Here is a 219,908-nt window from a genome sequence, read left to right on the forward strand (position 1 = left end):
GATTCTTTTCTTTTTTTAATATCCCATATGCAGTCCATTAGCAAATCCAGGAGGCCCTACCTTTGAAATATATCCATAGCTAACCACCTCTTTTGAGCACTACTGTTAATACCCCATTCCAGGCCTCTCATCTCTTGCCTGGATTGAAGCCATAGCCTCTTAAACCCTCCTTACATCCTTGTGCCCCTACCTACAGTCTCTTCTGTACAAATAGCCAGAGTGATTATTTTTGAAGCAAGTCATGTCATTCATCTGCTGAAAACCATCCAGTGGCTCCTCATTTCACTCAGAGTGAAGGCCAAAGTCCTTAAAATGAGTCCTTAAAATGAGCAAAGTCCTTAAAAACCTTTCCTATTTCACTACTATCATTGTTCCACTTCTCATTTAACTCCAGGCACTGTGGCCTCAGTGATCCTTCTCAAAAACACCAAGCCTGTTCCTGCTTCAGACCCTTTGTGCTTGGAGTTCCCACTGCCTCCAATACTCTTTCCCCAGGAAGCATAGCTCAGCCTGACATCCTTCAGGTCTCACTCAAGTTGTTACCTAGTCAGGGCCTTCCTTGACTGTGTTGTATGATAGCAACCCTTGCATGTCAGCACTCCATGTCTCCCTGCTTTATTTTTGTCCATAGCACTTACGACAGTCTGATTTTACTACGCATTTTACATTATCTACTGTTTGTTTTCCTGCACTGGAATATAAGCTCCATAAGGGCAGACATTTTTGTCTCTTTTGTTTACTGCTCAACTGGTAGTATCTAGGACAATGTCTGTCTCATGGTAAGCACAGTAAATATTTATTGAACATTCAGACTACTGTGATAGAATTTTGTTTCTTGAAAAAAAGTAGTTTTAATTACTTGATGTTTATAATTTTTATAATTCTGTTTAATGTGACATTGAGTTTATATCAGAGTCATGACATTTAAGTCCAGGATTAATGTTAATCCAAACTTTCGGAAAGGAAGTAATCCCAGTGGCAGAATGCTGGTAAAATTTGGACTATAATCTTAATTGCTAATAGAATTGTCATATTAAGTAACTAACTTACTAAAGGCCTAGTTTATCTTAGAACCAGAATCTACCCTAATGTTGCGCCTATACTTACCTAGAGACAATGTGCCATTTCATTTATAAAGTGTACAACCAAACCATGAATTTACTGGAACAATTAAAAACTAGTCAATCCAATTAAAATGGGGAATATGTGATTGCATCTAAATAAAAATAAAAATTCTGAGTTGATCTGTACTGGGAAATTGGAAGGAGAGCAGGCAGGGAGATGAGCCTATCTGCAGGTCTAAAACATGCTGTATCTAGATTGATAAGACTTGGGGCCAGGATAGTTCAGGAAGCAAAAGAAAAAGATTCAGGACACCTAACTCATTACCATTAATATTTATCAGAAATGATTTCAAAAGAAAATATTTATATAAATTTTAAAATCATAAACAACATTATCAACACATATATGTATAATAATATTAGTAGAACTTACAAAAGAGAAAGAAAAACCTGAAGGCACAATTCCTTTCCTTTTTTAAGATGTGAACCTAGGATATCTCCAGATGGTGGTTGATGGTTGATGGGCTTTTTTTTTTTAATACAGAATCCTATAATTCTGTATATAATTAGCATTGGTCTGCTTAAGCAAATACTATAATATCTAAATGGATTTTTAAAAATTAAGTAAGCACTTGTTTTGAATTTTTTTTCTATGTAAGCTGAATTAATATATGGCTCACATCTATGTTTAGAGTATGTCCAGTGGATTTTTTCATTTCTCAGGTACAATTTATTGATGATGGAATTTATTTTCTGATTTTCAAAGAATTTGGCAACCTGCTTCCCCTCAGTCTCTACTTATATTTATACCTTCACCTTCCTCTTAACACCTCACTTTGTCAGGAAAAGGTGTCCTGCTTCCTTTCTAAACTCTTTTTGTTCACTGGGTCCTTCTTCTTCTCTCTCCTGTCCTGTGTTTCCTGTCTTCACATCACCATTTAATGCTTCTTTTCTTTATATTATCCTGGTGAGCCTCTTGTCTAGTCTGAAAAGAAAGACAAAAATGGTAATAATAATAATCCTTTCCTACCATCCTGTGCGCCTTCCCTTCACCTCTAGACTTGTGAAATGCTCTCAGCCTCCATTTCCTCACTTTCCCACCATTTCTTAGTTCATTGAGCTCTGTCTTTAGTGCCTACTATTTTCTTAAGATATTCTGGGAAAGGTGACCAACTCCCACCTTTTTCAAACCTTGTGTCTTTTATCAGTCCTTACCCTAATTGACCTCTCCATCACCGTCTGTCCTATCAAGCATTCCTTCCTTGGATACTCTTCCTGGATTTCTGTGGTGGAAATTGGTTTTTTTCCAGGGTCTCAACCTTAGTCCTCAGTTGGTGCTATTTTCTCCTCAGGGCAGACTTACCAATGCCCCAGCTTCAACTTTTGCCACACTATCCAAAGGCCCTTATAAACTGGCTCCTCTTGCATGTTCTACTTTCATTAATGGCATTACCACTTTCCTTGCCACCCAAGATATTTAATAGGAATCTCAAAGTCATATTTTATTCTTTTTCTCCCCCACACTCATACTTACGCATCATCTTTTTGATACTCCTTTAAAACATATTTTTGTCTGTCCCTTCTCCATTCCTGCTGCTCTCTTAGTACAGGCCTATATTCTTTTTCCCCCCGAAATAATCTTTTCCATGTCCTGATTAAAAATGCCCCTTCCCACTTATGTCCTGTGATAGAATTCCTTGAAAAAACATTCTCTTTCATTCCTTCATCCCTTTAATATGTAACCCACTCTGCCTCTGGCTTTTCTGCAACTAGAATACTCATCCTTTAAGGCTCCTCTCTGAAGCTTGGTTCTGCCTCCCTAGTAGCTTTGTACATGCCTCCATTACAGAACTCTTCTTACTGAACTAGTCATTTAAGTGTTTTGTCTCATTCTTCTTTGGGACCCCAGCACTTAGCATAGTTCTTGACACATAGTTGGTGCTGAATAAATGATGTTTATTATTAGGGAGGCAAGGGTGGAACTGACAGGTATGATTATAAAAATGTCGACAGGAAAAAAAAATATCGACACGGATACGGTATTTAAAGGCAAAGGTACTTACCTAGGCAGGAAAAGCAGGATGTCAAGATTATATAAACTTGAAATACATTTATCTTCCTTTACCCTTTGCTTCATTTTCTTTTAAAAACCCTCCTACAGACCTTTGAGATTGAAAACAGCTCTGTTGAGAATAGTAGTGTCAGCCGTATTAAGGAGAAATTCTAAACTTAATAGGATTATTTCATGTACTGACCTAGCTACTTCTCTCCACAGTATGTGGCAGATTTAATCAGCAGTCTCCCTCCTTGCGTTTTGCCTGCACCTTACCCTGGCCCAAATACTCCAGGATTCAATCACATATCAAATTTTTTGAATAATGTGCAAAGCACTGTTTGACGTGTTAGAGGATCTAGAGGTGAATGAAACAAAACTCTTGCTTTCAAAGATTTTAGTCTTTTTCTTTGGAAAGATAACATAGAGTAAAATATATATTCATTTGAGTGTGCAACTTGATGAATTTTTACACATGTGAGCACCCAGGTAATAACATGCTTGGGACATTTCCAACACACTGTTTTCTTTCATGTCCCTTCCTAATCTGTACTTACTCCTCAAAACGACTTTTCTGACTTGTATCATCAATCTACTATTTTTAATGCCCTTTCAAATTGGTAAGTGATCTTCTACACACATTCTTAATGGACAAAACAGCTGAGTCATCTATTTCTAGCCTAATCCTTCAGAAAAACTAATTGTATTTCCCATTTTAAGAGTCTTCAAATCGTTGATCCTGGGTGCCTAGTAGCACCAAATGATTCGTTAGCACCAAATGATTAGTTATCTTATATTTTGGATTATTGAGAGGTTAAAGAAATTACCACATGCTGTTAAATAGCATAAAAAACCAGAAGTCAGGAATTATTAATCACAAGATTAAGTTGGGTGTTCAACTCTGCCATTTACAAGTTATGCAGTCTTTAGCAAGTCATACCTTCTGTGTTGTTATCTTTTCAGATATGAAATGCAGAGAATATTCAACCTACCTACCTCACAGGGTGTGTTGTATTAAAATAATACATAAAAAAGAAACACTGTAAATTGTTTAATGCTAGACAAAACTGTTAATAAGCCAATATCCCATAGCCCTAATTAACATCTAATCCAAACACTCCTTCCAGTTGTCTAATTTAACTCTGCAGAGTTAGAAAAATCTATATGGATTAGATTTAGTAAGACTCCTGAGGCAGGTGTCTCTTTAGGGTGACTAGTTATTGCCCAGATCTTAGAGAACCTTCTTTTGGTCTTACTCCTTCCAGAACTATTTCCTGTTGTTTAGAAAGGTAAGGTCAATTACCAGTGATTTTCAATTCTGAAATTCTGTGATTTCATTTCTTTGCCAAAGTTGACTACAAACTGGGAGAAGTTTGCTTATATTCCTAAAAGTGAGTCTTATTGTAGCTAATAAAGTTGCCACTGAAAAGATGTCTGATCTGTTTTATTTATAGAGGTTGAGCATGAAATGAGGGAAAATTAGGAAGCCTTTTCTATCATGTAATAGAAAATTTCATGCTGTTTATTCACATGTTAAAACCAGGAGTAGGTAGCTAATTGGAGATAAATATATGGGTTGTATGCATCCTGTCTTATGCCTTCATTTGCCGGAGACTTAGTCAATTAGTATTTCAATGAACACGTTAGCAGAGTTTAAAACGCATAAGCTTAGCAGCAGAGAAGACTAAAATCTCAGAAGTAATCATGCCTGTCATTTTTCATGCATACAAAAACATAAAAAAAGACTGATGTCCTCACTATCCCCCTTAATAAACAAAATACAGACTTAAAAAAATCAGTTTATTCTAAATGTCGTATGGCTTTTGAAAAAAAAAACCACCCAGTATTTATCTAAAGGGGTAGAATTTATCATACTCTGATATTCTTATCACTTGTTTCCACAGCTTCAGTTATTATTGGGTTTTCAATTTTCATTACAATTCATTACACATCTACGTGTAGACAGTAATATATAATTGATACAAATGTTGATTCAACAAATTGAGTTTTCAGAGATATCAGCAGGCAGATAAAATACAAATTTTTGGTAAAAGTATTTATCAAACATTTGTCTCTTTTTTCTTAAACTTATCTAAACATTGTGGCTTTTCATAAATTGTAATCGATATGGTTGAAGTATTTTGGGATCCATTTGAGATATTCAATCTCATGAGACATTTTGGTGACAAAATCGATTTTTATTGGGTAATTAGATGATGCAGTCACTGTTGCACAGTTCAGGTAGTTTTGAGATGGAAACACAAGCAAAGCTTTTGAGTAGTGAGTACTCTTACTTGCATGATTCAGTCCAGATGAATGCTTTAGAGATGATTTCTATTTTAAAGAATGTATTTGAAAAAACTGTTGACGAGGATGAATCTAGATTCCAGCAGAATGACAAAAGCCTATTTTTTTACTGTTATATTTTTATGTTAAATGACTGGAGTGGCTATGGAGGCATCAACCAAGTAATTTTTAAAAGTTCTCAGGTACTGTTCAATAATGTAATGTTAAGCTTCATATAAAGACGCTATTATTTTTACAATGTCAAAATGCCTTTTATTGTACAGAATATTTTATTACCTTTGTAATATCTTTGTATACATGATTTTCTTGCTAATATAATAAATGGGAAAAATTCTAAAATCTTACTACAATTTTGTTGCTATTTGACTTTTAAAATGTAAAAATAACCAGATTTTATATATAAAGAGAGAGAGAGCACACATCTTTACTGGGAAAGGTAGCTTTGGTTACTTAGAAACTTAGGCATGGAATGCTATGGCTGAATACATTTGCATACGTAGCTGTCCTTTTGTGGGGTATTAAGATGCCTTTTTAAAAGATTTTCATTTTCTGTCTTCCTGACTTTATTCTCTTCCTCCGTTCCTAAATAAATCAGTACAAAAGCCATTTGCTTGAAGTGAGCAAGGTAGTGGGGAGATGTTGGCACAAGGGGTGATGGTTGGTGGCCCAGTGTGGAGTAACAATATGGAACGTGGGGAGTGAACTGTCCAGATCTTGTTTTCTAAATACCATTATCCACTAAAAGGAAGCAGACCTTCTTAGAGAAATAGCCCCTACTGTGCAGGGAAAATATAAGATGAGCCGGAAATAACTTTTTTTGAATCAGAAAGTAAGAACATGCTCAAAGAACGGTGGCAACATGTCAAAAGGACACAGGAACCAGCTTGAAGAGACAGACTCCCAATGCCAAATCTTGAGCACTCTGAACATCAAAATAAGTAACATTAATAACAGATTCTAACCTATTGAATAAAATACGAATCTGGAAGTCCACAGTGGTAAAAATGAATAAACAATTAGGAAGAAGAAAAAACTCAGTGGAATGCTAGCCAATAAATGTAGAATGATGGGAATTAAAGTCTCTATTTGGCAATCACTGCAGTAATAAATGATTCAGACAAAAATCATCAATGGATGCTAAAACTAGTAACTGACAGTTTGCCCTCCCTATAAGATGCTTATTAATTACAAAGGGGAAAAGAGAATATAAAAGTGGAGAAATTCAGCAGATACTTAAATTTGTTGATCAAAGCCCAATTGCCAGTAACTGGACAAATCAAAATTGTGTGACATTTGATAAGATGTACAACCTGAATCTAAATCATAACAACCTAAATATTTGTTGGAATTACATTAATGTATTGAGGTGAAGGGGCTCCCTTGGTTTAATGGTTTAAGGTAAAAAAGTTCTTTGAACTTCTCTTGTAACTTCTCTATAAGTTTGAAATTCAAAATGAAAAAAAATTAAATATCACCATAAAAGTGACATTTATTTCATGATAAAAAGCTATATTTAAAAAATAACTCACAAAAGTTTACATTAAAGTTCATTTTTTTATGTAGACTTACAAAATTAAAAGAATAAAGCTCCAAAAGGAAATATCTAATAAAATGTTTTTTCTCTTAGGAAATGGAAATTTAACTTCTAAAATTGCTTCAGATAATTTGCAAATGTTACTTGGTAATTTCTCATTTTACCAGCTTTACTTTTTCTTGACTTTTCCAGGTATTCAGAGCTGATGCTTTTCCTAAAATAAACCACAGACTATATTTTGGACAAAGACATTGTTAAAGTGTTATAAAATGACTGCTAATTTAAACAAAGCTATAAAAGGAAATCATAAAACTAACGAAAAGCATATAGGCAAAAATGAAACTTACAGTACCTGTTACTTGATGTGCCCGAATTCTGCATAAAGCTGACATTTTTAATGTGTTAATTATATGACCATTTTTTCTTTAGTTAATGTTTACTCTGCTTAAAGTATGTATAATTTCAGGAATAGATAAATGCAAGAAATAGAAATCTTGGGCGGGCCGCGGTGGCTCAGAAAGCAGAGTTCTCGCCTACCATGCCGGAGACCTGGGTTCAATTCCTGGTGCCTGTCCATGCAAAAAGATAAAAAAAAAAAAAAAAAAAGAAATAGAAATCTTCTAACTTAAGTTTGCTCAAGAAGTTCTTCCATTTTGCCGGTCCTCTGTACTCAAAGCTGGACCATTAAGAAATATGCAAAAGATTATCTTCCAAATTATTTAAATCTCTGTTAAAGCAAAATTTCCTCAGAAACTGAGAAAGAGTGACAGAGAAGTTCTTGCCTTCTTACCAAAACTTTATTTCTGTTATCCCTTTATTTTCTGGTATTGAAAACTCACTATTATTCACATTTGAAACACACAGTTCTGAAGTGCTAGATTGACTTCATGTCAGTTAAATCAACAGTCTCAACTATTTTCCTGATTTCTAAAATGAATAATACATCTGAGTATCTATGAACTGTTTGAATGTAGAGATGGGAAACACTGAGTTATCCAATACTGTCCAAGTCAAAAGTGTTCTAAAATAGGCTCAATGGTTGAGGTAGAGATTATACTTAAATTTTAATGAGACTCCCTCAACTTACTGACCCATTAGGTTTGGCTTATTTAACTGCCATATCTGTTTACCTCTTCAAAATATCAACTGATGATTAACAAATGGCAATTATATGAGATTATATAGAATATACTTGGGCTGTTTTTTTGATGAGTTCCTTGATTTGGTACCTTTATTTTAAAAATCATTTAAAACTCATAGTTAAGTGAGTTTAAATAGCATCCTTAGTGCCTCCTTCACATAGTTGTGCCTAATAATAGAGTTTTTCCCTAGTGACCAGGAAACTTTGGTTCTACTCCTAGATGTGGAAGCAACTGACAGTTATAGACACATCATTTGGCTTATGGTCTTTTTTTCCATAATTGTAAAATGGAGATAATACTCACTTTGTTTACCTTGTTTAGATGTTTGAAATGGGACAATACATTAATGCACTCTGAAATAATATTATTTACCTTTGTTTAGCAATCTCAATTTCTCAAAATCCTATCCCTGAAATTGAAGTTATATTAAATAATAGTAGGCACTTGTCTCTCCTTATTAAAAGACTAATGAAATTCTTATCATGGTATGCTGCCCTTCCTAAGGTTTCACTTTCCCTCCACAGGAAATATATTGACAATTTGAGGTTGTCCAACTAGTAACTTGAATTTCATAAAATTTGTGACAAATCATACCCAAAAGAATTTTTTTTTTTGTAACAGCTTGAGGCTTACTTGCAAAAATATTATTACCTCAGATTTGAATTTAGTAACTTAGAATATTATATGGTACTGTGCAGCATAAATCTAGATATAACTTTTATTCAGGTAGTTTAAATAATCTGGAACACAATTTTTTAAAGGTGGCATGTTTCTTGTGGAAGGAAATCTTGCTGCTAGAAATTACAGCTTTTCAGAGAACGGATCCTGGGGTTTGCATACCCCTCTAAACGAAACAAGAGGGAGAATGGTTTCATTTCATTTTGGTTTGTGGGGGCTGAAAGGGTAGTGAGAAAGATCATAAAATATCCTTAGATGAATTTAACACAAAATATAGACATATCCAGAACCTGAGATGTTATAACAAATAAAAACAACATATAGATCAACATGATCCAAGTGGTTTCCAAGACACCGTCATGGTGGATAAAACAGCCATTTTACAGCGTATACAGAATGGACGTCCACATCATGCCAGGAAAACTCTACTCTTTGTCTTCAAATTTGAAAGCTAGTCAATCCAGAGGAGGGGGCCAGTCAACATCTACAGACTGGAAGGAAGAAAACAAGTCATTAAAATAAGATATTACTGTCCTAGTATGCACTTGCTGATAATGCTTCATAAATTTAATAGTTTTAATATAATGGAACAGAAACAGCAGCATTTGGACAAAAGTTATCAAATACCATAATTGAACACTCTAGAATTGCTTATGCCTGAGGTCTGACCCAGAAACTGAGTAGCAGTATTTGGTTACTCAGCTGATTATTAATTGTGCCTGTTGACTGAGAACAGAGTAAATTTAAATTTTAAAATTTTATTCATGGATAAAATAGCAAAAACATCCAGGTACAAACATTAATTTTCCTTCAGAATTCTCAGCAACTTTTATTCTTCTGATCATGTTCATTTTCTCATCTTGCTTTTAAATATTCTATAAGCTTAGAGTCTTGTTCGTAACATAGCTACTAAATGTGAAATAAATGAATATGAAAGATCACCTAGGATTAGAAAAGGATTAAAGATCTTTCTATTTCACTTCAGCAGAATTTTTAGAATCTAATTCGCCTAACTCCTCTTACGCTGGATTGAACCTTTCACAACAAAACCTTAATCTTCAAGTCATAATAAAATTACAGTAAACAGACTATTTTTGTCTCCATGTAAACAATAACATTCCAGGTTTTAGAAGTACCAAAATATACCGTCTTAACTACCTGAGGGGCCTATTTTAGGAGAAAGTTAAAAAAAAAAATTCCACTGCAAAATGGTTTTTTTGACATTTAAAGCTTAAAATCTGAAATGACTTACTAAATCTTTTATTAATCCATGAGTCACTTCACATACTAGATTCAGAAAGATTTTATCAGAAAAGTCAAAATAACTATTGCATATAAATGTGTGTCTGGGTGTGTTCATTTTTTTTTTTTACAAACCCTGAGAAAATATTTTGGTTTTGTTTCAGAATATAGCCACATACCAAACACCACATGTAAATAAATGGGTGGTTTCTCACATCTGAAAATGAAACATTACTGATCACAGTCTTGGTGTAGGGGTTGAGGGCAGGGGAGGTTAGACATACTGTGTTTGTTTGAAAAACTCCACAGGTGATTCCAATGGACAATCAGAGTTAAGAAACAGTGGCCTTATGACTGATACTAAGTTGTTCTAAGAATTAAGGTCAAAGAAGATGAATGCAATTGGGACATTTCTTTGACAGAAAAGAAGGTTGTTTTCCTCAAAACGATAGTTTCACCAAGAAGGCTCTGTAACCTTAAAGATGCTCTCACTGGCTGTACTATAGGAGCTGTATAATATCTGATCTGAAAACACCCAAGAGAATTGCTGACAAAAGGAGTAATGTTCCAATGGTCATTTGATTATAGATGTTTTCACAGTGGGCAACTCTACTCACTTCTTTGTATAACTTTATCATTCCCAAGTGTGAAATGGCCTCTACTAAAATTTTCTGGAGACAGGGACTCCATTCCTAATCAGATATTTGTCAAGGAGCACAACTTGGGACTCAGTACCTATTGAAGCTCAAATGAGAAAAAAATATGGAAAACTGGCTGAAAGATCCATTGTATCCATTTTTGATCACTCTAGAATTTAACCTTGTTTCAGTTCAGACTACAGCTGAGAACTTGAATCATATCATAAGGGATCCTTTATAGAACTGCTTTTATTAATAACTATAGGCCCATGCTGTTTTCTACCCCTGTCCTGAAATGTTTCTGAATAGGCTGCCTTAAATTTTTTATAAAATCAGGTATCAATAAAATCAAAGGTACACAGAGAGAGGGACTGAACTCTCAAGTTCAAAGAACATATGAAGGTCAGTTACAACTTTATTTCCTTGCTTGGATTATGGGTTCAGATCTGATGCCATAGTAAGCAAATTAGCTATACATTGGCAAGGTTCATAAATGAGACCTTATATATTTTAAAAAGAAATAAAAATTTTGAAAAGTCTCTTTTTGCAATACTCAAATACCTAGGAAGGCGAGTAGCTTAATGCCAAAAGAGCAAAACCTTGGCTGAATTTACTATTTCAGAGCACACTCCACAATAAATGGTTTACCTCAACATCCAGCTCAAGAATGTCGGCAGTCACATGCATCAGAGAGCCAATGTTCGGCGTGGTTCTCCCAAAGTCTCCATGCACAAACTCTTTAATGTAACTGAGGCTTGTTTAAGGAAAAATGAAGACAGTCATGCAGTGCCAACTGTTTGGTGAGATTTAATAAGTGAAAGGGAAATGACAAAAGCAAAAATGTTACAAAGGAAAGGTTATTTCTGAACTGTGACTTCTGATGTGTTTCTTAGACAATAAACCACAACAAACTGGTTATCAGCTAGGCAACCAACAAGAAGACCCGGGAACCTGTGTTTACATCATTTCCAAGTGCTAAGGTTTGGATATGGATTTTAAAAATTAGCTGTAGTTCAATCCTTAAAAAACAAACTTCTTTGCCACAACTTTGATCCTGTCATCTTTATGGTCCCATTTTTCCAATAATGGCAGCTGGCATCAGCCAGAGATAAGTTTCCACAGGGTCATACACAGGGTGACCTCAAAGTTGGCTTTCCTTGCAATGTGCCCCAGTGGTCCAATGGACACAGGAGGGGAGGGACAATGTGACTATTAATTGTTTTGATGAAGCCTCTTCAGAAGGGTTATCAAAGGACCAAAATTCTAGTTCTTCGTTAACATGGTTAGTAGAATTAAGTTAATTCTCCCTTTTTTAAAAGGATTAACTTTCTGTTTCCCTTATAGGTCTCCAAAGTTTGAAGTGAATGACTAATATTGGAATTAGTTACTAACAAGGTTACATTAACATTCTTTACAAAGGACTCTACTTCAATCCTGACAATATTTACCTGAAAGACACACAACATTTTCGCCAGCATTCAGTAAAAACTCATTCAGTATTATGTTGTGCTTTATAAACCAACACTTAGTATGAAATATTTAATATAATTTGAAGTAGAAAAGTAAATTTATTCCCAGATGATAAATACCATAAAGTTTTAAAAGAAAAACAATCAACACTATTATGCTATTATGTCCTTCTAACTTTCTGAAAGTTTATTCATTCCATCTTCACCAAATGTTTCAACTCAAGCATATGACTTATAGTTATTTAGTAACTGTCTTATTGGCTAAACTCATAATTTCTCAACAATTTATCATTCTTTCTCTCTCACTTTCTTTAGAGAATGCTACTTCTAAGTAGCAATGATGAGGGGATACAACTTTAAAAGTCCCTAAATACCAGTTCAAATGTCCAGAGTGGTTTTTACTCAGTCAGAGGGACAAGGCTTAAATCAAATAAACTAGCTCAGTGCACCAAGCAACTTAAATATGCAAGATGTATACAAAATAAACTGAATATGTGAAAACTCCCTTCTGTGTATAACCATTTGCTCGCTAAAGTTTTACCAAATAGTCTCTCTTGGTTAATGCTTTCAGTACATGCACAAAACTAGTTCTAAATATGTTTTAGTGAGGTTGAAAAGACACTAGCTACTCCAAAAGGCCAGTGCATTTCTCCCTGGCACACCAAAGGTAAGGACCCTTGAATTAGGTAAAAAAAATTTGTAATTTTTCTGAAATTCCCTCCATAGTAGGCAAATAAATGTGCTCAAAACAACAGAGATAAAAAGATCTGCCCCCTGGAGCCTAAATAGATTATCCCTTGATCAAAACTGCAAAAATTTAGGAGTATATAATGTATAGTATAGCCAAGTAAATTCCAGTCACTCCTGGGGTAGGGAGTGTGGAATGAGGAGGAGGGCTCGGGGGGACCAGGGAGGGGCAGATTAGACACAGCAATACATTGAGAATGAGAATGCATTTGATGATTAAAACATGAAAACTTTTTCTTATTTACAAATGTGCATCAATTTTATAATAATCAGAAGACAATTTATTGTTTTACACTATTGAAGAGGTACTAATCACAAAACATAAAACTAAGAAACAAACAAAACCGGAAGCACCATTGAAAAGTAAACTTAAAGCCAAGACTACTGGATTACAAGACTACTTCTTAATCAGCAATTCAGGCCTGATACAAAACTACACAAGTCAGGTTAGGTTATGAGAACTGTCAGCCTTGGACTACAGATATTTAACTCTGAATCTCAACCTTTACTATTTATAACAGTCAAAAATCCTTGCAGTATTTGAAAAGTATGCTAATGTCAGAACAGTATTACTATCAACTTAATGTATATGACTCATTTGTTTGTTTTAATCTGAAGTTTGTTTTAACAATGCATAAAGAGAAAGAATATTATCTACTGTAATGGGCCAGTGGCCAAATAAAGTTAGAAACAATATGTAAGTAGTGCCATTCTCATCTACTGTGTTTAATCATCTATATATTTATATAAAATAGATATATTTAATATAAATATAAAAAGACAATAGAAAGTACTGTTTGAGTACTTACTATGTGCTCAACACTGCGTGAGACACTGTAATTACATGAAACAGATAACATTCAAGTTGACAGTGGATTGGCTGCTGCCTCATGGTTTAAAATGACATTTCAAAAAACCACAAATTTAGTTTAGTGTTTAGAATGCCTGCCTTTCATGCCGGAGACCCGGGTTCGATTCCTGGACCATGCACCCCCCCAAAAAAAACCCCCCCAAAACACAAATTTAATGGGAAAAAACACCCCAAATGCAAAAAAGTGGATTGTTCTTCAATATAATTCTTTCCCTAATACCTCCCAAACTAGGTTGAACCTATTTTCTAGAGCAGCATTAACTCTCCCCATAGGACTCTGGTTAGATTATGATATGTGGAAGGTGGAAGGATACGTTCCAGCCTGAGTCTTCAGACAGAGGCGAAAATGATGCTTATCCACATACTGTGTCTCCATGGTGTGAATGACGCGAGTTCTTACAGCCAAAGGCCTTCGGTGAAGGACCCGTAAAGGAGTTTTTTGGTCGATCTTTAAGTCCTAGAGGGGGTGTGATACACAACCATGGAGTCAGAACTTTGCTGCCCAGGACAGCTCACCTAGACACCAACTTTGTCTGCCATGGCTCACAAAAGACGTTTTTTCTAGGGAACTCCATCTATCGATATCAGGGTGGAACTATTATAATACATTTTAACCCTTTGGGGCAAACCGTGGGACTTATCATAACCTACTCCATATTTCCTAATTTTCTGGGCCCCAGTATCCTTACCATAAAACAAAGGTTGGTGTAAATGATCCCCAAGTTCTCTTTTGGCTCTAATATTTATCAAATTGGTTAGGATCCCAGAAATTTAAGCCTCCCTTTACTTCATAAGGATTATTCTAGAAGACAATATTACCTTTGTTTTCTAATTGAACACAGTGAGCAAACACTGGGGGTTTCAGTCTGGGGTAGGATATGGTCAACGGCAGAAGGTGGGACATCAGTATCACTAGTAGGCACGAGCAGTCTGTATGTTTAAGGAGAACCATATACCTACTCAGAGGGTTATTTGTTTGGCTATACAAAAAAATATACTTGAAAATTAATAGTCATATTTTGTTACAGTGGTACTTTATTATACTAATTACAAACATGCACAATAAACCATCAGCATTTGTAATCCCAGTTATCTGATAATACTTCATGTCTTTTTTATAATTTATATTCTTTCAGGACCATAGATTTACTTGTCTTTGTTACAATTATTTTAAATTAGGATTTTCTCTTACATCACAAGATATAGATTAAGAAAATAAGGCTAATATTTTAAAAGGTCAACCAATTCCAAGTTTTAAAAATAGATACTGGGTAACCAGTAATGTAGGTTCATAAGAACTTTGAATTCTCTGCAATTTCTTACTGGAACAACTCCTTCATAAATTACATGATTAGTGAGCATCTAAGCCCAACTAAGAAAAGAAAGCTTTCAGTCTGTTCTCACCTCTTTGGAGTTCTCCACCAAGAAAGAGCAATTCTGGCCAAAAAAGGACTGCTTTTATCAGAGCAGTGTTAATGGCCCCTTCTAACTGTGGTTTTTCTGATTCTATTATTATTTGATTTTTGAAGCACTTGTGCTCTGATGAGATAAGCTATCTCCATAAAATGTGTTATATCTCTGGACAAAAAGACCAAAATATTAAAGGATAAGGCTGAACTATTAAGGGTCTATAAAGAGACAACCTCTTGAGTACAGAAACAGCCCGCCTTGAAATAAGTTATCTAGTGAGTGCTCTTCTCCCCTTCTTCCTTTACCTCGAGTCAAGCTCAGTACTTTGACCTATGAGCCAGTCAATGGAAACACCAACTGAGCTACTAGGCCCACCCCTGCTTCAAACATACTACTCATTTCAACACACACTCACCTGTCTCTTTTGTTTGCTTGTTTTTAGCTGACAAAAGGAAAACACTTCATTTATTTACATCAAACCCTACAGTCCCAGTACTGCTGAATTTTCAGAGACCTGCACAGATCCACACTCACACACACACAGATTTTTTCCTGACAAGTGAGTTGCCCTTAAAAATGAGGGGACAAGTAGTCAAATTGAAGTGCCCTCTTCTCTGAACGAGGCAGCAATTCAGTTTTTATATTTTTGATGCTAGGAATATTTGAAAATGGTTTGTTTTAAAGCCTAATACTTATAAAATAATAAGAAATCAACTAGTCTCATCAGTTGGGCTGTGGACCATGAAACAGACCCTTCAATCCCTTAGTTTATACACGTAAAAACTGTCCTTTCAGCATTATTTATGTGAATAATGAATCTACCCCCACCCCCACTTGTTTTTTTTAAAAAACAAGTTTACTTTTCCCTTACAGAGCATTTTGAGTAGGATTTTGCTTTGCAATTTTAAAAGTACCTTTCTATATTATCTCTACCATCCTAAAGGCCCTAAAGAATAGGGCCAAAAGCCAAAGAGCCTTAGATGAACAATCACAGAACCTCAGCACTGGAGGGGCAACTGGAGATAATCTAGTCCATCCCCTCGGCTTATAGATGAGCTTCTCAAAGCAGATGGGTGACTTCTATGAGAGAGCTGGATGACAGTCCAAATTTATCCATCAAACTATTATTAATTTTTGTTCCTTGATTTTTATTTTCAAATTACAAAAGAAACATGGGTTTACTGTAACAGAGAGAACATACGTTTCAAAGGTATATAAAGTTCTCTCCCTGCACACCAAAATTATAAATTGAACAGTGTTGTGTGTACCCTTTCTTTTCTCAGTGTTCACACAAACATATGCACACTCATATACAAACAGGGGGTTTGATTGTTTCTTTTCACCAAAATACTCACACTATAAACATTATTTTGCATTTTACTTTTTTCTCTTAATATGTCATAGATGTTTCTAAAAGTCATAGATACAGTTATACCTCTATCTGTTTTTCTAATATTTTAGGCATAAATATACATACTAACATACAAATTAAATGGGATCACATGCTGTGTTTCTTTATACAGCTGTAAAATATTCCCATTTATTCAACTATTTCCCTATTGAAAGACATTCACTTCATTTCCAGTTTTGTCATTGCTGATTTTGGCACTTTGAACAAAGTCAATAAACATCCTTGTGCATATACTCTTTTAGACACTTGGAGCTTTATTTGTACTGGACAGACTGCCAATAGCAGGAGAGCTGGGTAGAAGAGCAGTGCATTTTTAATTGTCATAGTCATTTCCACATTGTTTTCCAAAAAAGCCGAAACACTTTTACATTTCCACTGGCAGTGTATGCAACTATCCTTCTCTACTCCAACCCACTGAGAGGTGAATATCAATCTGATGAGAATAAAGTCATACATTATTATTATTACTTCAATTTAGAGGTAGCATATCTTTTCAAATGATTCCTGGCCATTTGGAGCTGCTCTTTTTCAGCTGCTTGTTCATATCTTTTGTCCATTTCTGAATTGGGTATTTGTATTTTTGGTATCTGTTGTCATATAAATTGTTTTCTAGATAATCAAATATGTGTGCATGTTTAAATCACAATGTGTCATTATCTATATACTTTTATAGCTTTGTTTTTTCTCCCCTTTAGCACTTATCAGGAATATTTTCCTATGTCAGTAAATATTCATGTACATCATAATTTTTAACAGCTAGATAGTAAGTCATCACACAGATAAGCCATAATATTACACAAGCCCCCTCTAGTAGGTAATGGAGATTATTACAAAATATTGCCCATTTAAACAATGCTGTAATAACTGCATGCATCTTTGTGCCCATTTATGCTCATTCTTTGCATGTGAAAGTGAAGAAAGAGGCGGGAGCAGGTGGGAAGAAACATGCAAAACAGGCAGTCCCTCTACAGTGACACATGCTCATGTGAAGGAAAACCTAGCATGTGCCCAAACTCGGGGTTTACATACACTAATCATGTTTTATTTATGCATTTAATCTTAGCATCAAGTTTACTAGATAAGTCCCACTTTATATTTCTTTTTTGGAGATGGCAAAACATAATTACAGCATTGCTGAGTGTTTTCTATGTGCAAGGCACTGTTCTATGTACTTCATATGGTTTAACTTATTTAATCCTCCTACCTAATTTTATAGATAAAGAAAGTGCAACATAGGTTAAGTTTTGTTGAAAGTCACAAAACTAAGAAACACAGAGCCAGGACTTGCACCCATAATCCGTCTTCTGAGTTGGGCTCTTAATTGCTAGCAACAATGCCTCTCAGATGGGTTATATGAATTGTCCAATCATTCAGCTAGTAAATGGCAAAGCCAGGATGTGAACCCAGATGTGACAGACCCCCAAAGCCTTTGCTCTATGATTTGCTGGTAACAAACTAGAAGACAATGGACTCTTTTACAGGCAATGGAAAAATAAATAAAAAGAATAAGAACTTGAACTACCTTTAAGTCATTTAGGAATTCAATATCTTTCTTTTCTATTACTTTATTTGTCCATATTAAGGCACTATATGTCTTGGTCTTTTCTTCTTCACCTTCCTTCATATGTCCTATTGCCTCTCTAAACAAAAACAACAAAAAAGAGTTTAAATATATAAAATACACACAACTCTTGCCCTAAATTTCCTTTTCTAAAAAAACAGATTGACATATATTTATATATAATTCACCCATTTTAACTGTACAATTTTATTTTTTAAATGTTTACAGAACTGTGCAGCCATCACAATCTGGTTTTAGCATACTTTCATTATCCAAAAAAGAAACTCCTTACTCATTAGCAGTCAATCCCCATTCACCCTCCCCCCTCCCCAACCCCCAGATCTATGCAACCACTAATAGACTTTGTCTTTACACATTCCCTACTCTGGACGTTTCATATAAAATAAAATCATACAATAATGGTGTTTGTGTGGTTTCTGGCTTTCATTTCATGTTTTCAAGTTAATCTATGTTGTAGTCTGTATCAATACTTCCTTCCTTTTTATTACTGAATATAATTTCTTTCTATGGGTATACCACATTTTCTTTATCCATTCATCAGTTGCTGGACATTTGGGTTATTTCTACTTTTTGGGTATATACCTAGAAGTAAAACTGCTAAGTCACTGGTAATGCTATGTGTAACCTTTTGAGAAACTGCCAGAATGTTTTCCAAAGTGGCCATGCTTACAATTCCACCAGCAATGTATGAGAGTACCAATTTCTCTACATCCTTGCCAATATCTGTCTGTCTTTTTATTATAGTCATCCTAGTGGGTGTGAAATGGGATCTCATTGTGGTTTTGATTTGCATTTCCCTGATGGTTGATGATACTGAACATCTTTTCATGTGCTCGTTAATTAGTCATATACCTTCTTTGGAGAAATGTCTACCAAATCTTTGCCTTATTTTTTAAAAACGTATTTTTATTGACAAATCTTCATACACATATAGTCCATACATCAATGGCTCATTAGAATCATCACATAGTTGTGTATTCATGACCATGATCATTTTTAAAACATTTGCATCACTCCAGAAAAAGAAAATAAAACAAATAGGTCATACATCCTGTACATCTTACACCTTCCTCTCACTGACCACTAGTATTTCCATCTACCCAATTTATTTTACCTTTGTCCCTCTACTATTTATTTATTTTTTATCCACTTTTTTTTTTGCTCATCTGTCCATACCATGGATAAAAGGGGCATCAAACAAGGTTTCCACAATCACACAGTCACAATGTAAAAGCTGTATCATTATACAATTGTCTTCAAGAATCAAGGGTACTGGAACACAGTCCAAATGTTTTAGGTACTTCCTTCCAGCCATTCCAATACACCATAAACTAAAAAGGGATATCTATATAATGCATAAGAATAACCTCAAAGATAACCTCTCAACTCTGTTTGAAATCTCTCAGCCACTGAATCTCTGTCTCATTTCTCTCTTCCCCTATTGGTCAAGAAGGATTTCTCAATTCCATGATGCTGGGGCCCAGCTCATCCCGGGAGTTCTGTCCCACATTGACAGGGGGATTTACACCACTGGGAGTCATGTCCCATGTAGGAGGGAGGGCAGTGAGTTGGCTTAAGAGCAACAAAAGAGGTTCCCTGGCGGTGACTCCTAGGCATAATTATAAGTAGGTTTAGCCTATCCTTTGCAGGAATAAGTTTCATAGAGGTAAACTCCAAGACTGAGGTCTGGGACTATTGATTTGATTGTCACCCACTACTTGCAAGAATATCAGGAATTCCCCACATGGGAGGCTGAATATTTCTTCCTTTCTCCCCAGTCCCTCAAGGGGACTTTGCAAATATTTCTTCATTCACTGCCAAAATTACTCTGGGATATATCGGGGCATCACACTAACCTGAACAAACCACAATCTCATGCCCTATTTAAAATTCTATGTACTGATGGTATTCAACTAAACTGACCATACAAGTTAAATTAGGTTATGTGCTATCCAAAATATAAAGTTTGCACCAAATAAACATCTCTCCCTTTGGTCTCACACAGGAGTTGAAGCTTTAAAATATGGACAATATCATCCTTTTCCCTATATTCTGATTTGCCTTAGTCCTATCTAGATCAGCTTCATTCATATCTCTAGTCGAAGTCTGATACCTTTTTCAACTCTTTACACAGTTCCAGTATGGGGTACGCTGACTTTCACAGCTTCAGAGCTCTAACTGTAAGTCTCAAGTGCCACATAAATATCGGAAGTTTCTGTCTTTCCCCTATTTTTAATTGGGTTATTTGTTCTTTCCTTGTTGAGTTGTAAGAGTTCTTATATAGTCTGGATACAAATTTCGTATCAGAAATTTGATCTGCAACCAAAATTTCTCTTTTAAAATCATCTCCAGTGAGCCGATCCTTACCTTGTCACAAGCTGTAGATCCCGTACTTGGATTTTGTCAGATGAGTTATTAATTTTCTACAGTAGCAGAAAAAAGAAAAAACAATCAGCCATTCTAACTCAGTTACAGAGTTGCAGAAACATGACGATTTCCATGTCATGGAAGTGGTTTACCTGCTGAAGTTCCTTAATTTCTTGTGAAGTGAAATGTACTCTATGAGGATTCACCAGCTCAATTGCAAAGGGCCTTCCTGGCAGCAAACACCCCGTCATGAAACAGAAACGTGTTGATGGAGTTAACATTTGGGCTAATTCAAGAGTTTCAGGAGGTGTGAAAAACGGGTTGAGCTCTAGAGGACTGAAAGTTTAGTGACATGACTACATCTGGGGGAGGGAAGAATGTGTGAAAAGAATCATGGGGCTTTTCTGAGGGTGTGAGGGGCTACTAATTCAAGTATAGGCAACATGTGAATATGACTGTTTTCACAAAAGTCCTTTGAACACTCCTGTATTAATTACAAAATAAAGTCCAAACAACCACTAATTAAGATGGTTTCTGTCGCATACAGCAATGCTCAGGCACATCAAGCTGAAATCCATCCTCCCAGCCTAATCCAAATGGAAAAGCTGTGATTTCATGCAAGGAAGGGACTATACGTCTCAAATAGCTCATCTTTGATATAATGCGACAATGTAAAATGAGATAAATGAAGGCTAAGAGAGAAGAATCATTTCTTAAATGTAGAAATGTATTTTGAAAAATGTACTGGTACATTTTTAACACTGAAGTGTTATAAAATGGAACAATTATAACTTGAATTTTTGGAAAAAATTAGGCATCTCCTTCTGAATTAATAGAATAGGACAGCCTCTGAAGAAATTATTCCTGTTAAGATATGTATAATTTATAAAAGTAGCTCCATAATCCACAAAGCTTCCCCACTTGGAAAAGCTCTAAGCTCTCTTGCATTTTGGTTTTGGCTAAGTAATTATGGTAAGCCTGCTTTCTGAAAGGGTGATAATCTGAAAGTTAGTTCTAGCCAGGTAATGCTGTTGCAATCTTACCATTTCCTAATGTTCTCACATCTACATCTTCTCTTCCCGAAGAGGAAAAATTAAAACCTTTGGAGGGCAGATAAAGAAAAAAAAAAAAATCAGATATAATAGCCCTAAGGTACTGGTTCCCAACCTTTGGTAGAAACCCAATTTAAAGGACAGTTCCAACCCATCCCACTCCAGCCTCTCATAAAAACAATAATGGTAATAGAAAAAACTTACAATTTATGGGCTGCTTAGTGTATGGCAGGCACTGGTCTAAAATTTTTGCATACATTATTTCATTCAATCTTTATAACCTTATGAAGTAGGTATTTGTGTTAGTTAGATTCAGTTGTTAATTTGGCCAAGTGAGCATACCTAGTTCTATTGTTGCGTACACAAGCCAATGGTACGTGAACCTCATCTGTTGCTAATTACATCTGCAGTGGGCTAGGAGGCGTGTCTGCCGCAATGAGTGACGTTTGACTTAATTGGCTGGTGCTTAAATGAGAGAGCTCAACTTAGCACGGCCAAGCAGCTTGGCATTCCTCATCTCAGCACTTGCAGCTCAGCCCAGGCCTTTGGAGATGCAGAAAGAAGTCACCCTGGGGAAAGTTGTTGGAACCCAGGGGCCTGGAGAGAAGACCAGCAGAGACCATCCTGTGCCTTCCACGGAAGAAAAGTTAGCTGCCTTTCCTCTGAAGAACCAACAAAATAAATCCCCTTTTATTAAAAGCCAATCCGTCTCTGGTGTGTTGCATTCCGGCAGCTAGCAAACTAGAACAGTATTAAATAAAAGAGCTCCAAGCCTCAGGAAGGCTAGGTAATTTTTCCCAAATTCACACAATTAAATTGGCAGAGGTGTTTCTGATGTCAAAGACAGACTTTAGCCATCCTCCCCCACCACCATCTTATGTGAAATCCAGGGCAGAGCACTGTTCGAGGCAGCACCCCCTCCACCCTGGCCAGATTTTTATGGTGAAAACTCTATCATTTTTCTTTCTTTGAAACAAAACAACGCAAAAGCATTTATTTAAGAAATAAATTTTATTAAAAGAAGAGGAGGAAAAAACATTTAGCTCTTTAAAAAGCAAATTCATTAGATAAGCAAACCTAAACTGGGGCTATGATAAAACCAGTGTGCATTCTAAGATAAACAGATTTTCACAGACTAAAAGCTGCAAACACTAAAAGGGGAAAATGCCCCCCTCCCAAGTTTCCTGGTGTGTTGGTTTGAAATTGTTAATGTACCCCAGAAAGCCATGTTTTTTTCCCTAATCCAATTTTGCCTAGTCTTGAGGATGAAAATTTTGATTGGGTTGTTTCCATGGAGATGTGACACACCCAGTTGTGGATGTGACCTTTTGACTCACTTGTTTCCATGGAGATGTGACACACTCGATTGTGGGTGTGACCTTTTGGTTAGATGGTGTGTCTTGATTAGTTTACTAGAACCCTTTAAAAGGGGAAACCTTTTGGAGGAAGCTCAGCAGCTTGGAGAACAGCTGCTTCAGAGCCAAACAGATGCTTGGAGTTACTGACAGAGAGAGCTGGCACAGAGACCTTCAAGATATAGAAAGAAAACACCCCCAGGCAAGCTGTTTGAAACCAGAAACCAAAGAACCAGCAGACGCCAGTCTCATACTTTCTGAGCTGACAGAGGTGCTCTGGACCCCCTGGCCTTTCTTGAGTCAAGGTATCTTTCCCTGGATACCTTAGTTTGGACATTTTTATGGCCTTAGAACTGCAAACTTGTAACTTAATGAATTCTCTTTTTAAAAGCCAACCCATTTCTGGTATATTGTATTCCAGCAGGATTTAATAAACTAATACACCCAGCAACTTTCTTAGATATGGAATTGACTGATGATTTCACCATCATCACCACAGCAAACATCACCATGAGCAGGAACCAGAAGTAGTTCAGCCAGGTTGCAGTGCTTCTGGTGCCTGGGGCCAGGTAAACCATGGACAGAAGCCAGATGATGAAGGGTTAGAATGTCAGGTTTGGACTTTATCTTGTAGCTAGCCATTTTCAGAAAAAATTCCTTGTACAAATTGATCTTGAGAGTGTTTCAAAGTTTATTAAGCAATAACTAGGGAACTGGAAAGTAGATAATAGAGTGTGTCAGTTTGGAGTGATTGGAAAACAAGTTTTTCTATCCCACCTAGGGAAGACACCTGTATATAAGGAGCTAGTATGCTCAGTGCAATACTGGTTTATTTCATAGAGCTGTAAAACAGTCGAAACCTAGGGGTATAACAGTCAGAACCACCCTTCCAGAGTTGTTAGATGTGAACCATTAATCAGAAATAACAAGTAATAAATCTAAGCAGCACAAGTTTAGCAAATTGATCTGGCATTTTAAACCATGAGGTTTTATCCCCTCCCTGTCAAGGAGTCTATTAACAAGAGGTTCAGAGGTCTGCTTTTTCTCAAGTGGCTCTCAATAAATTTTCTTAGTACACAATTACAGATGCTGAACCCACAGTTTGCTTTATTTTCAGCTTGGGGACAAGTTTTCCCACTCAAATGGAAAATGACAACAAATCACCTTCATGAAAGATTGCAAGGGGAAAACATGAAGCTGTTTTAAAGCCCTCCAGAATCCTTGAGGTAAGGGAGGCTTCCTTGGGACCCAAACAATCAGAACTTAGTTTCTTGACTCTTATAGAAAGGTATAAGGTAGCCCCATAAAGAGTCTGAAAAACACTTTCAGTGCTAATGCTTTATTTTCACTTCTTCATAACTTGGATAAGCACTATTTTCTCAGTAAACATAATCAAAACAATTATCACATTGTTCCTTTTTATGCAACAGTCAAAGTCTTATGAGCTCATGAGTTAATAAATATTAAACTGGGTAGGTAAAACTCACATCAATAAGCCAGTCTTTACTGCTAAGAGTTTGGAAAAGAATAGGTTGCTGGGTAACTTCCCTCTCATTTCTGTAAACAGTCCTTAAAGACCCTTAAAGAAAGGGCCCACCTACCTGATAGGGAGTAAACTGAAAGAGAGATGTGGTTTGAAGTGCTTTTTTTTTTTTTACCTCTAGACAATCCAATGAGCTGAAAGGACAGCTATATTTCATCTATACCATCTGCTTGCCATTCATTCCCAAAGCAGACTTCTCTTAAGGTTTTTCAAATGCTGTTCAGAGATCCATTCTAAAATCACATCACACTGCCTACAGTTTTTCTGATGTATAACATGATTTTCTACTACTAAAATCTTAGCCCTTTCCTTTTGCCTATTCCTAGGTGAAATCACAAGACTTTCTTCTGACTTTGACTTGACAGATATGTTAAGACTAGGAAAGCATAAGCCTGACAGGACCAGATGCATCTCACTAACCTGGGTTCATTTATATCTAGGGAATTAAAACACAATGCAGCTTCTACTAAGTCTCTGTAAAATGGATGTTGTTGATATATTTTTTCTAGGCTTCAACTTTACCCCAGAGCACTTTCTAGGTTACGATGAAAGCCAGACATTTGTCAGTGATTATTCTTTTTTTTAATTCTCAACTAGCAGTAGGAAGTTGTGTTTAATTTCCTCATAGTCTCAAAAAGAGGCCAAAATTGAGTTGTGTCAATTCAGGGATTCAGTGTATTTATTTAAAGTAATTTCAATTGTTTGGATTTCCCCAAGAGATAGCAGTTATCCTGAGAGGAAAGAAATCCTTGGGCACCTTAACCCAAATTCAGCTCAGGCCAGAGTCATCCAAGACATGCTCTCTGTACACAGGAAGCTGCCAGCTAAGGGGTCTATACTTGGTGGTGATTTACAACACATAGAAATCTTTCTGCCGCCCTCAAGAAATCTATTCATGAATAAAAATGCATTTAAAATCATAAATATTATAGCACTTACTTTCTGCTTTGAAAACTGTCAACAGATGATCTGAAATTAACTCTTCCACGGAAGATTCCAGCTTTCTTTCTCCATCAATTATCCAAGGGGTTTGTGGTAGATTCCTGGAGTATTTATTATATCTCCCTGCCAAAGAAATATCAGATAGCTTGGATGGAAAGGTGTGGATAACATAAAAGGATAAAAAGAAAAGCAAGAATTACTGGTTGAAAGCCAATTATTCTAGGGGCTGTGACATAAAACAAGGCTCTAATTTATAATCTCTTTTGGGGAACCAAGACAGAGATGTATAGATAATTAAATTAAAAAGATTTAAAGTAACAAAGAAGAGATGGCTAAAGACATGACATGAATAGTACATCAAATGAGTTCTAAAGGAACGCTCAATATTTATTAATCTGATGGGCTCACTGAACAAGTTATAACAGTACAGAACACACCAGGAGCATAAAAAAGAAAAAGCAATACTGCATTTACATCCGATTAACAATACTTTCAATGTAATAATCACTGGTGAGAATGTATTCCAAATAATTCTCGACAGGACATTTTTGAAGTTTTTGTAATTAAAAACAAAACAAACAAACAAAAAACCCCATCAGAATCTGACCCACTGCTTTATGAATAAAGCTACACTAAGGCAAGGTAGCTCTCATTGTTTCACCACAGGGCATTATAGACATGGCTAAGAACAATTTCATTTCAGCTATTACTATGAAACACTTGTAACTTTCAAAACAAAAACTGATACTACATTATCTCCTGGGAAAGTCAAGGCAACAAGTATTTTTCAGGCAGAAGCTAAAAGAATTTAGTCATTTTGAAGATGATAAAATTATTGTTTCAAGTTTACTTTCTTCTTATAAAATATCTCTTCTGCTGTCTTTCTCCTGATCAGTTTGGGACCTCTACATATACCTATATCTCCCCTTGACCATATCTGACAAAAACTATTGAAATCTGGGAAGTGCCACTTTCCTTTGGCATGGCATTTTAAATAATACCTCTCCTGAGTGATTGTTAAGAATACTTACAGAACCTAAGATAAGCTTAGCTATCAGCTCTAATTCTCAAAAGTTAACTAATCAGAACCTAATAACAACAAGAATAATACAGAGGAGACATCATAAGTTTTCAGAAAAGAAAGTAAGTATACAGTATAACTATATTCTAAACTAAATATATTTTACCAGCAACAAAAACAGCACCATGAGCACATTCAATTTCAAGAACAGTGCATACAGTCTCTGGTGAGCTTGGAGGACAAGGAAACTGCCTGCAAAACAAAATAAATTTTTTGGCTACTATCTTTCAGAGACTGTATTGAATCACATAACCAAGATGAATCAGTATTGTCTGATGCACATACTGAGCCTGAGTCTCTCAAGGAATGAGCCTCACTCTAGCTTTATGTTTATGATCAAAAAGGGTCTTTCAGACCTCTGGACTTCACTTTTAATACTTGAGATTGGCACTAACTTAGTAAATCAGGGTTCTGATGCAATCTTTCAGGCTCAGGAGGCTTCATTTTACCAGATGATACTTTCTAACAGCCTCAAAATCTGTGAGAAGAATCCATAAATATGAGGTGGAAGCCTCACGCTCTTTAACCCTTTTGTTATCCAGACCCCTGCTGTCGGCTTACATGGGCCTTGCCCTGGGGTGCAGTGGCAGACTGACTGCAGGAATAGGACCCACCTGTGGGGAGGGCCTTCTGCCATTTTTCTCATTCTTTTTTCTTCTCACACCCGAGAGGGAGATCACAAAGCCAGAAAAAGTGGAATGTGGTAGACCCCACCCTCTTGGCTAATTAGCTCCAGTCCAACTGAGGAGCAGACAGGAAAGAGCAATGCTATGACTTTATTCTCTGTCCACCAACCTGGGAGCTTCCAAAGCTATTTAATGGACATCTAGTAGGTGACTAGATGTGGACTTAACGTCAAATGCATGCCTTGAAAATTTCATATGGTTTCCCAAGATGTCTTAATGAAGAAATCATTTAGAAACTAAGAAACTATTGCTTTTAGAGGGAATTGTCTTCACTTTCTAAAATTTATTTTCATTATGAGACTTGTTCTTAGTCAGTAAAATACCTGAAATCATCCTTTGCTGTATGAAATTTATTCAAGGATATTCCGGAAGGATTACCATGATAGTATTTTATTTCATAAAATGAACACATTGAGAATTTAAAATATAACATTTTGCATCTTCTGTATTGCAGTATGTTTTGTTAAGTTAGAAAACACACATTTTCTTTCCCTTTTCTGGAAATGGATAATACTGAGGATGCAGGACTAGGCAGGTATTAGGAATGGTACTGTTCTGGGGAGTCAGGAAACCTGGTTCTAGGTTCATTTTCTATTACCCACTTGAGACCTTGGGCAAATCAACTCCCTCCTTGGACCTAAATATTCTCTTCTAAAAAATAAAAGGGGCGGGGGGGCATGGTGGCTCAGCAGGTAGAGTTCTTCCCTGCCATGCTGGAGACCCAGGTTTGATTCCTGGTGCCTGCCCATGCAAAAAAAAATAAAAAATAAAAAATAAAGAGGTAGGACTTGCTTCATAAATTCAAATATTAATTTGACAAACATTTACTGCACACCACTACTTGCCAGGCACTACGCTAAGAATTAGGGATACAGTAATGACTAAGATACAATCCTGGTACTTGAAATATATCCAATTTTTTTTTAGAGATAATCCAGATTATCTCTAACATTCCCCTAATTCAAAAAATTCCATGATGCTCCTTTGTTTCTCCACTTCTACTTACTTGAGGAAATCCTCTTCTTTTATCTTATTCAAAGCTTTCATAACTGCCATTCTAGTGAATACCGACTATATAGAGTAAAATGAAAAGAAATTTTATCACCAAGACAAGAAAACATCAGAAGTGAAACAAAACATGGTTGGAGAAATTATATTATTTTACATACTTTAAAGGGTAAAAGATTTGACCATTTCAAGAAAATAAAACTTAAATGTTTATAATTTCAGTTCTGCAATTGGTATATTACCCTTCTCTCCAATCTAGCATATGTCTATGGCACCAGAGAGATCCAGCAGAACAGGTCTCCACTGCACTACCCCACTCCTCTCTAAATGTGACATTCTTCAACTACAAAAATTATGACATTGCAGGAAACATACTTTTATTATGTTTTTGCAGTTCACAAGAGGAAGTTAGAGTGATTCATCTACCTTTTCTTTCCTACATTCCTTCTGAGATTAGAGTATTTAATTTAGGAGCTGGCTACTAGGGTAAGGGGTAAAATAGAGCCAATCAACCTGTCCTGACAACCAGAAAGCTAAACATCACTCACCAGCCACAGACAAACTAAGCAAATTCATTATAAATATAAACCCCACTTTGTTGTTTTCTTTAAATAAGAAAAACCAAACTGTATGATTGATACACCACAACTAATTAATGCACATATACATCGCTTACTATGATAAATCACAATGATTTATTTTGTTATGAGAAGTTACAGGAAAAGGGGCCTGATGTAGACATCTCAACAATTTATTATCAGTAAAGGCAATGATTTTTTAAACCATACTCTGAGGAACCCCAGGGAGCTCTGCAAGTTACCATAGGAGAGGAACATAACATATAATTACCTGTTTGGTAAGATATAAAATCTTAAGCCTGAAAGAATGTCAAAAGGTCACTCAACTTACTCCCAGCCATGAGAAAAAACAACATTTAAAACTCTAAAACTCCCACTGGCCAAATGATGTAGCGTCTATGATCTCCTTATCCCACTATGTGATGCTGGTACTTAACTATTTCCTCAAAGATAACAAATAATAAAATGACATCTTCAATATAAAGATGTTTTCAGGTCCTTTGAACAGAGCTTCCCAACTGTTGTGACAAAGCAGTGGGCTACAATGTGCCAAGATGTTGATCCCTTTAGCTTGTGAGGGCTGCCAGGCATGGCCTGGGACCATGAGAATCCCAAGTCTGTCACCTCCAACCTGAAGCAACTTCATTTGGTAACCTTACAATGCCAAACAAACATGGAAACGTTCTTGTCATCCCATGAGGTGAGAAAAGGAGGGAAGCACTGCTTTAGGGTTGGTCTATATTTCTAATTCTTTCTGTATAGGGCATTTGGCAAATGTAATACACTAACTTTTCCCCCCAGTTCTGAAAGGCCTTGCAATTAGTCAAAGCCAGAAGGAAAACCAATAGATGGGGTTTTTTTTTTGGGTGTTTGGGCCAGGAATCAAACCTGGGTCTCCCGTGTGGCAGGCAAGCATTCTACCACTGAATCACCCATGCACCCCAATAGATTGGTCTTTGAAAATAAAATTATATTATTTTTAACAACCACCACAATAAAACTGGATGCCAGTAAAGTAGATATGGGAATGCTTGAGTTTCTGCATAAAAACCAACTAAGTAACTTAGGCATGAAAGCTTGCTTAATACAGTGCCCGGACATATTGTCTTGGCATAATATGAACTAAAAGTACATGTCAACCAATCTGCTCATTAACATGAATATCAGCTAACATCAGACAGTAAAGGGCACTATGAATGAAATGCTTTTTTGCAATGTAGTCTGAAATAGGCTAAATTAATTCAGGACTGTTCTAAATAAAATAATTTACTCTGGATTATATTTCAAAACACAAATTTCTGAAAAATGAATATTAGATGAGCCTTTGGAATACTGCTGATACTTACCAAGGATTTACCCAAATGATGTAATTTGGGGGACTAAAATCTAAGTCAAATTACCCCAAATAGGTAACAGAAACATCATTGAAATACTGGTTCTAAACCTAATGAGACCAGGGAAACAACCCAGATTGTAACACAAAGATGAGGATATCTGTGTGCTATGACTTCCTAGCCAGAGGCAACGGTATTTTTAGTATAATAGAATACACTGATTCTTAGTATAACAGAGTTCACGTTTTTAATCTTATCCTTTTTGTTGTTAATTTGAATATTCAGCTAAGATAAAACTAAAGAATAAGAAGCAGGGAGAACTCTTACCTGTTTATTTTTGGCTGGCTTGAAACAATCTGGACATATTGACCCTCTAAAAATTCAAATTAATATAAAAAGATGAGTGAGCTTATTTTGGGATGGACATAATGCAAATATATTTTAACAATATGGCTGTTAAGCTCAGGGTATCAGGAGCAGAAGTAATGAATGCTAATAATGAGCTACACTGGTCCATCTTGACACATTAGAGAGCACCTTTTAAATATACTAAGACATAACAAATTCAGATATGCCCATTAGAAAAGAGGAACAATATTATTTTCATAAAAAACAATAAGCATTTACAATGTAACACAACTAATATTACTGTTTACATGGCAACTTACAGGAAGTGGCAATCCTCAACTGTTTCTGGGTGAGCAAAGACCACACTCACTTCAAACAAGCTCTAAAAATTATAAAGACAGTTTAAAAATGAGCAAAAGGAAACCAACACATAACAACTTATGAACGAAAAGAGAAACTGGATCTCAAAGACTGGCTCAGAGAAAGAGAGCATAAACTGGAAATACTACTCTCAACAACTTGTTCAGAGGGCAGCTGTAAAAGAAGTAGTTTTTTGTTTGTTTCTTTTGATAATTTCAAACACTCAAGTCTCTAGCAATCCTACCAAAAACTTTGGAAATAAAATTTAAAAGGCCAGGATTTGTATGATTTTTGTACACACATATATATACATGTCTAATACGACGATGAACGAGAATTTATGGAATGGGAAGGAGACAGTAATCCAAAGAAATGAGCTGTTCCTGTCAATACTATGATTAGAATTATGAACAATGCAAAAAATATTTTATTCACAACCTTAAAAATTCTGTATGAGGCTTCCTTTTAAAAGTGCTCAAACTTAGTGGATTTGTAGTTTTAAAAGAGAGATCTTAATTTTTTTCTATTATAATTGCAATACATACAAATTATAAAATAAGCAAGTTTTTAAATTACACTCCACTGAGGTAAAACAATGAAAAGTTTGGTGTATTTCCTTCCAGTAATTTTATGACTATAAACATATACTTCTTGGGATATTAAACACGCTTTTGGAAAATTGCTTTATTCAATTAATATCATGGACATTTTTTCAACTTTTAGGGACTGTCAGACATTTAAGTGTCAGAAAGTTTTTCTGTTATTAAGAAATGCTACAATGAACATTCTTGTATATAAAAAAAGCATAATTTCATACTGTATATACACCTTATATACAGTAAGAATATAAAAAGCTCTACAACGAGAAAAAGATATAAATGTCACACCATATTACAATTTTATCTCTTTTATTAAGTTCTACATTTATTGATTTATTGAGTGCACTGGCTTGTCATCTACCCTATTAACTATACTAGAATCACAACAGTGAATAGCTATTTTTTTCTGTTCCCTATTCTAACCTACAAAGGATTAGAATAAACACATTCCTTTACTCAAGAAAGCTTCATTCAACCTGAATCTATTAGAACATTTTTGCATCTTTTGTTTTCTATTTTCTATTCTCACTGATTCAAAATGTAAAATTATTTGTGCTTCAAAACTGAAATTTGAGGTAAAAATATTTTGCATCAATGAGTTCTCTAATTTCCAAAGTGCTTTCACTACCCCATTTCCTTCTCATACTACTTGTGAAGAGGTTTTATTCTCTATTCTCTCAGTATATAATTTGAAGAACTGAGGTTATTCTTACTAACAGAGGGAAAGAGAGATATATAATCCAGAATGGTAAAAAATAAGTAAATAAATAAAACCTAACTATTTTGCTTTGGAAGATAGTTTTGTGATCTTACCTGACTAGGAGTGTGTCTTATATTCAGGGAATTTCCTTCAAGGTGATGAGGCCATACTATTAAAATCTAATTTTGGATGGGCTGGGAAGGTATACTGTTTCCACATTTGGAAACCTGTTGAGTTCCTCCCCAAAATTCAATTCATTCCAGAGACCGATGTAAGGTTTGCTCTGGAATAGGGAAGATGGCTAAGTGTTATGGTTTCAAAGACAGTTTCTGCCTCTAAGTAAACAGAGGGACTTGAGATGCCCTCAAAACTGTAACAGATTGAGTCTATGCTCACTGTTGTTAAGTAGGCTCTGTTTACATATTTGAAAACAAGATTAGTTACAGATAAGCCACAATTAAACGTCTAGAGCTGACTCTGAACTTGCTCACAGCTACTTATATATTGCTTTTGTATTAGTAAATCTGTCTGTCCATTTAAATAATAAAGACATTAAAGACAAAGATTCATTTCTAACCTTTTAAGGTCATTAAAGGTACACTGCACTGTTATAATTCATAAGGGTCTTGGATAGCAAAGAAGTCTTGAAAAAAAAAACAGAAAGGTTTTAACCTCAATTTAGAGAATGCTACAGGTTAACATTTAAAAAGTTAAAAAATCCTTAACTGAATTATTTGAAGAGAAAATTCCTTTGGCTAACCAAAACTCTGCCATATAATGAAGCAAAACTAGTAAAATGAACAATGCTGATGAGCCAATACCTTTCCATCAATGGGAACACCCAGTTCCTCAGAAAACAGGGGATGTGTTATCCATTTGTAGGCTTCTTTTAGCTGAACTATATCATTTCTTCCCAGCGACCGATTTTGCTTTCTGAATAACATAAAAATTAATTTACTGACATGAAAAACTTCCTTCTTTCTACTAAAGGCAAGAATTTATGCAATTACTAAATATATTTATTATTATCTACTATGTGCTAGACACTCTTTTACACACATTAGAGAGAAAGCAGAGAATAAAACAGAAATTTCTTTTCTTGTAGACCTTATATTCTAGTGGAATGAAAAAACTACTTTATTTTTTAATAGCATATAAGATATAGTTCTTACAACCTCAAAGACAAAGGCAGGTTTTACAGGTTTTTCTCAACTGAAATTTGCCAGATTACAAAATTTATATATCAGAAATCAGAAAATTGGGATAGAGAAGATTGAATTTTATTGCTCAAAAACTGCAAAATTATGTTTCACAATAATCCCATCCAGACTAAAATGCTCACATCTATTCTCTCGCCAAAACTGGAGGCTTACTTTTGGGAAATCAATGTAAAAACTGTGCTTTTTTCCTTTTTATTCTTTATTATGAAGGAGAAATACAAAATTCTAAAATATCAATGTTCTGATAGGATTATCAGTATTTAATAAAAATCTGACATTCCCCCCAAATTGACTTATGAGCCAATAAATAGGTTTTGGGAAGCCCCTACTATGAATTCTAGATTTCAGTCAGTCACCTAAAATTGGTGATAGAAAGCAACCGAAGTAAAAGAAGAAAAACATGGTATGGTATGATATTATTAAAAATGCTCTATTCTGCTGAGAACACTGTGATACCACTACAAACTAATAAGCCCATATCTTACAAATAATTAAAACTTCAAATCAGCCTATGAGTATTTACAGGACTGAATTTAAAAAAAGAGATTCTAGGGTCAACTTGTGAATCATCCCTTTTTAATGACCTATTCCTACCAGTAGAAGTTACCATTTATAGCCAATATCCACTTCAATTTAATTCTGTAAGACCAAAAGACACTACCAACTACAGGTAGAACACAAAAAGTAATTTAGCTTTAAATTTAATGGCTATATTTAATTGATCTGGAAAAAAACAAAAGATCTAAAGACCACTGTTACTCTAAAAATGCAAATTAGGACAAAAATCAATCTAAGCATTCTGTATCCAGCTGAAAAAATAAATGCTTATGCTGAGTGTTTTCATATGCTTCGGGACTTTTTAATAATGAAATATCACATAACCCTACGTCTGACAAATAGTCAAATTATTTCTCTACATTCAAGAACTTATTCAAATACTATCTGTTTAAGCCTTAAAAACTTCCTAATTCTCTGAATATCAGAGACATTTTAGGTGTTTTAAAAGACTATCTTGAGATTGTATTCACAATTTATTCAATGATACAAAAATCTCTGCAGTTGAAAAATAGAGGAATGCATGAAAACACACTGTAACGAGTAAGCAGTTGAAAAGAAAAACACAAGACTGAAAACAATTTTAAAATTGTTCTGATTCTAAAGAGCTCATAGGTAATGCAGCAAAAGCCTATCCTAAAGGTAGCTTAAAACATTACTCATTATGTATTTTAGAAAACTGGTGTTTTAAATCCTTCACAGTTTTTGAAATGTATTTACAAGCATATAAGTCCTGTTAAAAAACATCAACAAGAAATATTTTCCCTCCAGATTAAGGGGCCAAAAGAGAGGGTAAAAGACATTTTGGACATTTTACTCTTATATGTAAGATAAACATACAATACTTAAGATGCTAGATTTACAATTCTGAAAGCAGAATGTGGCTGATAACTTTTCTAATATAATCTAGGGTAAATGTTTTTACAGAACTCTTGAGCATGTGCCTGATTGTCCTTTGAGGGACCCATGCTCATTATAGCAAATTCAGGTTCCCCATTTAGTACTTAGCATTTCTCTCTCACCTATGTCAGATAACTACTAATGAGGATATTAACTGCAATCACTTTTACTGTAGACATAACACAAATGGCAACCATTTCTTCATCAAAGATGACCCAAAATATCCAACTCAATTATTTATTCTGTATTTCCTAGTTGATTCTTTAATGGCAATTCCTCACAGTGTTCTGAATGAGGAACACTAAGGGAAAAGATTAGTTTTTTCTATTTTTTTTTTTCTGTTCTGGTATCCTTATATTAATCAGGATCTTGTGAAAGAACTAAGTGTAGTTAAAAATCTTTTGATAAATAATCAAAACAAGGATCCATGACCAAATGGATGCAAATTAGAAAAATTTTAAAAAGAGCATATTCTGACTACACTAACAAATTTCTTAAACGTAGGATCAACTTTTACATTTATTTTTATTAAAGCAGAATTATAAGCACTTGAGACCAACTTAACATAATAAATCCCAAACTTTTGATAAATATTTAATATTATCATTTTTAAATGGAAATGTTAAATACAAAACAATAAAAACAAAAAACAAATTTTTTCTACAAGTCACTTAACTAAATATGAGATTCTAATACAGAAATCAATATTTCTCTCTGCACTTTTCTCTCCAGAGTACACACGAAACTCTGGCAGTCACATGGCCCTTTTGATATTGGTACAGAAATTTTAGTTTCTACATCTAAAATGCTCTGGATAATTAAAGTGTTGTTTCTAATTCAGTTGGCAAGTGAATCCTAATATGAATATGTGAGGCCATTTAAAGACTTTATCAAATTTAGTGTGAATATTCACATTTCATAGCAGATATGTTAATGTGTTTCAACTGTACAGCACTACCCCAGACCCTGGATGGGAGGGGTATGTTATAAATGGTATTTATACCATATTATATTTCTATAATCTGAAAAAATTATAATCTGGCCTCCAAGGGTTTAGATAAAAGAATACAGACTTGAAAAAAAAACAAGGATACAGACTTGTTTTCTATGTCTTTATTTATACAGCCTGCTAAAAAACATAAAGTCACCATTGTTCACTGCTGTTGTGCCTTAACTAGGATCTTACTTTATACCTTTCACTTTTTCTGAGTTTCTAAGACTAATGTAAAATTTTAAAATAACTACCCAAACTACATCATATACGTGCCTAATGCATATAAAATACACATTTACATTCACATTAAACTTACAAAAATAATGAATCTTCTCTAATAGGCTACTAATATGCTATACAAATGAATTGATTAAAATAAAATATTTATTATTATATAAAAAATAATCTCTTTGCAGTAATTTCTCTAGTAGCTAGCGAACTCATTCTAAAAGAGAGGTGATGGTGGTAAGAGAAGTTTAAGAATCAGGTAGCTTGTGCTTAAATGATAGTAAAAATTTCCTACCTCAATTACTTACCCCATTTCCTGTTTTACCAGCAACCATGCAGCATGCTGTAGGCAATTTAGTCACACCCAGAAAGAAAAGAAAAGGGGGAAAATGTTCAGTGAAATTGAGTTCAAATATCATTAATGAAGTGTTTAACTAATTTGCTAATCAAACTCTCCTTTTTAGGAGAGGAGTTAATATTCAGAAATGTGGCAGTGACCTCATTCTCATTTAAAATCAGAAATGAGGTAAGATATCACTTCACAATGCTGGCTTGCTGTGGCCTAGGAATTCAACAGGGGTATTCCCTTCTTCTTATAAATTTCTATTTCTCATTAATGAGGTATGAGTGTTTTCAGCATGGGTCGCTTACACATTCTTTTCTTAAAAGATCTTACTATTTTACAGGGGAAGGCCCCAATGATTGAGTACACAGTTGCTAAAATAAGAGACTTGAAGGCTTCAGTTTGTAATTTTTTCTTTCTTTAAATTAGGGCTAACAAATTTTAAACTCTAGTTAATGATATCTTTGTTTAGGAGTAAAATGTACTACTGTGGGCCACTCTCTGAAATACAACAAAAACTAAGATAGACTGATAGTAGATAAATGAATAGCTAGATATATAATAAAGCAAATACAGGAAATGGTAACAATTACAGAATTTAGGTGAGTACGTGGGTGTTCACTGTATGTACAATTCTTTCTATTTTTTACATGTTTGAAAATTCTCATAATAAAATGCCAGGGAAAAAGTTCTGGAAAAATTAATTAAAAAATGAAATTAAAAAAACCCTGCTAAAATGAAGACAACCTTCACAATCAGCATTGCTATGAGGATTAATGAAATTCATATAAAATGCCTAGCATATAAGTGTGTGACAGTAAGATTTCTGTTTTCCATTAGATCCCCCAACAGTTTTTACCTTAAAGAAAGGAAGACCTATCTTGTCTCAGTATCCTGCGTTTTGTGAATATGAAAGGGTCATACATGTATAAGTCAATGAAATACCATGTGTAGTCTCTGCTTCTATATGTCACAAAATGGCTAGTCATTATCATTCACAATCTACCTTAAGGCCTGGCTTAATATATGCATATGTTGTGGTTCATATAAAGAAGACTGTCGTTTTAGCCTTTAACCTTTTAATTCTGTCCCTTCAAATGACCACCAGGACATTAGAGACTTCTGAAGAATTACTTAAGATCATTCATAAACATTAGGTGCATTAATTGGTTCAGACTTGAGCAAAGCAGAGTAAATCAGTCACTAGTTAGGTAAGAACTGTTCCTAGCGACTGAATGTCTCACCAGCACCTTCTGATTGTTTACTCTGCTAGCTCAACCTAATACCATTTATAGTACTTACAAGACCCCTTCCCCTTTCCCTTCCATTTCCTCAAGCCCTCTTTCAAAGTATACAGGCATAATACAATGCACAAATTACTAGAAGTCAGAAGACCTGGTTTTAGGCTTTACTTAACTTCTGGGACTCAATTTCTACATGTATACAATCAGAGAGTTAGGTTAAGATGATTGCAATTTAAACTTTTTTAGATGGTTGTAATTTAAGCCATAGATAGCAGACAGTTTTGTAATAGCCACTATTAAAAGTTTAGAGGACTTTGAGATCATAGGATAAATGAAAAAATGATCTCCTATAGCTGAAACATTGTAGTCAATGTCGTATCACCCTTTCTTTAGCTCCATATCAATACATTTTGTTTCCTCATCCATAAGGGGATTTTGACAGTCCCTTGAAGGGATATTGTGAAGATTTAATTAAATTGTGTATATAAAGAACCAAGTAAAATTCCAAGCATGTACTTAACAAACTGCAACTATTATAGTTGTTGAACCGAAACTTCATCTATAATTTGCAAATAAAAAAATCCAGATTTATCCCTTAAAAGGTATACAATACTTGATCCCATTTCCCTTGCTTTTCAATAGGCAGTTTTAGAACCTCCATTATCAGTGAAATCCTCTTGGGTATCTGAGCTGTAGAAGCCTAACTGTCTCTTCTTTAAAGGGTCTCAGACTCTTCTGTCCTTTTCTAGTGAACTTTCTGTTTTTTCTTCGAAGACAAACTCTGTTCTCTATAGATAACTTCCAGGTGAAGTCTCCCGCCATTCTTTGATTATAAAGTAGGTCAAAACTGGAGGTTGTCAAGGGAAATTAGATAACCATATATAACACACAAAATTAAATCAAATATCTTCAGTACCTGAAACCTGCTAAAGGGTTTTTCCTCCCTAAACCTCTGCAGGCTCCTTGCTTAATCATGCCAGCAGGGTGGACAGGACTAATCACACAGCAGGAGTTGAGAGACTGAATCTCAAAGAAGTCAATGCTGCTCAATTACTCAATTTTTACCACGTGCTAATAATGCTCTGGACCTGTTTCTGCCAATGAAAAAGAAGTACATTTCTCCCTTTTAGGTCACCAAGACAATTTTTAAAAAGATTCTGTTCCTTAGTCAGTGGGAAAATCCATTCTCCAGAATAAGCAATTTAATGCTTCTTCCCCTCAACAGAATCAAATGGCATTAGAATTATCAAGTTTAATCAAATTTGATACCAGGGACAGTATGTCATCTCTTGAAAATTCAGAAACATACAATTTTAATCCTGGGCTCTGCTATAAGTTCAGTATTACAGAATTCTACTCAAATCTTAAATGGAGGGGCGGGCCGCGGTGGCTCAGCGGGCAAAGTGCTTGCCTGCTATGCCGGAGGACCTCGGTTCGATTCCCGGCCCCAGCCCATGTAACAAAAACGGAGAAACAGAATACAATAAAAACAAGAAATGTTTAAAGATGTTTCCCTTTCTTCCTTCCTTCCTTCCTTCTATCCTTCCTTCCTTCTCTCTGTCTTTCCTTTAAAAAAAAAAAAAAAAAACTTAAATGGAATAGTTAAATAACACGCTTACTTATGTACTCTGGTGACACACTCTGTAAACACACACACACACACACATATACATACACACACATGTACACACCATAGAGGATCCCTGCAAATGGCTTCTGAAATTAGTTCTGAGCTGGGAACTCATCTAGCTCTAAACAATAAGAGTGGGCAACAGTGATGCTAGGGATTTGAGGCTGATTCAAGCATAGGTGACAGGAAGGAAGGACCTGGGTTGGAGAGGGGGCATTAAAAATGGCATGCTGGGAACTACAATTTAGCAAAACTGGAGCTTAAGGTATGTATGTATGTATGTATGTATGTATGTGTGTATGTGTGCGTGTGTGTATGTATGCATGTATATATTTATGTGTGTGGAGGGTCAACAACCAGAGATGAGGCTGGAAAAGTCAACAGATTCCAAGCTAGCGCATGAATCCAAAGACTGAAATTATAACATGAAAAGTGCCACATTTAGGTATACACAAAGTAACATGGCAGCACAGAGAAAGAACATTTGATCTTTCAATCTTCCATAATTCATCAGGTCACAATAAAACCATCATTTCCACACTATTGTTTTTCTTATTTGGTACTTTAAAAGAAAAATAAAATAAAATATTTCTTGTCCCAAAATGTTTCTCTATCACACAAGAGAAAATATAGTTTGAGAAAGCTACATGTTCCCAGAAAAATGAAAGAATGTGCCTAGCCTGCATTTTTTTCATTTTTGCCACACTGCTGGCCCTTGTAGACATTCGTGTCTGTAATTCTTAATAGAGGAGAAAAACACCTGACCAAGAGGCAGGCTCTTCCTCTAAAAACTGTGTTCTTCCTTGCAAGGTGGTTTTTCTCCTGCCTTGCATTTCCTGTTGTAAGATGAAGGAGTTCAATATTTTATTATTTGGGGGGCACCTCCTATGAGGTAAGATCTTTGCTGAGAATTCAGAGATGAAAGACTCAGTAAAAGGACCCATGACCTAGGAGAGAATAAAGAGAAGTGAACAGATAATAAGAATTCGAAATGGTAGGTGCTATAACAGGGTTATTCTTAGAGAGCACATGTGAGGCGACCCTCAGCTCAGTCCTGCAGGAGAAGTGACACCTTATCTGGGCTTTAAAACATCAGTTATCTAGAATGAACTGGGCAAAGAAACAGAGAAAGTCTATTTCAAATAGAGAAAACCCTATGGGGCAACGACAGAGGGCACTGGGCAGGTTCTAGCCCCCAAAGAGCTGAGGAAATGTGATTATAAAGTGCAAAAGAGGAGGCAAGACCTAGACTACAGAACAAGCGTCTATACTCAGGCTAAGGGGTTTATATTTTAAACTTAAGACAATATATTGCAAGGAATTGGCATGATCATATTTGTCTCTAGAAAAGCCTCTGGTTGCAGTGACAATTAGAGAAGGAAGATGGGACCTAAGGGAAACTAGGTTTGCATTTGGTAAACTAAAGCAGTAATCCAAACAAGAAATAATATATTATGGCAGTCCTCGTGGGGATGGAGAGAAGTAAACAGCTTTGAGAAATGCTTCTTCCCCCAACATGCAAACACACACTTATGTCTTTTCTTGTACACAAATAACCAGTTGGGAATCGGGCTCAAGAAGGAGGTTAGAAACAATAGAAAACTCTCCCAACCCAGGGCAGCTGCTGAGAATTTCCTTCTCTTCCTCCTCCCCGAATCTACAGCCTGCTAAAACCTTGAACTTGGGTCTCAGCAGTGCCTGTTCTTCACCTTGTGTGAGGGTTGGTCTCGGGCAAAAGTGTGTAGTGGCAGGTGTGGGTGGCAAAAAGTGGAAGGTAAGAAAGGAAGGAAGAAGACTCTCCTATAATCACTGCTTGGCCCTACCACTTAGGTGAGGTAAAGATGCCTTCAATACTGTCTCCTCACCTCTAGCACCTCCTAGCCTTAGTCCCACTTCTTTCTACTTTTCCCCAGAGCCTCTGGTGCCAGCCCTGTGATAAAATGACTATAAACAGATTGAATCCAAGTATGTTCCCTGATAAATAAAACTTATGTTAGCCATGTTTAAAATCCTGCTAAAATTCTGTATAGTATCTTTCCCTAAAGGGTTGAGGGCAAAAATGAAGTGAGATATTAAGAGATCTCACTCCAGATTTTCCCACTACTGCTGAAATAAAAAAAACTTATAGATAACATTAAAAAGGCAGAGAATTTTCTTTTTGAACAAGACAAGAGAGGAATAACAAGGGCAGATCAGAAAAGACAGAATGCATCTCCATGGTCAAATTAAGTTGTACAGCTCTACTAACCCAGTTCTTAGGAGAAGTATTTCTACCTTGTGACCTTTGAGGAAGAGAATTTCCATTCCATTCTCCAACACTGTAGGTGCTGATGATTGCTTAGTTCTGAAGGATTTGTTTGGAAATAATCACAAGGGGAAATTCTACATGGGGGAGAATGGGGCGATATCAGAAAAGACAAACAGTAGTAAAGAATGGAAGGCTCTGGGATAGACACAAAGAAATGGTTCTGTCTTGTCCTTTAGCGTCTTCAAGGATAATCTAGCAACTCTAAGAGTTAACATCAGTGAAAAGAAAGACTCTCAACAAACTTCTGTTGGCAATCGAATATGGCTGAGGGGGTGCTATGTATTTCTTCCAAGAATTTGATTTTAGAGAACTAGCATTCTCCCTGAAATGTTGGTCAACGTAAAGCAAACTTGCAGATTCAAGAGACTTCAATGTAACAACTAGCTCATATTTCAATAGTCACCAATGTAATTTAATTTCAAAAGTATTATTAAGTAAAACAGTTTTAAAAAATAAATTTTTAAGTTATGAAATACCAAGAAAACAAATTAATTGTTAATTGCTGAGAATCTGTTAGTTTTTGAAAAAGGATTCTTTAATAAAAAATTGCAGGAGCTCTATATTATAAAATAACTAACTCTATTACAAAATAATGTAAAAATGATTACATATTATCACAAAAAAGTTAGAAGGCTGGAACATTCCATGTGTTCTTAAGGATATGGTTCGTTTATTGAAATTTAAATATAAATTTGATTTTAAAATATCACTTTTTAAATATACTGAAGGAATTTATTATTATAAAACAATCAGACATCTGGTTCCAAGATGACAGAATAAACCCTGTTCTTTACACTTCTCCTCTGAAAAATCATTCCAAAATAAGTGAAAATGAGGAACAGAAAAAAAAAACTTCATCTATGATGAAATAAGAACAAAACTCATTACCATATGAAGACAAAAGGGGATGGGGAAGTGGTAAATAGCAGAGCCCAAGAAGCTGAACCCTAAGTAAGAGTCTCTAAATGGAGATATTTGCTCTTCCAAATCAGCAAAGCTGAGGACTTGGAGGCAAAAGACAACAGAGGATAAAACGTGGGGCCAAAAGTAGGGGAAATGGTTGAAGGCTTGTATAAGGAACACAGAGAACCTTAGATCCCCTCTCAGACATGAAGCAAGAGGAGAAGATTTATATTCTGGGAAATCGAACTAGAGGAGTCTATACTCAGGAGCTCCAGGCAAGAGGATAGCTGAAGCCAAGCTCTGGAATGAAAAAAGAAGGGTTCAGTAAAAGTCTCCAGTCTTTAAAATGAGACTTGCAGCCTCTTTTCTACCCTGCTTTTAGTATTGAGGCAGCCAAGCTTGTACCTCCACAGAAAGGCAATTAGAGGATTCTTCTTCAGATAAATTGGATGGTTTTTGGGAGATAATTTTCAGATAATGGCATGATCCTTCCATATAAAAAAGTCAGTTGACTACCTGCTCTTCCTCAGATAAAACCCAGCCAGCAGTCACTACCTTCTCATTCCATACACACATAACTTTCAACTGCCTTTTAAATGCCCTATGCTTGAACATCAATGAACAAAGATCAGTAGTTATTTAGAGAAAATCTCTAATGTAGAAGGAAGAGACCCAAATAACAAACACAAAATTAGAAATAATAATACATGAACACCCATGAACTCTTCAAGCCAGCTCTGTATTATCAACATCTTGCCAATCTTGTTTTATCTCTCTCCACTGCCTTACTTTGTGTGTGTGTGTGTGTGAAGTAGTTTAAAGAAAATCTCAGACATATTATTCTACCTGTGAATGCCTTCCAATGGATACATTTTAAAAAGTGATATTCTTTGTCACCATTTGAACACAGTGAAATATCTTAGATGTCAATTTAAAAATGTGTGAGGCACGTAGTCTTTGAGACCAATGGAAGAAGGGTTTATTTGATCTGGAACGGAAATTTTCTGCAGTGCATAATCTAATTCAACCTATCTGTACAGCTCATTTGAACAACTGAAACACAGGAAGCACAGAATGTGCTTTAATCCTGTATGGATTATTGTAACGCCTGAAAACATCCTAGAGTATATTAAGCAGATTATCAAAAAGTATTGGCAAAGTTCCCTGAGGGAAGGAAGAAAGGGGAACTATTAAACCTTACCATCAGAGAATCCCCTGAGACTGTGTCAAACTTTAGGGATACCCAAATCAATAAATAGACCATGCCCTCAATCAGGAGGCTTACTCTGGTAGCAGCATAGAAACTTAGACTACATAAGCATGCCTATGTGGTTGCTCAGATGTGGCCTCAGTCTCTCTAAGCCCAACTCTGCAAGTGAAATCATTGTCCTCCTCCCTACATGGGACATGACATCCAGGGGTGAGAGTCTCCCTGGCGACATGGGAGAGGACTCCCAGGGATGAATCCAGACCTGGCACCGTGGGGTCAACAATTCCATCCTGACCAAACGGGGGAAAAGAAGTGCAATTAATAAAGTATCTGTGGCAGAGAGAGTTCAAATAGACTTGAGAGGCTACTCTGGAGGTTGCTCTTAGGCAAGCTTCAGGTAGACCTTGCTACCTATCATAACCTGCCAACCCCCAACCAAGACCATTTTAGCCAATCCTAAAGAACACCTAGGGCAATTTATAAGATTCCACAAGGGTTCCAGGCACTAGAGTAACTTGCCAGATACCTACAACCTCCACATGGGTCCCTAGTCCAGATAAGTCCTGACACCTAGCCCAGCCTCTCCAGAACATCAGATAGTTTCATCTCCCTACCCCATATTAGTGACAGACTCTTTCAATAGCAAAAATTTAGAATTACCACAGCCCAAACAACCCCAATAAGAGGTATGGAAAGATCAAAGGTAATGGTGGAAGTATACATAGAAGATAGGACTTAACAAATGAATATGAATACTGAATCATTAAAATTGATATCTCTTTTAGTCTCCAGTATTTTAGAGCAGCTACAAGTAAAAACATAAAATGTGAAATTGTAACCCATGTCAAAGTGTGAAACATATTCTACAACTAATTGTGGTGATATGCTTGGAAATTTACAGCTTTTTTGTATATCCGTTATTGTTCACAAAAACAAAGAAGGAAAAAAAGTCGATTGTGATGATAAAAAAATATTTACGCCTACTAGTCTCCTATATTCCAGCGCAGTTAAAAGGAAAAATATGAGAGTATCATATGGTAGCCCATGACAAACTCTGGGATCTATCCTGTAACCACTTTTTGAAGAGTGCATTGAAAACTATTGCTTTTTTATTTCTTTGCTTTGTACATATATGTTATACTATACAATAAAAAAAGCTTTAAAAAGTGCATGAGGAAGAGGAGTTTCTTAAAATTCTTTTCTGGGAGGTATAGAAGCAAAAAGTTTGAAGATTGCTGACTGCACCTTAGCATAAACAAACACCATTAAAAATGTAAAAGGGACTATACTATATAAGCAAAGAAGGTTCTTTTCTCCCCCTCTTTTTTTTCTTCTCTTTAAATAACACGCTAAATACACTATCACTTATTTTTGAGCAAAATTTCCTCTCTCTCTCTCTCTATTATATAGTAATTCAATATTAAAGGTTTTATGTTTCTTCAATAAAGAAAAGACTATGAGTGCCCTTGAGGAATGGAAGTGAAGGCAGGACCCCCATTCTCATACCCCCCATTTCTTCCTTTTACCCTGACCATAGGATAAGTATTAAATGCCACTCCTATGGTCAAGAGTGACCATATTCAATGAAAATGAATTGTTCCAGGGGCTAGGTATACATCAGTGAAAAACAGACACATATTCTTGCTCTTGCACAATTTATAGTGTACTGCAAAAAATAGAATAGAAGCAAAATAAATCAGTAAATCACATACTATTTTAGAAGATGATAAATAAAGGCAATGGAGAAAAGTAAAGGAGGGAAGTGATATGGAAGAAGAACGGGTTTGCAATATTAAATAGGGTAGTCAGGAAAAGGCTCACTGGAAAGACAAAATTTGCAAAAGACATGAAGGAAGTGAAGGAGGAAGCCATGCATATATTTGAGGAAGAAGCATTTTAGGCAAAAGAAAAAATAAAGCAAAGACCCTGAGGCAGAAGTGTACCTGGTACATCTAGTGAATAAACAGCAAGCAGACCAGTGTGGCTGGAGCAGTCAGGGAGGAAGGCAGCAAGAGAAGAAATCAAAGAAGTAAGGTATGGGGGTAGGGTATGGCCAGTACAGGTCCTTGTAGGCAATTAGAGGACTATGGTTTTTACTCTGAGGGAAATAAGAAGACATGGGAGAAAAACACAGGAGAGACATGAGCCATCTTACTTTTTAAAGTGGCAGAGGGACACGCCTGGAAACAGAAACAGTTGTCAGGAGACTACTGTAATCAATATGCCTTTGTGCACTTACTGCCTCAAAATAAAGAACGTGATTTTAACAGGTGCAGCAAACAGAGGGCTTAGGGTCTTTTCTAGTCTCAGCTCTTGCTGCCTTCAAACTAAACTTGCTCAATGGTCCCTGCCCATTTCCTGAAAGAATAAGCTGAGGCTTTACAGTCTATTATAATCTTGTCCTAAGCCCTGGATTTAGACTATATCAGGACAACACTACCCTTCACGTTGTGCTGGACTCCTTTGTAAGGAGCTCCCAGTACACAGGTGGCAAGAAGGAAGTATTGGACCCAGGCATCTGTGCCCTGCAGTACAGTCTCCATGGGCAGATCCAGAGACTTCCTGACAAACTTTAGGTACAAGATCAAACAGTGAGGCCTGATTGGATATGGGAGTAGAGAGGAATACACCGAGGACAGACACTGCCTTGCATGGACTGCAGGGTCCAAAAATACTCCTGGGCACAGTTTACATAGGGGCCAGGATTTTTTTTTTTAATTCATTTATTAATTTAAAAAAATTTAACAAACCAAATAAAACACCAACATATACAATCAGTAATTCACAATATCATCACTTAGTTGCATATTCATAATTTCTTAGAACATTTGCATCAATTCAGAAAAAGAAATAAAAAGACAACAGAAAAAGAAATAAAACAAAAACAGAAAAGAAAAAAAAAAGATTATACCTACCATACCCCTTACCCCTTGCTTTCATTGATCACTAGCATTTCAAACTAAATTTATTTTAGCATTTGTTCCCCCATTATTTATTTATTAATTATTTTTTAAACTTTTTTTATTAATTAAAAAAGAATTAATAAAACATTAAGATATCATTCCATTCTACATATATAATCAGTAATTCTTAATATCACATAGTTGCATATTCATCATTTCTTAGAATATTTGCATCGATTTAGAAAAAGAAATAAAAAGACAACAGAAAAAGAAATAAAATGATAACAGAGAAAAAAAAAACTATACGTACCATACCCCTTACCCCTCGCTTTCATTTACCACTATTTCAAACTGAATTTATTTTAACATTTGCTCCCCCTATTATTTATTTTTATTCCATATGTTCTACTCTTCTGTTGATATAGTAGCTAAAAGGAGCATCAGACATAAGGTGTTCACATTCACAGAGTCTCATTGTGAAAACTATATCATTGTTCAATCATCATCAAGAAACATGGCTACAACACAGCACTACATTTTCAGGCAATTCCCTCCAACCTCTCCAGTACATCTCGAACAACAAGGTGTTATCTACTTAATGCGTAAGAATAACCTCCAGGATAACCTCTCGTTTGGAATCTCTCAGCCATTGACACTTTGTCTCATTTTACTCTTCCCCCTTTTGGTCGAGAAGGTTCTCTCAGTCTCTTGATGTTAATTCTCAGCTCATTCTAGGGTTTTTCTCATTCCTTTGATGCTGAGTCTCAGCTCATTCCAGGATCTCTGTCCCACGTTGCCAGGAAGGTCCACACTCCTGGGAGTCATGTCCCACGCAGAGAGGGGGAGGGTGGTGAGACTGCTCATCATATTGGCTGGAGAGAGAGCCCACATCTGAGCAACCAAAGAGGCTCTCTTTGGGGGTGACTCTTAGGCCTAAATTTTAAGTAGACTTGACCTATCTTTTGTGGGGTTAAGTTTCATGTGAACAAACCCCAAGACTGGGGGCTCAGCCTATAGCTTTGGTTGTCGACACTGCTTGTGAGAATATCAAGAATTCAACTTGGGGAAGTTGAAATTCTCCCCACTCTCACCATTCCCTGAAGGGGGCTTGCAAGTACTTTTCCAGTCACTGATCAAATCATTCTGGGATTCATCAGGGCATCACTTTGGACAAACCAACAAAATCTCATGTGCTACCTGAGATTCCAAGTACTTATGACATTCAATCAAACTATCTACATGAGTTATATTAGGAAATGTTCTTGTCAAAATCTAAATTTTGTAACAAATAAACATTTTTTGCTTTAATCTCACACATAAGGTGACATTTTAAAGTATTAGTTATCATCTATTTTCAGCACCCTGCAATAATGACAATCCTTTGTTCTTCCTCATGCAAAAACATCTTTAAAATTTGTACATTGTACATTTCACTATTGTAATACACTCTAGGCATTCCTAGATTATACCATCTCGATCTTTAACATCTATCTTTCTTTCTGATTTCATTTATGTCCCCAGCCCTCCTCCCTCTATCATTCTCAAATGCAGCTTCATTCAGTGTTGTAACATAATTACATTACAGTTAGGTAGTATTGTGCTGTCCATTTCTGAGTTCAGTCCTGTTGCACAATCTGTATCCCTTCAGCTCCAATTACCCAATACCCTATTTCTATCTCCTGATGGTCTCTGTTACCAAGGAAATATTCCAAGTTTATTCACTAATGTCAGTTCATATCAGTGAGACCATACAGTATTTGTCCTTTTGTTTCTGGCTGATCACACTCAACATAATGTCCTTAAGGTCCATGTATGTTGTTACATACTTCATAACTTTATTCTGTCTTACAGCTGCATAATATTCCATCTTATGTAAATGTCACAGTTTGTTTAGTTAACTGTCTGTTGATGGACATTTTGACTGCTTCCATCTCTTGGTAATTGTTAATAATGCTGCTATAAACATTGGTGTGTAAATGTCCATTTGTGTCCTTGGCCTCATGTCCTTTGAGTAGAGACAGCATATAGATGGGTCCTGTTTTTTAATCCATTCTGCCAGACTATGTCTTTTGATTGGAGAGTTTAATCCATTAATATTCAGTGTTATTACTGCATGGGTAGTACTTTCTTCTACTATTTTTCCTTCTGGATTTTATATGTCATATCTAATTTTCCTTCTTTTTACCTTTACTCATAGTCTTCCTTTCTACACTCTTCTCCACACCTCTCTCTTCTGTCTTTATATCTGTCTCTAGTGTTCCCTTTAGTATTTCTGGCAGAGCTGGTCTCTTGGTCACAAATTCTCTCAGTGATTTTTTGTCTGAAAATGTTTTAATTTCTCCCTCATTTTTGAAGGACAATTTTGCTGGATATAGAATTCTTGGCTGGCAGTTTTTCTCTTTTAATAATTTAAATATATTATCCCACTGTCTTCTCTCCTCCACGGTTTCTGCTGAGAGATCTGCGCATAGTCTTATTGGGCTGCCCTTGTATGTGATGGATTGTTTCTCTCTTGCTGCTTTCAAGATTCTCTCTTTCTCTTTGACCTCTGACACTCTGATTATTAAATGTGTTGGAGTATGTCTATTTGGATCTATTCTCTTTGGGGTATGCTGCACTTCTTGGATCTGTAATTTTAAGTCTTTCATAAGATTTGGGAAATTTTCAGTGATAATTTCTTCCATTAGATTTTCTCTTCCTTTTCCCTTCTCTTCTCCTTCTGGGACACCCACAACACGTATATTCGTGTGCTTCATATTGTCTTTCAATTCCCTGAGTCCCTGCTCACACTTTTCCATTTTTTTTCCTATAAGTTTCTGTTTCTTGTCGGATTTCAGATGTTCCGTCCTCCAGTTCACTAATCCTATGTTCTGTCTCTTGAAATCTACCATTGTAGGGTTCCATTGTTTGTTTCATCTCTTCTACTGTGTCTTTCGTTCCCATAAGTTCTGTGATTTGTCTTTTCAGACTTTCAGTTTCTTCTTTTTGTTCTTTCCTTTCCTTCTTTATATCCTCCCTCAATTCATTGATTTGGTTTCTGATGAGGTTTTCCATGTCTGTTCGCACATTCTGAATTAATTGTTTCAGCTCCTGTATGTCATTTGAATTGTTGGTTTGTGCCTTTGACTGGGCCATATCTTCAGTTTTCCTAGTGTGATTTGTTATTTTTTGCTGGCATCTAGACATTTAATTACCTTAATTAGTTTATTCTCGAGATTGCTTTCACTTCTTTTATCTAGGGTTTTCTTGCTGGATGAATTTGTTGTCTGTCTGTTCTTTGACATTCCGTTCAACTTTATCTGGACCTTTAGCTTAACTTTTGTTTAACAGAGGAGAATTTTTCAGTTCTTGTTTTCTTGTTTCTTGGCCTGCTTGTGTGGTGCCTTCCCTCTCACACACTTAGGAGGGTCTACTTAGATATTATAGACCCCAGTCAGATTTTCCCAGACCAAACTGGCCTCCTATCAGGAGGAAAGAGTCACCTGCGTCGGTTTTCCCTGAGGGTGAGACCCAGTAGGTTGAAAGACTTTCCTGTGAAGTCTCTGGACTCTGTTTTTCTTATCCTGCCCTATGTGTGGCACTTGTCTGACTGCAGGTCCCACCAACATAAGATGATGCGGTACCTTTAACTTTGACAGACTCTCCCTGCTGGGGGCGTGGTGGAGACAGAGGAGAGGTTGTAGGCTGGTTTTAATGGCTTCAAATTACCAAGCCCTGGGGTCTGAATTCCTTGATGGAGGGATTCCACCTGTGTTGGGCTTCACCCCTCCCCTGGGGAAGGCACAGGCTCCAGACAAGCCCCCAAAAGAGCTCACTTCTGTCTATGCCTGGGGCAGTTGTGCCTGAAAAGTCCTGCTGCTGTATCCACAGACACTCAAGATTTTGTAGATACACAACCACAAAAATCTGTTTCCTTTTTTTTTTTTTTCCCCTTTTCTGTCAGTCCTGCCCCCTTGGCACTGGGGCAAAAATGAGCAACCTCCGCTTTGATCAGGTTCACCTTAGCTGGGGACCTATTTTTAGTGGTCAGAATTTGTTAATTAGTTCCACCATTGGCCTTTGTTTGTGCCCAGTCCCTGCTGCTGGTAAAGTCCTTTCCTTTCCCCTCTGGGAAGAGGCCTGTGGGGGAGGGGCGCTGGCCGCCGCAGCTTTGGGAACTCATGGTTCTGGGGGGTGCTCACAGCTGGTCCAGACTGGGGTACACTGTGTGTCTGGTCACTGATGTGGCCCCAGGAGCTGTTCTGTACTGTTTCTGGTTATTTAGTAGTTGTTCTGGGGGACGAACTAAAACGCGCACATTGTTAAGCCGCCATCTTGACCCAGAAGTCCTATTATTTATTTTTATTCCATATGTTCTACTCGTTTGTTGACAAGGTAGATAAAAGGAACATCAGACACAAGATATTGTGAAAGCTATATCATTATACAATCATCCTCAAGAAACATGGTTACTGAAACACAGCTCTACATTTTCAGGCAGTTCCCCGAGCTTCTCCATTACATCTTGAATGACAAGGTGATACCTACTTAATGTGTAAGAATAACCTCCAGGATAACCTTTTGACTCTGTTTGGAATCTCTCAGCCATTGCCACTTTGTCTCATTTCACTCTTCTCCTCTTTGGTTGAGAAGGTTCTCTCAATACCTTGATGTTGAGTCTCAGGTCATTCTAGGATTTCTGTCCCACGTCGCCAGGAAGGTCCACACCCCTGGGAGTCATGTCCCACGTAGACAAGTGGCCAGGATTTTGTACAGTGAAGCCCTCGTCTAGGGGCACATTTGAATACCCGCTTTAGGTACAAAATGGGTTCAAAAAATCCAGTGTAGCCATCAGAGGGAGGGGCCAGTCTGTGATAATACCTGAATGAGCCCCCTTTTATTACTGCCTGGAAGCTAGAGAACTCTGCTTACCATCTAAGCCTACCATTAGAAGTCCGCTAGGCTCTTTCTCCGCCGCTGGCGCTCCCGCTGCCATCTAGCCCTCCTCTTCCCCTTTCTCCACTGGCGCTCTCGCCACCATCTAGTCCTCCTCTTCCCCCTACTCCGCCGGCGCTCCCGCCGACATCTAGCCCTCCTTTTCCTTTTTCTCCGCCGGCGGCGCTCCCGCTGCCATCTTGCCCTTCTCTTTCCCCTTCTGCTCCAGCGGCGCTCCCGCCGCCATCTTATCCTTCCCTTCCTCCTCCTACTGCAGCGGCTCTCCAACCAACACCGTGTCCTCTTCCGCCTTCACCAGCTCCTTCGCCACCGTCCTCGACAGCCTTGCCATCCTCACCTTTCCTCCTCCAGAACAGCTACTAGGGGAGCAGAAACGATACAGAACAGCTCCTGGAGCCACGACACAGATCAAAAAGACAGCGTAGCCCATCCTGGAATGGCTGACTGGCCGAGAGAACCTGCTTCGGTGAGATCACCGAGGGGCACGGGCTTTTCCGGGCGGGGCGGCAAGCGGCCGGAGTCCCTCCCTTCCCCTTCCCGGGCCAGCTGGCAGAATTGGGCAGGCGGTCTTCTCAAGCCGCGGCGGATGGCGCTCCCACCACGCGTGGTCCCCCGGACCAACTGAGAGAATTGGATCGGAAATCCCCAGGCCACGGAGAATGGTGAACTCTCCCGGGCCGCGGGGGCTGGCGCCCTCCCGCCACGCTTGGTGCCCCGGACCGACTAGGAAATTCGGACGGGTGCTCTCCAGGGCTGCGGCGGCCGGCGACCCACCCCGCGTTCGGACCCCCACGCCGGATGGCACTCTTCCAAGCCGCTTGGGCTGGCGAATATCCCCCACGGCGAGAGTTTTCCAAAGTTAAAGGACCCACAGCACCTTATACTGGTGGGACCCGCAGACAAACGTGTGCCACGAGCGCCACCTACTGGGCAGGACAAGAAAAACAGAACCCAGAGATTTCACACAAAAATCTTTCAACCTGTTGGGTCCAATAAACAGGGAAATCTGACTAAATGCCCAGATGCCAGCAGAAGATAACGGATCACACTCAGAAAATTGAAAATATGGCCCAGTCAAAGGAACAAACCAATAGTTCAAATGAGATACAGGAGCTGGGACAACTAATGCTGAATATACGAACAGAAATGGAAAACCTCTTCAAAAACGAAATCAATAAATTGAGGGAGGACATGAAGAAGACATGGGCTGAACAAAAAGAATAAATAGAAAAACTGAAAAAACAAATCACAGAACTTATGGAAGTGAAGGATAAAGTAGAAAAGATGGACAAAACAGGGGTACCTACAATGATAGATTTAAAGAGACAGAAGATAGAATTAGTGATTTGGAGGATGGAACATCTGAATTCCAAAAAGAAACAGAAACTATCAGGAAAAGAATGGAAAAATTTGAACAGGGTATCAGGGAACTCAAGGACAATATGAACCGCACAAATATACATGTTGTGGGTATACCAGAAGGAGAAGAGAAGGGAAAAGGAGGAGAAAAACTAATGGAAGAAATTATCACTGAAAATTTCCCAACTCTTATGAAAGACCTAAAATTACAGATCCAAGAAGTGCAGCGCACCCCAAAGAGATTAGACCCAAATAGGCATTCTCCAAGACACTTACTAGTTAGAATGTCACAGGTCAAAGAGAAAGAGAGGATCTTGAAAGCAGCAAGAGAAAAACAATCCATCACATACAAGGGAAACCCAATAAGACTATGTGTAGATTTCTCAGCAGAAACCATGGAAGCTAGAAGACAGTGGGATGATATATTTAAATTACTAAAAGAGAAAAACTGCCAACCAAGACTCCTATATCCAGCAAAATTATCCTTCAAAAATGAGGGAGAAATTAAAACATTCTCAGACAAAAAGTCACTGAGAGAATTTGTGACCAAGAGACCAGCTCTGCAAGAAATACTAAAGGGAGCACTAGAGTCAGATACAAAAAGACAGAAGAGACAGGTATGGAGAAGAGTGTAGAAAGAAGGAAAATCAGATATGATATATATCATACAAAAGGCAAAATGGTAGAGGAAAATATTATCCAAAGAGTAATAACACTAAATGTTAATGGACTGAATTCCCCAATCAAAAGACATAGACTGGCAGAATGGATTAAAAACAGGATTCTTCTATATGCTCTCTACGGGAAACACATCTTAGACCCAAAGATAAACATAGGTTGAAAGTGAAAGGTTGGGAAAAGATATTTCATGCAAATAACAACCAGAAAAGAGCAGGAGTGGCTACACTAATATCCAACAAATTAGACTTCAAATGTAAAGCAGTTAAAAGAAACAAAGAAGAACACTATATACTAATAAAAGGAACAATTAAACAAGAAGACATAACAATCATAAATATGTACGCACCGAACCAGAATGCCCCCAAATGCGTGAGGAATACACTGCAAACACTGAAAAGGGAATAGACACATATACCATAATAGTTGGAGACTTCAATTCACCACTCTCATCAATGGACAGAACATCTAGACAGAGGATCAATAAAGAAATAGAGAATCTGAATATTACTATAAATGAGCTAGACTTAACAGACATTTATAGGACATTACATCCCACAACAGCAGGATACACCTTTTTCTCAAGTGCTCATGGATCATTTTCAAAGATAGACCATATGCTGGGTCACAAACCAAGTCTTAACAAGTTAAAAAAGATTGAAATCATACACAACACTTTCTCGGATCATAAAGGAATGAAGTTGGAAATCAATAATAGATGGAGTGCCAGAAAATTCACAAATACGTGGAGGATCAACAATACACTCCTAAACAACGAGTGGGTCAAAGAAGAAATTGCTAGAGAACTTAGCAAATACCTCGAGGTGAATGAAAATGAAAACACAACATATCAAAACTTATGGGACGCAGCAAAGGCAGTGCTAAGAGGGAAATTTATTGCCCTAAATGCCTATATCAGAAAAGAAGAAAAGGCAAAAATGCAGGAATTAACTGTTCACTTGGAAGAACTGGAGAAAGAACAGCAAACTAATCCCAAAGCAAGCAAAAGGAAAGAAATAACAAAGATTAGAGCAGAAATAAATGAAATTGAAAACATGAAAACAATAGAGAAAATCAATAAGACCAGAAGTTGGTTCTATGAGAAAATCAATAAGATTGATGGGCCCTTAGCAAGATTGACAAAAAGAAGAAGAGAGAGGATGCAAATAAATAGGATCAGAAATGGAAGAGGAGACATAACTACTGACCTCACAGAAATCAAGGAGGTAATAACAGGATACTATGAACAACTTTACGTTAATGAATACAACAATTTAGAGGAAATGGACGGGTTCCCGGAAAGACATGAACAACCAACTTTGACTCAAGAAGACATAGATGACCTCAACAAACCAATCACAAGTAAAGAAATTGAATCAGTCATTCAAAAGCTTCCTGAAAAGAAAAGTCCAGGACCAGACGGCTTCAGTGTGAATCTACCAAACATTCCAGAAAGAATTAGTAACGACTCTCCTCAAACTCTTCAAAAAACTCGAAGTGGAAGGAAAACTACCTAATTCATTCTATGAAGCCAACATCACCCTCATACCAAAACCAGGCAAAGATATTACAAAAAAAGAAAACTACAGGCCAATCTCTCTAATGAATATAGATGCAAAAATCCTCAATAAAATTCTAGCAAATCGTATCCAACAACACATTAAAAGAATTATACATCATGACGAAGTAGGATTCATCCCAGGTATGCAAGGATGGTTCAACATAAGAAAATCAATTAATGTAATACACCATATCAACAAATCAAAGCAGAAAAATCACATGATCATCTCAATTGATGCAGAGAAGGCATTTGACAAGATTCAACATCCTTTCCTGTTGAAAACACTTCAAAGGATAGGAATACAAGGGAACTTCCTTAAAATGATAGAGGGAATATATGAAAAACCCACAGCTAATATCATCCTCCATGGGGAAAAATTGAAAACTTTCCCCCTAAGATCAGGAACAAGACAAGGATGTCCACTATCACCACTATTATTCAACATCGTGTTGGAGGTTCTAGCCAGAGCAATTAGACAAGAAAAAGAAATACAAGGCATCAAAATTGGAAAGGAAGAAGTAAAACTATCACTGTTTGCAGACAATATGATACTATACATCGAAAACCCAGAAAAATCCACAACAAAACTACTAGAGCTAATAAATGAGTACAGCAAAGTAGCAGGTTACAAGATCAACATTCAAAAATCTGTAGCATTTCTATACACTAGTAATGAACAAGTGGAGGGGGTAATCAAGAAAAGAATCCCATTTACAATTGCAACTAAAAGAATTAAATACCTAGGAATAAATTTAACTAAAGGGACAAAAAACCTATATAAAGAAAACTACAAAAAAACTGTTAAAAGAAATCAAAGAAGACCTAAATAGATGGAAGGGCATACCGTGTTCATGGATTGGAAGACTAAATATAGTTAAGATGTCAATCCTACCTAAATTGATTTACAGATTCAATGCAATACCAATCAAAATCCCAACAGCTTATTTTTCAGAAATAGAAAAACCAATAAGCAAATTTATCTGGAAGGGCAGGGTGCCCCGAATTGCTAAAAACATCTTGAGGAAAAAAAACGAAGCTGGAGGTCTTGCGCTGCCGGACTTTAAGGCATATTATGAAGCCACAGTGGTCAAAACAGCATGATATTGGCATAAAGATAGATATATCGACCAATGGAATGAAATAGAGTGCTCAGATATAGACCCTCTCATCTATGGACATTTGATCCTTGATAAGGCAGTCAAGCCAACTCACCTGGGACAGAACAGTCTCTGCAATAAATGGTGCCTAGAGAACTGGATACCCATATGCAAAAGGATGAAAGAAGACCCATATATCACACCCTATACAAAAGTTAACTCAAAATGGATCAAAGATCTAAACATTAGGTCTAAGACCATAAAACAGTTAGAGGAAAATGTAGGGAGATATCTTATGAAACTTACAATTGGAGGCGGTTTTATGCACCTTAAACCTAAAGCAAGAGCACTGAAAAAGGAAATAAACAAATGGGAGCTCCTCAAAATTAAACACTTTTGTGCATCAAAGAACTTCATCAAGAAAGTAGAAAGACAGCCTACACAATGGGAGACAATATTTGGAAACGACATATCAGATAAAGGTCTAGTATCCAGAATTTATGAAGAGATTGTTCAACTCAACAACAAAAAGACAGCCAACCCAATTACAAAATGGGAAAAAGACTTGAACAGACACCTCTCAGAAGAGGAAATACAAATGGCCAAAAGACACATGAAGAGATGCTCAATGTCCCTGGCCATTAGAGAAATGCAAATCAAAACCACAATGAGATATCATCTCACACCCACCAAAATGGCCATTATCAACAAAACAGAAAATGACAAGTGCTGGAAAGGATGCGGAGAAAGAGGCACACTTACCCACTTTTGGTGGGAATGTGAAATGGTTCAACCACTGTGGAAGGCAGTTTGGCGGTTCCTCAAAAAGCTGAATATAGAATTGCCATACGACCCAGCAATACCATTGCTAGGTATCTACTCAAAGGACTTAAGGGCAAAGACACAAACGGACATTTGCACACCAATGTTTATAGCAGCGTTATTTACAATTGCAAAGAGATGGAAACAGCCAAAATGTCCATCAACAGACGAGTGGCTAAACAAACTGTGGTATATACATACGATGGAATATTATGCAGCTTTAAGGCAGGATAAACTTATGAAGCATGTAATAACATGGATGGACCTAGAGAACATTATGCTGAGTGAGTCTAGCCAAAAACTAAAAGACAAATACTGTATGGTCCCAATGATGTGAATCGACATTTGAGAATAAACTTGGAATATGTCATTGGTAACGGAGTCCAGCAGGAGTTAGAAACAGGGTAAGATAATGGGTAATTGGAGCTGAAGGATACAGACTGTGCAACAGGACTAGATACAAAAACTCAAAAATGGACAGCACAATAATACATAATTATAAAGTAATCATGTTAAAACACTGAATGAAGTTGCAACTTAGCTATAGGTTTTTTTTTTTACTGTTATTATTGCTTTTATTTTTTTCTCTATATTAACATTCTATATCTTTTTCTGTTGTGTTGCTAGTTCTTCTAAACTGATGCAAATGTACTAAGAAACGATGATCATGCATCTATGTGATGATGTTAAGAATTTCTGATTGCATATGTAGAATGGTATGATTTCTAAATGTTGGGTTAATTTCTTTTTTCCCGTTAATTAATAATAAAAAAAAAGAAGTCCGCTAGTTCATATATCTGAATTATTTCCGTAAACTTTATCTCAGGCACAAACAGGCTCTCAAACACTGAGTGAGCCAGTGCGTTTATCTAAACTAGAGTTCTTCTCACAAGCACACATAGACACACAGTAAATATGTAAAAACAAAGTTTTTGCACTTATGTAAGTATACATATGGATGCATATTTATGTACATGCACAATAAAATATTCTATTCAAAGGAGATTTAAAGACTTAAGAAGACAAGTACATGAAACTTCATAACTATTAAATTATTAAATCTAGACCAGTAGTTCTCAGTTTGGTTTTGGGATTCTTCACATTCTTAAAAATTACTGAGGGTGGGCCATGGTAATTCAGCAAGCAGAGTTCTCGCCTGCCATGCCAGAGATCTGGGTTTGATTCCCGGTGCCTGCTCACGTTAACAAAAAAAAAAAATTATTGAGAACCTCAAATAATTTTCGTTTACATTGGTTATATCTATTGTAGTTACCATATTATCAACCTAAATTATGAATTTTTAAAATACATATTAATTCCTTTAAAATAATAAATCCATTATATAATAACATAAATAACACATCTTTTGAAAAATAATTAGGTATTCTACACAAAATAATTTAGTAAGTAGAGTGGCACTGAGTACACTTCTGCAAATCTCTTTAACATATGTCTTAACAGAAGACAGCTGTATTTTCATATCTGCTTCTCTATTCAATCAGTTCTGATATTATACATCATGTAGCGTCTAGAAAACTCCACTTTATGTTCTTGAGAGAATGAGAATGAAGAAAGGCAAATTATTATGTATTATGATGAAAGTACTTGTGACTCATGGACCCTGAGAAGACTCCTAGGAATTCCTGAACCATATGCTAAGAACTACTAATTTACATGTAATGGACAATTTTGAATAAAAATTAAAATAATTATCATTTGAATCAAGAAGAGGTGAGAAAAAAACAACAGAACAATAATCTTTAATAGAAGAAATTGAATGAGGCATAAAAAAATCTATCTTTAGTGCTCTCTAAAATAGTCTTTTAATATTTTAGCACTCTTTCAAATAGTTCTGCCAAACCATTAAAAAACATTATTTTTTTGTTGTTAAAATTTTCCAAGCACATAATGATTGTTTCCAAACCAATGACAGCAAAAAACAATCAGGAAAAAACAGGCCACTCATATTTATGCATACAGTAGTAAAAATCCTAAATCAAATGTTAATACATCAGATTTCTATTAAATAAAAAAAGACTTAAAAAGGAAATCTATCCATTTACTTGACTAGAATAATAGTTAAAAAGAAAAAACCATAATTATTGCAAATATCCAATTCTAATTAAAAAAAAATCCATACTAAACTTGGAATAGAAACAAACTTCCTTAAACAAATAAAGGATATCAGAAAACAGGAAATAATATACTTAATATTAAAACCCTGGACACATTCTCACTATTGATGGTCAAGGAAAGGATTATCAATTTCACCACCATCATGCAACATGCTTTGGAGGTCCTAATGAATTCCAGAAGAGTTGAAATATACATGTATATGTGTGCATAAACGTAAAATCATAAAAAGAAAAGACAAAATTACCATTATTTGCAAATAAGATAACCGTGTACCTGGAAAATCAACTGAAAAACTATTAGCATTAATAGAGACCATTCAGTAGAGGGCATTCAGTTACAAATGCCATGGTTTGTAAACCCCAACCAACATCACTCCTGTTTAACTCTTCAGAAGACCTAGGGCGGATATCTGGGCCAAGATGGCGGCTTAACAATGTGCACGTTTTAGTTCGTCCTCCAGAACAGGTACTAAATAGCCAGAAACAGTACAGAACAGCTCCTGGGTCCACATCAGTGACTGGGCACACAGCGTACCCCAGTCTGGACCAGCTGGGCAGGCTACAAGCGCCCCCAGAACCGTGAGTTCCCCAAGCTGCGGCAGCTGGCGCCCTTCCTCCACAGGCTGCTTCCCAGAGGGGAAAGGAAAGGACTTTACCAGTAGCAGGGGCTGAGCCCAACCAAACTCCAATTATGGAATTAATTAACAAATTCTGAATACTAAAAATAGGCCCCCAGCTCAGGTGAACCCCGTCAAAGTGGAGGTTGCTCATTTTTGCCCTGGCACCAAGTGGGGCAAGGCTGACGGAAAAAGAAACAGAGGTTTTTGTGGCTGTATTTCTACAAAGGCTTGACTGCCTTTGGATACAGCGGCAGGGCTTCTCAGGCTGCAACTTCCCAGGCATAGGCAGAAACAAGCTCGTTTGAGGTCTGGAGACTGTGCCTCCCCCAGGGGAGGGGTGAAGCCCAACTCAGGTGGAATTCCTCCCTTAAGGAATTCAGACACCAGGGCTTAGTAATTTGAAGCTATTAAAACCAGCCTACAGGGAGAAGATGGCGGCTTAGTAAGACGCGCGGATCTTAATTTCTCCTCCAGAACAGCTACTAGGGGAGTAGAAACGATACAGAACAGCTCCCAAAGCCACGACAGAGATAAAAAAGACAGCGTACCCCATCCTGGAATGGCTGGCTGGCTGAGAGAACGCGCTCTGGTGAGATCGCCAAGGGACGCGGACTTCACCGGGCGGGGCGGCAAGCTGCCGGAGTCACTCCCTTCCCCCTTCCCGGGCCGGCTGGGAGAATTGGACAGGCGGTCCCCTTAAACCGCGGCGGCTGGCACCCACACCACGTGCAGCCCCCTGGACCAACTGAGAGAATTGGATCGGAAATCCCCAGGCCGCGGAGAACGGCGAAGGGGGGGGGGGCCCTTCTAAACCTGTGACTCCCCGGGAACGTGCACTCTCCTGGGCGGGCTGCTGCCGCTGGCGCCCTCCCGCCACCGGGCCGACTAGGAAATTCGGACGGGCGCTTTCCCGGGCTGCGGCGGCCAGTGATCCTCCCCGCATTTGGACCCCGGGCCGGTTGGCACTCATCCAAGCCGCTTCGGCTAGCGAACCTCCCAGATGGCGAGAGTTTTCCAAAGTTAAAGGACCCACAGCACCTTTTACTGGTGGGACCCGCAGACAAACGTGTGCCACGAGCGCCACCTACTGGGCAGGATAAGAAAAACATAACTCAGAGATTTCACAGAAAATTCTTACAACCTTGTTGGGTCCGACACCCAGGGAAATCTGACTAAATGCCCAGACGCCAGCAGCAGAAGGTAACTGTCCACGCTCAGAAGCTTGAGAATATGGCCCAGTCAAAGGAACAAACCAATAGTTCAAATGAGATACAAGAGCTGAGACAACTAATGCTGAATATACGAACAGAAATGGAAAACCTCTTCAAAAATGAAATCGATAAATTGAGGGAGGACATGAAGAAGACATGGGCTGAACATAAAGAATAAATAGAAAAACTGAAAAAACAAATCACAGAACTTATGGAAATGAAGGATAAAGTAGAAAAGATGGAAAAAACAATGGATACCTACAATGATAGATTTAAAGAGACAGAAGATAGAATTAGTGATTTGGAGGATGGAACATCTGAATTCCAAAAAGAAACAGAAACTATCAGGAAAAGAATGGAAAAATTTGAACAGGGGATCAGGGAACTCAAGGACAATATGAACCACACAAATATATGTGTTGTGGGTGTCCCAGAAGGAGAAGAGAAGGGAAAAGGAGGAGAAAAACTAATGGAAGAAATTATCACTGAAAATTTCCCAACTCTTATGAAAGACCTAAAATTACAGATCCAAGAAGTGTAGCGCACCCCAAAGAGATTAGACCCAAATAGGCATTCTCCAAGACACTTACTAGTTAGAATGTTACAGGTCAAAGAGAAAGAGAGGATCTTGAAAGCAGCAAGAGAAAAACAATCCATCACATACAAGGGAAACCCAATAAGACTATGTGTAGATTTCTCAGCAGAAACCATGGAAGCTAGAAGACAGTGGGATGATATATTTAAATTACTAAAAGAGAAAAACTGCCAACCAAGACTCCTATATCCAGCAAAATTGTCCTTCAAAAATGAGGGAGAAATTAAAACATTCTCAGACAAAAAGTCACTGAGAGAATTTGTGACCAAGAGACCAGCTCTGCAAGAAATACTAAAGGGAGCACTAGAGTCAGATACAAAAAGACAGAAGAGACAGGTATGGAGAAGAGTGTAGAAAGAAGGAAAATCAGATATGATATATATAATACAAAAGGCAAAATGTTAGAGGAAAATATTATCCAAACAGTAATAACACTAAATGTCAATGGACTGAATTCCCCAATCAAAACACATAGATTGGCAGGATGGATTAAAAAACAGGATCCTTCTATATGCTGTCTACAGGAAACACATCTTAGACCCAAAGATAAACACAGGTTGAAAGTGAAAGGTTGGGAAAAGATATTTCATGCAAATAACAACCAGAAAAGAGCAGGAGTGGCTACACTAATATCCAACAAATTAGACTTCAAATGTAAAGCAGTTAAAAGAAACAAAGAAGAACACTATATACTAATAAAAGGAACAATTAAACAAGAAGACATAACAATCATAAATATCTATGCACCGAACCAGAATGCCCCCAAATACGTGAGGAATACACTGCAAACACTGAAAAGGGAAATAGACTCATATACCATAATAGTTGGAGACTTCAATTCACCACTCTCATCAATGGACAGAACATCTAGACAGAGGATCAATAAAGAAATAGAGAATCTGAATATTACTATAAATGAGCTAGACTTAACAGACATTTATAGGACATTACATCCCACAACAGCAGGATACACCTTTTTCTCAAGTGCTCATGGATCATTTTCAAAGATAGACCATATGCTGGGTCACAAACCAAGTCTTAACAAGTTAAAAAAGATTGAAATCATACACAACACTTTCTCGGATCATAAAGGAATGAAGTTGGAAATCAATAATAGATGGAGTGCCAGAAAATTCACAAATACGTGGAGGCCCAAGAATATACTCCTAAACAACGAGTGGGTCAAAGAAGAAATTGCTAGAGAAATTAGCAAATATCTCGAGGTGAATGAAAATGAAAACACAACATATCAAAACTTATGGGATGCAGCAAAGGCAGTGCTAAGAGGGAAATTTATTGCCCTAAATGCCTATATCAGAAGAAGAAAAGGCAAAAATTCAGGAATTATCTATCCATTTGGAAGAACTGGAGAAAGAACAGCAAACTAATCCCAAAGCAAGCAAAAGGAAAGAAATAACAAAGATTAGAGCAGAAATAAATGAAATTGAAAACATGAAAACAATAGAGAAAATCAATAAGGTCAGAAGTTGGTTCTATGAGAAAATCAATAAGATTGATGGGCCCTTAGCAAGATTGACAAAAAGAAGAAGAGAGAGGATGCAAATAAATAGGATCAGAAATGGAAGAGGAGACATAACTACTGACCTCACAGAAATCAAGGAGGTAATAACAGGATACTATGAACAACTTTACGTTAATGAATACAACAATTTAGAGGAAATGGATGGGTTCCTGGAAAGACATGAACAACCAACTTTGACTCAAGAAGACATAGATGACCTCAACAAACCAATCACAAGTAAAGAACTTGTATCAGTCATTCAAAAGCTTCCAAAAAGAAAAGTCCAGGACCAGACGGCTTCACATGTGAATTCTATCAAACATTCCAGAAAGAATTAGTAACAACTCTCCTCAAACTCTTCAAAAAAATCGAAGTGGAAGGAAAACTACCTAATTCATTCTATGAAGCCAACATCACCCTCATACCAAAACCAGGCAAAGATATTACAAAAAAAGAAAACTACAGGCCAATCTCTCTAATGAATATAGATGCAAAAATCCTCAATAAAATTTTAGCAAATCGTATCCAACAACACATTAAAAGAATTATACATCATGACCAAGTAGGATTCAACCCAGGTATGCAAGGATGGTTCAACATAAGAAAATCAATTAATGTAATACACCATATCAACAAATCAAACCAGAAAAATCACATGATCATCTCAATTGATGCAGAGAAGGCATTTGACAAGATTCAACATCCTTTCCTGTTGAAAACACTTCAACGGACAGGAATACAAGGGAACTTCCTTAAAATGATAGAGGGAATATATGAAAAACCCACAGCTAATATCATCCTCAATGGGGAAAAATTGAAAACTTTCTCCCTAAGATCAGGAACAAGACAAGGATGTCCACTATCACCACTATTATTCAACATCGTGTTGGAGGTTCTAGCCAGAGCAATTAGACAAGAAAAAGAAATACAAGGCATCAAAATTGGAAAGGAAGAAGTAAAACTATCACTGTTTGCAGACGATATGAGACTATATGTCGAAAACCTGGAAAAATCCACAACAAAACTACTAGAGCTAATAAATGATTACAGCAAAGTAGCAGGTTACAAGATCAACATTCAAAAATCTGTAGCATTTCTATACACTAGCAATGAACAAGCTGAGGGGGAAATCAAGAAAAGAATCCCATTTACAATTGCAACTAAAAGAATTAAATACCTAGGAATAAATTTAACTAAAGAGACAAAAAACCTGTACAAAGAAAACTACAAAAAAACTGTTCAAAGAAATCACAGAAGACCTAAATAGATGGAAGGGCATACCGTGTTCATGGATTGGAAGACTAAATATAGTTAAGATGTCAATCCTACCTAAATTGATTTACAGATTCAATGCAATACCAATCAAAATCCCAACGGCTTATTTTTCAGAAATAGAAAAACCAATAAGCAAATTTATCTGGAAGGGCAGGGTGCCCTGAATTGCTAAAAACATCTTGAGGAAAAAAAACGAAGCTGGAGGTCTCACGCTGCCTGACTTTAAGGCATATTATGAAGCCACAGTGGTCAAAACAGCATGGTATTGGCGTAAAGATAGATATATCGACCAATGGAATCGAATAGAGTGCTCAGATATAGACCCTCTCATCTATGGACATTTGATCCTTGATAAGGCAGTCAAGCCAACTCACCTGGGACAGAACAGTCTCTTCAATAAATGGTGCCTAGAGAACTGGGTATCCATATGCAAAAGAATGAAAGAAGACCCATATCTCACACCCTATACAAAAGTTAACTCAAAATGGATCAAAGAACTAAACATTAGGTCTAAGACCATAAAACAGTTAGAGGAAAATGTAGGGAGATATCTTATGAATCTTACAATTGGAGGTGGTTTTATGGACCTTAAACCTAAAGCAAGAGCACTGAAGAAGGAAATAAACAAATGGGAGCTCCTCAAAATTAAACACTTCTGTGCATCAAAGAACTTCATCAAGAAAGTAGAAAGACAGCCTACACAATGGGAGACAATATTTGGAAATGACATATCAGATAAAGGTCTAGTATCCAGAATTTATAAAGAGATTGTTCAACTCAACAACAAAAAGACAGCCAACCCAATTACAAAATGGGAAAAAGACTTGAACAGACACCTATCAGAAGAGGAAATACAAATGGCCAAAAGGCACATGAAGAGATGCTCAATGTCCCTGGCCATTAGAGAAATGCAAATCAAAACCACAATGAGATATCATCTCACACCCACCAGAATGGCCATTATCAACAAAACAGAAAATGACAAGTGCTGGAGAGGATGCGGAGAAAGAGGCACACTTACCCACTTTTGGTGGGAATGTCAAATGGTGCAACCACTGTGGAATGCAGTTTGGCGGTTCCTCAAAAAGCTGAATATAGAATTGCCATACGACCCAGCAATACCATTGCTGGGAATCTACTCAAAGGACTTAAGGGCAAAGACACAAACGGACATTTGCACACCAATGTTTATAGCAGCGTTATTTACAATTGCAAAGAGATGGAAACAGCCAAAATCTCCATCAACAGAAGAGTGGCTAAACAAACTGTGGTATATACATATGATGGAATATTATGCAGCTTTAAGACAGGATAAACTTATGAAGCATGTAATAACATGGATGGACCTAGAGAACATTATGCTGAGTGAGTCTAGCCAAAAACTAAAGGACAAATACTGTATGGTCCCACTGATGTGAACGGACATTCGAGAATAAACTTGGAATATGTCATTGGTAACAGAGTCCAGCTGGAGGTAGAAACAGGGTAAGATGATGGGCGATTGGAGCTGAAGGGATACAGACTGTGCAACAGGACTAGATACAAAAACTCAAAAATGGACAGCACAATAATACCTAATTGTAAAGTAATCATGTTAAAACACTGAATGAAGCTGCATCTGAGCTATAGGTTTTTGTTTTGTTTTGTTTTGTTTTTACTATTATTACTTTTATTTTTTTCTCTCTATTAACATTCTATATCTTTTTCGGTTGTGTTGCTAGTTCTTCTAAACCGATGCAAATGTACTAAGAAATGATGATCATGCATCTATGTGATGATGTTAAGAATTACTGATTGCATATGTAGAATGGTATGATTTCTAAATGTTGGGTTAATTTCATTTTTTCCGTTAATTAAAAAAAAAAAAAGAGAAGAGGTAATTGGAGCTGAAAGGATACAGACTGTGCAACAGGACTGGATATAAAAATTCAGAAATGGACAGCACAATACTACCTAATTGTAATGCAATTATGTTAAAACATTGAATGAAACTGCATGTGACGTATAGGTTTTTTTTTCTCTCTATTATCGTTTTAATTCTTATTCTGTTGTCTTTTTATTTCTTTTTCTAAATCGATGCAAATGTACTAAGAAATGATGAATATGCAACTATGTGATGATATTAAGAATTACTGATTGTACATGTAGAATGGAATGATTTCTAAATGTTTTGTTAATTTTTTTTTTAATTAATAAAAAAAATAATAAAAAAAAAAAAACCAGCCTACAACCTCTCCTCTGACTCCACCACGCCCCTAGCAGGGAGAATCTGCCCAAGTTAAAGGTACCGTATCATCTTATGCTGGTGGGACTTGCAGGCAGACAAGCACCACATACTGGACAGGATAAGAAAAACAGAGCCCACAGACTTCATAGGAGAGTCTTTCAACCCTGTTGGGTCTCACCCGCAGGGAAAACCGACACAGATGACTCTTTCCTCCTGATAGGAGGCCAGTTTGGTCTGGGAAAATCTGGCTGGGGTCTATAATACCTAAGTAGACCTTCCTAAGGGTGGGGGGAGAAAGGCATCATACAGGCAGGGCAAGAAAAAAATAAAAAATAAAAAATAAATAAATAGAGACCAATAACTTGGATACAAGATAAACATTAAAACATACACACACAGAAACATACACAAAACTATTTTTCCTAATAACCAAATAGAAAATGTTATATATATAAAAAGTTCCTACTCAAATTACAACTAAAATTAAAAACTAAACCATGGAGAGGTAGAGCAAGATGGAGGTGCTGGGAGGTATAGAATTTAGGTAGTTCTCTAGAGAAGCTAGTAAATAGCCAGGAACTGCCTGGAAAAACTATTTGGGGGACACTGTAAATGGACACACATCGTACACGAGTCAGAAATGTGTGGAAAGGTCAAGATCATAACACAAAACTGTAAGCAAAGCCCCCAGAGTGCGGAGGCTGGTACCCCTCCCGCACTGGCACAGCAGGCTTTGTTGGAGACACTTCCTCCCATGGGAAAAAGAGGCACTCTCTACTAGGAGCAAGGGAAGGTAGCACAACCAAGCTCCAATTGTAGTTTCTTTTTTTGCTTTTTTTTTTTTTTTTTGCTTTTGTTTTCCTTTATTTCAAACCTCTGGTTCCTTGGAAATACATAGATTTCTAGTACATCATGCTATTTTGTCATAGTAACTCTCTGTGATTAGCTAGTGATTAGTCCAACTGCAGTTTTATTAACAAATTTGAACTGCTGAATACAAGCTCACAGCACAGATAAACCCAGAGCAAGGATGAAAGCAACCTGAGGTCTCTGGTGGCGGGTCTCTGGTATGGGATGACAGAAAAACAAACATACAAAAAACAGGCTTTTGGAGTTGGCCAAACTCAGAACACTGGAAAAGGGATGTGCCCCAAGAACAGGAGGGGCACACAGAGCCAGGTACCAACACCGGCTCTTGACTTGCAAACCTTGAGTGCTGGAGACTGGCTCTGAAAAGGGATTTCTTTCTCTTTTTAAAAAACTATCCTAAGTAGCTCATTAGAGAAAGCCTAAGGCATTTTCACTTGTCATCGCTGACCCAGACAAGGGGGTAGTTAAGATGGGCTTGAGATTCGATTCCCAGTGTCTGCCCATGCAAAAACAACAACAAAATGATGGGTCTCAGAGACAAAGTAATGAGGCAAGTAAAGGAGTTAATTCCCTAAAGGGCCTATCTTCCCTAAAAAAAAATGGCAGCTGGGGCCCACCTCAAGTGGTGGCCCTCACTCAGAGAATTCAGACTCAGGGACTAGAAAACAGAAATAGCTAAAGCTTGCCTTCTACCCAGACTCTGTCGCAACTGCTCCCCTGGCACATACAGGGTCTGCTGAGATTTAAAGTCTCCATACCATTTTATGCTGGTAGGGAGCTGTGGGCTGGCAAGCGCCATTTGCTGGGCAGGAAAAGAAAGGCACAGAGTCTAAAGGCCTCACAGGAAAGTCTGACAACCTGCTGGGTCTCATTCTCAGGGAAACCTGAAACTGATTAACCCTCCTCCTGAGAACTGGACCTGTCAGGTCTGGGAAAATCTGATTATGGTTGACTGTATCTGGGGAGACGCCTCTCAAAAAAAAAAAAAAGTTTCCACATAGGCAGGGCAAGAACAAAAATACAATAGCTGAAAAATTCTGATCAGTTAAACAGAAGCTATACTAGAGATCTACAATAAGTTGAACTGAATGCCAAAGAAAAGACAGAGAGCGAATTCAACCAACAAGAAAATCCTAGGTAAAAGAGTGAAAATGCAGAAGAAACTAATCAGAAATTAGATGCTCAGACACTGTTCTGGTTTGCTAGCTGCCGGAATGCAACAAACCAGAGACAGATTGGCTTTTAATAAAAGGGGATTTATTTCATTAGTTCTTCAGAGGAAAGGCAGCTAACTTTCAACTGAGGTTCTTTCTTACATGGGAAGGCACAGGGTGATCTCTGTTGGCCTTCTCTCCAGGCCTCTGGGTTCCAGCAACTTTCCCCAGGGTGATTTCTTTCTGCATCTCCAAAGGCCTGGGCTGAGCTGCGAGTGCTGAGATGAGGTATGCTGAGCTGCTTGGGCTGTGCTACGTTGAGCTCTCTCATTTAAGCACCAGCCAATTAAATCAAACATCATTCATTACAGGAGGCATGCCTCCTAGCCGACTGCAGATGTAATGAGCAACAGGTGAGGTTCATGTACCATTGGCTCAAGTCCACAGCAACAGAACTAGATACCTTCACCTGGCCAAGGTGACAACTGAATCTAACTACCACAGACACCAAGAAAAACTTACAAGTCACACTAGGAAAAACAAAGTTATGGCCTAGTCAAAGGAATAAACTAACACTTTAAACAAGATAGAAGGGTTGAAACAACTAATTAAAGATGTTCAAACAGACATGCTACATCAAATCAATGAACTGAAGGAATACATAGCAAAAGAGATGAAGGATATAAAGAAGACATTGGGAGACCATAAAAAAGAACTCAAAGGTTTGAAAAAGCAAATGGCAGAACTTATGGGAATGAAAAGAACAAGATAAGGAATGAAACACACAATGGAGACTACTCTGGTTTGAAAGGATTATATACACAACTCAAACTGGCCTGTCTAGATAGCTCATTTAAACAACCCAAACAACATGGAGCCCAGAACAATAATGAGGTCTTGTAATTCTGTATGACTTACTGTAATACCCAGAGACAACTCAAACTATGGTGGGCTGATAACTAAAAAGTATTGGCAAAGTTTCTTGAGGGATTGGAGAAAAAATATGGAAATACTAAATTTTTCCATCTGGGAACCTCCTGGTACTCCCTGAAACATGAGGCACTCCCAAGAAAATAGGACAAGCCTTTGATTTTGAGGTTTGCCCTTTTATGAAACTTATTTTTATAGTGGAGAAGAGAAGATTACCTATCATTATGCCTGAGTTATTTCCAGGAAACCTCTTTGGTTGCTCAGATGTGGCCATTCTCTCTCTAAGCTCAACTTTGCAAGGAAAGTTATTACCTTCCCCCATATGTGGGACATGAAATTCAGGAGTGAAAGTCTCCCTCACAACAGGGGACATGACTCCCAAGTTTGAACCTGGCCCTGGCACCATAGGATCAACAATGTCTTCCAGACAAAAAGCGGGAAAATAAATGTAACAAAATAAGGTATCAGTGGCTAAGAGAGCTCAAATACAGTCGAGACACTACTCTGCAGCTTACTCTTATGCAATATAGAGCTAGATATTGATAATTGCTATGGTTTGCCATACCCCAATTAGAATCATTCCCGTTACCCTACATAATATGCAGAGCTCTGAGACACTACGAAAGTTTCATGTACTAAGTTTACTTTCCTGAAACCTATAACCTCTAGAAGGTTCCTATACCAGATAAAGTTCTTAAATCCAGACGGAGCAGTCTCTCCAAGAATAACTAATTCCATCCCTGTATTCTGTATTCTTGACACTTCTTTTCAACATGAAAAAGTCAGAATGGGCACAGCCCAGAGACCTCCATAGACTGGGAGTAGGATCAAAGGAGAAGGAGGAGTTATAACAGAGAAGATAGGATTTAACAATGAGTATGACTGCTGAATCACTACATTGATATTTCTTTTGGCTTCCAGTGTTTTAGAGCAGCTAGGAGGAAAAACCTGAAACTGTGGATTGGTAATCCGAACCAAACTCTGAAATTTGTTCAGTACCTATTTGTTAAAATGCACTTTGAAAATTATTGTTTTACTTTGTAGATATGTTATATTTCACAATAAAAAAAGCTTTAAAAAAACAAACAGGACCTACCTATAAGCGACTCACTTTAGACCCCACAGACAAAAAGAGGTTGAAAGTGAAAGGATAGAAAAAGATATTTCATGCAAACTACAACCAGAAAAGAGCAGGGGGACTGAACTAATGTGAGGCATATCAGACTTCAAATATAAAGCAATTAAAAGAGACAAAGAAGGACTCTGTGTAGTAATAAAAGGGATAATTCACCAAAAAGACATAATAATCATACATATTTATGCACTGAGCCAGAGTGCCCCAAAATACAAGAGGCAACATTGACAACACTGAAGAAGTAGATACCTCTACAGTAATAGTTGGAGACTTCCCATATTTAGGTGTCCGCTCTCTGTTAGCGCTCCAAGAATCTCCAGATATCTCCATCTCTATTGGCTCTGGGTACTGTCTAGCTTCTGTTGGCTCTCTCAGCTCCTGGTGTCTCCTGGGGCTTCTACATTTCTAGACATCTGTGTCTGCATCTGTATCTGGGTTTCTCCAAAATGTTTCCCCTTTTAAGGTTTCTAGTAAACTAATCAAGACATCAAATGGGCGGAGTCACATCTTATCTAATAAAAAGCCACACCCACAATAAAGTGTGCCACACCTCCATGGAAGCAATCTAATCAAAAGGTCACACCCACAATTGAGCGGATGAATCACCATGGAAACGATCTAATCAAAGGTTTCCATCCTAAACATATTGTTTAGGTCTGGCCCCACAAGATTAGATCAGGATTAAAACACGGCTTTTCTAAGGTACATAATAGTTTCAAACTGGTAAAAAACCATTGGGACATGCAGGTAGTTCAAGATTAGATCAGGATTAAAACATGGCTTTTCTAAGGTACATAATAGTTTCAAACTGGTAAAAAACCATTGGGACATGCAGATAGGTGAATTCTCACCTGCCATGCAGGGGACCTGGGTTCGATTCCCAGCCCACACACTCCAAAAAACAAAAACCCACTGACCATGGTATAATAAGATGGAAGAAATTTTATTCATATAAATTAAATCCTGAGAGTTCTAGAGGGGGTTGGAAAAAATTCTTTGATAAGTAACTTGAAATTGTTAAACTGTCTATCCAAGGAGAATGTAGACAGCTGGGATGAGCAAGTCTGGGGCAGAGCTGAACTGTCTGTGGAATAAAAGGAGAGGAATCAAAGGCAGAAAGGGAAAAAAGGGAAAAGCCCTGTGCTACACATGAGAGAAAGGAGAAAAAGAAAAGAAACTAACTCAGGCATTGGGCAAACAAGTAGGACCTTTTGAAGAAATGGAACGTCTACTTGGAACTCTGACATTGTTTCCATGGTAATCATTCCATGCTGGACCCCCCTACACTGCTCAAATTTTGGCAACTGGATTCTCCTGGGAGAGCAGTAAGAAGGGCTGCATTCTACTGGAAGCATTATGTTGAGTGACATAAGCCAGACACAAAAAGATAATATTGTATGATTCTACCTATGTGAAATAGCTTGTCTAAGCAAATCCTTAGAGATCGAAAGTAGATCAGAGATTACTAAGGACTGAGGGAGAAGGAGTAGGGAATTTCTGCTTAAAGGATGTAAGATTTCTGTTTGGGGTGACGAAAAGGTTTGGTCATGGTTGGTGGTGATGGTAGCATAACATTGTGAATGTAATTAATGTCATTGAATTATACACTTAAAGATGGTTAAAATGGGAAATTTTGTGTTATATATGTGTTACCACAAAAATTTTTTTAAATATATTTTAAAATAAATATTAAAAAAATAGTTGGATCCATCAACAAAAGAATGGCTAAATAAACTGTGGTATATACATACGATGGAATATTATGCAGCTTTAAGACAAGATAAACTTATGAGGCATGTAATAACATGGATGGACCTAGAGAATATTATGCTGAGTGAGTCCAGCCAAAAACTAAAGGACAAATACTGTATGGTCCCACTGATGTGAACGGACATTCGAGAATAAACTTGGAATATGTCATTGGTAACAGAGTCCAGCAGGAGTTAGAAACAGGGTAAGATAATGGGTAATTGGAGCGGAAGGGATACAGACTGTGCAACAGGACTAGATACAAAAACTCAAAAATGGACAGCACAATAATACCTAATCGTAAAGTAATCATGTTAAAACACTGAATGAAGCTGCATCTGAGCTCTAGGGTTTTTTTTTTGTTGTTGTTTTTTACTATCATTACTACTTTTATTTCTTTTCTCTATATTAACATTTTATATCTTTTTCTGTTGTGTTGCTAGTTCCTCTAAACCGATGCAAATGTACTAAGAAACGATGATCATGCATCTATGTGATGATGTTAAGAATTACTGAGTGCATATGTAGAAGGGTATGATTTCTAAATGTTGTGTTAATTTCTTTTTTTTTTCTTTTTTTCTTTCTTTCCCTTAATAAAAAAAAAAATAGTTGGAGACTTCAATACACCACTCTCATCAATGTACAGAGCATCTACACAAAGGATCAATAAGCAAATACAGATTTTGAACACTATGATAAATGAACTAGACTTAACAAACATTTACAGAACATTCTATCCCACAATGGCAGGATACACATTTTTCTCAACTGTTCATGGATCATTCTCCAGGATAGGTCACATATTGGGTCAGAAAACAAGTTTCAATAAATATAAAAAGACTGAAGGCATACAAAACACTTTCTTAGATCATAATGGAATGAAGATGGAAATCAGTAACAGGCAGAGGGCCAGAAAATTCAGAAATATATGGAATCTAAACAACACACTCTTTGTATGTGTATGTGTGTGATTACATGGATATCCTTCATTAAAATTATTCAAATTCCTTCGTGGCATTCAAATAGTAGTGTAAAGCCCAATAAAGAAAAATACTTAAGCACAGGATCAAACTCTACTATGAAAAGACGAATTATATAAAGCCTATTTAAATTTAAGACAATAAACCATAAATATTTAAGACAATGAGCAGAACAGGACACACTTCAGCTAACAGACACCATTTAAATAGCTGTATGAAATAATGTTACTTAAAATTAATAAACGTGGTATGATATGTTAATAATGTTCATATTGTACGTTGATTGGTTTTATTAATAAAAATTTTAAAATAATAATAAATGTGGTGTGTTATGTAATTCCAACCATTCAGTAAAAAAAATCAATCATGAGTAACAGCATCCCCCACCAGCTTGGAGCCTATAGACTCGATTACTTTGGCCATGTCTTTGCAAATACTTATTACTGCCTGTTGTAGTTAGATTCAGTTGTCAACTTGGCCAGGTGAAAGTACCTAGTTCTGTTGCTGTGGACATGAGCCAATGGTAGGTGAATCTCATCTGTTGCTAATTACATCCGCAGTCGGCTAGGAGGCGTGTCTGCTGCAATGAGTGACGTTTAACTTAATTGGCTTGTGCTTAAATGAGAGAACGCAATGTAGCACGGTCTAGCAGCTCAGCATTCCTCATCACAGCACTTGCAGCTCAGCCCAGGCCTTTGGAGAAGTCACCCCGGGGAAAGTTGTTGGAACCCAAGGGCCTGGAGAGAAGACCAGCAGAGACCATCCTGTGCCTTCCACGTAAGAAAAGAGCCTCAGTGGAAAGTTAGCTGCCTTTCCTCTGAAGAACCAACAAAATAAATCCCCTTTTATTAAAAGCCAATCCGTCTCTGATGTGTTGCATCCCAGCAGCTAGCAAACTAGAACACTGCCTTTTTAAAATTTTTTTTTAACATAACAACATACAAACATGAACATTCTTACCATATGATTATTCCATTCTGGGTATATAATCAAAAACGCACAATATCATCACCATGATCATTCCTTAGAACATTTGCATCAATTCAGAAAAAAATTAAAAAGAAAAAAGAAAAAAACTCATACATACCATACCTCTTACCCCCCCTCTCATTGACTATTAGTATATCCAACACCCAATATATTTTAGCCTTTGTTTACCCTATTTTGCTTTATACCCATTACCACTCCCTTTCACTGATCACTAGCATTTCAATCTACTAAATTCATTTTAATATTTGTTCCCCCTATTATTTATTTATTTTTAATCCATATGTTTTACTCATCTGTCCATATCGTAGATAAAAGAGCATCAGACAAATGGTTTTCACAATCACACTGTAACACTGCGAATCATCTTCAACAAACATGGCTACTGGAATAGCTCTCCATTTTCAGGAATTTACCTCCAGCCTCTCCAATATTAGCTTAACTAAAAAGGTGATATCTACATAATGTGCAAGAATAACCTCCAAGATAACCTCTCAACTCTGTTTGGAATCTGGCAGCCACTGACACTTTTTTTTTTGGTCTCATTTCTCTCTTTCCCATTTCAGTTGAGAAGGTTTTCTCAATCCCTTGATGCTGAGTCCCAGCTCATTCTAGGATTTCTGTCCCATGTTTCCAGGGAGGTTTACAGCCCTGGGAGTCATCTCCCACGCAGAGAGGGGGGAGGGCAGTGAGTTTGCTTGTCGTGTTGGCTGAGAGAGAAAGGCCACATTTGAGCAACAAAAGACGTTCTCTGGGGGGTGACTCTTAGGCCTAATTTTAAATAGGCTTAGCCTATCCTTTGCTGGGATAAGTTTCCTATGAACAAACCCCAAGATTGAGGGCTCAGCCTACTACTATGGTTGTCCCCACTGCTTTTGAGAATATCAGGAATTCTCCACATGAGGAAGTTGAGTTTTTCCCCTTTCTCGCCATTCCCTCAAGGGGACTTTGCAAATACTTCTTTGTTCACTGCTCAAATCACTCTGGGATTTATTGGGGCATCACTCAGGACAAACCTACAAGATCCCATGCCCTACTCAAGGTTCCATGTACTTACGGTGTTCAATTAAACTGTCCACATAAGTTATATTAGGAAATGCACTAGCCAAAATATAAATTTTGTATCAAATAAACAGTTTTTGCTTTAGTCTCACACATAAGTTAAAGTCTTAAAATATGAATTACCATCTATTTTCAATACCCTGCAATATTGGTATTCTTTTGATTTTCCTCATGCAAAAACATTTTTTCATTTGTATATTTAGTCACTATTATTGTACATTCTAGGCATTCCTAGATTATACCATCTCAGTCTTCATTGTCTATCTCTCCTTCTGATTTCATTTGTGCCCCCAGCCCTCCTCCCTCTATCATTCTCATATTCAGCTTCATTCAGTGTACTAACATTATGGTATTAGTTAGGTAGTATTGTGTATCCATTTCTGAATTTTTACAATCAGTCCTGTTACACAATCTGTATCCCTTCAGTTCCAGTTACCCAATATCTACCCTATTTCTATCTCCTGATGGTCTCTGTTCTTAACTGAAATTCTCCAAGTTCATTCACCAATGTTAGTTCACATAGGTGAGAACACACAGTATTTGTCCTTTGGTTTCTAGCTAATCTCATTCAGCATAATGTCCTCAAGGTCCATCCATTTTGTTACATAGTTTGTAACTTTATTCCATCTTACAACTGCACAATAATTCCATTGTATGTATATACCACAGCTTGTTTAACCACTCGTCTGTTGATGGACGTTTTGGTTGCTTCCTTCTCTTAGCAATTGTAAATAATGTTGCTAAAAACATTGCTGTGCAAATGTCCATTTGTGTCCTTGTCCTCTTGTCCTCTGAGTAGACTCCTAGCAACGGTATCGTCGGATCATACGACAATTCTGTACTTAACTTCCTGACGAGTCACCACACTGCCTTCCAAAGCGGTTATACCATCTGACAGTCCTGCTAACAGTGGTTAAGTGTGCCTTTTTCTCCACATCTTCTCTAGTACTAGTTGTTTTCTGTTTTGTTGATAATGACCATTCTGGTGGGTGTGAGATGATATCTCATTGTGGTTTTGATTTGCATTTCCCTAATAACCAGGGAAGTGAGAATCTTTCCATGTGCCTTTTGGCCATTTGTATTTCCTCTTCTGAGAAGTGTCTGTTCATGTCTTTTGTCCATTTTGTAATTGGATTGATTGTCTTTTTGTTGTTGAGTTGAACGATTTCTTTATATATTCTGGATACTAGGCCTTTATCTGATATATCGTTTCCAAATATTGTCTCCCATCATGTAGGCTGTTTTTTTTACTTTCTTGACGAAGTTCTTTGATGCACAAAAGTGTTTAATTTTGAGGTGTTCCTATCTATTTCTTACTTTCTTCAATGCTCATGCTTTGGATGAAAGATCTACGAAACCACCTCCTAGTATAAGATTTATAAGATATTTCCCTACATTTTCTTCTAAAAATTTTATGGCCTTAGATCGAATGCTTAGGTCTTTGATTCATTTTGAGTTAATTTTTATATAGGGTGTGAGATATGGATCCTCTTTCATACTTTCGCATATGGATATCCAGTTCTCCAGGCACCATTTATTGAGGAGACTATTCAGTTCCAGGTGAGTTGGCTTGACTGCCTTATCAAAGATCAATAGTCCATAGATGAGACAGTCTAATCTGAACATTCTATTCAATTCTATTGGTCAGTATATCTATCTTTATGCCAGTACCATGCTTAAACAACACATTTTTAAATAAGTAGGTCAAGGAAGCAATTACAAGAGAAATCAGTAAATATCTTGAGGCATCTGAAAATGAAAACACAACATATCAAAACTTACAGGATGCAGCAAAGGTTGTGCTGAGAGGAAATTTATTGCCTTAAATATCTATATTAAAAGAGAAGAGCAAAATTCCTGAAATGCAGAGGAACTAGCCTCTTCAAAACATCAACTAGTTCCATCCCCATATCCTATACTATTGACAGCCCTTTCAACATGAAAAAGTTAGAACAGACATAGTCCAAATATCCCTAAAGAGTGGGAGAAAGATCAAAGGTGATGGTGGAGTTTTACAGAGAAGGTAAGGTTTAACAAATGAGTTTATAATGTTCATATTATAATGATTACTGAATCATTATATTGATACTTTTTAAACTTTTCAAAATGTACAATATAACATATATTCAAAGCAAAGAAAGAAAAAAGCAGTAGTTTTCAAGTACTCTTCAACAAGTAGTTACAGGACAGATTCCAGAGTTTGTCATGGGCTGCCATACTATCATCTCAGATTTCTCCTTCTAGCTGCTCCAGAACATTGGAGGCTAAAAGGAATAAATATTTTTTTATCATTACAATCGATTTTTTTTTCTTTTTGTGAAAAATAACATATATAAAAAAGCAATAAATTTCAAAGCTCACTGCAACAATTAGCTGTAAGACAGATTTCATAGTCTGATATGAGTTACAATTCCACAATTTTAGGTTTTTACTTCCAGCTGTTTTAAGATATAGGAGACTAAAAGAAATATCTATATAATGATTTAGCAATCATACTTCTTTGTTAAACCCTACGTTCTCTGTATAACTTCACCATCACTTTTGATCTTTCTCTCACTCTTTAGGGGTATTTGGCTATGCCCATTCTAACTTTTTCATGTTGGAAGGGGCTGTCAATAATATGGGATAGAGAGTACAATGATATTTATTTCATTACTTTGATAATTCTTTTAGTGTCCAGTATCTTAGAGTAGCTAAAAGTAAAAACCTAAAATTGTGGAATTGTAAACCATATCAAACTCTGAAATCTCTTCTACAACTAATTGTTGTAATGTGCTTTGAAATTTATTGTTTTTTTTGTATATATGTTATTTTTCATAAAAAAAGAGAAAAGCCAATTGTGATGATAAAAAAAAAATCAATGGGAACTTGATAAAGTCATTAAAATTCTTTGGGTCTTAGTTTTCTAGTCCTTAGAATGATGTTAGAATAGATTCTCTCTAAATTTCCTTTCTGCCTTAACAGATTATAGTTCCGAGTATCAAATGAAAAGGTCCAAAGAAAGAATAGGCTGGTAAAGGTGGATTCAGGGGCTTAACTGAAGTCATCAGGACCTGATTTTCTCCATTTCTTAACTACACTTTCTTAGGGATAAATTTGTTCTCAAGCAGTCATTTCTCACAGTTGCATGATAGCTAAGAGCAGAAAAGAAATCTTCCTCTCCCTAATAATTTGAACAAAAGTGTTGCACCACTCTTTATTGACTGGAATGGAGTCATATGCCTTTCGTTATTTTAAGGGGTGATATAATTCACTGACTGACTTAAACTTAAGTGCTCACTCCTGAATAAGAAGGTGGAGTCAGCCTTACTCAACCATATACATTGATAATAGGGCAATCATCACTTGGAATAAGACCCCAAGAAGGGAGAAAGGATGTTAAATGTTCAAAAAAACAACTTTACAAATGTCCACTACAACTAATGAAAGTCATAAATATTAATACTCACTACCCTAAATATACTAAATGAAACCAGCATTTGGAGATAAATTATGTCCTTCAGTTATACGTCCTCTGGAACCTTTACGATAAGCCAGAAGGAACATGGATCTCACCCATACTGTAATTCATTAGTTTCAAAGTGTCACTTATTTTACATGCATCATTTATTGATTTATAGTATTAAAAATAGCTTCACATATTTATAATTTCTTGCATCCCTCCTAACCTCAAAGCAAATACAGGTCATTCATTATACACCACTAACTTCATGCCCAGTAGCTACTGATAAAGCCATTAAGTGATTTGGGGAAAGTCAGTTTGGCTATGGCAGAAACTATCAGAATTGAGGACGTTCTTCATCACTCATTTCTTCTTCTTCTTCTTTTTATTTTAAATGGGCCGGCACCGGGAATCAAACCTGGGCCTCCAGCATGGCAGGCGAGAGCTTTGCCACTGAGCCACCATTGCCCCACTCATTTCTTCTTGAAATGAATGACTGAAAACTTATCTCAGCTTAAGATGGGACTATGAAGTAGATGAGTTTCCTCTTAAAATTTAGCTCAACCTCTCTTAAATCTGAGCTTGATATGCATCTGAGGAACATTTTTCTAATATTTCTAGTCATCCTACCATCTTCAATTTACATATAAATAAGTTGAATCTCATACAGTTATATTCAATAAAATGATGTTTTGTGGGAAAGCAAATATTTTCTTCGTTAATTTGCATCTTCAATTTAAGTCTATTTCTTGGTAGGTAATTTATATACTTTTGTTAAAGGATGACAGACATTGATAATAAGGCACCAAGGCAACTTTATTCCTAGACAGTTTGATAACGTCCCTGTACACTTTCCACCAGATGGAATATAAGCTAATTTGTGGGTGATATATATTAATGGATCAATGAGTGCAAATAAAAATAACAAATGGCAATCAGACAAGCATTACAGTAGAAAGTGAAACTGGCGGATATCCTGAAGGAATGCTTTCCCCCGGGAGGAAACATCATTAATAAGCAAATTAGTTGCCTATCAGCTCCCAGCAAAAACTGCTTTTTATCTATCTCAATTGGCTAGAAGTTGCCTGGAACAATGGAGTAAGCCACAGAAATGAACTGTAACTGGATAATTGTGAAGTTCTAACTATGTGTTTAAAAGAACAGATTCTACGATTATGGTTTGAGGACATACAAGACCTGGGTGACAATGACCTTGAAGAAAAGTTTTGAGGGTTTAGTTAGAATAGACACTCAATGTGACCTGATGGTATTAATAAGCTGCTTCAAAGCTTGAGCAATCTTGGACTAAATTTATAAAAACAGGCGCTTGCTCCCCAGTATTGCTATTGTAAAAGCTAGTTTGGAGTAACTATATATTTACAATTTATGATGTATAATCCACTAACTTTCCTTTAGGATTTGAGGGAGTTACAACTATGGAAGCATATACTTATGTTTGAATATTAAAAGAGAAAATTAAAATCCACAAAGGGAAAGGAAAGGTAAATAATATCATAATCTTAAAAAAAAAAAACTCCCCAAAAAGAAAAGTCCAGGACCAGATGGCTTCATATGTGAATTCTACTAAGCATTCAAGAATGAATTAGTACCAATCCTGCTCAACTTCTCAAAAAAAACTGAAGAGGAGGGAAAGCTACCTAACTCATTCTATGTAGCCAACATCACTCTAAAACAAAGTCACACAAAGATACAACAAGGAAAGAAAATTACAGACCACTGTCTTTAGTGATTATAGATGGAAAAATCCTCAACAAAATACTTGCAAATCAAACCTACCAGCACATTAAAATAATTATGCACCATGACCAAGTGGAATTTATCCCAGGTAGGCAAGGTTGGTTCAGCACAAGAAAATCTATCAATATAATACACCACATCATTAAATTAAAGAGGAAAAACCATGATCATCTGGAATGCATTTCTGAGTGCAGGAAAAGCACGTGACAAAATTCAGCATACTTTCTGGATGAAAACACTTCAAAAAATAAGAATATGTTCTAGTTTGCTAGGTGCCGGAATGCAATATACCAGAAATGGAGTGGCTTTAAAAAAAAGGAAATTTATGAGTTGTAAGTTTACAGTTCTAAGGCTCTGAAAATATCCCAATTAAAGCAAGCCTATAATAATGTCCAAATTAAGGCACCAACAAGAAGTTACCTTCATTCAAGAAACGCCAATGAAGTTTAGGGTTTTTCTCTCAACTGGAAGGGCACATGGCGAACATAGCAACACCTACTAGCTTTCTCTCCAGACTTCTTGTTTCATGAAGCTCCCCTAGGGGCGTTTTCCTTCTTCATCTCCAAACGTCTCTGGCTGCATGGACTCTCATGGATCTTGTGGCTCTGCCATGGTTCTTTTGCTTTCTCCAAAATGATTCCCCTTTTAAAGGATTCCAGTAAACTAATCTAGCCCCACCTGGAATGGGTGGAGTCATAGTTCTCTCTAAACAAAGTTAATACCCACAACTCAGCGAGCCACATCTCTGTGGCGATAATCTACTCAAGCTTCCAACCTATAGTGCTAAATAGGGATTAAAAGAAACAGTTGCTCCACAAGATTGGATCAGAATTAAACCATGGCTTTTCTAGGGCACATAATCCTTTCAAACCAGCACTGACCAGAAATGGGCAAAAGACATGGACAGACATTTTTCAGAAGAAGAAACACAAATGATTCAAAAACATGAAAAGATGCTCAAACTCACTGACTATTAGAGAAATGCAATCAAAACCATAATGAGATATAGTCTCACACCTACTAGACTGGCCATTTAAAAAAAGAGAGAAAAAGAAAAAGACAAGGGCTGGAGAGGATGTGGAGAAAGAGGCACATTTATTCACTGTTTGTGGGAATACTGAATACCCTGGAAGGCAGTCCAGTGGTTCCTCAGGAAGCTAAGCATAGAATTGTCATATGATCCAGCAATCTCATTACTAAGTATATATTCAGAGGGAATGAAGGCAGGGACATGAAGAGACATTTGCACAACAACGTTTATAGCAGCATTATATAAAAACATTTTATATATATATATATACATACATACATACAATGTAATATGACACAGCTGTAAGACAGAATAAAGTAATGAAGCAGGCAACAATGTAGATGAACCTTGAGAATACTATGTTGATTGAAATTAGCCAGAAATTAAAGGACAAATACTCTATGGTCTCACTAATAGGAACATTAATTAGCAAATTTTGAGAGTTAAAGTTGAGAAATAGGTTATCAAGAGATAGGAAGAGGATAGAGATTGGGTATTTGATGCTGAAAGAGTACAGAATATTCAACAGTGTTGATTGTAAAGAATCAGAAATGGATAGCATAATACTATCTGACAGTAGCACAATACTGAATGTACAATGAAGACTGGGACTGTATAACTTGCTCAGATGCAACCTCTCTCTCTAAGCCAATTCTGCAGGTAAATTCACAGCCCTCCCCACTATGTGGGACTTAACTCCCAGGCTTGTAAATCTCCCTGGCATTGGGTGACATGACTCCCAAGAATGAGCCTGGCCCTCGCAACATGGGATTCAGAAAGTCTTCTTGACCAAAAAGGGGAAGAGAAATGAAACAAAATAAAGTTTCAATGGCTGAGAGATTTCAAATAGAGTCGAGAGGTCATTTTTTATGTATTATACAGAAGCTTATTTTTATGCATTATACAGATATCCCTTTTTACTTTTTAGCATATTAGAATAGCTAGAAGGAAATATATGAACCTGCTGAACTGTAATCTAGTAGTCTTGATTCTTGAAGATGAATGTATAACTATATAGCTTTTACAGTGTTACTATGTGATTATGAAAACCTTGTGATTGACACTCCCTTTATTCAGTGTATGGACAGATGAATAAGAAAATAAAGACAAAAAATATATAAATAATAGGAGGTTATAAGGAGTGTTTAAATTTGTTAATGCTGCCAGGAATGCAATAAACCAGAAATGGGTTGGTTGGCTTTTTGTTGTTGTTGTTACTTTTTTTGGGGGGGGTTGTATTTTATAAAGGGAATTTATTAAGTTACAAGTTTACAGGTCTAAAGCCATAAAAATGTCCAAACCTAGTCATCCAGAGAAAGACGCCTTGACTCAAGAAAGGCTGATCTGGGAAAGCATGTGGTTGGCGTCTGCTGGTCCTCTGGCTTTTGGTTTCAAACAGCTTCCCTAGGGGTGTTTGTTTGTTTTTTTCTGCATCTCCAAGCATCTCTGTGTGTGTCGGCTCTGTCTGAGTTTCTCCAAAATGATTCCCTCTTAAAGGACTGCAGTAAGCAACCTACCTTGAATAGATGGAAAACACATTTCCATGGAAACCACTTAATCAAAAGGTTCCACATCCAACTGGGTGGGTCAAATCTCCATGGAAACAACCTAATCAAAAGGTCCCACCCTAAACATTACTGAATCAAGATTAAAGAACGTGGCTTTTCTGTGGTACACAACAGTTTCAAACTAGCACAAGGGGTATGGGATGTTCTGGGTTTTCTTTTTTTCTTTTTAAAATTTTTTTTATTAATTAAAAAAAATTAACAAACAAAACATTAAGATATCATTCCATTCTACATATACAATCAGTAATTCTTAATATCATCACATAGTTGCATATTCATCATTTCTTAGTACATTTGCATTGATTTAGAAAAATAAAAAGACAACAGAAAAAGAAATAAAATGATAATAGAGAAAAAAAAGACTATACATACTATACCCCTTACCCCTCGCTTTCATTTACCACTAGCATTTCAAACTGAATTTATTTTAACATTTGTTCCCCCTATTATTTTTATTCCATATGTTCTACTCTTCTGTTGATATAGTAGCTAAAAGGAGCATCAGACATAAGGTTTTCATATTCACATAGTCTCATTGTGAAAGCTATATCATTGTTCAATCATCATCAAGAAACATGGCTACTGGAACACAGCTCTACATTTTCAGGCAGTTCCCTCCAGCCTCTCCGCTACATCTTGAACAACAAGATGGTATCTACTTAATGCATAAGAATAACCTCCAGGATAACCTCTCAACTCTGTTTGGAATCTCTCAGCCATTGATACTTGGTCTCATTTCACTCTTCCCCCTTTGGTCGAGAAGGTTCTCTCAATCCCTTGATGTTAATTCTCAGCTCCATTCTAGGGTTTTTCTCAGTTCCTTGATGCTGAGTCTCAGCTCATTCCAGGGTCTCTGTCCCACGTTGCCAGGAAGGTCCACACCCCTGGGAGTCATGTCCCACGCAGAGAGGGGGAGTGTGGTGAGACTGCTCGTCATGTTGGCAATCAGCCAGTTTTGACAAGGGTACGGGGTTGCAACATATTGTTGCAAACTGGTACCAACTTTCAGGAGGGCAGCTTGGAAATACCTACCAAAAATTTAACTGTATTCCCTTCAATCCAACATTTCCAGTTATAAAAATTTATCTAATAAAGAATATAGATGTTCTAGACTCTCTACACAAGAATGTTCACTGCAAATTTCATTTGTAATAATAAAAGCTATAGGTGATCTAAATATTCATTAATTAACTTCACTGATTTAATAAACTCTGATTCAACCATAATATAATATCAAGTTCACATATGCACATGAGCTCTGTTAAGTTCTGACACTGAAAGGTGTCAATCACATATCACTGCAAGAAAAAAAGTTTGTAGAACACGTATGTTTCACTAAAACAAACTAAAGTATATATAAGTATACATTTGTTTATATACATATGTGTTTGTATATGCCCGCTCAAATGTCTGGAAACAGATACAGCAAAATGTTACTTCAGGAAATAGGAGGTAGGAAAGGGGAAGAGGGACAGAAACATTCCTTTTTAACTTTAGACACCTCTGAGCTGTTTGATAAGAATGGACTACTGCTGTAATTTGGAAAATAAAAAATAAAAGAACTATAATCTTGTGAATCCTTTTCATAAATTAAAAAAATTATTTTATGAACTGATAATCAATCAAGGTATCTGTGTTGGTTTGAAACTGCTAAGTATCCCAGAAAATCCATGTTCTTCTAATCCAGTCTTTTCGGTGCAGACCTATTGTGGGGGGACATTTTGATTAGGTTGTTTCTATGGTGATGTGACCCACCCATTTCAGAGTGGGTCTTAATCCTTTTACTGAAGTCCTCTATGAAGAAAATAAAAGTCAGAAAACATAGAGAGAGCTTAGAGCTGATACGGACAGCAGAGAGATGACCAACGCTTGGAGACAGAAAATGCCCTGAGAGGTGCTAAGCTAAGAGATGAAATTCAGAGTTTGCCCCAGAGAAGTTATGAGAGGACCCACAGATGCTCAGATAGGGAAAACACCCCAGGAGAGGCCAGAAGGGCCCAAAGGCGCTGAGGCAGCCATTTTGGAAACTAACCTTGGAGAGAAGGGCCAGCAGATGTCACCATCTGTGCCTTCCCATATGCAGGGTAACCCCATCAAAATCGGCCTTTCTTGAGTGAAGGTATTCTCTTGTTAATGACTTAATTTGAACATTTTCATGGGCTGAGAACCATAAATTTTAACCCAATAAATTTTAACCCAATTATAATAATACAAATTATAATACAAAAAGGGAATAATAAATTCCCTTTGTAAAAACCAATCCATTTCTGGTATATTGCATTCCAGCAGTATTAGCTAACCAAAATAGTCTATTTTATATGAAATTGATTTTCAAATAGTAAGTTTGCTAAAATGAATTATATCTGAATTTATTTTATCAAATCAATTTACTTTAGCCAAGAAATTGAAAGCAACAACTATTTGCTTGTATACTATTAGAGAAATCCTACTTTAAATAATAACTAATAGATCTATTTTATTTTAAGATGCAATATACTACACTATATTATATTATATATAGGAAATTTGCTTCACTATTACTTGATTTTTGGCAATGAAAAACAGAACAGTTTTATAAAAGAGTTTTATCTTTAGGCCAAGAGTAAATATTTTTTAAAAATTTATAGGATTTTTGAAATCTAATACTATAAGAGGGACTTGTGCTAGAGATAGTAATTCTTAGTTCTTACTCTTCCACTTTATTTCCCAGGATGGGGTCATATCCCAATTTTAGTCTGGATTGTTTCTGTATTCCTTTGTAACTATGCTCATTTGTTATATGAGAAATCAGACTTTCACAGAAATAACACAGTTTGTATTTTTGCATCAAGAAAACCAGAGGAAAATGCACTATGAGTATTCACCAATTCACTAAATACAGGTAGAAATTTACCTTTCTTTAGCAAATGCTTCCTTCATAGATGAGTAGATTAATACCACAAAGCAGAATTTCTGGGGAATACTTTAAATGCATAAAAACAGTTTTAAACTCTCAAGTACATTAAAAAGACTAGTTGTATATAATTAACATGCTAATTACAAATTTAGTTTTATCTATTCATTAAAAGAGCTCCCCAGGGATCCTTTCAAGCTGAAATTTGAATGTTGACCTAGTTTTAAGTTATTGCATGTTATTTGAAGGTAATAAAGCTCTACTCGTTTTAAAATATTCTATAATATTTTATTTTTCATCAATTCAAAGGGAACTGTTAGTCACTTTGAATGTAAACCTGATTCCTTCTAAATATAACAGCTAACTTTAAAGGTGTCGTGATGATTGAATGAATACTTTGTTAATTGTAAATGCACACACAACTTCTGACAAATCATGATATCACTTTTAAAGAAAGATCTTTATTCAGATTAGTAAATTTTATTATAATTTGAAAAATAGATAAATATTGCATTAGCCAGGGTTCCCCTGGTAAACAGAACTGGTAGGGTATATAAATATGTAAATATTATGAGTTTTATTATAGGAATTGGCTCACACAACCCTGGGGATTAGCAAATCCAAATTCTGTAGGGCAGGTGCCAAGTAAGGAATTCAGATGAAGGTTTCAATGGGAGAAGCTGGCTGGCTGAAGAGAGAAATTCTTCTCTCTGACTGCTGAAATTATAAATTCTCCCCTTAAGGCCTCAACTAATTGGATGATACTTCTCTCACTGATGAAGACAATTCCCTTTGTTGATTGCAGATGTAATCAGCCATAGATGCAATTAATTGACTAATGAATTTAAATCCATGAAAAATCCTCATACTACCAATTGGGCCAGAGCTTACTTGACTGAACAACTGGAGGCCATACCTTTACCAAGCTGACACGTGAACTTAAACATCACATATAGCAAGCTACTGATATTTGAATCTTCCTAAATTTATCAGGGCAACACATGTGAAAATTTAAAACAAACTCTTTCTAATATAAATGATCAACTTCTCTGAACCATTAAGGTTTAGTGTGCCTGCACCTTTTCTTTCAGGTACTTGCCTAAGTGGTGTTGAAAGCAGGATGAAAAGGAGGTCACAAAGCATCCTGGAAAATGCATGGAATGCTGAGACAGTAGAACTGGGTTCTTTCCTACTTATCAGCACAGTGACTCTGGGCAAATGACCATACCCTTAACGGTGTTTGTTTGCTTACCTGTAAAACAGGGAGAATGATGTTTCTTGTAATATAGAAGTCTAAATTAAACTTTTAAATTTTATTGTAAAATGTAAAATAACAAAAAAATGCTAATTTAAAAAATATTTTTGTAGAATGTTAATACAGTTCTCCTAACTCTCTTTTTAGTAATTAAAAAAAAATAAACTGCTTTTTGAAGTATACTAAATGAAAAGAGATTTCCTCAGGCCTTGCCCATTCTGAGTATCTAATGCTAGTCTTAATCTAAACACTTAATTTAAGGATGATGATATTTACTAAATTTTGTCATTAATCTGAGAATGGAATAGCATCTGCAGTGTGCCATTTTCTAACTATGAATGCTTGTTAATGGATACATAAGACATAATCAAGGCAGATCAAACTACACACCCAACAACAAAACACAACAAGACATGGAGGAAAGGACCCTGACTAGTTTAAATTCTGTCAATAAATTTGTTAGGACACCTTGATGATAAACTTGAAAGAATGAGAAAGAGAAACAGAGTGAAAGAGAGAGAGAAAGAGAAAGAAGAAAAAAAGAACCACAGATTCCTAATAAGAATTGGTAAAGACCTGTCCAAAGGCAAGCTCTAATGTTAAAACCTGGGAAATTTCAAGCAAACGTCTGCAGAATAGCAGTGAAAGGAGTTATTCATAAGCCACCACTAATTTTGTACAATATGATACAAAAATGCTAAGATAACTAAATGAATTTTAAAAGGCCTATGTTCATGAGATATCAAGGATGATTCCTAAATAAACTCAAAACTTTAACTACTGATTGTTTTTTACCCTTCTCTTTCATCTGTCACTTCTCCAATACAAAACTTAAAAATACGCCAAATTTCCAAGGGGCACTTGTGGGTGCGAATCCTACTACTAACCGCTCAAAAGAATATAAAGTACAATAAAAATGTAAGATAAAAAATAGATGAATAGATTTGTTTAGAGTTATTATAGTGCAAGGTTAAAAACACCTCACAGAAAAAAGTTATGACAGCACACTTTGATCATTTGTTGAATGCAGTAAATAAACATAATATCACTACAATACAAATTAAAATAAGACAAATGTAAAAATTATATCCTAAAAGTCAACAAATTACTTGGGCTTCTGGGTAAAGAGGGACAATCAAATATAGGTATGCACTTTTACTAGTTCACTAAAACAACAGTAAAGAGATTTGTTGAAGGTATATAAAATCCACCAGGATTGGAACAGTAAGAGTGTAGGAAATTAGTAACAGTTCGGAAGCTTAAAAGCAGATAGAATAGTGGTAAAGGACTTAGTAAACCTCCAAAAAGCTGAATCCTAAACTGGCAGTTGGAGAAAATAATAACCCAACCAGAATTGGCAAAAGATTAAGAAACAAACAGCTCCGAGAAACTCCAGAAGAAGGGGAAGAAGGACAACATATAGAAGACTGACTGGAAGTCTGTTTCCAAAAGAGGCAGATCCTCAGATCCTCTCCCCGACTCCACGCAGCAGGTGACTGCCTCTCCCTAAACTTCCCCAGTAAATGACTGGAGTTTTATATTCTGGGAATAGTAAAATATAGGGTTTTTTGGATTGAGGCTTATGAGTAAACATAGGCAAAAAGATGATGACACACTATCACCATGCCCCCACCTTATTTTTCAGCCCCTGACAGCCCCCTAGATGGAAGAATGCATCTTCTGTGAGGAATCTGACCTGCCCAAGAGAAAAGATCTAAAGATATTCACAATGGAGACGTATCACTCACTAGTTGGTAAAACATGCTGTCAAAAACCCCTCCTCACTCACAACCTCAGAGCTTCCAATTGCTTCTAATTCTGTACTCTTAAACATGATCAGTCAACCAAGGATCAGCAGACAAGTGAGCAAAGCTTCTATCATGGAAGATACACAATAAACAGAAAAAAAAAACAAGTTTAAGGAACTAGAAACAAGGAGAAAAAAATTTTCTTTGATAATAGCAAAACACATTGATATCCTCAGAAAGATAAAAAAATTGTGTTTATGAAATGAAACAGGAATTTATTTTTCAAAAAGTAAGAAAACACAAAAAGGGGGAAACAAAATAGAAAAAGATCTTGAAAACTAAAAACATGATATCAGTAATACTTCAATAAAAATGCTAGAAGACAAAATTGAGAAAATCTGGTAATGGTGAATCAATTCTCCTGCTGTGGACAACTAGAAAAGCTGGACAATTTTTAAAAATGTAATTGAAGACATGAGACAGTTAACAAGGTAGCGAAGAATGACAGGGCCAAAATCTAGAAGAAGAAAATGAGAGGTGGACCAAACATTTCAAACAACTTTTTCCACAAGGTGCATCTGCCAATCAGAAGAGACAGCTGAGCACAGCAATGAGGTAAAAATTTTGGAGTCCAGTGCCCTCTACGGAAGAGGCAACTCTGATAGGTCTGTATGCTTTGGCTGACAATCTGAATGACTACACTTTAGGAGTAAGGGTGAATGGAGAGTAGAAGGATCCTTAAAGGTGCTAAAGACCAGCTTCAAATAATTTCAATACTGATATTGGATTAAGGTGATTTGGAATTGTTAATGATCCTAATCAGAAGCTAACAAAAATCCTCTCTGGAGGAAGATAACAATATTAATATTCTAGGCTTGAAATTGTTTCTATAACTTCATAGTCAATGTTCAACACTATATTTAAAATAAGGAGATAAGAGCTGATTAAAAATAAGCAATAGAAATAGATTCACAGACGATCTAGATAATGTAGTTATCAGGTAAAGACTTTAAAATTGAAGTAATGATGAATACAAGCAGGAAAATGGAAGAGACTACTGAAAATTTTAGGAGAGGATAATTAGTAGAAACCACAAAATGAAACAAATAGAAGTTTCAGAAATGAAAATCCAATTACAGGGTGTATGAATGGTTCAGTGGTAAAATGCTCGTGGGAGAGCTGGGTTTGACCGCTGGACATGAACTACTCCCCACCCCCTCAAAAAATCCAATTACAGAAATTAAAAATTCACTAGCCAGGTTTAAAAGAATAGTAGACATAGGTGAAAAGAGAATCAGTGAACTGGAAGACAGGCCAGAAGAAAATATCCAAAAGACACAACAGAGTCAAAAGATAAGCAAGAAAGGAAGAGTCACAGCAGAGTCAGTGAAAAGGTCTAACATGAAAATGGTATTTCAGAATAAGGGGAGAGACAGAGCAGAAGCATATTTGAAGAGACTATAAGTGAGAATTCTCCCAAACTGATAAAGGATATGAAGTCAGCATTGAGAAATCTTGTGAATCCTAAGCAAGATAAACACAAAGACAACGACACCTACACGCATCACAGAAAAATTGTTCCAAACTAAAAATTAAGAGAAAAATCTTAAATGTGGCACAAGAAAAAAGACATTACCTTCAACTTTTAAAAGTACACTGTGCTGGTGGTTCCTGGAAGATGGCTGAATAGAGTAGACTGAGTTCAGCCATGCTCCAAGGAAAAGTTAGAGCAGGGATAAGAGGGTGACTGAGATGGTGATTTAAGAGTGCAACTGACCTGGGAGAGCCTTCAGCATCACACAGGGCAGCTCTGGTTGCAAAAGCTGAGGAACTGAGAACCAAAAAACTGGAGCTTAATGCAGAAGTGAGGAGTACACAGGAGTGCACAGATGAGGAGACAGGGACTAGGAAGCAAGCCAAGTCTCATTCCTTGAATGAACTACCTGCACGAGCGCAGCCCCAGGACCCACCACATACCCCTACCCCAAGTGTAGCCCAATCCACCTTTCCTGCACCCCTTCTGAACACCACATCCCCCTCCCTGCTCCTTTCAGGCTGTTGCCAGCACATAAAGGCTGCGAGTGCATACCTCCATACCCAAGCTACACCCACCCCCTGCCCACGGTGTCACACAGCATCACTCTGCCCACCCCGAGCACTGAGCATCAATTTACAGCACTCCTAAACCAGCGCATACACTCAGCTCCCAGTCATGCCCCTCAGCTCTGTGACATCAGGTCATGGCACTCCTAGACACATGCATGCGCAGGGCCCCCAATCATGTCCTTCAGCACTAGGAACATTAGTTTATGGCACTGCTAGATTCGTACATGCACATGGCCCTCAGTCATGCTTCCCAGCTCTGAGAAAGTGCTTACTTGCACAGTCAGGTCACATTCACTCCAACCCCATGAAAGCAGAACGCTGACCTGCTGCAATACTTCTGCACATGTGCACAAAGGGCCACATGCCCTAGACTAGCACACATCAGGGTTACACCCCCCAGACTTGCACACCCCCACAGCTACATTCTCCCTGGCTGCTGGGCGCCCACATTCACAACCACCAGTGTAACATCCCCAACCTGTGCCTATATCTGTGCTGCAACGCATCACTGCATTGCTCTGCCCTGCCCCTTACCCTGCATCCTGCTACACATTCACCCCGCAAAGTCAAGGCTTTAGAGTACTGAAGGAAATCAACTCCAAAGTAAATCAATCAAGATATTTACTTGCAACAAAAACACAGAAGATTACTAAGCATATCACAACGCAGACAGATACAGCCCAATCTAACAACCAAACTAAAACACTACAGGAGACACAGACATTGGAACAACAAATCAAAGAAGTTTATATAGTTCTACTTAATAAAATAAGTGGATAGCTAATGACATAAAGGGGATCAAGAAGACAGTAGAAGACCATAAAGAGGACTTTGAAAGAACAAATACAAAAATGGAAGATATCATAGAGATTAAAGACTCTGTTGACCAAATAAAAAACATACTAGAGGCACACAACAGCAGATCTTGAAGAGAGAAAAGAAAGAAAAGCAATCTAGATGACAGGATAACTAATTTTGAACACTCAAAACAGCAAATGGCAAAAAGAATGGAAAAATTTGGATTGGATCTCAGGGAAATGATAGACGAAGCAAACCACACAAATATAGAAGGAGAAGAGAGGAGTAAAGGGGTAGGAAGAGTAGCCATGGAGGTGAGAAGGCAGTGTGGTATGGTATATTTAAGATCCTGAAAGAAAAAGATTTCCAGCCAAGAATTCTGTACCCAGCCAAACTGTCCTTCAAAACTGAGAGGGATTAAATTTCACAGACAACAAAGCCTGAGAGAATATGTCAACAAGACACAAGTTCTACAAGAAATACTAAAGGGAGTTCTGACAGTTGAAAAAAAAAGACAGGAGAGGGAGGTCTGGAGGAGGGTACAGAATTGAAGAGCACCACTAAGGATAACTTAAAGATAGAAAGAGAAAGTGGGAAAAGAATATATACTTCTGACAAATAAAATAAAACAGATAAGATGGCGGATTTAAGCAATGCCTTTTCAGTAATAAATTTGAATGTTAATGGACTAAACTTAAAATTAAAAGATACAGATTCGCAGAATGGATTAAGAAATATAATCCACTTTCATGCTGTTTACAAGAGACTCATCTTAGACAAAAGGATATAAATAGACTGAAAGTGAAAGGATGGAAAAAGATTTTCCATGCAAGTTGTTACCAAAGAAAGCAGGAACAGCTATACAAACATCGGACAAAATAGACTTTAAAGGTAAAGACATCATAAGAGGCACAGAAGGACACTATATATTAATTAAAGAGTCAATTCACTAAGCAGATATAACAGTAATAACTATTTATGCTCCCAATCAAGGAGCTCCAAAGTACATGACACAGATACTGGTAAAACTGAAGGGAGCGATAGATGCTTCTACAATAATAGTAGGGGACTTCAAAACACCACTCTCCTCTATAGACAGAATAACCAGGCAAAACATCAACAAGGAAACAGAGAAGTTAAACAACTTGGTAAATGAATTAGACTTAACAGACCTATATAGGTCATTGCACCCCAAAGTACAAGGTTATACATTCTTCTCTAGTACTCATGGAACATTCTCCAGGATATATCATTTGCTGGGACACAAACAGGTCTTTATACATTTAAAAATATTGAAATTATTCAGAGAACTTTCTCTGATCACAATGGGATGAAGATGGATCTCAATAATTACCAAAGGATGAGAACATTCACAAATATATGGAGATTAAATAACACACTCTTAAACAACCAATGGGTCAAAGAAGAAATGGCTAGAGAAATCAGTAACTATCTGGAGATAAATGAAAATGAGAACACAACTTATCAGAACTTATGCGATGCAACAAAGGCTGTGCTGAGAGGGAAATTTATTGCCTTAAATGCCTATATTAAAAAAGAGCAAAAATTGAGGACTTAACAGCACACCTGGTTTGAGAAAGAACAGCAAACTAACCCCAAAGCAAATAGGAGAAGAGAAATAACAAAGATTAAAGCACAAATAAATGAATGGGAGAACAAAAGACAGAATCAATAAAACCAAAAGTTGGTTCTTTGGGAAAATCAATAAAATTGATGAACCATGACCAAGAAAGACAAAGAAAAAAGAGAGAGAATGCCAAAAAAAAAAAAAAAATCAGAAATGAGAAGAGGTGAATTACCACAGACCCTGAAGAAATAAAAGAAAGCATAAGAGGATACTCTGAATGACTATACACCAACAAACAAGACAACTTAGATGAAATGGACGTATTCCTAGAGACACACAGACAAACTACACTGACTCAGGAAGAAATAAAAGATCTCAACAAACCAATCACAAGAAAAGAGATTCAATCAGTCATCAAAAATCTTCCTACACATGTGCTGGGGCCAAGATGGTGGCTTAGGGAGGTGGGGGATTTAGTTCGCCCTCCAAAGCAGGTAGTAAATAGCCAGGAACAGTATAAAAATCTTCCTATTAAGAAAAGCCCAGGGCCAGATGGCTTCACAGGGGAATTTCATCAAACATTCCAGAAAGAATACCAATGCTACTCAAATTCTTCCAAAAAATTGAGGACAAAGGAACTCTACCTAGCTGATTTCATGAAGCTAACATAATTTTAATACCAAAACCAAGTAAAGATGGTATAAGAAAGGAAAACTAGAGACCAATCTCCCTACTGAACACAGATGCAAAAAAAAAATATTAGCAAATCGAATCCAGCAACATATTAAAAGAATTATACACCATGACCAAGAGGGGTTTATACCAGAAATGCAAGGTTGGTTCAACACAAGAAAATCAATTAATTTAGCACAGGACACTAACAAATCAAAAGGGAAAAATCACATGATCATCTTGACTGACGATGAAAAAGCATTAGACAAAATTCAGCATCCTTTTCTGACAAAAACACTCCAAAAGATAGGAATCAAAGGCAACTACCTTAATATGATAAAGGGAATATATGAAAAACCAATAGCCAGCATCATACTCAATGGAGAGAGACTGAAAGCTTTCCCCATAACCTCAGGTACAAGACAAGGATGCCCATTGTCACCACTATTATTAAACATTGTGTTAGAACTTCTAGCTAGAGCAATCAGGCAGGACAAAGAAATAAAAGGCATCTAAACTGAAAAAGAAGTAAAACTCTCATTATTTGCAGATGATATGACACCATACTTGGAAGATCCTGAGAAATCTATAGCAAAGTTACTTGAGCTAATAAACAAATTCAGCAAAGTGGAGCGATATAAAATAAATGTGCAAAAATCAGTAACATTTATATACACAAGCAATGGCCTAACTGAGGAGTCAATTCAGGAAAAAACTCCATTCAAAGTAACAACTAAAAGAATCAAATACTTAGGAATGAACTTGACTAAGGACATAAAGGACTTGTACACAGAAAAATACATAACATTGATAAAAGAAATCAGAGGAGATCTAAATAGCTGGAAAGACATTCCCTGCTCATGGATAGGAAGGCTAAATATAGTTAAGATGTCAATTCTCCCCAAATTGATCTGCAGATTCAACACAGTACCAATCAAAATTCCAACAACCTATTTTGAAGATATAGAAAAGCTAATTACCAAATTCATCGGGAGGGAAAGAGACCCTGAATAGCTAAAAGCATCCTAAAAAAGAACGACATGGGAGGATTAACACTCCCCAACTTTAAAACCTATTATAAAGCCACAGTAGTCAAAACAGCATGACTGGCACAAAGACAGAATCCTTGTTCAATGGAATCGAATCAAGAGTGCAGAAATAGACCACCATATCTATGGTCAACTGATTTTTGACAAGGCCCCCAAATCCTCTGAACGGGGACAAAACAGTCTCTTCAATGGTTGGGCATGGAAGAACTGGATATCAATAGCCAAGACAATGAAAGAGGACCCCTATCTTACACACTATACAAAAATTAACTCAAAATGGATCATACACCTAAATATAACAACTAGCACCATAAAGCTTCTAGAAGAAAATGTAGGTAAACATCTATCTTCAAGACCTAGTAATAGGAGGTAGTTTCCTAAACTTTACACCCAAAGTAGAAACAACAAAACAAAACTAGATAAATGGGAACACCTCAAAATCAAGTGCTTCTATACTTCAAAAGACTTTGTCAAAAAGGTGAAGAGGCAGCCAACTCAATGGGAGATAATCTTTGGAAATCACATATCAAAGGTTTGATTTCCTGTAATGCGAAGAAATCATACAACTCAACAACAAAAGAACAAACAATCTAATTATAAAATGGGCTAAGAGCAAATACATATGGCTCAAAAGCACATGAAGAGATGCTCATTTTCATTGGCTATAAGGGAAATGCAGATCAAGACTACAATGAGATACCACCTTACACATATAAGAATAGCTGCTATTAAACAAACAGGAAACTTTAAATGTTGGAGAGGATGTGGAGAATCTGGGACACTTATGCACTGCTGGTCAGAATGCATAACGGTGCAGAACTATGGAAGACTGTCAGTTCCTTAGGAAACTAAATATTGAGTTGCCCTATGACCCAGCAATAGCACCACTTAGTATATACCTACTGACTCACACTAGAAATATGAATGAGTTCTTCTAAGAATTACTTCAAAGATATGATTCTTGTATAAAGAGTGTTTAAGTTCAAGGTACAGGGGGAAAACTACTACTGCATGCTATGAGCTATGTTAAAAAGGAAACCACGAGCACTACCACAGCAACAGCACAGATAAACAATGGGGGAGGGACAAGAGTTAAGAGGAGGTTTAGATTTTCTATTTGGTGAGGGTGTGTGTTTATTTGTTTTCTGTCTCTTTTCTGAACCATGAAATTATCTAAAATTGAGAATGCTGATGGACTGTGGACTTTGGGCCCTCTACATGATGCCCAGTGAATGCAGGTGGCTGAAGGATACACTGATGGAGTAGTAGATTGGTGAACAATGGTGTATATCTATGAACGAAGGCTGTGCTGCTACAAAAATGGACAATGCCATGAGGCATGCAACGTTGTGTATGCACACATAGGACATTTGGTGAGACAAAATAAGCCAGAAACAAAACAAGAATGGTATGGTTACCTTTAGAAAATGTTTATAAGAAAACAGGGGCCTAGACTGTAAGCTTTTAGAGCAGACACATTAAGTCCGGAGTTGTGATTATTATTTCTGGATTTTGAGAAGTTGTTTTATATATATAAACTGATATTTAGAGATAAGAACGAAGCCAAACACATTGGGGTTAAAGTAATTCAGAACATAGGGGTAAGAAAGACAGTGTCTATATTTTAGAACCACACATACTCTTTGAGACCAAAGGTAGAAAGTTTTATTTTGTCTGGAACTGAAATTTTCTATAGTGCATACTCTAATTCAACCTATCTGTAGAAACTCGTTTGAACAACTGAAACACAGGGAGCCCCAAATAAGAAAAATGTCCTTTAATTCTGTATAGATTATTGTAATGCCTGGAAACATCCTAGAGTATATCAACCAGATAATCAAAAATATTGGCCAAGTCCCTTGAGGGAGGGGAGAAAGACTATGGAACTATTAAACCTTACCATCAGGGAATCCACTGATACTGCATCAAATTTTATGGATACCCAAATCAATAGATCATGCCCTCAATCAGGAGGCTTATTCTTGTGAAGCTGATGTAGGTAGCACAGAAGCTTAGACTACCTAGAGGCATGCCACAGAGTTACTTCTAGAGGACCTCCATTGTTGCTCAGATGTGGCCTCAGTCTCTCTAAGCCCAGTGCTGCAAGTGAAATCATTGCCCTTCCCTCTACAAGGGATATGACATCCAGGGGTGAAAGTCTCCCTGGCAACGTAGGAGATGACTCCCAGGGATGAATCCAGACCTGGCACCATGGGATCAACAATTCCATCCTGACCAAACGGGGGAAAAGAAGGGTAATTAATAAAGTATTAGTGACAGAGAAAGTTCAAATAAAATCGAGAGGCTACTCTGGACACTGCTCTTATGTAAGCTTCAGGTAGACCTTACTACCTATCATAACCTGCCAACCTCCAACAAGGGCCATTCTAGCCAATCCTAAAGAACATCTAGAGCAATATATAAGATTCCATAAAGGTTCCAGGCACTAGAGTAACTTTCCAGAAACCTACAACCTCCAGGTGGGTCCCTGCTTCAGATAAGTCCTGAAACCTAGCCCAGCCTCTCCAGTACATCAGATAGTTCCATCTCCCTACTTCATATTAGTGACAGACCCTTCCATTATAAAAAATTTAGAATTACCATAGCCCAAACAACCCCAATGAGAGGTATGGAAAGACCAAAGGTAATGGTGGAATTATACATAGAAGATAGGCCTTAACAAATGAACATGAATGCTGAATCATTAAATTGATATCTTTTATTCTCCAGTATTTCAGAGCAGCTAAATGTAAAAATCTAAAATTGTGAAATTGCAACCCATGTCAAATTCTGAAATATGTTCTACAACTAATTGTGGTGCTGTGCTTTGAAATTTATAGCTTTTTTGTACATGTTATTGTTCACAAAAACAAAGTTGACTGTGTGATAAAAAAAGTATTTAAGCCCTCTAGCCTCCTATATTCTAGAGCAGCTAGAAGGAAAAATATGAGAGGATCGTATGGTAGCCTATGACAAACTCTGGGAGGTAACCTGTAACCAATTTGTTGAAGAATGCTTTGAAAACTATTGCTTTTTTATTTCTTGCTTTGTATATATGTTATACTATACAATAATAAAAAAAAAGAGTAATGCATCCATAGAAAAACCTTCACTACATATCATATTTTGTTAAGAAAAAAAAGTTTAAAAAGTGTGTAATGTTAAATGTTAAATAAAGTTGTTTGGATATTTTGTGTGGAAAAAAAGGACCTATACAAAGAAAACTACAAGAAAATTGCTAAAAGAAATCACAGAAGACCTAAATAAATGGGAGGGCGAACCGTGTCCATGGATTGGAAGACTAAATTAGTTAAGATGTCAATTCTACCTAAATTGACTTATAGATTCAATGCAATACCAATTAAAATTCCAAAAATTTACTTTGCAGAAATAGAAAAACCAATAACCAAATTTATCTGGAAGGGCAGGGTGCCCTGAATAGCTAAAAATATCTGAGAAAGAAAAATGAAGTGGAGATCTGACGCTACCTGACTGACTTTAAGGGTCAAAACAGCATGGTATTGGCATAAAGATAGATATACTGACCAATGGAATCAAATAGAGTGTTCAGATATAGAACCTCTCATCTGTGGACAACCGATCTTTGATAAGGCAGTCAAGCCAACTCATCTGGGAGAGAACAGTGTCTTCAATAAATGATGCTTGGAGAACTGGATATCCACATGCAAAAGAATGGAAGGGGATCCATAACTCACACTCTATACAAAAATTAACTCAAAATGGATAAAAAACCTAAACATTAGCTCTAAGACCATTAAACTTCTAGGAGAAAATGCAGGGAAATATCTCATAAAACTTGCAATAGGAGGTGATTTCCTAGATCTTACACCCAAGGCACGAGCTCTGAATAAATAAATAAATAGATACATGGGAACTCCTCAATATTAAACACTTTTGTGCATGAAAGAACTCTGTCAAGAAAGTAAAAAGACAGCCTACACAGATCCAGAGGAGGATGAACCCACACTTGAGGTCTCTTGACCTCACAATTGTATGAATTCTTCTTGACATGTTCAGCCTAGCATTGCAAAACGATATACTGATCAGAAATTTGTACAACAGCTCCTAGAGCTTTTTCATAGTTGAAGATCCCTGAGATCGTAACTTTCTGAAGAAGGTTTTACATCGAATTTTTGGGAAATTTCTTGGATTAAAAGCATTCATCAGAAAACAGATTAACATTTTCCTCAGGTTTATATATGAGACAAAACATTTCAATGGTATTGCTGAACTTGAAATGTTAGGAAATATTATCAATGGCTTTGCATTACCACTGAAAGCAGAACATAAACAGTTTATAATGAAGGTTCTTATTCCTATGCATACTGTGAAAGGATTAGCTTTGTTTCATGCTCAGCTAGCTTACTATGTTGAATAGTTCCTGGAGAAAGATATGACACTAACTGAATCAGTGATCAGAGGATTACTGAAAATCCTCTGGCCAAAAACTTGGAGTCAGAAGGAGGTGATGTTTTTAGGAGAAACTAAAGAAAATTTAGATGTCATTGAACCAATACAGTTCAAAAAAATTGAAGAGCCACTTTTTAAACAGATATCCAAGTGTATGTCCAGTTCTCATTTTCAGGTTGCAGAAAGGGTATTGTACTTCTGCAATACAATCTTAGTTTGATTGAGGAGAATAGTGAAAAAATTCTGCCAATTATGTTTGGCAGTTTGTACAAAATCTCCAAATAACATTGGAATCCAGCTATTGAGGTTCTGGTATACAATGTGCTGAAATCCCTAGGTCAAGCTATTTGATGACCTTACTAGCTCATACAAAGCTGAAAGACAAAGAGAGAAAAAGAAGGAATTGGAATGTGAAGAATTATGGAAAAAATGAGAGGAGCTAAAGCTAAAGAAATCTCTAGAAAAGCAGAACAATGCTTACAATATGCAAGTATTCCCAGCAATACAAGTGCCGAATAAAGAAAAATGCCCACCCTATCTGCTTGGATAGGCACAGCTGTGTACTTTTTTGAAATATGTAAAAATTTCAAAACAAACCTCAACAATATAATATAATTAAAAGGTCTTTATTTCCCCTGGCAACTGTAAATGAAAAATGTATGGACTAAACATAGCCCTATCTTATCTCATGGCCACAACATATTGTAACCTTGGTCTAATCATTGATTTATTATCACTTTTGAAGTTTCACAGAAATGAATGAGTTTTATGAGTGAGATAACTATGGGAGTGGTGAGAATTATGACTTGAATTCTGTTTTGATTGTGTTGCACATAGATATAGTACTCTGCTCTGATTATTCTTCCCTTTTATAATGTGCTTTTCATGTTGCTGCAGACCTTAGTTAAAAATCTAGGAAAAAGAATTTCCTAGATTTCCTAGGAAAAATAAATTTTATTTATTCCTAAAATAAAACTAAGGTATAATTCTTACCCCTCCCTTCCTGTCTCTCTCAGAAATACTATGGGAGGATTTACTTGCCCTAAGCCCTCCCTCAATAAAGATATTACTGTACTCCGGAATTTGAGCAAAAAAACCCCATAAATCTCCAGGCTTTTTAAAGCACAAAATATAAATAAAAGTTGGGAAAGTAAATCAAAATTCTTCAGGTTGCTCCTCAAGAATACCCCCCTTCATCTGCAACTCCCAAGAATGAACACAGATTACAGAGGAAGCTCAGGTGAACAAAGACACAGCTTGCCTCTTAATTCATTCCTCCTCTTCCTATGTCAAAAGTTGAAGGCAGGCCCTTTCCAGTTCTCATCATCTGCCCTTCCCCTCATCCCTCCTGAATCCATGATGGAGGTTTTGATTCCCACGGTGCAGTGATACAGTGCACTAGATGTCACTGCCTGGCTTTATTTAAAGGAATTACAGTAGGCTTCCTCCGTAGAGGTCTAAATAAGTTGACTATAGAAGTCTTGTATGTTTTTACTTGGTCAAGTATGTCTCATATCTTTTGTTATCAGAATACTATTCCAATCTCTTAATTTGCAGTGGTGTGGAAAACTGTTTTGTAATGAAAGATCTTCATTGGGGGATTGAGCACATTTAATAAATCTATGTTTGCATTTTGGAAAAAAAAATAGGCAGCCTACATAATGGAAGACAATATTTGGAAACAACATATCAGCTAAAGGTCTAGTAACCAGAATATATAAAGAGATTGTTCAATTCAATAACAAAAAGACAAACAACCCAATTACAAAATGGATAAAAGACATGAACAGATACTTCTCAGAAGAAGAAATACAAATGGCTAAAAGGCACATGAAAAGATGCTCAACTTCCCTGACTATTAGGGAAATGCAAATCAAATCATTGTGTGCAAAACCACAATGAGACATCTCCACATACAGAATGGCCATTATCAACAAAACAGAAAATTACAACTGCTGGAGAGGATGTGGAGAAAGAGGCACACTTATCCACTGTTGGTGGGAATGTCAAATGGTACAACCACTGTGGAAGGCAGTTTGATGGTTCCTCAGGAAGCTAAGTATAGAATTGCCATATGATCCAGCAGTGTCATTGCTAAGAATCTACTCAGAGGACAAGAGGGCAAGGACAAAAATGGACATTTGGACACCAATGCTTATAGCAGCATTATTTACAATTGCCAAGAGACAGAAACAGCCCAAATGTCCATCAAAAGATGAGTGGCTAAACAAGCTGTGGTATATACATATGATGGAATATTATGCAGCTATAAGACAGAATAAGGTTATGAAACAACACGGATGGACCTTAAGGACACTGTGCTGAGTGAGGTTGGCCAGAAACAAAAGAACAAATACTATATGGTCTCACTGATATCAACTAACATTAGTGAATGAACTTGGAGAATTTCAGTTAAGAACAGAGATCATCAGGAGATATAAACAGGGTAGATACTGGGTAATTGGAGCTGAAGGGATACAGACTGTGCAACAGGACTGATTGTAAAAATTCAGAAATGGATACACAATACTACCTGGATTATACTACAATAATGTAAGTACACTGAATAAAGTTGAACGTGAGAACGAAAGAGGGAGGAGGACTAGGGGCACAAATGAAATCAGAAGGAAAGATAGGTGATAAAGACTGAGATGGTATAGTCTAGGAATGCCTGGAATGTACAATGATAGTGACTAAACGTACAAATTTAAAAATGTTTTTGCATGAGGAAGAACAAAGGAATGTCATTACTGCAGGGTGTTGAAAATAGATGGTAATTCATATTTTAAAACTTTAACTTATGTGTGAGACTAAAGCAAAAAATGTTTATTTGGTACGAAAGTTATATTTTGACTAGTGCATTTCCTAATATAACTTATGTGGACAGTTTAATTGAACACTATAAGTACATGGAACCTTGAATAGGGCTTGGGATCTTGTAGGTTTGTCCAGAGTGGTGTCTTGATAAATCCCAGAGTGATTTGAACAGTGAATAAAAAAGTATTTGCAAAGTCCCCTTGGGGGAACGGCAAAAAAGGGGGAAAATTCAACCTTCCCATGTGGAGAATTCCTGATATTCTCACAAGCAGTGGGGACAACCAAAGCAATAGGCTGAGCCCTCAATCTTGGGGTTTGTTCATATAAAAGTTATTCCCGCAAAGGACAGGCTAAGCCTATTTACAATTAGGCCTAAGAGTCACCCCCAGAGAACTTCTTTTGCTGCTCAGATGTGGCCTCTCTCTCTCAGCCAACACAACAAGCAAACTCACATGACTCCCAGGGGTGTAATCCTTCCTGGCAACATGGAACAGAAATCCTAGAATAAGCTGGGACTCAGTATCAATGGATTGAGGAAACCTTCTCAATAAAAAGAGGGAAGAGAGAAATGAGACAAAATAAAGGGTCGATGGCTGAAAGATTTCAAAAAGAGTTGAGAGGTTATCCTGGAGGTTATTCTTATGCATTATAAAGATATCACCTTTTTAGTTAAGGTATAATGGAGAGGCTGGAGGGAAGTGCTTGAAAATGCAGAGCTGTGTTACAGTAGCCATGTTTGTTGAAGTTGACTGTATAATGATATAGCTTTCACAGTGTGATTGTGAAAACCTTGCATCTGATGCTCCTTTTATCTACCTTATGGACAAATGAGTAAAACATATGGATTAAAAATAAATAATAGGGGGAACAAATGTTAAAATAAATTTAGTAGACTGAAATGCTAGTGATCAATGAAAGGGAGGGGTAAGGGGTGGTATGGTATGTATGAATTTTTTTCTTTTTCTGAATTGATGCAAATGTTCTAAGAAATGATCATGAAGATGAATATACAACTATGTGATGATATTGCGAGTTATTGATTATATATCAAGAACGGAATGATCATATGCTAAGAATGTTCATGTTTGCATGTTGTTATGTTTAAAAAAAATGTAGCTCCGTACAAAAATGAAGGGAAATTCCTCTATTTTAAGATAACTGTTTTAATAAAATATTTGATTCAAAATCTCTTTGCACGTATTTCAGCAATCTGATAATAAAACTTGAACACAACTGTGTTGAGAAAATGTTTGAAATCGTAATTTTAATGTTATTTCCAAAGTTGTGGTTTTATAGGATCAAAAATAAACTGGTAGTTCTTACCAGTTCATTATAATTCTTGTTACGTTATCACTCTTGTTAAAATATTACCCAAACTCTGGTTCTACATTCTTTACCGTGATCTTTTCTCTAACTCTGAAAATATTGCACATTTGGAGAAAAAGAATACCAGCGAAGGTTAAAACCTAGGCAATTTCCCTCCTTAAACGCAGAAGAACAATTACCCACTTTTGAAATCTAACTAAATCACAAAGTAGGCAGTATGGTATAGTATAATTAAAAGCATTAACTTTGGAGATGGATAGACAATAGTTCAAATCCCATCTCTGCTATTTACGGCAATGAGACCTACCGTCTCAATATCATCTGTAAAATTATTCTACCACTCAAGGGGTTAAGATGATTAAATGAGAGAAGGCATGCAGCACACTCCACCATGCATATACTCAATAAACAAGGACCACTACTCCTTGTTTTCTTAAGAAAGGGATTTTATCTTGCTGTTTCTCAAACATAAGTACATATGGTAATGGTGTGATCATAATTACTAAGTCTAAAACACACAGTGGTGATGGAAGAGAAGAATAATTAAGATGGCTTCTCTATATGACAAAAGAAGCTCAAATCAGAAATGGGCAGAGTCTAAATTAGATATTCTCTTTTTTTTTTTTTTGCCCACATGTGCAGGTACCGGGAATCTAACCTGGGTCTCCGGCATGGCAGGTGAGAATTCTGCCACTGAGCCACCGTCGCACTGTCTGATGTTCCCTTTTTTGAAACTTAATCTATTAGGGTCATGTAGTCCTGAAAATTAATTAATAAGGACCAACTTATAAGGAAGTTGGTAACTACATTATAGGTAGGGACTAAAGCAATGTGCTAATATACTGCATTTGCTGAGGAATTAGTTTTAAAGAAGGGTTTGCTTCATATTGTTTTCCTATTAATTTGGCTATCATTGCTGACTGTAAACTAAATTATCATCTCTGGCTGTAAATTTAAAAATTCCAGTTTTGATAACTCACAAGAATGGGACCATACAAATTAAATCAATAAACTTCAAAAGTTTAAGGCTACTTTAGGTTATTAGCACATACCACAACTTCTCAAATACCCACACTAGAGCATTAGCCACGATGCTGGTTCAATAATGTTATGTACCCCAGAAAAGCCATGTTCTCTTAATCCTGATTCAATATTTGGATTAGACTGCTTTCATGGAGATGTGACACACCCAATCATGGGTGCGACCTGTTGATTAGGTGGAGATGTGACTCCAAACATTTACGTGGGTCTTGATTCGTTTACTGAAGTCCTTAAAAGAAACTCATAGAGAGACAATTCAGAGCTGACACAGCTGCAGACACTTGGAGACCTCTGCAGTGCCAACAAGAGGCTTAGAGAAGCCAGTATGAAACCAGGACACAGATGCTTGAAGAGAAAAAATCTTGGGCCCTGGGAGATGCTAAGCTAAGAGATGAAACCCAGAGTTTTGCCCTGGAGCAGCTAAGTGAGACACACAGATGCTTAAAGAAGCTGTAGGAAAAGACTGCCAGGAGTGGAGGAGACACGTTTAGACGCTGCTTCTGAGGGCAGCTCAAGATGACCAGCTCTAACGAATTCAAGCTGAACCAGCCACCCGAGGATGGCATCTCCTTGGTGAAGTTCAGCCCCAATACCTCCCAGTTCCTACTGATCTCCTCCTCAGACGCATCCATGTGCCTGTATGATGTGCCAGCCAACTCCACATGGCTCAAGTATCAGCACACCAGTGTTGTCCTGGACTGCACATTCTACAATCCAACACATTTCTGGAGTGGGAGATTAGATGAACTGAAAATGCATGATTTGAACAACTGATCAAGAAAATTGAGTTGGAACCCATGACGCCCCTATCAGAAGTGTTGAATACAGTCCGGAAGTGAATGTGATAGCTACTGGAAGATGGGATCAAACAGCTAAACTGTGAGATTGCAGAACTCCTTGTAATACTGAAACCTTCTCTCAGCCTAAAAGGTGCATACTCTTTCTGTATCAGGAGACCAGCTAATCGTGGGGACAGCGGGCCCGCAGTGTTGGTCTGGGACTTACAGAACATGGGCTATGTGCAGCAGTGTCAAAAGTCCAGCCTGAAATACCAGACCCACTGCATATGGGCCTTCCTAAAAAGCAGGGTTATGTGTTGAGCTCTACTGAAGGCCAGGTGGCAGCTGAATACTTGGACCCAAGCCCTGAGGTATAGAAGAAGAAGTATGCTTTCAAATGTCACAGACTAAAGGAAAATAATACTGAGCAGATTTAACCAGTCAACACCATTTCCTTTCACAATATTCATAATATATTTGCCACAAGTGGTTCTGATGGGTTTGTAAATATTTGGGATCCCTTTAACAAAAAGCAGCTGTGCCAGTTCCATCAGTATCCCACTAGCATTGCCTCACTTGTCTTCAGCAATGATGGGACTACATTTGCAATACCATCATCATGTATGTAGGAAATGGGTGATACTGAACATCCTGAAGATGGTATCTTCATTCACCAAGGGGCAGATGCAGAAACAAAACCCAAGTCTACCTAACCACCTCATGAAAGTGGTTTCTCTGTGGAAAGCTTTGTTTACTTCCTACATGTTTACCACTACGGAATGTGTCGCAGTCATTGTGGACACGTTCTTCAGGATGTGGTTTTCTCTGTTTCTTGTCTTATGAAAAACTGGTCAGTGTTCTAGTTAATGCTTGTTTTACTTTGGATTTGGAGCCTTTGTGTTCTTTTGTAGTACTCCGAAGAACTGTGTGTCCCTACTCCTACCTCTCCAAGTGAGCACAGTTACTGTTAGTGAGCAGTTTGAGCTATTTTGTAACACAGTCTAAACCCGTTCTTTCTGTGCTGTCTAATAAATCAGAGATTCAGAACCCTTAAAAAAAAAAAAAAGATGACGCCACCAGAATCAGAAGCTGGAAGCAATGGAACTGGGAACAAAAACCAGCAGATGCTAGCCACATGCCTTGTGACAGACAGCAGCCTTTCTTCAGAGTCATGATATCTTTTTCTGGGTGCCTTAGTTTGGACATTTTTGTGGCCTTAGAACTGTAAACATGTAACTTAATAAATCCCCTTTATAAAAGCCATTCCATTTCTGGTATATTGCCTTTCAGTAGCTTTAGCAAACTGAATCAGCCACTGTAACCTCTTTTCATCTGTGCTCTCTCTTTCACTTCTACCTAGCTGTGCTGTAGCTAAGAAAAAGGCAAAGCTAGGAAGTAAGCACATAAACCTTTAAGTATTTAAGCACATGTCTGATTAAATTGCTAATGACATTTTTGAATCACGTATAAATAATGTTACTGTGGCATTGTTTAGAATGTCTTACTTCTAGCTCTGCTTGACCATGGCATCGCACCTCCAGGAATATGATTGGTTCCTCCTTGCTGCATGCCACAGTGGCCTCAGGGATTGGGCTCTTGTTTCATATGTTGGGCTCCCTATGCCTGTACCCCTAATAACTCCTGCTTTGACTCTCTGACACTTGGACTTCTGCTGACTGCCTATCCCAACCGGGTCTTGGGTTCTTTTTAGACTTTGCCTAATCATCTTTCCTCCCTTGTAATACATGTCCCAGGTGTGTTTCAAGTAACAGAATCCTGAACCTGTTCCCATGCCTAGTCCCATGTTACCCCTGATGCAGCAGCTCTGTCTGGATTCATCATTCAGGATACTCCCTGTTCCTTAGCAATGTTTGTGAGTATACAGCTTAAAGTCAGTAGTCAAGAAAAAGCAATGCCCATAGAGCCAAGGTAGTCAAGAAAATAAAACAAACACACAAAAGTATACAAAATGGAGAGAAGAATGGTTAAAAGTTAAAAATAAATAAATAAGAACATAAACCACAGGCATCCCCAAATCCCAGTAAATGTGACACACTGGGCAAGTCACATAACTTCTATAAGCTTTGATTTTTTTTCTTCTTCAAACAGGCATGGGTGAGATGATTAGTGGAGTGGTTCCAATCTATGAGGCTAAAAAATATTACTGAAGCACATCTTCTTTCCAATCTACAGATACCAGGAATCTATTACATTTTCAGCAATGGTAACCTTTGATACGAAGGTTAGGAACTCCTGGACTCTAAATCAGAGATTTTCAACATGCATGAATGGGTTTACACCTAAGGTGATAGTATGGCCAGGGTTGCTGACAAATCACAACCATATACATATCATCAAGCAACCATATACATATTGTCATTTTTCAATGAGTCTCATGCTGTAAGTCCTGTTTCAGATGACACAAAAGTCTCCTACACTTCTACTATTCCATGACTTTAATAATATGATGTATGTATACTTTCATACACCAGTATTGCAGTCACAGGGTCGAGCACTTTAATTTTTTTTTTTTTTTTAAGAAAGCTAGGTTTGAGTTGTTGCAGGGACATACTCATGACCTGTGAAGGGTTTTAAAAGTTTCAGAATGTGTATATAAAACACAGGAAAATTACTATTCTCCCCACCCCACCCCTCCCCACCCCCATATAGAGTCTACTAAAAGAACCTTAAGGGGCAATTTATGTTTTCTATAATTCTGCATGTTTTACAGTATCTCATTCAGCATCCTTGTAAAAATATGCTTTGCACTACCAAGTATAAACAACTAAATAAGAAAGTAACTTTAGAGAAAGGGATATATTTAACATCTAAAATTACAATAGTCCTACAAACTACTGCAGACAAAGAATACCACCATTATAAGTAAAGACTAATCCGTGCCCTCCTACCAACCAATCTTGTTTATGTATTCTATGTAACTTTACCCAAATTCATCTATTTTCCTAACATTTGTTTTTCCCTTTATCTTCAATTTTCTACTTATTTTACTTTTATCTTCCCATATTGTAAATGTCACTATAATCACTCAAATCATTTTTTAGACTAAAGTGTAAACACAGATTAAAAGTAGAAAAAGTCTTCACATTCCTGGGCTGAGAAAAAGAAAGACGAAAATTTTAAAACTATAAGACTAATACTCTAATATTGATTGTCAATGCCATAAAATGTGTCATCTTTGCCCTTGGTAAAAATGACAACCATATAGTCTGTGACAAACTCTGGGATCTGTCCTGTAACTACTTGTTGAAGAGTGCTTAAAACACTATTGCTTTTTTATTTCTTTGCTTTGTATATATGTTATATTATACAATAAAAAAGTTTTAAAAAATATGCTTTGCATAGATAAGTAGCCCATATAGGGATTAGAAACAAGTTCTAAGTAACTAACCCAACTTAAATATTAAATAGGGCTACAGATTCTAAAATTCCTTAGTAAGCTCAGAAAACCCTTGTCTAATGAAGTAGACTTGCATTGGTCTTAAATGGTCAATGAGACAGAACAAACACTGATTCAGGCAGGGGGCCATACAAAATAAAAACTGAGAAGCCATGAGTAGCGGACAAAAAGCAGAAAAAATGCATGCTGAATAAGAGGATCAGATCAATGGCTAAAGACAGCAAGCTGAAATCAGCACACACAATATAAACTTAAAAGTGCAGTAATCTCACTTTGAAGTCAAATCAAAATCTGTGTCAAAATCTGTTCTATGGACTTTAAACATCACTGAAGAGAACCCTGGCCTTTAGGAAAAAAGTAAGCACATCAATCAATAGCAGAGAGGAAATAAAACTGGAGTATTTAATTAATAAAGAACCAAGGATTAACGGTTGGGAGTTCAAGACACTTCCTACAAGAACATGCAAAATTTTGTGTATGTGCATGTGTTAGTTTGCTAGCTGCCAGAATGCGATATACTAAAACTGGAACGGCTATTATAAATGGGGAGCTTAATAAGTTACAAGTTCACAGTTATAAGGAAATGAAAATGTCCAAATTAAGGCACCAACAAGCGGTTACCTTTATTTAAGGAGGGCCCATGGGTTAGGAACACCTTGTCAGCTGGGTAGTCATGTGGCTTGCATCTGCCTCTCCACGTTCTGGTTTGCACAATACCTCATGGCGAAGTCTGCTGGGCTCCAAGCATCTCCAAACATCCGTGTCTTTGTTCTCCACATGTCCTCATCTGTGTTAGCTCTGCTGTGAAGTTTCTGTAAGCTCTGAGGCTTTTGCCATTTCTCTCATTTCTGTCATTTCTATCATTTCTCTAAATGTTTCCCCTTTTAAAAACTCTAATAATCTAATCAAGACCCATCTGGAATTGGTGGAGTCACATTTCCATCTAATCAAAAGTTAATACCCACAACAGGGTATGTCACATCTCCCTTGAGCAAATCTAATGAAAAGATTCTAACCTACAGTGTTGAATCAGAATTAAAAGAAAGAGCTACCGCCACAAGATAGAATTAGAATTAAAATATGGCTTTTTCTGGGGTACATAATATCTTCAAACAGGCACAGTGCATTTTTAGGACAGGGGATTTATTGCTTTCTTCATACTTGTAATGAGATCATCGATCCCCAAATGGTTAAGAACCCACAGATTCAAGTAAAAATCCAAAGTCTTTTGAATATCCATTTGTCAGAATTTAAGAAAAGATAATTTCTTAAATTAAACACAAAATGCCCCCAAAGAAATGGTACTGCTGCTATTTTTAATTTCCTTTCCATGGCTGTGTATAATTTGCAATACTTAGTGCAAAACACGGAGATATTATGAAGTATAACAAATGAAAGGGAAAAAAGTTTTGTCTTGACAAATAAAACTCCAACAGTATCAACTTTCATACTGAGAAATGGTTGGTTCATACATTCAAGTAACATTTAGGAAGTAATATATTGATTTAAAGTCAATAATATAGTGAGCACTGTTTCCACACACTGCCCACCAGGTTGTACCAATGAGCCAATCTGATAGTACAATGCTACCCTCTACTGGCTTCAACTACTAAAGACAAACCTAAAAGAATTTGCCAACACACTAAAGATTTCAACTTTTAAAATAATTTCATGTAATGCTCTTTTTCCATAAATACCAAACATTAGCCTAACAGTATAGCTCTGGAACATATTTTCTATGGTAGTTTTAGTGTAGCACCACAGAGTAGAAGTTTAGAGGGATCAATCATGAATATATAATGACTATAATAAATATTTTTCTTAAAACTGGATAGAATCTTGAAGTTCAAAAGGCTCAACAAGATCTCTAATCTAGGTAGTGCATATTTTCCTTCTATATTTCTGCCACATAATTGTCCAGCCTTGGGTTAAATATCCTGGTGTTAAAAAAGTCACGATCCCTGAAGATAGCTTACTCTTATTCGGATAATTCCTTATAGCTGAAATCTATTCTCCTTCTAATATTCCAACTCTGCAGTTCATTTACAGAAAGTTTAATCCCTCTTTTATAAGGAAACCTCTCAAATATAGAGAAGGGAAGATTCACCCCAGTGAATCATCTGTTCTCCAAATGAAATAATCCAAGTTTTTGCAATGTTAGCTCCTGTAACCAGCTTTCAGAGATTTCAACACTCTAAATGTACTCTTCTAAGTATATGTTAGTTTCCCATTGCTGCTAGAACAAATTACCATGAACCCGGTGATATAAAATAGAAGAAAGTTATCATCTTACATTTCTGTAGTTTAGAAGTCTACATGGGTTTCCCTAAGGCTAAATATTAAGATGCCGACAGGCTATGTTCCTTTTTGGAGGCTCTAGGCAAAAATCTGTTTCTTTGCCTTTTCCAGCTTCTACAGGCTGTCCACATTCCTTGACTTGTGGCCCTCTTCCTCTATGTTCAAAGAGAGCAATGTTCCATCTCGATCATTCTTCCAAAATCACATCTTCCTCTGACCCTGCCCTCAACCAAGAATTTTAAGGATTTATATGTTAGGTTGGACACATCAGAGTATTCCAGGATAATAATCTTCCCATCTTAAGGTCCTTAATCATAACCACATTAGCAAAAGCTCTTTTCCCATGTGAGGTAACATATTCAAAGGTTCTAGGGATTAGGACATAGACACCATAAAATGCCTTTCCATTTGTCTTTGCTCCTCTTAAAGCAAAATGTTCTACCTGAACACAAAACTCCAGGAATGGCTAGCACTAAGTTAAAAAGGATTGTCATTTTCCTCATTCCAGAGACTATATACCTAATAACTACATTAAAATTCAAACAAGTTTTCTGGCAACTATATACACCCCTAATTCTTCTTCTTTTTTTTTTTTTTTTTTACATGGGCAGGCACCAGGAATCGAACCCAGGTCCTCTGGCATCACAGGCAAGCATTCTTGCCTGTTGAGCCACCGTGGCCCAACCCCCCCTAATTCTTATTGAGCTCTTAACTCAAACCCCTAAGTCTTGTCTATAACAGATTTTAAACCACTCTTTTTCAAACATTACTTCGCAGTTGTTTCATTTTGTGGTTAAAAATAACATAAAATTTACCATTCTGATCATTTCTCTCTCTCTCCCTTTTCTTTTTTTGTACACGCCCGGGTCTCCCACATGGCAGGCCAGCATTCTTCCACTGAACCACCCGTACACCCCTATTTTTTTAATGTAAAATTCAGTGGTACTCATTAATTCACAGTGCTGTGCAACCATCACCGCTATCTACTTACAGAATATTTTCACCACCCCAAACACTCTATACCCATTAAGCAATAGTTCCCCACTACCCTTCCACTCAGTCCCTTGTAATCTCTATCCTCTTTTCTGTCTCTATGAATTTGCCCTTTCTAGATATTTCATATGAGTAGATTGTCAAGTATTATGTCCATTTATGCCTGGCTCATTTCGCTTAGCATAATGTTTTCAAGGCTCATCTACTATGTAGCATGTATTAGAGTTTCATTCTTTCCTTTGGCTGAATAATATTTCATTTTATGGATGGTTGTTTATTTAAACCCAAGTATAAGAATTTATGTTCATTCTTCTTAAATTTCATCTTGTTTTCCCTTTTCACAAGATCTTTTTGGATTTCAAATCTAACACTCAACCTATTTCCTCTACTCTCAACTCTGTGTCATTGGTATATGTGATGAATGTACTCCATCATATTATCACTGACAGAAATTATGAACAGGACAAGAAATGGAAAAAAGTTCTGTAGCACACCAGAAATATCTCTGCAATTCAGTGATCCTTTAATTTCAGTGTGCATAAGAATCATCTGAGTACTGTAATTAAAATGCAGGTTCCCAGGCACTACTGCAGTGACTCTGATTTAGGAGGTTTGAAACAAGACCCAGGAATTTGTTTTCAACATCTTCCTCCAAGTGAGTCTAATGTGGTTGGTCTATATACCACACTTGAGAAACCCTGTTCAGCCAGATATCTTTTGGGTATAGTGAATTAGGCACAATTCTACCTAATCGTCCTCAGGTCCTGCTCATGTTTCTTGTCACTTTTAGGAAGTTACCATGAGAAAGAATCCTAGTCAAAAGACTTCCTGAATTCCAGTCATGCTGGTAGCACTGTATTTTGCTGCACTACCAGACTTGCTAGCCTGTTAGGGTAAGAAATGACACAGATATCATTTGTTCTTCCTGAACCTGTTCAGTGTGTGGACAACCAATTCTTCCTCATTCTTAGTGTCCACAATTCATTCCCTTAGTTCCTGATATAGAGTGTTGTCAGGGTTTCAGGTCACGCTTGCCAGATGGTACTTAACAGAACTAACATTCCTCAACTTTTGAAAATTTAAACTACCTTTATCTACTCATTTAACAAATCTGCTATCTTTTAAAAGCTCTCAAAGATCACAGACGGTTGCAAGTTCTTTCTGAATCTATTCTGGAATGCAATTCATCCAGGCCTAGAGACTTGAACTCATTTACAGAAGCTTCACTATGTGGCGCTTTCACTCTCCCTTTCCAATGATCATCCTTTTCGGATGGAAGATCACTTGCCTTGAAAGAAAGGACAGGAGCAAAACAGAATTTTCAGTTTTTTCCCTATATCATCCATCAACAGAATAACATCAATTCCAAATAGCAGATTCATTCCCTTTGTAAAAATCTTTTTCTTGCTCTAAACATAACTTTAAGTACCCCAAGTTTTCCTTAGCAATCAATGAAAGCTTCTATTCACTAGTGGCTTTAGTTTTCTAGTTGGTATTGTTACAGATCTCGGCCTCCTTCCTAAATTTACATTAATTAGTATTTCTTTCAAAATTGGTCCCTGGTTTGCAAAAAACTTAGAGAGAGAGAGAATATCTTGTTTCTTCTTCACTGAAATATATCTTTAGCCTAAATTTCCTTTTATTGGTTGGGATAATTTAAATTTTTAATTTAAACTTAAAGTCTAACTGAAAGCTTTTGCCCTAAGATCAGGAAAAGACAAGCATTGCTGACTGTCACCACTGTCATTCAATATTGTATTGGAAGTTCTAGCCAAAGCAACTAGGCAAGAAAAAGAAATAAAAGACACCCAAACTGGAAAAGAAGAAGTAAAGCTTTCCCTATTTACAGATGACAGGATCCTATATAGAATATCCTGAAAAATCCACAAAAAGGCTACTAGAGATAAACAAATTCAGCAAAGCGGTAGCGTACAAGATCAACACCCAAAAATCAGTGGTGTTTGTCACACTGGTAATGAACAATCTTTAGAGGAAATCAAGAAAAAATTCCATTTACAATAGCAACTAAAAAAACCAAATATGTAGGAATAAATTTAACCAAGGATGTATGGAACCAAAATCTTCTGTAGCACATAATCTAACTCAACCTATCTGTATACCTTATTTGAACAAGTGAAACACAGGGAGCACAGAATAAGAAAGAGGTCCTTTAATCCTGTATAGATTATGCCTGGAAACATCCTAGAGTATATTAACCAGATAACCAAAAGAGTATTGGCAAAGTCCCTTGAGGGATGGGAGAAAATATAGGGAACTATTAAACTTTACCATCAGGGAATCCCCTGATGTGTCAAACTTTAGGGATACCCAAATCAATAGGCCATGCCCTCGATCATGAGGGTTACTCTTGTGAAGCTTATGTAGGTAGCAGAGAAGCTTAGCCAACCTATGGGTATGCCTAAGAGTTACTTCTGGAGGACCTCTTTTGTTGCTCAGATGTGGCCTCCCTCTCTCTAAGCCCAATTCTGCAAGTGAAATCATTGCTCTCCCCACTATGTGGGACACGACATCCAGGGGAGAAAGTCTTCCTGCAACATGGGAGATGACTCCCAGGAATGAATCTAGCCCTGGTCCCATGGGATCAACAATTCCATCCTGCCCACAAGGGAGAAAAGAAGTGTAACTAATAAAGTATCAGCGGCAGTAAGAGTTCAGATAGAATCAAGAGGCTACTCTGGAGGTTGCTCTTACACAAGCTTCAGTTAGACACTGCTAACTATCATAACCTGCCAAACACCAACCAGGACCATTTCAGCCAATCCTAAAGAACACCTTAGAGCAATATATAAGATTCCACAAGGGTTCCATGCACTACTGTAACTGCCCAGAAACCTATAACCTAAAGATGGGTCCCTATACCAGATAAGTTCTGAAACCTAGAGGGCCCAGCCTCTCCAGAACATCAGATAGTTCCATTTTCCTACCCCATATTAGTGACAGACACTTTCAACATGAAAAGATTAGCATGGCCATAGCCCAAACACCCCTAAAGAGAGGGACAGAAAGATCAAAGGTAATGGTGGAGTTACACAGAGAAGACAGGATTTAACAAATGAATATGATTGCTGAATCATTAAATTGATATCTCTTTTAGTCTCCGGTATCTTAGAGCAGCTAGAAGTAAAAACTTAAAATTGTGGAACTATAACCCATGTCAAACTCTAAAATATGTTCTATAACTAATTATGGTGCTGTGCTTTGAAATTTACTGCTTTTTTTTTCACACAAAAAAGAAAAAGAAAATGTTGATTGTAATGATAAAAAAGTATTTATGCCTTCTAGCCTCCTATATTCTATAGCAGCTAAAAGGAAAAATTTGAGAGGATCGTATGGCAGCCCATGATAAACTCTGGGATTTGTCCTGTAACTACTTGTTGAAGGGTGCTTTGGGAACCACTGCTTTTTTATTTCTTTGCTTTGTATGTACAATATGTTATACAATAAAAAATTATTAAAAAATTTAGCCAAGGATGTAAAGGACTTGTACATGGAAACAACAAAACATAGCTAAAAAAATTAAAGACCTAAATAAATAGATGGACATTTTGCATTCATGGATAGGAAAACTAAACAGTGTTAAGATGTCAAGTCTACCCAAAGTGATTTATTGATTCAACCAATCTCAAGCAAAACTTCAACAGTCTTCTTCACAGAAATGGAAACACCAATCAACAAATGTTTATATGGAAAGGTAAGGGATCTCAAATAGCCAAAAGCATCTTGAAAATGAAGAATAAAGTTTTGAAACTTATTACAAGGTTTTATAATTTATTACAAGGGTTTGAAGCTTATTTCATACTCATTACAAAGGTTTTTGTAACTCATTACAAAGCTTCAGTAATCGAAACAGCGTGGTACTGTACAAGAACAGACATACAGACGAATTGAATTGAGGGTTCAGAAGTCAAACCTCAAATTTATGAGCAACTGATTTCTAACAAGGGTGCTAAGTCCACATAACAGGAAAAGAATAGTCTCTTCAACAAATGGCATTGGGAAAACTGGATCTCCATATGCAAAAGAATGACGGTGGACCCGAATCTCATACCATATACAAAAATCAACTCAAAATGGATCAAAGACCTAAATATAAGAACCAAAACGAGGAGAAATCATAGCAGAGTATCTTCAGGCGTTGGGTTAGGCAATGGTTTTTTAGAGTTTACACCCAAAGCACGAGTAACAAAATTTAAAAAATTGATGTGGGACATCATCAAAATCAAAAACTTCTGTGCACTGAAGAACTTTATCAAGAGAGCAAAAAGAAAACCTATAAGACAGGAGAAAATATTTGGAAACCATATATCTGTTAAGGGTTTAATATCCGGAATATATCAAGAACTCCTACAACCCAACAAAAAGACAAACAACTCAACTTAAAAATGAGGAAAAGACTTGAACAGACATTTCACCAAAGAAGGTACATAAAAGGACAAAAAGCACATGAAGAGGTGCTCAATATCATTAACTCTCTGGAAATAAAAATTAAAACCCATCAATGATATTTCTTAAATGAAAACAGGTTACTTTTCATATTGTTAGATTTTCCCATCAGTCCAAGGAATCCTATGATAGACTGAATTATGTACTCCAGGAAAAAACATACCCTTAATCTAAATCTCATTTCTGTGGATGTGAGCCCATTGTAAATAGGATCTTTTGAAGACGTTATTTTTGGTTAAGATGTGACTACTGAATCAGGCTGGGTCTTAATTTTAACACTGGAGGGCTTAAAAAGAGAAAGTCATGGGGAAGAACTGGAGGCTCAAAGTCAGAAGCAACCTGGAAGAGAAAGGAGAGGATATCACCATGTAACAGGAAAACCAAGGAACCCAAGGATTGCCAGTGTTTCAGAATACTACCAAGATCAGGAGAAAACAAACCTTCCAAGCCTCTGAAATCATGAAAAAATAAATTCCCCTTGTTTAAGCCAACCCATTCTGTGGTATCTGTCATAGCAGCAGGAAAACCAAGATAAATTCTAAGATTTTCTTGTATTTCAATTCATAAAAATTAGTGGTCTTTTTGCCTTTAGGTCATTTTTAAAAATTAATTAGTATACCATCTATATTTCTAATTACAGTTTTTACAAATGGTAGAGACATGCTAGTATATTTTAGGCCTTGTATTTCATGTTGGAAAGGATACAAAGATGCATAAAAATTGTGGTATCTGACTTCGATTTAGACGTTTTGTAGTCTTGGTGGGAGAGACAGAATTTACTGTAGCAAATCAGAATATAATAGTGATTTTATATGAAACAATGCTAAAGTTGCACAATAATCAGCCACGTAAATCACCAAAAGTCAAGGTTTAAAAAAAATCCTTCTAAATTAAATAAAATCAGAAAAGTATTTAAAAAATCAAGGAAATACCATTCCACACCCACTAGAATAATTACTCTTTAAAATAAAAAAGAAAATAACATGGATTGGAGAGGATGTAGAATCCTTGTACATTGTTGTTGCAAATGTAACATGGTACAGCCATACTGGAAAACAGTTTGGCTATTCCTCAGAAAGTTAAACATAGAATACCATATGACCTGACACTCCCACTTTTAGGTATATACCCAACAGAACTGAAAGCATGGACTTGAACAGATTTACAAACTGATGTCCATAGGGGCATTACTTGCAGTTATCAAAAGATAGAAGTAACTCAAGCTATGAGTGGATAAACAAAATGTGATATATCCATACAATGGAATATTATCTGGCCATAAAAATATGTACAATGCAATACAACATGGATGAACACTGAAGACATTATGTAACGTGAAATAAGCCAGATACAAAAGGACAAATATTGTATGATCTCACTTACATGAAATAAGTAGAATATGAAAATTCATAAAGTCAGAAACTAGAATACAGATTATCAGGGGCCAGGTGGTGATGGGCATGGGGAGTTAATGTTTAATTGGTATAGAGTTTCTGTTTGGGGTAATGGAGAAGTTTCAGCAATCGATAATGGTAATGTAGGTACAACATTGTAAATGTAATTAACACCACTGGGAATTGTATATGTGAAAATGGGCAAAATGGGAAATTTTACATTGTATGTAAGTTACTCAAAAAAAAAACAAACCATAGAACTGCACAACACAAAGAAAGAACACTAATGTAGATGACGGACAATATTTTCTATAGTTATAATACTGATTCAAGAGTAACAAAGTACTACATTAAGGCAAAATGTTAATAATAGGGAAAACTCTGTGTGAGAGAGGGTCTATGGAAACTCTACTTTCTGCATGATTTTTCTCTAAACCTAATTGCTATAACTAAAAATAAAAACAAAAACTAATATATCCATACAATATTATTAGAGGCAAATAATTAGGCTTTTAAGTTCCATATTTATTTTAGGTATGCAAACAAAAAAATGAAATGCATTCAGAAAAAAAAAATTTTTTTTTTAATTAAAGTCTAAAGAGCATTTTCTCTGAACCTGCAAACCTTTTAAATGATCTTACTACCCAGATTCCTGGGTCATAGAATAAAAACTACACTTTCTTTGGACTTTTTTGAAATTTACCTATCAAAAATGCAGCCATTTCCTCCCTTCCTATCAGAAATACAAATTTTAAATGGCTATCAATTTTTTATTTTGGATTGGATTAGTTCTCCAATTATCTTTTAGGACAATGTTTCTTCAAGTATGGTCCTTGTACCGGCAGCAACTTGTTAGAAGTGTAAATTCTTGTATCAGAATATAATCTACTGTATCAGAATATCTGGGGATAGAATCCAGGAAACTCTCAAAATAAGTCTTATGCAAGTTTGAAAAGTTTGAAAACCACTACTTTAGGAGAAGAAACTATTCTAATCCAAAAATTATAGACAATGTGCATTTAGCCAAATGCGATTTCCATTAGTTGTGTAGACACTGGGAACCCCTCATCACTACCATATTCATCAGTCTTGGTGAGGATCTTATACTGGAAACTTATCACTTCTTCCCTCAGCCAGGTAGCAAACAGCATACTGCCATAACTCTATCGATGCCCTGTTTCTCTCTCCTTTTATCATCCTTTCGATGATCTTCGGCATCCTGCTACTCTTAGGATCTCAGATCTCAATGTAGTCCTATACTTTTTGACATATCTCATTATTACAACTCCCTCTTAACAAGTCTAAATCTTGCAAAAAGACTTATTCTTTCATTGTCACATACAAATGGCAAGGCCCATTCCAGAAAGTCACAGTGACAACCATGAGATATTACTCTCCCTTGTAATCTTGAGTTTATTTTATCATTTGCACTTTCTATGTTGTTATATAAACTCTGGAGACTTAAGTATTATTTCCAGCAAGTTTCCATATTGTTGTCTTTTGTCAGACCCTAGAGGGTGCCTCCTCTTATTCTCTTTACCGTGTCTCATGTGCTAACTGGGTTTTCATCAGTTAAACAGCATACTTTTCTCCTCTGTAGCAGCACTCAGTTAAAAGCTGTCTTGACCAGATCAGCTAGTTCCTAGGAAAGCATACTCAAGAGTTATACTCCATTTCTCCCTCCATATTCTCCCAAACTCAGTGGAAAATGATGATAATTATACTGTCTGAAGATTTTTCTTCCTATGCTTTTAAATTAGTGCTTTTGTAGAGATAAAATAAAAATAAAAACTATGGCTATAGCCAAAAGGGACTGGTAGGGCTAGGAACAGGGGTAGGTTAATAAAATTTTACAGTTACATTTTAAAAAATCCTTTATTTGAGTTCCCTTTTTTACTTCATTCTTTTGTAAACAGGAATGTAATAAATACGATCATATTGGTAAAATATTATTTGCTCTCAAATCAGTATATCTGTGATCATGATTTTCTTTTTAGAAACAAAATATCCTAGCCACCACAGGTTTCTTTTCCAGAGTCTTACTTTCACCATAGTAGCAAATCAAATTGGCTCAATTACGTATTCCACTCTGAATTATGAGATATCTAACATTAAGTAATTCCTCATAAATTGATATATTTGTTCTACACAGAGCCATATAGATTCTAAGTTTAAAATATTTACAAAACCTGACGTTCTGGCAATGGGGCTGCCAGAGGTGTGGAGGCTCATATTGAGGTTTAATTAATTCAAAAGGACTCATATTATATTGTAACATTTGCTACTCATACACTGGATGAAGGGAGTATCAGTCAGAAGGTTTTTATAATCACATGGTTACAAGATGATAGCTATATAGTTATACAATCACTATCAAAGATCAAGGCTACTGAATTACAGTTCACAATTTCAGAGAAATGTCTAATCACACAGATACAGCAGAAGTACTATTGGAAAGAAAAGGTTGTGCAGGAGTGATAACACTAAACAACCAAAGTTTCTAAATGCCGTGACTCTTAATACGATTTGGCAAATTTATCCACAGTTAAAGAAGTGGGAACAAGATCCTGGAACTTTCCTGATCATTATAAAGGGAGCTAGAGGAAAAGCTTTTGCGCTGGGGGCGATGTCAGAGATCTCTGAAGCTGAAAAGGCAAAACAGAAGCTATCTCAAGATTTCTTTAGAGAAGAATACATGCTGAACAATGCATTGATTCCTATCAGAAATTGTCCTTATTCATGGAATTTACAACGGGTGGAGGAGTTGGTCTCTCAGTACATGGGCAATTTCAAATGGCTACCAAAAACACTCTTTTTTCAATGCCCGAAACATCAATAGATAGGACTATTTCCTGATGTAGGTGGAGGTTATTTTTTGCCACAGCTACAAGGAAAACTTGGTTACTTCCTTGCATTAACAGGATTCAGACTAAAAGGGAGAGACCTGCACAGAGCAGAAATTACAACATACTTTGTAGATTCTGAAAAGCTGGGCTCTTAAGAAGAAAATTTTGGGGCCCTGAAATCTCCTTCACAAGAAAATATTGCAGATGTCTTAGAAACTTACCATACAAAGTCCAAAGATTGATCAGGACAAGTCTTTTATACTTGAGGAACACATGAACAAAATAAACAGTTGGTTTTTGGCCAATAGTAAGGAAGCAAATGTTGAGAATTAGCAGCAAGATGGTTCATCTTTTGCCCTAGAGCAGTTGAAGGCAATAAATAAAATGTCTCCAACATCCTTAAAGATCACACTAAGGCAGCTCAAGAAATGGTCAAAAATTTTGCAAGAAGTATTAATTATGGAATATCAGCTAGGTCAAGCTTGTAAGAGAGGTCAAGACTTTCATGAAGGTGTTAGAGCAGTCTAAACAGATAAAGATCAGAGTCTGAAGAGGAAACCAGCTGATGCAAAAGAAGTTACTGATGGAGATTTGAATAATCACTTTAAATCTCTGGGAAGCAATGATCTGAAATTTTGAGGTGGCTGGTCTTTTCAGATGTTACTTTGGAGCAGCAATTGGCAAATTACAGCAGTCTGTTTTTACGCAGCCCACAAGAGAAGAGTGGTGTCTACATTTTTTAATCGTTGAAAAAAATCAAAGATCAATGTTTCCTACATATGAAAATGGTGAAATTCAGATTTAAGCGTTCATAAAATTTTACCGGAACATAAAAAAAATAATTACAAGATCTAAGTTGAGAAGCACAATGAAGAAGCCACAGAATTTTTTTTTTTTTTTTTAGAAATCATTCCATTCTACATATGCAATCTTAGAATTGTGAACTAGCAACTCATTAAATTCCCCCTTTTAAAAGCCATTCCATTTCTAGTATATTGAATTCTGGCAGCTGGCAAACTAGGACAATGCCAAAGACATCTAATTCAGTCAGCTGACCTCACTTTTTTTTTTAATTAATTAAAGAAAAAAAAGAAATTAACACAATATTTAGAAATCATTCCATTCTACATATGCAATCAGTAATTCTTAACATTATCACATAGATGCATGATCATCATTTCTTAGTACATTTGCATCAATTTAGGAAAAGAACTAGCAAAACAACAGAAAAAGATATACAATGTTAATATAGAGAAAAATAAAAATAATAACAGTAAAAAAAAAGAAAAGGAGAAAGAAAAAAAAAGACAAATAGACACACACGCAAAAAAAAACTATAGCTCAGATGCAGCTTCATTCAGTGTTTTAACATGATTACTTTACAATTAGGTATTATTGTGCTGTCCATTTTTGAGTTTTTGTATCTAGTCCTGTTGCACAGTCTGTATCCCTTCCGCTCCAATTACCCATTATCTTACCCTGTTTCTGACTCCTGCTGGACTCTGTTACCAATGACATATTCCAAATTTATTCTCGAATGTCTGTTCACATCAGTGGGACCATACAGTATTTGTCCTTTAGTTTTTGGCTAGACTCACTCAGCATAATGTTCTCTAGGTCAATCCATGTTATTACATGCTTCATAAGTTTATTCTGTCTTAAAGCTGCATAATATTCCATCGTATGTATATACCACACTTTGTTTAGCCACTCGTCTGTTGATGGACATTTTGGCTGTTTCCATCTCTCTGCAATTGTAAATAATGCTGCTATAAACATTGGTGTGCAAATGTCCGTTTGTGTCTTTGCCCTTAAGTCCTTTGAGTAGATGCCTAGCAATGGTATTGCTGGGTCGTATGGCAATTCTATATTCAGTTTTTTGAGGAACCGCCAAACTGCATTCCACAGTGGTTGCACCATTTGACATTCCCACCAACAGTGGATAAGTGTGCCTCTTTCTCCGCATCCTCTCCAGCACTTGTCATTTTCTGTTTTGTTGATAATGGCCATTCTGGTGGGTGTGAGATGATATCTCATTGTGATTTTGATTTGCATTTCTCTAATGGCCAGGGACATTGAGCATCTCTTCATGTGCCTTTTGGCCATTTGTATTTCCTCTTCTGATAGGTGTCTGTTCAAGTCTTTTTCCCATTTTGTAATTGGGTTGGCTGTCTTTTTGTTGTTGAGATGAACAATCTCTTTATAAATTCTGGATACTAGACCTTTATCTGATATATCATTTCCAAATATTGTCTCCCATTGTGTAGGCTGTCTTTCTACTTTCTTGATGAAGTTCTTTGATGCACAAAAGTGTTTAATTTTGAGGAGCTCCATTTATTTATTTCCTTCTTCAGTGTTCTTGCTTTAGGTTTAAGGTCCATAAAACCGCCTCCAGTTGTAAGATCCATAAGATATCTCCCTACATTTTCCTCTAACTGTTTTATGGTCTTAGACCTAATGTTTAGATCTTTGATCCATTTTGAGTTAACTTTTGTATAGGGTGTGAGAGATGGGTCTTCTTTCATTCTTTTGCATATGGATATCCAGTTCTCTAGGCACCATTTATTGAAGAGACTGTTCTGTCCCAGGTGAGTTGGCTTGACTGCCTTATCAAAGATCAAATGTCCATAGATGAGAGGGTCTATAGCTGAGCACTCTATTCGATTCCATTGGTCGATATATCTATCTTTATGCCAGTACCATGATGTTTTGACCACTGTGGCTTCATAATATGCCTTAAAGTCAGGCAGTGCGAGATCTCCAGCTTCGTTTTTTTTCCTCAAGATACTTTTAGCAATTCGGGGCACCCTGCCCTTCCAGATAAATTTGCTTATTGGTTTTTCTATTTCTGAAAAATAAGTTGTTGGGATTTTGATTGGTATTGCATTGAATCTGTAAATCAATTTAGGTAGGATTGACATCTTAACTATATTTAGTCTTCCAATCCATGAACACAGTATGCCCTTCCATCTATTTAGGTCTTCTGTGATTTCTTTTAACAGTTTTTTGTAGTTTTCTTTGTACAGTTTTTTTGTCTCTTTAGTTAAATTTATTCCTAGGTATTTTATTATTTTAGTTGCAATTGTAAATGGAATTCTTTTCTTGATTTCCCCCTCAGCTTGTTCATTACTAGTGTATAGAAATGCTACAGATTTTTGAATGTTGATCTTGTAACCTGCTACTTTGCTGTACTCATTTATTAGCTCTAGTAGTTTTGTTGTGGATTTTTCCGGGTTTTCGACGTATAGTATCATATCATCTGCAAACAGTGATAGTTTTACTTCTTCCTTTCCAATTTTGATGCCTTGTATTTCTTTTTCTTGTCTAATTGCTCTGGCTAGAACCTCCAACACGATGTTGAATAATAGTGGTGATAGTGGACATCCTTGTCTTGTTCCTGATCTTAGGGGGAAAGTTTTCAATTTTTCCCCATTGAGGATGATATTAGCTGTGGGTTTTTCATATACCCCCTCTATCATTTTAAGGAAGTTCCCTTGCATTCCTATCTTCTGAAGTGTTTTCAACAGGAAAGGATGTTGAATCTTGTCAAATGCCTTCTCTGAATCAATTGAGATGATCATGTGATTTTTCTGCTTTGATTTGTTGATATGGTGTATTACATTAATTGATTTTCTTATGTTGAACCATCCTTGCATACCTGGGATGAATCCTACTTGGTCATGATGTATAATTCTTTTAATGTGTTTTTGGATACGATTTGCTAGAATTTTATTGAGGATTTTTGCATCTATATTCATTAGAGAGATTGGTCTGTAGTTTTCTTTTTTTGTAATATCTTTGCCTGGTTTTGGTATGAGGGTGATGTTGGCTTCATAGAATGAATTAGGTAGTTTTCCCTCCACTTCGATTTTTTTGAAGAGTTTGAGGAGAGTTGGTACTAATTCTTTCTGGAATGTTTGATAGAATTCACATGTGAAGCCATCTGGTCCTGGACTTTTCTTTTTAGGAAGCTTTTGAATGACTGATTCAGTTTCTTTACTTGTGATTGGTTTGTTGAGGTCATCTATTTCTTCTTGAGTCAAAGTTGGTTGTTCATGTCTTTCCAGGAACCTGTCCATTTCCTCTAAATTGTTGTCTTTATTAGCATAAAGTTGTTCATAGTATCCTGTTATTACCTCCTTTATTTCTGTGAGGTCAGTGGTTATGTCTCCTCTTCCACTTCTGATCCTATTTATTTGCATCCTCTCTCTTCTTCTTTTTGTCAATCTTGCTAAGGGCCCATCAATCTTATTGATTTTCTCATAGAACCAACTTCTGGTCTTATTGATTTTCTCTATTGTTTTCATGTTTTCAATTTCATTTATTTCTGCTCTAATCTTTGTTATTTCTTTCCTTTCGCTTGCTTTGGGATTAGTTTGCTGTTCTTTCTCCAGTTCTTCCAAGTGAACAGTTAATTCCTGAATTTTTGCCTTTTCTTCTTTTCTCATATAGGCATTTAGGGCAATAAATTTCCCTCTTAGCACTGCCTTTGCTGCGTCCCATAAGTTTTGATATGTTGTGTTTTCATTTTCATTCGCCTCGAGGTATTTACTTTTTCTCTCGCAATTTCTTCTTTGACCCACTCGTTGTTTAGGAGTGTGTTGTTGAGCCTCCACGTATTTGTGAATTTTCTGGCACTCCGCCTATTATTGATTTCCAACTTCATTCCTTTATGATCTGAGAAAGTGTTGTGTATGATTTCAATCTTTTTAAATTTGATAAGACTTGCTTTGTGACCCAGCATATGGTCTATCTTTGAGAATGATCCATGAGCACTTGAGAAAAAGGTGTATCCTGCTGTTGTGGGATGTAATGTCCTATAAATGCCTGTTAAGTCTAGCTCATTTATAGTAATATTCAGATTCTCTATTTCTTTATTGATCCTCTGTCTAGATGTTCTGTCCATTGATGAGAGTGGTGAATTGAAGTCTCCAACTATTATGGTATATGTGTCTATTTCCTTTTTCAGTGTTTGCAGTGTATTCCTCACATATTTAGGGGCATTCCGGTTTGGTGAATAAATATTTATGATTGTTAGGTCTTCTTGTTTAATTGATCCTTTTATTAGTAGATAGTGTCCTCTGTCTCTTTTAACTGTTTTATATTTGAAGTCTAATTTGTTGGATATTAGTATAGCTACTCCTGCTCTTTTCTGGTTGTTATTTGCATGAAATATCTTTTCCCAACTTTTCACTTTCAACCTATGTTTATCTTTGGGTTTAAGATGTGTTTCCTGTAGACAGCATATAGAAGGATCTTGTTTTTTAATCCATTCTGCCAGTCTATGTCTTTTGATTGGGGAATTCAGTACATTAACATTTAGAGTTATTACTGTTTGGATAATATTTTCCTCTAACATTTTGCCTATTGTATTATGTACATCATATCCGATTTTCCTTCTTTATACACTCTTCTCCATACCTCTCTCTTCTGTCTTTTCGTATCTGACTCTAGTGCTCCCTTTAGTATTTCTTGCAGAGCTGGTCTCTTGGTCACAAATTCTCTCAGTGACTTTTGTCTGAAAATGTTTTAATTTCTCCCTCACTTTTGAAGAACAATTTTGCTGGATATAGAAGTCTTGGTTGGCAGTTTTTCTCTTTTAGTAATTTAAATATATCATCCCACTGTCTTCTAGTTTCTATGGTTTCTGCTGAGAAATCTACACATAGTCTTATTGGGTTTACCTTGTATGTGATGGATTGTTTTTCTCTTGCTGCTTTCAAGATCCTCTCTTTCTCTTTGACCTCTGACATTCTGACTAGTAAGTGTCTTGGAGAACGCCTATTTGCGTCTATTCTCTTTGGGGTGCGCTGCACTTCTTGGATCTGTAATTTTAGGTCTTTCATAAGAGTTGGGAAGTTTTCAGTGATAATTTCTTCCATTAGTTTTTCTGCTCCTTTTCCCTTCTCTTCTCCTTCTGGGACACCCACAACACGTATATTTGTGCGCTTCATATTGTCTTTCTGTTCCCTGATCCCCTGTTCAAATTTTTCCATTCTTTTCCCTATAGCTTCTGTTTCTTTTTGGAATTCAGATGTTCCATCCTCCAAATCACTAATTCTATCTTCTGTCTCTTTAAATCTATCATTGTAGGTATCCATTGTTTTTTCCATCTATTCTACTTTGACCTTCACTTCCATAAGTTCTGTGATTTGTTTTTTCAGTTTTTCTATTTCTTCTTTTTGTTCAGCCCATGTCTTCTTCATGTCCTCCCTCAATTTATCGATTTGGTTTTTGAAGAGGTTTTCCATTTCTGTTCGTATATTCAGCATTAGTTGTCTCAGCTCCTGTATCTCATTTGGACTATTGGTTTGTTCCTTTGATTGGGCCATATTTTCAATTTTCTGAGCATGATCCGTTATCTTCTGCTGGTGTCTGGGCATTTAGTCATATTTCCCTGGGCGTTGGACCCAACAGGTTGAAAGATTTTTCTGTGAAATCTCTGGGTTCTGTTTTCTTATCCTGCCCAGTAGATGGCGCTCATGGCACTCGTTCGTCTGCGGGTCCCACCATTAACAGGTGCTGTGGGTCCTTTAACTTTGGAAAACTCTTGCCGTGGGGGGGGGGGGGGTTGCCAGCCAAAGCGGCTTGGAAGAGTGCCAATCCGAATCTCCCAGCCGGCCCGGGGTTCCGAATGCAGGGAGGGTCGCCAGCCGCCGCAGCCCGGGAGAGCGCCCGTCCGAATCTCCTAGCCGGCCCGGGGCGCCAAGCGTGGCGGGAGGGTCCCAGCTGCTGCGGCCCGGGGGAGTGCACCATTTCCAGCCGAACCGGGAAGCCACGTGTTTGGAAGGGACCCCGGTCACCGTTCTCCGCGGCCTGGGGATCTCCGATCCAATTCTCCCAGTTGGTCCAGGGGGCTGTGCGTGGGGGGGGCGCCAGCCGCCACAGCTTGAGGGGACCGCCTGTCCAATTCTCCCAGTCGGCCCGGGAAGGAGGGAGGGCGGGGCTCCGGCCGCCTGCCACCGTGGCTCGGGGAAGCCCGCGCCCCTCGGCGATCTCACCGGAGCGGGTTCTCCCAGCCAGTCAGCTGTTCCAGAATGGGGTACGCTGTCTTCTTGATCTCTGTTGTGGCTCTGGCAGCTGTTCTGTATCGTTTCTACTCTCCTAGTAGCTGTTCTGGAGGAGGAACTAAGACCCGCGCGTCTTACTAAGCCGCCATCTTCTCCGGAAGTCTAAGCCACAGAATTTATATTCAAAATGCAAGAATGTTTTGAAGATATGTGAAATCTGTTTCAAATAGGACATGGAACAAATAAATTAACTGGTTTGAAAAGCAATTTATATCCAGTTTGGCCAGCCCAGCACATCGCAACTCCAAGGAAGTTATAAAAAAAGTAACAACATATTATAATATAATAAAAGAAAATCACAAAGTTAACTACAAACATAATTTTATGAAGAAATCTGGATCGTGAAAATAGCATACTGCAAAGAAAACTAAGACTTTTGAATAATTATTATTTTTGAGAAATAAAAGGGTAAAAATGTATTTCTCATTAACACAAAGGAAAACAATAAGACACTTGGTAACACACTATATCATATAAATGCATTAACTCTCCAATGACTGGAATAGTCACACATTTCTGCTGAATAGTTAAGGCATTAAAATCAGTTACAAAAAATAATTAAGAGGGCGGGCCACAGTGGCTCAGCAGGCAGAGTTGTGGCCTGCTATACCAGAGACCCGGGTTCGATTCCTGGTGTCTGTCCATGCAAAAAAAAAAAAAAAAGTAGAGTTAAAGAAGAATAATTCTGTTTTTAAAAATAGTATTTTTAATACCTAACAGAATAAGAATATCTTCCAAGTATTCAATAAATATTAAATTAATACTTGACAAAATCGTCACATAGGTGATAAAAATGGACAATACTAAGATTAATGTAAAATATAAACTTTGAGAGGAATTGTTCATTGGTGTGTAAGAGATATCACCAATACTATGAAAATATACTTACTATTCCTATTTTAGTCACTGAACACTGTGACTTTTTTGCAAGTCACTTAGCTTTTGGGAGACTTTATTTCTTTCTACAGACAGGACTCTGAAATGACTTATTAGTAAGAAATGCTTTGATGATTGACTAGAAAATAATTCTGAGTATTTATAAACCTCAGTGTATCATCATCATCCCCTTTATTCTTTCACTGCTCAGTTACCTTGTCAGCAACAAACTACTTAAAATATTCTACTCTTTTCACTTCCCAGCAATTCCCTCTCATTCCATCCAGCTTTGACAAGTCTTAAATCAATCTTTAGCCCTTGTAGTGTTGATAAACATGCTCACCCAAAGAAAGTGATGGTATAAGATGTAATGTTCCAGGGATGATTTGGAATTTGGGGCAGTAGAGACGACACCCCTCAGAAGTATAAATGAATATATTTAAAACCCATCTTTAATGACAGGTCATTCCCACTAGACATCATGTAAGAATGCAATAATACAAAATATAAAACGTGTATGTTTTCATGTCAGTTTTGACACACAAGGACATATCAGTAACAATCATTATCTTCTCACTTAGGAAAAATATGACAGCAACACTGCAAAAGCTCAAAGTTAAAATAAACATGGGTTATTTTATCCCTGTATCACCAACTAGAAGAAGTATCACATTTTTATATTTTATGCTAGAGAATAAGAAGGTTTGTCATAATTGAAAGGATCCTTTTGGGAACTGAATCATGTCCCCTACAAAAAGGCATAGTCATTTCCAACCCTTGGTCCTATGGGTGTGAACACATTTGTAAACAGGACCTTTGAAGATGTTATTAGTTAAAATGTACCCAAACTGAATGAGGGTGGGCCTTAATTCAGAATGGTTAAAGTCCTTATAAGCAAAGGAAATTGGACACACAGAGAGTAGACAAAAGTTAGAAGATAATGCAACCCAGAAGAGAAAGAAGATGCTGCCATGTGTATGGCCATATGACAGAAGCCAGGGACCAAGGATCACCAGCAGCCAACCCCAGCATGCCACATTCTTGGGGAAGAAAGCATCACCTAGCTGAGGCCTCAATTTTGGATTTCTCCTAGCCTCAAAATGATGAGCCAATAAATTCTTATTGTTTAAGCCAACACATTGTATAGTATTTGTTTTAGCAGCCAGGAAACTAATACAGACCCTATTCCAGGACCATTGTAAAATACACACATCTCTGGCATCCCAGTCAAAAACTCTTCCTCGACAACTGCTTTGAACATAGCAAATGTTCAAGCAACATCAGAATGAGGACCTTTAAAAAGATGGAAGTCTCATGATGAATAAATTAAGGTAAACCAATAATTACTTTGTCCATTCGTTCACTCAACAAGTATTCGTTGGGTAGCTTTAAATTGCCTTTAATCATTCAATTAGTACACAACATACAAACAAACAAAAGAATATTTCCACATTCCCATTTTTGGAGAAATTCTCAGTGAAATTCTTATTTAACCTATAGTTTTATACCTATAAATGGCCTTACCTCTCTTACGGATAGCTGTGGTGGAAAGGAGACTGAAAATACCAAGTTGGTGAATTCATATCCAGATGCCTCAACTTTTTCACACACCTAAAAAATTAATACAATTATTTAAACTTCTAGGACTTGCTGAAAGCTTTACTCTAATCTTTATAACATAAATTTCTGGTCCAGGAGATAACATCATAAAAATCTCAAACATTTACATTTGAGGGGAGAACTCCAGAAATATTTACTATGACCCTGAAGACAGGTGTCACAAGGTACCAAAAAACACAAAACAAAACAAAACCCTAGAAGAAACCACAGGGAAGCATTTTCATGCCTTGGGTTAGGCAACAGTTTCTTAGATTTACACCAAAAGCATGAGCAACGAAAGAAAAGATAGATAAATGGGTCATCTCAAAATTAGAAACTTTTGCGCATTAAAGGACTTCATCATGAAAGTAGAGAGACAACCTACAAAATGGGAGAAAATATTTAGGAACCATATATCTGATAACAGTTTAATATCCAGAATACATAAAGAACTCTTCGTAATGGAAGATGGTGATCATAGTACTACATTGAGAAAGTATATACCTAAATGTGGTTAAAAGGGAAAATTTTAGGTTGTACATATGTGACTAAAATTAAAATAAAAATTAAAAAATCTACTATTCACACTTTCACAATATTCACCCCTTTTGAAAAACCATTTTGATTATAAATATTTCCAACTTGCAAAATTATAAATAATGTGATAGACACATATTTAACATCACTTGGCTTTAGAAATAAAGTATTACCAATACCCTCATTTGGAATTAGACTGAGATATAATAATGCTTCTAATGCTTCCAATAACACCTCTCAGATACACACACACATACACAAAGGCAATTCCACATTCAATCATTCACCTTCTACAAGGCTGTAAGATCTGTCTTTTCTAGATACTAATCCGTATGACTAAGAGAGAACTTTTGTCTAACTCCTTTGCTGTGTTAAGTAGCAAATGAAAAACAAACTGCTAAATTTTCTTTAAATTTTCTTCAACTGAATAGCACTCATCACTGGAATACACAGGTAGTTATTTTATTAATTCTTAGCTATCATGGTGATAAATAGATGATTTGAGAATAGGACTCTTATGTTTAAAAAGTTTTTAAGAAAACATTTTAATGATCCATTAGTGTAAAACAAGTTGAAATGACTGGCATTGTTCCTTCCAATGTAAGAATCCTAGGCCTTATGTTATGGTGAAACCCTTACATAAATACTAAAGGGATTATTTACCTTTTTAATGAACTCCTTTTCACAGAATTCTTGAAGAATTCCTAAGCATACATTACACACATTTAAATTTGAGTTCTTGGAAGCAATGTTTCTATCTCCCATAACCGAGATCTTTCCCTCTCCATTTTGACTCAGACTATCAAGTCCATCTTCTGGTTTTTGTAGTCGAATTTTCTTGGGAGGTGGGTTTGGAATTTCCAGAATTATTTCATCTTTTTCAGTGTCCAGAAATTTCTGTAGTTCACTGAGCAACTCCTGGAATTAAAGAGTAATAAAACAATTAAAAAAATGCAATAAACATTTAATATTGCCCCTAAGGGTTTCTAGGTAAAATGAAGCATGAAAACATGACTAAAAATTATGACATATCACAAAGTTGTACAATTTTGATTTATATCAATTCTGGAGGAATCAATTTAATTTTTTAGCCTTTACTGGCTTTACAGGGAATTTTAAAGAGAGTTACCCAACTCCTATAATAAAAATGTAAATAATTTTTCAAGAGTTTCATATATCAATGAAAGTAAAGGCCTAAACCTAAGGCTCCATTAGCAAATACATAAATTAATTTGGTTTGTAATTCTGTAGTGGGGTCATTCACTTGCTAATCTCAGTAAAACTGCAAAGCTCCACTCTAATTATTAACATATATAAATACAGAACAGAATTTCCATCCTCACTAGATTATTTGATAACCTAACAATCATTAAACGTCAAAATACAGTGTTTAATTAATATAAAATCAGAACAGAGATTAGAAAAATGTAAAATAAACCCAAGGAGATAATTTATTAAATAAAAGTAAACAGATACTAGCGATGCTGAAATGTGGTGCCATGATTACAAATCACTTACAAACATCAATACTACATTCTGGTTTGCTTAATTTCTGTCAGTCCCTGTATTAGAAGGTAAAAACTGGTAATTCTTTCTTTTTTAAAATTTTTTTATTGACAGATCTTCACAAACATATAGTTCATACATGGTGTACAATCAATGGCTCACAATACCCTCACATAGTTGTGTATTCATCACCATGATCATTTTTAGAACATTTGCATCACTCCAGAAAAAGAAATAAAGAAAAAAATTCATACATCCCATACCCCTTACCCCTCCCTCTCATTGACCACTAGTATTTCAATCTACCCAATTTATTTAACCCCTTATTCCCCCTATTATTTATTTTTTATCCATTTTTTTTACTCATCTGTACATACCCTGGATAAAAGGAGCATCAGATACAAGGTTTTCACAACCACACAATCACCTTGTGAAAACTATATTGCTATACAATCATCCTCAAGAATCAAAGCTACTGGAACACAGTTCAACAGTTTCAGGTACTTCTCTCCAGACACTCCATAAACTAAAAAAGTTATCAATATAATGCATAAGAATTATATAGATATATATAATATATCTATTATATTATATAAGTCCAGAATAACCTCTTGACTATTTGAAATACCTGAGCCACTGAAACTTTATGTCATTTTTCTCTGCCCCCTCTTGGTCAAGAAGCTTTCTCAATGCCTTGATGCCAGGTCTGGCTCATCCCAGGAGTTGTGTCCCACATTGCCAGAGAGATGTGGAAGTCATGTCCCATATGGGGAGAGGGTAGTGAGTTCACCTGCTGAGTTGGCTTAGACAGAGGGTCACATCTGAGCAACAAAAAGAGCTCAGCCTATTGATTTGGTTGATCCATCCACTTGTCAGAATATCAGGAATGCTCCAAATGAGGAAGCTGAATATTTCTTCCTTTCTTCCCAGCCCCCAAGGGAACTTTGTAAATACTTCTTTATTCACTGCCCAAATTACTCTGGACTATATGGGGCATCATACTAACCCGGACTAACCAACAAAATCTCAAACCCTATTCAAGATCCCATATACTTACAGTGTTCAATTAAACTGAACATACAAGTTAAATTAGGTAATGCACTACTCAAAACAAAAATTCTGTACCAAAAAAATCTCTCCCTTTGGTCTCAAGCAGAAGTTGAAGTTTTAAAATATGGATGATATCATCCTTTACCCCGTATTCTGATCTACCTCAGTCCTATCCACAATAGCTGCATTCACATCTCCAGTCTAAGTCTGATCCCTTTTTCAACTTTTTAACAGTTTCTGTATTGGGTAGTGTTGACTTTCATAGCTTGGGAGTGCTAACACTGAGTCTCAGGTGTCACATAAATACCCAAAGTTTCTGGAAACGACCAGGTTACATACAAACAGCTCAGTCTCTGAGAATCCAGAAATAAGCATTACAACTCCTGAATATACATGACTGCTGTAAGAGCTTACAATGTAGGACCCTTTATAATAGGCCCCCATCCTGATGACCCATGCTCTCAACTTCAATTTACTGAGTTTTTATATTACAGTTAGTCCACAGGAGTGAAGCATGTTAATATATGTTAATATTTGTCTTTTTGTTTCTGACATTTCATTCAACATATAGTCCTCAAGGTTTATTCCCCTAGTTGCAGGCCTCACAACTTCATTCCTTTTTTTGCAGCCGCTCAATAGTCTATTGTATGTATACACCACAGTTCCCCCTTCCTTCCCTCAGTTATTCTACCCTTAGGCCACCTCCAACCATTGCAAATCACTAAGACTGCTGCCACAAACATCAGTGTGTAACTGACCAGTTGTGTCCCCACACTCAGTTCCTCCACAAATAGACTGAGCAATTGGGGTTGCAAGATCATATGGCAACCCCACCCTAGCCTCCTGTGGAACCACCACTCTGCCCTCCAGAGGGACTGTACCTCTCAGCTTCTCTATCAGCAGTGAATAGGTACATCTCTTTCTCCACATTTTCTCTAGCACTTGTTTCTCTCTGTTCATTTTTAAACAGTTTTATCTGCACATCACACAATCCAACCTAAGTAAATAGGCATGCATTTGCCACTGAAATCTATATGATAACATTTCTTTTTCTTCCACAAAGAATCCATATCCCTCCCCCAGTATCCCCCAGCATGTTGACATTTAGTTTTGGCATAATGCCTCTGCATACTTCTTTGGAAGCTATTATAATGTTACTGTTGACTATCGACCCTAGCTTGCATTGACTGTATTTTTTCCTGTATACCATCCATTTTCAACTCCTTGCAATGCTGACATTCATTTGTTCTCCCTCATGCAAAAACATTTTTTAAATTGTACATTTAATCACATTATTGTACAATCTAGGCATTCTTAAGTTATACCGTCTCAGTCTTTATTCTCTAGCTTTCCTTCCAGGCCCCCAGCCCTTCTCTTTAATCATACATTCAGCTTCATTCAGTGTAGTAATACTATTGTGCTACAATTAGGTAATATTTTGCTATCAATTTCTCAGTGTTTACAATCAGTCCTATGGCACAATCTGTTTTCCTTCAGCACCAAATGTCCAATCTCTACCCTATTTCTATCTCCTGATAACCTGTGTTATTAATTTCAACTCTCAAAGTTTACTCATTTGAATGTTACTTAATATTAGTGACTCCACACAGTATTTGTCCTTTTGTTTCTGGCTAATCACACTCAGCATGATGTCCTCAAGGTTAACCTGTGCATGCTTCATGACCTTATTCTGTCTTACATTGCATACTGTTCTAGTTTGCTAGCTGCCGGAATGCAATATACCAGAAACAGAATGGCTTTTAAAAAGGGGAATTTAGTAAGTTGCTAGTTTACAGTTCTAAGGATGAGAAAATGTCCCAGTTAAAACAAGTCTATAGAAATGTCCAATCAAAGGCATCCAGGGAAAGATACCTTGGTTCAAGAAGGCTGATGAAGTTCAGGGTCTCTCTCTCAAGTGAGAAGGCACACGGTGAACACAGTCAGGGCTTCTCTCTCAGCTGGAAGGGCACGTGGCGAACACAGCATCACCTGCTAGCTTTCTTTCCTGGCTTCTGGTTACATGAAGCTCCTCGGGAGGCATTTTCCTTCTTCATCTCCAAAGGTCACTGGCTCGTGGATACTCTGCTTCATGGTGCTGCAGCATTCTCTGCTTTCTCTGAATCTCTTATTCTCCAAAATGTTTCTTCTTTTATAGGACTTCAGAAACTAATCAAGACTCACTCGAATGTGTGGAGACAAGTTTTCACCTAATCCAGCTTAACAACCACTCTCGATTATATCTCCAGGGAGATGATCTAATTAAAGTTTCAACATACATGCTGAATAGGAATTAGAAGAAACAGCTGCCTTTACAAAATGGGATTAGGATCAAAACATGGCTTTTCTAGGGGACATACATCCTTTCAAACCAGCACACATAATATTCCATCGTGTATATATATATATATATATATATATATATATTTGTGAATTTTCTGGCCCTCTGTCTGTTACTGATTTCCAACTTCATTCCATTACGATCCAAGACAGTGTTTTGTATGATTTCAATCTTTTTAAATTTATTGAGACTTGCTTTGTGACTCAGCATATGGTTTATCCTTGAGAACAATTCATGAGAACTTGAGAAAAATGTATCCTGTTCTGTGGGGTGTAATGTTCTGTAAATGACTGTTAAGTCTAGTTCATTAATCATATTACTCAAAATCTCTTTTCTTATTGAGCCTGTCTAGATGTTCTATCCTTTGATGAGTGGGGAATTGAAGTCTCAAAACTATTTCGGTAGAGGTATTTACTTCTCCCTTCAGTGTCATCAGTGTTTGCCTCATTTATTTTGGAACACTCTGGATCCATGTATAAATATTTATGATTATGTTTCCTTGTTGAATTGTTCTTTTATTAATACAGTGTCCTTCTTTTTCTCTTTTAACTGGTTTATGTTTGAAGTCTAATTTGTCATATATTGGTATAGTACTCCTGCTCCTTTCTGATCGTTGTTAGCATGAAATATCTTTTCCCAACCTTTCACTTTCAACCTACTTTTGTCCTTGGGTCTAAAGTAAGTTTCCTGTAGACAGCATACAGATGCATCCTGCTTTTTAATCCATTCTGCCAGTATATCTTTTGACTGGGGAGTGTTCTAGTTTGCTAGCCGCCAGAATGCAACACACCAGAGACGGATTGGCTTTTAACAAAAGGGATTTATTTTGTTAGTTCTTCAGAGGAAAGGCAGCCAACTTTCCACTGAGATTCTTTCTTACGTGGGAAGGCACAGGACGGTCTCTGCTGGCCTTCTCTCCAGGCCTCTGGGTTCCAACAACTTTCCCCAGAGTGACTCCTTTCTGCATCTCCAAAGGCCTGGGCTGGGCTGAGCTGTGAGTGTTGAGATGAGGTATGCTGAGCTGCTTCGGCTATGCTACATTGCACTCTCTCATTTAAGCACCAGCCAATTAAGTCAAACGTCATTCACTGCAGCAGGCATGCCCCCTAGCCAACTGCAGATGTAATGAGCAACAGATGAGGTTCACATACCATTAGCTCATGTCCACAGCAACAGAACTAGGTGCCTTCACCTGGCCAAGCTGACAACTGAATCTAACTACCACAGGGAGTTTAATCCATTAATATTTAATGTTATTTCTGTAAAGGCAGTACTTCCTTCTACCATTTTGTCTTTTGGATTTTATATGTCACATCTAATTTTTTTTTCTCTTTTTACCTTTACTGATAGTCTTCATTTCTACACTCTTCTCCAGACCTCTCTACTTTCTATTCCTATCTGCCTATAGTGCTCTCTTTAGTATTTCTTGCAGAGACAGTCTCTTACTCACAAATTCTCTCAGTGACTGTTTGTTTGAAAATATTTTAACCTCCCCCTCATTTTTGAAGGACAGTTTTGCTGGGTATAGAAATAATGGTTGGTTGTTTTTTTAGAATCTTAAATATATCATACCACTGCCTTCTTACCTCCATGGTTTCTACTGAGAAATCACACATAGTCTTATTGAACTTCCCTTGTAACCAGGCTCTCCCCAGTCCCCAAGGAGTGTGCTATACCTTCTCAAAGGCCTGATTTGGCACAACTTTTTCACTGCAACAAGATGGAAGACTCACCCTCTGCCCTCAGGGCAAACTCACCCTCTCCATGTATATGGGTGGGTCCACTCTCCTGGCCCAAGTTTCTTGGCTTCAGACCTGAACTTCTATGGTTCTCACTCTGCAAACTCCAATTTGTCCCTCTTGTGTCCCCCCTTTGTCCAGATTGGCAGTGATTCCGTTTACACCAACAGGCTCTTCAAGCACTCCAGGACTTCTCCATCATTCTCTTCAGAGTCCCTCCAAAATCTTCCCTTTATCCATCAAAAAAACTGGACTGTTTTTTGCAAACTGCAGCAGCACCCCACTTCTCTGGTACCAAATCTGTTCTAGTTTGCTAGCTAACAGAATGCAACACACCAGAGATGGATTGGCTTTTAATAAAAGGGGATTTATTTTGTTAGTTCTTCAAAGGAAACACAGCTAACTTTCAACTGAGGTTCTTTCTTACGTGGGAAGGCACAGGATGGTCTCTGCTGGCCTTCTCTCCAGGCTTCTGGGTTCCAACAACTTTCCCCGGAGTGATCCTTTCTGCATCTCCAAAGGCCTGCACTGAGCTGTGCATGCCAAGATGAGGTATGCTGAGCTGCTTGGGCTGTGTTACATTGAGCTCTCTCATTTAAGCACCAGCCAATTAAATCAAACGTCATTCATTGCAGCAGGCATGCCTCCTAGCCCACTGCAGATGTAATCAGCAACAGATGAGGTTCACATGCCACTGGCTCATGTCCACAGCAATAGAACTAGGCACCTTCACCTGGCCAAGTTGACAACTGAATCTAAATACCACACTAAGAATAAGACCTTAAATTTCAATACCACCTTGCAATTACATTTGTTTTGTAAAAGAAATCACAAATAAAATGAGGTGCCTTATGTTCAAGCTTTTTAAAAATTATATAACAATCATAAAACCTTTTTATGATTATCATAAAAATGCAATTTTCTAAAGATTGCATATTACTGTTTCAAAAATGCATTGACTACAATATTCTAAGTACTTAGCATTATTCTGATGAGTTTAATAGTAATTGTATGTTGTGAGATGTTTGCTTAAAGACAGTTTCTGAAATTACTATGACCAGCATTAGCATATAAGGTATAAAGGATTTGTTTTTGTTAAAAGAAAAAAGAAAGTAATTTTGTCCTAAAGGACTGGTTGCTACAGAATGAAAAAGAAAGAAAATATAGGACAAAGTCTGAATAAAGTAAGCCATAGAAGATTCATAGAAAAGGAAATTATAGCTAAAGTCGAGAAAGATTTGATGGGTCTATCTATGAAATTTTTAAAAGCTTTGGTATCAAATACTGTACTGATGCAAAACTAAAATTTGGTTTTCTCTCAGCTCTCCCCTGAGGACATTTTAAGATATACCTTCCCATCTCCTTCTCTGTGAATGGCCTAGAAGCCATTCTCGGAGGCATCCCCTTTCACTCTTCACACAATACAAACCCTCCTCTCCAGGAAAAGATAAGAATTTCTTCTCTTCAAGCTCTCTCTTTATGGTGGTTCCTAGATAAAGCCCCAAGTGAAGTTTTTCCTGAAAGAGCCCTACCCCAAGGCTTGGAAAAGGAGCAGAAGTTCAGCTCAGAGCTGCCAGGGTGAGAAGTCTGGCTCACTAGCTTGGGAGTCAAGGAGTGTACTCAGACAACCAGTTTTCTGAGTCTCAGGTTTTCTCCCCAACAGGGATGGCTGGGAGCAAGAAGGCATTACAGGGGATTCTATTAGCTGCAGAACACACGGGATGCTGGGCCTTAGTAAGCATTCCCCCATATTTCTTCTTTACAGAATATTAGCAGTGTGTCCAGTACTCCAACTGATAGCCCCCCTGGGCTGTATCCTAAAATATGAGTATGCCAAGGGGAATATCCAAGTCATTCTCTCCTCCCGCTGTACTCCTGAAGAGAAAGAAAATGAAGATTCTGGGCAGAAGCCCAGGGACATGCAGATAAGGTACACAGGGAACAGTCAGCACAATGTAGGGCAGGGGCCAAAGCAATGCCAAATACAAACCCTAACTAGAACTATCAAAAAGAGCAGCAAGGTCTTGATGCAAGGCACCATATGGTTACCTGCTTAACAGAGTATACGAAAAAGTATATTATCAAGTCTGTAAATTACAACATGCTCCTGAGCATAACTCAGGAAGACAAGGAAAATGCTGCTTTGTTCCAGGGGAGACTACTGGAAGCTATGAAAAAATACATCAATGTAGATTCAGACTCTAAAGAAAGGTAAATCATGCTAAAGACCTACTTTGTAGGCCAGTCAGCGTCAAACATAAGGAGAAAACTACAAAAGATGTCTTCAGGGCCTCCAAATGCCTATAATGACTATGCCTTTTCTGCCTTTAATAACTGGAACAGGACCACAGAGGAAGAGAGGGCTAAAAAGACACCAGCAGGCGGGCCACCGTGGCTCAGCAGGCAGAGTGTGTATCTGCCATGTCGGAGACCCAGGTTCGATTTCCCATGCCTGCCCATGTGAAAAAAAAAGGAAAGATAGAAAAAAGAGACCAGAAAAAGGCAAGGCTCATAGCTCTAACTGTAAATGGTGAGCAGCCACCTCAGGGCAACTCTGAGCAAAAATTTCCAGAACCAGTCATTGATGTGGAGATATGGGGCACTGTAGGTAAGAATGCCCCAAGGACAGAAGGAGCCCTGGGGACAGAGAGAGCCCCCCTGGACCCTGCTCACGAAGCAGGAAGGCTGGACACTAGGCCCGAGCGAGCACTGAGCTCCTAAGGGGAAGTGAGGCCTCTTCAAAGATCCTGCTCACTACTCCAATTGGACTGAAGGGGCCCAGGGCCAATGGCTCCCTAGATCTTGCTGAAGAACATGAATCTCACAAGTTCTGGGTGACCTTTGACATGGTGCAGTTAAAGTCAGTGGACTCTCCTGCTGAATTCACCTGTCCAGGTCAAGCTCCGTAGCCAGGATCCTACAGACCCTCCTAACCAAAAAAATCCTACAGCTGTCAACCACTAGATGGATTAAAACTCCTACTAAAAAAAGGAAGAGCTCTCAATGTCCCTGGCCATTAGAGAAATGCAAATCAAAACCACAATGAGATATCATCTCACACCCACCAGAATGGCCATTATCAACAAAACAGAAAATGACAAGTGCTGGAGAGGATGCGGAGAAAGAGGCACACTTATCCACTGTTGGTGGGAATGTCAAATGGTGCAACCACTGTGGAAGGCAGTTTGGCGGTTCCTCAAAAAGCTGAATATAGAATTGCCATATGACCCAGCAATACCATTGCTAGGTATCTACTCAAAGGACTTAAGGGCAAAGACACAAATGGACATTTGCACACCAATGTTTATAGCAGCGTTATTTACAATTGCAAAGAGATGGAAACAGCCAAAATGTCCATCAACAGAAGAATGGCTAAATAAACTGTGGTATATACGTACGATGGAATATTATGCAGCTTTAAGACAAGATAAACTTATGAGGCATGTAATAACATGGATGGACCTAGAGAATATTATGCTGAGTGAGTCCAGCCAAAAACTAAAGGACAAATACTGTATGGTCCCACTGATGTGAACGGACATTCGAGAATAAACTTGAAATATGTCATTGGTAATAGAGTCCAGCAAGAGTTAGAAACAGGGTAAGATAATGGGTAATTGGAGCGGAAGGGATACAGACTGTGCAACAGGACTAGATACAAAAACTCAAAAATGGACAGCACAATAATACCTAATTGTAAAGTAATCATGTTAAAACACTGAATGAAGCTGCATCTGAGCTCTAGGGTTTTTTTTGTTGTTGTTTTTTACTATCATTACTACTTTTATTTCTTTTCTCTATATTAACATTTTATATCTTTTTCTGTTGTGTTGCTAGTTCCTCTAAACTGATGCAAATGTACTAAGAAACGATGATCATGCATCTATGTGATGATGTTAAGAATTACTGAGTGCATATGTAGAACAGTATGATTTCTAAATGTTGTGTTAATTTCTTTTTTTTATTTTTATTTTTTTTTCTTTTTTTCTTTCTTTCCGTTAATAAAAAAATTTTTAAAAAAATTAAAAAAAAAAAAGGAAGAGCTAAGTACAACCAGTTCTAGCTCTCTCTCCTTTGTACTCTATTATTCCTTACACTGCTCATCCTAACCGAACATGCCTTACAAGGCTTCTTAAATTACACTGCCTCCCAACTCAATCTATCCCATTGTTGGCTATGCCCTAAAGATTCCAAATCCACTGTAGCTTGGCCAGCCAAGCTATTGGGGAACTGCAAGCCTTTCCATCTCTCCAACTCTGCAGCGCACAGAACCTTGGTGTCATTATGCATGGGACCCCCTAGACTCCTTCCCAGGAGCACTCTCCTACCTTTTAAACCAATTTAAAGCTCACCAACCTACAATACCTCCTATTACAGGTGCTATGTACTCCGAAGTAACAAATGCCCCCAATACCACTTTTCCTTTTTGCATCAAGTTAAACTATACCAAAGGTCTATACTAGGGAGAAATACCACTAATTTATGCAAATCTATAATTTACATCCACCCAAATGGATGAACTTGGGACCTCAAAGTAACAGCCACAAGCCCCAAAAGCCAAGCCCAAGGACACACTATGCAGGGAGCCCTACTTCCTGCCACAACCCCAACTATTTTCTCACTACTAAGTTAGATGAAGCTGCAACTATTTCTTAAACCAATCCTTAATGAACTGTTGGGACAAAACCCAACTCTGCCAGAACAGAGCAAACCCAAAGTTTTCCCTAAAAACTACTATTCAACACAAAGAGTACTGCAAACCCCAGAGTGACAGTCCCCTCCGTTAATATGACCTGGCAAAATAAAAGCCACCTGGCATTCTCTTCTATAAGCACCCTGAAGCACTGTTATCCCTGCTTTCACCCATAACTGCCATTCGAATGAGTCTTTCAAAAATTCACCTTCATGCCCAGAGGCAGATAAGGGCAAAGGCACCTATGAAATAACCCCAAGACTGAGTGGGTGACCAGCCAGCTGCATTACTTCAATCTGCGGGCATCTTATTTTCCCTATACTTTGATATCACCCTGAAAGCTGAGGAAAGATTATTCTTTCACTACGGAAATAATACCTACCTAAATGTATCGAGCAATTAGACTGGCTCTTGCTCTTTAGCCTACACTAGCCCAAAACTATCCTATTTACCAGACTCTAACCCAATTCCTCTCCCTTCCTTTATAGCTTTCTCCCAACCAAACAGTCACTTTCTCTCCTAATCCCTTTTTTTATTGGGCACCACACTCACATCCACTGAACTCAGTGTAGGAGGACTTGTTACCAGCCACCAATTTCATCCCAATCTCTATTTAGAACTCAGACATAGTGTAGAATCCACCACACAAACTCTAAGCCTACTCCAGACCCAAACAGAGTTCCTAACAGTTGTGGTACTCCAAAACAAGGGAGTGCTTGGAGGCACTCACTGCAGTTCAAGGGGGAACTTGCCTCATCTTATAAGAAGAATGTTGCTTTTTGTCAAGCGCTCAGGCAAAATTCAAGTAAACATACAGGACCTGTGGGAACAATCCCAACAAATTAAAACAATGCTGGAAGCAACTGGAATCCTTTTCCACATCTACTTAATCTAACTACTTGGATCATCCCCTTTCCAGTTCCTTTAATTCCTTTTTTCTCAGTCTTATGTTTGGCCCATGTATCTTTAACCTGCTTGTTAAATTTGTTTCCAACAGACCACAAGCATTCAACACTAAGTTCATGCTTACCCATGAATATCAAGCTATTCCAGACCAGGACCAGCATACCATTACCCTTACTAAATTAGAGAAAGAGTTTTTTACACCCTAGCAGGTGCCCCTGAAACAGAAGGAAGTAATTTCAGAAGTTGGACCTTCACCCCTCAGGTTCCCATTAAAATTAAGGGTGTCCAAATGTCCATCAACAGATGAGTAGCTAAACAAGCTGTGGTATATGTATATATATACACACAATGGAATATTACACAACTGTGAGACAGAATAAAGTTATGAAGCATGTAACAACATGAATGGACCTTGAGGACATTATGCTGAGTGATATTAGCCAGAAACAAGAGGACAAATACTGTATAGTCTCACTGATACGAATTAACATTAATGAACGAACTTGGAGAATTTCAGTTAAGAACAGAGACCATCAGGAGATAGAAATAGGGTAGATAGTGGGTAATTGGAGCTGAAGGGATACAGATTGCACAACAGGACTGATTGTAAAAATTCAGAAATGGATAGCACAATATTACCTGATTGTAGCACAATAATGTAAGTACACTGAATGTGAGAATGATAGAGGTAGGAGGGCTGGGGGCACATATGAAACCAGAAGGAAAAAAAGACAATAAAGACTGAGATGGCATAATGTAGGAATGCCTAGAATGTACAATGATAGTGACTAAATGTACAAATTAAAAAATGTTTTTGCATGAGGAAGAGCAAAGGAATGTCAATATTGTAGGGTGCTGAAAATGGATGGTCATTCATATTTTAGAACTTCAACTTCTGTGTGAGACTAAAGCAAAAAATGTTTATTTGGTACAAAATTTGTATTTTAACTAGTGCATTTCCAAATATAACTTACATGGACAGGTTAGTTGAACACCATAAGTACATGGAATCTTGAATACAGCATGAGATTTTGATGCCCCGATACATCTCACAATGATTTGAGTAGTGAATAAAAAAGTATTTGCAAAGTCCCCTTGGGGGAATGGTGAGAAAGGGGGAAAATTCAACTTTCCCATTTAAAGAATTTCTGATATTCTTGCAAGCAGTGGGGACAACCAAATCAATAGGCCAAGTCCTCAATCTTGGGGTTTGTTCATATGAAATTTATCCCCACAAAAGACAGGCTAAGCCTACTTAAAATTAGGCCTAAGAGTCACCCCCAGAGAACCTCTTTTGTTGCTCAGATGTGGTCTATCTCTCTCTCAGCCAACACGGCAAGCAAACTCCCCCTCTCTACGTGGAACATGACTCCCATGGGGTAAACCTCCCTGGCAACGTGGGACAGAAATCCTAGAATGAGCTGGGACTCAGCATCAAGGGATTGAAAAAACCTTCTTAACTGAAAGGGGGAAGAGAGAAATGAGACAAAATAAAGTGTCAGTGGCTAAGAGATTTCAAACAGAACTAAGAGGTTATCCTGGAGGTTATTCTTATGTATTATATAGATATCCCCTTTTTAGTTTAAGGTATATCAGAGAGGCTAGAGAGAAGTTCCTGAAACTGTAGAGCTGTGTTCCAGTAGCCATGTTTCTTGAAGATGAATGTATAATGATATAACCTTTTGCAATGTGACTGTGTAATTATGAAAACCTGGTGTCTGATCCTCCTTTTATCTATGGTATGGGCAGATGAGCAAAAAATATTGATTAAAAATAAATAAATAATAGGGGGAACAAATGTTAAAATAAATTGAGTAGACTGAAATGCTAGTGATCAATGAAAGGGAGTGCTAAGAGGTATAGAAAAAAAATAGGGGGAACACAGGTTAAAATATATTGGGTAGATGGAAATATTAGTAGGCAATGAGAGGGAGGGGTAGGGGGTACGGTATATATGAGTTTTTTCTTTTTTCTTTTTATTTCTTTTTCTGGAGTGATGCGAGGTTCTTAGAAATGACCATGGTGATGAATATACTATTATGTGATGATATTGTGAGCCACTGATTATACACCAAGTATGGAATGATCATATGTCAAGAATGTTCGTGTTTGTATGCTGTTTTGTTTTGTCAATAAAAATAAATATATATAAAAAAGATAAAGGGTGTTTAACTCTTACAGAGGGGAGTTGAGGCAGGACAGACTAGGGTATCGAGGCTGTGGTCCCTGGTTCCCATTCAGCTCCAAAGGAGTTAATGCACAGCTGCAAACTTCATGGGACAAAAATCTCCCCTAAAATCCTGAAACTTCCCCAAACCATAAAGGTTGTAAAATCATTGACCTGAAGTGATCTCTTAGTTAATAACAAAAGCATGGGGTCAGATTGTTAAATATTTGCCCCAAAACAAATTCTGACTATGTGACGGAGCTCCATGAGCAATGACAGTTATCTCCAACCAAAACAAAGAAGACACCTAATGTTCAAAGATCAAAATAAAAAATTTCTGCTGCAACATACCCCTACAAAATAAGCTAACCCACTCTACTTGACACATATTTCTGCCCTGAGCACATCCATGTTAATTTCCTTGATGTGTGCTCTTTCTCTCTTTAATAAACTTTACTACTTACTACTACTTGCCTCATTTCATCCTTGGATTCTTTCTGGTGCCAAGACCCCTGACCTGGAACAAGGCTGATCTGACTCTGGTGTTGGCAGGTCTCCAGTTATAATACATACATGGACATAAAAATATATAGACAGTTTCTATAAAAAACTATTTGCCTCTCTGAAAAGAATATCACTATTTGGATCAAACATATTTCACAACCACATTATATATTTTGCATGAAAGTATTTTATATGTGTTAGGGAGCAGTCTGAGCTCCCACAGATAATTCTATGCTTGGGACCAGGTATGTTGGTTTGCTGTTTAGGATAGATGGTGAATGTGGGCTGACTTTCTTTTAGGGTGCCTGGAGAAAAAACTCATCCCCTAGCAAAAAGTGGCCTCCCAGCACATCCCTTCCCCTTTTATTCATTGTAAACATCCACTGGACACTCTCCATCTAAAGTATATACATTTTATGGCACCTAGATCACCCCTTCTGCTACATCTGTTCTTGGCGAGGAAGAGGTGGTATCCTTATACTATCACACAAGACAGTTGTGTACAGATTATCTTCCTGTGTGGCCTGGGATTAAGACCTTCTGGCCAAGAGGACCAGCATCCACTACTGAACAGATCTTGCTTTGTTTCTTTTCTACGTGAGTAAATGTCAGTCCATCCAGTGCTTATGTGAGTCATGCTTTTGCAGGTGACCTCAACACCTGCAAACTATGGAGTGGGTGGGGACCCTAGGATTGCTATTTTTGATGGTAGGCCCTGATATGCTCTTTGCTACCCTCCATGAGGTGAGACCCCCCTCTCCTGGAGATGGTAATAGGTGTTCCTCCTTCTGACTGACAGTATAACTATCAAAGGTCTCCGTACATTACCATAAATGTCAGAGATCTCTGAATATCACTTTTGTTATTAATAGCTATAATGATCAGGAGTCCAACTATCTTAATGCCAGTTAATTTGTAAATACAAATGGTAATACAGAAAACAGAAAAACAGAAAGGCCACAAACCCATAATCAGTATTCTTTAGATTAAAATTTTAAATTTTGCTTTCACTTAATAGAAGATCTCATGTTCATCACTCCACCCTTTTAAATCTTACTAATATCTGGTGAGGAGTACTATGTTGTAATATTATGCCTAGACACCCTTTAGGAAGCATCTATATGAACATTAAATATACTAGGAAATTGCTCCATAAAGATCCCTCTAACATGTAATAAATGTTAGAAATAACCAGTGAAGAAGGAACTTGCATTTGTGAGACTAATTTTTTTTAAAGTAATGACAATTCCAAAACATTATCAGTAATTATTTCATCAGTTTTTTTTTTAATTTAAGGAAGATTTATGACACTTGTTCTCAAACATACAGGTATTCATATAAAACATAGAGAACATTCTAAAAATTGCAAAAATGAAAATACCTTGTAGGGAAGTTTGTACGGTGCATGAAAATCCACACCACAGAATCTGAAAATACATCTTGGACAGGTACCAGTACTAAGCAACAACCAGGCAACATGCTTGTTTTCCTCACTCAAGGGAAACATATTGTATTACTAAAAAGAAAAAAAAAGCAAAACTAATGAGCAACTTGTATTTACTTTCACAGAAAAACATTTCATCACCTTTAAGGATAAAAACAACTTTTATTTAAGAAACATTACTTCATACTCTCCAATAATACCCCTTCTGTTATATACATATTCTAAAACATAAACTTGAAGGAAATTTATAAGATGGATCAGTTAAAAGTCTCTAATTGTCAAAAATTTAGTTCAGCATTTTGGATTATGGTAAAGTATGTGACTATAACTAAATTGATCAAAATAAACACAATTGAGAATGATTGCCTCTAAGGAAGGTATGCAGATTTTAAACTGTTATATACCCCAGAAAACCCATGTTCTTTTAATTTAATCTTGTGGGTGGGACCTTTTGATTAGGCTGTTTCCATGGAGATGTGACCCACCCAGTTCAAGGTGTGTCTTAATCCTTTTATTGGAGCCCTGTATAAAGAGAATAAACAGAGAGCTCACAGGCGACACAGAGTGCTGAGAGATGAAACCAGGTGATAGTTATTTGGAGATGGAGAGAAGGAACACCCCAGGAAATGCCAGAAGCTGACAGCCATCTGAAACTAGAAACTGGGAGAAAAGGGCCAGCAGATATCACCATGTGCCTTTCCACATGGAAGAGAAACCCTGGGTGCAATCAGCCTTTCTTGAGTGAAGGTATCCTCTTTTTGATCCTTAATTTGAACATTCTCATGGCCTTAGAACTGTAAATTTATAGCCTAATAAATCCCCCTCATAAAAGCCAATCCAGGGGTGGTGGCCCAGTGGCAGAATTCTTGCCTGCCATGCCAGAGACCCAGGTTCGATTCCCGGAGCCTGTCCATGTGGAAAAAAAAAAAAAAAATCCAATTCATTTCTGGTATATTGCATTCCAGCAACATTAGCAAACCAGGATAGAGGGTAATGCAAACAAATGTTCAGAGTGAAAATTTTACTTCGTATTTTGTACCATTTGGTACTGAGAACACAAAGTAGTTAATTCATTAAACTTGTACTATCAGAAATTAACAATGAGCTCACTAGAAAAAAATAACCACATCAGTCTATAATATATAAAAGTTGACAAATCCTAATGATAGGTAAGCAGTCAAATATTTTGAAAATTGATCAGCTGATCCAAAAAATATCAATTTTGCTTTGCTGAGGTTTTAGCTAAATGACTTTATTAGCAAAATGGGAAAATCTGTTCCTTTCATCTACAAGGAAAACCTCCCTCAAAAAATAAAGTACAAAAATATTTGTGAGTAATTATGTCTAAAACCAACTTGTTACTTTTTTTTTAGAAAAAGAAATCCAATGGCATTCTTGTTGCCAAGAGGGAGGGAGACTAAAACTAAATTACCTAATCACTTATATTTGATTCACTGCAAAAAAACAGATTAGGTTCTAATTCAGATGAGTAGATGAGTTGGCAGGGAAAGGAAAAGAGATAAGGAAATCACACTTACAGGGAAACCCTGATATAGGGTCGCATAAGCAAATTTGGGCTCTAGGGTATTTTCAAGAAAGTACACAGAATATATTGAGAACATACTTCACATAATGAACCTCTGTGTGCTCAAATTATTATCATTATTATTTACAAGTGCTCTGAATTCCATCTCCCCATCCTGAACCCATTTAATCTGCAAGTTTGGTGATGGGAAAGGATGACCATTTAAAGTGCATCTCTGACGGCACTGTTACAGAGAAACTGTTTTTGTCTCACTCGTTATCTTTTCTCTTCCTTCCCATTAAGTAAGGCCTAGGATTTCATTTAATTCAGAATTAACCTTTAACCCAGGAAGAGAAAGAAATACTCCTTCCAATAAATAATCAATGAGTAAATGCTTAATGGACACTTACTTGTTGGGAAGATTTCCTGGGGATTTAAAGTTACATTAAACTATATGACCTCTCTCCCATGGCTTACAGACTGAATTTTTATTTCTCCAAAAGGTTCACAAGAATAAAGGTATCATGCAAAGTCAATAAATAACATATAATCTCTTTGAACGTTTCCAAACCTGTTCAGAATTACAAAACTTTGTCCTGAATAATCTGAAGACGTTCTTAAAAAAAAAACTTCAATGTGTGTGTTTAACAACTGAGCTATGAACTTAATAACCTCTCCAAATCATTTTCACCTAGTAATAATCTACAATTTCTCAAGCACGTTTAACATTAAGAAATAAGTTGTGTCCTAAATTTGGTTGTTTCAGCTTGATGTTTCACCCTGAATTGACAGAATTTCATATAAGATACTAAAAGTATTATGTTTCGGAGTAAGACTTGAGAGGTGCATCCCATTTCATCGCTGGTTGCCTTTGTTAAGAGTTTTGCTGTTTCGTTTATGTGTTTGTTACAGAAAGAACTCTGGAACAAGTCACTGCTACAGAACCACCTCCCACGTGTAAGGATCCCTAAGGGGACCGAGTCCCTTCTCCACTAACCAACGATAACTAGCCTGGTCTCTGGCTTACTGGTGGAAAGGATGGATTCTCTTTTCACCTTCTCGGACAATTACAGAAACCATTCTTCGTAAAGGAAAAAAGGAGCAAGGCATGCGAAAAACCACTAAAATGACCCGTCTGAGTTTCACATCCTAAGATCTTTTAAAACTCATTCCCATACAGAAAGGTGTAGCTCATCCTGTGGGATGGGGAAAGGGGGTTGGTGACGTCCAGGGGAGGAGGCATTCACAACTTCAAGGAATTACCGATACACTCAGCTGTGGACACTACCCTGAACCCTGTGGAAAGTTCATCCCAAATTTTAACATCGATTCTCTTTTTGCCAAGCAAGCTCTCCCGGTCTCCCTTCGGCCAGGTCCAGGAAAATTCGCACTCATCCCCTCCTCGCTAACAAAGTCGCTCCAGCAATAGGGAAACGAACCCCTCCATCTACACCCCTTTTGCACCAGAACCGGACCCCTCACCTCAGACTACCCCGCCTCACCTTCTCGCACGTAGAAGATTGAGATTTAACCCCTTCCGCCCCTCAGAGGGAAGTAGGAAGACTGAAGCAAACGCACCTCATGCGTCTAGCAATTCTGTTCCCCGAGGAAACGAGAGCTTTGCAGCGAAAGTACCAGCCCTTCTCACAAAGACTGAGTAAAATTTCTCCTGTACTTCGTAGGGGAATTTATAAAACTGCCGGGCCTGCCCCCACACATTCCACCTACCAGCAGGCGGAGGGCTACCTGGGACTTTTCTTGAGGCTGAAAGCTACTGGCGCCAGCGCAGCAAAGGGCAATTCTGATGTGCAGGGCATTGTAGCCGCGGCCAGAAATATCGATATGCCCTCACCCTAGGGTATAGAAAGAAATTCTTTCTAAAGCAAACAAAACCAGAGCGTTTCCTTCCGTGGGTTAGTGGCAGCCTCCCACACCACTCTGGTCCCTGCTGGCAAAGCACCACAAGCCTTGTCCTGACTGCACGAGTGGGCGAGGTGGATGGCTCGGAGTTCCTCCCATCATGCCTGGCATGCGCAGCACTAGTGGACCCTGGCCTGGACCTTCGAGGCGCTGAGTGGGAGCCGAACCGAGGCGGAGATGGCGTCCCAGCCGCCGCCTCCCCCGAAACCCTGGGAAACCCGTCGAATTCCGGGGGCAGGGCCGGGAACAGGACCCGGCCCCACGTTCCAGTGAGTGTGGGATTCTTCAGGTTGCGAGTTTGATGGGGTCATAGCTCGGGGACTTGGTGGGAGGTGGTTGAGGCCGTTGGGGTGGGGGGTGGGATCCCCTCCCACCTCAGCAATCCCAATTTCGTTGGGAGCTGGAGCGAAGAAGGATCCAGGAGCGCCGGCGTGGGGGAGTTTCGTTGCCAAACACCCAATTCTGTACCGGCAGCATTCGGTAGCTACATTGTCCCGGGAGTTCTCGGGCGCCTCTCTAGGTCCGGGCGCCTAAGAGTAAGAGAGAGGCTTCCTGCCCCTTTCTGTTTGCGGGACACAGTGACTACTGCTCGAGCAGTTTAAAGGGCCCTAAAGCATTATACTTTCGGATTGCGAAGAACGGCAATTGCCCAGCCCCCTGAATCGATAGGAAGCAGAGTCACGTAAAAGCTTTTAACAACCCTCGAGAACTCGGTGAAAGCCCAAAAGGTCACTTTTACGCAACAGGATCCCAAGCCCTTGCTCTTTGCGTTCTCAACCAGCATACCTCAACTAGTGTACAATATTGAGATTTGGATAAGCAGCTTTAAAGCAGAAAATCTAAATCTGAGACCCACGATGGCCTTTGTGTGCAAAATTGCATGTATTTTTTTTTTCCTCGGGCCTATATTATTTGCTTATTTTGAGCACTGTCAAAGGGATCCACAACCCAAAGAAGGTTAAATATACAGATTTAGGGTGGGCCATGGTGGCTCAGCAGGTAGAGTTCTGGCCTGCCATACTGGGGACCTAGGTTCAATTCCCAGTGCTTGCCCATGTAAAATAATAATAATAGTAATAATAAAAATAAATTCCCCTTTAAAAAAAAATAAAAATAAATATACAGATTTATGTTTCATGGCCTTAGGTGTTCTGTGTTGGATGTTTCTGGATATTTCAGTTCGGATTTTGAGACTTGTATGTCAGATCACCTATTAGTGTAGGTTTTTCTTCACACTGTAATGTATTACTGCTAGATTCTAAAGTCGTCATCTGTTATTTAAACGCTAAGATGCTTGCACACAATAGCTACTTTAATAATATTAGGTACATAGCAGGTAATAAGCTTTAATTATATGGTTAAGTTGTGGTCATACTTTCTGCTCCCTCTTTTATGAGTTTTTTTTTTTTACTGCTCTTTTGTTAAAGTTCTGTTATGTAAAATTAACCATTTTCTCACTTTTCTTCATTATGAAATATTTTAAGTTTATAGAGACTTGTACAGAGTAAGATAGTGAATACTACTATCTTACTTTAAGAAATGTTTAGCATTTTGCGAAATTTGCATCAGTTTTATTTTAAGTAAAAATTAGAGAAACAGTTAAACTCTCGTTTTTCTTTTCCTCTTTATAGCAGTACCTATTTGGGGTGTTTATATTCAATAATGCTTAATGCTTTTATACTTTAGTTCCTATGTTTGTGTATTTTTTTATATAGTTTACTATGTTTGAAACTTTATAGAAAATACCTTCAGTCTAGTCTGTATCTATCATTTCGCAAAATGTTTTTCCACTACATATGTATTTTGAATTTTATATTGTTGATACATATAGTTGTAGTTCATTTTAATTGCTGTAGGATATTCAGTTTTGTTAAAAAAAAAAAAAACCTTTATTCTGTTGGTGGGCATTAGGTAATAAATTTTCTTATATTAAAAACAATGCTGGGTGGATCATGGTGGCTCAGCAGGCAGAGTTCTTGCCTGCCATACTGGAGACCTGGGTTCGATTCCAGGTACCTGCCCATGCAAAAAAAAAGGTGCCATTTTTGGATATTTATATAGTTGAGTATTTTTACTTGTCATGAGGTGCAATTGCAAGAGAACCATAATTAAGTATGTATAATATCTAAAACAAAAACAGTGCCACATTAACATTTTTTTTACCTTTTTCCTTGTGCACATTTCCAAGAAGTTTTCCAAGATTTTACTGGGAAGAATTGCTTGGTAGAAGGATATGCTTACCTTCAAGTACTAAGTATTGCCAAGTTCTTCCCAAAGTGGTTGTATGCCAGTTTACATTTTCGTTAGCAGTGAAGGTGTCCTTTTTCTCTACAGCCTCATCAACAATTAAGTGTTATTTTTTAGTACTGTATTTGCCAATCTAATGTATGTGAAATAGTATTTCATCTTTAATTTGTACTTTCCTGATTAGTTATGACTGAACATCTTCTTCTTAATTAAAAAATTTTTATTAGAAAAGTTATGGGTTTACGGAAAAATCATGCATAAAATACAGGAAACCCATATACCACCCCACCACCAACATTTGCATTGGTGTGAAATTTTGTTAGAATTTATGATAGCACTTTTTTGTAATTCTCCTTTTTTTTTTTTTTAACAATAGTTAGCATTTGTTACAGTTGGTCAAAGAGTATTAAAGTAGTACTATTAACTGTGGTCCATAGTTTACTTAGGGGTATTTTTCCTCATATTTTCAACATATTGTATTTTTTCATGCGTGTCTTTATTTTATTCTTATCTACCCATATACTGGATATAGAGAGATGTCAGTCACAAGATTTTTGTAATCTCATGGTCACAAGATAAAAGCTGTATAGTTTTATATAGTTATTGTCAAAGATTAAATTTACTGGATTACAGTTCAACAATTTCAGGTATTTCCTTCTGACTATTCTAATATACTAGAATCTAAAAGGAAATATTATCTATAAAATGATTCAGTATTCATAATCATTTGTTAAATTTTAACTTCTCAGTTACAACTCCTCCCTCTCATTTGGTCATTCTCTCAGTCTTTGGTGTATCTGGGCATTGACCATTTTAGATTCTTCATGCTGGAAAAGGATGTTAACCTTATGGGGTAGAGAAGTGAAATGGGTTCATGTTCTTGAAGAGGCTGGTACCTCTGGGTTTCAGAGCTTATCTGGCACAGGAGCCATCTTGAAGCTTTAAGTTTGTGAGAAAAAGTAAACTTACTAGGTAAAACTTTTATAGAGTCCTAGATGGTGCCCAGTATATTCTTTAAGGTTTTCAGAAATACTATTGGCTGGGACTTGGCATACTGTGGCAGTGTGCAATAACTGGCTGAAACTTGCATAAGAGTAACTTCCAGAATGATCTCTTGACTCTATTTGAAATCTCTTAACCACTGAAACTTTATTTTGTTTCATTTCTTTTCCCCTTTTTTGTCAAGAAGATATAGTCAATCCCATGATGCCAGAGCCAGGGTCATCCCTGGGAGTCATGTTCCATGTTGCCAGGGAAACTTACAACCCTGAGAGTCATGTCTCATATGGGGGGAAAGTAGTGAGTTTATTTGCGGAGTTTGATTAAAGAGAGAGAAGCCACATCCGAGCAACAAAAGAGGTTCTCTGGAAGTGACTCTTAGGCATAATTATAAAAAGGTTTAGTTTTGCCGTTACAGAAATGTTTCATAAGGGCAAGCCTCAAGACTGAGGGCTTAGCCTATTCACTTGGGAGTCCCTAATGCTTGAGAGAATATCAGAAATTCCCCAGGTGGGGAAATTTAATAGTTCCACATTTTTTTCTCCAGCCCCTCAAGGGACTTTTTTATTATCTGCCCAAAATACTCTAGAATGTGTCAGGGTATTACATTAACCTGTACAGAATAAGATCTCATTCCCTATTCTAGGTTCCATGTAATTAGGTTGTTTAAATGAACTGGCCAGACAGGTTAGGGTAGATAGTGTGCTGCAGGAAGTTTAAATTTTGGACAAATTAAACATCTCTTCATTTGGTCTTACACAGAAGTTGAAGTTTTAAAATACATACAGTATCATCCTTTACACTGTATTCTGATTTATCTTAGTTCTAACCAGGTCAGCTTCATTCGTGTCTCTAGTTGAAGTTTGATCTCTTTTTCAGCCTCTTTAACAGTTGCTATGTGGAGTAACGCTGACTTTCGGAGTTGCAGAATTCTAACTTTGAGTTTCAGGTGTCATGCAAATATCCAAAATTCTGGGGAACTATCAGGTTAGACATAAAAAGCACAACATCTCAGAATTTAGAAATAAAGTTAAAACTCAGGAATAAATTTGACTGCTGTAAGCTTACAATCTAGACCCTAATTTTCTTAGAAGCATTTTCACCTAGTATTGTGCTATTCAATTCCAAACCTTTGCAATGAGCCTTACTGAACATTCTGTACTCCTTAATCATCGATTGCCCAATTTCTGCTCACTTTCTATCGCCTGATAACCTATGCTCTCGAGTTTAATTCTCAGAGTATGCTCATTGTGGTTAGTTCATATTAAGAAGAACAAATATTATTTGTCCTTTTGTTTCTGGGTTTTTCAGCTCAGCAAAATGGACTCAAGGTTCATTCGCCTCGTTGCATGCCTCACCTGAGCATCTTTTTGAATGTTTGTTAGCCATCTGAGTTTTTTTCTGTTAATATCTTTTGCCCATTTTTCTTTTGGTTTTATCTTTGTTTATTGTTGATATTAATTATATTGCATATATGCTCTGCTAGTATCTTTTAGTCTGTTACTTTTTACTTTATATTTGTTTATATTCATTTTTTTACAAAGGTTTTTAATCTAAATATAGTCAAAATTACCATATTTTGTTTGCACTTTTTTGTGCCTTGATTAAGAAATACTTCCTATCCCAGATTTGGAAAATGCTTCTCTATATTTTAAATATTCTGTATCTTCTAGATAGTTTGCTTTTCACATTCATAGCTTTAATTCATTGATTTTCTTACACAAAATTTTTTTTTCTTTGTAGATAACAAGTTGTTCCAGCACCATTTATTGAGTTCTGTTTTATACTAGTTAATAATTAAATCTATATTATATCATGTTTTCTTAAATGTGTGATTCTGTTTTGAGGACTCTCTGACTTGTTCTTTTGATCCATTTACCTGCTTTCAGGCCAGCACCATACCATCTCTATTTCAGAGGTTTCTAATAAATTTTGATATATGTCAAGAATCTCCACACTTTGCTGTACTTCAAAATTGCCTTTGTTACACTTAAGCTTTTTTAAAACACTTATTGGGGTTTTTAATTCTTTGAATTTTCAATGCATTGAATTTATAGAGCAATTAAGTTTTTCTACCCATGAATATTGTATAAGGTATAATTAGTGAGAATTTTTATCTTTTTGCCTTAAACTTGGCTTTGTAGTTATCTCCATCAAGTCTTTTCTCATCTTTTATTTCTTCGTGGGTTGTATTTTCGGTTGCTGTTATAAGTGGGCTTTTTTCCCCTCCTTTAAAATTTTCCTGTTAGTTATTACTGATGTGTCAGAATGCTCTTTAAAAATATATATTGTATCCAACCTAATGCCAAACTCTTAATTTGTTCTGATGGTTTGATTAAAATTCTCTTCACTTCATGTAAATAATCCTATAATTTTCAAATAAGCCAGCATAGATTGACAGTATCCTTGTATTGGTTTCTAGTTTTGGAATGCTTCTAAGATCTTACTGTTAAGTACAATATAGTTTGCTTTTTTGTTTTTTATAGCTTTCCTGTCAAATTTATGCTTTTCTAACTTGCTAACTTTTTTTTTGCATGGGCATGCACTGGGAATCGAACCTGGGTCTCTGGCGTGGCAGGCAAAAGTCAGGCAAGGATTCTGCCACTAAGCCACTGTCACACCACCGCTAACATTTTTATTATAAGAGTTTTAAATGTTGTTGAATGACTTTTCTATATCGTTTTGAGATAATTATGTTTTTTCCTTTAATATGAAAATGTGATTTATTGTGTAACTTTCTTATGTTGCATCATCCTTGCATTTCTTGGCAAACTCTGCCTAGTGATTTTTTAAATAAACAATACTGAATTCAACTATAATATTTTAAGTATTTTATATATGTATTCCTAGGTGAAAAATTGGCCTATTTTTCTTTGAATTATATTTTTCTGGCTTTGTATCAAAGTTTTATAGTCCCAGGAGTTTTTCTCTTGAGTCTAATTTTAGTCCTTTACAGGTAGATGGTCTTTTCCTTAGTAGCCTTTATGCTTGTGTCTTATACCTTAGCCTTCTGCAGCTTTAGTATATTGTATCTGGACTTACTTGGATACAAATATATCTTTCCTTATGCTCTCTACCCACAGTATTGAATGTTAAGGATTCGTGCCTTTAATTTGGAAAAATTCTCACCAATTATATCTTGAAATATTGTTTTGGCACTGTATTTCCTCTTCTTTTAGAAGGAATTCCTATTAGACATTACTATATCAGAAATAATTTCTCCTATAAGTAGCTACATCTGACTTAATGTGCTTTGAACTATAAAGACATTTGTTGTTTAGATTGACAGGAAGTCGAGAGATCTCCTGGCTCAACAGTGTCATCAAGGGATCTAGATTTTTTTCTGGCATCCCTTTTAGTGTGTGTTTTGGGAGCTTTCTGACAGTTTCAGACATCTCTGTCTTATTCTTGTTCCTTTGAAAGAAATCTCTTTTTTTCCCTCTGGTTACATTCAAGATTTCCTCTTTGTTTTTGGTTTTTAGCAGTTACACTTTATTGAGCTTAATGTGATTTTCTTTGTATTATTCTGAGTGGGGTTCATAGGGATACTCGAATCTGACTTGGTGTTTCTCAGCCATTCTCCTTCAAATATCGATTTTGCCCCCTTTTCTCTTTGCTCCTTTGATTTCACTATACACTGTTTCTCTCTTTTTTAATAGAAGCTGTGTGTTTACAGAACGATCATGCATAAAATACAAGATTCCCATATAGCACCCCACCACTAACACCTTGCATTGGTGTGTAGCATTTGTTACAATTGATGATAATGTATTTTTATAGTTATAATATTAAAGCCCATGATTTAATTTACAGATCACAGTTTATGTAGTGTAGTTCTATGGATTGTATACTGTTTTGATTCTTTTTTCTGTATTTATCTTTTTGTTTCTCATAGTTCATTCTGGATTTTTTTCTTCTAAACTGTCTTCTACTTCACTGATACTTTTCTTCAAGTATCTCTGAGCTGTTATAAATCAGTCATTCAGTTCTTAATTTCAGGTATTTTATTTTTCAGTTCTGGAATTTCCAGTTGGTCTTGCTTTTATAATTTCTATACTTTGCTACAAAATCTCAATCTTGCCTATTTTTATTTTCTTTGAACACATTGGGACAGTTGTTTAAAGTCTGCCTAATACTACCATTATCTGAATCCCGTATAGATTATTTTGTGTTGTCCGATGTTGCTCTTTATTCTTAATGATGTAGTTTTGTCATCGTAAAAGGGCCAATTTTAATTAATTAATTTAACTTAAAATTAATTTTTAATAAAAGCTGGACATTGTAATTGGACAATTTGAGGTGATTTTAGACCTAGATGGTGTCTTTCTCCAGAAACTTTTACTGCTGACAGGTGGCTAAAGTCACCAGCAATGTAGGATTACTTTAATCCAATTAAGGATTAAGATTATTGGAAGCCAGGTCTGGTCTATTTCTATCAACTCTTTACACCCTTAATCTCTGAATATTGTCCTTTAAGATCTCAATCTGAAGTGTAGGGGTTATCCATCCTCCTTGGGAATCCTAAACTCTAGTTTTTGGATTTTTAGTTCAGGGAGTCTATTAAAAACCCTACTTAGCTTCTTATCTTGTCAGCCATCTCGTCCAAAATTGGCCATTGCTCCTTGAAAAACTTCTCAGAATACCAGGCCCTCTGATTTTTCTCTTTCTCTTGGATCTTGACTCCATAATTCTTCCGTGCCTTGTTCTCTGAAGCTTTTAAACAGATATTTTAATATTTTTCTAGTTTTTCTAGTTTTTTTTCAAGTAGAAAGATTAGTCTGATTACCTAAGACTGCCAATACATGAAAAGAAATTCCAAGATCTGTCTTTCCACTCTGCTCCTTAGTGTATTATATCTTTTTTTTTCTTGCCTCATTGTAGCAAATTAGCTCCTGCGGTTGTTGTCCAAGATTTCTAATGGAGTTTTGAAAATTTTACATTTTCAATTTCTATTTCAAGATGTTTTAGCTTCATTTAAATCTTTGAACATTTTTAACACATTTAGGATCCTTGTTGAGCTGTCACATGAAATTAGTTTCCCCTAGAATGAATTCTCTTAATCTTGATTTTCATTGACTTGGTTTCTTAGTATTTTTATTTCTTTATATGTGTGGTGTTTTTGATAGTATTCTTATATTGAGTAGGAATTTTTAAGTTCTATTTTTCTCTCCTTTTTCTTCCTCTCCATTCCCCCTCTTTCCGACAGGATTCCTATTGCCTTTATCTGACCCCTCAGCACCCCACCTCTCATTTAAGAATCCATTATAAAAATGGTGGTTTGTAGTGGCTGGTGGGATTAGTTTCAGAATATTACAGATCCAGCAACCTACTCAGTAGTTTGCTTGTTTCATTTCCTCCTCTCTAAGCTATATTTTCTTTATTAACTATCTTTGTTAACTATCTTCCTAAACCATAGTCAGCAAATTTTATAGTTGCTTTTTAGGAGTCATGGAGGTACATACCAGTTCCCAGTGTCAGACAATTAACTTGTTCCACTTGAGTGGTGTTCTGTTAGTTCTTATTTCCTAATAGAGTGAGTACTTGCTATCACTACCTGCTTCCAGACCCAGAACCACCCTGTTACCCGTTTACATTTTTGTTTACATTCTGTTCCATGAATTTCTTTGTCCATTTTTAAATTGAATTGTCTTTTTGTTTTTGAATTGGATATTAAACCCTTATCAGATATAAGATTTGCAGATATTATCTCCATTCTGTGAAATTGTCTTTTCATTCTTTTGGTGATATCCTTTGAGGCACAGAAGCTAACAAAATCCAATTTATCTATTTTTTCCTTTTGTTTTCTTATTTAAGAATGAAAGTGTTCCACTACGTTTTCTAAGAGTTTTATAATTTTAACTCTTAAATTTAAGTCTTTGAAGACTTCCGGAGAAGATGGCGGCTTAGAAAGACGCGCGGATCTTAGTTTCTCCCCCAGGACAGCTACTAGGGGAGTAGAAACGATACAGAACAGCTCCCAAGCCACGACAGAGATAAAAAAGACAGCGTACCCCATCCTGGAACGGCTGACTGGCTGAGAGAACCCGCTCTGGTGAGATCGCCGAGGGGCGCGGGCTTCAGCGAGCGGGGCGGCAAGCGGCCGGAGTCACTCCCTTCCCCCTCCCCGGGCCGGCTGGGAGAATTGGACAGGCGGTCCCCTCAGACCGCGGCGGCTGGCGCAAACACCACGCGCAGCCCCCCGGACCAACTGAGAGAATTGGATCGGAAATCCCCAGGCCACGGACAATGGCGACGGGGGGGGGGCCCTTCCAAACCCGTGACACCCCGGGAACGTGCACTCTCCCGGGTGGGCCGCTGCGGCTGGCGCCCTCCCACCAAGCTTGGCACCCCGGGCCGACTAGGAAATTCGGACGGGCGCTTTCCCGGGCTGTGGCGGCCAGCGACCCTCCCGCATTCGGACCCCGGGCCGGCTGGCAATCTTCCAAGCCACTTCGGCTAGTGAACCTCCCGGATGGCAAGAGTTTTCCAAAGTTAAAGGACCCACAGCACCTTTTACTGGTGGGACCCGCAGACAAACGTGTGCCACGAGCGCCACCTACTGGGCAGGATAAGAAAAACAGAACCCAGAGATTTCACAGAAAAATCTTACAACCTTGTTGGGTCCGACACCCAGGGAAATCTGACTAAATGCCCAGACGCCAGCAGCAGAAGATAACTGTCCACGCTCAGAAGCTTGAGAATATGGCCCAGTCAAAGGAACAAACCAATAGTTCAAATGAGATACAAGAGCCGAGACAACTAATGCTAAATATACGAACAGAAATGGAAAACCTCTTCAAAAATGAAATCGATAAATTGAGGGAGGACATGAAGAAGACATGGGCTGAACATAAAGAAGAAATAGAAAAACTGAAAAAAAAATCACAGAACTTATGGAAGTGAAGGATAAAGTAGAAAAGATGGAAAAAACAATGGATACCTACAATGATAGATTTAAAGAGACAGAAGATAGAATTAGTGATTTGGAGAATGGAACATCTGAATTCCAAAAAGAAACAGAAACTATCGGGAAAAGAATGGAAAAATTTGAACAGGGGATCAGGGAACTCAAGGACAATATGAACCACACAAATATACGTGTTGTGGGTGTCCCAGAAGGAGAAGAGAAGGGAAAAGGAGGAGAAAAACTAATGGAAGAAATTATCACTGAAAATTTCCCAACTCTTATGAAAGACCTAAAATTACAGATCCAAGAAGTGCAGTGCACCCCAAAGAGATTAGACCCAAATAGGCGTTCTCCAAGACACTTACTAGTTAGAATGTCACAGGTCAAAGAGAAAGAGAGGATCTTGAAAGCAGCAAGAGAACAACAATCCATCACATACAAGGGAAACTCAATAAGACTATGTGTAGATTTCTCAACAGAAACCATGGAAGCTAGAAGACAGTGGGATGATATATTTAAATTACTAAAAGAGAAAAACTGCCAACCAAGACTCCTATATCCAGCAAAATTATCCTTCAAAAATGAGGGAGAAATTAAAACATTCTCAGACAAAAAGTCACTGAGAGAATTTGTGACCAAGAGACCAGCTCTGCAAGAAATACTAAAGGGAGCATTAGAGTCAGATACAAAAAGACAGAAGAGACAGGTATGGAGAAGAGTGTAGAAAGAAGGAAAATCAGATATGATATATATAATACAAAAGGCAAAATGTTAGAGGAAAATATTATCCAAACAGTAATAACACTAAATGTCAATGGACTGAATTCCCCAATCAAAAGACATAGATTGGCAGAATGGATTAAAAAACAGGATCCTTCTATATGCTGTCTACAGGAAACTCATCTTAGACCCAAAGATAAACATAGGTTGAAAGTGAAAGGTTGGGAAAAGATATTTCATGCAAATAACAACCAGAAAAGAGCAGGAGTGGTTACACTAATATCCAACAAATTAGACTTCAAATGTAAAGCAGTTGAAAGAGACAAAGAAGGACACTATATACTAATAAAAGGAACAATTAAAGAAGAAGACATAACAATCATAAATATTTACGCACTGAACCAGAATGGCCCAAAATACGTGAGGAATACACTGCAAACACTGAAAAGGGAAATAGACTCATACCATAATAGTTGGAGACTTCAATTCCCCACTCTCATCAATGGACAAAACATCTAGACAGAGGATCAATAAAGAAATAGAGAATCTGAATATTACTATAAATGAGCTAGACTTAACAGACATTTATAGGATATTCCATCCCACAACAGCAGGATACACCTTTTTCTCAAGTGCTCATGGATCATTCTCAAAGATAGACCATATGCTGGGTCACAAAGCAAGTCTTAACAAATTTAAAAAGATTGAAATCATACACAACACTTTCTCGGATCATAAAGGAATGAAGTTGGAAATCAATAATAGGCGGAGTGCCAGAAAATTCACAAATACGTGGAGGCTCAACAACACACTCCTAAACAACGAGTGGGTCAAAGAAGAAATTGCGAGAGAAATTAGCAAATACCTCAAGGCGAATGAAAATGAAAACGCAACATATCAAAACTTATGGGACGCAGCAAAGGCAGTGCTAAGAGGGAAATTTATTGCCCTAAATGCCTATATCAGAAAAGAAGAAAAGGCAAAAATTCAGGAATTAACTATCCATTTGGAAGAACTGGAGAAAGAACAGCAAACTAATCCCAAAGCCAGCAAAAGGAAAGAAATAACAAAGATTAGAGCAGAAATAAATGAAATTGAAAACATGAAAACAATAGAGAAAATCAATAAGGCCAGAAGTTGGTTCTGTGAGAAAATCAATAAGATTGATGGGCCCTTAGCAAGATTGACAAAAAGAAAAAGAGAGAGGATGCAAATAAATAAGATCAGAAATGGAAGAGGAGACATAACTACTGACCTCACAGAAATCAAGGAGGTAATAACAGGATACTATGAACAACTTTACGCTAATAAATACAACAATTTAGAGGAAATGGACGGGTTCCTGGAAAGACATGAACAAGCAACTTTGACTCAAGAAGACATAGATGACCTCAACAAACCAATCACAAGTAAAGAAATTGAATCAGTCATTCAAAAGCTTCCTAAAAAGAAAAGTCCAGGACCAGACGGCTTCACATCTGAATTCTATCAAACATTCCAGAAAGAATTAGTACCAACTCTCCTCAAACTCTTCAAAAAAATCGAAGCGGAGGGAAAACTACCTAATTCATTCTATGAAGCCAACATCACCCTCATACCAAAACCAGGCAAAGATATTACAAAAAAAGAAAACTACAGACCAATCTCTCTAATGAATATAGATGCAAAAATCCTCAATAAAATTCTAGCAAATCGTATCCAACAACACATTAAAAGAATTATACATCATGACCAAGTAGGATTCATCCCAGGTATGCAAGGATGGTTCAACATAAGAAAATCAATTAATGTAATACACCATATCAACAAATCAAAGCAGAAAAATCACATGATCATCTCAATTGATGCAGAGAAGGCATTTGACAAGATTCAACATCCTTTCCTGTCGAAAACACTTCAAAGGATAGGAATACAAGGGAACTTCCTTAAAATGATAGAGGGAATATATGAAAAACCACAGCTAATATCATCCTTAATGGGGAAAAATTGAAAACTTTCCCCCTAAGATCAGGAACAAGACAAGGATGTCCACTATCACCACTATTATTCAACATCGTGTTGGAGGTTTTAGCCAGAGCAATTAGACAAGAAAAAGAAATACAAGGCATCAAAATTGGAAAGGAAGAAGTAAAACTATCACTGTTTGCAGATGATATGATACTATACGTCAAAAACCCGGAAAAATCCACAACAAAACTACTAGAGCTAATAAATGAGTACAGCAAAGTAGCAGGTTACAAGATCAACATTCAAAAATCTGTAGCATTTCTATACTCTAGCAATGAACAAGCTGAGGGGGAAATCAAGAAACGAATCCCATTTACAATTGCAACTAAAAGAATAAAATACCTAGGAATAAATTTAACTAAAGAGACAAAAAACCTATATAAACAAAACTACAAAAAACTGCTAAAAGAAATCACAGAAGACCGAAATAGATGGAAGGGCATACCGTGTTCATGGATTGGAAGACTAAATATAGTTAAGATGTCAATCCTACCTAAATTGATTTACAGATTCAATGCAATACCAATCAAAATCCCAACAACTTATTTTTCAGAAATAGAAAAACCAATAAGCAAATTTATCTGGAAGGGCAGGGTGCCCCGAATTGCTAAAAACATCTTGAGGAAAAAAAAACGAAGCTGGAGGTCTCACGCTGCCTGACTTTAAGGCATATTATGAAGCCACAGTGGTCAAAACAGCATGGTATTGGCATGAAGATAGATATATCGACCAATGGAATCGAATAGAGTGCTCAGATATAGACCCTCTCATCTATGGACATTTGATATTTGATAAGGCAGTCAAGCCAACTCACCTGGGACAGAACAGTCTCTTCAACAAATGGTGCCTAGAGAACTGGATATCCATATGCAAAAGAATGAAAGAAGACCCATATCTCACACCCTACACAAAAGTTAACTCAAAATGGATCAAAGATCTAAACATTAGGTCTAAGACCATAAAGCAGTTAGAGGAAAATGTAGGGAGATATCTTATGAATCTTACAACTGGAGGCGGTTTTATGGACCTTAAACCTAAAGCAAGAGCACTGAAGAAGGAAATAAATAAATGGGAACTCCTCAAAATTAAACACTTTTGTGCATCAAAGAACTTCATCAAGAAAGTAGAAAGACAGCCTACACAATGGGAATCAATATTTTGAAACGACATATCAGATAAATGTCTAGTATCCAGAATTTATAATGAGATTGTTCAACTCAACAACAAAAAGACAGTCAACCCAATTACAAAATGGGAAAAAGACTTGAATAGACACCTCTCAGAGGAGGAAATACAAATGGCCAAAAGGCACATGAAGAGATGCTCAATGTCCCTGGCCATTAGAGAAATGCAAATCAAAACCACAATGAGATATCATCTCACACCCACCAGAATGGCCATTATCAACAAAACAGAAAATGACAAGTGCTGGAGAGGATGCGGAGAAAGTGGCACACTTATCCACTGTTGGTGGGAATGTCAAATGGTGCAACCACTGTGGAAGGCAGTTTGGCGGTTCCTCAAAAAGCTGAATATAGAATTGCCATATGACCCAGCAATACCATTGCTGGGAATCTACTCAAAGGAATTAAGGGCAAAAACTCAAATGGACATTTGCACACCAATGTTTATCGCAGCGTTATTTACAATTGCAAAGAGATGGAAACAGCCAAAATGTCCATCAACAGACGAGTGGCTAAACAAACTGTGGTATATACATACAATGGAATATTATGCAGCTTTAAGACAGGATAAACTTATGAAGCATGTAATAACATGGATGGACCTAGAGAACATTATGCTGAGTGAGTCTAGCCAAAAACTAAAAGACAAATACTGTATGTTCCCAATGATGTGAATCGACATTCGAGAATAAACTTGGAATATGTCATTGGTAACAGAGTCCAGCAGGAGTTAGAAACAGGGAATCCTGGCAAGAGAGTTGGACACGATCACTCAGTTGGAGGGAGAACTATGGATGCTGGATCTGTAGGGACCTGAAGAGGAGAATGCCCCCAAATGCTTATCTAGATAGGGAGATTTGAATGGAAACCAAAGCAACACCACCAATCAGACTATTTCTGAAGAACTAGATTTTTCAGGTTAAGCCATGGAAAGTCTCAGAGAGAATATTGATTGCCAAGGGTCCTATGAATGAAGAAGTCTATAAAAATAAGGGCCGATTATTAAGGCATGCAAAAAATCCTGCCAGAAGAAACCCTCATCTGAGAAAACAGAAATCAAAAAAGTAAAAGTGTCAGTGAGTCTCAAGAAAGTTTACACTGGGGAGGGAAATCTTGAATCCAATGAATTTAGTCTGAGTCCAAATCTTAATACACAACAGAAAATTCCCGAGGGAGATAGATCTCACACATCTAGGAAAAACTCCAAAGATGATTCAGACCTGATTAAACATCAGAAACTCTTCCCACGAAGGAAACCTTGTAAATGTAATGAATGTGGAAAAGCCTTTAGTTACCAATCAGACCTTATTTTACACAGTAGAGTCCATGGTGGAGAAAAGCCTTTTGCGTGCAGTGAATGTGGGAAAACTTTTAGCAGAAGTACACACTTTATTGAACATCAGAGAACGCACACTGGAGAGAAACCTTATGAATGCAGTGAATGTGGAAAAGCTTTTGGCCGGAGTACACACCTTAGTCTACATCAGAGAATCCATACTGGAGAAAAACCATATGAATGTAGTGAATGTGGAAAAGCCTTTAGCCGAAGCACTAACCTTAGCCAACATCAGCGAATTCATACTCAAGAAAAACCTTACAAATGTAACGAATGTGGGAAAGCCTTCAGTGACCGTTCATCCATAATTCAGCATCAGAGAATACACACTGGAGAGAATCCCTATGAATGCAGTGAATGTGGAAAAGCTTTCAGTTGGATCTCTTCTCTTATTGAACATCAGAGAACACACACTGGGGAAAACCCGTATGTGTGCAGTGACTGTGGAAAAGTGTTCAGTCGAAGCTCATCCCTTATTGAACATCAGAGAATACACACTGGAGAAAAGCCCCATGAATGCAGAGTGTGTGGAAAGGGCTTCGCTCGGAGCTCATCCCTTATTATTCACCAGAGAACTCATACTGGAGAGAAGCCTTACAAATGTAATGGCTATGGGAAGGCTTTCAGTCAGAGTTCAACTCTCATCAGACATCAGCAACTTCACACTAATGAGTAATACGCAAGCTTTTAAAAATCAGTGTTAGCACAAAAGCACATGTGCTTAAGCTCCCACAGCTGGAAAGAAAAATGTATACTTGTTTGAATTTTCTTGCTAGCTGTAAGCCAGTTTCAAACTTTTCTCCCTCCCGTCTTCCCTCCCTCCCTTCCATTCTTCCTTCCTTCCTTCAACTAAATGGTCAAATGAGTGATCAGCGCATCAAGGGGACAGTTTTTTAAATGGCATATTCAATCCAATATTCTGGAGGGTTCTCACCTTAGAGTATACAGTTGTAGTTCCCCTTTTCTATCACATGGGGTCCCTAATAACCTAACCTAAATAATATCTTTTTCTCAACCATCTCAGCCCCTTCACTTAAAGAGGAAATACAGTGTGTGCATTCATAGTTGTTAGCCCCAGTAGAAGAGAGTAAGCTAGCTTCAGCACAGGACTAAAAATTTCTCACCAGTTTGGGAATAATAGTTTTTAGGCAAGTTTAGTCTCTGAATCTGTAAGGACAGATTTTTCTCTTCTTCCCTCCCTCAGTTTTTTTGCTGTAATATATTTTCTTTAAAGTATAACTCAGAGGGGTTTTTCTAATGTGCCTAACTAATCCTAGTTTTAGTTTATCATGTTTACCAAGAATGTCTTAAAATGTTAGAGATGTGTAGTTCCTCCATTATCTTGAAAATAAATTGCTTCAATTGCTGACCTAAAAAAAATTTAAGTCTTTGATATACATTTTGAATTAATTTTTATAGATGGTGTAAGTTGAGGGGCATCCTTATTCTTTAGCATGATGGTTATCCAGTTTTCCAAGCACCATTTGTGAAGAGACTGATCTTTCCCCCACTGAATGGTCTTGACCTTTGTTCAAAACCAATTGACCACAGTTGTGAGGGTTTATTTCTGGGCTCAGTTCTTTTCTATTGGTCTTTATGTCTGTCCTATGCCAGTAACACACTGTTTTGATTTCTGTAGCTTTGCAGCAGTTTTTGTTTGTTTATTTGTTTGTGTTTTTTTTTGCAACAGTTTTATTATCAGGAAGTATGAATCCTCCAACTTTGTTCTTCCTTTTCAAGATTGTCTTGACTGTTCTGGGTCCCCTAAAATTCCATTTGAACTTTACTATGAGTTTTTCCACCAATGCAAATATATGCCAGTTGGGATTTAGATAGGGATTGCATTGAATCTCTAGATTGCTTTGGATCAAATTGTCATTTTTTTTTTTTATTGACCAAACAAAACAACATACAAACACAATATGCATTCTTTAACATATGCACATTCCATACTTGGTATATAATCAGTGGCTCACAATATCATCACATAGTTGTGTATTCATCACCATGATCATTCCTTAGAACATTTGCATCATTCCTGATAAAGAAATAAAGAGAAAAAACTCATACATACAATACCCCTTACCCCTCTTTCTCATTGACCTCTAGTATTTCCATTTATCCAATATATTTTAACCTTTGTTCCCCGTTTTTTTTTTCTATACTCCTTACCAGTCCCTTTCATTGATCACTAGTATTTCAGTCTACTCAATTTATTTTAACATTTGTTCCCCCTATTATTTATTTATTTTTAATCCATATTTTTTGCTCATCTGCCCATACCATAGATAAAAGGAGCATCAGACACCAGATTTTCACAATTACACGATCACATTGCAAAAGGTATATCATTATACATTCATCTTCAAGAAACATGGCTACTGGAACACAGCTCTACAATTTCAGGCACTTCCTATAGCCTCTCTAATACACCTTAAACTAAAAAGGGGATATCTATATAATACATAAGAATAACCTCCAGGATAACCTCTTAGTTCTGTTTGAAATCTCTTAGCCACTGACACTTTATTTTGTCTCATTTTTCTCTTCTCCTTTTCAGTCAAGGAAGTTTTCTCGGTCCCTTGATGCTGAGTCCCAGCTCATTCTAGGATTTCTGTCCCATTCTCCCATTAAGAAACAGGGAGAACAGTGAGTTTGCTTGCCGTGTTGGCTGAGAGAGAGATAGGCCATATCTGATCAACAAAAGAGGTTCTCTGGAGGTGACCCTTAGGCCTAATTTTAAGTAGGTTTAGCCTAACCTTTGCGGGAGTAAGTTTCATATGAACAAAACCCAAGATTGAGAACTTGGCCTGTTAATTTGGTTGTCCCCACTGCTTGCGAGAATATCAGGAATTCTCAAAATGGGGATGTTGAATTTTCTCCCTTTCTCGCCATACCCCCAAGGGGACTTTGCAAATACTTTTTTATTCACTGTTCAAATCACTGTGGAATTTATCGGGGCATCACACTGGACAAACCTACAAAATCTCATGCCCTGTTCAAGGTTCCATGTACTTATGGTGTTCAACTATCCTGTCCATATAAGTTATATTAGAAAATGCACTAGTCAAAATATGAATCAAATTGTCATCTTAGCAATAGTAAGTCTTCCAATTCATGAGTACAGGATATATTTCCATTTATTTAGGTCTTCCTCAATTTCTTCTCTAGTAGTGCTTTGTAGTTTTCAGTGCACAAGTATTACATCTCATTGGTTTAATTTATTCCTAGGTATTTCATTCTTTGGAATACTTTTGTACACGGAATTTTTTCTTGATTTCCTTTTTGTATTGTTCATTGCTAGTGTATAGAAATACAACTGATTTCTGGGTATTGATTTGTATCCTTCACCTTTGTTGAAATCATTTATTAGTTTTAACAATCGTTTTGTGGATTCTTCAGGGTTCTCTAGATCATCTAGGTCGTCTGCCAATAGGGATAGTTTTGCTTCTTTCTTTTTATTTCTCTTTTTGTCTAATTGCTTTAGCTAGAATTTCCAGTACTGTGTTGAATAGAAGTGGCAAAAATGGGCATCTGTTCTAGTTTGCTAGCTGCTGGAATGCAATATACCAGAAACAGAATGACTTTTAAAAGTGGGAATTTAATAAGTTTCTAATTTACAGCTCTAAGGCCAAGAAAATGTCCCAATTTAAGCAAGTCTATAGAAATGTCCAATCAAAGGCATCCGGGTAAAGATACCTTGGTTCAGGAAAGCCAATGAAGTTCAAGGTTTCTCTCTCAAGTGAGAAGGCACATGACGAACATAGTCAGGGCTTCTTTCCCAGCTGAAAGGACACATGGCGAACACGGCGTTATCTACTAGCTTTCTATCCTGGCTTCTGATTTCATGAAGCTCCCCAGGAGGCGTTTTCCTTCTTCATCTCAAGCATCATGCTGCTGCTGCGTTCTCTTCTCTCTCCGAATCGCCTTCATTTTCCAAATGTTTCCTCTTTTATAGGACTCCAGAAACTTCTCAAGACCCACCCAAATGGATGGAGACATGTCATCACCTAATCCAGCTTAACAACTCTTGATTAAATCACATCTCCAGGGAGATGATCCAATTACAGTTTCAAGCATAAAATGCTGAATAGGGATTAGAAGAAATGGCTGCCTTTACAAAATAGGATTGAGATTAAAACATGGCTTTTCTAGGGTACATAACATCATTTCAGACCAGCACAGCATCCTTATCTTTTTGTTGATCTTAGGGGAAATGCTTTCAGTCTTTCCCTATCGAGTAAGATATTAGCTGTTGTTTTTTTTTCATGTATGATATAAATTGTTTTTGTGGGTTAAAACTCTAAAAATGATAAAGTTGTCCATTTTCCTCAAATCATATATAGATTTAGTGTAATCCCCAACAGAATCTGGAGGAGGGTAAGGAATGTAAAACTTGAAACTAAAGGATCAAATAGCCAGGACATTCTTGAAGGCAAAAAAGGTGGAAGGACTTGCTTTCTTGCATATTCGGAATGCAATATACCAGAAATGGAATGGTTTTTTAAAAAGGGAAATTTATTAAGTTGCAGATTTACAATTCTAAGGCCTTAAAAATGTCCTAAATAAAGCAAGGCTATAGAAATGTCCAATCTAAGGCGTCCAGGAAAAGATACCTTGGTTCATGAAAGAGATGGGTCCAAAACACCTCTGTCAGCTGGAAAGGCACATGGCAATGTCGGCCAGCTTTCTTTTCTCATTTCATAAGTTTCCCGGGGTGATTTCCTTCTACATCTCCAAAAGTCTCTGGCTATGACAATTAGACAAAAGCTCTATCAGCATTGTTGTCTTTAAAGCTTTTTCCAGAATGATTCCCTCTTAAAGGACTCCAGTAAGCAACCCCACCTTGAATGGGTGGAGACATCTCCATGGAAGCCCCCTAATCAAAATGTACCATCCACAATTGGGTGGGTCACATCTCTGAAAACAATCAAAGAGATCCACCCAGCAGTAGTGAATGAGGATTAAAGAATTTGGCTTTTCTGGGGTACACAAGAGATTCAAACTGGTACAGATATTTAAATATATTATAAAATTATAAGTAAGATAGTATCATTTAGGTGTAAGAATAATAGATGCCTAATTTTAATTAATCCTGAGAAAATGGACTAGGGTCTTAAAAAGAGACCATAGATCGAAGATAATACTAATACTGCCAGCATAACTAAACAACAAGAAAGCATACTTGAGTCAACATTTTATCTTATTGTTCATTTTGTCTTACTACTGAGATTCTAAGCATCTGGAGATTAGAGACTGTTCTTGTTCTACTTTAAAAAACATCTGCAGCAGAATCTGTCATAACACTGGTTATGTTAGAGGTTTTTAATGATTGCTTTGACTCAAATTTATTAGGTACTTGAGATTTTTTTTTGTAATGTAGATATTGATTTTTAATTTTTTTGGTTTTAGATCTGCTGATTTGGGTCCTACTTTATTGACAAGACCTGCACAACCAACACTTACCAGAGTGCCCCCACCTATTCTTCCAAGGCCATCACAGCAGACAGGAAGCAACAATGTGAACACTTTCAGACCTGCTTACAGTTCATTTTCTTCTGCATATAGTCCTTATGGAAATTCATTTTATGGAAGCTATAACCCTTATAGTTATGGATATAATGGGTTGGGATATAACCGCTTCCGTGTAGATGATCTTCCGCCCAGTAGATTTGTTCAGCAAGCTGAAGAAAGCAGCAGAGGTGCATTTCAGTCCATTGAAAGTATTGTGCATGCTTTTGCCTCTGTCAGTATGATGATGGATGCTACCTTTTCAGCTGTCTATAACAGTTTCAGGGCTGTATTGGATGTAGCAAATCATTTTTCCCGATTAAAAATACATTTCACAAAGGTTTTTTCAGCTTTTGCATTAGTTAGGACTATACGGTATCTTTACAGACGGTTACAGTGGATGATAGGCTTAAAAAGAGGCTCAGAGAATGAGGACCTTTGGGCAGAAAGTGAAGGAACTGTAGCTGGCCTTAGTGCTGAGGACAGAGCAGCTAACTCTGCAAAATCTTGGCCAATATTCTTGTTCTTTGCTGTTATACTTGGCGGTCCTTACCTCATCTGGAAACTGCTGTCTACCCACAGTGATGAAGTAACAGGTAAGAGTAAGGGAAAGGGTTTAGAAACCATTTACCAATCTAAGCTCTCAAGAATAGATTTGTAAAATTAGCCTTCTTTATATTTATTTGTGTTTAACATTTTTAACCACTTGTATTTTCAGTTTAGAACCTCAAAACTAAATGGAATGCATAGCAAAATCAGACTTGCTGTTTTATTCATTGTTAGTTCAGTTTAACAGTACACATTACTTCTGTTTACGAGGTATTGAACTTGGTGCTGTGGAGGATACGAAGACACACAGAGCATAATCCCTACCTTTTTAAACTTATAGGGGAGGTAAAACATGTATACAGGTCATTGTAATGAGGCAGAGAGGTAAGGAAGGTGCCAGTTCGAAAGAGAAATAAAGTTTATTGAATATTTATTATATGCAAGACACTGTGCTACTAATTTTTTTGTGTATTTTTCCTCATTTAATTCTTACAGTAACCTTAAGAGATAAAAATTACCCTCATTTTATATGTGACAGAACTTGTATACAAATTCGGAGAAGTCGCTTGCCCAAGGTCAAATCTTTGATAAGGCAGAAATAGAAACAAAACCAGACTTGTTTGACTCTTAAGCCCATGCTGGTACAGAATACAATCTCAGTTAAGAAAAGTAGTCATCATTTTTGGTTGTGGTATCAAGAAGAAATGGCATCTGATGGTGAATATGCAACTATGTGATGATATTGTGAATTACTGATTACATATGTAGAATGGAATGATCATATATTAAGAATGTGTTTCTTTCTTGTAATTTTTTTAAATTTAAAAATCAATAAAAAATAAGAAGAAATGGCATCTGACTTAGATTTTTGAAGGAGAGTAACATTTCCTCAGTTTTGTAGGAAAAAAAGGACTGTCAAGCAGCTGGAACAACTTGAACAAAAGCACAAAGGCAGGAAATATGTGATTTATTCAGCAGTTGCCTATAGTATTGAATACAAGAATAGTAAGAAATAAGGCTCACTTGATTCTTGAAGATGATTGTATAACTATATAGCTTTTACACTGTGACTGTGTGATTTTGAAAACCTCGTGTGTGATGCTTCTTTTATCCCAGGGTATGGACAGAATGAGTAAAAAAAAAAAATAAGGATAAATAATAAATAATGGGGGGATAAAACGGTAAAAAATTGGATAGGTTGAAATACTAGCAGTTAGTGAGAGGGAGGGATAAGGAGCATGGGATTTATGAGTTTTTTATTTCTTTTTCTGGAGTGATGCAAATGTTCTAAAAATGATCATGGTGATGAATACACAGCTACGTGATGATATTGTAAGCCATTGATTATATACCTTGTATGAACTGTGTGTGTGAGAAGATTTCTCAATAAAAATGCTAAGACATTTGAAGGCTGATAGTAGGATATCTTAATTGCCACTGTGAGACTAATTTCATTTAGTAATAAGCAGGTTGTTTTTGGTTTTGAGCATGCTGTGACATACAGTGCTCTAAAGAGGTCAGTCTATCTGAAGTGCTTAAGGTAGGTCAGTGGAGGTTTAAAACAGGTTGAAATTATAAAGGTAAATTTCAACCTGTTCAAAAGAAAATATAAAGGTAAAATTCATAAAGGATTTGAGGTTATGTTCATTCTTTTTTTTTTTTTGGCAGTTTTATTGAGATGTATTCACATACCATACAGTCCATCCAAAGTATACAGTCAGTGGCTCATAGTATCATCACGTAGTTGTACATTGATCACCACAGTCAATTTTAAAACATTTTCATTACTCCAAAAAAATAACAAAACCAAAACATACCATACATCTTGTCCCCACCTTCCATTATTGACCCCTGGCATTGGTGTGGTACATTTGTTACTATTGATGAAAAAATATTAAAATTGTATTGTTAAGTATAGTCCATAGTTTGCAATAGGTGCCTTATTCCCCATGTGCCGTTATATTATTAACGCCTTGTAATGGTGGCATACATTTGTTTTAGTTCATGAAATAACATTTTTATATTTGTACTCTTATTCAGTCATTGTCCACCACAAAGTTCACTCTGTTATACAGTCCCATGTTTTATCCTGTAACTTGCCTTCTGGTCACATACATGACTCTAAACTTTCCCTTGAATTGCCATCACATACATAATTCATTGCTGTTAATTACATGATCCATAATATGCTACCATCCCCTCTATCCATTTCCAAACATTTAAATTCAACCTGGTTAAAAATTCTGCACACATTAAAAATCTGCTCCTAATTCTCTGCCCTTTTTCTGTCTACTGGTAACTTATATTCTAGATTTTAACTCTGAGTTTACATGTTATAATTAGTTCATATTAGTGAGATCATACAGTATTGGTCCTTTTATGTCTGACTTCTTTCACTCAACATAATATCCTCAAAATTCATCCATGTTGTCATGTCCATCAGGACTTCATTCCTTCTTAGTACTGAATAAAATTCCAACAGTTTATATACCACATTTTGTTTATCCATAGGTTGATAGACTTTTGGGCTGTTTCCATCTTTTGGCTGTTGTGAATAACACCACTGTGAACATAGATGTGCAAGTGTCTGTTCACATCCCTGCTTTTAGTTCTTCTGGGTATATACTGAGTAGTGAGATTGTAACTCTGTACTTAGCTTTCTGAGGAACCACCAAACCATCTTCCACAGCTGCTCTACCATTTTACATTCCTACCAGAGGTGAATAAGTGTTTCTGTTTCTTCTGTATCCTCTCCAGCACTTGTGGTTTCCTGTTTGTTTAATCATGGCCTTTTTAATAGGTGTGAAATTATGTCTCACTTTGGTTTTAATTTGCATTTCCCTGATAGCTAATGAAGATGAGCATCTTTCCGTATCCTTTTTAGCCATTTGTATTCCTCTTTGGAAAAATGTCTATTCATACATATCTTTTGCCCATTTTTAATTGTGTAGTTTGTCTTCTTATCATTGAGTTGTACAATTTCTTTATATATTTTGAGTATCAAACCCTTGTCAGATATGTGGTTTCCAGATATTTTCAATGGGAGAAAATGTCCTCTTCACTCTTTTGACAAGGTCCTTTGAAGCACAGAATTCTCAATTTTGAGAATTTTTCCTTTTGTGCTTGTGCTTTGGGTATAAGATCTAGAAAACTGCCACATAGCAGCTCTTGAGATGTTTCTCTACATTTTCTTCTAGGAGTTTTATGGTACTCACTTATATATTTAGGTTTCTAATCCATTTTGAGTTAATTTTTCTGTAGAGAATGGGATAAAGGTACTCTTTTATTCTTTCAGATACGGATATGTAGTTCTCTCAGCACCATTTGTTGAAAAGATTATTCTGTCACAGTTGCCAGGACTTGGCAGCCTTGTCGAAAATCAGTTAATCATAGATCTGAGGGTCTATTTCAGAACTCTCAGTTTGATTTCACTGATCAATATGTCTATCTTTATGTCAGTACCATGCTGTTTTGACCACTGTAACTTTGAGTATGCATTAAAGTCAAATGCATACTGTGCATTTGTGCACTGTGCATTGTGATTCTTCCAACATCATTCTTCTCTTTTAAGATGTTTTTGACCATTCAGGGCCTTTTACCTTTCCATATAATTTGATGATTGGCTTTCCCATTTCTTCAAAGTAGGGAGCTGGAATTTTGTTTGGAATTGCCTTGAATCTGTAAATCACTTTGAGTAGAATTGATATCTTAACTACATTTAATTTTCCAATCCATGAACACAGAATGTCCTTCCATTTATTTAGTTGTTCTTCAATTTCTTTTAGCAAGGTTTTGTAGTTTTCTGAATAGAGGTCCTATCTCCTTGGTTAAATTTATTCCTAGATATTTGCTTCTTTTAGTTGGTATTGTAAATGGAATTTTTTTCTTGATTTCGTCTTGAGATTGCTCATCACTGGTGTATAAAAACACTGCAGATTTTTGTGAGTTTATCTTGTATTCTGCCTTTGCTAAACTGTTTAATGGCTCTGTTAGTTTTATTGTATTTTTTTCAGGACTTTCTAAATATAGGACCATGTTGTCTGCAAAGAGTGAAAGTTTTACTTCTTCCTTTCCAATTTGGACATTTTTTCTTTCTTTTTCTTGCCTAATTGCTCTAGCTGTACAATTGTTCTTAATATCCTCCTAAGATTTTTTTATTTCTATGGGTTCAATAGTAATATCTCCCCTCTCGTTTCTGATGTTTTTTAAACTTGCATCTTCTCACTTCTTTGTCAGTCTGGCTAATGGTTTGTCAATTTTGTTGCTCTTCTCTTAAGAACCAACTTCTGTTACTGATTCTATTGTTTTTTTATTCTTTTTATTTCTGCTCTGATGTTTATCTCCTTTCTTCTGTTTGCTTTTGTATTAGTTTGCTGTTCTTTTTCTAGTTTCTCCAGGTGTGCAGTTATTAGGTCTTTGATTTTAGCTCTTTCTTCCTTTTTAGTGAAGGTGCTTAGGACTATAACTTTTCCTGTTAGCACTGACTTTGCTGTGTGTTCTGTTCATAGCACAGAACGTCCCGTATGTTCTAATATGTTGTGTTCTTTGTTTTTATTCATCTCAAGATATTTACTAATTTCTCTTTGACCCACTGATTATTTAAGAGTATGTTGTTTAACCTCCGTATGATTTCCAGCGTCATTCCACTATGATTGAGAAAGTGCCTTGTATAATTTCAATCTTTTTAAATTTATTACTAGTTTTGTGACCCAACATGTGTTCTGTTCTGGAGAATGCTCCATAAGCACTTAAGAAGAACTTATATCCCTACTGTTTTGGCATTCTGTAAATGTCTGTTAGGTCTAGTTCATTTATCAGTTTTTCTCAAGTTCAGTTTCCTTATTGATCCTCTGTTGATGACAGGGGTGTATGAAAATCCCCAACTATTATTGTAGAGACCTCTGTTTTTCCCTTTAGTTTTGTCAGTGTTTGCTTCTTATGTTTTGGGGCACCCTGATTACGTACATAAATATTTATGGCTGTTATTTCTTCTTGGTGGATTACCCCTTTTATTCGTATATAATATCCTTCCTTGTTTCTAATAACATTTTTGCCTTTAAAGTCAATTTTGTCCAGTTTACTATGGCTACCCCAGTTTGTGTTTGTGTGTGTGTGTGTGTGTGTGTGTGTGTGTGTTTGTCTTCTGTTTGCCTGGAATATTTTTTTTCCAGCCTTTCATTTTCAATCTATTTGTATCCTTGCATCTAAGGATGTAAACAGCACATAGATCAAATTTTTTATACATTCTGCAAATCTGTGTCTTTTGATTGAAGAGTTAATCCATTAACACTCAGTGTTGTTACTGGTAAGGCAGTACTAACTTCAGCCATTTTATTCTTTAGCATTTGTGTGTCGTATGTTTTTTCTCTCTTTTTGTCCTTTCAGTTACGCTTACTGATAATCTTCATTTCTACACTCTCCTCCAAGCCTCTTCTGTCTCTTCTTTTCTTTTTAGCCTGCAGAACTCCATTTAGTATTTCTTGTAGGGCAAGACTCTTGTTAACCAACTCTCTCAGCATCTGTTTATCTCTCAGCATCTGTTTATCTGTGAATATTTTAAACTCTTCCTTATTTTTGAAGGACAGTTTTGCCAGATAAAGAATTCTTAGCTGTCAGTTTTTCTCTTTCAGTACCTTAAATATATCATACTCCTGTCTTCTCACCTCCATGGTTTCTGATGAGAAATCAGCACTTAATCTTATTGCAGTTCCCTTGTATATGACGAATCACTTTTCTCTTGTTGCTTTTAGAATTATTTTTCTTTCTCAGTTGACATTCTTATCTGTATGTCTCATAGTGGGTTTATTAGGGGTTTTTCTGTTTGGAGTATGCTGTGCTTCTTAGACTTAGGAAATTTTCAGCCATAATTTCCTTGAATATTCTTTCTGCCCCTTTTCCCTTCTCTTCTCCTTCTGGGACACCCGTGACGTGTATGTTTGTGTGCTTTGTATTGTCATTCAGTTCCCTGAGACCCTGCTCACAATTTTCCATTCTTTTCTCTATCTGTTCTTTGTCCGTTCAATTTGGATATCTTGTCTTCTGGGTCACTAATCCTTTCTTTTGCCTGTTCAAATCTGCTTGAGCCGGTTTGAAAGGATTTTTGTACCCTCAAAAAGCCATGTTTTAATCCCAATCAATCTTGTGAGAGCAGTGGTTTCTTCTAATCCCTATTTAGTACTATAGGTTGGAAACTTGATTAGGTTATCATCACAGAGATGTGACTCAATCAGTTGTGAGTATTAAGCTTGATAAGATGGAGAAGTGTCTCCACCCATTCTGTGTGAGTCTTGATTACTTTACTGAGATCCTATAAAAAAGGAAACATTTTTTGAAGAGAATGCCTTTTGAGAGCAATGAGAAAGCCACAGCACAGCAGAGCCATGAGGCCAAGAGAACCACAGAGTCCACCAGCCAGCAACATTTGGAGATTCTGAGAGGGCAGAAAAGGATGACAGAATGATGAGAACCACGAAGCAGAGTTCACCAGTGTGCCGGTTTGAAAGGCTATATGTACCCTAGAAAAGCCATGTTTTAATCCTAATTCCATTTTGTAAAGGCAGCCATTTCTTCTAATCCCTATTCAGTACTGTATGTTTGAAACTTTAATTAGATCATCTCCCTGGAGATGTGACTCAATGAACAGTGATTGTTAAGATGGATGTGTCTCCACCCTTTCCAGGTGGGTCTTGATTACTTTACTGGAATCCTATAAAAGAGGAAACAGTTTGGAGAAAGGAGGTGTAATAGTTAGATTCAGGTGTCAACTTGTCTAGGTGAAGGTGCCTAGTTTTATTGCTGTGAACATGAGCCAATGGCATGTGAACCTCATCTGTTGGTGTTTACATCTGCAGTGGCCTAGGAGGTATGCCTGCTGCAATGAATGGTGTTTGATTTAACTGACTGGTGCTTAAATGAGAGAACTCAACGTAGCACAGCCAAAGCAGCCCAGCATACCTCATCTCAGCACTTACACCTCAGCCCAGGCCTTTGGAGATACAAAAAGAAATCACCCCGGGAAAAGTTGTTGGAACCCAGAGGCCTGGAGAGAAGGCCATCAGAGATTGTCCTGTGCCTTCCCACATAAGAAAGAACCTCAGTTGAAAGTTAGCTGCCTTTCCTCTGAAGAACTATATGTTAACTAAATAAATCCCCTTTTATTGAAAGCCAATCTGTCTCTGGTGTGTTGGATTCCAGCAGCTAGCAAACTACAACAGGAGATTCGGAGAGTGCAGAGAAGAACAACAGAGCCACGAGAAAGCCACAACAGAGAACACTGCAGAACCACAAAGCAGAGAGTCCACCAGCCAACAACTTTTGGAGATAAAGAAGGAAAACACCTCCCTGGGAGCTGGAGAAAAAGCTCAAAGATGACGCCATGTTTACCATGTGCTCTTCCAGCCAAGAGAGAATCCCTGACCATGTTCGCCATGTGCCTTTCCACTTGAGAGAGAAATCCTTAACTTCATTGGCCTCCTTGAATCAAGGTATATGTCCCTGGATGCCTTAGGTTGGACATTTCTTTGGACTTAATTGGGACATTTTCATGACCTTAGAACTATAAACTTGTAACTTATTAAATTCCCCTTTATAATAAAGTGATTCCATTTCTGGCATATTGCATTCCAACAGCTAGCAAACTGGAACACTGCTGTTGTATGCTTCTAGCGTATTTTTTTTAATCTCATCTATGTGCCTTTCATCCCCATACAACCTTATACTATTCTTTGCATACTTTCAAATTCTTCTTTATATTATCCCTGAGTCATCTTAATGTCCTTTATCTCTTTAGCCATATTTTCCTTCATCTTTTTGTATTACTTTAGGATACTTGTTTGAACATCTTTATCTAGTTCTTCCAAATTCTCTATCTCCTCCAACTTTGTAATTTGTTCCTTTGGGCCATATCTTTTTCTTTCTTAGTATGGCTTGTAATGTTTTTGCTTGATGTGGGCATCTGATTATCTTGATGAGATTATTCTAAGGTCAGTTTCCCTCTTATTTCTGTTTGTTAATGCTGCCAGAATGCAATATACCAGAAATGGGTTGGCTTTTATAAAGGGAATTTATTAAATTACAAGTTACAATTCTAAGACCATGAAAATCAACATCAAGAAAAGGATGTCTTCACTCAAGAAAGGCTGACTGCGTCCAGGGTTTCTCTGTCACGTGGGAAGGCACATGGTGCTGTCTGTTGGACCTTTGCTGTTGGTTTCATTGTTTTCAGCTCCTGATTCTAGTGGCCTCCTCTCTGAGCTTCTGTCTGTCTCCGAGCATATGTACTGTCTGTCTGCTCTCCAAGCATCTTCAGGGTTCTGTGTCTTGCTTTCATTTCTCTGTGAGCTCTTTTAAGGACTCCAGTAAACTAATTAAAACCCATCTTGAATGGGCAGGGCCACATCTCCATGAAAATAATCTAATCTAAAGATCTTGCCCACAGTTGGGTGGGTCACATCTCTGTGGAAACAACTAATCAAAAGACCCCACCCACAAGATTGAATTAAAAGAGTATGGCTTTTCTGGGGTAGATAACAATTTCAAATCAGAGTACCTCTCTTGTCTAAGATTTTGTTGTTGATTAGGTTTGTTTGAAAACTCTTTTCACGCTTGGTTCATCAGTACTTCCCAGTCAAAACAGGGTTAGGGACCCACTCAGGGGGGCACAGACCAGTTCCAAATGGCCCTGTGAAGAGGGTCAAGAAAGCTTCCCAAGACTGCATTCTCCCACTCTACCCACCAGTTGGTGCTCTATGGAAATCTTCCTCACGGCTCTACAAAGGCAGGTTATTATTCACCCTCTCTCCACTCTGCTTCTGAGCAGTGCAGGTGGTCTAAGCACTGGTGCCATAAGCACCTGTCTGGAAAGTGCCAAAGCTATGGGCCCCAGAGGTTCAATTTCACTGGTCAACAGTTCAGTCGGAACTATGCGGCATCCCCCTCTGATCCCTGGTAAAAGGGCATCTCCGACTTCCCCTGTCTGCAGCAACCCACTGGACAGGAACCAGCCTTCTAGAAGCTGCTTCCTTCAAGGATGGCAGATAGATACCAGGAGCCACAGGACAGCAAGTCACTCACCTCAGTTACTCTGTAGAAACAGTGGCTCCACAAGTGACATGGGCACCTGTCCGGAAAGGGCCAAGGCTGCAGGTCGCAGAGATCCAATTTTGCTGGCCAGCAGGAGAGCAAGAAAAACCTCAGTTTTTCTCTGTCATGATTTCTCTGTCTTTTCATCCCACTCTTCTCTGGAGGGTGTATAGTACTTCCCTTGTATCCTGAGTCCAGGAACTGTTGCTTTGGACAGTTTCTGCCTGTCCTCTAGGTGTATTGGGTGGAGGAATGATTTCCACTGCTCCTTATTCCACCATCTTCCTAGAAGTCCTCCCCCCAAATACCGTGTTCATTCTTATGTTCTCAACATCTAACACACTGCTTGGCACATAAAAGGCACTTAATACTTATAGTAATTTGGGGACATCAGGACGTTTTTGCGTTAGAATAGTTGAGAGCTATGAAGGGCTGAGCTATGAAAGTGGTAGTATAGACATTAATAGATTCAACACGATTTAGTTAATGGCTAAATGTGGTACATGAAAGGAAAGGAGGAATCAAAATGCCCTATACCTTTAAACTTGAATTATTAGGAGGATGTTTAGTCATTCAGCAAATATTTATTGAGTGTCTCTAATATGCTAGGCACATTCTGGGAATTAAGGATATAGCAGTGAATAAAACATTAAAAATCCCTTTGTGACATTTTATTGGGGGGGTAATAAAGACAAATCAGAAAGTCGGTAGGAAGTCAGAGGTAAAGAGTGCCATAGAAAAAAATAAAAAAGAGAAGAGACTTGGGGAATGTCAGCTAGAAAGAGATATTATGGTGGTAAATGTAGTCAGGGAAAGCCTCCCCACAGAGTTGAAGAAATAAGCCCTGCACCTATTGAGGAAAGAGTGTTTGAGACATAGAGAACAGCAGAAGTGCATGGGTCTTTAAGAGCACTATGCCTGGCATATCGGGTAAACAGGAAGGAGGCCAGTGTGGTAGGAGCAGAGTGACAGTAGCAGGAGATGAAGGTGGTGGCGGCGGGGGGAGGTATAGAGATGAGCCTTGTAAACATTTATAAGAACTCAAACCTTTATTCTGGATTGAGAATCCATGGCAAGGTTTTGAATGAAGGCAAAATATGATCTAGCTTTGATTTTAGAAAGTAAATCTGATTGCTGAGAGTGGTCTTTAGATAGAGCTAGGGCAGAAGAGACTGATCGCAAGAGTCAAGAGGCCATTATAATAATTCAGGTGAGAGTTGGTGGTGACTTGGCTCTGGGTGGCAATGATAAAGGTCCTAGTCAAATTGTGGATATATTTTTGAAAGTAAAACCAATAAAATAAATATAGCAAAATCACTTGGAACAACTGGTTTGTGATCTGTTATGCAAATTTGGTAAAGGTTATATTGAATTTGAGGGGGCAGTGGGATATTAAAGTGGAGCTATTCAGAAAGTAATTTTAAAGACAGGACAAGATCTTAGGGAAGAGGTAAAAAATGAAAGATTTACAGAGTCATCCCCCATAGATTTTATAGTTGAAGCAGTGTAAGTGGATGGTATAGTACTATTGGAGACTGCACAGAAAGAATAGAAAGGTAAGATTGAAATCAGAAATGATAGAAGGGAAACCATATTGCTTTATTATAGAAGCTTAAGGGTGAAAGGAAGAAGTTTCAAGAAGGAAAAGAAGGTGCTGTTGTAGTTTGCAAGCTCCTGGAATGCAATATGCCAGAAAAAGAAAGACTTTTTAAAAGGGGAATTTATGAAGTTTACTGTTCTAAGGCCATTAAAATGTCCAAATTAAGGCTCCTACAAGAGGTTACCTTCACTCATAAAAGGCAATGAAGTTCAGGGTTTCTTACTCAGTAGAAGGGCACATGGCAAAGTCTGCTAGCCTTCTCTCTGGAATTCTTGTTTTGTGAAACTCCCCTGGGGGCGTTTTCCTTGTTTTTTGTTGTTGTTGTATAGAATTATTTGTTGTATTTTTTATCAGCAGATACTTTGCAGCAGTCTCTGGCTGCATAGATTCTAAAGCTTTTTCCTAAATGGTTCCATCTTAAAGGACTCCCAGTAAGCAGTCCCACCTTGAATGGTTGGAGACACATCACCATGGAAACCATCTAATCAGAAGCTCCACCCACAATTGGGTGGGTCACATCTCCATAGAAATAATCCAAAAGCTCCCACCCAGCAGTATTGAATGAGGATTAAAGAATTTGGCTTTTCTGGGGTGTACAATAGATTCAAACTGGCACAGGTGCTATAAAGGATAATGTCAAGAACTGAGAAAAAATTATTAGACTTGGCAGCTAAAGATCATCAGCTCTAGTAAGGGGTTTTGGTAGAGTGGATGAGACAAGCTGTTGGGAGAATAAGGGATAAATAAAGTTAGATATGAAAAAAAGGAAAAATTGACAATGAATGGAAAGAAAGAGAAAGAATGGCCTAGAGAAGATTAGCTGGTTATGAGCAAGTAAATGTGGTGGTTTTCAGTTTTTTATTTTGCCTTGTCTTTTAAGAAGTTATGAGATATGAGAATGTGGTTAGACTGAAAGAAAGGAGTCATGGAAGGAGCAATTGAATAGATGATGGACAAAGAAGAGTTAAGTGATGAGAAAGCCTCCTATAGAAGGTAGAAGAAGATGAGATCTAAGGAACCAGGTAAAAAAAAAAGGAAAGTGGGGGTAGTTCTTTACCTGAGGCAAAAGAGGAGGAAAATTGAGTAATGATACAGAGAGAATTTTGAAGAAGTACAATTGTAGAAGCTTAGATTCCAGTGATTCTTATCAGTTTTAGAGGAAGGGTTGGCAAACTATGACCTGTGGGCCAAATATGGCGTTTCCTATTTTTATATATCCCACAAGCTAGGAGTGGTTTTTACTATTCCTATTATTGGGAAAATATTGGGGGAAAAAATCAAAAGAAGAGTAATGTTTCATGACATGAAATTTCATATTTCATTGTCTATAAATAAAATTTTACTGGAACACAGCCACACTCATTTGTATACATATTGTTATGGCTACTTTCACACTACAGTGGCAGAGTTGAGTAGTTTGCAACAGAGACCATATGTTCTCATTGCTTCACATTGTTCTTGGCACATTACAAATCTGTGTCAAGTTGTCACTTGACAGCCTTTTGAATGCCATATGAATCATTATACTGCTATATATTTTTATTAGGAGTGCACATCCATCATATCATACAAGAAAGAAAAGTGAACTTTGATTATTTTGTTATTGAGTTAGATAGATGGGAAAGCATTATGCAGTGACACTACAGTTACGTAGATGCATATAATTAATGTCAGCATTACCAGACCAAACACTCATCACAATATTCCTAACTCTCAGAAAGCAACAGTCAGAAAAATTTGAAAATTTGAATTTGAAAATTTAAATTGGAATAGTTCATCATAGCAGAATTTTTTCACCAAAAGAATGAAAATGAAGCTATAACCAAAGTAGATTTGGAGGAAGCGCATTTATTAGCCAAGCAAGGAAAACTATTTAGATTATATGTATTGCAGCAGCAGAAGGAATGTGTGGTTTAAGAAATCTTTTTCTTCCCTAAGGCAATGAAGATATTCTCAGTTTGAGAAGATTTACAGTTTTGCCTTTTACATTTAGATTTACAATTGATCTGGTATTATTTTTGTGTAAGATGTGAGTCTGGAGTTCAGTTTTTCCAATACGTAGCCAATTAACCAGCACCATTTATTGAAAAGATAACCTTTCCCTGCTGTTCTACAGGGCCACTTTAAAAAAATATGTTTTTATTGACAAATCTTCACACACATACAGTCCACACATGGTGTATGTACAATCAGTGACTCACAGTGTCATCACATAGCTGTATATTCATCGCCATGATCATTTACATTTGCATCACTCTAGAAAATGAGCAAAAGAAAAACATACATCCCATGTCCCTTACCCCTCCCTCTCATTGACCACTATTATTTCAATCTACCCAATTTATTTTATCCCTTCTCCCTCTATTAATCTCTTCTTATGCATTTTTTTTACTCATCATCCATACCATAAATAAAAAGAGCATCAGACACAAGGTTTTCACAGTCACACAATCCCATTGTAAAAGCTATATCACTATACAATCATCTTCAAGAAATAAGGCTACTGGAACACAGCTCAACAGTTTCAAGTACTTCCCTCCAGCCACTCCAAATCACCATAAACTGAAAAGGGGATAGTTATATAATAAGTAAGAATAACCTCCAGGATAACCTCTCGACTCTGTTTGAGATCTGTTTGAAAGAAGAAAAAAAAAGGAGTGTATCTAGAGAAAAATAGTTTTAAGTTTATCAGTTTTTCAGCAAGATGAGTTGCTTGAAGAGTTGAAAACATGGAGAACAATGTCAATAGTCAATTTTAAAAACGGCAAATAGGGCAGGCAGTGGTGGCTCAGAGGCAAAGTTCTCACCTGCCATGCAGGAGACCTGGGTTCGATTCCTGGTGCCTGCCCATGTAAAAAAAAAAAAAAAAAAAGGCAAATAATTTAAATGATTTTCCTTGACTCATGATTATCCAACAGTTGTTACTGATACTGCTCACCTATTGCTTGAGGAATCAGTGACAAATTTAATTGACTGAAAAAGTAGCCTCTGTATATTATCTTCATGAACAACTACAGATAAAAATATTTTCAAAGAAGTTGAAAAAACACTAACTCAGTGCAACCTGAAGTGGGATTTTCTAAGATATAATATTCTAACAGATGGTGGTAAGAAATGTGTAGAGCTGAAAAAGACTTGGTTGTATAAATTTACAAAGCTTGTGAAAAATGCAAGGTGTTTAAAGCCTATGGTTATTTGTTGTATTTTTTATCAGCAGATACTTTGCAAAAAGTATTTGAATCTATCATGTCATGGAACCAGTAGTATCAAAGGTGAACTTCATTCGTACTTGTGGACATAACCATTGTTAATACTCTGAATTTTTGCCAAATGTAGAAGCTGAATATGCTGACTTGCTCTTTCACACAGCAGTCTTACAGCTTAGCAGTTGTTAAGTTTCTTTATGGTTTTTTTATGCTAAGAACCAGAATTGATAATTTTTTGAACAATAAGAACCATTGTTACTAAACATTTAATGACTGTGTATCAGCTTTTGCTTGATAATGTTTTTAATAAATTCAACCTAAAATTACAAGGCAAAACAGCATTTATATGCAAAACATATGCTGGCATAGCATGATTTTGAAAATTAACATTGTTTGAATCACAAGTAATGTCATGCTGCTGTATACACCTCCTAGGCTGTCAAAAGTTAAAACAAGAAGCAAGCCCACACACATTCGCAGCAAGTGTATCTTCCACGGTCAGACTATAGTACAACAGTAGTCTTTGGACCTCCATCCAAGTGCAAAGGAAATTTGCATATTTCAAAATCCATTTAACTGTGCAATTGAAAAGCTTCCACTTTTCTTCAGTTAAAAGTAATCTGCAATGTAATGATATGGTAAAAGGTAAATATCAAGAGAATTCAGTAAAATTGATCAATTAAAACCATACACGCATGGGTTGATAAGTCAGTATTTGGTAGTTCCTATCTGTATGAAAATAAATTTCAAATAGAAATATCTAAAATCTCATTACAAATCATATTTACAGCTGGTTTCGATGACAGGAAGCACTACTTTTGAACCCCATTTAAGAGAAATATCATTACTACCCCTAAAATATTCCATTCTTCTCAATAGAACTGTATTACAAAAAAAAGGAACTCATTGTATTTTGAGAATTTTGTCATTAAAAAAGTCATGGAAAAATTTTGTTTTCTTGTAATACAATCCCTCTATTTTGACTCTTATTATTTGACCCTTTACAGGAAAAGTTTGCCAACCTCTGGTTTAGAGTAAGGGAGATGGAATTTGAAGTTTGGGAGAAAAAAAAATTAGAAATCCTGGTGAATATTTTGCTGCTCTTCCATAGTATTAATTATAGACTTTACTTTTGGGAATCAGGGGCAGGACTTTTCTCTTGGCAAATAAAATTTATAGTTTATAAACCATAGTGAAATATCTGTGTTTTCCTTTTGTAAATTTTACCAGCCTAATCTAATTCTTAATTTGGCTTGTAGAAAACACCAACTGGGCAAGTGGTGAGGATGACCATGTAGTTGCTAGAGCAGAATATGATTTTGCTGCCATGTCTGAAGAAGAAATTTCTTTCCGTGCTGGTGATATGCTAAACTTAGCTCTTAAAGGTAATAGTGAATTAATTGAAATTATCTGTGAACTTTTAGTATTTCTAAATGTAGTATTAAAAAAGCTGCAATAAAGGATCAAGGCATTATTAGAGGTGGTTACTAGGATTTCTCTTTGGTGTCAGTTTAGTCAATTTACCTGCCAAATCTTGAGAAAGTTGGGGATAAATGTTCCATTATAGTTTGTTCCAATAATACTTCATTGAGATAAGAAAAGACTTTACTTAGATAGTGTCTTTTCTAAAGAAACACTTGAATTAGATATTCTGGTAACCCACACACAAAAAAATGAGGTAAGTAGTAAATGTTAAAAATCTAACAAAACAGTAATTATCTAGCAAAGAATCCCTTGATTGCTGGGCTTGGTATTCTTTTATTACTTGGTAATGTTTACTTCAGAAACTCCATCATGAGTATTTTAGGAATCACTGGCATGAGGTAGTAAAGAACCTCAGCAAGAAATTTATATACATGTCAGATTTATTTATTGACCATGTATAATATGGTCATCATTATTAAAAACATCAGGAGTTTTTAATGGCTCCAGACAAAATGACCTTTTCCTTCACCTTTCTCTAGTAATGATGATCAGAATTTTCATAGATTAAAAAAAAGTTTTTTGAGGATTCAGGTTTGCTAGTAGCCAAAAGTCACATATTATTGTGACTTTTATTATTTTATTATTTATAGTAATGGTAATTTTAGCTGTCATTTATAGATTGTTTATTGTGTACAAGGCACTGGACTTTACATATTTACTTATCTCTTACAATAATCCTATGAAGTACATTGTGTTATTATCTTGTCCCTGTTATATAAGGAATCTTAAACTCAGAATGAGTAATTTGTCCAGGACTACACAGCTAAAATGTGGGAGAGCTGGACTATAAACCTAGTTTGTCTGACTTCAGAGTATAACCACTCTTCCTATAATATTTTCCATGAGATTTGTTGAATAGAAACTTTAGCCTTTTATTGATTTTAGTCACTTCTTACATAAGGAAAATATGCCTTCAGGATTTAAATAATTTGTTGAATGTGTAATTAAAAATTAAATTTAATTTGTTTACTAAGTAATTGAAAAAGTTGAATAAAATTTGCAAAATTTCTGGTGAAAATAGCAGTTGACTATTTTGGATTTCAAAAGAATGATTTCTTTTTAAGATTTATTGTTAGAGCTAGGAACTATACAGATCGTTTTAATTAATCTGAGTAAAGAATAAAATAGGCAAAGGGTGATCTCTTTCAATTATGTTGCATTTCAGAGAAATTTTATATCCCAGATTATTCTTCAACTGATAGTGTCCTTAACACTTCATTGTTTTTCTCCATTACTCAAAGTATGTTTGAGCATTTAGAATAAAATTAGTCAAGGTATGATTAAGTCTTTTGTTTTTTTACTCCTAGTATATCATTAGAATTCTGAGCATTAAAATCTTATGTTGTGCCTATAACTCCAAAGAGTTTAATGTTGAACTAAAACTATGAACAAATTACATAGCTTTTTACAGATATGGATAAAATAGGTGGGAAAATACTCTAATACAGAATTGAATATATTAAATATATTTCATACTTTAGTCTTAGTATGTTACCATAAACTTTTTAGCAGGTGGCTAGAGATAATTGAGATCTTCAGGTTTTTCCCCACCTTTGTTTAAAGTAACATTCATTTTCTTCAGTATTGTTTATCACAATAGAATGAATTTTATATTTTGGCTGTAAGTATGTAAAGAAAGCTGCCTGCCTATTTTCTTTACTTATCCCTAACTTAACCTATTAGAAACATATGAGGTATTCATTCCTTAGCTTTGAATTTAAAATATGCAGAACATTAATGTTAGCTTCAGCTTTTGAGAGGCCCAAATATCCTTACTCTGTAAATGGATCAACTGATATAAATTTCATATTTAAGGTAGGAAAAAGGTCGAGTAAAAGTAGGAGAACTGTTGAATAAGTATAAAATTTTAAATATAAATTATAAGATTAGAATCCAGAACTGTTAAGCCTAGTCAGCATTTGATTTTAAATATGCATGTATGTACTATTTGCTTTTATATATTATGTAAGTGTAACATTTTATTTCATACACTATTTCACCATCAATATCTGATTGAATCTCCAAAGTATATTATAATTACAAGGCTGTCTTCTTCTTCCCTCAGAACAACAACCCAAAGTGCGTGGTTGGCTTCTGGCTAGTCTTGATGGCCAAACAACAGGACTTGTACCTGCTAATTACGTCAAAATTCTTGGTAAAAGAAGAGGTAGAAAAACAATGGAATCCAGTAAAATTCCCAAACAGCAGCAGGCTTTTACCAACACAACACTAATTAAAGGAGCCACTGCTGCGGATACTTTGGATGAACAGGAAGCTGCCTTTGAATCTGTTTTTGTTGAAACTAATAAAGTTCCAGTTGCATCTGATTCCACCAGGAAAAATGGAGATAAACAAGATCTTTGATACTTTCATGTCTGCCTGCAATTGAACTGTACTTTAGAGTTCTTTTTAAAATTATTTCTTAGAAATTAATCTACAATTCAATGAAAACATTTGTTCTTGGCTATTCCAGGTGTTTTGCTGCTAGAAAAGTTGTACACTAGTATGTTGGTCTAGAGACCTGGTTACATTTAGCAAGTTATTGGACCACGAGGATGTTTCTTTTACCTAGGTTTTAAGATTATGGAGACTGTTCTCACTTTCATCTTATTTAAGGCCCTAGGTTTATTGACAAAGTTAAGATTGATGAGCTATAGAATACAGTTTGCTACAATAGGGATCATTAATGCTTTTAAGAGTTATGGATTAATTGACATGGAATCCTCAGAAAATGCATGATAATGTATACATATGAGAACCAAGCAAAAAGGCTAATTTTTTTACGTTCTTAAGTAAACTGAATAATAAATATTTTCTGATCTGAATTACCTCCCATTGTTGGGTTTGCTTTTATCTTTTATTATATTTTTAAATTATCTTTTAAAGGTTACTAGAAGAATTGTGAAAGAGATGATTGTACAGTGATAAAGTATTTAATCCCTTTACAGTATAACTAGTTCTTATCCTGGATAGAATCAAAATATATAAAAGGTCTGTTTTTGTTTTCTCCAACCAAGAAGAAGCAAAGTTCTTTGAGGCTGCACTTATGGTTTAATCATTTCTCACATAAAGATTTTAAAACTTTTCATAAAATCTCTGCTTCTGCCTTAGTGTAATTCCTTTTTAAAATTTCATATTTAGGCTCTTAAATATTTAAATGTGTCATATTGGATACATATTTCTTTTAGGTTTAGTTTTTACTGCCAAGACTAAATAAAATGTTCAGGCCATCTAGAATACAGTAGTACTCTTTGACTTGTTTTTTATTTAAAAGTGATTTTAAATGCAGTTAGACTTGAGTAGGCTGAATATTTCTCCACAAAATTAGAAAATTCCTATACTTGCTATGATTATATTACAGAATAATACTACCAAGAATACAAGTGTATAAGAAAACATTTACAGATAATGTTGAAAACTTTGAATTTGATAAAGATTATGACTTAGTATTATGCCAGGTAATTGCTTGCTCTTCCAGTTGAGAAGATAGTTTCTTGTATATTATTTTCCATTTGTGGCCTATAATTAGAGGTTCTATGATTTGTTAGAGAATAATTTATAGAAATTTTGTTTTAAAACATTTTTGGTAAAGCAGATTACTAAGTTTGGTGTTGAGGCATCTAAATTGAATGTTAGAAGTGAGGTAGAAATGAGATGTTGATTCAGCACTACTTAGGTTAGAAAAGTTGAGTCATTAAGGTAGAATTTATGACTCCTATCAGGGATGTATAAGGAGAAGAATAAAGCAGAGAATGAATGACAAAAACAATTTCACTTTTCTTTAGAGTGTTATATTTTGGTTAACTGTGCTAATTTGCAATGTATATTATCTGACTGATAACTATTTGTATCTCACAATCCCTTTTTTAAATTCCAGAAAAAGAATTTAGGACTTGAATAAGCAAAAAAATGTTGTGACCTTTTTTATCATGACAGTTTTAGTATAATTTTTAAAGAGGAGATTTAAATGTAATGGTCAGGACTTCAATATTGTCATTTTTAGGAATTTATTTAAGGATGCTACTTTACAAAAATTACTAACTGAACTGGAACATTTTTTACTAAAAATAATAAATCATAAGTTGTAAGTTACAGGTTTCATTTTCTTAATTTTTCTGGTTGTGTTTTATCAGTTTAAAAAGGAAAAGGATTATAAATGTTCATGTTTTAACATTTTATTTAGGCATTTGATTTAGTCTATAAGTGTCACTACTATGCATTTATTCAAAAATACTACTGTCCTTTTTTTTGTGCTTTCTTTATTGCAGAAAGGATCAGAAATTGAATGCAGTTAAAATTTTTACTAGATTGTGAAACAACTAGATTTTAGTTACTTTTTCTGGGCAAATAAAAATATATTAAATTTCATTAACATTTTCTGAAGATAAACCATTAATTTTTTTTGTAGGATTGGAATTAATATTTAAAAATCCATACTTTTCTTTATGTCATTGCATATTTAACTACTTCAAGCCAGTGTGTGTGTTCCATTTCTTTGTGATTTAAAAATAAATATTAGATTTACATTTATATAAGAATTACCTAAAAAGTGAGTTAAATAGGTTTTGGGAGAACTAGATTCTAGTCTGGACACGAGCACTACTATAAGATTTGTCACATTATCTATTTTTCAGTTTCTCATTTATAGTGTTGAGGATAACTGCTACATCTTCCTTTTGTGGGAGGGCTTTGAAAAAATAAAGAGCACAACCAAAAATAAGATGTTGTAGCAGGTATATGCTTTGTAAAACTTTCCACGTATACTTAAACTTCTTTTATCCTGTAAAAATGTCACATAAAATATCAATATAGAATTTCAAGTTCACACATATTTCATTAAAAATTAGAATATGTTCACTTATATTTATTTTGCTCCCAAATGCAATTTTTAATTATTTTGCTGAATATCAGAACAACTTAACTTGAACAAGATAAGAAATTTTTAATTTTCATATTTCCTTGAAATTGTCCTTTCATATTGTATAATTTTTATTTAGCTCATTTTTATTTTTATTAGTATATATTATTTTGGTGAGGGTTTTCCTCTAAAGCCAGAAAACCGCTAGACAAATTCTAAAAGAGTTATAGAGTTAGCTTATCTATTTAGGTAAATTAACTGCTCTTGTAAAGTCAACTAGCTCAGTGACTCCAGTGGAGTACTTACTAGATATGCTCCATGAATAACTGTTCACATTTCAAGAAACAATTTAAGTAATTTAACTTAAGTCTTAACATTATTTCTGCTCATATAAAAAAAGTGTTTTGTTTTTTAAGGACTACAGGTGCTCAGAATTGAGTATTGATTATCTCTTCATTAGTGGCATTATTGTCACTTATATCATTGGTCCAGAAAGGCCATACTTTTGTTTTATCTTACCTTAATAGTTGTTTTTTTTATCCGTTTCCTACCTGTGATTCATTCACCTCGTTCCCTTACTGCATTTAATATTTATCCTTCTAGGCCATCTTTCATATTTCTGATCTATTTCCTTAAAAAGATATTTATTTTGTAAAAGTTTTTTAAAATTGTGTAATGATATTACGGTATGTCATTCTGCATCTAATGTTACTTGTATATAACATGCTTCTAATAGGTGCATACTATTCCATTGCATACATATACTGTAGCATATCTTTCCTCTAGTCATCCACAGATGCTTAGGTTTTCTCAGGTGTTCTCACTTCTACATGCTTTTCTTCCTGAGCCCTATCCTGTAGTTTCTCTGGTATATATGCGCTAGAGGTGAATGGCTAGAATACGAGACATATGCATACTCAATTTCAGTAAGTACTGCTGGATTGTTCTTAGAAATGATTGTACAGTTTACATTTCTGCCAGCAAAACATGAGGGTTCCATTTTTCTACATATTCATGGTGTTTTCTTATTTTTGCTAATCTGATGTTTGTAAAATTTTATTTTTGTCTTAATTGTATTATATGATTACTGCAGGTTAAGTATAGGCTTATTAGTCATTCTGCTTTTCCATTCTGTGGATTGTCTAAACTTAACAATCTGCCCAATTTTCCATTAGGTTTTTCTCTTTCTTGCTGATTATAGTACAAGAAATATTTTATATATTCTAGATATTATTATTCCCTTGTCAGGTACAGATGTTGGAAATACCTTTGATTTTGTCATTTGTTATTTGATGACACAATATTCTATTTGTCATGAAATAGAAGAAAAATTTGGTTTTCCCCCAATTATTTGTATTGTTTAGGTTGCCTTATGTCAGTTTAGTGATTTTACCATTACATTTAGGGCTTCAATAGTAAATTATTTTGCAGGGGATAATATGAGGTATGAATCCAACTTTGTTTTCTACATCTGGTGCCTCTTAAAGAGGGAAAGGATTAACAAAACACTTCCTCTTTATGGGAAAATGATTTTGGACTTAACTTCTAGCACTGAGAGATTAATGACCCTTTTTTTCCTCCGCTATTAAAGTTATCTTAGCTGTTTGTGGATTTGTAGCCTTCTGTGTAAATTTTGGTGTCAGTTTATCAAGTTCCCCAAAACAGGCTGCTGATATTATTAGAGTTGTACTGATTAATACAATTGTATTGATTAATGTATAGATTAATTTAGAAATACTAAACATTTATAAGGTTAAATCATTCTGTTCCTGAACAGTTCTTTCTCCATTTATTCAGGACATTTGTGTGTGTGTGTGTGTGTGTGTGTGTGTATGCACTTTTTTTTTTTTACATGGGCAGGCACCGTGAATCAAACCCGGGTCTCTGGCATGGCAGGTGAGAACTCTACCACTGAGCCACCATCACACCGCCCTATCTTGTATATTTTTTAGGCTAGTTCCTAGTACTTAATAATTTTTGTTGCCATCAAAAGTGGTATATTAAATTTTATATTGATCTTGCATTTGTAGATTTGATTATTGATTCTTGTATTGTAAATAATGATAGTTCTATCTCTTCCTTTTCAGACCTTATATTTCTCATTCCCTTTTACTGTTTTGGCCAGGCTGCCAGTCTATATTTTATATTTAATAGAAGCTATGTTAGCAGCCATTTTTATCTTATTTCTGCTTCAGAGTCAAAAAGTTTCTCTATTAGTGATGTTTGCTCAAAAGTTTCTCTGTTAAATTTGATAAGTAGTTAGTCTTTATCAAAAGAAGTTCCTTTTCATTACTAATTGAACTTTGCATTTGTTTATATGTTTTTTTCATTTTTCACCTTTAGTCACATTAACATGATAAATATCATTGGTTTTTCTAATGCTGAACCATTCTTGAAATCCTACTTGATATTTTTTTCAATGAGAGAATTTATTTTATCAAATATATGCATATAAATGACTAACATAAAAACAAGGTGTAGGGTGGGCCATGGTGGTTCAGCAGGCAGAGTTCTCACCTGCCATGCCGGAGACCCCAGTTCAATTCCCAGTGCCTGCCCATGCAAAATAATAATAATAAAAATAGAAACAACGTGTAACATGCAGAAACCTAGCTGTGTAAGGAAAAGGTAATATTGCTGCTGTTTGTTGAGGCATCCCAGGAGAAGATAACCCGGAGAGTAACTGGGTCATAACCCAGATTCAGTTTTTCTGAGAATTTACAAGGCCCTTTTCTAGGGAAGTCTTGAGCAAGGCCCTGAACAGTTATCCACAGTTAATACACGTTGAAAGGTGCATCAGCTACTAAACTGGTTATCTGCCTGTAACAGTGTCAGGAGCTATTCACTGCTTAAGCTTTTCCAATTTTTAAGTTCACTTTAGTGATCCTCCAGCTCTCAGAAGTAAATCAAAGCAGAACACTTTCTCAAAGAATCTAGGAGTAGAGCTAGAGGAAAAGAGTACAGACTTCCTTAGCACATAATCTAGCAAATCAAGTACAGTTAATCATCAAGGCTATACTCATCCAGGCATTGCAGATTAGAAATGTGGTAGAATAGCAGAAGCCAGCATGATTGAAATTGAAGATGGCTTCAATATGTCTCCTGAGTCATTTTGCACAGTTCAGACCTCATTGCTCTCTTTGTCTGGTACATGGCTATTATCCTGGATTCTCTATTCATTTTCTTGAGATTCCTGTGACCTTTCTTGTTTCTGTACCCCACACCTGCCTCTTTCTTGGTTACTCCCTTGTAGACGTAGAGACATCTAGGAGCTTATAAAGAAAGGCTGTATGGGACGTAATGTGAGACCTTGGATGTCTGAAAATATCTTTAACTCCATTGTCAATTTGAAGAATAGTTTGGGTGTAGAATTCCAAATTGACTGTTTTCTATATATTTTTAAGGGATTTTTCTGTTGTCTTTTAGCTTTCATTGTAGTCACTAAGAAGCTTGAAGTGATTCTGATTCTGATTCTCATCCTTTGTAGGTGACCTAGTTTCTGTTTATTTTTTTCCTGTCTCTGGAAATTTGTGGGATCTTTGGCTTCAGCATTCATACATTTCCCAATGGTGTATTTTCATATGTTGTGCTGAGCACTTAATAATCCCTTCACTTCATAGATTTGTATTTTTCAGTCCTTAGAATATCTTGATTTGATTTTTTTCCCTTTGAACATTGCTTTTTAAATTTATCATTTTCTAGCCTGATAGAATCAATGTCTTCCCTTATCTAACTGAGGATATTAATGATTGCAAGTTGTTTTGAAGTTTTCATTTTCCTATATAGTTTTTTTTTCCTAATTTTCTTTTCCCCCTCAACATCACACTTTTCAAGTCCCCAATAAAACACTGGAAAAGAGACTGTTAGTGCTAACACATTTATGTATAAAATTTCCACCTAACAGGTAATAGAACCCTACGTACTAATTTCCAAAACATTTATAAAATATATACACAATTTTGGGTATTTTAGAAAAACAGAATATTACAAAATATTAAAGAAGGCAATTCTGTCCATGGGTCACATCACCTCTTACTTGAAGTTGGCATCAATCTGAGATCGTGTTGACATACTCCTGCACCACCTTGTAGCAGAATTCATACTCTTCTAGTGTATGGACCATGTTGTGACCTCTGCAGCCAAATTTGCTCCTGATGGTTTAGAAGACATCCAGAACCTTCTCCACTTTTAGGTACTCCAAGGACCATGCTCGACACAGAAGGTCCCCATTCTTCCTGTTCCAGTGCTGCAGTGCATAGTGATGGAATGGTTCCTTAACTGCTGCTGCTGCTGCTGCTTCTGCACTGCCATGATGATGCTGATCATACCTTTCCCATCTCTGGGAATGCCTAATTCAGATCTGCTATGGAAGTGGAACTTGCAGATTTGCCAGCTCTTGTTCTCCCTGGTTTTGATGACCAGGAAGTCTTACAGTGCAGTTTTCAAACTCCTCCTCCTCCTTCAGCTCCAGTGTGATGTCTTCATAGGACACCAGTCCATCAGCTGGCCAGTACTGAGCACACTTATCCTGGCCTTTCTCCTCCAGTTTTGTTAACATCACTATGGAACAGGATTTCCACTCCACATTTATGTGGAGAAGAAGGTCCTGCCTAGTAATGTAGGAGTCCTCCCAATAGCCATCAATGAAAAATTCATTCACATAGTCTGTATTCTCACCCCTCTTCACTGAAATGATTGCTCTGTTGAATTCATATGGAATGACCTGTAAAACCCAGTTCTTCATGCTGGCTGGAAGGTTTCCTGTCTGCATCTTCGTCATACTGAATTTTGACTGATCTCAATTTCTTAACCTCCTGTTCTAACCCATTGTTGCTAGTCCCTGGAATTTTGTCGCGCATTTTCTGCAACAGAGTTTCCAGCTCTGTACCCATAGAGTAATGCTCCAGAAGTGCTTGGTATATGAAGACATGCTGCATATCCACTGCACCATCTGACAACCCTGTGCCTAGACCCAGCTCACTAAGTCGTACATGTTCACCTTCCACTCTGTATGCATCATGTCCAGCATATCATCAGTGATGATAAAGGTACCCATATGCTCTATACCCACACTGCACTGGACCATGATGGGACCCAAATACTGAGGATTACTTTCTTGAGGAACTTGAGCATGCCAATCAGGGTGAAAGGCACCCCAAAGCCTGGCCAGCTAATAAAGTGGAGCTGAATGGTGAAGCACTGTAGATTTGTGTTGGTCACATCGCCCACCTGCTAAATACAGAACTTTCAGACTGTGATAGTCCACCAGGATAGTCACATCCTCTACTGATACATAGACATTCCCATAGGTCCAGCAGCCTCTGTCTGGCCATTCTCTCCTTCAAGTTGATCATCATTATTATGGTGGCTGTATTTTGCTCCTAGAACATCCTCCAGAAATCCTTCACTGTCTCTTCTTTACATTCTAGCGCAGCAATGAATTCATTCTTTTCTTAGTAGCCATCGATGAAGGAAGCATTAATGTAATCAGAGTCTGGAACCCCTTCAACTGGTGTCAGGTAGAATCTAGAATGGTCCTAAGGCAAGATGTTTACACACTGATTTTTTCCCTTGATTTCCTCCTTGGAGGCAGCTTCACACGTGACCTGAATAAGATAAGCAGGGAGAGCACTGAACTGATGTCTGAAGAGCTTACTCTCTCCAACATTCTCCTCTCTAGCTTGCCCATGGGCAGGTATGGGTATTTCCTGTTGGTGCTTGGGGACCTGGCCAGAAGTGGTGCACACTGGGGCTTCTCATCCTCTGTGTGGCCGCTGGATACTTGGGAAAAATTGGAATGGAATGGCTCCCAGTTTGCTTGCATTTCTTTAACATATACAGAACTATAATAATAAGAGCACTAGCAGGATAGGGCAACCATCACTGCAGTAATTGGCCTCTCATTTGAAGGTGGGAAGATTTCTAGAATGATTGCTGCAGTGCTGGAATTTCCCTCCCAGAGCTCTGTTCCATCTGTGAACTGGTTATCTAGAGCCCATGTTCCATTTGATGAAATTGTAAGGACTCCAGAAATTAGTGCCACTTTTCTAGTGGTCCCATTGTCAGTCTGAACAATTGACTGGCTACATTGGTGGGTCACAGAGTTAGATTTGGGCTGACCATTGGTGTCACCAAAAGAGAAGTTATTGAAGAACTTGGATTTGGGCTCTTTAACTGGCTCAGCTTTGGATGCTTTAACTGATCTTGTAACTCCTAGGGTGAAACTGGTAGACCACCGCAGAACAAGAATGACGTAGGAATCCATGCTGACCTTAATTATTTGAACTGCATCATTCATCGCCACTCATCGGAATTCATAAATAACAGTTTTCTAGTTGCGCCACCGAGTCTGGCATTGGGCGGGACCGCTAAGATCCAGCACGGTGGCTCCGCCTTGGTGCCGCTTGGTGTTCACAGGCCTTCAGGGCGGGGATGGCCGGATGTGGGGCCCCCTGTTCACCCTTGATCGCGGGCACCCATCTCGGTCAGCCCCACACTCCCTAATTTGTTTTGTGTGTGTGTTATATTTTCTCTATTTCATAATAGAGGCTTTCCTCAGGTTTCTGCTGAAATTCGGTTGACTTTATATCTAAGAATAAGAGACTAAAGAGCTGATTGAAGGCTTTGAGCAGGAAAGTAGGGTTTATTGGCTGTGCTTTGTCGGTGTTGAAGCTAATGTGGAGGGCCTGGCATAGGGTTTACTAATATTTCTCTGAGTTAGAACAATTGCCCCAGTCTCGGGCAGAGTGACCCACCAAACTTACAAAATGTCCAGGCAGACCAGAAAGTACCTTCACTTGCAGTAGGCAGATCCAGTGAGAGAACGAAAAGGGAGTGATAAAACCACTTGGCAGTTTCTTCTTCCCAACTCAGGCAACTCAGTCCTCCCGTGAGAAGCTGTAAGGGAGCGGGAGAGAAATACTTCTTTTGGAAACATGGGTTGAGGAATTAGGTGTTTTCCCAGAAGTATGTTAGATTGAATTTATTAAAAGTGTTATATTATTGTACTTTGTTTCCTTTTTGCTTCCCAACCTTCTATTGGATAGATCAAATTCTCTTCTGCAGGTTTGGGAGCTATATATTCTATTTTTATTCTTATAGTGGTTACTTATAACCCATAGTTATATTTATTTTTCCCTACCAGTGTTTAAAGTTTATCAATATCGGAGTCTTAGAACAAACAAGAGTGTTGGCATGCTATCATCCTCCTTCCTTTCTTCCCCAGACACTTCCTTCTGTTGTCCCTCTGCTTCAGGATGTTGGTATCCCTTGGAATTTTTGTGGATAATTTTTTTTTTTTCATGAGCAGGCACTGGGAATCAAACCTGGGTCTCCAGTATGGCAGGCAGGAATTCTGCCACTGAGCCACTGTCACTCCGTCCTTTGACTAATTTTTTATCTTTAATATTTGCCTAATTTAAACAAATAACTTTTCTGAAGTTATTATATTCCCACATATGGCTTTTACCTCATTCATTTACAATTTTAACTTCATCAACATAGTTTTTAAAAAAATAAAATCCTAATAAAAGTTATATAAGAAAATACAGCAGCTCCTTGCCTCACTCCTGCGTACTGATCCCAGAACAATCACTTTCAACTTTTTCACAATTTCTTCTGTTCCTCCCATCTTATTTCTAAGTAGTGTGTTCATCCTGCTATTTCTTGATTTATCAGTTTTAGAGGTTATCAGTCTCCCGCCCCATAGAGGATTTGGCTGCCTTAAAGCAGCCCCACGTTTCCCCTTACCTCATCTTCCCAATACAATAATATTTTAACTTTTGGTTAAGACAGTGAAAATGTTTTTCATTTGTTTGGTTTCTATGTACTGTACTTAGCTGCAAGGGGTAATTACTAACGCTTTCAGAAGCTGGATGTTCCAGGGTTCTGCCATATGAACAGTCTTAGTTGTCAGAACCCTTATCTTAGGTGTATTGTCACCTGCTCTGCTAAATCAGTTACCTAACATCCAGTTGCTTTCTGACTTGTAAAAGTCTCATTGTTGTCTTGTTTATCTTTGATGTTTAATACCGCTTATTCTTTTTTTTGGCATTTTAGAGGAGATTTTGAGGATAAAGTGAATAGCCAATTTCTTGTATTTAACTGGAAGCTAAATTGGTATTCTACACCTTTTTTTGTTTGTTTTATATACCCTTGAGAGAGTTATCCATCGTGCTGTCCAATCCATCAAAATATCCCATTTACAATGGGTTCAACACCACACAGAAATGGATTGAAGTTAAAGACATGTTTCTCCAAGCCACCAAAGCCCCAATTCATCACCTACCATTCTTCTCACAGACACCATGCTGACCTTGCTATTTTACCTGGATGTTCCAGACATACTTTCACCTTACACCTTTGCGTGTAATATTTCACGTGCCTTCGATTACCTTTTTTCCAGACATTCTCACAGCCCTCTTCTGCCCCTCTTTCTGGTCTTTGCTCAAGTTATCTTCTTGGTGAACCTGTCCATGTCACCATATTTTAAACTGCAACCTCTCCCTTCTCCCTCTGAACATTCCTTTATCATTTTTCCCTGCTGTTTTTCCTTTGTAGCATATTGCTTTGTCTCCTCCTACATTCCCAACACTTGAAACTGTATCTGGCACATTTTAGGTATTAACTATGTATATATATTGAAAGAGCAAGTAGAGCATAGTAGTTATCTTTTCCTAACAGGCCCATTAATAACAAAAGGTATCACTCTGAAAAGAGCATATTTCTATCACTATGAAATTACTACTAGTGTTAAAGACAAATGAAATCATTATGATGTGAAATAATAGCTTAAATTCATACTAGCTACAGTATGCATTGTTTCCCACATTCATAACTAATGCACTGGGGACCATGTTTTATTGATTATTCTATTAGTATGCAATGATAAATTAGATTAAAATAAGTAACAAGATGTCAAACTGTGCATACCCTTTTTGGCGGTTCCTCACAAAACTGAATATAGAATTGCCATAGGACCCAGCAATACCATTGCTAGGTATCTACTCAAAGGACTTAAGGGCAAAGACACAGACGGACATTTGCACACCAATGTTTATAGCAGCATTATTTACAATTGCAAAGAGATGGAAACAGCCAAAATGTCCATCAACAGACGAGTGGCTAAACAAACTGTGGTATATACACACGATGGAATATTATGCAGCTTTAAGACAGAATAAACTTATGAAGCATGTAATAACATGGATGGACCTAGAGAACGTTATGCTGAGTGAGACTAGCCAAAAACTAAAGGACAAATACTGTATGGTCCCACTGATGTGAACCGACATTAGAGAATAAACTTGGAATATGTCATTGGTAACAGAGACCATCAGGAGTTAGAAACAGGGTAAGACAATGGGTAATTGGAGCTGAAGGGTTACAGACTGTGCAACAGAACTAAATACAAAAACTCAAAAATGGACAACACAATACTATCTAATTGTAATGTAATTATGTTAAAACACTGATTGAAGCTGCATCTGAGCTATAGTTTTTTGTTTGTTTGTGTTTTTGTTTTTTCCTTTTTTTAGATATTTTTTTTTATTTTTTTCTTTAAAAAAAAAAAAAGAAGAAGATTTAGTTTAAAGGAAGCATAGTAGGCTTCAGTTGGAAAGCTTGAGATAAAAGTCTACAGGTCACCGGGATAGCATGTCTTTTAGATAGCATGATTAGAATTGATATTTCATTTCCCCCAGTAACTTCATTTTATTTATTCTTTCAATAATGCATTTTCTTCCAGAATATGTGGAATCATCTTTTTAGTCAATTATGATACTATTACAGCCATTATTTTCATTCTGTGTATTCTTTTTTTAAATTTTTTATTAATTTAAAAAAATTACAAGAAAGAAACACAAACATTCTTAACATACGCTCTTTCCGTTCTACATATATAATCAGTAATTCACAATATCATCACATAGTTGCATATTCATCATCATCATCATTTCTTAGAACATTTGCATCAATTCAGAAAAGGAAAAAACAAAAGAAAAATAAAACAAAAACAGAAATGAAAAAAAATTTTTACGTACCATACCCCATACCCCTTACATTGATCACTAGCATTTCAAACTAAATTTATTTTAACATTTGTTCCCCCTATTATTTATTTTTATTCCATATGTTCTACTCATCTGTTGACAAGGTAGATAAAAGGAGCATCAGACACAAGGTTTTCACAATCACACAGTCACACTGTGAAAGTTTATCATTATTCAATCATCATCAAGAAACATGGCTACTGGAACACAGCTCTACATTTTCAGGCAGTTCCCTCCAGCCTCTCCATTACATCTTGAATAACAAAGTGATATCTACTTAATGCATACGAATAACCTCCAGGATAACCTCTCAACTCTGTTTGGAATCTCTCAGTCGTTGACACTTTGTCTCATTTCACTCTTCCCCCTTTTGGTCGAGAAGGTTTTCTCAATCCCTTGATGCTGTGTCTCAGCTCATTCTGGGATTTCTGTCCCACGTTGCCAGGGAGATCCACACCCCTGGGAGTCATGTCCCACATAGACAGGGGGAGGGTTGTGAGTTTGCTTGTTGTATTGGCTGGAGAGAGAGGCTATATCTGAGCAACAAAATTAGGCCTTTTTTTTTTTAACTTTATTTTATTAATTAAAAAAAATTAACAAGCAAAACATTTAGAAATCATTCCATTCTACATATATAATCAGTAATTCTTAATATCATCACATAGTTGCATATTCATCATTTCTTAGTACATTTGCATCGATTTAGGAAAAGAAATAAAAAGACAACAGAAAAAGAAATAAAATGATAACAGAGAAAAAAAAACTATACGTACCATACACCTTACCCCTCTCTTTCATTTACCACTATTTCAAACTGAATTTATTTTAACATTTGTTCCCCCTATTATTTATTTTTATTCCATATGTTCTACTCTTCTGTTGATATAGTAGCTAAAAGGAGCATCAGACACAAGGTTTTCACATTCACAGAGTCTCATTGTGAAAGCTGTATCATTGTTCAATCATCATCAAGAAACATGGCTACTGGAACACAGCACTACATTTTCAGGCAATTCCCTCCAGCCTCTCCACTACATCTTGAACAACAAGGTGATATCTACTTAATGCATAAGAATAACCTCCAGGATAACCTCTCGACTCTGTTTGGAATCTCTCAGCCACTGACACTTTGTCTCATTTTTACTCTTCCCCCTTTTTGTCGAGAAGGTTCTTTTACAAAATCAGGCCTATTTTAAGTAGGCTTGACCTATCCTTTGTGGGGTTAAGTTTCATATGAACAAACCCCAGGACTGGGGGCTCAGCCTATAGCTTTGGTTGTCCACACTGCTTGTGAGAATATCAAGAATTCAACTTGGGGAGGTTGAATTTTCACCCTGTTCTCATCATTCCCTGAAAGGGACATTGCAAATACTTTTCCACTCACTGATCAAATCACTCTGGGATTCATCAGGGCATCACTCTGGACAAACCAACAAAATCTCATGTTCTACCCATGGTTCCATGTACTTAGGTTGTTCAACCAACTATCTACATAAGTTATGTTAGGAGATGCACTAGTCAAAATTTAAATTTTGTACCAAATAAACATTTTTTGCTTTAGTCTCACACATAAGTTGAAGTTTTAAAATATCAATTACCATCTATTTTCAGCACCCTGCAGTAATGGCATTCCTTTGTTCTTCCTCAAGCAAAAACATTTTTTAAATTTGTACATTTAGTCACTATTATTATACACTCCAGGTATTTCTAGATTATACCATCTCAGTCTTTATCATCTATCTTTCTTTCTGATTTCATTTGTGGCCCCAGCCCTCCTCCCTCAATCATTCTCACATTCAGCTTCATTCAGTGTTTTAACACAATTGTATTACAGTTCGGTAGTATTGTGCTGTTCATTTCTGAGTTTTGATAATCAGTCCTGTTGCACAATCTGTATCCCTTCAGCTCCAGTTACCTAATATCTTACCCTATTTCTATCTCCTGATGGTCTCTGTTACCAACGAAATATTCCAAGTTTATTCACTAATGTCAGTTCATATCAGTGAGACCATACAGTATTTGTCCTTTTGTTTCTGGCTAATCATACTCAGCATAATGTCCTTAAGGTCCATCCATGTTGTTACATACTTCATAACTTTATTCTATCTTACAGCTGCATAATATTCCATCTATGTAAATGTCACAGTTTGTTTAGCCAACTGTCTGTTGATGGACATTTTGGCTGTTTCCATCTCTTGGTAATTGTAAATAATTCTGCTATAAACATTGGTGTGCAAATGTCCGTTTGTGTCCTTGGCCTCGTGTCCTTTGAGTAGAGACAGCATATAGATGGGTCCTGTTTTTTAATCCAGTCTGCCAGTCTGTGTCTTCTGATTGGAGAGTTTAATCCATTAACATTTAGTGTTATTACTGCATGGGTAGTACTTTCTTCTACTATTTTGCCTTCTGGATTATATATGTCATATCTAATTTTCCTTCTTTTTACCTTTACTAATAGTCTTCCTTTCCACACTCTTCTGTCTTTTTGTATCTGTCTCTTGTGCTCCCTTTAGTATTTCTTGCAGAGTTGGTGTCTTGGTCACAAATTCTCTCAGTGATTTTTTGACTGAAAATGTTTTAATTTCTCCCTCATTTTTGAAGGACAATTTTGCTGGATATAGAATTATTGGTTGGCAGTTTTTCTCTTTTAATAATTTATATATATCATTCCACTCTCTTCTCGCCTCCATGGTATCTCCTGAGAAATCTCTGCATAGTTTTATTGGGCTTCCCTTGTACGTGATGGATTGCTTTTCTCTTATTGCTTTCAAGCTTCTCTCTTTCTCTTTGACCTCTGACATTCTGATTAGTAAATGTCTTGGAGTATGTCTATTTGAATCTATTCTCTTTGAGGTACGCTGCACTTCTTGGATCTGTAATTTTAAGTCTTTCGTAAGAGTTGGGAAATTTTCAGTGATAATTTCCTCCATTAGTTTTTCTCCTCTTTTTCCCTTCTCTTTTCCTTCTGGGACACCCACAACATGTATATTTGTGTGCTTCATATTGTCTTTCAGTTCCCTGAATCCCTGTTGATATTTTTCCATTTTTCCCTATATTTTCTCTCTCTTGTCGGATTTCAGATGTTCCATCCTCCAGTTCACTAATCCTATGTTCTGTCTCTCGAAATCTACCATTGTAAGTTTCCATTGTTTTTTTCACCTCTTCTACCATGCTTTTCATTCCCATAAGTTCTGTGATTTTTTTCAGACTTTGAATTTCTTCTTTTTGTTCATTCCTTCCCTTCTTTATATCCTCCCTCAAGTCATTGATTTGGTTTTTGATGAGGTTTTCCATGTCTATTCGTGTATTCTGAATTAATTGTTTCAGGTCCTGTATCTCATTTGAATAGTTGGTTTGTTCCTTTGACTGGGCCATATCTTCAATTTTCCTAGTGTGATGTTATTTTTTGCTGGGGTCTAGACATTTAATTACCTGAATTAGTTTATTCTGGAGGTCGCTTTCCCTTGTTTACCTAGTGTTTTCTTGCTGGATGAATTTTGTCTATCTGTTCTTTGACATTCAGTTCAGCTTTATCTGGACCTCTAGCTTAAGGTTTGTTTAACAGAGGAGAATTTTTCAGTTCTTGTTTTCTTGTTTCTTGCCCTGCTTGTGTGGTGCCTTCCCCCCCCCCCCCCCCCCCCCCCCCAGCATTAGGAGGGTCTACTTAGGTATATATCCCAGCCGGATTTTCTCAGACCAAACTGGCCTCCTGTCAGGAGGAAAGAGTCACCTGTGTCGGTTTTCCCTGAGGGTGAGACCCAGCAGGTTGAAAGACTTTCCTGTGCAGTGTGTGGGCTCTGTTTTTCTTATCCTGACCAGTATGTGGTGCTTGTCTGCCTTTAGGTCCCACTAGCATAAGATGATGTGGTACCTTTAATTTTGGTAGCCTCTCCCTGCTGGGGGCATGGTGGAGACAGAGGAGAGGTTGTAGGTTGGTTTTAATGGCTTCAAATACCAAGCTCTAGTGCTGAATTCCTTAAGGGGATCCACCTGGGTTTGCTTCATTCTCGCCTCGGAAGGCACAGGCTCCAGACAAAGCCCTCAAACGACGTTTTTGCCTATGCCTGGGCAGTTGCAGCTTAGAACCCTGCCACTGTATTCAAAGCAGTCAAGCTTTTTAAATAACACAAAAAACTCTGTTTCCTTTTTTTCTTTTCCATCAGCCCTCCCCTTGGATTGGCACCAGGCAAAAATAGTACCTCTGCCTGACCTGGTTCACCTGAGCTGGGGCCTATTTAGTAGTCAAATTTGTTAATTAATTCCACAATTGTGTTTGGTTGTCGCAGCCCCTGCTGTAAATCTCTTCCTTCCCCTCTGGAAGCACCTGTAGGGTGCCTGCTGACGCGGCTTGGGGAATCGCAGTTCTGGGAGGCTCACAGTGGTCCAGCTGTCCAGACTGGGTATACTGTGTGTCTGGTCACTGACAGCCCAGAGCTGTCTGTACTATTCTGGTTATTAGTAGTTCTGGAGACGAACTAAAATGTGCACATTGTAAGCCACCATCTTGTCCTGGACCTCTCTGTATTCTTTCTGGACTCAAATTAGACATCCTTTTGCCCTCTACATCTGTCTCTTTCATAAATTCCATCTCCTTTCTCTGTGTCCTACATTCTGGTAATTTTTTCAGATGTATTTGCTCTTCATGCTTCACTATGTTTAAGTTGCAATTTAACTCCTTCACTGGGTTTCTTTGAATTTCAATAATTTATTTTAATAATTATATTTATATCAGTAATTTTAATTCAGTAACTAATTTCAATAATTATACCTAGACATTATCTTTTTTACATCACAACTTTGTTTATTATGTGAATTTTTACAATACAAACAAAAATATATAAAATAAATGCAATATATGAATACAGCTAAATGCAGATGGTGACTTTTTTTTCAAGAGCCTATGATGCTGGAGACCCAGGTTCGATCCCAGTGATGCCCATTTAAAAAAAAAAGCTATGATTCCCATTTCTAAAAAAAAGAACTGCACATAGTAAAACATTAGTAAGTTAGCTCACGATTTGCCTAGAAATAATCTATAAATACATTTCCCCCCTGCTACTTACATAAAGTTTATAAAAGGAGTTAAGGAAACTTGTTATTGTTCCTACCAAATGAAAGATGCTATACTCTATTTGTAGGGCCAATATACAGAAAATATCTAATTAAATGTTATTACAAAAATGAAGCAGTAATTAGATGCTGGCTAAAGAGGGCACTAATGAGACTATATATATTTAAAGAATCCAAAACAAACAACGAAAAGTTGCTATGAAAAAGCTCTAGGTGCAATGTAAGCATATAGGCTTTTTTCTGATATGTTTGTTGCTATTGCGTGACTGGCCGGTATTGAACCAAAGTCTCCGCAGAGCATTCTACCACTGAACCACCCATGCACCCATAGTTTTTTAAACAATGGAATGCCAAAAAATAGGGTCATTATGTGATTTATTTCAATGAAAACCTCCAGATCCTTTTATTTTGGAATATTCTGTAAATCAAACCACCAAACTGATTGTACAACATAAAATGTTTCTTGCATTAAATTGAGGACTCGTTTAGAATAAAGAGTAGAAAGTACTGGGACTTACTTTCTAAGTACACAACAACCCTAGACATCAAGCATCTTTTTTTTTTCTTGCATGGCAGCACCGAATCGAACCTGTCTCCGCATGGCACAGAACTCTGCCTGCTGACCATCATGCCCCCCAATTCAAGGCATCTTAATCTCCATCAAACAACAAAACAAGTTTTGTGATGTGGTTAAATCCATCGTTTAAATAAAACTGGTGCAAATTGGTCTAATGATTCAACAAACACTGATGTCCAAGTACATATTGACAACTTATACATAACTGGTTCACTAGAGCATTTAAAAGATTTCCCTTTCTTCTTATTCTTTTCCAGGCTCTTGAAGAGTTCTGTTGTTCTAATATATGTTGTTGATCTTCCCAGTTTCTTTCCCATCCTCATGATGGCATTTTTCCCGAATTCTTTGTGCTGCCAAACTCTTTCATTTACCTTGGTGCTTTGAAGCTCGTAAGAAATCCTTCACATTCACACCAATGTTATACAGCGTATTTACAATTGCAAAAATGGAAACCCAAAATGTCCATCAACAGAAAATGGCTAAACAACTGGTATATACATACGATGGAATTTATGCAGCTTAAGACAGATAAACTTATGAACTGTAATAAATGATGACCGAGAACATTAGCTGATGAGTCTAGCCAAAAACTAAAGGACAAATACTGTTTCCCACTGATGTGAACGACATTCGAGAATAAACTGGAATATGTCATTGGTAACAGAGTCCAGCAGGAGTTAAACAGGAAGATAATGGTAATTGGACTGAAGATACAGACTGTCAACAGGACTAGATACAAAAACTCAAAAATGACACACAATAATACCAATTAAAGAATCATGTTAAAACACTGAATGAAGTTGCATCTGACTATAGTTTTTTTTACTATTATTTACTTTTATTCCTCTTCTCTATATTACATCTATATCTTTTCTGTTTGTGCTAGTTCTCTAACCGATGCAAATGTACTAAGAAACGATATCATGCATCTATGTGATATGTAAGAATTACTGATTGCATATGTAGAATGGTATGATTTCTAAATGTTGGTTAATTTCTTTTTTTCCGTTAATTATAAAAAAAAAAAAAAAAAAAAATCCTTCGTTTCTGACTTTTTCTTTGACCTTCATTCAAACACCTGCTCCATCTCCATCTTCTTCATCTTGGCCATTTTCTTCTGCCATCTACCAGAGTCTAGTTAAGCGCCCTTTATTCTTTGTTATCAACTCCATTGTAATCCAACTGCCAGTTTTCTATTTCTGTATTCTCATAGTGTACTCAGTAAGTGACACTTTTTTTTAAGTACTGCATGTGTTCTTATCAACATATTTCTTAAATTTAAATCACAAGTTCACCATTTTCAACTTCAACAACACCCCAAAATACAGCTTTCCTCTACCCTTTTGCCATTAACTTCAATATAGTATTACTGCCCACCACAGCAAGAGTAAATGGTCCTTTATCTTTTTAACAAGTTATTTTCTCTTCTTCATCTGTTCTGAAATCCATATATTTATTTTATGTTCTTGATTTCTTCATTATCTGTTTTTAAACTGTTGGCACTCCTCTGGTGTAGAGTCTGCTTTGACAATATTGGATGATTTTCACCTAATGCTTCATAACTCAGTATCCAGTGTTTAAGTCCATTCCTGAAGACAATGAAATAAACACTGCACCCTGTTGTTAGGCATCTGTCATCTTTCACTTGAATTCTGCAGTTAGTATCCTCAAATGTACTGTCAATTAATTGATGAATGCTGCCAACACATCTCCAAACCTGTTATAAACTATTTTAGCAGCACTGATCACACCTTCTTTATAACTTTATGTTCCACCTGTACATCTTTATATCTACGGAACCTGGATACGCTGAGAATCGAATCTGTGAGATAATGGTTAGAATGTTGACTTTCCCAATCCAGTTCACCTACTACCATAATCGAATTCAAACCCTCTTTCACAAATTTCCTGTATACTTTATTTGGGATTTTGCAAATCCCACAGAGCCTGAAGCTTCTTCTGTTGAGCTATCATGCTGCTGCCCACGCTCCTCTCCTCAGCAGAACGTTATCCCACTGACCCACATCCTGTCCCACTTGCGACCACCCAAGGCCATGTACCCTCTATTTTTTTTTTTTAAGTCTGCCTGTCATTCCTATAATTGTTGTGCCTTTTTCACCATCCATGTAGGATCCAGACTCCAATATCTGCATTCAGGAAATTGAAAGTAGTTTTTCTGATTTTCATGCATACATCTTAGCGCTCATTGCTTATTCCCAAAATGGAAAAGCTTCCTCCCAAGAATGCTCTGCTCGGCTAGTATGTGATACCACCATTTACCACTCCATCCCTCCCAAGTCTTAAGTAAGACTGAAGCCAAATCACTTTCCCCCACTTTCCATACTGCCAAATTCATATCCTTAAGTTAGAGCTGTGGTAACCACCCAGGAACCCATCACCCGCATCTGCCTTGTATTTCCCACCCACATTTTGTTTGATTTGCTCCACTCGTCTACACTGTGTCACCCATCCAGAACTGTTCAGCATGATCTTACCTATGTATTAGTTAGGGTCTCTAGAAACAGATCAACAGGAACACTTGCAAATATAAAATTTATGAAAGTGCTCACACCGTAGAATGCAGAGCCAAATCCACACAGCCGAACCGATACTCCAAGATCCTGATGAACTCCACAGAGACTCACCACCAAAGCAGAATGCAACCGTCTCCCTATCCCTCCTATAAAAGCTTCCCGGGATGTTAGCATCACTATTGCAGAAACACCCCCTTTGGCTGATTACAAATGGAATCACTGATGTACTGACGTGATCATGACCTAATCCTATGAAATGTCCTCATTGCAACAGACAGGCCAGCGCTTGCCCAATCAGATGAACTACCACAACTTGGCCAATTGACACCTGTCCCTAACCATGACACCTAGATCCACCATAATGCCAGAACAGAAGTTCCCCCAATTTCCAGCTCGATACACTTATTTCAAATTTCACATTGTGGAAAATATAGGTTTGGTTTCTTTGTAATTGTTCTTTTTAAACTTCTAAAATATTACTTAACAACTAATCTTTACTTGAAATTAACTGAAACTCAACCAAATTACCATCTTACATTAAAAAGATATTATACCAAAATAGACAAGGCATAATTTAAAAATAAATTGGACAGTCTTTCAAAGAAAAACTATTGGCAAATTTAATCACTAGACATGTATTCATCTTATTTTCTCACTTTACCACAGATTCTCACATTCTTACTGCATTTAGAAACTTCTTTCAAGATTCAAAGTGCTTTCCAACTCATCATTATAGGAATAAAACCCAAACAATTACATTTATAATATTTGCTCTATTTTTGTTTTTTGTTTTTACTCTGTGGAAATATTACTTGAAAATTTCAGTCAGTATGATTCACAGCAACTAAACTCGCCATTAACTGAAAACCATTCCCTCCATTGTAATTAATGATTAAACATATACTTACATTTTTACATTTGTGTATAAACAAAGATTTCAAAAACTACCAAAAGAATTCTTAAAGTAAATTTGAAACATTTTCTATTTAAATTTTTAATATTCCTTAAGTTCAAAATCCAAGATCTCATACATTTCTGGGCCGAAATGAGATAATGAGCTAAACAATAGATTATTGTGATACCATTTAAAGGTCTTGTGTACCTTCCTTATCTCTGATTCCAACAACATTTTCAAACAAATATTTCACCTCTTAATCACATTAAATAGGTCAACCTGATTGAATAATAGCTCTCCACTTTGAGTAAATGTCTAAGGAAGAAATTACTGCTGACCCATTTTCCTTATTATATAATTATCACATACCACTTAAATGAGTGAAGAACTAAAAACTGCAATTAAGCATTTATATCTTACAGCACCTGCAAGTAAGGACTCAACATGCAACCTTTGCTCTTGTTGTTAACGATTTAACACTTTAACGTGAAAATTCAGTTTGAAATTAGTACTTCTCTAAGACTACTTGTCCTTTAAGAACAGGGATATCTCGACACAGAGCATATACCATCCTGGAATATAAACGCTGAGATCCCACAAAAACTTAGTCTTCCAAGCTAGATCAACCCCTCACCTACAGCAACAGCTGTTCCCCAAGAAAAGAAACACTTTACATAGCTAAAGTTAATTCAACCAAGCTCCAATTGAAATTAATAAAAATTCAGACAGCTGAAAACAGACCTAGACACAAAAACCTGAGTAACACTAAACAACCCAAGTTTTGCCCTGGCAGAGGGTGCTGACAAAAACAAATTTAAAAACAGAGCTTTGACTGTACACACAAATACTGAAAACTGACCCCAAAAACGCACATACAGCTTGGAACACAGACCCCACACCAACTCAAACTCTTGATTGGCAAACCGGGAACATGGTACAGCTCTAAAACTTCTTTTGTCATTGTTTTAATTTCTTAACCACACATTAGATAGAACTGCCAGCACTGTCAGCTCCAGCACTCTCCAGCAAGTTTAATTAAAGCATATCTGAGAGACTAAGTAAATAGTCAGACTATACCCTAAAAAGTGTATCTTTCCCCCCCAAAAGGGGCCAAGCTCAAGTGCAGCCTTCTTCAAGGAATTCAGCCCCAGGGCTAAACAACATCAAAGCCTCCTTCTATCTAGCCTTGGTCTCGACTATACCTCTGGCAGAGAAGCTGCTGAAATTAAAGACACAGCATCACTTCCCCCAATGGAAGCTGCAGGCAACAATATACATGCTGGCAGATAGAAAAGCACAGATCTGCAGGCTTCACAGAAACTCTAAAACCCTGCTCACCTTCAAGGAAACTAATGCTCTCTCCTCTCCTCCTGAGACATGCCAATCTGGTCTGAAAATCTGACTGGGTCAATCATATCTAAGAGACCCCCTAAAAAAAAGGATTAATATAGCAGTGCAAGAAACAAAAATAAGAACTGAAAAATGTGATCAGTTAAACAGAACCTACTAGAGTCTAGAAATTAACTGAATGCCAAAAAAGAGATAGAGAACAAAGCCATCCAACAAGAAAACCCTAGGTAAAAGAGTGAAAACAACCTCCAGATAAACTAATTGAGAAATCAGATGCCTAATACCAGCAAAATAACAAGTAATATTAGGAATATCAGAGATATGACCCATCAAAGAAACAAACCAGCAGTTCAAATAACATACAGTTAAACAACTAATTCAGGATGTTCAAACAGACATGCAAAATTACATCAAAAATCAAATCAATCCAACACAACGAGCAGGCACCACCCTACCCCTCTCTACATGGACATGACTCCCAGGGTGTGGACCTTCCTGGCAACGTGGGACAGAGATCCTGGAATGAGCTGAGACTCAGCATCAAGGGATTGAGAAAAACCCTAGAATGAGCTGAGAATTAACATCAAGATTGAGAGAACCTCGACCAAAGGGGAAGAGTGAAATGAGACTAAGTGTCAATGGCTGAAGACTCCAAACAGAGTCGAGAGGTTACCTGAGTTATTCTTATGCATTAAATAGATGTCACCTTGTTGTTCAAGATGTACGAGACTAGGGAACTGACTGAAAATGTAGAGCTGTGTTCCAGTATCATGTTTCTGATGATGATTGAACAATGAATAGCTTTCACAATGAGACTCTGTGAATGTGAAAACCTGTGTCTGATGCTCCTTTTAGCTACTATATCAACAGAATAGTAGAACATATGGAATAAAAATAAATAATAAGGGGAACAAATATTAAAATAAATTCAGTTTGAAATGCTAGTGGTAAATGAAAGCGAGGGGTAAGGGGTATGGTATGTATAATCTTTTTTTCTCTATTATCATTTTATTTCTTTTTCTGTTGTCTTTTTATTTCTTTTTCTAAATCAATGCAAATGTACTAAGAAATGATGAATATGCAACTATGTGATGATATTAAGAATTACTGATTGTATATGTAAAATGGAATGATATCTTAATGTTTTGTTTGTTAATTTTTTTAATTAATAAAAAAAGTTAAAAAAATCAAATCAATGAGTTGAGGGAGGATATAAAGAAGAGATTGGGTGAATATAAAGAAGAACTTGAAAGTCTGAAGAAACAAACTGCAGAACTTGTGGGAATGAACATCACAACAGAAGAGATGAAAAAAACACTGGAGACATAATAGATTTGAAAAGGCAGAAGAAAGTATTAGTGAACTAGAGGACAGAACATCTGAAATCCAACACACAAAAGAACAAACAGGGAAAAGAATGGAAAAATAAGAGCAAGGTCTCAGGGAATTGAATGTCAGCATGAAGCACATGAATATAGATGTTATGGGAGTCCCAGAAGGAAAAGAGAAGGGAAAAGGAGGAGAAAGACTAGTGGAGCAAATAACCACTGAAAAATTTCCATTTCTTATGAAAGAAATAAAATCACAGATTCAAGAAGTACAGCATACCCCAAACAGAATAGACCCTAACAGACCTACTCTAACACACTAATCTGATTGTCAAACGTCAAAGACAAAGAGAGAATTTTGAAAGCAGAAGGAGAAAAGCAATCCGTCACATACAAGGGAAGCTCAAAAAGACTATGTGTGGATTTCTAGCAGAAACCATGGAGACAAGAAGGCAGTTAAGAATCTGAAAGAAAGAAAAACTGCCAACCAAGAATTTTACACCCAGAAAAACTGTCCTTCAAAAATGATGGGGAGATTAAAACTATTTCACACCAACAGTCACTGAGAGAATTTGTGATTAAGAGACATGATCTACAAGAAATACTTAAAGGAACACTACAGGCAGATTGGAAGAGACAAGAGAGAGAGGTTTGGAGAATAGTATAGAAATGAAGATTATCAGTAAAGGTAATATATATATATATATGACATATAAAATCCAAAAGATGAAATGGTAGAAGGAATTACTGCCTTTACAATAATAACATTAAATATTAATGGATAACCCCCCAATCAAAAGACATAGACTGGCAGAATGGATTTAAAAATAGGACCCATCTATATGCTGTCTACAGGATGTTCACTTTAGACCCAAGGACAAAAGTAGGTTGAAAGTGAAAGGTTGTAAGAAGATATTTCATGCAAATGTTAATCAGAAAAGAGCAGGGGTAGCTATACTAATGTCTGACAAATTAGATTTCCAATATAAAACAATTAAAAGAGACAAAGAAGGACACTGTGTACTAATAAAAAGAAAAATTCAACAAAAGAAACATAAAAATCACAAACATTTATTCACGGAGCCAGAGTATTAAAAAATACATGAGGAAAAAGCTGGTGAAACTGAAGGGAGAATTAGACATCTTTACCATAATAGCTGGGGACTTCAATTCCCCCACTTTCTTCAGTGAATAGAACGTCTAGATAGGGGACCAATAAGGAAACAAAGATTTTGAAAGATACAATAAACAAATTGGACAAAACAGAGATTTTGAAAGATATGATAAATGAACTAAAACATTATATCACAGAACTGGAGGATACACATTTTTCTAAAGTGCTTATGGATCATTCCAAAAATAGACTGCATGCTTGGTTACAAAACATGTCCCAATAAATTTAAAAAGATTGAAATTATACAAAACACTTTCTCAGATCATAATGGATGAAATTAGAAATCAGTAACAGGCAGAAGGCCAGAAAATTCACAAATATATGGAGATTAAACAACAGATTCTTAAACAACCAGTAAGTCAAGGAATAAATGACAAAGGAAATCAGTAAATATCTAAAGGCAAATGAAAATGAAAGCACAACATATCAAAATTTATATGATGCAGCAAAGGTAGTGCTGAGAGGGAAATTCATTGCCTTAAATGCCTATATTAAAAAAGAAGAAAGAACAAAATTGAAGAAATAGGGCCAAGATGGTGGCTGAGCAATGTGCACATTTTAGTTTGTGCTCCAGAACAACTACTAAATAACCAGAAACAGTACAGAACAGCTCCTGGGGCCATGTCAGTGACTGGACACACAGCGTTCCCCAGTCAGGACTAGCTGGACCGGCTGCGAGCCCCCCCAGAACTGTGAGTACCCCAAGCCATGACACCCAGCACCCCTCCCACACAGGCTGCCTCCCAGAGGAGAAAGGAAAGGGACTTGACCAGCAGTAGGGGCTGAGCCCAACCAAACGCCAATTGTGCAATTAATTAACAAATTCTGACTACTAAAAATAGGCTCCCAGCTCAGGTGAACCTGGTCAAAGCAGAGGTTGCTCATTTTTGCCCTGGTGCCAAGGGGGCAGGGCTGATGGAAAAAAAAAAAAAAAAAAAGGGAAACAGAGATTTTTGTGGCTGTGTTTCTACAAAGGCTTGACTGCATTTGGATACAGCGGCAGGGCTCCTGAGGCTTCAGCTGCCCCAATCATAGGCAGAAACAAGCTCATTTGAGGGCTTGTCTGGAGCCTGTGCATTCCCAGGGGGAGGGGTGAAGCCAAACTCAGGTGGAATCCCTCCCTCATTAAAACCAACCTACAGGGCGGGCCGCGGTGGCTCAGCGGGCAAAGTGCTTGCCTGCTATGCCGGAGGACCTCGGTTCGATTCCCGGCCCCAGCCCATGTAACAAAAACGGAGAAACAGAATACAATAAAACAAGAAAATGTTTAAAAATGTTTCCCTTTCTTCCTTCCTTCCTTTCTTCTATCCTTCCTTCCTTCTCTCTGTCTTTCCTTTAAAAAAAAAAACCAACCTACAACCTTTCCTCTGTCTCCACCATGCCCCCAGCAGGGAGAGTCTGCCAAAGTTAAAAGTACCACATCATCTCATACTAGTGGGACCTGCAGGCAGACAAGCACCACATACTGGGCAGGATAAGAAAAACAGAGCCCAGAGACTTCACAGGAAAGTCTTTCAACCTGCTGGGTCTCACCCTCAGGGAAAACCGGCACAGGTGACTCTTTCCTCCTGACAGGAGGCCAGTTTGGTCTGAGAAAATCCAGCTGGGGACTATAATACCTAAGTAGACCCTCCTAATGGGGGGGGGGGGTGTGTGTGGGGGGGGAAGGCACCACACAAGCAGGGCAAGAAACAAGAAAACAAGAACTGAAAAATTCTCCTCTGTTAAACAAAACTTAAGCTAGAGGCCCAGAAAAAGCTGAACTGAAGGTCAAAGAACAGATAGACAACAAATTCATCCAGCAAGAAAACCCTAGGTAGACGAAGGGAAAGCAACCTCCAGAATAAACTAATTCAGGTAATCGAATGTCTAGACACCAGCAAAAAATAACAAATCACACTAGGAAAATTGAAGATATGGCCCAGTCCAAGGAACAAACCAACTATTCAAATGAGATACAGGACCTGAAACAATTAATTCAGAATACACGAATAGACATGGAAAACCTCATCAAAAACCAAATCAATGACTTGAGGGAGGATATAAAGAAGGGAAGGAATGAACAAAAAGAAGAAATTCAAAGTCTGAAAAAACAAATCACAGAACTTATGGGAATGAAAGGCATGGTAGAAGAGATGGAAAAAACAATGGAAACCTACAATGGTGGATTTTGAGAGGCAGAACATAGGACTACTGAAGTGGAGGATGGAACATCTGAAATCTGACAAGAAAAAGAAAATATAGGGAAAAAATGGAAAAATATCAACAGGGATTCAGGGAACTGAAAGACAATATGAAGCGCACAAATATACGTGTTGTGGGTATCCCAGAAGGAAAAGAGAAGGGAAAAAGAGGAGAAAAACTAATGGAGGAAATTATCACAGAAAATTTCCCAACTCTTATAAAAGACTTAAAATTACAGATCCAAGAAGTACAGCATACCCCAAAGAGAATAGATCCAAATAGACGTACTCCAAGACATTTACTAATCAGAACGTCAGAGGTCAAAGAGAAAGAGAGAATCTTGAAAGCAGCAAGAGAAAAGCAATCCATAATGTACAAGGGAAGCCCAATAAGACTATGCAGAGATTTCTCAGCAGAAACCATGGAGGCGAGAAGAGAGTGGTAAGATATATTTAAATTATTAAAAGGGAAAAATTCTATATCCAGCAAAATTGTCCTTCAAAAATGAGGGAGAAATTAAAACATTTTCAGACAAAAAAATCACTGAGAAAATTTGTGACCAAGAGACCAGCTCTGCAAGAAATACTAAAGGGAGCACAAGAGACAGATACAAAAAGACAGAAGAGTGTGGAAAGGAAGACTATTAGTAAAGGTAAAAAGAAGGGAAATTAGATATGACATATATAATCCAGAAGGCAAAATAGTAGAAGAAAGTACTACCCGTGCAGTAATAACACTAAAAGTCAATGGATTAAACTCCCCAATTGAAAGACATAGACTGGCAGAATGGATTAAAAAACAGGACCCATCTATATACTGTCTCCACTCAAAGGACATGAGGGCAAGGACACAGATGGACATTTGCACACCAATGTTTATAGCAGCATTATTTACAATTACCAAGAGATGAAAACAGCCAAAATGTCCATCAACAGACGGGTGGCTAAACAAACTGTGGCATAGACATACAATGGAATATTATGCAGCTTAAGACAGAATAAAGTTATGAAGTATGTAACAACATGGATGGACCTTAAGGACATTATGCTGAGAGAGATTAGCCAGAAACAGAAGGACAAATACTATATGGTCTCACTGATATGAACTGACATTAGTGAATAAACTTGGAATATTTCGTTGGTAACAGAGACCATCAGGAGATAGAAATAGGGTAAGATATTAGGTAACTGGAGCTGAAGGGATACAGATTGTGCAACAGGACTGATCATCAAAACTCAGAAATGGACAGCACAATACTACCAAACTGTAATACAATTATGTTAAAACACTGAATGAAGCTGAATGTGAGAATGATTGACGGAGGAGGGCTGGGGGCATAAATGAAATCAGAAAGAAAGATAGATAATAAAGACTGAGATGGTATAATCTGAGAATGCCTAGAGTGTATAATAGTGAGTAATGTACAAATTTTAAAAAATGTTTTTGCTTGAGGAAGAACAAAGGAATGTCATTACTGCAGGGTGCTGAAAATAGATGGTAATTGATATTTTAAAATTTCATTTTATGTGTGAGACTAAAGCAAAAAATGTTTATGTTGTACAAAATTTATATTTTGAGTAGTGCATCTCCCAATATAACTTATGTAGATAGTTGGTTGAACAATCTAAGTACATGGAACCTTGGGTAGGACATGAGATTTTTGTTGGTTTGTCCAGAGTGATGCCCTGATGAATCCCAGAGTGATTTGATCAGTGAGTGGGAAAGTATTTGCAAAGTCCCCTTCAAGGAATGATGAGAACAGGGGAAAATTCAACCTCCCCAAGTTGAATTCTTGATATTCTCACAAGCAGTGTGGACAACCAAAGCTATAGGCTGAGCCCTCAGTCTTGGGGTTTGTTCATATGAAACTTAACCCCACAAAGGATAGATCAAGCCTACTTAAAATTGGGCCTAAGAGTTACCTCCAAGAGAACCTCTTTTGTTGCTCAGATGTGGCCTCTCTCTCCAGCCAATACAACAAGCAAACTCACAACCCTCCCTCTTTCTATGTGGGACATGACTCCCA

The 219,908-nt window shown here is 36.9% G+C and overlaps 2 protein-coding genes, 1 non-coding gene and 5 pseudogenes across 8 annotated transcripts; 5 read left to right on the forward strand and 3 right to left on the reverse strand.

Moving 5' to 3' along the window:
- Positions 1-3,466: 3,466 nt before the first annotated feature.
- On the reverse strand, positions 3,467-150,902 carry PUS10 (pseudouridine synthase 10). Of its 6 annotated transcripts, none has more exons than XM_077134307.1 (18): positions 150,840-150,902; positions 147,524-147,658; positions 131,903-132,157; positions 130,628-130,714; positions 36,307-36,341; positions 32,923-33,034; positions 30,763-30,824; positions 30,422-30,467; positions 28,181-28,245; positions 26,595-26,680; positions 25,405-25,530; positions 21,559-21,615; positions 20,668-20,744; positions 20,516-20,571; positions 18,089-18,206; positions 14,060-14,202; positions 11,307-11,406; positions 3,467-9,269 (listed from the first exon to the last, which is right to left on the reverse strand). In XM_077134307.1, the coding sequence occupies exons 2-18, from the start codon at positions 147,647-147,649 to the stop codon at positions 9,234-9,236; spliced, it is 1,587 nt and encodes a 528-aa protein (XP_076990422.1). In that variant the 5' UTR covers positions 147,650-147,658; positions 150,840-150,902; the 3' UTR covers positions 3,467-9,233. The 6 variants fall into 6 exon arrangements, with proteins under 6 accessions (XP_076990422.1, XP_076990421.1, XP_076990420.1 ...); XM_077134306.1 differs by having other exon boundaries at positions 150,690-150,900; XM_077134305.1 differs by having other exon boundaries at positions 150,614-150,900.
- On the forward strand, positions 92,350-100,300 carry LOC143661671 (serine/threonine-protein phosphatase 2A 56 kDa regulatory subunit alpha isoform pseudogene; annotated as a pseudogene).
- LOC143660860 (mitotic checkpoint protein BUB3 pseudogene) lies at positions 105,482-106,457 on the forward strand (annotated as a pseudogene).
- Positions 120,515-121,796, forward strand: LOC143660862 (3-hydroxyisobutyryl-CoA hydrolase, mitochondrial-like; annotated as a pseudogene).
- A 228-nt stretch (positions 150,903-151,130) lies between the features above and the next one.
- PEX13 (peroxisomal biogenesis factor 13) lies at positions 151,131-190,693 on the forward strand. Its single transcript, XM_077134311.1, has 4 exons — positions 151,131-151,300; positions 171,844-172,538; positions 187,638-187,763; positions 189,929-190,693. Exons 1-4 carry the CDS (start codon positions 151,209-151,211, stop codon positions 190,225-190,227), a joined length of 1,212 nt encoding a protein of 403 aa, XP_076990426.1. The 5' UTR covers positions 151,131-151,208; the 3' UTR covers positions 190,228-190,693.
- Positions 164,908-171,806, forward strand: LOC143660867 (uncharacterized; annotated as a pseudogene).
- Positions 190,694-192,896: 2,203 nt separating the features above from the next.
- Positions 192,897-192,956, reverse strand: LOC143661813 (U7 small nuclear RNA). The gene has a single exon (XR_013164859.1). It is a non-coding gene; the product is annotated as a U7 small nuclear RNA (small nuclear RNA).
- Positions 192,957-196,769: 3,813 nt separating this feature from the next.
- LOC143661128 (receptor-type tyrosine-protein phosphatase alpha-like) lies at positions 196,770-199,019 on the reverse strand (annotated as a pseudogene).
- Between the last annotated feature and the right edge of the window lie 20,889 nt (positions 199,020-219,908).

The sequence above is a fragment of the Tamandua tetradactyla genome, chromosome 17 (assembly GCF_023851605.1).
Source record: "Tamandua tetradactyla isolate mTamTet1 chromosome 17, mTamTet1.pri, whole genome shotgun sequence".
Lineage (NCBI taxonomy): Eukaryota > Metazoa > Chordata > Mammalia > Pilosa > Myrmecophagidae > Tamandua > Tamandua tetradactyla.

What these genes read in the sequence shown, in the direction of transcription:
- PEX13 (XM_077134311.1), top strand. Translation starts at nt 151,209, where the DNA reads ATGGCGTCCCAGCCGCCGCCTCCCCCGAAACCCTGGGAAACCCGTCGA. An exon ending in CCACAGTGATGAAGTAACAG is followed by an intron (nt 172,539 to 187,637) that starts GTAAGAGTAAGG and finishes TTTGGCTTGTAG; the next exon opens with AAAACACCAACTGGGCAAGT. An exon ending in GCTAAACTTAGCTCTTAAAG is followed by an intron (nt 187,764 to 189,928) that starts GTAATAGTGAAT and finishes TTCTTCCCTCAG; the next exon opens with AACAACAACCCAAAGTGCGT.
- PUS10 (XM_077134307.1), bottom strand. Translation starts at nt 147,649, where the DNA reads ATGTTTCCCTTGAGTGAGGAAAACAAGCATGTTGCCTGGTTGTTGCTT. An exon ending in TGTGAGAACATTAGGAAATG is followed by an intron (nt 20,745 to 21,558) that starts GTAAGATTGCAA and finishes GTTTGCTGCCAG; the next exon opens with GAAGGCCCTTTGCAATTGAG. An exon ending in GATCTACAGCTTGTGACAAG is followed by an intron (nt 18,207 to 20,515) that starts GTAAGGATCGGC and finishes GTTTTTGTTTAG; the next exon opens with AGAGGCAATAGGACATATGA.